Below are 239,722 nucleotides of genomic sequence, written 5' to 3'. Positions count from 1 at the left end.
TTCCCCCCTCCCCGTAACAATGATGATAAGAAAATATGAGACGGTCACGTTAAATAAAAAAAAGGTATTTTCTTATTTTAAGGGATTTACTTTAATTGATTGTAAGTCTTACTAAATTAAAGTTAATAAAATTTGTCTTTCTTTTGACGATTTAATTATTTTGTGCTACTCAATAATATGAGATGAGTCAATTCTATTAAAAACTTTAGGTTGGTTTATACTAGAAACTTGCACAAAGATATAAGGTAGTCAAGTACAAGAATACTCTTTTATTTTTTATTTTGTTTCAATAGGTAATATATTAAAAATGCCCAGCATGCTTAGAAATACAAATGTTTAAAGAAGAGTATTATAACAATGCATAACAAATAAAAACCTTGGACTTAGCAATCCTATTTAAATAATATCAAATCATAAAAAACTTCCCTTACTAAAAGAAGCTTAAAATCATTGACAATAAATAAGGTTTTTTTTTAATCTACTTTGAATGAGAACTACAAGGTTTTTTTTTCACATATTCTTGTTTGTTGGAGTACTGTACTGGTTTAAATTTTGTCACATAACTCATTATGAGAAAAGAATTTAAAAGTTCTATTTTAGCTAAAATGCATTTATGCTTCACGTAAGCGAATTTAGATAAACAAAATTTAAATAGAATTAATTCTCATAATGAGTCATTCGGTGCATGAAATTAAAATTAGAGTTTAAAATTGTAATTCTAATTCATGAGAACCGAAATTAGTTTAGAATTATAATTTTGTATTTGATATACTCAAAGAATTAAAATACAGAATTAAAATTTTAAGTTAAAATTAAATTCTATAGTGCAGATGTAAGATCTAAATTTTTAAAAAATAATTTAATTTTATATTAAATTTTTATTTAATAATTTTTTCAAAAATAATGTGTTAATTAAAAAATAAAAATAATTATTAAATAAATTGTTAAAGATAATATAATTAAATAATAACTGAATATTTATTTTTAAAAAATATGACATAGTAAATTTATTTTTTATGTTTAATATTATGTCATGAACTATCTTTTTCATAAATTAGATGAAAGGATACGAATACTCACAGATATAATTTAATTATCAAAATTTAATATATAAATTGAAAATATTATTCTTAAAACATAAAATAATACAATTCTCAAAATCTAAAATATAAACTCAAAAGTATATAATATTTATAAAAATAGATAGTAAATATACTAAAATTAGACATATGGTAAAATTAATCATTTTTTAATTTACATAAAGACCAAGATTTTCTAAGTGCATCATAAAGAGCTTTAAACAACTCATACTTCCATGAATTACTAGTCAGAATATCATAAGCTTAGAGCTATTCTAATTCTTCTAAATATGTTACTTTTAAAAGTTCAATAAATATTTCTTCAGCACTTTTCTTAATAGTATCAAATGGACAAGTCTTGTTGACAATGTCAGCCATATAAAAAACAACAGATAGAAGGGTATCACCAGAACAATTTCTTTTTTTTGAAAGATTTGAGTGCATAGTCACACGTGGTGTAGATTCACGTGTATCACATAATGGTTCCTTAAAAATATTTGCATTGTCATTATTTTCATTATGTTCTTGTTAAATATCTTTCATGGCTTCAACACCAGTCTTAACACCTTCTCTTGTGGCACAATCTTGTCCACAAATAGTTGCTAAATCTTTCCAATTTTTAATCTCTTTGTTTCTATAACTACTTGCTTTTGGATGAGATTGAAAATAAATATGTCAAGTAATACTAATTCAATATGTATATTAATATAAAAACTAAAAAAATAAATAAATAAAAGACAGACCAAGCTTGAGTTCATGATACTTGATATAGTCTCTCCAAACTTGATCACTATTAACCTTCACCATGTTGCATTGCCAATCCCAACCAAAGCCACCGCCAAGCATACTAGCAATGATATAACAATGTTTATTCCAAGTTTTAAGGCGAGACAAAATATTATCCTTAGTGATTAAAATATTATATTGTTCTCTTATGCCATTTATTGTTGCAGTGTATGCACTTGGTTTCCATCCATTAGATACTTTATTTCCTATTTTATGTTGTTCAAGTAGAACATTTGTAAGAACACGATTGCATGCTTAGTCCATTATACATATGACTTGGCCTTATCTTTATTTTTGCAAGATTTGTCTTTCTCTATCAATTTGTAAATAAAATCAATACAAATATATAATGGATTAATAACATAATAAGATAAAATTAAATATATTTCAGCGTAGCATATTTCATTAAATGATATAATTACGAAATTCATGTCTAATATAAGATAGATATTACATCTTTTAACATATTAATGGCAACACACTCATTAATTATCCATGCCTAGCTTGATAATCATTGAACATTTCAATGGCCAAATTATCTCTGAATGTTGTCCATCTTGAGTAACTTCAATAGATCTAACAACATCATTTTCATCTTATTCATCCATTGTCCTTGTTTCATATATTTCTCATCTACCTCATTGAGCAAAAGATCATCCTTCTCATGTTGTTTATCTCGAATGCAATTATGCAATAGGCAATGTTCAATATACAATAAACATTGATAATTTGTAGTTCTGTTTTGACTTAAGTGAATTATTTCAATGATGATGCACACATCTTTTTTCTTGAAAAAAATTGAATGGTTAAATTATACTTGAGTTTTTAAGTTGAAAAAAGATTGTGTGTCTAATATGGACTATCGCTTCTTCAACAAGCCAAATGTCCGCTCTATTACATTTCTTGCTGAGGAATGATGAAGGTTGAATAACTCCATATATGTTCTTGGACTATTACTATATATTGACCATTCATTTAAATGTAGCGAGTAGAATGCTAAGGTGCCAGAAATCCAAGATCATTGGTATATCCTGCATCTACTAAATAATATTTTCCTAGAAAAATAGAAATTAATGTTAATTATTGAATGATTAATAATTTAACTCTATGTTTGAAATTATCACCATTTGGTATTACAAATGAATCAGCTCTTGTCATGGCACTACACAGAACTCTGGACTTTGAGTCTAATGCTGAACCTTCCCATCAAGGTAAGACATAAATAAGCTTTATTTTTCGATCACACACTCCTAACACATTTGTAGTGATTTGTTATTTTTTGTTCCTATATTTACCTTGGTCTTTAAATGGAAGAGTAATTAAGACATGTGTCCCATCTAAGGCTCCAATACAATCCTGTCAATATATGATCAATATTGAATTTAGTGTATAACGTTGTTCTCAAACTATTTAATCTAATTAGCATAGATCTTACTGAAAACTACTTCCACTTTTCATCTTCTACAACTTCATTTGTAGGGATGAGTATTTGATGTATTCTTTAGTTAGGCTAATAATTGTTACTAGAACTTCACTAAAGTGTCTACTAATAGTCTCTGTGTGAAACGATTATAAGCGCCTCTGAGAACTTTCATTTTAAGACCATGAGTTAAAATAAGTAAAAATATTGTAACTAATTTTTCTACGCTTATGATAAGTATCATGTAGTCTTCCTTCTTCATGTAAAATGTTACAAAGCTAAAAAAAAGCTTGTTTAGTAAGACGTAATTGATTATAACAATTTTTATCAATCCCATAATATAATCTCCTTAAAAATATACTTTTTTCCTGTGTCTTTATCACTCTCCTCCATAAAGTTATTGTGGCCATTGTAATAACTGTTGCATTTAGCACTAATTTTCTCTTTTTTGTTTCTCTTGTACTCTTAATAGTTCTTGACTTAATTTCTAATATTTCCTTCGATATTTTAGGAATTTAAAAAAAATATCAAACAATTTATTATATAATTAACTAAAATAATATAGCTTGCATTAAGTGCAGAAAAATAACACAATATAGTTTATAACAAGTGTAGAAAGTGTATAATAACAATATGATATAGTAACATAAACATATTAAATATGTAATAGATGTAAAAAAGGAGAAAGAAAGAAGAAGACGTGAAAGAAGAATAAAAAGAACAAGAGTAAGAAAAATAGAAAAGCATCACTTTTATTAATAATCAATGTAAAATGAGGAAGAAAAGAATAGAAAAAAAATTATATTAATAATTAATATAAAAGTGAAGTTAAAAGGTAAAGAAAATATAAAAAAATGAGAAAACGTAGGGAGGGGAAGAAAGATGCATAGGAGAAAGAGAGAACAAAAGAAGAGGAAGAGGAAGAGGAAGAAAAAGGAAGTATCTAGGGAAGAATAGGAATCACAGAGATAAGGAACTATGAAGATGAGTAGACACAATATGTGAGAGTGTATTTGTGAATTATGATATTAGGAATTGAAATTCTTAGGATGTAGGTTACAATTGAAGTGAGCCAAATTTAGTTGTCATAAAATTTTATAGAATTAGTTTGTGAAATTATAATCTCAATTTTAAATAGACATCCAAACATGATAATTAAAATTCTGAAGTCCAATTTTCAATTTCAATGTCTAATTAAATACTTAATTCTGTATATCAAACAAGCACTAAGCATTTTTTTTTTAAATTTAAAAGTCCTAAATTGATTTGAGCAAAAATAGAATAGAAAGAAATATAGACAAAGATGTGCACGAAATCTAAATCCTTTTTTCTATAGCTTGTGATCCATTCTTCTTCTATCTTCCTTATTTCAACCACAACTGATTTTGACTTGCCATAGATAACATGCTAGCATGTTTTGGTGTTACAATAAGAACAATATGTGATGTCATTTATCTTCTCTGCATAAGTTTCCAATTCTTCGGTGCTTACATTTTACCTTCATCTTGAGTATTTGGACGATGTGAACTTGATCATAGATCTTGCAAAAATTGCTAAGTAATTTTTACAACTTTGCTTCATTGTTGACTTCACTTTTGAGTTGCCTGTGCCACAAGTTTGAGAAACTATCGGTGCTCCTCATGCTACTACTTCGCATCTATACATAAAAAAATATTAGTAACACTCTTTACTTTTTTTTTCATATTTTAATATTTATCTTTTATATTTTTGTAGTTTTTAATAAATTTTTATTTACAATTAAGAATTTGTTTAAAAAAATGTGTTACTAATATTTTTTTTTTATATAACAAAAGGAGCTAAAAATCCCAACAACACACACGGACCTTAAGGAACCATTTTGGGTAACTAAATACCTGGAGCATCCAAATTTAAGAATGACCTAAGAGAAAGAAGAGCCTTAACAAAATGGACAAGATTCAGGCCTTTCTCAATATCAATCTTAGCAAATTTATCAACACTTTGATTAGCTTCCCTATAAATATAGGCAAATTTAATAAAACTAATACTTTTTAGTAAGTTCCTAATACTACTAATCCAAATAAGACTAAAGATAATGCATCTTTAGAATTACTCTCAATCCAAATAAGGCAAATACCTTTCTGAATAACCAGTTGAATTCCAAACAATAAACCCTAAAGCTCAACTGCAAAGAGATAACAATACTTCAATTTTGGTAAAGAAACTAACAACTAGATTGCCATGATGAACACAGATTAATATCCCACACTCAACAGTTCCAAAATATTGAGAAATAACTTCATCCACATTGAGCTTTAACAAATCTCAGTAAGTGGGGAGTGTCATCTAATTTAATCTTGGTCAAGAAGAGAGTCTATAACAAAATTAGAACCACCCTTATAACAGAGATTTAAAGACTCACAATCACATAAAATTTTCTAAAAAAAGAATTTAGATTGAGTAGAAAGATTCTAAAAAAATATCAACATTTCTTTCTCTCCATAAATTTCAGATAATAATGCCAAAAAGTCTACTCCAACTATGAAAATTATTAAGTCTTTAATTCCCTAAATTATGTCTCAGCCACTCAGATAGACTATTGCTAAAAAAATAGGCCCAATTATTAGGAAGAATAAAGTGATCTCTAAAATTTTATTGTTAATATTTATTATTGGACTTTGTTTTAAAATAGAAAGTCTTTGAATGTTGTTAGCTGTAGAGGGTTTCGCGTAAGCAAGACTAGTTTTTTGGACTAGGCATTCAAGAGCATTTTCGTTCAAGCAAGAAGAGATAATATCGCCCCAACTATCTTCTCGCTCTAGTGAGAAGACACAAGGTGAATGAGAAACTCTTTGGACTCATTCTCGTTTAGATGATAGTATTAGAAAAAGCTTGAAAAATCATTGTCCAATATTTTCACTCAGGTGAGAGAGGATCTTGCTCAAGTGAGAGTACACTCGTTCAAGTGAGAGTTCATGAGTTTTAAGCAATATTTAAATAAATTTAATTATAAAAATTGCATTACAATTCAAGTTATCTTTTTTTTTTCTCACTTTCTCTCTGATATCTCATCTCCATTCCTCAGAAAAACCTCCCTTAAATCCTGAGCCTTCTTCAAATCCGGACTTGGACTCTCATTCTGATTGAATCTAAGCAAGTTCTTTGGAGCTCATTTCGCCAACCTCTTTTCTATTCTCTCTGTTTTCTTAAAAGTGTTTTCACTTATAATATCTAGGAAGAACTTAGTCGCTTGGACAATATCTTTCATAAATTTTCTTCCAAATCTTCATTTCGATATAAGGGGAGCTTTATTCCATCATTAAAGCATAGTAAATATTTTTGTGCTCACAAGAGTGCTATGTTGCGTTTCTTGCTTGAAATATATGATTGAATGTTATTTAACTATTGTGAAAAGTTGATGAGGTATTTTGGTTGGTTTAAAGTAATTCTATTATATTTTTGTAATATATGTGATAAGGACTTAGTCCGAAAGTGTTTGAAGTAAGCATAATCTTTTTAGTTGAATGATGAGAATAAGATGAAAGGAAGTGTATTATAAGTAAGAAGTGATGAAGGAATTAATATAAATAGTTATAGAGATATACTGAGAACATAGAGTTTGAAAATGATTTTGGAAATTAGGAGAAAATGTAGGGTGGTAAATGATATTCGCATGTCTATACATAATCTATCTAAGAGCAAATGTGTCACATGCCTTACACTCGTTTCCTTACTGTCCAAATTCTGGTTATTCCTAGGATTGTTCAGGGTCTTTTTGAAAGAACATTCAAATTCCATAGAAGGAGTTTTGTCAGGTGGCCTATCGGTACAGTTTTTAACCATACTATCTTAGGCCTTTCACAAAAGTTGAAGTCCAATTCCTAACAGATCTTGAATAGAGTTACATAACTGCTTGTTATTGCTTAATTCCTTTTAAAATCTAGACATTAGAAGAAGTTTATCTTGGTCATCTCTTACTTCAGTAGATTAGGAATTCTTCTTATTGTTTTATTTAGAAATTACTGGTTGAAAGTTACTCAACTTTTCTTCATCTAGTTTTCCAATCTTATATGCAAGTTTAGGTTTAGTACCTTTCTTAGGATTATTATTTACCTTAGAGCCACTAACAGTTTTATTAGAAGATCTAAGTTAGAGTTTTGAGATAGACCAAACCTAGAGCCCGATGATACCTCTCAACCTTTACCATTACTTTTGGGGGTACTAATATGTTGGGATTGTCCTACTTTCTTCTTAACAGGTTTCTTGGCCAACATTTAATCTTGAACTAATTCCTCCTCATGAAAATTTTGATTTCTTTCCTTACAATCAATAATTTGTTGGTCTAGAGAACACTCATTTCCCAAGTTACTAGTATTACAGTTGGTCATCTGGTCCATGGTACATGATTGGAACTAGAGGTTTTAGTACATAATTCGTGTTTATAATCATATTTCCCATAATTAAAATAAACAAGATGCAATCCTTCATACTCAACTCTGAATTCTTGACTAAGAACTTTAAAGGAAGGTATCAATTGCTTTCTTAAATCTATCTCAATGTAAATCCTAACAAATCTATCTTTAAAAAGTAATGAGGTGTGTGGATCAACTTTGAGTATTGAACCCAAGGAGGCACTAACCTGTCATAAAATTTTTTAGTCATTCAACTGTAAGGGGAGATTTAGGATATGAACCTAGACAACTATTTTTCTTAAAATATAATCTTTTGACTTGAATAACAGCCTCTATCTCTGAATTAAGAGATAATGGTTTAAAATAAGTTAAGGACTCTCAAAAAGAGCATGTTTATAATCCTCTAAATTATCAAATTTGACCAAGAAAAAGTTATTATTAAAATTCAGGATTTTAAGGGGCCTATTTTCCCCTCAAATATTGCCTAGCTTTTGAGTTAGGTAATTAAAACTAATTATTTTTTCTAAAAGTTTAATGATCAAGGTGAACTTTCATAGAGAACACCATAGCTCATAATCCTCTAAGGGAATCTTTAGCTCAGGATAGAGATTCTGAGAGGTAGACATTGTAATATCATTATCTTTTATTTTAGGTTTAATATTAAAATCTTGTAAAACCAATTTGACTATTTCATTGTCATGAAGAAAAAGATATAGGCTCTTAGACTCTTAACATTTTAACTTTATATGAAATAAAACCAGAAGAATCAAATTTAGAAAACACTTAGTTCATGTGTCAATCTTCAAAAATAGCATCTTGCATGAGTGTGTTCAAGTCCTCCATGAAATATTTTGAGCCCACCTTCACCTTCACCTTCTTTGTACTTTGAATCTTTAGGTCTATTTCTTCCTTCAAACGTTTTTCTACTCTAAAGTTCTCCATCCTCCATAGCCCCTATGAGCGGCAAGGATGTGAACTCTTGTTGGGACACTAATCGCCTTAGATCCACAACAATGCTGTGGTTGAATGAGAAATTCTAATGTAAGGAAACTTAGCAGAGTCGTGATGCCTCTCTTCTTTCTCTTGTTAGCATCAAATTCACGTGCTTACAAAAGATAGGAAAAAGCAAAATGGTTTCCCTCTCTAAGAAATGCATGCATGTTTTTACTTTCAATTAATACTTTTTTATATTATTATCTAATAATTATTTATGTATTATTTAAATAATTCAACTATTTTAATGAATATATGAGAAGTAAACTATTATAAATCATGGCAATATATAATTAAAGAATAAATAAATAATTTGGTATTTGAAAAATATTATTTCAATTTGAAAACCTCTCATTTATATAAATATTCAATTGCCAACTTGCTTATATGACGATTAATTTGTGTAAATAGCAATTTTTAGAATTATAAAAGAACTTTGTAACATTTAGGCTAAGGTTCTTTCTCAAATTAAACTATTTTTACATTAAAATTGATGTTTAACACTTTTATAGTTTTACACGTATAGTATAATCTTTAAAGATATTTTTACTACAAGATATTGTAAAGAAGAATGAAGATGAAAACTTCGCATTTTAACTTGTGGTTTTTGCATCACCTAGATAAGATTTGATAACATTACTTATATCTCACTTTGAACTTTTTAAATCCATTCTATTTGAATTGGCATTTTATCCATCACAATTATTATAAAAAATATTTACAATAAATAATCTTGGGCAATTTATTTATGAAAATATATGTATAGTGTAAAGAAAAAATGCAACACACTTAAAATCGGGTCAAGTTCTAAAAATTCAAATATATTCTATATGGATAAGATTGGCTAACCCTTATTTAGGAACTCTAGGAGTAACTGTTCATGGACATTATGAAGAAATGTTTTATAAAAGAGATATATTAGTTACATTTATATATGAAAAATCAAGATATGATGATATAACATAAGGTCTTTCAAAAGTAGAATAGGTATTAGAAGTGTATTCGATTCATTCAATATCGATGAAGCTAGAAAAGAGAGTTAACACTTAGAACAGATATATAATAAAAATTCTTAGCATTTCTTGAAGATTCTTGATTAGTGCTGAGTTAACTATAATATTTATTAATGTCATTTGTAATTGTATGTTAATCTTTAAACTCATTAAAATTACCGATATCATTCAGTTATTTTATTTTCATTATGAAAAAAAAAATAAAGTTAATAAAGTTTTCTACCATTCATATCCACGATTTGGCTATTAAACATCCACTACTTAACAGAGGTCTCATTGTAATTTTGTTGATATAATATAAATGTGAAACTTTGAATTTAGTACAACGAGTTGCTTTATCATTTTTTTTTCTTTTCATATTCATAATTTTTTATATTTTTTATTTTCTAGAACATCTTTTATAAAAAAGATTTCTTAAATTTTTTATTGTTTTCAATTTTATTGTAAAATTTAAAGTTTAAAAATGTCTAAAACTAACTTCCAAAAATTAAATTTCGCAAGTTACGTAGAAAAAGGTTTTCGAAAACTTCAGTTTGTAAACATATGTAAAAATGATTAATTTAATTTTAAAATAGTAGAATCCTAATTCTAAAATTTATTTATGAAAATATTTAATAATTTCAAAATTAATTTTTAAAAGTGTGAGCATGTAAATTTGAAAATTAATTTAATTTTAAAAACTTATTTCTAGAGTTGTATAATCCTAATTTTGGAACTTCATTTTTTAAAATAATTAGAAATCTTGGAAATTAATTTTAGGAAGTGTGAAACTATAAATTTAAAAATTAGTTTAACTATAAAAATTTATTTTTTACAAAAATTTATTTTTAGAAGTGTATAATTCTAATTTTAGAAACTTATTCTTAAAAAAATTAATAATTTTAAAAATTAAGTTTTAGAAGTGTGAAAGCCTAGTTTCAAAAGTTGTTTCTCAAAGTATAGAATCTTTATTTCAAAAACTTATATCTAAAAAAAAATGTTGGAACCACAAGTTGACAAAAACATTATTTGTAACGATCACTCAAGTTTTTTTTTTTTTATAATACATTCAATATAATTGATATTTTTAAAGAGTAATAATGTTTATCATGCACAGGAAGAATGTAACAATAGAAGAACAACACAGTTTAGAGTAAAAGAAAGGAAGAACAAAATATAATAAAGATAAAAAGTGATAATAAGAAATACTATTTTAAAATTTGAAACAAAAATAGAGAAATTTAGAGATTTTTTTTTTAATTTTAGAAAGTATTTTTTATTTTTATTTATTAATTTAAGTTATTGTTAAGGATATTGTAAGAAAACAATGTTAAAAAAAATATTGTGGTTGAATAAAAAACAGAGGTGCAAAAAGCAACCCCTTCAGTACATCACCTAATTTATTTATTTATTTTTTACGTTTTTCATTAATCCGCTCTTAGTTTTTTTTTATAAAATTTACATAACTAGTATCAAGTTTTTAAGATCATGGCAACTAACTCAGCATTGAGTCAATCCAAAATTGGCAAGATGCCATGCACTTTTTTTTACATATAAATTTGTAAACTACAAAGTGTTTGTAAATCCAAAACATTATAAGTGTATGATGATTAAATGAATTGCAAAAAGAATAATGAACACATAAACCTATGTTTAAATTCTTACAATCAGCCTTCGAAATAAAACTTTAGATACAAAGGTATATCAAAAGTGCAAAATCTGTAACATCTTCAAGTTTTCTTGTTAGGATCAAAGACAAACTTGATAATGGAATCTTTGATGGACAACATTTCTGGGAACTCATTTTTGAGCTTGGAAGCATCCATTTCATTGTTACTTCTAGGAGCAACTATTACCTTTGCTTGTTCTTCCAAATCAAAATTCTCCCATTTAAATTGTGGGTCAATGTAATCCCTATACAATTCTAATATCTGATTGTGGCTAATGACTCCTGGATTGGTGAAGTTCCATATCCCTCTTAAGTTCCTCTTAGCCATTTCAATGGATATGGGTAAAAGCTCATCTAGTACGGTCATGCTATTGGGTATGTTTACCACCTTGTTATAACGAGCAATCTTTGTGATAAAGTTTCTTGGATTGCTAAGATCTGATGATATGGGCATTCTAACTCTCAATGTGCACACATTATCATAATTGTTTAGAAGGTCCTCTACCTGCATGTATTTTGCCATATCTTCAAGTATAATAAACATTGCAAATTTATATGCATGATATGTATCATAGTACAACTTTTACCATTTCTTAACAGATAACTATTGATTATGGTCTTTTTTTATGGTTTACAAAACTGAACTCTACCATGTCAAAATAGTATTTGTGAAAAAAATGCAAAAGCAAGTTAAAGTAGGGGCCAATGAGAAAAGAGAAATAAAACAATTTTTACTTAGAAATTTTAGATCAACCATACTACTATAGATAATATGAAATTGGAAATTTAAGAGACATTACCATGGCCTTGGTCTTTGAATAGAAGGAACCAATGAAATTTGGCTTGTCTTCTTCCTTGAATCCAATGCCTGATCCTAAAGGATGAACTTTATCATACTCAAATATGCAACCAGTTGCAAAATTCATCAAATATAAGCCATGTTCCTTGCAAACATCAGCTAGTGTTAATGTGCCTGCTACATTAGTCCTTACTGTTTCAACCTTATGTGATTCACACCAATCAACATTAGGCCTTCCTGTAACACCAGCTGCATTTATAACATGGGTTGGACTTGCATTCCTTATATCCTCCATAATTGATTTCCTATCTTCCAATCTTCCTTTACCGTATTCCCAATCAATTCTCTCTTCATCACAAAGCTTTCCAAGCAACCCACCTATCCAACCTGTTCTTCCATATATCAAGAACTTCAACCCTGAATTCTTTCTACTAACTTCAGTAAATGACCTTGCAAGCCTTGAGTATCCATATTGAAATGACCATTGAGCTTCATCAGAGAGATTGATAGCTGAGTATCGTGGATGAGGGCTCAAAGCTGTAGATACATCACCCCACCAATCAGGATTCTTCTTGTACCAATCAATTGTCATCTTAAGTCCTTCCTCCCAAGGAGTTTTTTCCTCCCAACCAAGTTGTTTGAGTTTTTGATCATCCAAGAAATATCTCTTGTCGTTGAAAGGCCTATCTTGAACAAACTCAATAACATCTTTAGGATTCAATTTAAAGAGCTTGCAAATGTCCTCTGCCACATCTAACACACTCCTTTCTTTCTTAGTGCCGATGTTGTAAACTTGTCCAATCACTCCCTTATGTAGTATGACATCAAAAGCCTCTGCAACATCCCCACAATGGAGGTAGCTTCTCACATTGGATCCATTACCATGGATTGGCAATTTCTCACCTTTCATAGCTAGAAGAATGAATTTAGGAACAAGCTTTTCTGGGTATTGGTTAGGACCATAAACATTATTGCCTCTAGAAGTAATAATTGGAAGACCATAAGATCTGTGATAAGCCATGACCAACATTTCAGCACCTGCTTTTGTTGCAGAATAAGGATTGGTGGGTAGAAGTTGAGATGCCTCATGATTTCCAATATCAGTCTCTAAGTCAGTTTCACCATAAACTTCATCTGTGCTAACATGAATGAATCTCTTAACACAATTGGTGACCCTACAACCTTCAAGAAGCACATGAGTGCCATAGATGTTATTATAGGTGAATTCCATGGAATTTCCAAATGAATTATCCACATGGGTTTGTGCAGCAAAATGCATAATGGTGTCTATTTCCTCTGCTATCAAAATATGATTCACAATATCAGCACTAGCAATATCACCCTTAATGAATTTGAACTTTGGTGATGAAGTACATGACTGCAGATTCTTGAAAGTAGAACAATAGTCTAGCTTATCGAGAGCTACAATCTTGTAGCTAGGGTACTTGTCAATTAGTCTACTAGTGACATGAGAGGCTATGAAACCACCTGCTCCAGTTATGAGGATATTTTTTGGTTCATACATGCTTGGTTTTGATGACATCTTTCTTCTTTATGTTAATGATTTGCTGTATCTACAATTTCTGTTACCGAACAAAAAAATTCAAGGATTAATCACATGAAACAAAATATAAAAAGCATAATCTCCTGTACTAGAATGGAATGTGAAAGTAAACATATCAATTAATTGAAGTTTGTAAAACAGTAGCCTTCAAACAAATAAAGGGTAAGGAATTAAAATTACACACATGAACCTAGTATTGCTAATCTAAATTGGCAATGAAAAAAAATCCCCTGTTCATTCACTTACATAGGAAATGCATATCACACTTTGAGAATAATCCAAGAGTCACACAAATTATGATTAAGAAAAAGGAAAAGATTGTTGCTAATGATTGTAATGCCTTGAGGAAGATCAAGAGCAAATAGTTATTTTACTTACAATAAGTGTTGGGGTTATGGTCATGCGATGGTTGAGAGAAATGGTAGCAATTAGTGTGTAATGATTAAAAAAGAAGAGAGAGAAATTGGTAATGTCTGTTGGAGATTAACCAATGTTCCACTAGGGGCTATAACTTACAAACGTGGACTACGATCCGACAAATTGATTAAAGCTTAATTTGGTTTTCAATTGGTAACCTCTCACTTGTTGATCTCCATTACCATTGCCTTAATTTTAGGATTTTGGAATGTACTTTATAAATGATTGAGTATTAAAAAGAAACGTGTCTCATTCAAGTCTTCTAGGTAAAAATAAAAAATAAAAAATCTAGCAAATGATTAGGACTCTACAAAATGTGAGTAAGGTTTTAATCAAAATTTAACCATTTTGAATTGGTTGAATTAATTAGATGGTATGTCAAAAAATATTAATGATATAAAATATTCAAGAGTTTAAAAAAACATGAAGAACAATTTTTAATTAATGATTTATTTACTCAATCGTATTAATGAAATGATTCGCCCCCATTTATATTGGTTTTAATCAATCCAAATTGTTTCTGTCAATTCTATTAGGAGACTAAACCATAATCATTGAAGTATTTGATTCACTATCTGTTTTAATTGTAAGAAATTAGCAATTTTACACAAAAACAAATTCAAATATAACAAAATATGAATACACGTTTTTCATTCACGACTTCAACTATTTACCTCAAGATATAACATGAATTATGAAAACTTGAATCATTTGGACACTAGTGTATATTAAAATGATGAGAAATTTTTTGACAATTTTTTTTTTTATAATAATGTATGTAAAGCATGTGGTCATTCTGAAGAAAGCTAAACATGTCACGACAATATTGAAGTTGCCTTAATTATGAAACAAATTTGCTTAATTAACTATGATAGAAGGTAAATTCTTGTTAGTTTTGAATGTAGCATAATAAGATCATATTGATACTGTATTAATTGTTGATAATATTAATGGTGTTATTAGCTGTGGTGGAACTTGAATTAAAAGTTTGGAAGAGTTAAAACAAAATTTAATATATAAATATATAATATTATGTCATATGTTTAAAATTTAAAATACAATATTAACTTAAAATTGTCAGGTAGACTCTTCCTCCCCTGGTTATGTAAAATTGAATGTTAATGATGTTGTTTCCAAGTTTCATGCTACAGTTGCTTGTGAAAGCCTGGTTCGTGACAGCAAAGGCCAATTTTTAATAGGATTTTGCAGTAAAATTTTTTACAATCCTCGTCTTGAAGTCGAGCTTTGGAACATCTTTTATGGAGTACAACTTACGATCAAGAAATGATATTAATCAGTTTGGATTGAGAGTGATGGTAAAAAGTCTGTCATCTTAATTTTAAATGTTCATTCTCTTTATCACTCTCTTTTTAAAATGCTTAAGAATATCAGAGAATTGTTAAGATATGTTAAATTCATCAAACTTATACATGTTTTTAGAGAGACTAACCAAGATAGTTTAGCAAAATTAAGTCTCAAAAAATCTATATATTTATATTATTTTGATGAGGTCTCCTTCTCCTTACTTCCTTTCCTATGTCTCAATGATATTAGGTTTTTTAGAACTTATTTGTAATTTGATTGTTTTTGGCTGTTTAACTCTTCTAAAATAGAAAAAAACATTAATTTAAAATTAATCATAAAAATAATATTGAAGTATAATGTTATTGTTAAATATTGAGATATTGAATGACAAGATATCTCGATATTAATAATTTAAAAAAAATTAATCTTAGTATATTAGAAGAGACTAATCTTCTAGATGCAAATTAATATTATAAGACTTGTTCTATATTTATATGACAACATGATACTCACATTTTAGGATTGCCTTTGCTTGTAATGCATATCACCTTAAGCACACTAACTATATTATCCTACAGTTGGTAAATTTAATTTTTTAAAAATAAGTATTGTTCTAATAAACTAATTAATAACAAAAAAAATTTCAAAAATATTAAAAAAATAAATTATGACAATAATACTTTTTCATTAGGGCCTCGATTTAACATTTGTTTGCAAGACTATAAATTATTATTTTATATAATATATCTATTTAATTATTTAAAAATATTATCACTTAAAAAGTTTTGAAATTAGCTTTTTTATATTTTATCTAAATATTTAAAAAATTATGAGCATATATTTTTTATTGTCTCTTAAAATCAATAAAGGTAAAAAAATTTAGATACACTTTTTCAGAATCAATTTTAATTAAATTAAATTTTAATTCAATAAAAAAATTAAATTTATCATTATTATAAGTTATCAAAATAAAACATGATTTTTTATTTAAAAAATAGTATAAAAATATATGTTGTAAATGAAATTTGAAAACGGACAAAGGAAGGACATCGGTTTTCCCATTAGCAAAAGAGGAAAGAAAAAGGGCTTATAAGAAGAGGTCCACTCATTCCTCTATCACCCAACCAAAGCTGCTAGGGTTTCTCTCTTCTCTCTATCGCTTCAGGTTCAGATCTCTCTTCTTCTCTTCACTTCCATCACCTTTTACCCCTTTCAATTTCTTCTCTCTAAATTACATTTCTCTTCATCGATTCTCGATTTTCCTATGCGAATTCACCTTTTTACTTTAACTTAATTTGATCTTCTTTTTTTGCGATTTTCAGGTTCTTCTGGAAAGATGTCTCGTGTTTATGTTGGTAACTTGGATTCAAGAGTGACTGAGAGAGACCTCGAAGACGAATTCCGCGTTTTCGGAGTTATTCGGAGGTATTTTGTTTTGGACACTTCAATTTCTCTTTTTGCGGGGCTATTTAAGCTTGTTTTGATAATTAGGACCTGTTTTGTTTGAAAAGACACAAATTTTTAATTACAAAAGTAACTATTTGTATTTTAAAAGATTTGTATAAGGTTTTTTATACAATTTTTTGGAAGCAGAAAGTAGAATGAAATAAGATGATATTTTTGTTATTAAAAGTGAAAACATGAAACAATTTTTTAACCAAACAGTCCATAATTTTTATTCAAGTGTGTTCATGGAAGTTATATTATGTGTATGCAGTGTTTGGGTTGCACGGAGACCACCTGGTTATGCTTTCATTGACTTCGATGACCGCAGAGATGCACAGGATGCTATTCGAGAGTTAGATGGTATGATTAGAAGAGTTATTGAAATGCAATAAAAAATTAAAATTAAAATGTGAATATGTTTATTTACCACATGCTTATCTGCTAATGTGTTATTGTTTTTCCCCCCTTTTTTTCCGGTTGATATGTTGAAGGGTTTTCCTCAACTACCTATTTAAGTCTTCTTTTTGGGCAAGCAGATGCTGCTCTCTATCTGCAGTAATGGTTTTTTCGTTAAGTCTTCTTCGTCAAAGTCTGCTGATTTGTACAGTTTGACTACTACTACTACTACTACTGCATGTAAAGAGAATTAAGAGTGTGAACACAGAGGATTTGCACTGCTTTGGAATGTTATCGCGACCTACACTTCTGTTGCATATTGGGTTTGTTTTGTGAGATGTGTGCTACTACGATTAAACTTTGGGCCATGTGAGGCTGCCTGTGTGCTGTGTATGTCCCTGTGAGCAACTTGTATGCTCCAATAAGTTGTTATCGACCAGTGGTCAAATGAACTTCTGAAAATATTATGGTAAAACAATCATTGTCTTTACTGAATGAAGAACTTTTTCCCCGTTATGCCTATATGATGATATTGTGTTCTCATGGATTATACCATGTTTTAATTTTCTTATTAATTGTTTTCTATAAGAAGTTGAAATTGAAACCTTTGAAAATGATGTTACTGTAATTCTGTAAATGGATTTAATGAAAATAATTGGTTCTTGATATAGCTCAGTGATGTTGTGTGATCCTTGTAGTAAACCCCACATAGTGAAATAAGGTTTGGTAATTGTTATTTTTGCAGTATTATTTTCTCTCTGTTTATTTTAAGTGCAATTTATTGTTATTTTTGTTTAAACACGTGATGCACATATTTAATTATATGTATATAATTTTTAGGCTTCTGTTAATCCTTTTATGTCAGTGCTCTTTCTCTTGATCTTTACTGAGATGATCAGCCTAAAGATTAATGTGTTTGCAGGTTGTGGTTCAATGCTGCCAATATTTTTCTGTTTAATTCCTATTTGTGTTAAAAGCTAACAGCAATGTGATGTTTTTTTGCTTGAAGTTGATTCTCTATTAGGGTTTTAAGTATCAAATACGGTTACTGTTTGATTCTCTCTAATAGATGTAGCCACTTGGATTACAATTATGGTTGTATCACTTTTTATTTATTAGGCTTTTTCATTTCTATTCTATGGAGCAGGCAAGAATGGTTGGAGGGTTGAGCTTTCTCACAACTCCAGAGGTGGAGGTGGTGGTCGTGGTCGTTCTGGTGGCTCTGACTTGAAATGCTATGAGTGTGGTGAACCTGGTCATTTTGCTCGTGAATGTCGCTTGCGTGGTGGTTCAGGAAGACGCCGTAGCCGTAGTCCACCCCGATTTCGTAGGAGCCCAAGTTATGGGCGAAGGTGAAATTGCTTTCCTATATTTTCTTTTGATCCCATGTGCAATTGTGTGGGGAACTTGTATTTTCCTGCAGATTATGTTCTCTATATGGTATTTTTATTTAATGATCATGCAGCAAGAATTGCTGTTAATCCACCTGTTTATAATGATATCATGACTATGATTTGTGGTTTGAAATTTAAGCGGTTGTTTGGTTTCAGAGAATGTATTCTGTTTTCATTTTTTGCTTTCATTCTGCTTTCCGTTTTCAAATATTTGTACAGGAAAACACTGAAAACAATTTTTTTCTATTTTCACTGTTCTCTGTTCATGTCTTAGAAAGCAGGGAACAGAATGAAAACAAGGTTGCAGTTTTGTAATTAAAAGTGAAAACAAAAATGAAAATAGAAAATGTTTTCAGAAACCAAACAGTCTGTGTTTTCTTTTTTATTAATTAAAAGTAGTTAACATTGCAAATATATGTATTTTGCTACCCTTTTTCGTTTCAGAATTGTGCTATTTGTTATGACAAAAGCAGTATGCATATTATTTCTCTTATAGTTGAAGGGCTGTGTCTCTTTGTATGTCCTAATAATATTGTTCCTTATAAGTCTTTATGTTCATTTCACACCTTTCTTGGATATGAACCAGGAGTTACAGTCCGCGCGGCCGGTCCCCAAGGCGTCGCAGTTTGTCACCTCGTGGACGCAGCTACAGCAGGTCACCTCCTTACCGTGGGCGTGAGGAGGTACCATATGCTAATGGGTAGGTTTTATATTCCTTGAATTATGTTCACCCATAGAATTATATTATCTGGTCTGTTTTTTAATTGTTATTTATTATCATTGGGATATGCCTGATTTTTGAGTTGCATTTTATTTTATTGTAAGATGTAAAATGTATTGCATGATTTGTTATTTGATAAGATTATATTTTCTCAAGAGTGGAATCTATTTTTAAGTGACAATAGGGCTTTATGCATTGGACCCCCTCCCCACCTGACCAAGTGTCTAACCAACATATTTTCTCAATTCCTTTTTGTTAAATGAAGCAGCCTGCATGCCATATTATGTTCCACTTGCTTGAGTTGACAAGTTATTAATTCTGCAATCAATATTCATTGTTGTGCATTTGTACTGACGTGTATGATGATTCTAAATAATATGCAGAAATGGCCTTAGGGAACGTCGCCGAAGCAGAAGTTGATTGTGAGAGTTGGTAACTGTGATTGTTAAGAGAATAGTGAGATTTTGTTAATCTAGTGGTGCTTGGACTGAAGTATGAATCTGTTTTGTTGGGCAAGGCCCTGAGTTTCTACACCTGGATTAGCTACTTTCTTTATGTCTTAGCTTGTGTTTCTTTTACTATGTAGAATACTTGTAGTTTCATTGCAGGTAATAGTCTTTTTAAGGTAGTTGTTACTAGTTTGTTAAAGAGTCTCCAGATCTTTCTACAATACAGTATGTGCTTTTCTTCTTTATTGAGGTTTCTTCTGTACTGCTTCATTGGTTTTGTGCTTTTCCTTCACTAGGATGTATTTCCTGGCTGCCGTTCTCTGAGATTTTCAAAATGGTTGAGAGTTGGAGCTGACTACATGCTCTTCAATTTCAATGACTCACTGCCGGTGACCGTGCATCTCAAATTTTAATGAATTTTTGTTATTAACTATTAATTGTTGCGGGTCTGCATCAAATACTTCTTGCTGGTACTTACATCATTCACTAGTTGGGCTTTTCCAAGTCGTGTGATATTAAGTCTTGGTCCTAAAGAATAAGGAAAGGGTTTTCGTAGTAGCTAAGTAAAAGGTTGATTTGTGACTTTCATAATTCGTTTGTTTTCTAAGCGTTGAACATGATTGTCGCCCCCTGCCGTCAATAATTATACATCACGAACTGCATAACCTTATCATGACTGGCCGTCTTTTGTTGGGATTCAAATCCTGTCTTCACTTATTGTCTACCCGGAATTGAACCCCAGTAGGAAATAAGTTACATATCGTAGTTCATTATATTTGCGGTGTTTTTAATTGGGGAACATAGGGGATCGAGGATTTGAGTTTTATGGTGAGGTCTATTCTATATATATCTCAAAGGTAGCACAGAAATTGTAAAATTTTCATTTGTAACCTATTTCCGTGAAAAATCATAGTAGCTGTTTAGCATCTAGAAGAATAACCGTCACAGATGTTGAAAATTTATTTTATCAGCGTTTATTTGGTGTAAATCTATAACATTAGCATGAATGTTTACGTAACCTGATATTTCCTGATTAATTATGCTATTAAGACGTCTAAGTTATGTGATGTTTGTCTGAAGAGCTCCTATTTAACAAATAGTAGGTGCCCGTTAGTATTATTGCTTGGAGTTTCAGATATATTCTGGATTCTTTCTGCTGGATGAATCGAATGCTGAATTTTGATATTCAACTTGGTTACTACAGAGTAAAGATATACAATGGGTACTCATTTGGCGAGGAAAAGCCGTTGCTAGCAATGGATACTCGATTAGTATTATTGCTACTTTTGATGGGTTTGAGTTTAGACAGATGATATGATCGAGGCATCTGTTTGTGGGCCCAATCACACAGTTAACGGTTCTGGGTGTCTTCTGCCATTAATGTGTCTTGAGTTAGGGCGATTGAGTTTTGGGTGTGAGGGTGCATGATTTGTGAATGTTGCTTTAGTTAACCAAGTTGCATATGTAACGTGGACATGTACCAAACAAGGAAAATGTTGCATTTATGGACACAAGCCGGTGCGAGCAAAATTAGATAGCCATTATCGATAGTATGGCAAGTTAGCTGGTGATTTGGCATAATCGTCCCAAAGAACACAGCAACGACTATGATAACTATGCCCGTATAAGTACACACCACAGCATATTTACTTGAATTGATTATCAAATATATCTAATCAACTATTTTTACTTAATCATTTTGTTCACTTTATTTAATTCGAGTAAGTATATATTAATATAAGTATGGGCAAATATCATTATTCCCGCGGTTATCTTTCTTTAAATTTTAAGGGTAAAATTACAAGTCTTCACTTATTTTTGTTATTTGTTTCCTTTTAATAATTGTTGTGTCTAAAATTTTCGTAGTATGAAATGTCATGCCAAATTAATTACTGTTTCGGTGCGAGAATTAGGAATAAGTTATGTAAAGTGCGTGTTTAGCTTCGTGTATAATTGCATTTAAATTTTCGTTTATTTCAATAATATTAGTTATAGTTTCTGCATTAAATTTATGTTTATTGATTTTTCAACGAGAATCTAAGGATACAAAACGTAGAACAAAATAATTTTTGTCCTTGTATTAATACATAGGGCCTAATTCGTTTACATTCAAAATCGATTCTTGCAAATCAAGAAATAATCAGTACTGTTAAAATTAATTTAGTCTATATTTATCGATGATATTAAACTTAGAATTTCGTCACGATTAAATAAAGCAAACATGACATTATTGAAAATAATGTACTTCATTAAGGGTGAATTGAATGTTTAAAATATTTTAGTTCCATTTCTAAATATTACTTCTTATGATGGATTTTTCTTTCGTACTTCTATAAAATTCATACCATTTTTCTTCCTCTCTTTCGTTTCCTATTAAAGTCACTCTTTTTTCCTTCTATTTCCTCCTCATTTCCAGCAATCAAAGTTGAGCTTTGTCAAAGAAAAAAAATATGCTTGGTTATACCTTGTGTACAAGAAAGGTTCAAATATAAATAGAATTAGAAATAACTTGCAAGTTATGCATGCATACCATCTAATTTTAACTTAAGGTTCTAATGTTTAAGACTTTAAATGGAATTAACTTTTTATTGATGTATCTTAACAATACGTTAAAATTTGTACTAGCTTAAAAATTTATTGCAAGGAATACAAAAGGAGGAAAGTTTTGTTTGTTTTATGGTAAGATAATTGTACATTAGATTATATGGATAAAGTACTAAGTCATCTTAAACTTCCAATTTTTATTAATTATTTTTTAAACTTTAAGTATTGTTACAATGTTATTTTATTAATTAAATATTAAATTAAAAACATTATAAATTCCTCTTTCCAATTATTTTTGTTGAAACAATCATTGGTTAATAATTTTTATTTAAATTCATATCAACTATCACTAACGTAACATTGCACAGTTGGATAACCGCATAATTTTTTTTTACAATATCAGTGTGTTCTAATCAAATTCTTATTGTTTGAAGTTATTCATAGATCATTTCAAAACTAGTGCATAAGCTAAATTAAAGTAAAAAATTTAGCTAAAAGTTGAAAGATAAAATTTAAAAAATTATTTAACTAAATTAAAAGTGTTTGATAAAATTAGCTATTGAACTGTCAAATAAATATAAAATGACAAGTAAAGATATCATTAATTCTTAGTTTAAATTTTGAAATTTAATAATTATATATTTTTTAATACTTAAAAAAATTTAATATTATTCATTTAAAATATTTTTATTACTGGAATGAGAACATATAAATTAATTTATATTATTATTTTGGTATTTTTATATTGTGACAAGATTTAATGATTAATTATACTTTAGTAACATATAACTATCAAAGTTACTTAGAAAAGTTGAACATGAAAAAATTCACCAAAGTTTTTAAAATTGAAGGGATAAAAGAAGAAATAAAAAAAATAAAATTAAGATAAACAAAAATGTAACTGAAAAATAACATTTTAAAAATGCTAATTAGAGTAGCTTTCGAAAAAAAAATGTTAATAACTACCTATTTTATTCACCTTATCAAACACAAATATTTTTGTTTTTCAACTAAGAAAATAAAATTTTAATTAGCTTAAGTATCTTGCTAATCACACTCTTATACAATGTAGGATAAATTTTGTCAATTCATTTATTTGTTAAATTTATAGAAGACGTTCCTTTCTTCCAAACTTATCAGAGAAGCTTCATCTTCTTTAGATAGAGAGATAATAATAGCATTCACTAAATATAAAGAAGAATGTCATTTTCTAATACGTTGAGATTTTGTTAAAAATATCAACATCAAATTTAATATCGTCTTATCTGACATACTTATATTATACTTTAATATTATTTTTATATTTTATTTAAGGTAATATGTCACTTAATTTTAAGTAATAATATAAATACTAAGATCCAGATCCGACATTGCCCACACACACATTTTATATCTAAAACTGAAGAGTTTTAATTTATAATTCAGGGAAAATGTTTTAAAAATAATAATCATGATTGAAATATCCATTGAAGGGAATGGACCAACTCCATACTTAAACACTCCATGATTCATGTTCATGTGGCATGAATACCATACAAACGTAGGGAGTACCCCTCATTCCCTATGTAGTTGGGTCAGTGATGTTAAGTTTCCTTAAGTAGGAATCAGTTTACAGACAGCGAATCTATTAAGAGGGGCCACATAAAAGTACTAAATTATCAATGCACATGAACTTGTCTCTTATATTTCCTTGCCGACATCATTTTGGTTTATTAGTCTACCACTCATACATGTAAAACACCAATCTTAATTCACTGCAGTTAAAAAATAGTGTTATTGCTGCTAGTTAAAAAAAAACTAAACTAAACTATGTTTTGAATTATTAATAAACAAAATTCATTTGACTTAAAAATAAAATCATTTGTTTATAATTAAATAACTCGTTATAAACATTAATAATTTGCAAATCAATTCATTATTAATGTCATGTTCTTTTATAATTGTTATACCACCATTAATTATATGAGTTTCTTGCACCAAAATAAAAAAATAAAAAGGCTAAACTGATTAGGATAAATCATCAATATAAATAATAAAAAATAAGACTAAATTTAATCATATATCCACAAATCCGATTAAATTCGGATGAATTTATAAGCACACTCAACTAAAATTGGAACAACATTAAAATAAACAAAAAATTATCATTTATAAGATCAATTAACAAAGTGTGAGAAGGGGTGAATTGAAAATTATTTGTTTACATTATATAAACAGAATGAATGTACAGAAAGATGTACCATTTTTACCATATAGGAGGCCCCTATGGTTCAAGAAGAATCAATAAAGTTTAGCTTACACTCCACTCAGACCTATGGAATTGTAAAATAATAATAATAATAAACTTGAATATGAACTCCCCCCAAATAAAACCCAAGAATAGATGCTAACTACAACTACTTACAAAACTAAAAAATTTTCCATTCTTATCTAACTGAGAGCAAGAATTGAATATAATAACCAGGGCCCTATGTTTAAAATTTGGGATGAATCATAAGAACAGAATCAAAAGAGAAACACTCTCTGGAACTTGAAACAAATCAAAAGGACTGAACCTTCTTTTTCTCCATTGCTTGATTTGCAGCTAGAAAGTGCATGTAACTAATTTTCCATTTATTCTCCACTTTCATCTTTTGAATCAAAACTAGCTCATTTGCTCTCCAATTAGATCAAGACCAACAAGGAGGAAAGTCACTCCTTGGAAAAGCAGAAAGTAAAAATGAACTCCTTGTGCAGATAATAGACTCCTAACAGAAGCTGTTAGAAGGAGAAATGCCAAAGTCAACTCTTTCTTGTATATTTTATTAGTTTTCTTAACAGGTGCTTCAGTTGCTTCATGTTCCTTACATTGGTTTGACTCAACAAGAACACTATCAGAAGCTCCTTTATGGATCTTTTGTTGTTCTATTGACTTAGTTTCCATTTCTGCGGCCGCCACTAAATCAGACTCTGATGATCTCCCAGCTTTCTTTGTGACAATCCATTCATAAGAGCTTCCCAATTGGAATAGTCCAGATATCATTGCATTGAACTTGGTGACAGACATGGTATTTTCAAAGAGAAGGTATGGAACGATAAAAGGGAATGATTTTGGGGCCGGAAGAATGTTGAGGAATGACATAAATACAGGAACATAGCAGATCACCCATAGAGGAAGTTCTGCCTCAGGGACAAACATGGTTAAAGGAAGAATTATGCAAAATAAGGTGAAGGAGTAAAAGGGAAGAATAAGTTTTCTCAATAGAAAGAATAGAAGTATTAAATTCCCTTTCTTCCATGCTGATATCTGCAGTTACAGAGAATTCAAGTCATTTAGGCTGTGCATATTGTTGTAAGCAATACTTGCCAGTTAACAGAATTTGTTTTCATTTATCATTCTTCTATTTATTATTTATTACTTTTATCTGAGGATGAGATGTGTACCTTAGACCTCAAAATTGCTGGAAGACACAATCTGAAAAGTTGCATAGGACCTGAATGCCATCTATGCTGCTGCTTCCTATAAGCTTCATAGGACTCAGGAACTTCACAAAGAACCTGAAAATTTACAAATTTGAAGGATTCAAGAGTGTGCTTCAGGGAGCTCAAATGACAGTGAAGCAGCTAGCTCTAGTCATATTAGCATATATAGGAATATTATTCTTGAAGTACAATATGATCACCTTTACATCATTTACAAAGAAAAATTTCCAACCATTGAGATGAGCTCGCACAGCAATGTCCATGTCTTCTACAGTTGTCCTCTCTAGCCAGCCCCCAGAATCTTCCAGGGCTTTGATTCTCCAAACACCAGCCGTTCCATTGAATCCGAAAAAATTGAGAAACACCCCATTGACCTGCTGTTCTACCTCAAAATGGAAGCATAAATTAATGTTCTGGAGACGTGTCAACAAGTTCTCATCCTTGTTCACAAAGGCCCATCTAGCTTGGACAAGGCCTAATTTAGGATTGTCCTGTAATAAAAGGACACATGTTAAAATATAGTAAACATGAATTTACAAAGAAACCTTATTGTATGTGTGTATGTTCTCTTTCAAACCTTGAAATATGGCACAGTTTGCTTAAGAAAATCAGGATTTGGTTGAAAATCTGCGTCAAAAATTGCAACAAACTCGTAGTTTTTCACATAGTTACAGCTCATAGCAGACTTGAGATTCCCAGCTTTATACCCAGTCCTGACTAAGCGATGCCGGTAGATTATGTTGATTCCTTTTTGGCTCCATTTTGTGACCTCAGTCTTAATTAACCATTGTATGCTCTCATCATCAGAATCATCAAGAACTTGTATCAATAAACGGTCTCTTGGCCAATCAATTTGGCAAACTGCAGAAATAGACTGCTCATACACCTACACAAAATCAGCAAAGCAAAGCCAAAAGATTAAAATTCCATTCAGTGAAAAATCATGTGTTGTGCTGATTGTTTATAAGTGACAAATACTTACAAATTCCTCCAACACTACAAACCATCCCACCACTGTTAAAATAAACACTAATCTTGTCAATTATTAAGAAGTGCTGTGTATTACAGAAACTGAAAATAAGGAGCTCAAGATTCATAATTGTGTAGGCCAAAATGCATTTTTGTACTAGATGGTTGCAGATAATTCCTGACGGAGTTTTAGACTATTTAGGGGCAAGATGGCCATAGCATAATAAGTCCGAGCAGTTTCTGATGACAATTTCCAAATTTATTCTAGAGTAAATAAAATAAACAACCAAAGTTAATACACTGAATTTTGCTGGTACATTAAATAATAGCAACAGCATAACCAGATAAGGGACAAGAAGAAACAAAAGTTTGCGGTCTTACCTCTCTCTCATTACACATGGGAATTTGAACCAGAACCATGGGATAGTTACATTCAGATCCTTCAATATCATCATCATCATCATCAATCTTGAGGAGATCCCCATCAATCTTTGGCTTAATCTTCTTGTACTTTATCCAAAAGCACCCCAAACAAAGCAGCATACGGTCCATCGATTGTATAAGAAACAAAGCAACACAAAACTTTGAAAGTGCCTGTATTGGGGGAGCAATGTACCCGGCACGAAACCTTAGCCAAGCAACATAAACCAAGTGCATCAAGCTTTCCAAATCCGAGGTCCTAGGAATGTGCAAACTGGGATTCCTAAAATGCCAACCTTGCAAATAAGCAACCACCTCAAACACCAAAATCACCAAAGAACTCACTAAGAACACTTTGATGACTCTAAACAACACCTTCCCTCTTTCCAACTTGTCACTCTCTAAGGGCACACCTTCCCTATGAATCAACCTCTTCTTAATAGCTCCCAACAATGACCACACAACAGTGGCAAGCCAAGTGACACAACCAATAGCACTATGAGCCTTGAGAAGCAAGAACCATGTGACTTGCTTAGCATTCTTGCCACGGGTTTTCTCCACTGGCCTGAATGCAGCATCAGCACCATTAATCTCCACAACAGAAAAAGTTGGGTTCTCCATTGTCACCACCACTGAGGTTCCCTTCTGAGAAGAACCCTTCATCCACCTATTGGAAAAATCAAAGCTCGGAGCCATTGCCTCTTGGAAACAGATTCACACTTCAAGCAAAAAGCGCTACAAGTACAAATACAAAAAGGAAGGACTCAATAAACAAGCTTTATAGACCCTTTTTTTAGCACCCCATTATAAGATGAAAGAGTAAAGACGCAGATCTGAAAAACCATGAAAATGAGACCAACCATTTTGTGACAAAACAAAACAGCTAAAAATTCCTACTTTTAGTCCAGAAGAAGAACCCTCTTGAAGGTTCAGCATTTAAGTAAATGATGATGCAGGCACAAAAAAAGTGAGAACGTGAACTGAGTGAGAAGGGTCTTCTTTTGTAATGTGAAGAAACAAGTGTACCTAACATGGGAAAGCCACATTATGAGGGAAGGTATCTCTGTTAGACTAAATCAATGATGTATGCATCTATCTGCAGCTGTGAGATGCTAGTAACATCATAGGGTGTTTCCTTCAGTTAACTGATTCCACATTCCCTTCACATTTGACTCCTAAGCAAAATTTTATTTTATAATGTGAATTTTATGTAGAAACTGCCAAAGTAATAATCAAAATCAACCAAGATTGTAACTATGTGAAAAGGAAAGCACCTGAAGGAAGAAACTTAGGAGAAATGGATGTGTAGAAGAGAACAATTCTTTTCTTTTTAAGATATTGATTCAAATAAAGTGCTTTGGCCTACCCACTAGCTAGAATGAATTGGAGTTTCTCAGTACTATTGATGAACTTAGCTAAAAGTTACACCATCTTTATTTAGTACATTGATAAAATAATGTATAATAATTAGTGACTAATGACTAGATATACTTTTTATACATATGAAATTAATTAATGAGTACATATCTAAACATGTTAGTTGTGTTAATTTATTTCCTTTTTGAAAGTTCTTATTGTGTGAATTAATTGTAAAATTATCAACTTGTTAAGAAGTTCATTCTGTATTAAAATTATTAATTTATTAAAAACATTTATATAACAAAAAAATTTAAAAGTTAAAACGCAAAAAAAAATATTTTTTTAAGAATTAAATTGCGTGTTTGCTTATTGCACAATTTACTCAATAGATAGACGTAAAGAAGTTAAATTTACGCAATTTACATTATGCCTAGTCATATTTATTATATTAAAATTTATAGTAATAACCCATTAAGATAATTAAATTTTTATAATAATTAATTAACTAATTATATAACACAAATTCTAATAATAGAATAATCCAGTAGGGAGATCCAGAAAAGTGTGCTGTGATTAGGGAAAAAAGAAAATCAACCCAATTCAAATGCGACTTTTAATAATAGCGATAACACTTTACACAGTTTATTGTTCAACTTGATCATGGAAAGTATAACGTATTTGGATTTGATTTTAGGTATCCGTATTGTAAAAAAAATCAATATTTGTTAAATGTCTTTTTCACTGTACAAATTTAAATTATACAACAAAGAAAACATGACATATGACATTATATATATATATATATATATATCCATTTTAATTTGATATTAAAAAATAATATTTTAACCTTTTAATTTTTTAATTATATATTATATTATATTTTAGTGTTTTAATTTTTAATTGTTAATTAAGTAAATTTTTTAACTATATTTAGTTACAAAAATCAAATAAGAGAAACATAAATAAATAAAATAACGATGTCAATGTTGTAAATGACAAAAAGACAAAAATACTAATTAATAAAGATCTAATTGGTTGATGTTTATTAAAATGAAATAAAATCAACAAAAGTAAATTAACAAAATGAAAGATTAAACTGAAACAAATAAATTATTTCTCTTACAATAAAATTTTGAAAATGAAAATTAAGTTAAAATATAATAAGAATAGAAAAGTAAAAAAGAATATATAAAAAATAAAATTTAGAAAATTACCCTATTTCACAGTGTATGTATATATATACAAATTAGTTTTGCTTTTATTTTATTCTATGTCTTTATTTACTTTAGTTATTAATTTCATTAAAAAAATAAAAAAAGTGAGAGAGGAAGGACAATCTACTGCAACTAATATTTAATGCTAATCAAATCACTGTAATAAAGCACCACTTAGGTCATTGCATATTTTACTCATCATTTTATATAAAAAATTATAAAATGTATAGGTGGGGTCTATGCTTTTTATTATTATTGTTAAAACCGTTTTTTATATATGCAATGAATGCCTCTTTACATATGTATCACTTTTTTCATTAATTGAGATAAGAAATTCTGGATTTACATTTTCTAATGCTTCAACAATTGTTACTTTAATTCACTTTGCATTTTTATACCGCATATTTTTTATGTTTTTTTTATTAAGAATACTTGTTGAATTAATCTATTTAATAAATATTTTGCATTTAAATGAAAAACAATTGATTAGAATATTGAATATATAAAATATCGACTAAATTATTTAATATTTCCTATTTTTAATTCATAATAAGTACCCTAAAACAAGTGTAAACATTCACCAAAATATTTCAATTTGTTTTGCGTTACTTTATTCATTATAACATACTTACCATTTAAGTTGTTTTTTTTTTTTTTTTTACAAAATAAGAGATTTTTATAATATTTTTTTTTACAAATACATGATATAAAAACATTGAATAAAATTTACTAAACACTTTGATATATAAAACAATTTTGAATAATTATTTTGTTATTAGTATGATAAAAAGTTTCCTGTAAAACTATATATTTTTTTCTTGTTATTATGTATTCATTTACACACAAAATGTTTTTTTTATAAGAATCAAGAAAATAATTAAATAATTTAATTTTAGGAAAAATAAGTTCATTCGATTACACACTCCATTGATCCTCTTTCCTAATACTTAACAGTGATACGGTAAAAAAAATTGTTTTCTTAATGAATGATTTAAAATACACCGAAGCTTTTAAAGCGATAAGGATTTTAAAATAATAAAAAAATTGTCACGAATAATTCTAAAGAGTATTGTAAAAACTAAAAAAATATTTTATAAAAAGTGTAGCGTTAAACGTAGAAGTTTAATTTTTTAATTAATATTTTGTTTTAAAAAATTTTAAAAGGTATTTCTTTAATTTCAAAATAATTGTTACCCCAAACTAAAATTTCACATTTATCATACGAAGCCAAGAAAGTTGTTCCTAACCTTGACCTGAATTATATTAAAATTTATGTATATCCGAATGAGTGTATGTTATACATTACATTAGAAGTGATGTAAAACATGCAATTTTTATATATAGAAACCAAAAGGGGTGTTGGGACTGCTAATAATAAATGAAAGAATGCATTTGCAAAAGTTTAGAAGTATTTTATTAAGTCACGTTTATGTATTTTAAAACAAGAGTCTAAAAAGGACAAAAGAAATTTGACTTAGTTCACACCCCATAAAAGTATTCAATGTTATTAGACATTTGGGTTGAAATGTTATTTATATCGAAAGCGTTTAAATTTAATGTTTTTGAGCAGGAAAGTTATTAAAAATCATGTTTATCTAAGTCTAATTAAAATTAAATAGTTGACTCATTTTTAGGAATCAGTTTTCCAAAATTATGTTTTTTTTTCATTTTCACAATAATACAAACAAATGTATCATTTGAGTTAAATATTTTAATAGTATTTTTTTCGAAGAAAAGAAATACCAACAACATTCTTTCTAATATATTTTTTATATACATTCTTAAATTTATTAAAAATTAGATATTTTCAAACACATATTATCAAACCCATTATTTATTATTAATTTAATTTTTTAAAAATTACAAAAATCACACTCATATTTTAATAATTCTCTCTCTCTCTCTCTCTCACACACACACACATATATATATATATATATATATATATATTTTTTTTTTTTCCATTTTGGTTTCTCTAAAAAGCTCAAAGTCAACAATCTGGTCACTCCAAAAATGGGCCCAGCCCAGTTAGTGTCCATTATTTGTTCCAAGGAAAAAAAAAAAAAGGAACAGAAGGATAACAAAACCATAAACAAAGTAACCAAAGTATATAAAGCTTCGCAATCTCATGTAGCATTGGCAGAGACAGTGCCATTTGCCGTTACCCTTAAACCCTCTTCTCAAAAACCCTCTTCACTCGTCATCACAGTAATGGCACACCTGAAATGAAGCTTTGATAACAATGATTAAACTTCACAGAAGCTTCTTCTCCACTCCTTCCTCCTCAACCCCTCTCTCTCTTCGCCACTTCATGGTCTCTCTTCTCTTCTTTTCAATCATTCATTATCTGAATTAATTTGTTTATTTCATTCATTATTATCATTGCAATAGTGTAACCGTGTTTTTCTGTTCAAACGACGTCGCAGTTGCAATTCAAGGCGCTTCACAATCCGTCAATCTCGCTCTCACCGCACGCCACTTTTGGCATCTGCAACACAGTTCGATGCCAAAAGCGTTTGGTTTTCCCTTCTAAGAGCCACTTTGGCTCTCTCGGTGCCGTTGTGAAGTCTACGACGTCGTCTACTGCTTTCAGTTTTCCGTTTCGTGTTGGAAGTGGTTTGGTTAGTGATAATATTTTTACAAAGAGCTTTTCGTCGCGCGTGGCGGATAGTAAGCAAAAGAAAAGGGCGAAAGCTTTCGTTTTCCGCCGAAAAGATAAGGATGGGAGCAATGTAGCTTCTAGAAGCTTGGGCGACGAGAAGAAGGGTTTGTCATGCACCGCGAGTGGTGAAGAGGACACCAAAACGGTGAAGAACAAGAAGAAACCGTCGAGGAGCAAGAAAGAGAGCAAGGTTTCTGCCAGCAATTTATTATCACAAGAGGATGCTGGTGCAGAAGTTTCTAGAAAATCTTCTTCCAAAGGGAAAAAGACAGTTTCAAAGGTTAGTGTAGTTGGTGATTTTCAAAGCATGGAGTTTATGGATGCTTACTTATAAATAGTAGACGTGGACATGTATTCATGTTCAGCACTTTGAAAACTTTTAGTTGCATTTTTATAGTTTTTTCTTTACTTTTATGTTTAAAATTTTTATACCGATACAAATTAAAATAATGCCGTAGTAATTATTTGATTTTTTTTTTTTTTTGTATTTTATCATGTCTACAATGACTCTGGTTTTTTTAAAACATGAATTTTTTCTTGTGATTTAAGATTTTTATTTTATTCTAATTTCAGATAATTTTGTAGCTGTGTTGTGTTCTATGGATTTTGATATTTGTTGTATTTTGAGCTTCTGATTTCATGTCTGTATTATTTTGTATCTGTGTCCCATGTTGAATCCGTGCTTTTCTGAATGACATTGACAATGTGTTTTCCAGAAGAATTCGACCAGGAGTGCTCTTCAAGAAATACCGGATAATTCTAATTCTGTGAAGGAAAATGGGAACTCTAGTCAATATGAAGAGGTGAAACCTCAATGGAAATATACGCACAGGCCGTTATATCCTCCCTCTGGAAAGTCTGTGGTGGTTGTGGAGTCTGTTACAAAGGCAAAGGTTATTAAGGGATACCTTGGGGATATGTATGAAGTCTTGCCAAGCTATGGTCATGTGAGAGACTTGGCTGCAAGGTCTGGATCAGTGCGACCTGACGAGGATTTTAGCATGGTGTGGGAGGTTCCGTCACCTGCCTGGACTCATCTGAAGAGTATCAAGGCTGCACTGAGCGGGTAAATTTTCTCAACCCTTGCATCCAATTACTATGTGTTTGCAGCATTGGATGGCTATACTTGTGTAATGGTGTTTGTGCCGCATGCATGTGTGTTGGTATTACAGTTATGCATAGTTTCCTGGGAATTAATGGCCATTCAATATGATGTTATTATAATAATGCATACGTGTCATGATTACTTTTGTGGGGCTGTTGTTTCCATTGCATGCTGTTTTTATGCATAAGTGGTTGACAAACACATATCCTGCTTAATTCATTTATGTTATTCCACAGAGCAGAAAACCTTATTCTTGCATCAGATCCTGATCGTGAGGGAGAGGCTATTGCTTGGCACATCATTGAGATGTTACAACAACAGGGTGTGGTACACGAAAATGTTTCTGTAGCAAGGGTAGTCTTTCACGAGATAACTGAACAATCTGTAAAAGGTGCTCTACAAACACCACGAGAGATTGATGTCAATTTGGTTCATGCTTACCTGGCCCGACGAGCTCTTGATTACTTGATTGGGTTTAACATTTCACCATTACTATGGAGGAAGTTACCAGGATGCCAATCAGCGGGAAGAGTTCAATCTGCTGCACTTTCTCTTATATGTGATAGAGAAATGGAAATTGATGAATTTAAACCGAAGGAGTATTGGACTGTTTGGGCTCAATTGAAAAAGGAAGAAGTGGGGTCCAACAAGGACCTTACCTTTTCTGCTCACTTGACCCATTTTGATTCAAAAAAGTTGAATCAGTTTTCAATTACTTCTGGTACTGATGCAAGAGATATCCAAAGCAAAATAGACTCAGCCAATTTTCAGATTGTTAGCTTGAAAAGAAACAAAGTTCGAAGAAATCCTCCAACACCTTACATAACATCAACACTTCAGCAAGATGCTGCAAACAAGTTGCATTTCACAGCAAGTCACACAATGAAGGTGCTGGAAATTTTATTTATTCCTAATCTATTTCCCCAACTTAACTTATTCATGGATGTACTGAATAAGATTTACTTTTCCTACGTGATTAATATTTACTATTTTACATTTGCTAGAATTACTTTTATCATTAATCTGAATTAGCTTCTGCGTGCAGCTTGCACAGAAGCTCTATGAGGGAGTTGAACTGTCTGATGGTGTAGCAGTGGGTCTGATAACTTATATGAGAACTGATGGACTCCATGTAGGTATCACTTTGGTGGTTGCATGAATATGGTGCAATGCTGTGAACTGCTCTAGATGCATTGTATATCCACATATCATCAATTTGTCCACAAAAGCTGACCATACCTTTGCAAAATAATCCTCCTTCTTTTGTTACCCCCCCCCCCCCCCAACGCACACAACATTGCTTTTCTGTGAAAATAATGTCATGAATCTTGGCTGTTTAAATGTGATCACTAATCTCCCATGATTCTTCCCATGCTAGATCACAATTTTGATTTTTACTTGTGGATGGGATGTTTAGAGTTTCTCTCTGCAAACCCAGTAATTTTGTCTGCAGATGATCTCTTCTATTTTTAACAATTCGCTTTGAATTTTTTTTCTTAGATTTCTGATGAAGCTGTTGCCAGCATACGCTCCCTGATCATTGAAAGGTGATGTCTGTTTCTCCTACATCTTTCTACATATGTTTGCTATCAGAGTTTCGTTACTACTGATGCTTATTATGTATAATCAGTCTATTTCTATGCAACCTGAGCAATCACAGTACTAGCTATTTTAGTTAACAGATTCTTCAGACATTTGTCTCATATAAGGTGCAGTTTGCCAACAGATGTGCTGGTTGAGATTTAAACCTTACAGCTACAATGATGTTACTGTATGGCATACTATTTAGCCTTCAAAACATTACGATAGATGAATTTTAATTAAAATGGAAGAAAAGAAGGTTATATGGGAATAACACAGGTATGGTCTTAAAGGTACAACCAAGCTATAGAAATAAGAAACAGAAGAAAAGAAAACAGCATCACAGAGTAAAGCTCTTTTCTGCTATATAACAGAAATAAACATATGTCTGAAGACAATTAGCTCCACACCAAAGAGGCAAGGATGTTGAAAATCTGTAGACTAAGACATTGAGAGAGAATTTGATAGAAAGATGTGTGTGAGAGAGTTTTGAATGGGTTCTGAATGATTTTCATTACAAAAATGAAAAATGATTCAACTGTACGGCTGTACCATATGTTGTTTGCTGAATTCTAAATAAGTAAACTGTCTGATGCATTGTGTGAGAAATAGTTATTTGTTTACAACTAAAATACTAATCTATACTAGTAAAGGACGTTACTCTAACAAAGGAACAGTGCTAGTTTTAGCCCTACTAAGTGTCTGACGGAATATCCTTGGCAGTTATTAACCTTTTATTCTCTTATTCTTTGTTCATTGGTGTGTGTTAAACAGCAGGACATAGCCTTCTTCTCCCATCACTAATCCCAATTTGAAGACCTTTGAACTCTCTGCTGTGGGCTTTACTTGCTGAGCTTGTTGTCAGTTTATCATGACACCAGATAACTACAAAAGCTGCACAACAGCAACTCTTGCCTTCTCCCAAATCCCTGAAAATAGTTAGCAAAAAAAGTTAAAAAATAGTTGGATAACCAAGATTTAATGAAAAACAGTAAAGAGTTTGATCCAAAGATAGATCTGTTAAAGATTATAGACCCATCAGTCTTGTCATCAGTTTGTATGAAATTGTTACAAAGATTCTTACTATCTGTTTGAAGTGTTGGTGGGCACTATTTCTTATAATCAGAGTGCCTTTGTTGCTGGTAGACAGATTTTGAACACTATTTTGGTGGCAAATGAAACGGTGGATGATGTGAAGAAATGGAAAAAAAGAAGAAGCTAGTCTAGTACTGAAATTAGAATTAGTAAAAGCTTAAGATTGAGAGTTTTGGGACAAGCTTTTAGCAAAAAAGGTGTTGGCTCTTGGTGGAGAAGTTCAATCTCAGGTTGTCTTTCAACTAGTACTTTATCTATAATTGCTAGTGGAGAGCCAAAATTTTGGTTTTGCTTTTGGAGTCTGATATGGTAAGGATTCTGAAATTTAATTATGTATTGAATTGGCTCAGTTGAGCAGAGTTTACAGCAATGGAAAGTGAGCTCTCAAGTGGCTCAACACCCTAAGTCTGAAATAATTTTCCCAATGCCTCTTCCCCTCTGTAATCCCCTTATTTAAACTGATATGTTTCCTAAAATCAAGCTCCTAACTACTGTAACAGAAAATAACAGAAGGTAACAGAAAACAATAACAAAAGGAAATAAGATAAATCCTAAACTACTCAAAACAGAACATAACAACCTATTTCCTAATTCCTCTCCTATAGTTTTGCCGCTTGTAAACTTTCAAGCCTTTGGGAAACTTGTCTCTAACAGAGTCCTTGTGAAGGCAAGTAGATCCTTTTTCCCTTTTTTGGTTCACTTTTGTGATTGATGTTCTTACTCATTTACTTTCAAGCTAGATCAGCTGCAAGTGGGACCATTAAAGTTGCAAAAGTAGGTTTTTAGTCTCATTTGAAATTTGCTGAGAGCACTATTGTGTTTAGAAGAGATGGGGACACTTTGTTAAATCAACTCTTTTGCTCCTTGAGCATTCATGGTTTCAAGATTATTTCTAAAAGTGACTTAGCTGATATTAATAGATCCTCGAACTCCTTCTTTACTAGAGTGACTTTTAATTCATTACCAATATGAGAGATGCTCATAGAACCTTGGGTTGAACCACACCACAAAAGCTAGCCGTTGTAGTTGGAGAGCCCAAGGTCTTACTTATAAATTCCGTACTTGAGTCCCATACTTCCAATGGTGGGACTTGAGTCCCTTACCTTGGATCCTAACATTATCTCACCTTTTGGTCTTCCTATACTAGAAGGTGGTAGCGAATGATTCTCATACCAAGTTTTGGGAGGATTATTGGGTAGGAAATTACCCTTTTTGCATGGCCTTCCCTTGGCTTCATCATCTGGTTTCCTTGTGCAAAACTTGGATACAAATTTTTGTAGCATTCAAGATTATGTGTTTCTTTTGGTTTCCACTCAGAACATGTAATGTAATCAAATTCCCAGGAATGTTATTCTTGGGTAAACTAAAAAGCATGTTTGGTTATGATTGCAATAATAGAATAAAAAATAAAAATGGGAATGGAAGTTACTAATTAGAATATATAATAAATATCAACTTTCCCATGGGAATGTTATATTCCCAATTGCACACATTTCATTGTGGGACTGAAATCCAAGCAAAATGTAAATGACTCAATCCTTGGAATCAATTATGCCCAGGATTTTTTTTTTGAAAAACTTATAACAAACATGGAATTGCTATATTCCCAAGCTCATATTCCTTTGAGTTGGAGATTCTTGAGTCTCCTTGATTTTGTTTGTTTGTGACATAGAACGAAGAATTTTGTCTTTATCCTTCATGATTGTTTTAGTGCTATTTTTTAACCCTATTCTTAACTCTTTTGTTGAATAGAGAAATACTCCAAGTTAATGAACCCCAAAGTTCACTCTAAGGTTAAGTCATTTTATTTGCACAACTTTGCTTTATAAAATCAATGCCAATGACATGTTACACTAGGCAATTTTCCTAGATATAATGAAAATCTGGGTCAATCCTCAAATAATAAATATTTAGAACTATTTAAGAAAGTTTGAGGAGGGGGTGGGGAGGGGGAATGACATCTTAAATTTTAGTATGATTATTTTTATAGACTTCATAAAACCCAAATGCTACAATTTTATCCTCTTGGATGAAAAAGAAAACTAAGCATTATTGTTTGGGATGCATAATATATGGTCTGGGGAAAGAAAGTCTAGTCAATTCTGTCTACATGCAAGACACTTATTGATGGCTTTCCTCAATGCAGCTAGCAAATTTGTCTAATGTTGCATTATTATTTTTAAATTTGAATGCTTAGTTTATGTTGTTTAAGCATATTCTGATTGTTTTTCATGTACATGAACAAGAATTTTCTTTATGCAGGTACGGACAAGATTTTGTCTCACAAAATGCACCAAAGTATTTTAAAAAGGTTAAAAATGCACAAGAGGCCCATGAAGCCATTAGACCAACTGACATACGCAAGTTACCATGTATTACATGCTTCTTTTGTGAGTGTTTTACTTCAATAGTGACCTAGGGTGATTGGTAATAATATTACTTGTTGGACTTGTCAGCAATGCTCGCTGCAGTACTAGATGAGGAGTCCTTGAAGCTCTACACACTTGTTTGGTCACGAACAGTTTCATGTCAAATGGAACCAGCTATCTTTGAGCAGGTTAGACTACTGAATTTCTTTTTGTGGTATAAAGTGGGTGAACCTTGAAAGTATTTTTTACACTAGCTATATTATATCTCTGGTTTGTACCTAAATTATTGGCTGTATATTAATTTAGAATTTAAAACTGAGCCACTTTTTCGTTTTATTGGCTGAGAAATGCAATTACAAGAGAAAAGGACAAAGGAAGAGTGTAATACATCCTCTAAGAAAACGGAAAAAAAAAGGAAGAGAGCAAAACTAGAGCCTAGGAGATTGCAGCTTGTAACAAAGCATAACAACCTCTCTGCATGTATGAAAAACAAGCGCCACAAAATAGTAAATACAGTAATACAAACATGTATATGTTTCTAAAAAAATAACTGTAATGTCTGGACTCTAATAAGTGCCCTTAAAAATAATCCTATCTCAAATGATGTCTAGCATCCAAATAGTTTATTCTGAAAAAGTTAAAAGCTTCAGAACAGTGAAGAGATTTGGATTTCATATTTGTTTCTTAATATCTTTGACTGACTGAGTTATCCCAAAGGCATTGCTATGGACTACCCCCTTGGGCAATGTTGCGATTAGGAGGCCCTCCCTCTGCAATAGTTTTGCTAGAGTATTTATTCTGACAGTATCTTCTATAGTTTATAGATACATTGGTAGTTACTGCAAATGGTCTAGGTTGCTGGACTCCCATTCTGGTTGCGTGGGCTGGTTTGATGGTATTTGTTGTTTACTTTGTGGTTTGTTGGGTTGCTACTCAGTTTTGGTTAAAGCCTTATTCATGTAATCAGGTGATGTTTCTCCATATTTTTTGACGGGAAGAGTTGCATAAGATATATGCATTGTGTAAGCATATCAGTAGCAGCTTAGCTTTGGTCTGTGATTCAGGCTTTTCATCTATCCTGCTCTTTTGTGTACTTTGGTCGGTGGTTGTTTTGGATGTTCTTAAAAATTGGTAAATATGCACTTTCCATGTATTTCTCCCTCATCTTTGTAGCAGGTAGCCAGATAGGATTGGTTTGCTCTGTTGTGTGGAACTTTGGTTATTTGGAATGTTAGAGTTGTTCATGGTAACATTATTTTTCCAGGTCAACTAATGGTAGATTATGTGTGTACTCGAGAGTTAGTAACATTTTCTGATTGTTAAAATTACGTTTGCATTCATATAAAGTTCAACTGCTTCAATCTGTCATTACTGTGTATGATCAGATGTTTTTCCTCATGTCCTTTTAATTCCAGATACAACTTGATATTGGAAATGCTGATCACTCTATTATATTACGGTCGACCAGCTCAAGGGTTGAGTTTCCAGGATACCGGGCAGTTTTTGTGGTATGGTTAGTTGCTGCCGATAAATGATACTGTGAAATTATTCATATACCAGTGGACGAGGCCTGACAAATTATAATGATCTTTATTTGTTTATATATATGGTTACTATTGTTATTTTCGAGTAATTTTCCTAACCAGTCCCCGAAAGTCAGGCACCAATCAATTTAGTCCCTTAAATTACAAAAATCCATTATAGTTCCTAAAATAACTAAATGTCAATCATTTTATTCCTTATTATTATAATTTTAGGGTTTAAAATGATTGTTGTTCAGTAATATTATTATTAGGGATTAAAATGATCGCTGTTTGGTAATTTTAGGGATTATGACATTTTTGTAATTTCAAGTACTAAATTGACTTGTGCCTGTAATTTTAGGGACTAAATTTGTGGCATTATTCATTATTTTATGTTAAATAATTTGTTGTTGTTCTTAATAGTGTTGTTTTGAGTTGAAGTCCCAGTTAGTTGCATCTGGGAGAATATATATTGCAGTTGGATTTCAAATTTAATGCTTGTATAAAAGTAAATGTTCATAAGTGATGCTATGTGTTTTAAAGTTTGCTCTCTACTTTCTAGCTCAAATCATATTTTGAATTTGAACCAGATCTCATGAATTATAGCTTAAAATGTTTTGTAAAAACTTCAAATCTTGTTTGGTATATGTATGCAAAGATCATTCCAGTGTTTCCACAACCCAAATGAAATATAGATGTATGTGTGAATATGCATGTGTTTCTATTTTGTGTGCATTGCATGATAAAACATACTTTTGAGTTTTGTCTCCTTCTAGGACTTTGATTCTGAAGCTGTTCAAGATAAAGATAGTGATGGAACCAATCGTGATCAAACATTTGGGGTACTAAATTCCTTGAAGGTAATATTTTTGAAAACTTGATGTATTTATTTATGCTATTGAAAACAATTTCATGACTTATCCATTTATGTAGTCTGTGCCATTTCAGTTTATTTAGATAGAATGCTGTTCTTGGGTTCCTAATGGTGATTTGCGATTGGTTTTTTCAGAAGGGAGGGGACTTAGATGGATATACTGATAGACCAGCAAGTACCCTAGTATAATGTCTTTTTTTTTCTTTATTATAGTTTTCTCTTATTTGGTAAAACTAATGTTAGGTGGAATCTCAAGAATAGTTTTTAGTCTCTGACCCCTTTCTCTATGGGCTTAAAGCGTCAATGATGTATACCATGTTTGACAATAATCAAACTCTTGACCACTTTGTCCATAGAGGGACTTCAATACCATGTTGAGGATCAACTTTCCTAGAACCCCTAGATATTTGGTGGAGGCTCAAAAATGTTTTCATGTGGCCTTTTCCCTTTGCTAATTGTTCTCACCTTGCCTTAGGGTACCTTGTATGCATATCATTTTTCTGAATTCCATTTATGATGGTGGAAGTTGTACAACTAAACAGGATATGGACATATCCTATTAGCAGAATGAGACTGATTGCCATTTTTATTTTTGTCACTTAATTACTCTTGATTTATGCTTGAGCATTTATTGATGCCATAAACTAAGCAAACACATCTCCTTTCTTTGACTTTTATTTTATAGCCAGCAGATCCACTACTTCTTGTTCAAACTGAACTTAATCAGCACTATACACAACCGCCACCACGGTACTCTGAAGCATCCTTGGTAAGTCATCTTGTTTCTTTCATTAAGATTAAAGGAATACTAAAGTCCACAAGCATTTGTTTACTTTGAGAAAATGTTATTTGTTATTGTTTCTTGTTACTTTTAATTACAAAAGTGCCTCCTTATTTACATTGTGTTTTCTGTTTTCAAAGATTTGTATAGGAAATAGTGAAAACAATAACAAAACAAAATTAAAATAAGGTGACATTTTGGAATTAAAAGTGAAAATTGAAAATGAAAACAATTTTTTTGTTTTCAAACCAAACAGGCTCCTAGTATGTGGCTTTGTGAAGACACATGAATGAATTTATATTACATGTCTAACTCCATCATGCAAGAGTCTTCGGGCTTAAAGCATGGGCAATTCATAAGTCTAGGATTTAAATGCAGCCTTTGAATGGTGCTATTGTTTAGTTTAGGAATGCAAGTTTTTGTGTTATATTCAGGTCAATTTGAAGTAATTTACAAGTTAGTTTTCAAGTTATTGATTTATAATATGGTTTCTTTTGTTTTTTTGTTTTTTTTCCTTTTTCCTTTTATGTTTCAACAAATATACAACATAAAGCTTTGCCAATCATTGCAACTATTGAATAGAATTTAATTGTTGAAAAGACCTTGTTTCTATCATGCTCTTGATTCTTTTTAAAAATTCTTGGCATCTCTAACAGTACAATGTGTACTTTTCTGAAGGGTATTACCTTGATCCTTCCATTAGCTGAATAATCTTAGCTAATAGTTTTACTGATAGCGTTTAGTTGATGTAACACCTAGTTCAAATCAATGAGCTAGGGAGCTTTGTATTCTAATGTGTGTCTTTTATTTCTTTGTAATTTTCCCATCTAATCATGTTCTTTTATGATAGCTTAGTAAAACTTCTGAAACCTGCATTTTAAAGATAGGAAATTGTGAAGACTACTACTCAGAATTATATGCTTGGTGCCTGCCTCTTTAGTAACTATTTTCTTCCTTTTGAGCGCGAGTTACTGTTTTAAGTTTCTACATCTTGTGGTTGGCTGTTAGCTAAGCACCCTTTCTCAATCTCTATAGCCTATTCTATTGTTGTGCACTGACAAGTTATATTTGGAATTATGTTACGAAAGACTCTGGTTCATGGCTTCATGTTGAATCCTATATTTGGCAAGATATGCATGTGTTGAATTTTTCAGTATGTACAGATTAATGTTGAGTTTTGCAATATGTACAGATTTATGATTTATAATTTTAAATTATCTTCTGGATTAGCTAAAATAAATAGATCTGTTTTCACATATAGTGTTCACCATGAATTGGAGTTCATGAAAATATAATTTGTGTTGGGAAGGAGGAGGGCAGGCAGACAGTTTTCATTTCTTTTGCAATTTGTCTCTTTTGTTTTTTATTCTGAACGTTTCCCCTATGATATGATAGGTTAAGAAGCTTGAGGAGCTTGGGATTGGAAGGCCATCAACATATGCAACCACATTAAAAGTTTTACAGGTACTTTACTTGTGGAACAGTCTAATATCATAGTCATGCCATATCTTATCTAATCACGACAAGCCTAACGATTTATAATTTTATATTATAAATTGTGATTTAGTAAGATAATTTAGTTTTTCAAATTAGCTGTAGAGTTTTCAAGAACATAGTCACTTAGGCTTTCCTCAGATCAGATCATAAATTGGTAAGAGGTTCAATTAACTGGTGATTCCATCTATTTCCATTAGCAGTGCCTATCATAGGTAGTTTGTCTACGTAAAATCAAATCTAACAGTTGCTTGTTCCTTTAAGCTTAACTCAACTCCAAAAGCTAGCTCCTAAGGGGAGGATTGCTTTAGCCTTTATAAGCTTTCATTGAGCCATATCTATCAAATAAAACAGAAGCACTCTGAACTCAAGTAAAACCTTTAGCAACCAACAAGCAAAATCTTAGCCCTTTTGTTATTTTCTTCCTCCTGAAAATTTGATCTAATGACTGATGTTTGTGCGTTTGTCTTGTTGCTGCTGTCTATTTATGTTCTTATATTCACTGCATCTTGCTTAGAAATTTATGGACATGAAGTCTTCACTTTAAATTTTAGTTTGATAGAATTCTTGGTCCTCAATTTTTGTTGCCTCAGGATAGAAACTATGTAATGGTAAAAAGTCGAGTTTTGTCTCCAGAATTTCGTGGTCGCATGGTAAGCTTTGGGTTCTTAAGTTTATTGAATTTATTGTTTTGTTTGGATTAAAATAATAGTTACATTGTTTTAACAGTTAATTAATATGCCCTGTACGAAAACTCCAAAATTTTCTTGCTTTTGATAGCTTGAGATTTTAAATTCAAATGATCTATATTTTCTCTTACTCAAATTTTCATTGCTATCATTTGGGCCCTTTAATTTATAGCTATTAAATCTATATGCTTATTCATAGATATAGGCCCCTTTGCATTTTGATGATCAACTATAAATGCAGTTTGTATAATAAATGATTGGTCTGTGGTTTTTATACTATTATTTCTAGTTTTCTTTTCATTATTTATACATTTTTAATTTGATAAATGTTGGGGGTTTTCCTCAATACTGCAAGTGTATCGCACAAGTAATAAAGTGAAGGAAAGTATTGTTTCCATGGAGATCAACTTTCTTTTTGATTCTGATTTACTAACTAATTACTTAAGTAAGTCTATCCATACTATTATAAAAGAATGAGGGGTTGGTAAAAAGTATAAAATAAAGAAAGTTAAATTGTACAAGAGATTAAGGGAAAATGCATTTTCTACAGACTAGGAACCCGTGTTGATCCCCTATGTCAATTGGGTATGTGTAAAGATTCCATATCATAATTATTTATGAACAAGGTATTTTAGCAAAAACTCTAATTTAGTAAAAATCCCATGTCTAGATCAATTGAAGCTATGTTCTTTGTCTAAACTAAATCCCATGTGTTCATGAGATCTGGTGCAAATCGCAATTATTAGGACTTGTGTTGATAAATTGCTATGCAAGGCAAATTGATAGTCAAAATCTTGAAATTTTTTTGCGCTGCCTTCTTGTACAAACTAGACTTGCTTTTTTTCTTTTTCAAAATTTCTTGATCTCTTTGGACTTTCTTGATTTCTTTGGGGACTTCTAGTCTTCTCATATCAATTCCTTGGCTTTCTTGAAATTATCCTTGGTCTTTCTGAAGTTTAATTTAGCTAGTAAAAATATCCTCAAATATCCAAAATAAGTATTAATATGTCAAATAACTTTTTAAAAAAGATTTATATAAATTCATCTTCTATAATATATTTATGACTTTAATGGATAACCTTAAACATTAATAAGCCAAATAATATCATAATTTATGCCCAAAAAACTACAATTTATGGGAGTTAACAACCACATATCTTTTTTATTATAATAATATAATGTACATTTGCTTGGCCATGTTATACTGCTATATTAATTCCATTGGTAAGTGCTGTGGGAATATTTCTCCTGCTGCCTTTCTCTCATTCAGCTGCTTTATATATAAAGTGTCATTCTTGGGATCCATAAAAGAATTCAACCTGTTTAAAAATATCTTATCTTGGTTTCCATAAAAAATAGAAAAGGCCATTAGAAAGCAAGGATGAATTTCGCATCATATGAAGGTCAAGTACTTAAAAAATTATCAGTGCCGTCCTTATTCTAATTGCGCAATAATCTCATATCAATGAGCCTTTTAATTTAATTCCCCACAAATCTTTTCTGCTCATGAGATATGGGGGAATGGTATAAACTTTCCTTCTCTTTTTTGAAAATTTTAACTTAATTCATGCTAGACTTTTCCATTGTCAATTTTTGCTTTGCAAAAGCGTTAGATGAACTGTGGTATATGATGAGTATTTTATGCCATTTTTTGGGGTGTGTTTAGGTTTCAGCTTTTCTGTCAAATCATTTTTCAGAGGTCACAGACTACAATTTCACTGCAGATATGGAAACTGAGGTATCTACTATGATTGGGTGTTGTTATTTGCCTAATATTATTTTGTATTTCTTATAATTATATCTCATTCTTGATTCAGCTTGATAATGTTTCTGCTGGATTAACTGAATGGAAAGGCCTCCTTAGAGACTATTGGACACGTTTTAAATCATATTGTGAGCGTACTTCTAATGTTCATATTCATCAGGTGTGACATCTCTCTTCACTCGGGGCTTGATATTTGGAGATCTAAAATTCTCATTTTGGTGCTATGCTCTATATGGCAATGGAAATGTTTTTCAATGAATTTTCTATGTTTAAATATTCAGTAATAGTGGTTTTTTATTTTTTCTTTTTTGGTTATTTACTCATGAGACGGTTTTTATACTTCCAGGTTGAGAAGATGTTGGAAAAAAAATTTGGGGATTATTTATTTGCTTCTCTCCCAAATCAGAGTCGGGTGTGTCCAAGGTAAATTATTCCATTTTATAGGTGGAATTAGCTAATACAAATGATGGGTTGCAGTTTATTGGCCACATAAGTTTTCTTACATTGTTTTGTGGCTATTATGAAATTTCGCTTGGCATTTTTCAAGAATGATGGCTTTATACTATGTTCTTAGAATATGTTATTACTGATCCAGCACCAGAGCGGAGCTGACATTTTACAGAGAAGACTAAAATACTAAACAAAAACCATATGAACTTTTCTTGTAATGTTTTCATTATACTAGGTTAATTTTGTGTTGTGATTATGCTGATTTAGTTATTTGTAGTAAATGACATGGTGATTACATTCATTATATGCTGCATTACTTGTTTGTTAGATATTCTCTTGATGCTTTGATTGAACTTGTTTCAGTTGTATGGAAGGCACACTTATTTTTAAAGTAAGTAGATTTGGTGCTGGCTACTTTATAGGCTGTGATCAACATCCGAGGTGCAAGTGAGTATATTATTGCACATTTAGTTTGTAGGTTCTAAGTTCTGACTTAACTGATAGGTGATCTATTCAATGTTGTACTTGTGTGCTAATTTACACATTTAGTTCAATCCAGTTTGATTATTGTAATTTGTGATAGAAATAAATAATGAAGCATAAATCTGTGGCATTCAGAGATATGTAATTTATATACTGAAAAAGGACATTTGGGGATCCAAGTAGACATCATGATCGCATGTAAATCCACCAAAAACTAAGAGATAAATGACTGAAACCTGGCATTTTAATCCACATTTTATCTACTATTACTAGTAAAATTTGTTCTGAATATTGTGCTTTAAATTTTATACTGTTCATTGCTGGATGTGCTGTTCCCTTCAACTAGCAAATTATTTGACTTGAAATAGGAAATGGGTCCTGTGGAATGTTTTCCGCCCCTTTTTTCGAGCAAATTATTACTTGGGATTAATTATAGAAAATGATGGAAAAATTAATGAAGATGTTAGTCACATAATACTGACTGAGTGATATGGAGAAAGACATTAAGAGTTATTATGATTGTAATGTATGTATCAAGCTGGAAAGAAAGTTTTATCGTATTACAATATGACCAATAATCTTATATAGTAGTGAATGTTGGGCCTTAAAGAAACAACATGAAAAAAAAATGAGAGTGGCAGAAATAAGAATGCTAAGATGGATGAGTGGACACACAAAAGAAGACAAGATACAAAATAATAGTATACGAGAGAATATTAAAGTAACACTTATGGTGGAAAAGATGACTGAAAATTGTTTAAGGTAATTTGGTCATATGCAGAGAGGATCTTTGGAGGTGTTAGTAAGGAGAGTGAATTGCATGACTTTTAGTCTGATAAAGATGAATTGATAGAGAACCAAAAGAATCTTAGATGAAGTTATTAGAAAAGAACTTTTGATTAACTAAATTTATGAAAATTTGATTTTTGATCGAGCTTAATGACGTTGTGCGATCTATGTAGTTGACTTCACTTAGTGAGATAAGATTTGGTTATTATTGTTGTTGTTTGTTTTGAGCAGTCATGTATTGGAAGAAACATTATGATTACTACCTGGTACTTTTTGTTTGGTTAAAGCCTCTATTTTGAATTGATTGTTTTTGTGCTATTATTATTGTTGTTTTTTCTTTTTTGGTGATTCAAATTGTCCTAGATGCATACATTGAATTGTATGCTTCATATACATGATTGATAGGGGGTGTGCTAGTCTCTAGTCTCTTAAAATTTTGTGAATGTGCTGATGACCTTTTTACAACATTGCATTTACCTTGTGCAGTATTTGTGCTAAAGTTTAGAAATTCATCCATTATGAGTGGTTCTTGCGATTGCTGAATACAGGTACATTGCTAAAACATTATACGGTACAGAGGAGGAGGAGGATATACCTCAGCCAAGCATTAAAGTAGAGGAACCAATAGTCCTAGGTGTTAATAGTGGTTCAAATGAAAAGGTTTGCTTAAGTCCTAGCTTTGGTTATATGTTGTAAAGGACTGTCGTAATTTTTTTCAAACTGCTAAACGGTATGCATTTGGCACTATGTTTACCTCAGGTTCTTTTGAAAACTGGTCCTTTTGGATTCTATGTTCAACTTGGAGAAGACAGGACAGGATACATACCTAAAAGAGCCTCTGTCTCTCATGTATGTCTCATTGACATTTTCAACTTTGAGTCATTTTATTTTACTTTTTATTTTGGGCTATTGATGCCAGTTATTCTGTTAGTTTCTATCTGTGACAAAAAGAAGTTTGTATCTCCCATGTTTCTTGAAAAGTTATCAGTTTTTATGTTGGTTGCCTGCTTGTTATGCTGTATTATAATAGTAATACAAAGGTTTATATGATCCTGTTGGAACCATGGCAGAAGAACATATGATTGATACTAATAAGAGACTTAAAATGTGGAAGGTTTATGTTAGGAGGAAGGGAAGGAAAGAGTCAATTGCTGGTTAGTTGTTAATATGGTTAATAGATCCTATAAATAGAGTTAGATTCCGGATTAAGGAGACCTTTTGTTTTTCTGTAAATACTGTTAGGGAGAACTTAGCTTCTGTACAGGAGCTGACAGCTCGGTGGGATTCTTGTAATGTTGGTTCTTGCTAAAGAGATCAATAAAAATTGTCAATACTGTTCAGTCTTTTCTTGATTTTATGTCTGAGACCCTAACAGAGCCTTGAACGAGGATGGAATTCCTGAAATTTGTGGAGATTAGAAAAGGAGATATAGATAGCAAACTACTTTTGCTGCAAATATATAGTTTATTAGTGTAAAATGAGTTAAAATACTGTTTGAACTATAACTGTGATAGTTAGGAGGGAAGAGGGGAAAGTTTTAGGGTTCAAATTGAGAGAATGATACAGTTAAAATTTGACGGTAAAGTCTAAACAATGTATGTAGAAGAGAATAAGTTTATAATGATAATGGATAGAAAGTCGTATGGTTGTCAAGTGAATGTTCTCAACTCTGAACTAAATCAATGTGTTCTCAAAATTAAAATAAAATGAAAAAGAAAACAATAATTCTGAAATTTTTAAATGAATTATAATGGGAAACTAAAGATTTGGTTGAAGTTTATAAGGGTGTTTGTGTAGGTGAAATAGGGAAGTGTTATTTACATTTTAGAGAGGGGGTGAAGGTGATAATGAGGTGAAAAATAAAATTTTGCTATTGAAAATTCAAAGAAAATGATATTTTTCTTAGAGACCTTATGCATAAGGATATGTTGATTATTTATGCAAATGTTAAATTTTGCTCATCTGTATTTTCCAGTTATATAGGTGCACTGAAAGTAATTTTGATTTTAATTCCTTTTACGTTGTCCCTGCTATGCATCCCTTGATGAAATTAAACTAATTTAGATAATTGAATTTGCTTCAGTCTATGGTCATAGAATGATACAATATATGCAGTGGGTGAGAATATTCACCCATGATTTCTGGGCCCAGTTTTGAAACACCAGAATTGGATAGAATCATACCATCCAAAGCTAATTAGGGATAAACTCAGCTAAGGAAGGAAAAATTATGATCCTAAAAATATTATCTGATACAGTAATTCCTAAATAAAATCAATAATAACAACTCCTAACTTGATTGCTTGATCAGAATCAACCTTAATCTTCAAAATGATCTTTCTGCCAAAGAGATTTTTCAGTTCCTTTAAAGTCTCACTCTTTGCTCTCTTTAAATTCTATCTTTCAACCACAGTCTAAATTATAAATTAGCCAATGGACCTAGGACCTGATACTACTAATTGGATCTGGAACCTACATGGTGATGCTCATAATTTTGATAGCCATACTAGTGATTTGGAGGAGATTTACTGAAAAGTTTTTAATGCCCATTTCAGCCAACTCCCCATCATCTTTCTTTGGCTGAGTGACGTGTATTTTTTTTTTCCAATTATAAGGCTTAGTTAAGTGATCCTACTCACATTGGACCCAGTGCCCAGGTTGTAGCTGTCTTAGCTGTTGAGAAAGAGAGAAACAAGAAGACATAGCATGAATCCGTGTGTTGGAATACACATTGGAGCTATGGATTTGTAATAATGTATAATAATTACATAATATCTACGTGATATTTTTTATCTAAAATTGCATATCTGTGTAGTTAGTACTTGCATACATTATTCTCAACATTACCTAAATGGAAGATGTGAATTAGACTTTTGAAAATGATAATGCAGTCTGCTGAATAATCCAATTGAAGGTAAACATGAAATTTATTTGATTCACAATCACAAATTGATTTTCCTATAGTTATTAGTACATGTACTTGACCATATTCTATCATTTGAGCTATCTGCTAATTGTACTGGAATGAAGTCATTTTTAAATTCTATTTTTTAGGGTTGCATTTTTTATTTGGGTGAAGAAGGGATCGTGATTTGTTTTAAGACTATGTTATATAATGTGGCTATTTGTTTCCATAGTACATGAAAATTTTCTTCTTCCTCTTTGAATGTGGCAGCTGAGTAAGTATGCCGTGCATGCTTTTGTGCAAACTCTGGTTGACGCCTTGTCTGTTTTTTAAGGGTGATGGCTTAAGAGCTTCTTGTGCAAACAAAACCAATTTTTATATCTTTCAAAGAAAGGAAAGAAGTAACAGAATTTCGGTTGTTGCAGATCAAGGATGTGGGTTCTATCACCCTTGAAGATGCACTTGATTTACTACAATATCCATTGACATTGGTATGCTTCTCAATTTTCTGTTTGAACAATATGTACTAATCATGTTTGTTAGACGTGGTTCATTTGTCTTGTGTATTTTATGTTAAATGCATTTAGTGTTCATAAGAATTAATATAACCTAGCCTAGGAAGTTGTGTCCACTTAGTCTATACATCTGAGTGTTCTGCATACGGAAGCAAATTCAACATGGTATCTTAGGGTACCTTCCTGTGTGTACTGTTCTGTCACAATTTTGCTGCTACCCTCCTAAAATATGGAGTGTTCATAGCTTTTTTATTTCTTCTTTCTAGTCATGTGCTCTGGTGCAAATAGCGAGACAATGCAGCTTTCACCTTTTTCTTGCCAGCTTCTTCCTCTGCTGTTGCCCTTTTTTAATGACGTCTTCTGGCATGTGGTCATTGTTGGTGAACTTTTTGGTGTCAGCTATGGCAAACTTTCTGGCAGCCTCTTCCAACAAACCTTGCTTACTGGGGAAATTTCAAGCAACTTTTTCAATGGACATTTGGTGATTTTCATTATGAAATTTTGACAATCTTTTCTGGCAATAGTCCCTCAATACCTCTCTATTAGTGATATGTGATCTTTTCTTTCATAGATTCTCAGCAGTTTCAATCTCCAACTGCCTCTATGTTCTCTTTTGTATCATTCTTTAACCACCACATTCCCATGTGGGAATCTCCAGCTGAAACCACATTCTCAATTGTGTCAAACCCCAACTGTGAAGACATATGTTTGGTCTATTTGAACTTATTCTTACGTTTATTATTGATTTCTCAGATTTTTTTGCTCCCTTAGCTGGCATTTTACCATTCAGATGTATTATCTCCCTGTTAAGTTTGTTGTGTTTTAAGTTCTTGCTGAATTTGGAGTATTATAGTTCTTCAGGCTGATGATCATTCCATCCATTTTGTTGTGTTGTCTTTCCAGCAGCCCTATATTGTCTTTTCAACTGTGTATAGTGGTTCCCATTGTATACTTATCTTTTTCTTAAAAAGTTTATTTCTAACAAGTTTAAAGCTTAATAAACTTTAGCTTGAGGGGATGTGTTAGAATATCCACTTGGTGTTCATATTCTATGTATATGGATGTTTTGTTTTCCATAAAGGATTGCATTGCTTGAGACAAGTTTTTTCATTCAAAAGAACAAGCAAAGCCTTTCCCCATTAGGTAACGCTGACTAATGGATCAAGCAACGTCATAATGTTCTATCATATATCATCTTTATAGACAAACTATTAACCTCTTAATCCTTCTTATTTACTGTGCATTTTCTTTTTACTGCTCAATATTTAGTTTTATGGTAAAATTTTTATTTAAGTTTTAGTAGTACCTTTTTATCATAAATGAAAGAAACCTGATGCATCTCTGTGTTTCATTTAACCCTTCTTTAACCTAATGGTTTATATCTACGCCTTAAATGTATAACTTGTCCTTTATGTTAGAGTTGTTTCACTGCTTGCTAAACTTACATTTCGTATGCTACATATTATTTCTACTTGAGTGAAGCTTTGATGTAGCAAAGATCATTTCTGCATCACTAACTTCTCACTTCTTTCTTGATTCTCCAACCAGAACTATTTTCTCAACAAAAAGGTTGTATCGTGCTATTGGCTCTTAGATTTGTTCAATAAGATCATCCACGACTATGTTGAAGAGATAAGGGCTCAAATCTGACCCTTGGTGTAATCCTGCGGTTATAGGATTTAATTGCAAATTATGAGATTAGAGTCCTATATTAGAAGTATTAGATTCTAGAGTGAGGTTTATAAGGCTTTGGATTCTCCAATTATAACAATTAGTTTTTGTGGTGTGGTTCTCTTGAAGTCTTTGTGAATTGGTAACAGAACCTTCCATCTTGTCTCTTAGCTGTAAATGAACAACACATGTAGTAATGCCAACATTGTAGTGTTTGCCTAAGACTAGTTAAAGGACTAGTGCATAGCCAGCCCACATGGGTGTGTTGGGATTGCAGAGCCTGGTGGAATGTTAAGATTCAATTATATGGCATAAGATTTGAATCGCACATTATAAGGGTTTCTAGTGTGAAGTTTGTAAAGCCTTGGGATCTCCAACTACTACAACTATGCTTTGTGGTGTAGTTTTTTCCTGGTTCTCATTAATATTCTTCTCAATTTTGAATGTTCTTACACGGCGATAATACTTTATAACAATTTTTTTTACCTTAATTTTATCACATACTCTTGCATCCCACCACCAAGATTCTTTATTCTTAGGTTTAAAACTTCTTGATTCCCCAAGAGTTTTATGTACTATTTTTATATTCCCTTTGACCATCTTGTCCCACATAATATTGCACTTGTGTTTCACAACTCTCCATAACTCTTCACTGAAAGCTCTGTTATTTTTGCCATTCAATTGCCACCACTTGATCCCTAAAACCTATCCTATCATTCCTTCTTACTCCCAAGATTTAATGCATGACCAAGACTACATGTTGTACAGTCAAGCCGTCCCCATGTTTACTTTATAATTGATCCAAGATACTCGATTTACTAGTAAAAAAAAGGAAATCATTTTAAAATCTTGCCATCCCACTTTGGTAGGTGGTAAGTTGCTCCTTCCTCTTCTTGAAACAAGTGTTGACTGTAGTGACATAAGTTAAAGTAAAATCTAAAGTAGATTTACCCTCTACTTTTGCCACTCTGTTCTCCATCTCCATCTGTGGCGACCTGAACCTCCGTCTCCGGCGATCTCATATTTTTCGGTAGCCATTTTTTTCTTTTTTTTCCCCTCTCGCAGTTTGTTCTTTATTTTCTTAATTTCAATTTTATCCTTTCCATCTTTCAATTTTTTCCTTTTCCACATATTTGGTTTTTCTCTGTTTTTCCTATAAAAAAAAGTGATATCACTATCAAAGTTGCAAAAGTTTCCAAAATCAAAACATGTTCAACAGCAAAAGGAAAAGAAAAAATGGTTTTTGAAGATGATGAGGAAGAATTAGAAGAAGAAGAGATGTCAAAACAAGCAGAAGATGAATTAAAAATTAATCTTCTACAATCTGAGGGAGAAGAGGAGGAGGGATATGCCTTGGTGGATGACAAACAAGATGATTATATTGGAGTTGAAGAAGAGGACTAAATTGATCATCTTTTATTTTAATGTTAACTTCATGTTTGATAATTGAATATTTTGTATTGAATTATGCCTTGGACTGTGAGTTATATTAGATATATTGAGTTAATTATTTTTTATCATTTTCTATGGCCTATAGTATTTTTTATATATTTTATTATATCCGCCATAACCTGCCATGGCGGCCGCCATAACTTTATGGCAATTTTTTGAGTTCCCGCCATAAGCCGTCATCCGATAACATTGATTTAGATTGATAAATAAGTATGAGTGAGAATTTTTAAATTAGGCAGTAGACCTGCATGGTTTTTCTGATCTTAGATAAAATTTAGCCAAATTTGAGTGTGTTGCTGTTGTTTTTCATTTTAACAAATCTGATTTGCCTCTTTTTAGTCATTTTTGAACTTGTTAATTTGCTTGTGGTTAGGGTAAACATCCCAAGGATGGACGGCCTGTCACATTAAAGCTTGCAAGAGTTGGGTTTTGTGTTAGACATCGACACACGATTGCTTCTGTTCCTAAGGTATGATTGTAGTTTTAGGATTTTTTTATTTTTTGATTTAGTTTTTCTTCCTATCTTTGCAACTCCGGCAGTAGAGTTAGCAATTGAGCGTATTTCAGTGCATTTGCAAATTTGAGTTTAGATAACCTTGATTTTAGAAATTGAGTTTGGTTTAACTCAATTACAGTCCTGTCCTTTAGGATGAACTGCATTAATGATATAAAAGTTGTAATACTAAGAAAACAAAAAGCATGTAGCATTGCTCTTTTCTAACTCTTGCCTTTTGGTGTTCAAGCAAACAACCATCTATAACGAATGTTAGAAAAGACATTTATTGAAGGATACTTATTTGTTATTTTTTTTCTCTGTGGTTTTGTTTGAGAAATTGATTCTATAGTTTGGTCATTAAGGGTGATAGGCTGTTGTAAAGAACTTTTTGCTTTCTTCCTTTTTTCTTTGGTATATGGTCTTTTTTGTCCTTTATTCTTCTCTGCCCAAGGATGGGGCCACGCCTTGAAGATGAGGATTTAAATTTGAGGAATGATAGAAACACTTTCTAACATACTACACTTTTAATTGTTGGCTAAAATTTATTGAAAACTATAAAAGTATGAAAAAAAAAAATTAGGTGAGAAAAAAGTGGGACCTACACGATTTTTGTAGATTTAGATAAATTTTAATCAATAATTAGGAGTGTGTTAAAAAGAGTGTAGTAGAAAGTATGTTGCTAGTATTCTTTAAATTTTAGGATTTGTTTACATTAGTCTTTAGGGACAGTTTTAAGAAACTAATTATTTGTCCTTAAAGTTTAATTGAAATTTCAATATGCTTAACTTTTTTTAACTCAATTTAATCTTAAAGGTTTAATTTAAATTTTACTTTAGTTTTTCAAATTTTTTTCGATTCAATTTAGTTCACTGATGACTGAATTACTTTTTGGCAAAATTAATATGTTGGTCTTCTAACCATTTTCGTTTTGATTTGATCTTCTAACTTTGTTTAGTTTCAATTTGTTTGTATTTATTACTACAGTAAGATTGTCACAATTAGCAAATAGGATGGAATTGAAACCAAACAAAATGATTAAGGACCAAAATTAAAAAAACAAAAACATCAGAGAACTACATCAAAACAAAAAATAAAGTTTGAGGACTAAGGTATTAAGTTTGCCTTATTTTATTGTGCCAAAATTTTCTTGTAACTTCGTTCTATCTTTCAATTTTTACTGATTTAAAGGATGTTTTGGTGTTAGAAGTCGATGTAGGTTCATAATGGAGATAATTAACAATGACAATGATATATGTATGACGTGTTATCAATGATGATGGTTTGATAGTGGGTATTTATTATAAAAAAGAAAAAAAAAATAGAAACAAGTGATTGGTAAGGAATAATTTGTGGAAATTAAAGAAGTAGTTTGTAGTGGTGGTTTGAGAGTTTTGGATGATGATTTTGATAGTGGAAAGCATAAGAAATGTAAAATAAGAAAAAATCCTTGTTCAAAATATTGTTATTTTAAATACTACTGTTAAGTTTGGAGACAAAACAAAGGTAAAAGAAAACTTCGGCTTGAAGAAATAAGTCAGAACTAAATTTGTATTGAAAAAATTTAAAGGAATGAAGTGATACATCAACCTGAGAAGACAATAGGTATGATTTAGACTAAAAATGGATCCAAATCTAGTGTAAACTTCATTTTCCTATTGAATATTGATGTCTGTTATGCTAATTTAATTGGCGTGGGTCTTAACAGCGTATACTGTTTGAGGGTTTTTATTTTTATTTTTTTATTTGGCATTCAGAATATGAAGCCAACTGATGTCACCCTGGAAAAAGCCCTTGAACTTCTATCTGGTGAAAACGTGAGACGATCTGGTCGACCAAAAGGCAAACCTAAACCTAAAGTTGAAGTTGAAGCTATTGAAGCCTTCTAAGTTTTGTAATGCATAAGTGCGGATTTTTCTCGTGATTGAACGTTAATATCTGCCTCTAGCTGCTACTAGCAATTTCCACCGATTGTCCAATCAAAGGGTTTGCAAATCCAAGTCCCAGACGAGTCCTGGAAGATTCATTTTTGGAGCCAAATGTATATTTATTTATTTTTCTTGAAATTTTGTTGCATGTTTTTTTCTTGGTGTAACTGTATACAACGTTAGGCTAATCTGATATTTATTTTAGATAGAAATATAATTATACTGTTATACGGAATCCCCGTTGAACTTGATTGAACCCTGAAAGCTTTGATTTTGATCAGCCTAAGGGTTGATAATTCTTTTTGTCATTTTGTATACTATAAAGCCGATCAAGAGACTTGCACAGGAAATTCATATTATAAAGCCTATTCATTACCTTTCTCATATCTGTGTTGTACTAATTTATTTTTAATACTAGATTTTGCGACTGTTCAATAGAGACTGTTGCATTAGAACGGTGCCTTTGAAGAAAATATTGATACAAGTTTGAGCAAATGAACTTTTGAAATACATAGATAGTTTAGTTTAAACTACAAATAAAATTCAGCAATTTGTCTTTATTTTGTGCCCTTAAAATATATATGCAAGGAATAGGTGCGGCATGAAGTTCACAGGTTAGCCATCTGTCAAAATATTATTGTCCTCGTCATGCAGTTTGTTTAGTTGCAACTATCCTTGTTGCACATTTGGGTTTCACATGTCACTCTGCATGGTAGTCTTTGTAACCTGTGAACAATAGTATTCCAAGAATTTTGACTTTTAAAATTACAATAATCTATTTGTCTAACCTCGATTGAATCTGTGTAAATAATAATAATAATGATTTCATATTTTTTCTAGGTTTTACGGGACCTCACATGAATGTTGTGTTTTTATCATTTAAGAAAGTGCTAACATTTTACTCTTTTTAGTATATTCTTTATTAATAGATAGATTTAAACATGTCTTTACCTAGAACTCTTCTGTATTTACAATCTAAATTAAAACTGAGAAAACAAAAGTCCCATGCATAATATAAAAGAATCATGCACCCTTTTAAATCATAATTCACCTATGTAATTTACACTTTATCCTTAAGATTGATTTTAAAAACTAAAATTGATAAATTTTTATTTACAAGTATTTATTTTATATGCTTAAAATTATCATTTAAAAATGATGTTAACAAAACCATCATTAATATTTTAGTGAGACATTCAAGAATCTAACTCCGTAACAAGGATGGCTTTGCTAATCATTGTTCTAACTAGGGATAAAAATTGAAGAACCAACAAATAATTTTTTTTATTAAAAAAATCATGAAATGTATAAATGTTATACATTTGTAACTAAAGAAAATGTTATACATTTTATAAGAACTATAGTAGTTTAAAGTACATGCAAAATAACTTGATTGGGATTCAAGTCCGGACCAAGCAGTCCCTGTAGTGTAGTAGTTTGGGTTCATGTCCTTACACTAGAACTTTTCTGTTTTTACAATCTAAATTAAACTGAGAAAACAAAAATCACATGCACAAAATGAAAGAATCATGCACCCTCTTACATCATAATTCACCTATATAATTTACACTTTGTCCTTGAGATCATTTCCACTGAACATACTATCTATTTTGCTGAAGAAGATCTTGTTTTGAGTGAATGTCAGACAGGACCTGATGTGTTTCTTGAGCTCTCCCCAGAATAAGGAAGTGGAGAACTGTTTCCATCCTGCAAATTATTTCCATGTGTCATAAGCTTGTCATACTAAATAAGGTCACATTTAGGTAAACAACTTAATAAATCACTTATTCAATAGAAGCTCATCATAAGTTTCACCTTAAACTTATTCAAATAAGCTATGAAGTGCTTACGATAAACTCATAATTTACTCTCATAAACTCATTAAAATGCCACTTGAGCATTATAAGGTATAAATAAGTTCAAAAAATACTCTTCTAAGGACCCCTGCCCTAATAATTCCAACATTAACTGAAAGAACCTTACCAGCTGAAGAGAAACTTGGCTCTGATTGGATGGGCTAAAGTAGCCACTAAACATAACATACTGATCACTATTTTCAGCAAGTGCTCTTAGCCTATTTAGTTCAGGTAGCACTTCCTTGCCAAGATCAGGTCTATCTTTCCTCCTCAGTTCAGCACACCTGACAGCAATCTTTGCAAGGCTCAAGGCATCATCTACTGGCCAATCATTCACTTTTGGATCCAACATATCAACAAATGTGCCCTTCTCAATGGCTCTCTCAACATGATGAGTCAAACCCATTGGAGGTCTTGCTGTCAAAATTTGCAAGAAAATGATCCCAAGAGAGTATATATCAGATTTCACACCTAACATTCCTGTCTGCTGATACTCAGGATCTATGTAACAGAATGTTCCAGCAGCTGATGTCATGCGATACTGTGTCACATTGTCTGCCACAGAGGGAGGGACTAGCCTGGCCAAACCTACATCACTGATTTTGGCCACATAGTTTCTGTCTAGCAAGATGTTGGCTGGTTTAAGGTCTCTGTGCACAAGAGGCTCAGGTTTTGTCTGGTGTAGGAACAGCAAGCCTGTGCCTATTTCAGCTGCAATTTTGAACCTCAGTTGCCAAGGAATTGGAGAAGTGGTTCCTCGGCAAAAGAGGCGATCGTCTAAGCTTCCATTTGCCATGTGCTCATATACAAGACAGCCATATTCTGGACAGGCTCCCAGGAGGAGAACCATGTTTGGATGGCGAATGCAGCTCAAAACCTCAACCTGTAATGTGCATAAGGTTTTTAACTGTGGTTGTGATTGTTGTAACATTGGTGTTGTACTAAAATTTTTGAAAGTTGTAGGTAAATGTGGTTCAAGTTGTGACCTTGTTACAGTTGCAGGCATCTTTAAAATTAAAATTGCAGTAATTTGGCTGCAATTGCAGTCACAGATCACAATTTATCGGATATGATTCCTCTAAAGTGAGAAAGCCTCTAATGTTCACAGGTAAAGGTGAGTAGGTTAAGTACAAGATGAACTTTAATTTAAATCAATGGCAACTCCACCCTAGTTGTACACTTTAGAGGCATTGGAAGCCTTTTTCACTTTAGAGAAGCACTTTACCAATTTGAAGCCATTATGTTTCTTTTTATAAGTATTTAAAATCGTTATGTTGTTAACCAAAGTGTCACATCTCTAAAATTAGACAAGCCTAAGAGAAGTTATTTATGAATATCTCATAAATCTTGTGTATATCTTTGCCATATATCTTTAGCCCTTTCATCCTTGCCTGACTTGTATACTCAAAACCCCATATTTGGTTTTTTGGTTGAAACCAAAACTTCTATATATGATATTGAATTTGAAGTGTTGCATATGTGGGCAGACAGTTTTATGTCTACTTACCTCTCTCTGAAACTGTGACCTTCCTTGTGCTGCATCAGGACGTAGAACCTTAACTGCAACAGGTGTATGGTCCAAAAAACACTTATAAACTGGACCATAACCTCCTTCTCCAATCTTCAGTTGCTCAGAAAAAAAATTTGTTGCAGCTTCAATCTCCTCAATTGTGTACCTTCTATACCTCACATCTTGGCTTGATAAAGCATCAACTGCTTTTCTCTTCTCTTCTGCTTCTCTAAATGCTTTTAATTCTGCATTAATTCTCTTTTGTGCTTCTATTTCTGCAATCCTCTTCTGTGCCTCAGCAGCCTCAATGGCTGCTCTTGATTTTGCCTTCTCCTTTTCTGCGATTGCCAATGCAGCTTCTTCAGCAAGTCTTGCCTCCTCCAATCTCCTTTCTTCCTCTAGTTTCCAGCGCTGGAGTTCTACAGCCTGTGATGCATTGCATAACATGACAGAGTCAGATCTTTTTGTGCTTTTTTAGCTGAGGAAGCAGATGAAATTATTTTATACTTTTTGCTGTGCTGTGAGTGCTTCTTTACAGGCATTGCTATACATTTCCATTGTTTGCTTGAGCTCCAACTTCAGTCTTCTCATTTCAGCTTCCACATCATCCTGTACTTGCAAGACATGATTTGCCCCCAAGGTAGGAGCAATCAGGAATCAATAAATAACATTATAAGTAACTGAAATAGTTAATATTTGATCATATATTTCCAGGATAAACTACACTCAAGCCATGTAGGTTAATACTTTCTCAACTACTCCCCTTAAAATTTTCTTTTTGTCATCTAAACCCTTTAAGTAAACATTGTTAAATTCCACTAACTTTGCTTAATCTACAGTTTTAGGTATATTGAACAATGATTTTAATCGTGTTTATGACATTTGTTGTTTTAATGATACTGTATTGTTAATATTATGAAACATTTTGCTTAATTGCCTATGAAGTTTGTTAAACAGTATACTAACATATGCTAAACTATAGTAAAATATTAATTTGATGATATATTATTGTATAGTTCTGATAAAGTACTTGTATAGCTGTTGATTTTCCAATTTATGGTTGAGATTTTAACAACTAAATTGTTTGTTATATTTGTGATGTATCACAATGTCAATCTTTGATTATCAAATCAGTGGCTACAAATGCACTTTGTCCTTTAAAATGTACTCCCTCACTTTGGAATAGCTATATAAATTATGAAATTCTTTGGCCCTCTTATATCAGTGGGAGAACTACTAACACATGAACAAGTAATACAGGACATAAAAATGCACTTTGCATGCATTTTCTTTCCTTACCATGCCCTGTGATGCAGTGGATGATAATCCCTCACTATCATGTGAGAAGGATGAGAAATCAGAGCTGACATCCATAGACCTCCTTCCAAAATGAGTTGATTCAAAGCTATAATTTCCATCAGTGTCAGAGCTGTATGATAATCGAGGGTTGGAAAATGCTGACTCTGAGTTGTTATACAAGGAAGGGAATAAGCGGTCTGTACTTGGCCTTCCAGAGCTTACAAAGCTTATGTCAGTATCTGGAAATTGAATGTCCCCATAGGACTTTTCCACTCCTCTCCTAGTGAATGGTGACCTGCTTTCAATACCATTTTTAGATAATGCAGAGATTGTTACTTATGTTAGCCATGCAAGATAAAAGTTGAACATCTAAATATTTACGTTGTATGTCACATTGTATACAATTATCTTTGTCTCTCACTAGCTTTTTATCTTTCTTATATGCATGAATCTGAAAAAATACTACAAAATTAAAAGAGACAATTTTAGCTGTCCCATTTTATTGTCAACAAAATAGCTCCTTTACTTATTCCTAAACATATCTCTTGCCATGTTAGCATTTTATCTTCTATGTCACATTTGGGTTTTATTCTGATTCATTTTCTTCCTTTTCAACTTGTTGCTCATTTGGTTTTCTCAATTTTAGTTTTCCAATTAACAAATGAATGAGTGTTCACAGCTTAATTCTTCAGAAGTGACTCAAATAAATATGCAATGGGCTATCAACTACTCATTTTCCCCTTGTTTTATCCCCACTTTTTTTTATCACCGTGATAGTTGATAATGACTACCTGCGAGCAAATTTAAGAAATGTAAATGCTCATTTGCCTAGAAAGAAATGTATAAGGAAAATATTTGCTTTTAGTTTTACCTGAAGGATTCTGTTCCATCCTGTGATCTACGGGGTGCATCAAAGGACCTTCTTTCAAGTCCTGAAAGGAACCAAATTTCTCATTGATCATCAGTATGACAATTCACACACACACACACAAACACATTGACGTGTGATCTTAAGAGATCAAATTAAATGTTATTTCTGGCAAAATAATACCAAAGGAAATATTTAATTTGACCTCTTTAGTTACATTGTATGATCCATGCAGCCGACTTTACCTAATGGGATAATGCTTTTGTTGTTGGTGTGGGTGGGGGTGGTGATGTTACTATTCATGAGAGGCACGCGTGGATCTGATTGGTCTGACTTAGTTGTGGCTTGATTAAGCTGGCTATGCAGAGGGGAAAAGGAAGGAGCAGGACGAGAGGCAGATTTCATGGACTGAATCTTCCCTTTGGAAACAACATATACTGTACAGAAATCTGGGGCACCTTTTGATACTGTTCCTGGAATATCTGCTATCTTGAATCTTCTGATGCAAAAAAGTTCCTTAGTAAATGACACACACAGATACTCAATATGGAAATCTAAGCAACAATTTATGCTTAGTCATAAACACTTGTACAGCAAGGTACATAACCAAAACTTCAAATAACATGATGAAGCCTTAAACTGTTGTGTACATTATGTACGACATGATGACAGTTTTTTTTCCAGTTGAAAGTTTGATTACATGCCAACTTTTCTTTACTTTACATCATTCCATTTAGCATTTAGTTCATTAGATCATTTATAAGCTGCACTTAAAAATATTGATTTTCTTAAGCTTTGCGGTTGAGTTTAAGATCCAAAGGTAGTAAGTTCTTCTTTAAAAATTAAGTATTTATTACATTAAACAAATAAAAGTATCATAAAAATTTTCTTTTCTAATAAAAACTTATTAGTATTAGATGCTTAAACTCAGATCTAAATGTTGAAGTTAACATTTTTCTTAAACTATTTATGCTTCTAGTGACCACATACATATCTTAAATTTACATATTGACGGTGAAATAGGAGTTAAACAGCAAAATTTGGAAAATTTTGTGGCACAACACAATCTTCTCGGGTATAGAGAGATAGAGCGAGAGAGAGGCATAACAACGTACCTAAGAAAACCACTTTTGTTTGAAGAGCCTATGACCAAATGCTCAATTACAGATTGAGAAGCATATTCAATCAAAGCTTTGGACACGTCTACATCTTCTAATACAACATCCTTGCAGTGTATCTATGAACCAACAACCAACAGAAAAAAATTTGATGAGATGCTCAAATAATGTCACGAATTCTAAAATGAAAACTATTTCCAAATTATACTTTTGCTCAATTATGTTTGGTTCATAAGGACACTGTGGTTATCACATTTTAACATTATTATCACAACATGAAACAGTGCACAAAGAACTGGTGTGGAAATGGACGCTTGCCGAGACATCTGTTTGGTTTCAGAAAATTTTCTGTTTCTATTTTTACTTTTGAATTTTTGTTTAGAAAATTGTCGCCTCATTTTCAAAGATTTGTAAATAAAAAACACTAAAAAATAACTTTTTTTTTTCTATTTTCTGTTTCTTTGAAAATATGAAACATAATTAAAATAAGGTGACAATTTTATAATTGAAAATCAGAACAGAAAATAAAAATAGAAAAAAATTTATAAACAAAACAGCTACTAAACTAAAGCAAAAGCTAGTTGAATTTTTGAGATTTTTTTTTTTCCAACTCATTGTTTTTCTTCCAAGAAAAAGGCAACACTTACATCTTTTCGTACACAGAATACACGATAAGGGCGAAAAACTTCTTTGGTTTGTTCATCAGGGTCCTTGCAAACCAGCTCAGAAATACTATTAATCCCTGACCCTGCAATCACCAAAGCGAGTAAACAATCTGGTAGCTAGTTAATGCCTTCTTTTTTCCCTCCTTTTGAAACTTTTTTTTTCTTGTCACTTGTACATTTAACAAATCATATAGCAAAATGAAATATTCGCTCAAATGATCCAATATGCTACCATATCATGGAAATTATTAATATCAATCCCGAAGGATGATTTTAAGAAACTAAAAGTACTAAATTTTATTGAAAAAGAAAATATTTAATATATCAGAAATGCTCCTTCCAATCCTAATTATAACTAACAACCACTACTATTTTTCACTCCAGAATATACAAAACAAAAACGTATTATCAAATGCATTACTTGTTAAATTCTTTCAATACCTTTCTTGTTTTTTTTAGGATTTTTATTATCAAGGCACTCATCCATTGTCTATATAAGTAGATATATTCATTATTTAATAAATGAGTTATTAATTTGATAATTATTACCATGAAAATTTTTAAAACATATTATAAATTTATTACATATAACTATTGGTTTATAGTTTTGATGAATTAGCTATTTTTGTTTCATGTCCAAAAGCCTAGAAAGAGTATAGAAATATAATAAATAGTTTCTTTTTTAAGGAAAACTTTTCACTTTTAAATGCTTAAAAATGTTAACATCACGTGTTACTATAACTTTCATGTAATGGCACAAACAAAATGTATAAGCATAATTCTAAATACTCTTATTTTTTTATGTCTATAAATTTGTCTAATTATTAGAAAAATTTAAATATTTATGTTTTCAAGATAATAAATATATGTACTTTTTTATTTAATACATAATTTATAAAAGCATTAGGAAAATTATTAGGAGAATGTGGAGGTTAATATAACAAAACTCTATTTATAATACTCACTTGGGTTTGAAAGAGAAATAGAAGCTGATCCAGCAAGAGAAGATGGCTTAAGCTTGACATGGATGAGAATCACAGTTGAACCTTTGATGAGGAGATGGTCAATGGCCCATTTGAGTGCATTCTGGCCTCCCTTCTCTGTGTCTATAGCCACTGCCACTATCCCATTCACCCCATCCTTCTTGTCCCAGTGATGATTCTTTTGCAGCCACATTACTCTCTCTCCCTTTTTCTTCCAAAAACCTCTTGCAATATCTTCAACTTTTCTCTTATCTTCCAACGAAAACAAACCCAAAAACCAAAACTCTTATCAAAGGGTCCTCAAAAGTTTCTTTTTTATTTTTATTTTTCTTTTTTTTATGTTTGTTGTTTTGTATTTGGGTCCTATGATGAAGAAAAGGCCATGCCACTTTTTTTGTGACAAGGGAAATGGTTTTCAAGAACAATGCAGGTTAACTTGCTTCGTGTTTTGAATCTCTTCTGTCCCTCCTTCAATGCTGAGAGACAAAAGGACTTGGATGTGTTTAATTTGTGTACTTTGTGTCTTTTGGTGTTTGAAACAATTAGCAACAAAAGGGTATGGTATAGGGAAACGACTAGTATTCCTCTAACTGAAATTTGCAGCCATTTTTGGTTTCCTTTTTAGCTTGTTTGAGCCTTTCATGGACCTAATAACCACAAACATTGTGCTCTCTCTTCCCCATGAGAGAATAACCAAACTTTGCGGGTTACCTCTGACTTTGTCCCTTCCCGAAATTGGAAGACAAAATATTAAGAAAATTTTTGACTTTTTAATGTCTTTTTTTCTCCCTCTTTTTCTTGGAAGTTTTTACAGAAAAAATATTAAAAAAATTAAAAAATACATAAAAGAACCGACCACACATATATTTACAAAAGTAGACTCATTCACTGTAGTATGCACTCCTCAAGAACAAAAATTTTGATGTTATTTTTTTTCAATTTTTTTTAATATTTTTATATAATAAAATAAATTTTATTATTTAAATTATATTTATATATTTATATTTTGTTATGTGAAATTGAATAAAAATAATAATAATATTTATTTTACATAATTATGATAATAAATAATATTTTTAGAAAATAATAATAATTACATTTTTAAAAACTAATTAAAATATTTAAATAATAAGTATATTATTTAAATGAGTAGGGAAATACATCAATGCATATGCTTCTCCACTCATTTCAATCGATTATAATAAGTTGGGATCATGAATAATTTTTTAAACCATTCGTTAAATTATTGAGACTGATCCATCCACACTCATTGCAACTATTTTAGCCTACATAAAGTCTACAATATGTTACACAATCAGCTATAAAAAAGGATGGTTAGGGAAACATGTCATTGAAAATATCTTTAAAAATTGGGAGGAGTCATATCATAAGTTACCTAGACAGTTGCTTGCAATGCAACTACATGTTTCGAGCTTCATTTGAAAATTGAGTACACAACTGGCATACAAGGGTGACTTGCTTGACGAGGGAAATGTGTTTTTCAAGAAGTTGTTTTGGACCTTGAAGCCATGTATTGATGGTTTTGCCTTCTGCAAACTAATTGTTCAAGTGGATGGAATATTTTTGTATAGTAAATACAAATGGACTTTATTAGTGGCAGTAGCGCAAGACGGCCGCAACAACATAATTCTCATTGTCTTTGCTGTGGTTGAAGGTGAAACTAGCAATGCATGGTTCTTTTTTTAAAAAAACTTAAGATGGTACGTAACCCCACAAGAGGAGTTGTGCCTTATTTTGGATCGTCACAAGGCCATAAGAAGTGCATACTCCAGAAATGGAAGTGGTTTGACAGAAAACAATTCTATCCATGTCTATTGCATTAGATACATTGCACAAAACTTCATGTGACGATTCAAAAACGCTACACAGAAGAAAAATGTTATCAATATGGGTAATTTTAATTTTTTTACGTACTCTATATTATCATTAAATTTTATACAATTGTTTAGCCAATTATATTAATTTAATTTGTAATCTTGTTCCAGCATATGGGATGATTGAACTGAGATTCTTTTATTATTACAACATAATAAAAGATAATAATCTTGAAGCTGCGCAATGGTTGGACACATCCCAAGGAAAAAATGAACACTGACACGGGACTACGAATGACGCTGGAGATACATGACAACAAACCTAACAGAGTCAATCAATTCGGTTTTGAAGAAAATAAAAAACTTGCCAATTTGCTCAATGGTCATAGAAACATACACCTGTTGCAATAAGTTCTTCATTGACAGAGGCAAGGAAATAAATGCAATGATTAATGTTGAACATATACTCGAAGGTTGCAACTAAAACAATTCAAGATGCACGGTCAAAAGAGAATACTCATAGAGTTATCACCTTTGACAGAACAAACACTAAATTTTTAGTTGAAGAAACACAACATCCAACAGAAATTCGACTCGTAGAAAGATTTACAGTACAGTTAGATGAGATGTAGTGTGATTGGCAAGTTCCAAAATGTTTACATCTCTTGCTCGCATGTACTTGCTTTATGCTTACACACACACCACAACTTTGACATCTACATTTCTTCCATGTATACCTTACAACAAGTTTCTAAGGTATGCGAAGGTCAGTTTAGAGAAATCAGACATGAAGACTATTGACCAATTTACACGGACTCAACTTTGTGTCCAAATTCAGAACTGAAAAGAACTTCAAAGGGTCGACTCAAGTCTAATAGGATAAGGACAAAGATAGACATTAGAGAATAACAAAGTCGGCCAAAAAATTGTTTTTATTGTCACACTCCTGGTCACACAAGGAAGACATGTCCAAACATTGCTCAAGCTTCTAATTTCTGCCATTAATTTATGTCATTGTTATTACTTTAAAATTTTCTTCATGTAATTTTTAGTTTTATGAATGTCATTGCAACTTATAAATTTTTAGTATTAGTAATTTATATTAAATATATGATTATATATATATATATATATATATCTACATAATATTATTTAATAATATTTATTAATATTAATAACATATTTTTTTAAAATAAATAATTATATATAAATTTTAATAAAAATTAATATCTCAAATTAAATAAATAAACTTATTATTATTTAATACTTTTATTTATTTTATAAAAATATAAAATTAAATAAATTATTATTGTAATTTTTATTTTATACAAATTTAAAATTAATTCAATTATTATTGTAATTTTTATTTTTTTTAAAAATTTAATATTAAATAACCAAAAATATAATTTCAGAATATAATATTAATATCATTTTACAAAAATAAAAATTATATTAAATAATATAATAAAAAAATAAAAATATAATTTGTTATCATAATTATATAAAATTAATTTTAATAAACATGTAAAATAAATATTATTATTATTTTTATTCATTTTTACATAACAAAATATAAATATATAAATATAATTTAAATAATAAAATTTATTTTATTATATAAAAATATTTAAAAAATTTGAGAGAAAAAATAATGTCTAGATTTCGATTCTCAGGGAACCGAATTTTGGCTGCCTCAATGCATGCAACATGCTACAGTAAATGGGTCTACTTGTGTAAATATATGTGTGGTTGGTCCTTTTATATAATTTTTTTTTCTATAAAAATTTCCTTTTTCTTGTCATGTCCGCTATTAGATTTTTATTTTTATTTTTTGAGTTTCATGTTTTAATACCGTTTTACGGGATATGAAATAATATTGCATTAAAAATTACATTATTCATATAACATTTTGTATAATGATATTTTTTTTCTAATTTTCTTTTATTATATCATTTATTTTACTGCCTATTTTTTTTCTTATTTTTAAATTTATTTTTATATAAAATCAAAGTAAAACTAGCATTCTCTAATGTCAATGCGTATTCATTACATCAATGTAGTCATGCAAGCATTGGGGCTTATAAATAAAAAGAAGAAAAAGAAAAACTTATGCATGATAGTGAAATTATTATCAGGTTAAAATTAGTTAAGCATTATATTTTATTTTGGTAATCATTGTTGCCATCAGTTTTATCTTGGCAACTAAAATTGGTATGTGTATATATATATGATAAAAGTTGGAGTTAATGAATTAAGCATAAATTAAAAAATATATAAACAATAAACTATAAGTTGAAATTGTAAATAAATGACTCAAGTTCAGTAGTATCTCTCTTACCATTACTACGGGACTCACGTTAAAAATTGGAACCATCGTGTGAATGTTCTGTCTGAAACCCAACCAGAGTTGTGTCTCTGAAATGCTCGTAACTTTTGTTCCAATTGAAATCTTCACTTTTTTTTTTTTTATTGTTTTATTGATGCAAAGAAACTTATCATCGGTGATGAGTCCAAACATAACTTCCAGAATTTTACCCAAAAGAAAACCCCTTCATAGATTCGCACTGTGTGTCCTTATAGTGTTTTCCATTTTGTATCTTTGCTATACAAAATCTAATTCCCAATTCCCTGCACTGTACAAGATTTCAGCCTCAGAAGATCCTCAATGCTCACGCCAAGCCCTAGCAATTGGGGAGAAATTCATGTGGTACGCACCTCACAGTGGTTTCAGCAACCAGCTTTCGGAGTTCAAGAATGCAATTCTAATGGCAGTTATACTCAATCGAACTTTGGTGGTTCCTCCAATTCTTGATCATCATGCTGTTGCCCTTGGTAGCTGCCCAAAGTTTAGGGTTTTGGATCCGAAGGAAATTCGAATTTTGGTGTGGGATCATGTGATTGAGCTCATTAGGAGTGGACGCTATATCTCCATTGCTGAAATTGTTGACATATCATCGATTGTTTCGTCCTCTTTTGTTCGCGTGATTGATCTTAGGGATTTTGTGTCAATATGGTGTGGTATAAGTTTAGATATGGCTTGTTTAGAAGATACGAAGTTGAGCTCTTCGATTTTTAGAAGCTTAAAGCAATGTGGATCTTTGCTATCTGGGCTTAATGGGAGTATTGGAAACTGTTTATATGCTGTTAATGAAGATTGCCGAACTACGGTGTGGACTTATCATGAAGATGGTCATGAGGATGGCATGTTAGATTCATTTCAACCTGATCAACAATTGAAGCAGAAAAAGAAAATATCTTATGTTAGGAGACGCAAAGACGTGTTTAAGACTCTTGGACTGGGTTCTGAAGTTGAATCAGCCTCGCTCCTTGCGTTTGGAAGCCTTTTCTCTGCCCCTTACAAAGGTTCTCAATTATATGTTGATATGCTTCAAGACCAGAAGCTTGAAGCTTTGATGGAGAAGATTAAGTTTCTTCCATTTGTCCCTGAAATTATGACTGCTGGAAAGGAGTTTGCTAAAGCCACCATAAAGGCTCCGTTTCTTTGTGCGCAACTTAGACTGTTGGATGGGCAGTTTAAGAATCATCAGAAGGCTACATTTGATGGGTTAAGACAAAAATTAGAATCTTTGAGGCAGAAGGGTCCTCTACCTATACATGTTTTTGTGATGACTGATCTTCCTAGAGATAATTGGAGTGAAACTTACTTGGGTGATTTGATAAGTGATGCACATAACTACAAGGTGTATTTCTTCAGAGAGGATGATGACTTGTTTAGGCGAGCAGCAATAAAACTCGTGGCAGCTGGTCATGGACAGAGGTTCGCTTCAAATTTGGATAATACAAGTGGGAGAAAATATTGTTCCACTCAGAAATTACCGAATCTGCTTCTTTATGTTGAGCAGACTGTATGCAGCTGTGCCTCTCTTGGTTTTGTTGGTACTCCTGGGTCGACTATTGCGGAAAATATAGAACTCATGAGAAAATTTGCCTCAAGTTCTGGGCAATGTTGATGATGGCTTGTGGAGAATCAGTTATGTTATAGGGTTTTGAGGATTTATAGGATGAAAGTTCAATCTTGTGTAGTAACCAAATCTTTTCTTCAATAATTCTTCAACAGTTTTAATTTGGTGATTGAAGTGATTCTTTCTATGAAGGAAATCTCCACTTTTTTTTTTTGAAGAACCCTAGCTTCATGTAATAAATTCTGAACCTCAACTTGGAAAATTAGTCAAATTGGATGCTACTTTATCCACCGTTAGGGTCAACCAACATAAATAAAGTTTTCCCGTTGTTTTCCCATTTTGTTCCTCTACAATGAAGTTTGCAGTTATCTCGTACACCAAATAGAAAATACAACAAAAAGAATGCTTCATTAACAACGACTTCAACGAAAAAATGAATCACCACATTCACTCAACCTTCTTCGCTCATTGACTCTCATCCATCACTTTCTTTCATTCCATATTTTTATTTCACATTCTCACCTTCTCTTCTATTTGAACCTTCCAACTCTTTGATAATGACATTCAAGTATAATTTATTTTCTTAATTTTATTTCGTTATTTAAATTAATTTCATAAACTTTTAAAAACACGTGCTGCACCTTTCTTATTGCCATTTACCACCATTATTATAAAAGTGTTGCACTCAAGTGTATTAAAGGTGGTAAATGGTAAATTATAATTCCTCAATACATTAATGTTGCACTCAACTCTTCTCCTCCTGGAGTCTCTGATTGTAGTGTGTTTGTCCACAACCCTGGTCCTATTTGAGGCAAATTTGACCTAGAAACAATTTTTCTCCCTCACAAAAGGGACACAAGTGCTGTTGTCCCTCCACAAGGAATTTTCATGTTTCTTGTGACACCACATTCCTTGCACATCAACCTTTCTTTCTAAATGTTTCCCTTCAGGGGGAGAATCCAAGTGAAGCTACGGATTTGAACCCTTCCATATGCCTTCCTATCTTACTTCCACTTCATCTTTAGAAGAGCCTACATTTCTAGAACCTGAACATATAGAGCTTACAATCCGTGGAGAACCCCACCAAAACAAAACAGAGCTTTGAGTCTACTCTAGGAGACCATGAATTCCTACCAACCACCAGAACCAGTGCCAAATAAAGTGGAAGCAGCACTGCCAAATTTGGTAGAAGACACACAAGTTGAGGAAGGTAAGTGCACAATTAATGATTCACATGCTGCTGTTGATGATCTTGATATTTCTATTGCCATTAGAAGAGGAGTTAAGTCCTACACTCAACATCCCATATCTAATCATCTCACCTATTCCAAGTTGTCAACAAAGTCCAGGGCCTTTGTTACAAAGATAAATAAATGGAGATCCAATTTGGAGAGGTGCTGAATGGAAGAAACGAATGCTCTGAATGAAAACTAACACGGGATGTATAGAGCTTCCAAAAGAAGAAAAGGTGGTGGGATGCAAATGTAGTAGGAGCTGATGGAAACATGGGCTGATACAAGTCTAGGCTGGTAGAACAAGGGTATACTCAAACCTATGGTATTGATTATGAAGCAACCTTTGCACCAGTAGCAAAACTAAACTCCATGAAAATCCTAATTTCTCTTGCTGCAAACTGTCACTAGGATTGCCCCAAATAGATGTGAAGAATATATTCCAAAATGGAAGCTTGGATTTGAAGGAAAATATAAATTAGGCATAATGTGCAAGATGAAGGAGTCCTTATATGGACTAAAACAATCCCCTAAGGCATCTTGGCTATGAAACAATTTGGGTACACACAGGGGAAAGCGGATCACAGCCTCTTTGTTAAACAAGATGAGAACAGGAAGAAGGTGGTGGTTATTGTCTATGACGATGATATAGTCATTAATAGCGATGACAACCAACAAATTGAGAGGCTTAAAGATAGACTTTTAGCAGAATTCAAAGTCAAGGACCTTAGGCAGTTTAAAAATATTTTTTGGGAATGAAAATGTATTTTCATTTCCCAAAGGAAATATATCCTTGATCTACCAAGCGAGGCTAGAAAATTGGGGTGCAAGGCTGTTGGAATGCCTTCGGACTGTAATTGGAATTTGGACCTGAATGCAGAACACAATCTGGTAGAAAAAAGGAATCCTACCAGCATTTAGTAGGAAATTGACCCACCTATCTCCCACTAGATTGGACATTTCTCAGTGGAAGTGTAGTGAGTCAGTGTATGCTTTCTCCTACTATGAGACATTTAGAAGCTGTATGTTAGAATCCAATTGCAAGGTATGAGACTCGAGTCACACATTAGAAGTATGAGATTCTAAAGTGGAGTTTATAAGGTCTTGGGCTCTCCAACTATAACAATTAGCTTTTGTGGTGTAGTTCTCCCAAAATCTTATCAATTGGTATCAGAGGTTTCCACCATGATTCTCATCTGTGCAAGGTGTCCGTGAACGTATTTGAACAAATAAGCTACTACACTACCCATTTATTCCACTTGAAGTTCCTATGAAGCTGTGCAGTGATAGTAAATCAGCTTTCAGCATAGTTCACAACCCTATATAACACAACAGGATGAAGCGGCGAGGATTGATCAAAACTTCATAAAGTCAGAAATGAAAAGTGAAACTTTCAGCCTACACTGGATTCCAATAAAGTCACAAGAAGCTGGTATGAGCACAAAATCCTTGCAGAAGGCAAAATTTGAACCAAATGCTAGCAAGCTAGGAATGATTGACATCTATTCACAAGCTTGATCGCCTGTATATTTGTAATTATTAGGAGAATATTCTTTCCTATTTTTTATATTATCTGATTAGTAGCTAAAGTTTGGCGATTTATTTCTTTTTTCTTTTCCTGATTTTAACCTTGACTGCTAGTCCTTTTGCTATCGTAAAATGATACACACGAATTATCCTAAAACTGTTTGTTACAGATAATAATCGCTTTATTATCCAAAGAAAAAATACGCATTAAGAAATGTAAAGATAACATAATCAAACTTCGATGTTGAAGCAAACTCTATAGTACAGACATCGAGTATCCAGTACAGATATAATACGACATACGAGTACTTCACCAAATTTAATATATTTGTGCATCATAGTTGAAAACACACCCTTGTTTGTATAATCTTAGTAAAATAAGAAGTTTTAAAGTACTATTGATTCAATACAGTAAAGGTTCATCATATTGATCCTATTTTGAGCAATGTGTTAGCTGTCCAAGTTACTAAAATAATCATAAAATTGTTCAATGATGAAATGACTACCAAGTTCTTGAAAATGATCGATGTTGTTGAGGAACCAAAGAAGCTAAAAGAAATTTGTAAGCGTGTTTATAACTCCTATATTACCGCCTTGAAACCTACTAAAAAAGAATTATCGCCTTTCATAGTAGCTGATATGGAAACAGTTTTGATCAATAACATACAAGCGCCTTATGCTGTTGGTTTCTTAGTGGTTAGGCCTATGCAAGATTTCATAAACTCTCTTCTCATGACATTCAGCCATCAACTCGACTAATGCCATTCTTGCTGCATCCATCATCACCAATCAACAGTTGTCACCACCAAACATGTCCTTAGCATGCGTTGGTCATAGCTCGAGTTTTAGCCATGAGATTCATGGCTTTTTGTTGTCTCCAAATCCACCCCATGTTATCACTCTTTCTTTTGTCTTAATTTCAAAGTTCCCCCCCTTAGAGATGCAGCTCTCTGTTCCCTCTCTGTTCTGTGTTATTATTGTTTTCCTCAATTTTATCTAACGATAGCTAGGAGTAAAGCGGAAAAGGGTTCTTAATTAGTAGTAGTTGGTTATAGAGGGTGGTAGTACTTTTTTCTCCCTACATACACTAATCTCTCATTTTGATTTACTGTTAAATGGTGAATTTGTTAAATCTTGAAAATTATAGACATAATCCTTTTAGATTTTGTTTTGAAGTTTCTAAAATATGGAAACAGTTTTTTTTTTTAATTATACAATTATTAGTAATTTTTTCAATCATGTTTTTCAAAAGAACTCTAAATAAATGGGACTCTCATAATTATTCGAAGTGCTTTTATTTATTCAAATATGATTCAATTCATGATACTAACATGAAGTGCACATTTTCTTTCCTCTACTATATTATGGCCTATTTGTTTATCAATAAATACATCTTTATACAATCAATATCAATAATCATTAAATATTTATAAGAAATAAAATAAACATTTTCAATCTTCTCTCTCTATAGATATAGATGTAGATATATATAGTATTGTATTTTTTTCTATAGTTATTTATATTCTTTTTAATTTGTTAGAATACAATTAATATAGAAAAATATAATATTACTTCTAGTTAGAAAGTAAAACAAGTTAAAAATCAGAATAAATATTTGCATGCCAAAAATTTGAAGAAAAAAAAAAATGCACTATTGCATACAAACTTTTCTGCTCATATTAACATGCAATATGAGGCTTCTGAACTGAGTGTAAGGCACACAACCTTGAAAAATGTAGCTAGACTTTCCCAAACAGTGTCAATCTACCCACAACACAGACACATTTCCTTACAGAAGCTCACAATATATACTTTATTCTTAAATTGTAATAGCAGCTTGAAATAACATATTGATTATATGAAGTTTTCTTGTGTTCTACAGGTTCTTCAATTCCATCACTACAAAAAAAGTAACAAGTCCATACAAAACTTAATGTGATACATTGTTTACAATCTTTCATTTATGTTGACCTTTTCTACACAACTTGGGTGAAGGTCATAGTCACAGACATCACAAGAGAATGCCCAGAATTTCCCCTTCATTTTACAGAAATCACACATATATGCTTTGGCCATATCCAATTTAAGTACATGTTCGTGCTTCACATCCTCAGCTTGTTGTGGCAAAGCCTTTCCTTCCTCCCTCAGAGCTACTTCAAGGTCCCTTATCCTTGCTTCGGTAAAGGGGAAAGCTTCTGCCCCATATACTGAGACCATAAACTTCCCATTCATACTAATGACTTTACCATTTGGTCCAATGATGACTAACGATGGTATTCCTTTGATATCAAAGATTCTACAAAGGTCATGCCTTGCTCTGTCCTCATATGGGACAGCAAGCCATGGCATAGTACTTATGTTGACATTGAATTCCTTATGGTCTCTATCTGTGGAGATCAAAACAACCTCAAATAAGTGGTCTTTTGCTGTCTTGAGTTGGTTGTATGCATCTGTAAGTTGGACAGTGAAGGCACTACAAGGAGGAGACCAGTATGCACAAAAATAGAGGCCTATTGTTTTACCTGTGAGTTCAGATACATGTACCTGCAAAAATAAGATATGTCATTTAAGATCTTAACTGAGTGAACTCACATACTAATCCCTAAGATAAAAAGCGTCAATCACTTTAATCTCTGATTTTTCTAAATTCTCATTTAGTGTGTATTTAGTTTAACTTATTTTGAAGTAATAATTACTTTTAACTTATGAAAAATAACTAATTATTTGCACAAAAAACTATTGAGGGTTTCTTAAAAATATGCTGTTGCATAGTGAGTTGTAAGGTTAAGGTTGTTAATGAGAGAGAGAGAGAGAGAGAGAGAGAGAGAGATGGGGTTGCATTAAAAAGAGAGTTACTTATACAAGCAACCGTTGTATATGGAAAAATGGGACACACATATATATGAATTCAAAGTAAGAAAACTATGCAAGTCTTCTCTAGTTGTATGGCCAAAGATGTTTAGTACTTCAATCCTTTATGCCAGTGAAAAACATGCTCGTAAAAAATTAAAATGAATGATCTTTTGAAAAGTGAGAGACTAAAAAACAGTTCAGAAAAGTCAAAAACTAAAATAATTGTCACTTACAATCTCAGGGGCTATTTTAGGTAAATAACATCTCCTGGCAAGATTAGGCTACCTTTCTATCATCTCCAGAGATGAGAAAGTTGCGTCCTTCATGTGTCAGTAATTCTTCCAAATTTGCCTCATTGCGCTTTCTTTCATCTATGGCTTTCAATTCCTCACATCTATTTCTTGTGAAAGGGAATGCATCAACACCATAATCTTCAATGTAACCAATCAAGTCTTCTTCAACCCTTATGCCAACAGAGGATAAAGGAATGAAGGATGGGATTCGCTTAACTCCATATCTATCAATCAACCTTCTGTGCAAATTTGCATCAAATGGGACAGCTAGCCATGGCATACTCTTAATGTGTTCTTTAAATCCATTCTCATCATGGTCAAAGGAGACAAAAATGATCTCTACACTCTTGTCTCTCTCTTTCAGTGTGTCATAAAGTTCAACCAGATGGGGGATGAATGCTCTACAAGGCCTGCACCAGTTTGCAGAGAAAAATAGGCAGATGGTTTTTCCATTGCATTCTGACAAAGGTACCTAATCTCATTATTCATAGATAGCAATATATTAGCTACTATAACCCTGATCACATATAAGCTAAAAGAAGAATTCTTTTCTTTTAATTGGATTTTAGTTTACCTTCTTTTTTATGTACAGTTGTGTTAATTTTAGTTCTTTGAATTGATTCTAAATGTCTAAAAATAATATATTTCTATTGAAAAAGAAAATATGTATTACACTTTTGTGTTCTTGATATAATAAATGTTTTCTTTCCCAATGAAAGCTTACCAATTTTATTTGCGTAAAATCATCTCTAGGAATTTTTGTTAACACTTTCCTTTTACTTATTGGGATAATAAAGAAAGAAAAGAAACTTCCAATTATGGTTTAAAGTTACTGTTTTTAGTTAATATAAAGTTGATTTATTTAACCAGAAATCTATTGTACACTCAAACACACACACACACACACACAATAGAGGCTTTTGCAGAAACTAAATTACCTTCCCTTCACAGGACAAAAGGAACTCAACCCCTTCAGCTGCAAAGATCTTCAAAATATTATTGGTGTCAAGGTATTTTGCTTCATAACCCATCCCTGCCATCTGAACTGCATAAAGTAACAGTTGTTCTCTACCTTCCTCCCTTCTCCCTTATATGCTGATCAAAACCTGATTCACCAAGAGAAGAATATGATTTTTAAAAACAATATCCAAACTGGAATCAAATATCCTATGAACAATACTTAAACTTCCACTCTTCTTTCAATATTTTTGTAAGGGCACCGACTTGGAGGCAAAAAAATGCAATTCTGATTAATGGGAAGGGCATCTTTCACTTTTTGACAAACATCACAATTTCCCTTAAGCCCTCCTCTAAGGTTGGAAGGAAGCAAAGTAGAGGAATCAATTAGTTATGTGAACCAATTAAAAAATCTTGGAAGATAGCAATTCTTGAAGTGGAAAGGGATTGATCATGAGTTTGAGAAATTAGCAAAGAAAACAAGAACCGAAAACCAAGCCTGAGAAACAAACAAATGTGAGGATATTCTCCTGAAGGATGCTTCAGCCTTTACAACTGCCCAAAGGGTATCCCATTCTCTAAACCACATCACTCCAATTGAGTTCATCTATTAATCCTGTGCAAAAGAATGGTTTTGATCCTGTGATTTAACTAATAACTATGAAACTGGATATGTAAGTTGGCAAAGATTCAATACCATATATAACCAAAAATAAAAATATAGAAGAAGATGAAGAGTGAAGCAGGAGAAGAAAAACAATAACTTAAATCTTTAAATTTATGCATATATAACTTGAGTTATCAATTCATAACAGCATATATAACTCATGCCCCAAAACATTAAATTTGAAGGAAAAAAAATGTTACATTAAAACTACAATTTGAGTGCATGTTGTGCTTCAATAGCAATCAAGTACCTTGGAACAGTCAAAGGAAGGAAAAGATGAAGTGTAAAAGAGTGAAGATAGATGATAGAGAACTGAATGAAAATTAAAGCGCTTTTGCATTTAATATGATTTTGACGTTAGCGTGGCTCACGCAAACTCAACGGATATAGCTATCTTGTCTTGATTCTTGGAAGTTATGTCTAAAGTGTGTTTAGCTTATTATAGAAAAATAAATATTTTTTTAGTAACTTCCTCAAATGATTTTTTTATTTTAATAAAAAGTACAAATATTTTTGGGAAATATTTTCTCCAACATGCACCTAATTTTTAGAAATGCAAAAATTTGGATATAATATTTTTCTTTTGATGAATGTGCATAACATAGCTTCTTCAGTTATTCAAAATTCTCTTATAATTGCTGAATATGGATTGAACTCTTCACAATCCAATTAAGTATCATATTCAGTAACTATAATATATTTATTAGATAAATAACTCTTCATTTTAGCAAAAAAGACTTGAAAAAAATAAATATTATAAGTTTAATATATAAAACTATATATTAAATTTTTTTATCACTATTTAAAATAAAATTAGTTTATAAATATATATTAAAACAACTAAATTTAAATTCATATTATTATATTGAATATATAATTATAAATATATATAATAGCTAATTTCTTTTGAAATTTCAAATTTCTTAAAATCTTTTTATTTTAACTGTTATTGCTTATAAAATATTCTGAAGCAACCAAATTTAGATTCATGTTAATTTTATTTTATGTATTTATTGAATTAAATTGAATTTTTCTTATTATAAATCATTAATTAAAAAATAAAAATAATTAGTATTATACAACTTAATAATAAGATCTTTTATATATTAAATAAACTAAGTTACGTTTTTATTTTAATAAATAAAATAAAAAATTGAAATAGTAATAATAATATCTATATTTATTTAAATATTTTAATTTATTAATCTTAAAATCCATTTTAGATAGTTTAAAATTTAACTTTTTAATTAAATTTTTTTCAAAGTACCACAATAGAGCCCGATTTCCAGCCCTAGTTGGGATGATTCTCACTTGTGTTTATCCATTACTCCCATATTTAGAAAAGGAAAAGCATAAAATGACAAAATGAACCATTTCCTCCAATGGGAATATAATAAATTCACTTTTTCTTTGGAGGAACTCTAGCCGTTGAAAAATCTCTTCGTGATAACTGATTCTGTCTATTATTTATCACGGCTATTTATTTTTATTAAAATACTTTATTAATTGATATAATTATAATTTCTAAATTCTATAAATTGCTATTAAATCTGTATATGTTGAGACAATAATGGACATTAAAATTTGGAAATTTAAACTATGGTTTAATCAAACCTGAAAATGGTATATTTAGAGGAGATGCTTGAACAATTAGGAACACTCTCCTTCTCGTTCAAATTTTACTTACCCTAAATCTTGAAAGACAAAATCTCCTGATCAATCTTGATAATTCTTAATTAATTAGGTAAAAGATGATCATATTTTTATCTAGTTAACATACCAATAAGATAAATTGAATCTAGAGTTTTGAAAAATGAATCAAAATTTTAAGTTTTTATATTAGTTATTTAATTAACAAATTTATTGAATCCTCTTATGAATTAAGGCAAAAAAAATTGGTTATTATTGTGGGTGGGTCGTCTTACTTTATATTCTTAATATTATAAGTTACACTCCAATCAACCATTTTGTTAGTCTCAATAATCATGAATTCGATAGACCTAATACTATACTTGTCTAAAAATCAACAAATATTCATTAAAACGATATAAACTCTCAGTGAAAGAATACAAATTTTTTAAAAAATTCACAACAAATATATTAAGAGTTATAATAATTATTTAACATTTTTGTGCAAACATATAATTGGCATCAGAATAACTGCAATGACCACAACTTTAACCATAACTGAAACCACAACTTTCATATCCAATATACCCTCCCAAGTCCCAATATAGAATTGTTGAAGCTTATCACTTGGTGATAGATAAAGAGAAGTCATCATCAGTCATAGCCCTTGAGTACAAATCTCCTTCACTAACATAAGAAGAGAATTCATCTTCACTATCCCTCTCCTTTAGCTCCTCAATCTTGGCCACTGCCTCTCTCCAATCCCACCTAATCTCCACATTCCATTCACAACAATACATTCCAATTCTCAACAGCTTCAGCATCTCACCTTCACCATTCCTAGTCCCCATAATGTCCTTATCAAACACCTCACCAGTCCACTCTTCCCTCACAACTGAGTCAACCCATGTTGCCAAATCAACATTCCCTCCTTTCCCATGTCTTAGATAATTTGCTGGGAACTTCCCCGTCAACAATTCCAATATGAGGATTCCTAAACACCAAACATCACTTTTCTCATTAGGCCTATCAAATTGGTTCACCTCTGGAGCCTTATATGCTGCCATGAACTGTTGAGCATGGCTCTTGTTCATCACTGGCACAAGTCCATACTCAGTCAAATGTGGCTCAAATGAATGGTCAAGCACCACATTGGAGGATTTAAGGTGACCATGAGGTAGATTTTGTCCAGGGAACTTTTCATAGAGATAAGCTAAGCCTCTAGCTACTCCTTTTATGATTTTCAAACGAGTTGACCAGCTTAGTACAGAGCCATTTCTACCTGCATGTCAATGTGAAAATTGCTAGTGGTCAATTTTCTTTATGTTTAGAGCTGTACTAAACTTTAATTATGATAAATTTTCATGCTCTTGATCAGCTGTTCCAAAAGCTCAAGCTTTTATTATTTGCATAACAAAATGAATTAATTCAAGTGATAAAGATTGATGAGCATGATTAATTCATTAATTGATTGAAGCCAATTAGATTATCATACTCTATTTATAAATAGTGAGGAATGCTAGCAACACGTTCTTCAACACACTTCCTGTAATTGATCAGTTTTAGAAAAGTAAAACTACCTCATAAATTGATAACTTTTTTAAGAATTTCTTGCTCAAAGTGTGTGTTGCCAGCATCCCTTGTAAATGTTATATTAGTTACTATCATAGAATGAAACATTGGCATACCATGTAGATGGCTAGCCAAGCTGTCATTTTCACCAAAGTCATAAACCAAAAACTTCTCTTCTTTTCTGTAGTAGAATGCAACAAGTGGGAGAAGATTAGGATGTGTCAAACTTCCAAGCCTCTGCATGTGCTCAAAGAACTCCTGTTTCCCAATATTGTTCATATGCCTAAACCTCTTCACAACCACAGATGGTCCATTCAAAATCATTGCCTTGTAGGTGGACCCAAAACTGCCACTACCAAGAACAACAGCTGAAGCTCTAAGCAGGTCTTGCAAATCAAATCCCCCTCTACCTTCCCTAACAAAGTTCAATTCTACATCATCACCCTTCTTGAAATCACTTGTCAGATCAATGGATTGTGACTCCTTGAAGCTTGCATTGTTCTGGGAATTTACCTGCTTGCCTAATGTTTCGGGTTGCAACCTTTTTCTCCTGTTGCTATGGATAAGCACAAGTGCTACTATTGATGCCAAGACAACCACAGCCACCACTACAATGACAGTAACAAGGATAAGGTGCTTCTTTCCCTTTCCTTGAGTTGAAGAAGCTTGATTGGGAATCACAGATTTAGTGTTGTCGGGCGTGAAGCCAGTGTTGTTGCAGGGGCTTATAGGTGCTCCACATAGGCCTTCGTTGCCTGTGTTGCACGAGAAAAAATAGATAGAACATGTATATAAGTTAACATCCAACAAAAAGAAAAATAAAATCATTATCTACTATCCAATCTAAAATATCCTCTTCAAAGGGGGGGGGGGGGATTGCATCTAAGATATCTTTGAGGAGTAAGTGTAATTGAAAATTGAATGGACGATCAATGAATGACTTGAATTTTACAGTCGAAGGCTGATGCATACACCTGAATCCAATATCCAATACCAGTAACATATCTCTGTATTTGGAAATTAAGTATATAAAGCTTCATGTGTATGTATTAAATCTCAAGTTTTTATATTCCTCTTAGAATATTACATTAACCAGGAACACAATACCTCATTGAATTTTTCAAATAAGTTGAAAATCAATGGTAGATGACTAATATTTAACCACCCCCCCCCCCCCCAAAAAAAAAAAAGGACAGAAAAGAGTGCCACTATTAGCAAAGTGAGTTGAGGATCAAATAAACACAAAGGATATCAAGATTATTGTGCATCTATGTAATTTAAAATCTATTCTCTGGATAAAGATGCCACAAGAGTTTCCAAATGTGCTATAAAATTTTGTCTATGATCTACGAAGTAAGGAGTGAATAGGAAATAAGGGTTTAGTTTGGCGAAGGGGTGAGATTCAAATAACTTATCAGTGAACTTGGATTTTCAAAACAAATAAAATGAAATAAAACTCAATGTAATGAGAATCCACAAACAAATTAAAAAATAAGCCTGTTAATGAAAAAACAGAAATGAAAATTTACTTACCAGCAAATGAACTTGTATTCATGTTGCTTAAGCTTTCTGGTATTTGACCCTCCAATTGGTTATACGATAAATTAAAAACCCTGAAAACCTTTTGTTGAAACTCTGGTATGTTTCCTCCAAAACTATTTCCATGTAACTCCAAATCCAAAAGTCTAGGCAAGTTAGCTAGTGACTTAGGAATGTGACCTGTGAACCCATTTTCAGCCAAGAATACTCTTTTCAGAGTTTTCAAGCCCTCAAAAGCATCATCAGGAATTTCACCAGAGAACTTGTTATTGGAAAGAAACAACCCACTTAACTTGACCATTTTTTTGAACTCAGGAATTGGACCCTCAAATGTATTGTTAATCACACTAAAACTTGTCAAATTTGACAATTCTAACAAGGTGTCTACATCAACCTTCCCACCTAGTCCCATATTCTCTAGTCTCAAGCCATAAAATGTTTGGTCAGGCTTGCATAATAAACCAACCCATTTACACAAATTAGGCTCATTCCCCCAGTTGTTTAAAGCATTGTCATTGGACAAGGAACTTTTGAACCTTATCAAAATTTGAGCATCTGTGTCTCCCAATGATGGCACAAACCAAATGGACAACATAGAGAGCATGAGAAGGCAATAGTATAATGTTCTTTTATGAGCCATAATTAATCGAGCAAAGTTTGATCCAAAATGGATTTTTGGGTGTTGAAGAATGAAAATAGGGAATGAGAAAAGAACCATTGAGAGTTGAAAGGGAGTGTGCATAGGAAATTAAGATTGAATGGTTAAAGGGGTGAAATTGACAATGTCCTACATGCAAAGAGTGAGTTGGTTAGGCCGGCCATATACCAGTATTGATTTGATTTTGGACCTTGTTTTCGATGGTACTTTTGTTTAATAGCATATATTATAAGTTTTTTTTCTCGTTGATGATTAAGATGGTGTCTTTTACTACATTGGCCGTTGCTAAATAAGTTAAAATTTTATGTTACTTTTATGTGTCTAGTGTGCTTTGTTATATTCTGATGTTAGGATGGTATTGTATGTGCCAAGTGTGATCATATGTGCCACTTTCCTTTCCAACAATGATGAGAACTAAGAACTTACTAATATGCTATATGCTATATGCTATATGCATGCAACATTAGTATTATGCAATTACCGAAAGAGAACAATCATACATGTATCCGATCATAGAAGAATTTCTTTTAGAAAACAGAGAGGCTGGCAAAACAATCTTTTTCTATTATTTATTAAGATGCTTTGATTGGATTTGGAGTCAAATAAAGAGAAAATAAATATAATAGGAAACAAGAAAATTTATAAAACAAAAAAAAACTCTAATTATTTGAATGAGTAAGAGGGTAAAAAAATTATAATTTATTTATAATTTATGGAAAAAAAATTGCATAAGTTTCACCATGTAGACCATAACAAAATTTCTCCAATGCCTCCTCTCCTCTTCCCTTCTATTTATGTAGATTATTCATTGGTCTCATTCTCTCTCAAAACCTCTCCACTAAGAGTCACCTTATTCCATTATTTGTTCATATATGATATCAGGTATTTAATTTAGTCATTTGTTATGGTTATCTTTATTTTTAGTTTCGAGATAAAAAAATATATTATTTGACTAATATTATTTCCATAGTTTTTACTCAGTGACATATATTTGTTATTCTCTGTTTCCAATTTCGCTCATCAATGATGTTTACTACATGATTAGCTACAAAAGTAGTTAAATTTTTAGTTTATAAATTATGTTCTTTTATAGATACTTCTTGTTAAATTAAAATTTTAAAATATTTATTTGTAACCGAAGTTATAATTAGGAGTAAATAATTGTTAATTTCTTATTTGAATTAGTAATTTGTTATTTAAATTAAATGTTATACTAAATTGTTATTTAATAGTTGTATTTTTTTGTAATTATAATTTAATTTAACTTTTAAAAATTTTTATTTGATATTTTTATATAATATATTTTAAAAATTTTAATTTAAGTTACTGATTTGTTTTTTATATTTAATAATCATGTCTATTCATTAAAATCAATCTTGAGATAAAAAAAGTTAAACAAATAGCTAATTTATATTTTTTAATTATTAGTGAATATATTTTTTTCATTAATTTTTTTTCACAATTTCATTTAGCAAATGCTTATTAAATTTATAATTTAAATTACTATTTTGATGCAGATACAATTAAAGGTCGTCGCATACTTAAGAAGAAACTTGAAAACTTTATGTAAAGATTTAGACTACAAAATAAGTTTTTGAGAATTAAAATTCACTTCTCCTTCTAAGAATTCAATTTGTAATCTAAGAATTAATTTTAGTTTACTTAAATTCTAAAAAAATTTCCAGATCCAATTCATAATTTGTAGATCTAAACATCACAAAAACATTATTAAATTATATTCTAGCACTTGCACATAAAACTTATATTTATGATATTTAGTAAAACAAAAAAGGAATATTACAATGTGTACCTGATCAAATTATTTTGAAAAGAAAAGTTTATTTTTATCAATTCTTGAAGAAAACTTTTAAAATAAACATTTGATTATTATTCCAAAAATAATTTCAACCAAAACATACAGAAAATAATGGATGGACCATTTGCTAAGTATCTATTAGGTTGGTTATTTAAAAAATTGAACTAAAATTAGTAACATATCCTTAATCATAAGAACCTAAGTTTTTCTATCTAGTAAACTAAACCAAAACCTTTGCTTAACAAAGAAAGATAAAAATCATATACTTAACTAAAACAAACTAAACTCGTGACTATGATTAGAAAAGGTGAATTTAGTGGCAAAAACAGAGCCACGTGTCAGAAATCAACTGGGAAATTAAGTGGTAACTTCAGTTTCTACCTTGCTCGTGACCACAACGCCAACTTTCCTTCTCTATGTTCAATCCACCAATTATTAAGCTTAATTATACTTTTAATTCATATATTTAAATTTATATGCAATCTTGTTTAATTTTAATTGCTTGTATTGTATTTATTTTTTGAAATTTTTTAATTGGTTTAATTAAGTTTTCATTTTAAAATTTTATTTAAAAGATAATAAAAATATAACAATCATATAATATATCTCACTCTATTAGCGTCATCTTAAGAGGTAAAATAATCACTAACATTTTATATGGCATTGCAACATATATAAACAGGTGTCCTAAAAAATGGCAAACGTGTATTTAATACTAAATATAATTTTGTAAACTTCACTTATCATATTTGAATTTAAAAAACTAACAATAATATTCTTTAAAAAAAATATGTATTATACTTTTAAATTTTAATATAATAAACACATCTAATAAAAAATTGTTATTTTTATATGCTTAAACTAATTTTTAAGAATTAAAGTTAATTAAACTTATTAAAAATATGAACGATGATCCATTGTCTAAACCTATTCATCTTTCACTACTCTTTCATTTTGCTGTGGGGATAAGTTAATAAGAGTTTTCTTCCTTCTATATTTTTTTACGATGATTGAAAAATATGAAAAGGAATTTGATACAATCCCGTGAAAATAAATTGAATTAAATTACATATGTATAAGAAAAGGAGGGAAAATACAAATTATTGAACAATTAGATTATAAGAGACTTTTGTTTCTTTTTTCCTTAGATCTTTACTAATTAAATACCCTAACGATATTGGTAAAAGATGAATAATAAAAGGTTTTTTTATTAAAAATAATGTTAAGATTTATTAAAAATTATAAAAATATATATTAACAATATTTTTAATCCTTTAACGTCCATAAAATTCTATTTATTATTTACTTTTCTTTAATTTAAAAATAAAAAAGAGTAATGATAAAAACATACTCTCTAGTACATTCTTTACTGTTAATTAAAATTTATTAAAAATTTATTAAAATTTATTAAGCATGTTTTAATCTTTTTTTTTATAAATTAATATTTTTCTTGTATTTTTTAAATTTTTAATAAATTTTAATTAATAATAAAAAAGTATATTATTAACGTTCTTGTTGAGAAGAAAGTTTAACTATTTCAAATGCTAGCAGGCCTTTTGAATAGGGATTGACATACAAGAAAACTAAAATGGGGTTCCACATCAATGTTTGTTTCAACTTTCATCCCTCCTAAGCCATGAATAACCTTCCCTAATTTCATTAACTATCCCTCGAAGAGCTTTCTTTATTCATAAAAACAACACACACAAAAAAGTAAATTTTTCTGAATAATAATTTTGAAAAAATAATTTAAAAAATTATGAAGTATTTTTTATATGTAAGCATATGAAAAAAAATATGTGCAAATTTAAAAAAAAAATAAAAAATAATATATATATATATATATATATATATATATATATATCATGTCAAATATAATATTGAAAGTTTAGTATTCAAATAATAAACCTCATACAAAAAACAATAAAATAATTTTGATACACTCTCAATACAACAGTTTTTATGCTATCAATTAAAATTCATTATATGTTTGACCTTCAAATAGTTATTATAAAAACTTTAAATACGTACTTGTTTATTTTTAAGTTAAAAGACAAATCGCAATTTAAATACACATTTTAATTATACTCAACCTTTCACATACACTTGTTTTTTCTAAGGAATATTTACTTCTAAAAAAAGTTATATATATACATATATATCTGATATCATAGAGCTTTTATTCTTGGCTTAAAACTGAAACCTCTAGCACAAGGCAAAGTGAACACTCACGAGACAAAGCAAGGTTTCTACCTTTTCTTGTGTTTCTCCTCTTATTACTACTTCTCTTTTGAATGATACTACATCATTAACAACAAAAATAAACACAAACACAATCATTTCAACTCATTTTTCTCTCTCTCACTCAACACCCTCCATAACAAAGCCAACTATGATTAATCCTTCAACATCACCACACAATGACACAACCATTGACATTGAACCCTCAAGTAGAAGGGTGTCTTTTGCTGAGAACCACCCAAATGAAGAACAGTACCACCCCAACAATGTTCCCTTGCTCCTCCAGCCATCTTATGCAAGATCAAAGTCCATTATCTTTGATGAACTCAGAAACTTTCGCATTAGCCTCAAGTGGTGTGCACTTGACCACTCCTCATGCGTTGGAAAACTCATTTCCTACGTATCTTTCATCTTCTTCACCATCATTGTTCCCCTTCTCTCCTCTATATTTGTTCATGTTCCTGCCTCTGCCCCTGAAGATGATCCTATCTCCTTCAACAAACTTGTACAATTGCCAGAATCTGCCCTTGCCATTATTGCCTTCTTCACTCTCTCAAGTTTCTTCAGAAGGTATCAAAACACCTCATCATAAGCGTGTGTTTCTGTTGAGATTTTTGCAAAAACAGCATTTACACGTTTGAAAAACATGTTATGTAATAAAGGGTTGCATAAAATTTGTCAGATCTTCCGAAGGATAAGTCTCATTAGGATCAAATTGTATTTAGGACGTGTTTCAGTAAACAGTTTAAATATTTGCTTATTTACTAAGAGGTTAGCATATAAGTTTTATGATTATTCTTATTGAAAAAAAGTAAAAAAGCTTACAGAGTTGTAAGTTGTTTTAATTAGTTTAATCTAACTCAAAGTACCTCTAAGATGTGAAAAAATTAAATTAACTTTATGACAAACATCTCCTTAAGATAGGGTCTTTGTTTATTTTATTTGTTTAGCGTTACTCTTAATATTTGGTGGGTTTATTGCGTGATTTGTTCAGCTTATTTTGTGAAAATAATTGTTAACTTTTTTATCAGTTTATTGAAGGAAGTTTTTAAAATATAAACAATTTTTTTTTTTTTTATGTTTAAGTTACACTAAACACGGACCTTACATTTATAGTCCCTTTTAGGTACGATGCTATTCTGAGTCATTAAGGAAATAACGTTTTACATCACCATTATTAGTTATAGTTTTTGGTTAAGCTCTAAATTTAACAAAGGCTACGAGAGCAAGGTCAAGACTCCTACTTAACATCGGAAAAGATTGTTATATCCAAGTCAATTGATTCAATGGTATCAAAATAAAAGTTCAAAAATATCTTATAATTAGACTTGTTGAGAAAGTTTATAAACAATTTATGAAAATAATTTATAACTCTTTCAACTAACTTTAATAAGTTTTTTAGTATAACTTATTAAGTTGCTTCATGTCCACTTATACATTTGAAACATTCTTAAATAAGCCATCTTTGTCCATGCAGGTATGGCCTTAGGCAGCTTCTGTTCTTAGATGCTTTGCAAGAAGACACCACATATGTTAGACGAGGGTACACAAAGGAGCTTGAGAAGGCTTTTAGATACTTAGCATACATAATCCTACCCTCCTTCTTTGTGGAACTTGCACACAAAATCATATTCTTTTCAGCTGTTAAAATCTCAGCACCACATATCAGTCCTGGGTTCCCTCTTAATTCCATTGTATTTGTGTTGGTGTTGGTTTCTTGGGTTTATAGAACTGGTGTGTTTTTGTTGGTGTGTGTGCTTTTCAGGCTTACCTGTGAGCTCCAGATACTGAGGTTTCAAGGGGTTCATAAGCTCTTTGAAGGGTGTGGGTCTGAGGCAGGTGTGATATTCCAAGAGCATGTGAGGATTAGAAGACAGTTATGGGTCACAAGTCATAGGTATAGGTTCTTCATAATTGGGTGTGTGGTTACAATCACTGTTAGTCAATTGGGTGCTCTGTTGCTGGTTTTGGCTTCCAAGTCTGATAAGACATTCTTCAATTCGGGTGACCTTGTGGTAAGCTTTAATGTTCTGTTAGTAATATGTGTAGTTTGTTTTCAATTCACTTTTCAACACTCTTTGGTAACAGTGCAAAGGAGTGTAAAAGGGTTTAAATTAGTCTTTTAAAATGTGACATTGGTCATATCAATGTCTGAACATTGCTCATATACATTTAATCAATTATGTGTTCCATCAAGTCAAATTAATTTTCAGAATTCATGATATTTGGGCTAATTTGAGTGATGAAATGCATGCATGTCTCTATATTTTCAAGGATCAATTTGAAAATTACCCTTTTAATTTTAATTTGATGGCATGTATGGACAAAATAATTCCTCCGAATTGAGACATACATTTTTGTTATGCAGATATGTTCAGCTGTGCAGTTATGTGGATTCTTCATGTGCATTCTTGGCGCAGCAAGGATCACACATAGGGCTCAGGGAATAGTGTCAATTGCCACAAGATGGCACATGTTGGTGACTACTGCATCTGCTGAGTCAGAACAGTGCAAAGCTCAGGTTTCTGAAGGGCTAGCCAGTGACAGTGATTCTGATGATTCCTCCAACATACACATATCAGTAATCCCAAGACAACTTTCTTCTTTCCAAACCAGACAATCTTTAGGTGAGTTTTATCTCTACATAAATAAATTAATAGAACACATATATGTATGTGAGTTCCTAGATACACAGCCTAGTGAATATATCACTAAGGTTTCTAATTATTTAAAGTTGCAAAAGGAAAAAACTAAATACTTCAAAATTTTATTTAACTTTTAAGGTGATGCATTTTATAAAAAGGATATCTTTTAAAATTAATTTATTGTTAATAATATAATCATTACTATCAGGATTTTCTCCTGCAGATAATACTTGTAGTATAAAAAAAATTATCATTATTATCAATTCTCAATATTATAGATGAATTATTCACACCAATTATTTATATTTTAAGATTAATTGAATGAAATAGTATATTATTTAGTGATAATAAGATTAAAAATATTTTATTTAGACCAATTAAATAACCTCTAAATATATATGATATATATTTAGGAGGCATGTTATTTTATACATGCAGCTAAACTTAGTTTTCTTCTTTAGAGAAAATTGAATGTCTTTTACATGACTGTTTAAATTATGTACATAAATATTACAACAAATAAATGATTTAAATATGTTTTTAGTTGTTATAAATATAATTTAGCAGTTTAGTTTTATTTAAAAATATTTTATTTTGATTTTTATAAATTTTAAATGAACAATATACAATTTGGTTTGTGAAAGTAGGTTTTTTATTTATTTGTCTTTGAAAATTTTAATTTGTATAATTTAATCCTCTAATATGTTAATTTACACACATTTCACAGTCCTCCCTTTACAAAACTGTAAGTAAAATAAAAATAAAATGTAAGCAAAATTAATACATTTGGATATCAAATTGTACTCAATAAACTGTTAAGGACCAATTAATTCCCTAAAGTACTAAAGTGTGATAAGTTAATGCATCCGAGGACCGTTTTGTATAAAGAAACTTTTAAGGATCCAAAGTAAGCAGATATCATTTTCAAAAACCAATTTTTGTATTTACTTATTTTGAAACTTAAATTTTAAAATATTTTTTAACATTAATTAGTGATAACATCCATTTAATTATATATCCTGCATTAGTGACCATTTTTAGGTAATATTTAACACGATATATTTGATTATTAAATGGTAACAATGAAAATTTTAAAATATTAAAATTAACAACAAGAAAAGATTAAGTGTATGTTTAAGTAAATAATTTAACTAAATATATATTCAATAAAATTTATTAAATGGAGATTATAATACAGATTTAGTTATAAAATTTATTGAAATAAGACAATAAGATTTATTTTGATAAATCATATTAAAATAAACTAAAAATATGTATGAAAGATATAAATTAGTTTTACAAATGTCACAAACTCTTTTCAATGCTGCTTAAAATCCATTAAGTTTTATTTATAATAACTAAAAAAATATTTTATCTAAGGAAATAATAAAAGGAAAAAAAATGCTAAATATCTTGATTGTGTTTGATTTTTGCAGTGACATATTTACAACACAACCATGGGGGAATAACTGTGTATGGGTATTCTCTTGATCGTGGATTGCTTCATACTCTGTTTGCCTTTGAGTTTTCTTTGGTGCTTTGGATTCTGAGTAAAGTGGTTGTTTTGTCCTAACCAAATATAAAAAAGGCTTTACATTTATTAAGGAATATGTATTAATATCTCATTTGGCAATTATTATTTTTGAAATTACTTCCTATGTATGATGTTAGTAAATAAACATTTCCATATAAAAGAGAGTTATTCTACAACTTTGTAGAATTGAAACTTACTCTGCCCAATTAATTCTTTGATTTAGATGTTTTAAGAGTGAGATAAAAAAAATTTAATATAATAGAGATCAATGTAAAAAAATAAAAATAAAAAACAATTTTTTTTTTATGTTTAGTTGAATTGAAAGTAAAAAATAAATGCATCTAAAATATATATGTAAGATTATTTTAATTCTCACAACACTAAGAAATCTACTTTGCAAACATCTATTCTCCTAACTTATCTTTTTTACAAAAATTAAATTGAGTTATTTTTTTCATATTTATTTTACGGTAATTATTGTTAATAAGAAGGAAAAACAAAAATGTGATGCCATTTCAACAGATCTTCCGTACAAGTTGATTTTGCACTGGCTCTCTAAGATCTTTATTATTTATTTATAAAATATTAGTTAAAAAATAGTGCTTAAAATATATACACATATATATTTAGTTATAAAAATATTATAAATTTGTAATCAATAATAGGAGTAGTCAAAAAATTCAATTTCATAAATTCAATCCATAACCAATGTCAAATTGGTTTTAAAAATTTAGATTTATATTAAACCAGTTTTTTATTAACTATATTTGTATAACCATTTTAATATCTAAATCTATTTTCTAAAATCAGATTTATTTTTAGTTATCCAAATTCATATGTATGGAGTAACTTTATATTTTTATTTACTAAATTTTGGCGTTATATTAATTTACAAAATTTTATTGTAACTATATTTTACTATTACTATATTTTTATTAATCTTAATTCTTATAATTAAAATATTTAAAAATATTAAAATATAACAAATATTTTTAAATTAGTTACTACTGTTATTTTTATATTTATGTTTATTTTTTAATTTTTAAAATATTATAACATAAAAATTTTATTATTATTTATATTATTAATTTTTATTTTTATAGGTTTTAATTTAAATTTTTATTATAAACTCCATTTATTAAAAATAAGTTAAAAATAATAATAAATATTTTATATACTTCTATAAAATATAATATATTAATAAATATTGTTAAAATCTTTTTGAAATGAACTATTTTAATGTAACATTTGTATAATAAATTAGTTTTACCTTAAAAATATAATTCACAAATATATTGAAAATCAATTTTGCGTTAAAAATTAAATTTAAAATTAGATTTAAAATTAATTCAACGTAAAACCAAATTTGAAACTAGTTTCAACAAAAATTAAATTTAAAACCAATTTTAAACTAAATTTAAAATTTAAAACTTTTTGAACCGATTAAAAAAATTAAATAAAATAGTTTAAAATTTAACTCATATAATTAATTTGTGTGATGGATAGATGATATAAAGTATAATATATCTAAATATTTATTATTTTAATAAAATATAAAATTAAAAAATATTATTAAGAAATTAAAATATATGCAAATACTTTCTTAACATATATTGTTAATGTAATGGGTTAGAATACTATTTATATTCATATTTTATCTTTAATAAATGTTGATACTTAATAAATATATATATATATATATATATATAATGTTATATTATTTATTTAAATATTTAAATATAATAATTTAATAATAATTAAAAAATAATTATGGTATATTTTTACCATATGTAAAAACAGTTTAAAACTAATTTTAAACTAAATTCAAATTTTAAAACTAATTTTAAACTAAATTCAAATTTTAAAACTAATTTTAAACCGATTTTAAAAAAATTAAAATGAATTGATTTATAATCCAATCTATATAATTAAATTTTAAATAGATTTAGATTGATTTTTTTTAAAAATTCAATCCACGAACACACGTAATCAATAATTATAATTCTGCATTTCATCTTTGAAAAGTGAGGATTTACTATAAAAATTATTGTAGGTAAGATTAAATAAAATAAAGTAAAAGTGACTTCATGGCCCAATGGATAAGGCGCTTGTCTACGGAACCAGAGATTCTGGGTTCGAACCCCGGTGAAGTCGTTTACTTGATTTTTAGGCTTTTTTACTTGCCTCATCAAAGCCAATTGCATTTTTCCTAACTAACAATAATTTGTTCCTTAATATATGTAAAGTTTTGCAATTACAATTTTAAACTTTCAAATAATTTGAAGAACTAGAAAAATGGGTCTTAATCTTTTGTGATGAAAATAAAATAAATGTACATGTTAAAATTTTTAAACATGCAATAGATCATTATATCTATATTGCTCAAGTTAAATGAGACTTAAACGAAAAATATATCTTTGAAATTTTCACATAAGTAATAGATTATTTTACATTCTAATTAAGTAAAAATTACACATCATGTGAATATATATTCAATAATACGTTATATTGAAATTTAATCATATATACTATTTTTAAATTTATAATTTTTATAAATACATTCAATCTGTTTAATTTTTCAAAATAGAGAATAATTTAACAAAGTGTGTAAAAAAGGTCATATTTTTAAAAGAAAAAATGATACGACTAAACAATGCTTCCATGTGAATTAAGTACTGTATTAAATAACTTCTATTTAATGTAATAAGTATGAAATTGTCTACTTGAAAGCATTAAAATTTTCAGAAATTAATAATTTGGATTAGAAATTCATAATAACAGTTTTAAAATAAAAATAAATACAAATAAAATTAATAATTTTCGTTAAAAATTACTTTATTTTTACTATATGTACACAAATATATCGTTGATAATATTGCCTATAATTTTGTATTTTGAATATTACGTATACTACAATTTTATTATTATACTATTAAATATATTTTTTATGGTTAATAAATCTTAATTATACAATTAGTAAATTTACATTAAATTGATCTATTATTAATATCTATCATAATTTTTTTTGTGTGTCTTTATCTATCTTCATTAGATCAATTACAATGAAAAATCTCTTCATTTTAATTTATATTCTTACTTGTAGATCATTCGGATGCCTTTCATACATACCAATTGGCTTCAAATACAACAGACTTAACATAGCTTATCTCAATTCTTTATGTTATAATTTATTGAGACATGAAGTGATAGTTATCCATATGTTAAGCAATTATCAATTTGTTAGATATAGTACTTTTGTTCAACTTTATTAAATCATTATTATATATAAAAGTCAATAATTTTAATAATATTTTCATATTTTATATTATATTTCAACAATATTTACTTTTAGATGATATATTTTTTTGTTTGTAACAGTCAATTTATCACTCATGCATCAACACAGGTCATACTAGTAAGTATAATAAAAAAAAACAATATTTAACGTGGAAAACTTTCTAATATGAAGAAAAAATATAACATAAACTCTAAGAAATATTTTATTATATCAAAAAATAATTATAATATCATTTTCGATTTCTCCTCACAAAAAGTACAAAATATAGTATTTTCTAATTTGACTCGTTCGTATTCAAATACTATACATTTTACAATACTAACGAGTTACAGAGATGTTACGCAACTCGGGGCATTTTTCTCACACTCTGGAATATACTCTATTTTTCTCTAGTTTCAAGAAATTTTGACTTTTTTTCTTTTTGTTGTTGAAAAGCTTTGTTTTACTTCGACTCCATTGTTTCCAAAATCAGTATTCACAAGATAAAAAGTGATGTAAGCAAATGATTGACACGTTTTAAAGTTAAGACACCGTAACTATGCAATCCCACTTGGGATACAAGCCTTGCACCTTCCCTCCCTAAGTTTTAAATGGTGACGAAACATTTTAACCCACAGATTCAATGCTTGGCTGAACCCCACTTGGGATAGAAAGATACGTATGTTATACGTATCAACTGGATGCCACAAATGGAAGCTAACACAAACTAAAAATGTGCGCACCGTTCCCTATTATTTTTTGTGGAAAAACAACACCTTTAAAGTGGGTCACAATCTTCACTTCATTTTAACCTCAACATTGGAAATTTGTAATCAACCTTTTCTATATTTTGAGCAGTTCCACACACACCAAAACAAAAAAAGGTAAAGTGATGGTTATTATCTATAGTAGGCAAAAAAGCCTTGTTAAGCTGTAATAATTTACTTTCACACAAGAATAAGCAGGGAGCGGACACAAGTACAAAAAACACGGCATTCTCCCATGCTGCATTCATTCACGAAGAAGGATAGAAAATAATTATAAAAAGAACATTCTAAGGTTTATTTACACTCTTTGGAGAAGATCACATAGTTGCTTAAGGGTGTTAGAGAAATCTCCCAGGCTTGCTATGAGCTTGTCCCCTTGGCACCTGGTAAATTCAGTATGGTAATCCTCTACATTCTGTGAGCCAGCTCCCTTATAATCTGCCGCTGATTCAGTAGCAATTGCTTGAATCTCTTCTGCTAACTCTTGCAATTTCAGAGTCATTGTTTCCTCATTTTCTTCTCTGCTGATTGTTAACTTTTCTACACCGATCAGCTTTGACCCTTCGATATTATGGTTTTCATGAAGCTCTACTTCGCCAAGATTCTTTGGTGATATCAATGGGTGCTTTAGAAGCTTTTCTGCAGTACATTTCATCTTTGGTTTTGATTCCAGAAAGTCTTTCAAAAATTCTTCATCCGAATTATTCTCATTCCCTTCATCATGGCTTTCCTCAGGCTCTTGTTCAAAACATTTATTAAGCTTCTGCACTCGGTGTCTCTCAGATCTGCTTCGTTGCCTTTTTCGTTTGCACCCTCCTAATCATTAAATCCATCAGTCGAACATTTCCAAGCAGTAAAGAGACAATGACATACAGGTTACATGGTGATGCTCCAAATGGGTTAAAACAACTTAGTTTCATTCATTTCCTAAATAATTATATTAGAATTATATCTTGCTGCTAAAAATTTTGCATGCTATCATTTAATTTTCACGATTCAAGAACAGATTAAGTAAATTTGGCATCAAGATTGACAAATTGAATATTACTATGCTTACCGTTTTAAACTGCAATCATTGAAATATTACACTTATTAAACTGCCTTACCGTGGTTCACCATTTGGCAACAAGTTATCAATGTTTTAATGTTGAAATTATTATTGTTAAAAATAATGCCCAAGTACATTTTGTATGCTCCAGTCAGAGTTTTCTTCTCAACTAGCTCTGACTGTGTTCTAAGGAAAAAAGAACCAAACTCACTGTTAACTAATAAAGATCCAATTTTAGATATCAAGACTCTGGCCTTGTATCTATCCAATAAAAGTTCATTTATATCTTCCAATTATCTAGCCGCCCTATATATCTTCCAATTATCTAGCCGCCCTACTCTTTTTTGAAGGAAAAAAAAGAAGGGAATAACTACCCCACTAACTACAACTTTCTGCTTATCAATGTAAGGTGAGAAAACATTAAACACCAAATGTAGATTTGAAATTATATTAGTATACACAAGGCTATTGATTCATTTGTTGTAGAATATCTATAAAAAGGGTATCTGAAGATTCCTTAGGACTGGTTTCCATATTTTATAATATTACACTATTCATTTCCTTATTTAAGAATAGAATACCTAGGGGTTAATGTGTTGCAATTTGTAACATGTCATTAACACCATATACCATTATTTTATTTCATTATCCAGAGTTTGTTCTCTTTCTTCCTCATCTTCTACCTACATACCTATAACATCAACAATTTCCTTACAGTTCCCATTATTCATACATATTCTGTCTAAATAAGTTTTGTAATATAGAATCCCCTCAATTTCTTTTCATGAATTTTTAGTCATTAATGAGGGTCTCAATTCAACCCAAGGGCCCTAAGCCTACTTCCACCAACATAAACCCTAAACTTTCATATATCCCCCAATTCATTAAACAGTTACACAAATAATAGGCTCCCCCATTATTTTTTTTTAATAATCACCATTCAGCAACACTATCATCTGGCAAATATGTGCGCCCTTTAGAACTTGGGAATACATTTAAGCTTTAGCCTAAACTAACCAAATATTAGGTTAACAAAAACAACTCATTCTATAGTCTATACTAACCAAATATCAGGTATATACAACTAAGTTGTATGAATGCTTAGTGGGAAGCCACCCATTCTATGCTAACACAAACAACTCACCTAGATTTATCACCACAAAGACAAAAACAAGTTCAACTGGGTGATCCTACTATGATCATAAGTTCTTGCTATCGGCCAAGGTACAAAGCATAATTTCCACATTTCACTGCTCTATGTATAAATGCATTGAATAAGACTATTTCATCAATCACCGTAATTGATTGTAGCTTATAGTTCCCATAAGCTCTTTTGAGCTTATTTCAATAAGCTTATATATGACTTATCAAAATAAGCACTTTTCAACTTACCCAAAGAAGTTTTGTACTCAAATTTTTAAAATTCTTCCTATAATAAAAAGTGATCATTGAATAAGCACTTAATTAAGCATTATTCCGTAATGCACCCAATAAGTTCATATTATGTGCCCTCACGCCGACATAAAAAAAACCAGTTTATCTTTGAGAAACGAAAAATAGTAATTTCGATATTTCATGGACTAATGTAGTCAACACAAAATCTTTCCTCACTTCATAACACAGGTTGGTTCAAAGTCACCTCTTCTACATACCAAAAAGAGTAATAGTCCCTCATTAGTTCCGAATTTACAAAATCATCACTGTAGCAATTAAAATTATCAAAACATGCCACTTTATTTAAATAACAAAAATAAAAATATGACCGACATTTAGTAATTTCAAAGAGCAAACTAACATTTCGTAACACAGCGAAACGGTACGTACCGATTTCGACGGTGGCATCACGCGCCTCGTTCCCTGCTTCGGTGTCGCTTTCAGGATCAACCTCGCCTCGCTCTTCACGCGATTTGACAACCCGCTCAATCGCCCTAAACAATTCGGCGTCAAAATTGGTTGGCAACCTAAACTTGTTGTCGCGGCGCGTGGTTTCCCTGAACCTGTCGTAGTCAGAGAGCAGCGCATGCCACTTTCGGCGACACTGAGCCAAGTTCCGAGGAACGTCCAAGGCGGCGCAGTTATCGGCAATGATGTTCCAGCGTTGGTACGAGGATAGGGTTATGGAACAGTCGGCTTCCACCGCCGCCACTTCGTTCACCAGAATCAGCGATTCCGTTATGCTCCAATCTGGAGCCGCTTGAGACCGCGTGCGTCGAGTGCCTGAAACGACGTCGTTTCTGCCATCGTCGTTTTGCCTCATCTTCGCCTCAGTTAGATGCGGGAAGCTCCACCAGAAAGAGCAGCATTGTTGCCGCAACCTTGTCCAAAACCCTTTTTCCAATTCTTGCTGAAACGTCGACGTATCGTCAAACCACTAGCCTTTTAATACTTCAGAAATGTTTGTACCATTTTTTTTTTCTATACTTTAGACAACAAGTATGGTAGGACTACTAATGTTTGTATCACTTTCTAGTATTATCTTTTCTAACACAATTATTAAAATGTGTGAAAAAAATTATTAACTCAAAAATAAAAATTGTTAAATAAAAAGTGAAGTTTATGTAATTTTTAATAAATTTTAGTGTGTTAAAAAAAATATGTTTAAAAGTGTATTTCTAGCAAATTTTTGAAAGTTACTGATTTATTTAAAAAATTAAACACTTTTTCTTATAAATTTATCATGTTTTAAAAATTATTTTCATTTAAAAATAAATTAATTATAAAAATGTGTTAATAAGTGCTATTAATATTTCTCTATTAATATTATTATTTTTAAAATGAAGATTCGTGGTTAAAAGAAATAAGTCTAAAGCAATTTCACAGGGCCATGATTCCTTGGTCCAATTAGATACTGATTTGTAAATAGATAGCTATTGAAATTTTATGGTAGTTTCTAGAAATAGTGAGCTGTAATCATAGGTTGTAAATATCCTTTCTTGTAAAGAAATTGGTATTATTTTGATCTTATCCTAATTATGATCAATTGTATATATATATATATATCTCATTGCTTTCATCATACATTGAGAGAGAGAATTATTCCCTATCAGTGTTATATTTTGTTCCTCCTCTGTCTTTTATCGTTTTATGGTATCAGAGCTCCTCCTAGAGCTCTGCCCTTTGCAAATATTTTCTTCACCTCCCAACAGTCCAAAGAATACTCCAAAGAAGGATGATGATTCTGGTTTTGGTCCAAAGAATACTCATCAAGATCTAACTCTCAATCCTTCCAGTCCTTATTTTATACATCCCAGCGAAGGACCTACCTCTGTTGCTATTGTTCCAGTCCTTGATGGAACAAATTATCATTCCTGGTCTTGTGCCATTCGAATGGCTTTGATATCCAAGAACAAAATGGCTTTTTTGGTTGGCTCCATTCCAGTTCCATCTGCAACTGATCCACTTCATTCCGCTTGGGAAAGATGTAATAAATTGATTATGTCTTTGCTCTTAAACTTCATTTCTCCTTCCATTGCTCAAAGTGTGATTTTCCTCAAGTGTGCCACAGACATTTGGAATGATCTCCATGAGCGATTTTCTTAAGAAGATCTTCTTCGTATAGCTGAGCTCTAGGAAGAAATTTACGGGCTATCTCAAAACAACCGTTGTGTCTCTGATTTTTACACGGCTCTAAAGACTCTGTGGGAAGAACTTGATAATTACTGCCCATTTCCCTATTGCTCCTGTGAGACTAAGAAGTATCACCAACAGGATTTCATCATTAGATTTCTCATTAGACTCGATGAACGATTCTTTGTAGTTCGTTCTCAAATCCTTCTCATGGATACACTTCCAGCCATCAACAGGGTATTCTCTATGATAGTGCAACAAGAACGACAACTTCAAGATGTACCTCCTCCTTCTGCAAAGCCCAACACCTTCATCAACGTTGCTGCTCATCCTTACCCAGTGAAAGGTTGTGGCAGTGGTGGTGGTTCGTCGAATAAATCTGGCTCCACTAAGCAGTGTGCATACTGCAATCGTCCTAGACATACGATCGATGTTTGCTGGGAGAAACATGGCTACCCACCTGGCCATCCAAAATATCCTGGTCGTCCACGATTCAACAGTCGCGATTCTTCTTTCATGTTGTCTCCTCTCAAAACCCTATCACTCTTACTCAGGCCCAATATCAATCTCTCATGGCCTTGATCCAGCCACAACAACAAATTAAAAACTCCTCAGATGCTATTGGGCCCAACTCAGTCAATCAGTCCAACAGGGCTAATCTCAGTCAAATAAGCCCAAATCACCAAAAACGTCCTTTTGAGTTAAGTGGTAGCAAATTTGTTTTCTGCACCACACATCCACACACGACACAAATGCTTTTTCACAAATTCACATTCAGTGCCCTGGATCATAGATTCAAGAGCAACTGACCATATTTCTTCATCTTTGCATTATTTTTCTAACTATTCAAAAATAAAACCCATTCAAATTAACTTACCTAATCAAACTGTTGTCACAACCCATTTTTCTGGAAGTGTCCATTTTTCTCAAAACTTTGTGATTCACTATGTTCTTTTTGTCCCTGAATTCAGTTTCAATTTATTGTCAATATCTAAATTAATTACTTCCTTTAAATATATTCCCATATTTTATGATTTTTTTTGCACTATACAGGATAGGAATACGCTACAGATGATTGGTTTAGCTAATCTAAAACAAGGCCTCTATAACCTGGAAATTAATCAACAAGCCAAAGCCTTCAACCCAACCATATCCTCAATTAATAATAGAACTGTCTACACCACCTCATCCTCAAAGTTTTGGCATTATAGATTAGGTCATCTTTCCAAGAATCGTCTCAATATGTTACACGAACAATTTTCTTTTATTCCTACACAGTAATGAAAATTGTGACATCTGTCATTTTGCTAAACAAAAAAAAATAAAAAATCTTATTGTCCAAGTAATAGTAGAGCTTCTAAAGTTTTTGATTTAATTCACATGATATTTGGGGGCCATTTTCAATACCTTCTATTCATGGTGAAAAATATTTTCTCACTATAGTAGATGATTATAGCAGATATACTTGGATAGTCTTGCTAAAATCAAAATCTGAGGTTAAAATCTATGTCCAAAATTTCATTGCCTTGGTAGAAAATCAATTTGATTCAAAAATAAAATGTGTGCGTTCTAACAATGGTCCTGAATTTTTTCTTAAAGATTTGTTTTCTTCGAAGGGGATCATCCATCAAACAAGTTGTATTTATACCCCTCAACAAAATGGATGAGTTGAACGTAAACACCAACATATTCTTAACATTGCTCGTGCCCTTATTTTCCAATCTCAAATTCCTCAAAAATACTGGTCTTTCGCTATAAAACACTCGGTTTATCTTATCAATCGTGTCCCATCTCCAGTCATTAATAAACAAACACCTTATGAGCTTTTTCACAAGCACAAACTCGATTTTTCAATGCTCAAAGTGTTTGGTTCTTTGTGTTTTGCATCCACATATGGGTCACGACAAAAATTTGATCCTAGATCAAAAGAGGGTGTTTTTCTTAGATTTCAGATAGGAACAAAAGGTTACATAATTTTAGATTTTGATACAAAAGAAATATTCATATCTAGAAATGTAATGTTTTATGAGACAATTTTCCCTTTTGTTCAGATTAAGAATAATTTTAATAATACACAAGAGTCCTTTTCTATAATGCCAAAGAGCCCTCAAGTAATAGAAGATGGCCCAATAATTGAGCCCAATCAGGAATTTTCTGCATTTTACACCACCCAACAACCCAATACTCATCTACCAACGACACAATCACAAGAAACCCTAACACCAGTGTCATCTTCTTCGTCCTCACCATCACAAATGCATGAGTCCACCATTGATTCTCCTTCTCTCTCACCACAATCTCAATCTCCCATTATTCAACTGCCTGTTACCATTCGTCATTCCACTCGCCCACGTAAACCCAATGTGCGTCTTACAGATTATATCTACTCTATTGAGACTCAATCAAACCAATCATCATCAGCGTGTCTCTATCCTATTCAATCTGCCTTATCCAATATATCTGAGTCTACGCGTCACTACATAATGAATTTGTCCTCTAAGATGGAGCCCCGTAGTTATCAAGAAGCAATCTTGCAACAGTGTTGAAAGAGGCCATGAGGGACGAAATTGAGGCTCTGAAACAGAATGATACATGGGTTATTGTTGAAACACCCAAGAATGTGAAGCCAATTAGGTGTAAATGGGTATACAAGATAAAGAAGAAACTGGATGGGAGCGTCGAAAGGTACAAAACTAGGTTAGTTGCAAAGGAGTATTCATAAATCGAAGGTATCGATTTTTCTGAAACCTTTTCTCCTGTTGTTAAAATGGCCATCATTCGGGTCATCATGGCATTAGCATCCATCAACAAATGGGAAATTCAGCAAATGGATGTCAGCAATGCGTTTCTTCATGGGGATCTCGATAAGAAGGTCTTCATACAAATCCCTCCAGGTCTGCACGGTCATGGGTCATCTCAGTGTTGCAAACTGACGAAGTCTTTATACGGGCTCAAGCAAGCCAGCCGCAAATGGTATGAGAAACTCTCTAAAATATTAATTTCTTCTAGTTTTAAACAAGCTCATGCAGACCACAGTTTGTTTGTGAAATATAATGGTGGTAAGTTTACAACATTATTGATCTATGTGAATGACATAGTAATTACTAGAAACTCAAATTCTAAAATAGCCCAAATTAAACATATTCTTCATTCTAATTTTCGTGTGAGATTTAGGAAAGTTAAAATATTTTCTTGGTCTGGAAGTGAATCATTCTGACAAGGGAATTTATGTTTCACAACGAAAGTATTGTCTTGAATTACTTGCTGATTCTGGAATGCTGGGGTGTAAGCCAAATACTACACCTATGGATAGCTCATTAAGACTTCGTTAAGAAGATTCTAGCGCTTTACTTGATGATTCGATGCAGTACAGACGGCTTGTTGGTCGTTTAATTTATCTCACCACAACAAGGCCAGATATAGCATTTGCAACTCAACAACTTAGCCAATTCATGACTTGTCCAACAAAGTCACATCTTGGTGCTGCTAGAAGAGTTTTAAGATATCTTAAGAGTTGCCCGAACAAAGGTCTTTTATTCAAGAGAGATTCATTATCCCATCTCGTTGGTTTTAGTGATGTCGATTGGGCAACTTATATTGACACTAGACGCTCGATTACAGGATACTGTTTCTTCCTTGGGAATTCCTTGGTATCATGGAAAGCCAAGAAACAAAGCACAGTGTTTCGGTCATTGTCGGAAGCAGAGTATAGAGCTCTAGCCACTAGCACTTGTGAGTTGCAATGGCTATCATATTTGCTTACTAATTTACAAGTTAATTGCTCCAAGTCTGCAGTATTATATTGTGACAATCAAAGTGCTCTCCATATCGCTGCAAACCCAGTTTTTCATGAACGCACAAAGCACTTGGAAATCGACTATCACATTGTCCGTGAGAAGCTTCAAGCCAGTTTGATGAAGCTGCTTCCTGTCCCTTCTTGTCATCAACTTGCGGACATGTTCACTGAGGCTTTGTCTCCTCAATCTTTTCGCTCTAATGTATCCAAGCTGGAATTAGTAGAATTCTACCCACCTCCAGCTTATGGGGGGTTAACAGAAATAAGTCCAAAGCAATCTCACAGGGCCCATGATTCCTTGGTCCAATCAGATGCTGATTTGTAAATAGATAGCTATTGAAATTCTATGGTAGTTTCTAGAAATAGTGAGCTATAATCATAGGGTGTAAATATTCTAATTATGATCAACTATATATGGATGACTGGACCATCCCAGTCATTCCTCAGGATACATTATATGTGCCTGAAGATCAACCCAAGAAGAATAGTTCTGATTACATCATCAAGACTGTTGAAAACAATATCCCTTTAGGAAAAGGAATAGGAGAAGAATTTCATCTCCTGTCCAAATCCTCTCTCAATGGCCATAAAAGAAAATACAAATACCTTCACATAAGATGTGTTCAGGTTGCAATCAAACCTTTGATAGACATAGGCATAGATGCTGCTGTCTTAATTTGTCTAAGAGACATTCGTCATAATAAGTTTAATGATTCTCTTATAGGAACAGTTGAAACCAGTCTCGGTCAAGGTCCGATTTATTTTAACTGTTTTCCCAACAAGACTGTGAGTCTCATGGATGAACACATCCTAGACTCTTTGTTTCTCAATATTTGCTTTCATGGGTTAGACATGAAAGAGGGATCTATTCCCGCAGCCCTTATCTATAGGATTCAGTATAAAGTCATGAACTCTTGTGCTTTTAAAGTCCTTCTTAAACCCCAAAAAGGAGAGACTACTTTGTTTATCACTGATATGACAAAGGCCAATGTTTCTCTACCTAGAATCATCAAATGGGATGAGGTTACTCTCCCAGAAAAATGGGTTATGGATAAAGCCTCACCCAGTGTTCCTCGACCTGCTCCTCAAATACAAGATATTTCGCAGGATAATTCTGGAAAGGTTGAAATAACCTTTGATAGGAGAAACTCTTTCTCCTCTAGGATCGATGCTTACAGTAATCGATCTGACTTTGCCTCTGCTAGAAGATCTTTTTCTTCTAGATCTTATATTAGACCTGATATTCCCAGGTCTGTTAATCATGACCCCTCTCTAAATCTTCAGAGTTTAGACACTTCTTCTAGGATTCCTAGAAATGTTTATCAGACTTCTGAAAAAGAAGATGAAAATCAGAGTATCCAATCTCCAACCTACTCTTCCTTAAATGAGTCTTATGATGTTATCTCATAAATTCATTATTGATAAGGAATCCCTTAGGAAAGATTTCTACTCTGAGGATTGAAAACCTCAAAGAGAGTGGTTCTTTCAGAAACATAGGGGAAAAGACAGGTCTGATATCCAAGAAAAATTCTACCAATTTCTCGAAAAAGTCAAACAAAACATCCCATTCTTTGACTGGTATCATGCTTATACCATTCATAATAATATAGATTATCCTTGGCAAGAGGATGTTATCAGTACCTCCTCTGCTAATGTCATATCTTGGCAGATCAAAGACGGACAAATAGTTCAAAGTGAACTGCCACCCACATCTCAATACCAATTACCCAATTTGAAAGACAAAGGCGGTAACCCTGTTACTGCTACTCCTTTCAAATCTAAAAACCCAGAAGAATCTATCACTCCTAATGATATTCAAGGCCTCATGGAACAGGCCAATTATACCAATAAGTACGTTCAGGTTTTAGGAAAAAAATCTCTATTAATCCTGTCAAACCTAAAATTGAAGAAATAGCTTCTTCATCCTCTCAACCTCAATTAGAAAAACCATTGTTTAAACCTTTTAAGATTAGTGCCAAGGCTAAACAAAAATCTTAGAACTCAGACAAAAAGAGAAAACCAGAGTGAACGAGGATAACCAGAATGAGTTACTTAGTAAAATTACTAGCCTCTTTACTACCATTCCTGACACTCCTCAACCCTCTGAAGAATCTAGTGCTAAACCCAGAACTAGGTCTCTTACCAAAACAGTCAATACCATTTCCAAAGCTGATTCAGAACATTATTCTGAAACAGATTCTGTTTTAGCTATCAATCCAATTAACAATTGAAAAAATTCTTCCAAACTTTATTATAATAGAGCTACCGCTCCTGATCTTATTTTAGAAGAAAAATAAGATTTTATTCAAAGTTTCAATTCTAATGATATTTACATTTGGAATATCGATGGATTATCTGAATATAATATCATTGCCAAACTCCAAAATATGTCGGTTGTCGCCATGGGCTATTTTACTAATCAAAATATGCCTGAAGACACTATTGTCTATATTCTTGTTGCTGGTTTTACTGGTCAACTTAAAGGTTGGTGGGATAATTATCTCACTGAAGCTGATAGAGAAAACATCCTCTCTGCAGTTAAAATTGATGATAAAGGGAAAACTATTGTCAGTGACAATAAGCGTCTCCCTGATGCAGTGTATACATTGTTATATACAATATCCCAACATTTCCTGGGTGATCCTTCTCTTTGGAGAGAAAGATCTGGCTCTTTCAAACCTCAAATGTGATTCCTTAGAACATTTTAAATGGTATAAAGATACCTTTATGTCTAGGGTCCTAACCAGAGAAGATTGTAACCAAGCCTACTGGAAAGAAAAATACCTAGATGGGCTTCCCAAAGCTTTCGGAGATCTTATTAGAAGTAAACTTCAAGGTCGTTCTCCTACTGGAGAAATCAATTATAATAGTTATGATTATGATCAGCTTACTGCTATCATTATTCATAACGGTATTAAAGCTTGCCAGAAAGATAAACTTCAGAAGCAGCTTGCCAAAGAAAAAGCCTTGAGCAAGAAAGAATTAGGATCTTTTTGCGAGCAATTTGGCCTTCCATCTTGCTCTCCCAAAAAGAAGAAACATGCCCCTAAGAAAGAGGCTGTTGAACCTTACAAAAAGCCTTACAAACGTAGGTACAATAGAAAACCTAATCCCAAGAAACAAGGGGATAATGTCATCCCCACCAACATTCCCAAAAAACCCAGAACAGGCGTAACCTGTTACAATTGTGGTAAACCTGGCCATATTAGTAAATACTGCAGGTTAAAGAAGAAGATTAGTAGCCTTAATCTAAAGCCTTCTATAGAAGACCAGATTAACAATCTCCTTACTGATACCTCTGATAAAGATTCTGTTAAAGAATCTGAGGAAGATGTCAACCAAATTCAAAATGATGACCATATTTCCTCTTCTGATAGTGATGATACTCCAGAAATTAATGTTTTGACAAAAGAGCAAGATCTTCTTTTTGAAGCAATAAGTTCCATTTCGGATCCTCAAGATAGAAAAGAATTTTTAAATAAATTTAAAGAAGTTTTAGAAAATAAACCTAAACCTAAAGAATATTTTACTTCAAATAAATTTGACATTACAAATATTTTCAAAAGATTAGAAAAGAATTCCAGCATTAAACCAACCACTATTCAAGATCTCCAGATTGAGATAAATAATCTCAAAAAAGAGATCAAAGAGATCAAAGAGATCAAAGATCAACAACAAATTCATCAAGTTATTCTTTCTCAGTTAGATGATGAATCTGATATTGAGAAAGTAGAACTTCCTGAAGATAATGATTCTGTGAAGGTTGATTCTGATAATCTAGAAAAAACCTTTATGTGTTTGATCAACAAGGTCAAAATACAAAAATTTTATATTAACATCAGAATCGTTATTGATGATTTTGTTCTTGATACCTTAGCCCTCTTTGATACAGGTGCCGATTCAAATTGTATTTTAGAAGGATTAATTCCTACAAAGTATTTTGAAAAAACTTCTGAAAAACTCAGCACTGCTAGTGGTTCGAAGCTTAAAATTAATTACAAGCTTTCTAAAGCCGTGATTGAAAATCAAGGGCTTAAGATAGAAACAAACTTTCTTCTTGTAAAAAATTTAAAAAATGAAGTTATTCTGGGAACACCTTTTATAAAAGCCATTTTCCCTATACAAATTTCGAAAGATGGTATTTCCACTCGTCATTTAGGAAAACAAATAACTTTCAAATTTTCTAACAAACCATTTACAAAAAATACTAATTCTATTCAAAACAAAATTAATCAAATTAATTTTCTAAAAGAAGAAGTTTCTTTTACCAACATTGAAAAACAATTACAAAATCCTTCGCTTCAAAAGAAAATCTAATCCCTTTTAAGTAACATCCAAACTTCCATATGTTCTGACCTACCCAGCGCCTTCTGGAATAGGAAAAAACATATTGTTAGTCTTCCTTTTGAGTCAGGTTTTAAGGATAGCCAAATTCCCACTAAGGCCAGACCTATCCAGATGAATGAAGAACTCCTTCATTATTGTCAGAAAGAGATTAAAGATCTCTTAGACAAAAAACTTATTAGGAAAAGTAAGAGTCCTTGGTCTTGCTCCGCCTTTTATGTTAATAAACCGGCAGAGATTGAGAGAGGTACTCTCAGACTTGTTATTAATTACAAACCCCTTAATCAAGCCCTTCAGTGGATTAGGCATCCTATCCCTAACAAAAAAGATCTTCTTAACAGATTAAATTCTGCTAAGATTTTTTCAAAATTTGATATGAAATCTGGATTTTGGCAAATCCAAATTTGTGAAAATGATAGGTACAAGATTGCCTTTACTGTCCCCTTTGGGCATTACGAATGGAATGTTATGCCCTTTGGTTTGAAAAATGCTCCCTTTGAATTTCAGAAAATTATGAATGATATCTTTAATCCTTATTCAAAATTCGTCATTGTTTATATTGATGATGTCTTAATTTTCTCTCAATCCATTGATCAACATTTCAAACATATAAATGTTTTCATCAATGTTATTAAACAAAACGGACTTGCCGTTTCTAAATCAAAAATCAGTCTCTTCCAAACCAATGTCAGATTCCTTGGTCACAATATCTACTAAGGTACCATCATTCCTATCAGCAGGTCCATTGAGTTCGCTGATAAATTTTCTGACAGAATCCTTGATAAAACCCAATTACAAAGGTTTTTAGGATGTCTCAATTATGTAGGAGATTTTATTCCTCACTTAAATAACATCATTAAACCTTTACATGATAGGCTTAAGAAAAATCCTCCCTCTTGGACTGATGTTCATACCAACGTCGTCAAAGAAATAAAAAATAGAGTCAGGAAGATAAATTGCTTATATCTTCCTATTCCTCAAGCCTTTAAAATTGTTGAAACTGATGCCTTAGACATAGGTTACGGGGGTATCCTTAAGCAAAAAATTGAGTCACATGAGCATATCATTGCATATACTTCTAAACATTGAAATTCTACACAACAAAATTATTCTACTGTTAAAAAAGAAGTTTTGACAATCGTTTTATGTGTTTCAAAATTTCAATCTGATTTATTAAATCAAAAATTTCTTATTAGAGTGGATTGTAAGTCTGCAAAAGAAATTTTACAAAAGGATGTAAAAAATCTTGCCTCAAAACAAATCTTTGCAAGATGACAAGCAATTTTAAGTGTTTTCGACTTTGATATCGAATATCTCAAAGGCACTTCAAACTCTCTTCCTGACTACCTTACCCGTGAATATTTACAGGATAAGTAGAATGCCTAGAAAGGCAACTGCCCCTTCTAGGGGAGGTTCGTCCAGAGGAGGAAGAGTTAGGCTCGCTCTAACTCTCAACAAATCAAAATCAAAGTCTGTTACAACAGACTCTTGTTCTAATTCTTCGGAGTCATCTACTCCGGCTGGGTCATTCACCCAGAAAGCCATTCAGATTGTAGAGTCATCTACTCAGCAATCTGTGATTCCTAAAAAAGACTCATCCAACAAGGTTGATAATTCCTAATCACAAACAAAGAGTGTTAAACAAACCAAACAGACTATGCTTTCCCTGTTAATACACTTCTAGCCATACAACAAGGTAGCCTAAACAACCTACCAAAGAAATCTTGGGCAGATATTACCTCTGATGAAGACATGGAAATTGATTTAGCAAATCTAAACACCATTATCTAGTCCTTCAGCCAGTCACAAAAGACAATAAGCCTCCCAGACAAAACAGAGAAAGCCATTAGTCTTCAAAAGGGTAAAACCCCAAATACCAACCATTATATGGCAAAAGGAAAATTCTCCTCTGTCATTCAAATGGAGCCCAAATTTTGGGACAAAAACCCATACAAAGCCATCACCAAAGCCTTCCCTCCTGGTTTTCATTTTAGACCATACGCCTTGAATAAAACCAGACAATTTTATGAGTTCATATTAATAGATTCTGATTCTGTCTCTATTAAACATTACAAGGACCAAAAAGATCCTTCGGTAATCACTCATTCAACAATACAGATTTTAAAAATCCTATCACCAAAAAATTTTGGAAACAATCCAAATACATTCAAGAAATTCTCCCAACCTTTTGATCCGGTAGGATACAATTACTGGGACTACATCGATGCCTGGACAAGGACCTTCTGGTTCCAGAACAAACTCAATCGACACTCTTGGTTAATTTATTTTAAGAAAAATCAAAATTACAATTTTCCTAACTGGTTCCTTCAATGGTGGGACTTCTTTGGACCATTAGAAGCAATCCTTCCCTCTCCAGTAAAAGAAAGATTTGAAATATTCAAAACCAGATATGCCCCTAACAGAATTGGAGCAGATCTCAAGTATTTCTCTGTCTTTGCAATGGCCTGGGTATTCTCATGGCAGTACAGGTATAGCAAAACTGAAGAAGACGATATTCTTCCTATAATTCACAGACATGCTTTTGTGAAATGGTGGAATCAATTCAACGCAGAACATGCTGGACCTCAAGGAGTTAATGAGTTCTTTGGAAATAATCCAAAACTCTTGAAACTTGCTGATCCTGCAACTTTCCAATTTCTGAATCAGAAAGCAAAGATTGCCGCTTTCCTATCAGGATGTGATTCTAAAGATAAAATGAAGAAAAACTTAAAAGAAGTCTTTCTTCTATTAAATCAAGATGAAGCCGAAACCTCTACCAAACAGGAGTCTAATCCCAACAAAGATGACGACTTTTATCAAAATGAAGATGACTGTTATGGTATAGACATAACAGAATCTATATAAATAGTTCCTGTTATTTACCGGAACTGTACAAATAGTATTTTAATTTTCTATATAAGGAGGCATCGACTATGTTGTGAGGTACCCTTTCATTCAGCAAGTTTAGAGAGATTTAAAGAGAGAAGCTCTGAGAGAAACAATCCTTTGTAAGCTTTCCTCTTTGAGATCTTTTCAATAAAAGTTTGCTGTTTCATTTTTTAAATTTTTTACAAGAAGAAAATTTGTTTCTATCTTAAGCCCTTAATTTTCAATCACGGCTTTAGAAAGCTTGTAATTAATTTTAAGCTTCGAACCACTAGCAGTGCTAAGTTTTTCAGAAATTTTTTCAAAATACTTTGTAGGAATTAATCCTTCTAAAATACAATTTGAATCGGTACCTGTATCAAAGAGGGCTAAGATATCAAGAACAAAATCATCAATAACGATTCTGATGTTAATATAAAATTTTTGTATTTTGACCTTGTTGATCAAACACATAAAGGTTTCTTCTAGATTATCAGAATCAACCTTCACAGAATCATTATCTTCATGAAGTTCTACTTTCTCAATATCAGATTCATCATCTAACTAAGAAAGAATAACTTGATGAATTTGTGGTTGATCTTTGATCTTTGATCTCTTTTTTGAGATTATTTATCTTAATCTGGAGATCTTGAATAGTGGTTGGTTTAATGCTGTAATTCTTTTCTAATCTTTTGAAAATATTTGTAATGTCAAATTTATTTGAAGTAAAATATTCTTTAGGTTTAGGTTTATTTTCTAAAACTTCTTTAATTTATTTAAAAATTCTTTTCTATCTTGAGGATCCGAAATGGAACTTATTGCTTCAAAAAGAAGATCTTGTTCTTTTGTCAAAACATTAATTTTTGGAGTATCATCACTATCAGAAGAGGAAATATGGTCATCATTTTGAATTTGGTTGACATCTTCCTCAGATTCTTTAACAGAATCTTCATCAGAGGTATCAGTAAGGAGATTGTTAATCTGGTCTTCTATAGAAGGTTCTAGATTAAGGCTACTAATCTTCTTCTTTAACCTGCAGTATTTGCTAATATGGCCAAGTTTACCGCAATTGTAACAGATTACGCCTGTTTTGGGTTTTTTGGGAATGTTGGTGGGGATGACATTATCCCCTTGTTTCTTGGGATTAGGTTTTCTATTGTACCTACGTTTGTAAGGCTTTTTGTAAGGTTCAACAGCCTCTTTCTTAGGGGCATGTTTCTTCTTTTTGGGAGAGCAAGATGAAAGGCCAAATTGCTCGCAAAAAGATCCTAATTATTTCTTACTCAAGGCTTTTTCTTTGGCAAGCTGCTTCTGGAGTTTATCTTTCTGACAAGGTTTAATACCGTTATGAATAATGATAGCAGTAAGCTGACCATATATATATATATATATATATATATATATATATATCATTGCTTTCATCATAGATTGAGAGAGAGAATTATTCCCTATCAATGTTATATTTTGTTCTTCCTCTGTCTTTTATCATTTTAATGATCATTAGTTTTCTTCACTGCTTGGATTCCTTGGAAGCTGACACATATTTGAGACTTGGAGTTTCACTTCTCTTACATAGGCTTTATATTCTTTTGATCTTAGTGGATCACAATAGTGAAAATATTGGCTTTGGAGATATTGATTGTGATTGTCTTCTAATGCGATGTCAATAGTATTACCACATAATAAGTTTAATCATTGTTTAATTGTAATTGAACTAATAATAATAAATATATTACTAATATTAAACATGTTTGTATGATACTAAAATAAAATAACAATTAACTATGATTTATGAAATTTGATTATTTTTTTCATATATTAATTTTAATAAAATATATTGTCATAATAATATTAATATTAAGTAAGTTTTAAAAATAAGGTTAACTGAAATCTCACATCCAACTCATTTATTTAATGACTTACAAAATCATACTTATTATTCTAAAGATATGATTATATATTTTTTTTAAAATAAATATAAAATATATCATATTAAAATAAATAATAAGATGTAAATATTAGCATGTAGACCTTTAGTGCATGTGTATTAACATACACACAGTAGAAAGATTATGATGAAAAGAACGTACAATATGAAGTGTAATAACTCATGATTGAAGAGAATAAACAATTCTAAAGACATGTATGGTCAAAATTAGAGGTGAAAGATACTTAGATTATTCGAGATTAATAGTGGAGAAATAATTAAATGAGAAGAGTTCAAATATGTCATTCATACTCTAGATAATCATTTCTTAGAACAAGAAAAAATAATAAATAAATTATGAATGTGTGAAATTTACGTAAGATAAATAAGAAAATTAATTTCAATAAATACTATATAACAAACATTTTAAGTACGATGAATATAACAATTTGAGATATTATCCTATAAAAAATAATTTTTCTAAAAATTAATGTATTCCAAGTTTCTTCAAATATGAAAAGCATTGCAACCTCATAGTCTAGATTAGTTAGAAAATTTCTTCATGCAACAATTATTAAAGCATCAAGCCAGGACATTGGTATGAAAAGTAAAGTATTGACAACTATTTTATAAGGAGTTATTTGTTAGCCAAATTGAAACATTGATGACTTAAATTTACTTTATAAGTAAAATTTTAGATTTGGATGTCTCCGTGCCATATCTTATTAAATGCCTCTCAGTACCTACAAAAGCTTCAGTTTGATCTCCCTTAAGTGCATATATAGAAGTTATGTCCTTCGGTCAAGGTTCTTTATATTTTAATCCTGGATGATAAAACAATTAGAGTTAAATACAAAAATACAATCAATATCACTAATAAGTTGGCTCTCAGACAACAAATTTAAGTATAGAAATTACCAAAATATTGTTTAAGTGCACAGATATATGTTTAACCAATTGTTTTCCAGACGCCTTCTACAATAATACAAATTCTTATATGTTTGCAGTAACTGTTGCATACTAAAATGTAACCTAAGAAGCAGGTAACTCCCTGTAATCAAATTGCTCATCTTCCTTGCCTGGTGAAGCTTCAAGTTTTTGTCTCTGAGGACGACTATAAGCCCAAGAAATAACAAGAAAGTAGAGGTAGTTAAGTATACCAATGAAAGAGAGTATTGCATAATAGTAATTCAGATGGCCCTTGTTGATGTTAGTTGATATCCAACTCTCATTCCCTCCCATACTACTGAGTTTGTCTACAATGTTCACCATCATACTTCCCACTACATCAGCAGCAGCTAGTTCAAGGGTGAAAAGAGCCATTGCAAAACTAGACATGCTCTTGGGGAAATATGAGTAGAAAAACTCAATTTGCCCAACTGCGTTGAAAGCCTCACCCATTCCAAGCAAAACAAACTCTGGAACTAGCCATGCAGCTGACATGTGAATCACGGCATTAGGTTGGTCCTCAAAGCCTTCTTTAATGGCCTCGCTTCGCCTCATCGTTTCAACTACAGCTGATGTTGATTTAGCTGCCCATGAAAAGAACAATCCTAACCCAATTCGAAATTTACAACTGAATCCTCTAGGCATGCCCATGTATTTTGCTAGTAGAGGTACTCCTATGCGGTCATATATGGGAATGATTATTGTTACAGTTATTACCATGATAATAGTAAAGGATCCTGCAGGTATCTCGAAATCACCGATTAACTGCCGGTCCATGGTTTTTGCTTGGAGGGTAGAGAATGAGCCTTGAGACACCATCAAAAAGATGCCTGTGGACCACATAGGGAGGACTTTGAGCAAAGATTTAAGTGACTCCACCTGTCTTACTGTGCATTGGTTCCATGGATCTGAAACTGATCCATCAGGGTTTAAGAATGTCTCAGGATTCCGCAATATGCAAGCTTTGTTCAAAAACCTATAAAGGAAGATGATGTTAACTCACTCTGAAAATATTAATAGGATAGGAACAAGCTATATGATGGAAATATTCTGCATTTCCAGAAAAGTACAATTTGTGGAGAGGAGGCTGAAACATTCCTCATGAAGAAATGAGAAAAAGAAAGATTACCTTGAATAAAGTTAATAAATGATTGTTATTATACACATTGGATAAATCATTTGTTGTTTTTTACATGGAATTTAGTTAGGGCAAGCGGGAAAAAAGTATTTGAGAAGTGAAATTAAGAGGAAATAGGACTCTATGCAACATGCATAATTTAATCATGAGGGCAAGCACAAGTACCTAAGGCTATCAGTGGGGACCATCAGCTCCAAATCAGGCTCTTGACAATACTCATCAAAGTTGCATTCAGGAAGACTAAGATTTCTGTTCTTTATTGCCACTACAACTACTTGCACGAAACTAGTGAGTAAGCTATAACCGGGAATCACTTTGACATAAAATGGTGAACCAAGGATAAAACTGAGAACTGATATGAACATAAGCGCTGCTGGTATGCCAAACCCGATTTTCCATCCCAGATTTTCTTGAATGTACGCAATTACACTCAATGAAATAACGACTGAAGCAGCAACTGAGGCATAGTACCAATTAAAGTAGCTATCCAAGAGCTTTTCACCACCTATAGATCTTTCTTTAGTTGCTAGTTGATCAGCTCCAAAGGCTATGGAACAAGGTCTGACACAACCAGCTCCAATGGAAATAAATACAAAGGAAAGCAACAACACTGCTAGTTGGGCTGTTGTGGCAGAGTTGCAGACTTGGTCGAAAGAATTACAAGGTTTTAGCTCCGGGATCATGGCAGTTAACCACAAAAGGGTTAAACCCTGTTTGAAGCAGCATTAGCAAGAAGTAACATCAAAAGAATCATTCATCTCATGTTTTCTCAAAAAATATTTTATTGGGAAAACAAAGCAATGCATCAATATTGAACACCCTTTGAAAGGGTAAACAAAACAAAACCATGGCTGAAGACTCAAGCCTACGCCAGCTAAAGCAATCACAAATGAAAAAAGTGCGTCGTCTTTAAGCAATACTCACAACTTGGGACACAGATTAACCATCTGAAATAAGTTTAAAGGCTGTCATTTATAAAGAAGCTGATGCTACTATGTGAGTGTGTAGGAATCTTGGAGTACATAGTAAGCAACCTTCTTTGGCATTAGAGTTTTACAACCACAATAAAATAGATAAAAGCTTAACATGAAAGATTTAGATTCTTGCCAGCTCCAACCAGCAAGGTTTTAGTTTTTGGTGGGGCAGAAGTGTACTTGTGTTGAATTGAAGTACCAAATTTATAAAGTTATGAAAGAGTTGTCTCAGCAGCAATTGTTTGTTGTTGTTTTTAAACCAACACCAACTGGTGTCAATCCCATGGTTTTAATAAAAAAACAATGCCACTACCATAACTCTAGTGACTGACTGCAAAACAAATTAGTAAGTAAATCTCTGCAAGTTGCTTTTCCACATAGACACACGTTGTTCAATATAAGCAAGTTACTTAAAACACAGATAAAGCTAAATCCTCTAAAGTCTGAATAATCAAATTCCCTAACAAATTCAAAGGCATGTACATGTACCATGCACATATATCGATGACCTATATTAATTGTAAAATTCAGCAAATAAATCAGTAAAGCTCAACCGACAAACTTGACGAAACGAAATTCATTTTGATGTTTTATATATATAATGACAATAAAAAAATGACTAAAGCGAGTGATTTTTAAAAAAAAATTAAAGCCTAAAGTAAGAAATCCTTTTTGTAAATTTAAGGATTAAAATAATAAATGCTTACAATTTGAGAGACAAAATTGGTTGGTTTCAGAAAGTGTTGTCTATTTTTATTTTTAATTACAAAACAGCTGCCTTATTTTCACCTTATTTCCTATTCTCAAAAATTTATAAGGGAAAAACTAAAATGACAAAATTTAAATGCACTGCCATAGGTATTTTTTTGGTGATGTTTTCCAACCAAAATTAAATTTTCACTTCAGTTACCACATAATAAAGGCCAGCATACATTATCAAGCTAAATTTCCAATTTTAATTGGTGAACAACACAAAAAACACACACAAGGTATTAATTACACTTTGTCCAAACCCTAAAAACAACGTTTTGCGAGCAAATATTTAAGAACAGAAAATAAAATAAAAAATAAAGCAGCAATTATAAAATTAAAAAATGAAAAAATAATAAAATAATAAAAAATACTTTATGAAACCAAACAATCAAAAAATGAACATTCAATAGGAAAAGAATAGAAGGAAGACATACTAGAAGGCTTGAGAAAGAACCAATACAGATGACAAGGAAGCGACCCAAGTAAGAATCAGAGAGGAAAGCTCCGAAGATGGACAAGGCATTAGACATGGCAGACCAAATGTAAATTACGTTTGTGCCCTCGGCAACAGACATGTTATAATCTCTGGTCAAGTACAATATCATGTTAGGCAATAATCCATAGCTTGCCACCTTCTCCAAACACTCGTTCACTGTTTCAATTCAAAAGCTCAATTAAACGACGTAGTTTAAGTAAGCAGAGTACTATCTTGAGTCAAAGTTCAAAAAAACGTACCGATGATGAAAGGCATGGTTCTCAAGCCACCTTTTCTGGGGGAAGAAGAAGAAGAAGTTCCATTTTCTAAGAGCTTTTCGTTCGTAGAAGCTCCGTCAGAGGATTTCATTTTTTCTTTGTTTGAGGTGTGTTTCTGAGTGAGAGACAAATGAGTGAAGCACAGTTGCTGGGGATTTAAGGTGACGTGGTAGTGTACACGTGTGCACTCAGAACGAAAACAACGACGTCGTTCTGAAGTATCCACGCCAAGCACGAGTGGTTTTTCTATATTTTTTTCTATAAGCCCTAGATTAAACCACAGATTATAAAATTATGCATTGTTATTTGTGATGAAATCGACAAAACGGGTTTCTTGAAATTGGGAGTGTTATCTTCTTAAAATATATTTTATTGTTTGGATAAATTTTTCCTGAGAGGGTAAAATTAAGTAGTTAACTCCTTAAAATCAACTTATATTTTGCTATTATGTCATAATTTTTTATTTAATTTTTAAAATTTAAATAATTTTTTTTTACATAAAATGGACGTCTCTCAAATTATAAGATATTTTTATTATTTGTCGTTAATATTAAATATTATCGTTTTCATTCCTCTTGTGCAAGACACACTAACGCGGCAAAAACGGTTGACTAAATCACCGGATTTAAAAAATAATTAATTCAGTTATATTTTTTATAAATATAAATTTTATATTAAAAATATCTATAATATAATTAATAATGTATATATTTAATAATATTAAAAAATATAAAAAAATTAATAATTAATATATTTTAAATTTATCATTTATTTCCTATAATAAAGATAAAAAAATATTTTATTTTATTTTTTATAAAAAATAGAAGGTAGTATTATCTTATTTTTTACTTGTAATTATATATTAATTAAATTATTTAAAAAAAATTATTAAATTGAGGTATAGCAAGGGATCAACAACCCGACAAAAATCGGAACCTATTTGAAATCATTAAACGGATGAATGATCCAAATGATATTGCTATACCTTTCTATTTTGACAAATAGTGTACCAATTAATAAATTAAATTACTAAAATTATGATTTTCCTTCATATTAAAAACAGCACCACACGCATAAAGCGTATATAACACGATTCAAAAGAAACAATCCCATCGAAGCGACCACCATTATCGGATACGGATCCAGTGTAATTGACGCGGGAACTGCACGTGCAGTTCTTCATTCGCTTAAGCCAATTTGAGAAGGCTTAAGCGAATTTTACAATTTTCGTTTAAGCCCATATAAGCTAGCTTAAGCAAATGAAGGCTTAAGCCATTACTACAAGCATGGAGCGAGACATTGAACTAAAGCGAGTGCGTGATGCGCTTGAACTAAAATATATGCGTTTAAGCAAAAATAACAGAGAGCCTACCTCCTAGGATTACAAACTGGCTTAAGCATGCTTGATTTAGCTTAAACTGATGAGTTGTGGGCTTAAGCGCATATTTATAAGGCTTAAGCGAGTAAATGATGGGCTTAAGCGAAACCTTAATGGCTTAAGCCTAAAAAAATAGAGAGCACACCTCCCAGGATTACACATTCGCTTAAGCTTGCATGGCTTGGCTTAAGCGGATGAACTAATTGTTTAAGCGGATATGCTTTAGCTTAAGCGAAAATTGCATAAAAATAATGCAGAGAATGCTCTTTTGGACTGATAAACTAGCTTAAGCTATTACAGATTGACTTAAGTGAACCAATACCAGTTTAAGCGAGTATTATGTAGCTTAAGCGAAAATTGTGAGCTTAAGCGATTATTAAGGGGCTTAAGCGAATATGCAGGAAACTTGAAAAACAATAACTTAAATTGACAGACATGAATATACTATTTCTGAAAACAAAATACATTTGTCATTTACATAATTATTTTTGGCAAAACGAAATAAAATGATTACTATATGTATGTGATAAGTTTTAATTTATAAGGTAATTTGTTGGGTTTATTTAGTAAACAAGTCATACAAATTATAAAAGAGAATCAAATTGAAAGGAATTTAAATAAGTGGTTAATAAAGTGAAATTTCATAATTTAGCTGCAACAAACTAAATAGGTCCTTGAAACTTTACAATATGAACTAACTTCAAACATAAACTAAAATCTAAACTTTAAAAAGCAAATAAAGAAAAAATAAAGTGTTCATGCATCTTATAAATGAACATCATTATGAATAGGTTGGTCATCCTCCACGTGGTCTCCTTCCCCATCACCACCTTCATGATCAAGTTGTGCTTCCGTTTCTTCTACTTCCCCTTCTCCTTCTCCCCTTTCTTCTGGTTCCTCTCCTTGTGGTCCACCATCTTCATGATTTGCATTAGGTTCATTTGAGAAGGAAGATGTGTCTCTAGGCCATGACATTACAGCTGCAAAATCCTCTGGGTTGGCCATGAAAATGTTGAAGTCTCTCCTGCATGCTGATGTAGGATAAAGCGGTAGAAAGAGTCATTAAGGCTGGTGTAGGCTCGATGGTTTGCCGTCATCTGATAGTGTATATGTGTATATGTCTGATTGTTGTCCTCCATTTGTTGCTGTATTTGATTCAGATGTTGTGTGATACGCCATTCCATAGGTGTCATTTTGGGGATGGATGGTTGTGCTGATGGTGATGCTGATGAAGAAGGATCAAAAGCAGGGTGTGGTTGTGGCTGTGGCTGGTCCAATGAGTTAATGCAATAGTTGTTTATGCATTGGGCATTTATAGGTTTTTTCAGCTTGATGCTTTGTGTTGGATTGTTTGGTATCTGAACACCTTGGGCAGCACATAAAGCAGTGATTAATGCTGGGAAGCCCAAGGGCTTTGTTGCAGATGCATTAGGGGAGTTGGTGGACATAACAAGCTGGTGAATCTCCTCAGAGATCATAGTTGCAATGTCGATTGTGAGGTTTTCCATAATGCTGAAGACAAGGTAGGCCCGAGGCATGCGGAGATCTGATGTGTGAGTGGTTAGAGCAATGTTTACAAAGAGAAATGACATCCATATTTGAGTCAATGTCTTCAAATTCCCTCTCTTGAACCTCTTTGGCTTGCCTTGATAGTTAGTTTCATATGATTTGTTGGGAATGCATAAAGACCTTGCTACATCATCATCATTAAATCCTGTAGTCAGGCGCCTCCGCTGCTGGTATTCGCACAACTGCCCTTCTTCTAAGGTGAAGGGGTTCCCTAGTAATGCATTGATAGCATTCCTATCATAGGAGATGGATGTCCTTCTAACGCAAGATTTCTTCTCAGATTTTTGTGGATGCAAGGGCCATGCATTGGCATAAAACTCCTTCACTATGTCTTCATCAATTTTATTTGGTGGGTCAGGCAATATATTCCATTTTCTCCTCTGAAGTTCTTCTGTAAATTCAGCAAATTGTCCCTCCTCCAAAATAATTTTCCTTTCAGGTAGAAGTTCCCTTGAGTGTAATTTCAAATATCTCTGAAAATGGGCTAGACTGAAAAACCTGTATCTGTCAAAGGTAAGTTGTTGACTGGGGCTCGGTTGTGTTGGAGGTTCATTATCCTGAGTTTCTCTATGGTGTACATGTTGTGAAGCTTCTCCAACATCTGAAAGTTGCTTCTTTCTTTAGGGAATTGATTTTTTAGGAGCCATATCTGCAAGGTAACAAATCTCAATACTTAGAAAAATGAAAAATACACATATAGAGAGACAAATCTCACTACTCGCTTAAGCCACAATGAGGCGCTAAAGCGAGTAATAAGCGCTTAAGCGACTTAGGCACGCTTAAGCGTTTCTTTACAGAAACAACCTCGCTTCACATAAAGATTGATGTCAATCTAACAGCAAGCAGAGTGATAATCCTAAACCCAAAAACTTTAACCCTAAACCCTTGAAAGCAGTGTTTCCATAATAGTATCCTCATCTCCATTAACCATCCCTAACCTAAAAGTAAGGAGAACAACAATGTGAGTGTAAGAGTTATTACCTGCAATCGTTGGGTTGCTTTGATAATGGGAGAGGAATGTTGTAATGGGGAGAATTGTCGCTTTGGGGTTGTGGGGTTTAGGGTTTTTGAATATTTTTTGATATAAGGATGAAATGAATGAAATGAGAGAATGGGTTTAAGTCTGGGCTGCGTCGACAAATTCGCTTAAGCGGGTATATCTTGCTTAAGCGCAATTTTAAAAGTAAGGAGGTAAATGGTTTTCTAGTTCCTCGCTTAAGCCACTACAACCTCGCTTAAGCCACAACATGATAACTTAAGCCTGTATCCCAATTTTAATAAGTTGAGAGGTGAATGGTTTTCTGGTCCCTCACTTAAGCCACTACAAAATCGCTTAAGCTCTTAAGCGCTTAAGCCAATAAAGTATAGCTTAAGCCGTAATGAGCTTAAGCGAGAATTGTCGCTTAAAAATTACAACTTTTGCTTAAGCGGTATATGTACGTTTAAGCGAACCAGCGTCGTTTTGGCGCAAATCCTCCATTTGTGTGGCGTAAGCTTGAAGAAAAGCTTCATTTAACCCCTAAACAAGTTACATTCAACATATACTAACTTAGAGCTTTATTGACATTGATAACCATGGAACCATCTCCATTGTCAGGTATCTTTTTTCATTTTAACATTTACATCTTTTGCATTTGCTATAACCTAAATGGAGGAATATGTGAGATGTTTAACATGGGATTTTTTGTTTATGTTTTTGGTAGAAGACATAACTAAAAACATTGTGGAATGGAACCAAAAGTTGGATTAGAGTTTGATAATGTAGAACAAGCATGGAATTTTTGGACTGAATATGGTAGGAGGATCGGATTTGGAGTTAGAAAGCAGTATTTTAATAAGAGAAAGGAAGATGGTGCTATTACTTCTTGCAGATACGTTTGTTGTAAAGAAGGTCTTCGAAAAGGAAAGAAACAAGATTGTCAAGTTGCTAAACATAGAGTTGAGACAAGAACAGATTGTTCTGTGAGAATTGCAATATCTTTGGGGAAGAATGGGAAGTTTATAATTCATGAGTTTGTAGAAGATCATAATCATCCCTTACAACTTGAGGAGACAACTCACATGTTTGCTTCTCATCATAAGATAAGTGAAGTTCAAGATTATGAGATTGAAATGGCTCAAGAATCTGGTTTGCAACAAAAGTCCTCATTTCAACTCCAAAGCACACTTGCAGGCAATAGATACAATGCCAGATATACTCGGTTGGATGCAAAGAATTACGTGAAGGAAAGAAGACAAAGAAGTATGGTTTATGGAGAAGTTGGTTGTGTGATGGAATATTTTCAACAACAGTTGTTAGATAATCCTTCATTTTTTCATGCATATCAGATGGATTGTGATGAACAAATTACAAATGTTTGTTGGGCTGACGCGAAGATGATTTTAGATTATGCATATTTTGGTGATGTAGTTTCTTTGGACATTACATGTTGCACTAATCGTGCAAATAGACCTCTTGTCTTATTCACAGGTTTTAACCATTATAGAACCACCATCATTTATGGTGCAGCTTTGTTATATAATGAAACGACTAATTCGTTTAAATGGTTGTTTGAAACATTTTCAGAAGCACATAATCACAAAAAACCATTAACGATGTTTACTGACCAAGATCAAGCCATGGCTAAGGCCCTTGTAGAAGTCATGCCAGAGACACATCATTCCTTGTGCACATGGCGTTTAATGCAAAATGGGATCAAACACCTTGGTAATTTGATGAAGGGTGGAAGTCATTTTTTAAGAGACTTCAAAAAATGCATGTATGACTTTGATACCTTCACTGACTTTGAGAAAGCTTGGACCAAGATCGTTCAAGAGTACAATGTCCATGACAACAATTGGATGAACTCACTTTATGCCATAAAGGAAAAATGGGCATCATGTTATATGAAAGAAGTTGTCACCCTAGGGATGCGGAGTACTTAACTTTCTAAAAGTTTAAATTCTGATTTCAAAGCTTCTATGAAACCTGGTGTTAGCATTAAACAATTCTTTCAAAGTTTTGAACGTATAGTTGAAGCAAAGCGTTACAATGAACTAATTTGTGAGTATGAGTCCCGACATAAGCTACCAATGTTGAGATATGAGATGTCTCCCATCTTGATACAAATGGGAAAAATTTACACTCATCCTATATTCACCATTTTCCAACAAGAATTTACTCCATTCTTAGCATGTTGCATTTCAGAGAGGATTGAATCTCCTCCTATATTTGAATATGTCATCACTACAGTCAGTCACGAAAAATCATGCAGAGTATCATTTGATAATGTCTCAAAATCAATTTCTTGCACCTGTAAAAAATTTGAAACATTTGGTATGCTTTGTTCCCATGCATTGAAGGTATTTGAAGCAAATGATGTCAAGGCTATTCCTAAAAAATATATCCTTAAGAGATGGACAAAGGAAGGTCGTTCCGGCATTATAAACAATTTCATACGAAGAGAGATTGAGGGGGATTCAAAAGTTGCTACCATGCAACGATACAAACAACTTGCTTCTAAAATGATTAGACTTGCATCAGAGGTATCTAGTTCAGAGGAATACTCGACATTAGTGGATGAATGTTTAAATGCTGTGTGTCGTCAAATCTCACACCTTCAATTACAAACACAACATGTTGACAGTCACACTGACAATCATGCATCTAAGTCGATGATCAATGATGGTACAATCTCAAAAGGTTTCAAGCACCGACCAAGCTGAAAGAGGAATACATATAAACGATTCAAAAGTTGGGTTGAACTACAAGAAAAAAGGAAAAGAAATAGGATAACGAGAGGTCAATTACAAAACCAACATGCGGAGGTACATATATCAATTAATTTGCCAATGCATTAATTTCAATTTTGATTCCTTATTAACCATATGGTGTTTATTTGATAAATATTTTAGGAATATCAACCCAATCCTCCTTCTGAACCTTGTGATATACATTGTTCAGCACCTCTATCTTATCATCCTCCTCAAACTTTGAACAACCAATTCAGTTTCACGACATTCTTGACCGTACGTTCATTAAATTTCAAAATGAAAATTGAGTGCTTTAGTTCATCGTTGTATAATTTTGTTTGATGGATTTATGTTTTTTTTTCAGGACCCTGTGGATAACACAACTTGTTCAATCCTTGATTAATAATTAAAAGTTGTTGTATCTTAATCATTTTATTTCGTTTTGCCAAAAACAATTATGTAAAGGACAAATATATTTTATTTTTAGAAATAGTATATCCATGTCTGTCAATTTAAGCTGTTGTTTTTCAATTTTCCTGCATATTCGCTTAAGCCCCCCAATAATCGCTTAAGCTCACAATTTTCGCTTAAGCTACATAGTACTCGCTTAAGCTGGTATTGGTTCGCTTAAGCCAATATGTAATAGCTTAAGCTAATTTATCAGTCCAAAAGAGCATTCTCTCTGCAATATTTTTATGCAATTTTTGCTTAAGCTATTAGTTCATCCGCTTAAGTCAAGCCATGCAAGCTTAAGCGAATGTGTAATCCTGGGAGGTGTGCTCTCTATTTTTTTAAGCTTAAGCCATTAAGGTTTCGCTTAAGCCCATCATTTACTTGTTTAAGCCTTATAAATATGCGTTTGAGCCCACAACTCATCAGCTTAAGCTAAACTCATCAGCTTAAGATAAATCAAGCACGCTTAAGCCAGTTTGTAATCCTGAGAGGTAAGTTCTATTATTTTTTGCTTAAACACATATATTTTAACTCAAGCTTCACGCACTCATTTTAGTTCAATATCTCACTCCATGCTTATAGTAATGGCTTAAGCCTTCATTCGCTTAACCCAGTTTATATGAGCTTAAGTGAAAATTGTAAAATTCACTTAAGCCTTCTCAAATTGACTTAAGCGAAGAAGAACTGTGCAGTTCTCGCGTCAACTGCACTGTCCCACCGTTATCAGCAACCTGTAACATCTCTAACCTCGCTTTTTCACATAATAACAATAAGGCCACTCCCACGAAGATAGATCATCTTCCACTTCAGTTCCCATCCTGCGTCAACACCGAACCCATTTCGCTGATAATAAATATAATAACCTCAAAATTCAAAATCGAAGGATTTACTATTTTTGTTTAACCGGTAATCGCGATGAGTTCGGCGGCGACGGCGATCCTCCTCGCCGTCCTGTTATTAAACGTCGTTGCAAACTCCTCAGACCAGAACGGGTGCGGGCCCACACAAAAGTGGGACACACAGAACCTCCGTCACGACAAGATCACGGTGCTCATGAACGGCTTCTCCGAGTCGCGCATTCCCCTGCTCCAATCACTGGCCGCCACGTACTCGCTCTCTCCGCTCGTATCCTCCGTGATGGTTCTCTGGGGAAATCCTTCAACTCCGCCACGTGTCCTTCATCAATTGGCCCTGAACCTCTCGCTCTCCTCCTCGTCCGCACCAATCTCCGTACACCGGAACCCCTCCAGCAGCCTCAACGCGCGGTTCCTCCCTCGCCCGAACGACATCACGACGGACGCCGTTCTGATATGCGACGACGACGTGGAGGTGGACGGCGCGTCGTTCGAGTTCGCGTTCCGCGTCTGGCAAAGCAACCCGCACCGTTTAGTGGGAGTGTTCGCGAGGTCTCACGACGTGGACCTGAACCGGAAGGAGTGGGTGTACACGGTTCACCCGGACCGGTTCTCCATCGTGTTAACCAAGTACATGCTCCTTAGAAGCCGTTACTTGTTCCTTTACACGTGCGAGGGTGGGGCTCGCATGGCGAAAATGCGGAGCGTTGTTGATGCGGTTAGGAATTGTGAGGACATACTAATGAATTTCGTGGTTGCTGATTTCAGCAATGTGGGACCCGTTTTGGTTGGGGCAAGGAAGGTTAGGGATTATGGTGATGCCAGGAATGAAGAGATTGAAGATTTGGGTTTGAGTGTGGGTTTGAGTAGCAGAAAAGGGGAACATAGGAAGAGGAGAGGTTGGTGTATAAGGGAGTTTCATAAGCAGTTGGGGAGAATGCCTTTGAAGTTTAGTTATGGGAAACTTGTTGATTCTGTTGGGGAACAAGGGTTGTGTTACAAAGGTGGCAAATTGGTGTTTTGTGATCAATGAATCAGTATTTCTTTTCTTGTTATGTTCTTTTTTTAGTTTTGTGCAATTTTGGTAACTTGGCAATGCAAACTCATCAAGTGTGTAACTGTATTTTACTTTGCATCAAGTTGATGAAAGGTTCGAATCGAAGTGCAAATTTTGAGAAAAATCATCAAGCAATTAACATTTGAAGGAAATCATTTAGTCACTCACTACAAAATGCAAGATCCAAATAACGTATAGGACCAAAGTTGTTAACTCGAACTTATTAATGATACATTTAAAATAACATTGGATTACTAAGTTACTGAGTCAGTCAATTATATTTAAAATAATATATAATAAGATATAGATTTAAAATATTAATAAAAAAAATCCTATAATTTAGGATTTTTTACAAAAATAAAATATTTTAAATAATAAATTACGTATATGCCTTAAAAAAAATTTATACATAAATGTCTTAAATTAAATTGTATAGAAGTCAATTATAATCGTTTTCTATTATGCAATAAGAAAGTCGATTATAATCGACTTTTTTATTAAATTGAAGTCGATTATAATCGACTTCAGCAACGCATATTCTCATTAAAAAAATAAAATTTTAATTAAATTTGTTAATATTTTATAATTTATTTAAAATTCTTATCTAAATTAAAAAATATAATTTTAATTAAATTTGTTAATATATTTATATAATAATTAAATAATATCAATGTAAAAATAATATTTTAAAAGACAAATAATTTAAATTATAAACTGCATAAAATTCAAATTTTAAAATATATGAAATTAAAATTTTAAAATAAATCACCATTCAGCATATGTGACTATGAGCTACACCTGTTGCGTTTGGGCCTAGCAAGGTGACTCTTGTTGCACAACGACGATATACAATCTGTTGTACAAGTCTGTGGTGTGCATGTTCCTCCTCCTACTGATACATGTTCTAATCATCCACTTCCTGCTGTTGGACATGTGTGTGGTCCTCCTCCTCCTCCTTTGATGAACCATTAAAGGTGAGAGTTTGGATATATATTAGTGATGGTCGATATAGATTATCTGGTGGTGGTGACATGAACGGTAGACTGAATGATATATGTCGTGCAATATCATCATGAGCTAGACCTATGAAAAAATGTTGCATAGGACTAGGAGTAATCTCAGCATCTAACATGAACTGATGATTAGGGCCTGCCATAAAATGCTAGCTCAGGGTCATACATGGTTGGGTAGGGCCTGGCATAAATTGGTGCTGAGAAGGACCAACCATGTAATACTGTTGGCTAGGTCCTGACATAAAGTGGTGGTTATGGTATGTAGGTATCGAGTGGTATGCGTAGTGTGAGATATGCTGTACAGTTGGATTTGTATCATATTCTTCATTATGTGCTGGGACTGCGGCTAGTATATGCGCCTCATCACAGTACTGACATCTACTTTAGAATTTTAATTATTATATGAAAATATTAACAAATTTAATTAAAATTATTTTTTTAATTTGGGTAAGAATTTTAAATAAATTATAAAATATTAACAAATTTAATTAAAATTTTATTTTTTTAATGGAAATATGTCGAAAGAGCTGCTCTCTCAGAAGCAACCAATCTAAGAATTTATTGATTTGGTAGAGTACCAGTCACAACACTAGAACCAAGTTAAATGAGCTTGAATGCATCGGTTAGAACGGGGAAAGCTGCTCTTAAAGCGTACTCCTTCCGATCTATCCTGACTTTCAAGTAGTGCTTGATTGAAAGATGAACCTGAATCCGTACTTTATGCGTTGCAGAAGTCAATTATAATTGACTTCAATTTAATAAAAAAGTCGATTATAATCAACTTCCTTATTGCATAATAAAAAATAATTATAATCGACTTCTCTATTAAATTAAAGTTAATTATATTCAATTTTAATTTAATAGAAAAATCGATTATAATTGACTTCTATACAATTCAATTTAGGACATTTATGTACAAATTTTTTTTTAAGATATATACATAGTTTATTATTTAAAATATTTTATTTTTGAAAAAAATCCATACACTTCATCAATTCCAAAATATACTACAAAACAATCGCTACTAATTAAAAAATTGACAAAAACTTCAATCTACCATTATTTTAACTGTTAATTTTTCAATTACTAATAATAATTATTATACTGTTTCTTCTAATAAAATAAATAGCTCTAGATTAATGATGAGATAATTATTTGCACATTTTGTCCCGCGAGAGTTGATGTTAATTTCCATTTGATTTCAAATAATTTTCGTCTGCTACAATAGCAAAGTGTCATTTAACTGTGTAGAGAAAACATGCACATCTGGAACAATCCAAAGCAAATAAAACTTAAAATTTAGAATATCACGTAAACAACTATTCATACTCAACAATTATTTCATTATTTATTCACAATTTAGAAATTCTAAAAGGCCAGTTAAGTTCTATTATGGCCAAAAATTGGAATAAAAAATCATAAAGTATTTTAAATTTTAAAAATGTCAATTAATGATTGAAATGGGTGAAAACATAACCATAATAATATACATGTTCTGGTAAAAGATAGTAAAGGCAAGAATTACTAAGGTTCTTAACTATGAGCCATGATCAGGTGTTATTCTCCACCGTGACTGCACCATCATCACCGCCGGCGTTAGCCTTTTTAGGGGTAGCTCGACGGCGTATTTTCAGGTATCCAAACTTTCCAGCACCTGGTGATGAGCCCTCAAAAATGAAGGGCAAGTAGCCAGTAGCTTTCTTATACCTCTGTTGAACCTGAAATCACAATTTGATGTAGAATTCATAACTAGTATTTCATGAAGTCTCATTTACTATGGTTTTGTTTGAAAAAATCTAGAAGGAATGAGATGGAATGGATAAGAAAGAACATAATTGAAAAGAATGGCTTATTTTTATCCATGTTTGGATGACTAACAAGCAAGGGGATTTTGTTTTTTAATGTAACACTCATTTTCCTTTAGTAATTCAATTAAACTGGTAAAATGTGATAGGCATAAGTAAGATTTTGGTTACTAAAAACTCACCATTTCCCGATTTGGTATCTCATTTTTAATTTTTTTTAAGTGTGTCCATTATAAATATAATGAATTTTCCATTTAGTCCCTCCTGGGAACCAAATGGGAAATAAAAATTATAAGGGAACCATATGGTAAAGAAAAATATATTATGAACAATTTATTTTAAAAAAATCAAGAATGAATGAAGGACTAAACAAAAAAATCATGAAATTTTTATAGGCCAAAAACTTATTTAAGCCAATATTATATGATAATAAACTTCTACCTCATTATGAATATGATAAAAAGTTTTTTCCCACCTTGCATCCAAAAGAGATGTGAAGTATTTCTTAATTATAACAGTAACTTAAATTCATAATAAAATTTAAAAAAAATACCTCAAAAATATGTTCACTGGCCTTGAGAGAATTTCTACCAATTACACAAACTGTTCCACCTGAACCACCACCAGTTATTTTGGCTCCACATAATGTCCCACCTTCAGATTTAGATGCTTGACTATGCTGCAACTCTTGTACCAAGTGTACAAGCCTGTCTGTTCCATCAGAGCCAAGTCCACAAGCACTGTAGCTATAGTGACACTGCAAATGATAGTTGAAATTCAATTACTTCTCTATTTTATACTTTTTTTAATTCTTCAATTCCAATACTAAAGTTTATTTTCAAGAAGGTGGGGACAAGAAAAATAGTTTCCTATCAAACAAGTAATGAGCTGTTAAGACTGAATTTTGACCAAACTATTAAAACTCCAGCTATTAATTTGCATTTTAATTTAACCAAATTAGCAGCAAATAAGATAGACATTTAACAAAATACTTTTAAAATTTTCATTTTATGCACAACAGGTTAAAAGCAATGCTTTGTCATGACAAGCTGAAAATCCTGGTTCAAAATATTAAAATAGGAACCAGTATTAAAGAATTGTACATCTAAAATTGTTAATTCAATTTCATTATAACTAGATCAACAAAAGTTAAGTCTTATTCCATTAGGTGAAGTTGGCTAAATGAATCACAAAATGTCATTTGTCATTGTACTCGGTCAAAAACCAAATTACGTCCACCTGATATAATAATTCTCCTAAGGCTGTAAGTTGCTCGATTGAAGTTGCCGACGTGAGAAGTGCCTTGAAGGTCTGCACACCGTATTACAGCAGAACTGATTAATTTATAAAATATGTATAACAAGAAACATGAAATATAACTGATTCGTAATAACAAGTAAAGTTATTGTATCAGGGAAAAAAACTAAAAAGCAAGTCATTGTAAAAATTTAAATTATGAGCAACCAAAAATGTTAGTTATATGCCAAATGTACATGACTGAGTTGTAAAACCTTATACACTGGCTAGACTACATAATTAACTTGAAAAAAATTAATATCAAGATAAATTTTCTTAAGTAGCAGATTAGCAGAGCAGAGTTCTACTCAAACTGTTACAAAAAATAATCAGGCAAAAGAATGAAACAATTAAAGCAAACAAGCAGTTACTCTTAGCCAATTAAATTATTTAGTTACGTCCTAACCTTGACTCGGAAATTTTCATAGATAGGATGCATCGTGGGAGCTTTGACTCCATAAGTACGCTTCTGATCAATAATAGTGACAGGATCATTATGATTTTTATATTCCTCCAAAAATGTCTCCCCACCAATGGACTCTGGAATTTTCTTTGTATAAAGAGCCTCAAATCTGCAAATAAAAATTAATACTATATTTACTTCAAGATATAAGGAGCTCTAAAACAGCAAGTTGATGTAAAAATTGAAAATGTAAAAAAAAATAAAATTGCAAAGCACAATAATCCAATTAGTAGATTATTAGAATATCTTGTTTGGATAACTGCTTATTTAAGCATTTAATCAATAAGATCGTTTTAAAACGATAACTTAAATCATAAATTTAACAATGAAACTTATTAGGATAAGCTAAAAACAACTTATTTTGATAAGTTATACCAAGAAGCTTATTGAAATAAGATGAAAATAGCTTATGGGAGCCATGAGTTGTTTTTCATAAGCTCTTCCAAACTTTACTCCTAAAAAGTAATTGCCACTCATATTTCCTTTTTCAAAAAAAGGGAAAAAAAGGTTTACCTGTGAGGTGACAAATTACATAAGTAGTCTAAGGAGGCTTCTTGTTTAAGTAGTTCTAGATCATCTTGTTCCACTTCTTCGTAGTTCAACCCATTAGCAGCACACATCTCAGACAATACCTCAGAAGCCCTGGCCTTTATCATCTTCATACCCATAAAGGTGCCAATTCGGACAGAACCATAGTCTGCACCTCCAACACTGAAATGGAAACACTTAGGTTAGTTCATGAACATCATGAAGATAGAATGAGGAACAAAATAGGATGCTCTTGCTAAAGGATTAAACTATCCGAAAAGCTTAAGTTGTTGGATGAAGGCTCATGAATTATTCTTATATACCTAACCCAAGTAACATACCTTCATGAAAGTTAGGAAAATCACAAAAACAGGTCAAAGATGAAACAACCTTAAACATGATTTACAAGTACATACTTTCATTATATACATATACCACAAGTTGGACAATAATCAATAAAGATCTATATTAGATCTAAAGATTGTACAAACACAAAATAAACTGAAAATGAGTATAAACACTGCAGAAGTCTTCTTTGAAATTATGTTGCCAACTAATGTAGAAAGTATGCTAGAAACATATATAAATCATGAATTTCAAAAGGAAACATGTGGGAATAAGAGAAAAATGAACAGCATTGGATAGCAGCTTTGCATCATGAAGTCAATAGGTCAACGCCACATTTTTGGCATCCTTAATTTTCAGAATATGAGTTGCCCAGGGATATACCCTTGGGTGTTGTTAATGTTATTAGATTACATCAACAACCAACTCATCCTAAAAGCTTAGACTACTAATGTGAAGGCTTATTAACAACTTATCATATATCTGAAACAGGATTTAATTATAAATTTAGAAGCTTCAAACTAATAATATATATGGTAGGTAGGTCTAGTTGTAGGTATTTCTTTAGCCTCATAACATCACATGGTTGGACCAAAGCCGGTTAAAGTCTAATTTTGATTGCATCCTTCTAATTTCTTGATATGTAAAATTATTAATTACAGGAAAGCCCAAACTGACGAGCACAAAACAGAAAAGGATATATTCAAGAAATTTTGCAATTAACGATAGGCTACCAACCTGTGTCTTATTCCAGAATCAATTCCCCAGACCCTGATATGGCTGGGAATTTCAACAAGGCCAACAATCTCTGCAGGCTGCATCAATGACAAGCAGTACTGTGATATTCCATCTAAAGAAAAAGAAAGCAATGTTTTTTATAGCTTGTAATGATACACACCTGGCAAATCATAGCAAGAAGTTTGTTGGCTTCCCCACATGCTGAAGCCATCTGGTCCATGACACCACATGGAGCTCCTACAATGTGATTTTCCACCTGATGAAAATTTTAAGAGAATGAGTGAAATAACATTAAGAGGACAATGCATTCTAGGGATAAAATATACATCATACAAAATCAATATTGATCAGAATGCTGCATGAAGTCCAACCTTCTGGCAGAGAATGGCCAAATCCCTTGGGCTGATATTTAATCCTGAGTTACACAGATAGAAATTAACTTAAATCAATATTGAAAGAGCTTAAAATTTAATCAACTTAACAAATATGAAGATTAATTTTACTCCACGGAAGAAAAATGAAGTGTCCAAAAATAATGGAAGAGCTTAAAGTTTAGCTGTCAAAAAATGAACATTAAAACAAAGCATGATTACCATGAGCAGCTGCAATAGCAGACATACTAGCAACCTCCACAGATGCAGAAGATGATACGCCTTTCCCTTCTGGAACTGCAGACGAAACCTACATATTTGTTTACAATATATAGATATTAGAAAAAAAAATATGGAGAGAGTAAGTAGCACAATTATAGGCCAGGATAAATGTTTCAATATGGCACTGAGAAGAATGATCCTTCCATCAATAGCCTATACAACTGGTTCTTCTTATTACACCCCCCAACTTCAGTAAAAGATTGTCCTGATATTCTAATATAAAAAATAATTTTATACTAATTTTTTTACTCTAAGACAAATAGCCATTAAGGTTTTATAGTGGAAACCTATTAAGCTATTTGCCTCTCAACAAAGGAAATATAAGAAACTTCAAAGCTGGGTGGTCAGAGGCCACACAGGTGAAACGGAAAATGAATTGCAGGAACAACAAACACAGCCAAGCTAGAAAGTAATAAAATATTGATGATATTAATGTTGAAATTACAGGTTTTAGGTATTCAAAGAAGAAATTGAGATGAGACTTTGAATAATATTCTTTTGTGTATTGGATGTATTACAATTTGAAAAAAATAAACACTAATCCTTATTAAATAAGGAAACAAATCATGAAATATAAGGAAATAAGAAAATCAATCCAAGATAACAAGTAAATAGGGAAACTGAAATCAGCTTCATTGCTTATTAATACAATTAAATGGAGCTGGGTATACTACTCAAATCCAGTCTGTTGAGCAGCTTCACTTCAGGTACTAATAAAGTAAATTGAAAATGGAAACACCCTACAATTAACAATATAGTACTAATAAGTCTGATACAATTTTACACCTTTCAAGAAATCGGTTGAAAGCAAAACTAAGTGCCAATTATGTTATCAATACTCCTGGAAAATTCTTTGAGAAATCAGTAGAATATTCTGTTTACTAAAATGAAGTAATGGTAACATAGGTAGATGATAGGTTGTACCAGCATGCTAATACTGTCTTCAAATCGCACACCCAGTTCAGTCATTAAGACCAAAATTGCCCCTGCAACATATGCTGCCCACCTGTGAAAGTTAACCATATTAGTATAATAAATGGTCAAAAATGCCTCGTTCAAATAAAATCAAGCATAAGTGCTACCCACTTTTGGGAAGGATCTTGGGCAAAGTATTTCTTTGCTTTCTCATATGAGATTGGCTTGTCTTCCTCCATAAAATCAGACAAATCCATGTCAAATGTTGGACCACGATTGCTCAATTCTGAGCCATATGATACCTGACATGAACCAGATTCAGTGAAAAAACACATTAAGAAAGGCATTATCATCTTTAAAACTGCAAGTAGATGAAGACATCTAGAACAATGTATACAATTTTTCATCGAGATTCACTAGTCATGCTCCGTTGTTATGCAAACTCCAATGAATAGTTATCAATATTAACTGAAAGTAGTACATAGAATTTTCGCATGTTCCCTAACATACTATTTGCAAGACAGCAGTTGGATTTCCTCCCTTGTCATTTTGTCGAGCCTCAGCATGTTTCCACAGCCTATGTTTACTTGGATGGACTCTTTGGCAAGCAACATGGCAGGCTTCTTTAATTGGCATCTGCAATAGAATAAAAAGAATAAGAAAAAAGCACAAGACCACAGAATGAGTAGTTGTCTAAAATTTTAAAACTTGAATTTAATCATTGTCAACCAACGCATATATTCCCCTGAAAATGCTGCATACTAGTGTCAGTACTCAGTAAGCTCATTATTCTATTTGATATATTTAGGCCCCACATTAAATTTCATGTCTGCAATAAAGAATTAAAATAGTTTGTGTTTTCCGGTCTGAAGTGGGTTTTTAAGAAAAAACAATGGAAAAAGAAGTTTAATTACAGAGAACAGAAATAAACACAACTACAAAGAGCATAAGATATCTCCAACACATGCACACTACACACACAAAGCCCAGGAGTCAGTATTTTATCAAACAAGCAACACCTGATCCCACTTTTAATTATTTTTAAAGGAGTAGAAACACATCTTATCCTTCTACTGTATGTCTTAGTTGGATTCACTAAAACTAAATTTTACAACATGAAGTCTATAACAACTTATTATCATAATTGACAACCTACATGAAGAAGTAGACAGTCAAAACTATATGGATCAAATGGTTTTGAAAAAAAACACTCTTGGGAGATAAAAATATTCAACCTGAAGGACAAGGCTTCCAGAATAGTCAGCAATACCGCCCATTACATCCAACCTTCCAGGAGCTCTCGTCACAAAAATTTCTTCCTGTCAAAAGAATAGAACAAAAGTCAAAAGTGAAAGAACAAACAACAAAAACAATAGGTATTTGAATTTAATAGATCATGAAGCGTAGTGACATAATAATGCAGTTTCTTCAGTATTTCTATCTTTAAGAGGATTGCTTGTAACCATTGAGAGATCTCAGTCAAGAAGAATTTTATAAAGAAAATATTTTCACAAGAAATGAGTAAGACCTCCCAGTGGAAGAGATTAGCTGCAGCCTTGCGCTCCCTCCTTGTGTGTTTCTCCTGTAATTCAGAAAGGTTCTTTAAGAATGCTACAGTATCTTGAAGACATTGAACATCTCCATGAAGAATGTCAAAATCTTCGATGCCCCTGAAGAAGAATTTAAGAAACCAAAAGAAAAGGCAGTTATATTGTCTAGTAAAAAACAACCAAGAAATTTGTAACTGTGAAAAGGGAAGTCAATACTCACGAGTCGAATGGAGAGCTTCCATCATCCTCTGGGGAAACAGGTGTTGTGTGGCCAAGTTGGTTTTCAGCAGTTGCATACCATTCTGGAATTGCAATATCTCGGCCAGGCGCCCTTTGGAGTTGATACCCAAGAACTATGGCATCACGCAATCTTCTTGCCCCACTAAGCTAGATATTATCAAAGTCAAAATTGAAAGAAAAATCCAAATTTCATCACTTTTGCGGTATCTTCATGAAACCAAAGGAACCAAAAGCTTGATAAAATTAACAAAAACCAACACTGCAACTAACAACAGTCATAAGTCATTCACCTTATCCGATGCATAATTTTTTCCAAAAGCCGTCTCCTGCAGGATGTGTGCTGCCACCTACATTTTCAAAATGTTTGATGAAAAATATTATCAACTCTTTTAGAAATAAATAAAAACTTAAAGATGACAAACATGCAATGAGGTCAGAAAATAATCAGTATGGGAAGTTGATTACTATCCAATAAAAAGATAAACATTTTAATGTTTCAGTTAAATTACAAAAACATGCACTGAGGTCACAAAATTCATCTAAAAAATTTAAACTACTGGCAATCACAATGCTAGGTGAAATATTACTGGTCATATTATAATAACTGGCTAACCAAATAAATTTAAAATTTTCTTAGCTTTCAACATTTCCAATTAACTAGTCTAGTGGGGATTACAAACCTAAGTGGCATTAACCAGTGACACACAAAATTAAAATATAGGATCTGAAAGAACACAAATGATGTGGACAATATAAGCCTTATAGGTTAGAACAGTTTAAAAGCTACAAAATGACAAATCAAATAGATGACCCAGAGATCTGGCCATCAAATATCAGGCACTTTTCAGGTGAGTCAAATTGAGATTGCCTTTTACAACATTTATTAAGATTCAACAATTCAGTGATTTGACAAATATACAAAACTAGAAGCAGGACTTAATACCTCAAGCAATATTAGCAAAGAATCTCACAGGCTTCTATGGAGTGGCGGTATAATATTCGATGAAAAAAATAGTAGATAATTAAACAGGAACACACCACATTTAGCAACTACTTTATTCAAACTTAGAGGTCCATTGCTTGTGCATTGTGATAACCCCAATACAAGCACAAGGTAATGTGATTTGGCTTATGAGTTACCTATAGGGAGCCCAACTATGACTGGGTCCTACGGGGCCAAAAGTGCATGGTTCAGCTCATTTCATGGCCAGGAGAAAATGAAGGTAGGAAATTTTTGTCGTTCATAAAGAAATAATCTAGACATCCTTGATTCATAGACCCTGTATTTCTTCAACATGAGTCCAACCCCTACTGCTATCATTAACCAGCCATTTTTTTATATTACATCAATTCTTGTTACAGAAAAATCAACAAATAAAGCTTTTTGAAGTAACATGAAGAAATCCAGTTATGCAAAATAATACTTTTTAAAAGAGTCAATGGATAAAAGAAAAAAGGGTACCTCACCACCATTAATGCCTGCTTCATAGCAGGGTTTCAAACTTATTGCACGTTCAAGATAAGGTCTCCAGTGACCAGTGAGTAAATCCCTCCTAATCATTTCCACACCACATTGATAATACTAAAAAGGAAAAAAAAAAGATAATTACTTGTAATGCTCTCAAACAAAAAACATTGAAGAGAATAGAAAACTAATACAGAAAAAGTCAATAAGTACCTCAAGCATATTTCTTAAAAAGGGTTCTTCATTGAAATAATCTCTACGCACAAAGACAAATGGACACTTGTATGCCAGGGCCTCACTAACGGTGCCATATCCAATTTTTCCTAAAATGACAAACTGCAATTAGTATAACTCTTTCATTTTATCCAGCTTTGCAACCATGCAGATTTCATACTGACCAAGCATACAGTCAGATGCTGCAATCAAGTCAGGCGTATATGCATCTTTAGCAAGTTTCATAAAGTTAGGTGGAAGGCCTTCATTGTCTGGAGCACCACAAACCTGGATTGTAAAAGCAAGATCGCCAAATAATGCATGAATATAATAAATGAACTTTTTCAAAAAGACAATGATAAATAGCATAGTGGTTGAAGTACCAAGCACAACCAACCAGGTGGTAAGAATTCCTCCTTTAGCTTCAACCCTGATGGCTGGAGACACGACATAATAGAAGGTAAAAGTCAGATTTTGGGTGTGACTCCATTTAGAGACTTCAGTAGAGTTGCATGAACAAACACCAGAAAAGTGTAAAATTTACAAGTATCAGGTCATAGATTACCAAATAACAATAACAAATTAATATTGGCAATGACAAATCCCATAAAATATTTTTATAGGAATTGTAGACTTTATTATGAATTTGTGTCACTACCAAAATGGTAATTGCAACAATACAGGTACTGCTGATTTTACAGTTATACCAAGTACATTATCAATTACAAAAGGAGATAATCAGCACATGTATTGTAACTTTTAAGTGATACATAATTATAATTATTAAACATGTGCTTTAAATCATTTGATTCTAACAAGCTTTTAGAAGGACATGGTATCAAAGCCTCTATGAGCAAGAAGTCAGGATTTAGATCCACTATTCCATTTTTATTTTTTTATTTTGGTCAACCGATCAGATCATTATTCCTTTTTTCTAATAAAGTAGAATTTCAACACACAGTAAAATGGGCGCTTGAGCTTTGTCCTCTCTTTAAGTCCAAAGGCTCCTGATCAATGAGCAGCAATGTTAGAAATATAAACCATTCATAGACCTTCACATAACAGCTTAAGCTTTGTGGGAGAGTTTGTTGTTACAAAATATTAATGGGTGAGAAACAGAGTGAGTATGCATGAAGCTTATTTTATATAAGCTGCTTAACTAATGTAGCGAGAAAGAATCAAATAGATGGAGTCTTAAGGAATTTACAAAAATCTATGAACTGTTGCCAGAATTGAACATAAATACTGCAGCATATTTATAATCAGTTAATCACAAGATTTTAATTGAAAACTGAAACTCTTGGCAAATTGATGATGGCAGGAGAAGATAATTATGGAAAAATTGGAAAAATGGTAACGGAAATTGGGGCATCATATGGTTTCATCTTTGATACTTAAGATGAAGAAAATAAAAGCACCTGACACCAAATGACCAAATCATCACAGAATTGCAGCATTTCAGAGTTCAAGAACATGAACCATGAAATAACAAGAAAGGAAAAGGGCTGAGAGTACACGCATTTGTTACCATCCATCTAGAAAACACAAAACTACCATCAAGTTCTGGTCCTTAAAAGTGGAGATCTAGGTAATCACCTGCCCACCAAAGTTGAGAATAACTAGCTTCACATCATCAGCTACTCCAAGTTCTTTCCTTGCCTTTAACATGGAAAATTACAAGCTCAGAATAAATGCTAAAAATCCTATCAAATAGATCAACAGAGATTTGAAGGTAGTACCTCTTTTGCAGATTTGTGCAACCTCCTCACTACCAGAGGGACATCAATAATATCACGAAAAGCAGGCACTGCAAATATCAGAGATGCCACAATTCTAGTTAATCATTCTCATCACAAATTAGGTGGGCATTCTAGTTATGTTAGGTTATAATCATGAAACTACGTAAAATAGACATACTTGGGCAATATCCCGGGAGGCGGATAAGGAATTCACAATGGGAATAGTCCTCAGCTATCTGCATTAGAGTATATGCAAACACCCTTATTTCTCATGTTTTAAGCACAAATTATAGCTAACAGAAAAACAAAAAACTAAGAACGTCACTCCCAATTTAAAGGTTTTACTTGCCTTTAGCCTATTGTTATGCTTTATATATATTACAAACTAAGAGAATAGACAACATCCAAATATTCTAATTAATTTCAGCTCTGCTTGAGAAGTTCAAACTTTGATCAACGAGAAGTAGGAATATGTTTAAATAATTAATTATCAGATATATTTACGAATTGCTAATACATTCAAGAAATGTCAAGGAAATGCAGAAAGAAGGTATCAATTCATTTGTGGATTCTGCCATGTTCATCTTCAACCTTGATTACTTAGAATGTTAAAAAGTATTAAGAATAATATATATACAAGTCACAAGTCTTATACACGTGACTAAAAATGCTGAGCATTAAAAATCTGAAATATTGGGAAATTGTATGAAAACATAATGAATTGCTTCTAAACAAACATTGACACAAGCAATCAGCAATGAAACTCTCTCACAGAGGAAATGACAGGTTTCAGCGATAGGCCACCAATGCCCAAAAATCTCAGGATCATATAGCACAAATTATTAGTATGTATGCTATTCAATCCATGTGCCATTCACGTAGCAAAGACATCAAATAGCATTGGGTGCAAGGCTGACAATCAGTCACTTCTAAAATTTCTCTCAAAAACAGACATATGGAGCAAGATAAGTTCCTATAAAGAACATTGCTATCACCTGCCAAACTATTGAACGGTGATGCAGTCCAGCAGCCATGACATACTCTGCATAGATGAAGTCCCAACTGAAATCACAAAGATATGGAACAAGGGTGACAATGAGTTCTAAACAGCACATATGCTTCTAACATATGATGGGTTTCCCTTACCCAATTACTTTAAGTAACTAAAGAAAATAGCATTATGAAGGAAAAAAGGCAGTATACATGAGTTACCTGAAATTGGTTACACAAACAGAGCGAATGCCAGCATCTGCTGCTGCTCGACATGCAACTGGGACAACATCAGAGACCTGTTTTCTCTTATTAGTTTTTCAAGGATTCACAAAGGTATAATATCGAGGTTGTTTATTTACAATCATTTTGTGAAAAAAAAAAAAAACCACTTTCATTTTAAAACCATTTTAAGATATTTTAAGATCATGGATAAGATTTTGAAAAAAAGAAAAAACCAGAATCAGAAAATAATCATATTTCAGATGTTTTGAGATGATGACAGGAATAGTTTTTCAAAATACTTATTGGTAATATATGAAAGAGATAGTGAGAAATATAGGAAACCAAATTTTTAGACAAAAATATTCTTATTAAATTTTAAAAAGCCCTATTCATATATTTTTCTGAGAGATGTTTAAGGTCTTTTAATTGTAATTTTTTAACAAAAATTTACTTTTACATTGATAAATTTAAACAAATGAATTAAAGTTACTCAAAGCAGAAATCAAATCCACAATATTGTTTTGTTTCTGGTTATCAGCTCTTTGTCAAAAGAAGATGGTTTTCCTTGAATTAAACTTTCAGAAGTCCAAACATTATGAATTACTTATCAGTTCCTCTTCTCATTTTTGTTTCCAATCATAAAGGGCAGACCATTCATGTACCACTAAGTCAGCTTTGATTGAGTTCAGCCATTCTGTTTCTTGAGCCAAGATACCAGCACGAGGCTTCACTGCTGTTTCAGAATACTAACATAACCAAATACATGGCAAGGGATTAGCGACAGGAAAAAAATCAATAAAGCATCTATTTCATAGCATTAAAACCATAAATAATCCAAAAAGCAATGGCATCACTATACCTTCTGCAACGAAGCAAGGCGATCCACGGTCAAAGCATCTGACTGAACAGCTCCACAGTCCAAAAGAACCTATTTTGCACAAAGGGATAAGCATGTGCTTCAAAGCAATCTCTATAAAATTATTGTACCCATATACAACACCGAATCCACCTCAGAATACAAATTCGCACAAACAGTAACAAGCAAATCCATTGAACAAGTAACACACCTTAATCATGTGGACTAATTTCAACATTTTTTTTTGGTTGCAAAAAACTAAAACTACATTTTTAACTGAATTCATGAAACTTTTCACAAACGAGACGAATAGGCTACAAATACAATTCACGTTACATATATGCATTTAGCTAATAATTCCTCCTTAACAAACATATCCATCATTGACTAGATTATGAACACTCCCCATTTTTGGTAGCATTGGAAAGAGACTTTAAAAGTAAAAATAAAAAAAAACGAATAATTATAAAAATAAATAAATAATCACCTTGCGAATAAATAGGCGAGGAGACTGTACTTCAGAGGTGAAAACGAAATCAGGAGCACCAGTGACCACATGCACATCATGCCCCGCATGAATCAAATGTCTCACCACCTACGGATTCATTCCAAAACAAAATTCACATCACATAACGAAAGGAAAAAAATTGATAATCCCCACAACGGAAAAAAAAACACTTGGAAAGATTCAAACTCCATCTTCTCTTGGGAATTGGTCAAAGCCAAAACTGAAAACCCATAAACAAAAATCAAATTTTTCTAAAAAAAAAAAGAGTGATGAAGCACCCCATTTGGCCAAAAATGACGTGAAAACAAAAAAGGTGGTGACTTGAGAAAGAAAAAGGAGACCTCGGTGACTCGAGTGGCATGGCCAAAACCATGACCAGTGACGTAATAGGCAAAGACGAGGTGCTTTGTGGAAGCGGAGACTCCGTCACTCTCTTGCTCGATCCTCATTCTGTTTTGGATCAACTTCTATTCCTCTCACAATGACAGTCTTATGTCATTTCAGATGAGAAAATTGTGTTGTGTATATATAGCTTACATTATTATCAATTCACTGAGCAATTAATTATTTATTCATAGTTGGTACTTTGAAGTATTATGTAATATAGTTTTGATTTTTTATTTAAAAAGTTATTTAATTTAATAATACTCACTAGCTTGTATAATAATTAGTGTCTTGAATATATTCAGTTGTATTTTTTAATAAATATTCAAATGATAAATAGTATTTTAGTTGAAGAATTAAATGTTGAAAACAGTATACACATTTGTAGTTAAAAAAATATTATTATTATTATTGAGAATTTGAATCATAGTCGTAACAGGACAAATGATGAAGATGATGAGTTGATGTTGATGAGGATAGAGATAGGAACGAATGAGGAGAGAGAGAGAGTTGAGTTGCGTCCAAAATTTGTTAAAAGAAGATTTGGATATGGCAATCTGTTAGGGGTTTCCTTCAGATGAGTTGGGAGATAAAGTGTTTGTTCTTTCTTCAGTTTTGAGTGTTGAGAACAGTGCCGAGGGATGAGGAATATCCCTTCTTCAATTTTTGGACTTTTCAATATCCCATTAAAAATCATTTTGTTTTAACTCAAAATCCTCTGTTTAACCTTAATTACATCTTAGTAAGACACATTTTTAATTATTATATTATTATCTTGTTTGTATTATTATTCTATTAACTACAAGCCTTTTTTTATTAATATATTTCCAAGATTATGTTATGAATTGTTTTTTATTTATATATTAAGAATACATTATTTTATATTTTTATCATACTCTTAATTATTTATTATAAATTATTAAATTACAATTTAATTATTTTTCTCATATACCGTGATGTCAATGAGTTGTGACTGACCACGAAATGGAAAGGTTTTTATAGGGTTTGTTTTAATGTTTATATTTATTTAATTGCATATATGAAAGTTGTTCTAAGCATCGAGCCTTTTAAAGTGATTGGTTGGGAACTAAATTCTAAAGTATATAATAATTGCACATAAATGTATATATTCTCTTACATTATTCTTTACATAAATTTTATTAATTGCTTATGGTAAACTATTTCATCGTTTTGATAAATACTTCTGTCCTTATTGAAGTTCTTATTCTTATTTCTGCTTTATTTATCATTCCAAATACCAATTATGTATTTTAATTAAATAATTTTTTAATATGGGTTTAATAGTAATAGGACAAACTCTCTCAATTTTTTTATTTGTCACTTAAAATTGTTTCACATAATTTAAAATAACTAATTAATGTTTTAATTTACATAAAAATTATCTATTTCTAGTTTTATCCTTCGTTTATATAATAAACTGTTTTTTTTTATTTATTCATATTATCCATTAACTCTCAACATTAAAAGTAAAATACATTTTTATGAATTAACCTGTAGGAAGAAAAATGTGATTTAGTCTCATCGATGAACCTCACAATTATTAATCATTCATTTTATGTAAACAATTAAAAAATTATAATGGTAAGGTATGATTAGAAAAAAGTAATAAACATTTTCTTGAGCTTCAAAAGTGAAAGTAAAAGAACATTTTTTAAAAAAATTGATGATAGATAAAAAGAAAAAAAAATTATATATATAATAATTTTTATATGACATTTTGCTAACATATCTAAGTTTAGTGAGTGATTTGATTCAACACAAGATCTCTTGCCCTATTAATAGTCATCAAACACAAATACAAATGCTCTTCCAATTCATCCAATTGATCACTAAAGGTACATTGGTTCTTCTTCAATAGGCGCGCCACTTCACCGTCGGCTTGAATTTTATCCTCTTTCCTCTCAAGCCAAAACCTCACTGTTGCCCTCATGTGCTCCAACTCATCATTAAGCCGAGCCACAAGCCGACTTATTGTCTCCAAGTCCTTATTCAATATATAAGTTCCTTTCGCGGCTGCATCAAGTTGAGCCGCGACCTTAACCAACCTCCATTTTGAAGCCAAATTCAAGGAAGCCAATCCCGGGACAGCCACAAGCAAAGCAAAGCCATGAGTAGCAACAACCACCATAAGTGAAGTTGTTACTATCACAAGAAGGCAAGCCGAGCCATATTTTAGCCTGACAATCAACTGAAGCTTGGCTTGCACCTTGTCACGGCTTAGCTCAAGCCGCTTTTGCAAGTCGGAGCAATGGCATTGGGTGACCCGAACCCGACATGGTGAGGGGCTAGATGTGGCAAATGGGTTTAAGGAGTTAGAAAATTGAGCCAAATGGGAGATTAGCATTGAGGAAGGAACTTGATTATTTGGAACACATTGAAGAACAGTCTTAAGTGATGTGTATTTTGCACGAACACGATCAATGTCCTTTAACAGATGACTACAAAGAAGAAAAGCATTGGAAGTGTGGAGAAAATAGTCTAATAAGAGAGAATGGATAATGGGTTGGTTTTGGATTTTGGATAAGACTTCAGAAACCGTGGGTTGATTTGGATCCAAGAGATGCTCCGCAAACAAACGGTAAGAAGGAAGCCGAGCCGATGTAGTCGACTCTCTTGACAAACATGATGAGGATTCACCATTGGAATATGCAATGACACGTGTCCAAAACTCAGTGTATGACTCTGTTCGAAATGCATTGGCATATTCCTCACGCACATCCACACTTGTTTCATCATTTGGAGAACTCGTTCTACACTCTGTTTTAATATAAAAATTATTTTTCTGATTCATTTTATCTTTCTGCTGCTGAACTCAACGACGAAGGGGAAAAGAACAAATGAAGAAAATGAAAACAAGAATACGATTACCAGAACAAGAAAGCAACTTTTTTATCCGCCGAACCAGTTTGTTCCTCATTCCTGTTTTCATGTCCTGAATTTGACACTGCAAATGAAAGACCCAAATTTTTAAAAGAAGGAGTACAAAATAGAAAGAGAATTGTGAGGAGAGGCACAATAATATAACTTTGTTTCTATTGAAATTTAAATGGTGGATATGAATCTTTTGAGAACCTTAAGAATGAAGCTTTAGCGGCTATCAATAAAAGAATTCAAGAAAAGAGTTAACAGGTACTGTTCTTTTTTATGAGTGGAAAATTTCCCATCTTTAATAATGCAAACAGCAAAGCCATTTTTTTGCACTTGCTTGTAAGAAAGAGCTGTGAAAATGATGCAATCTTATGGTGCCCGTGAAGCGTATAGTTAGTGATCTGGGTTTGGCGTGTTGGAACCAAGTTCTAGAACTATTTTCTGTCGTCATCTCAAAGGTGAACAAGATGTATATCTCTTCATTCCTTGCCAAACTAAATTAAACTAAAAAATTCATAATAATTTTCTTATCTTTGAGTCAAAGATGAGTGTCAATCTTGATCATTAAATGTAAAATTAAATAATTTAACTATTAAATTTTCTTATATTATCTTTATAACTATGTATATAACTTTCAAATCAATAGTTAAAAAAAGTTATTAAGTGATATAGTTTTATTTAAATTAAACAATTGATGATAGAGGTAATTAAAATTGAACTAATAAATGATCTTACTTACTTTAAATTAAAAAATAGATTAAAAGTCATGTAATAATAAATAAAATTCTGGAAAATAAAATATTTTAATAAAAAAATTATCAAAATTGAACCCATGTTTTATAATTCAAATTGGTTTAGTTTTTAAATCATATTCAAATCAAACCAAAGAGAATCACACATTACTTTTATATGCAATTTGGAAAACTTTTTAAATAAAGATTGAACCAAACTAAAGGTTAATCCATCCTAACTCATTATTATCTGTTACATATATTTTCGGTCAACCGTTACATATTTTTTTATAGCAGTTAACCGTTACATGAATGGACAAAAGTACAACGTTGTTACTCTAAAACGTGGGCCAGATCCAAAATATTCTGGCCCAATATCGATAACAATATCACCCAATGACCTCTTGTTGGCTATATATACTCTCACGAACACCTCACTCTCGCAGGGGTTTAGTTTAGGGTTAACGTGCGGCGTAATTGGTCTTCTGCAAGGTTTCAATCTAATTGGTTTCTCATTGATGTATTCATATACACATGGAAGGGGCTGGAGTTTGGCTCTTTGGCTTTACAAAACTGTGCCTTTGAGATGAATGCAGCACCCTATACCAAACCTTATCAACGCTTTTCACCAATTTCGCTACCCAATTTTTTAAATGGTTCTAGCGGTTCTCTTTGGTAAGGTTGATACATGTTGTTTTGTTTTTATTTCCCTTCTTTTTAATGTAATTTGAAAATTTGAGTGGTAATTCAGGCAGCCTTCTTGCCACCATTATAAATGGCATGTGAGGTGTTAAACTGCTCATAAAGCAAATGCTTTTGCTCTTCAGACTTGCTGAGATTTTCTCTGAAGCTGGTCTAGTAAGCTCAAGTACATTGTTTACTTTTTGTGTAAATGATGAATTTTCAGTTTTTTTCACCAAGACAATGATCATGTTTTTTGGCAGTTTAATCCAATTTCATGTTATAATAGTGGTTAATCGATTGCCAACAGTGGCAATCAGACCAAGAATTTTTCCAAGAATTGAATTTGACATAGTTGTGTATCAATTGAATTTGACACATTTGTATGGCTCGAGCATACATGAATACCCATTTGATCCCCGTCAGATCAAAGCCTGCATTGAATCTCTTCCAAACTAATGAATGTAAGACAAACAGCACATTTATACATAATAGAAAAAAGAATACTAAAAAATAAAGGATATTCACACATATTACTCTCACAATTAGAGTAATATGTAACATGTTTCATAACACTTTGAATTCTTTGCAATGTTTAACCCTATTTCAGAACTTTGTATCTTTAGCTTTTTTTCACATAATGTAGACTATAATCAAGGCTTATCGTTAAACATTAAATAATAACAGTACTTAAGTTTTACAAATAAGAAAGCAAAACAATAAATTTGATATATCGAACATAGATGTCTCTCCATAGAAAATTATGCTATCATTTTATAAAATCTGGACCAGAACACATTAAGCATTGGAAAGAAAGAATAGAAGGGGGAAAAGGATCCATTTTTATAAACAAGTTAATAAACCCCAAAAGTTTTGCACAAATAGTAATTAAAATAAAAATTCCTTTACTTCCGCTGAACAAAACAAATGTTACATAATAGAATACTACACTGTTAAATCAGGGAAAGTTTTAGAGAACAAGAGTGAACTACAAAATGGGGAAAAAATAGAATTTTCTTATTTTTTTAGTTTGTTACAATGACAATCATTGATAAATATATTTGAGTCATGACATAATATCATTCTTTTATCCAATTTACTGTCCATCTGTGATATCTATTTTAAAGAATTTGTTTTTTTCAATCACCACTAAATTGTTAGTGGTGAACCTTAACATGATTAATTTGACAATTGTATCTAACATGTCAATATGCTAATCCCCAATTAAAATGTGTACAGAAGTCACAAGAGGAAATACATTATACAAGTCACAAGGCCCAGCCAACGTAAGGAAAGGAAGTAGAGAAATGTTTTGCTTTGATATTTTCAGAGATGACCAAGTTGGTATTGAACAACTATAGTGGCACTAATTCTAGCCTTTTCAATGTTCAGACCAAGCAGCCAGGCAAGCTTTGATATTTGTAGGTATTGAGATGGCACAGTCTAGACATGGCATTTTTATGTCCCACAAGAAATATGCTTTAGCCATTTGAAGAAACTAGCATGTATCTTGTGATAAAATTGGATATCTTTTGCTGTAAGTGTGGTAACTGGTAAGTGGTTCCTTGATTTTTCATGTAACTCTTACTAGGATGTAGTTGTTTAAATACTTCTATACAGTAATGGAACACCAGCTAAAAGGCCTAATCTGTAAAGAAAAGGGACAACAGGGATACATCATTATACAACTGCTGATTGGGCAGGCTCTCGATCAAAAAGATGTTTTGTGTGAGTTTGTGGTGCTCTCTTAGCGGAAAAAATTAAGCTATCTTAGAATTGAAGCAAACTTTGATCGGTAGATCAAGTGCAGAAGCCAAAAATATTGAGCCATGGAAACTGCAACTTGTGAACTCAAGAAAGTTGCTCAAAGAATAGAAGATCCGTGAATCATGGCCAGTGAGCACATTGACAATTTAGCAAATTTACATGTAGCCTCAACTATCGTCTTCCATGAAACAGACCAAGCAAATTGAAACATATTGTCAGTTGTCACAATACATAAGGAAAAGAATATAGTCTAGTATACAAATAGTTACAAAATTAGTAAATTCTAATAACCAGCTCTTATATTCCTTAATTCTCATGTACATCACTAGATCAACAAGATATATCAAGTTTGGCAGATATGATGATATATATGCACAACTTAAGGGAGAATGTTAGCATTTCCTAGACATCTTTAGCTTATCACATAAATATTCTAGAGTCAATTAGGAGTTATTAGTGTCGGTTAGCCCTTTAATTGAGAGAGTTTTTTCCTTGTTCTGTTTGGATGATATTTATAGTAATCTGTGCTGAGTGCTGACATAGAACGATGTGTGAACAATCAAGATACACAATTTTATCATATTCTCTTTACTATCAAGTGTACCAATTGTTGTTGGTGTTGCATTTTCAAGTCAAATCTCAGAGGCATCACCAATAAACAATGGTAGAATATTTAATATGAATCTTCACACTCAAACTGAAAGTGCAGTCGTTGACTATTAAAAGTAAAACACAGTTTCTAACTGGTAAAGCAGACTGATTGGCAAAAAACCTAATAAAACTAAAAAGTCTGACATTTCAGTTTGAACACTCAAGAAGTTAAATATGCAGATCATAGCTCATTGCATCATAACACGGTAACAAAGTAATCAGCGCTATTTTAAAATCAAACCTCCACAATACGCAGAACAAAACCAACAACATGACAAGCAACAATAACCGTGAAACTTTTATCAAACCTAAAGTTAATACAAGACAAATTCATAAAAAATCCTTAAGCCAATCTCCAAAGCAATGCACACAAATCCAACCATTGAGAGAAATTTATCCACACATTGCATACACATTAATAATAAGATTCAGGAAATTTTAACGCTATTAATCATCCGTCAATACCACTTGAACAAAACCACCATTCACTGCAAACAAATCAAAAACACATCAATAAACACACACACACATACCATGTTCCTAAGCAACAAAACCTTAGTAGGCACACCATTGAAGTTAACACTCTTCACTTTCTTATTATTATCACTAGCATTCACAGTAACCCAAACTCTTCTATCCGTCTTGTTTGACATCAGCCCTATCTGTATGAACAATCAACATAAGCAGTGCTGCAGTTTAGATTTTATCAAAGATCAAAAGAATCAAATATTGAAATTTAAGGCTTTTAGATTTAAAGCAGTTCCTTACAATAAGCCTCGAGAAATCATTTCGTGTTATTTCAAAAGTTATTGCATCCAGAACGCATCTATTGTCTTCCATTTTTTTTAGCACAAGGACAATGCTTCAACCTCTTTCTGAAGACCATTGATCATAGCATTAGACACTAGGACAAATACCCTTCTTCACAAGATTGTCGAATAATAAAATTGCTAAGTCTGGATTATTATTCTTGAATAAGCCGTCCATTATAGTATTTAAAGTAACTATGTTTGCATGTAAACCCCTTACATGCATTCTACCAGCATTCTACCAGAAGAGCTTCCAAATATAACAAATTTTTCCTCGTTTACCAAAACCCTTTCATCAGGCAATTGTAAGTCTGTATATCTGGAACAATCCCTGCATTTTTTCAAAGAGATTCAACGCTTCATGAATCATTTTAGCCTTACATAATCCATTTATCAAAGTGTTGTAGCTTGTTACATCAGGCTTTATATCAATTTGCATCATATAATTCAAAGTGTTGAGACTTGAAGCTTTAGCCGGAAGGAAGACAAGACCAGGAACAAAAACCCACTGTTTTGTGGCACGCGGTTGAGCTTTCCCCTTTCTCATTGTGCCTTCCATTCTAGTTTTCTAATATAGTGCATGCCTTTACTTGTCGTTAGGAGAAGTAGCTTGCAACTTCTAAGGTATCATCTTGTAGTTATAGGATTGGTTTCTGTCCTGCCTAGTAAGACTGGTAAGGATCGTCTAGTTCTTTGAGATTCTCTTTTGAATTTGAAGAGGTTGGACGATGAACAAAACTTAGATAGAAAGGACTTGACGCCTTGAACTTCTATAAACAAAAAGCAAGAGGCGAGGCCGGTGTAGCTATGCAGGGAAGTTAGTTGCTGTTGTCCAAAAACTTAGTTACTATCTTGTAAAGGGTAAAGAAAGAGCCTTCCAGAATGGTTTGGATGAGAGGAGTACCAAGCAATATCCCTCCATTAATGAATTAAAAGCAACAACATCAGGTTTCATATCTTCTTTTGTCATCACAGCAAACATATTATGAGCTTCTCTCACATTTCTATTCTTACACAAAGCAGTAATTCATATGCTTAACGTCCGAATACCTGGTTTGATGCTTTTTGATACCATTTCGTTGAACAAAGCAACTGCTTCCTTCACTTCACCCAAAAGACAAAGGCCATGTAGCAGTATATTATAGGTGATTTCGTCCGCATATATTTTTTTGGAAATCAGAACAAAGATCCAATGCCTCTGTCACACGTGATTCCTTGCATAGGCTGTTCATAATTACATTGTAGACATCAGGCTGTATGAAACGTCCTTCAACCAGTAGCAGCTCTTGTTTCCCTGCTTTACAGAGGCCATTGGCCAGCATAGGTGACCACGTCAAAAACAAATCCACGTGATGTTGCAGTTGTATTGAAGGTGATGATAGTTGGCTAATAACCCATCATAATGACTCTTGCCAGTACCGAAGATGCCAAGGTCATATGATGCATTTTCGTTAAACGATCGATAAGACAATTAAAGGTAACAATGTCTGATTGGATTCCCATCATAAACTTTCGTTAAACGAGATGCCCATTCCTGTTACATTGTCCCAAAATCTTGTTATATTGAAAGATGAAGGAGAAAGGATTACACAACATGTTATGGAATGACTTAAGAATAATATGCAGGGGAATGGGCGAAGAGCAAGCGGTAGAGTAAGGTTTGACAAGGGCTGAATATCTTAACATTGAGGAAGAAAATATTCTTGCTGCCATTGCCATGAGTGTGAAAGTCGGTGAGTGAGTGTGAAAAGATTCCCGCGACCTTTCCTATATAAAGGAGACATGTGGCTAACAGACTCAAATGACATGCTCATTGCGTCCTTTTCCATCCATGATTCAATTTAACAGATTTTGGACGTATGTGCAGTTAGGGCTCGATCTTTTTATATTCAGGTAGATTTGATGATAATTTCTTTATTATTTTACTTTTCTAGATTTTTATTTAAGATTGTTTAGTTTCACTGATGGTGTGTCATATTGTATGTTCTAGACAGTGGGCTATACATACAACTTCTCAGTGCAGATACTTCTTACAATTTACGGTTAAAATCTATTGCAATCGACTCAAAAGAAAAGAAATTTAAGTATAACAGTGACAATAGTGAAACCAAAACGACGTGGGAAGTATTATGCACGGGAGAAGGTGGGTTAACTTGTAGTACACTAACCTTAATCAAAACCATCAAAGGTCGATTTTTTAAAAGTATTTTGGAACAGTTAGATATGAAAATCGAAGACCGTATAAATAAAGATTTAAATTCACTCACGATATAGCACGAACAATTGTAGCTGGTCTTCTGAACTTAAATACTAATACGGACATCCAACCGAACCATTCCACGTCCAATACGTCAATTTAGGTGGTGAAAGAGAACCACTACTGTTTCTAACCATTGTAAAACAAATAATTATAAATTATTAGAAAATAAAATAAAATAAAATTAGACAACAAATTTAGGTTTCTTTTAATGGCTTTAAAAGATAAAATAAATAAATAAAATATATTGAATTATATGAAGAAAAAGATTAAAAATGCTTAAAAAAAATATATAATATATTTTAATTACGTAAGAGAATCTTAGAGGACAGAAAGTTCTTGTGGCATTTTTTGCCTTTATGGGGTTAATTTTAAAAGAAATTTCCAAAATAGGCATGCATGAAAACAAATTGCCGGGAGTTAGACGACCATGTGGCATTGAAATTGTCCAGACCAGGGACGACACTAAAAAGGTAAATCTTCCAATTAACAGACGAGTCTAGTGGTTGGGGGACATGCATATAAATCGTAGAGAATCGTCTACGACAAGGGCGACATCAGTCCATATAAGAGAGCAGTTCCAAATGAATCACTCTCAGAAATCCTTATTATAGAGCAGTTCCGTTCTCAGAGTCCTTATTAGAGAACGGTTTAAAACCAACCGCTCTTAGAAGTCCTTATTACAGAGCAGTTCTAAACCAATCGCTCTCAGAAGTCCTTATTAGAGAGCGATTCCCAATTATCCGCTCTTAAAAGTCCTTGTTAGAGAGCAGTTCATTCGGAACCGTTCTAAGAAATATATATTAGAAAACAGTTAAAGTGGAACCGCTCTCTTAGTTTTTAAAATCAATAATTTTTTTTTTTCAAATCAATCTTTATAGTTGGTGTTGATAAAATTGTTTAATATAATATGTTAATTTGTTATTGTTTTAAAAAAAGTCTGAACATTGAGTTTAATTTTTTTATTTGGTGTTTTAAATTAAAATTATTTTCCATAAAATTGAGTTTAATTATTTTATTTCAAAATAATATATATTTAACATCAAACTAACTAAGATTTCTTTATGCGATAATTATTTTTAAAATATTTATTATAAATATATATTTTGAGATTTTAAGATTGACTTAGTTTTATTTTAAAAATAATAGCTTATTTTTATAAGTAATTTTTGACATAATATTTTAAAAGTAAATTCATCCAAACATGATATAATTTTAGTAAAAAAAAATTATATTAAAATTTGACTTAACTTTTTATTATAATTAAATATGTGTTCTAAAATATGTTAGAATTTATAATTTATAAACCTAGTAGATATAACTTAAAAAGTATAAGTTCTTATTTTTTATTATTTGATATACTTTAAAAATATATTAATATTTAAATTTTATAGTCAAATACTAATATTATTATATGTAAGATTAATATTATCAAATTATTTTTATTTTTATATATTTTTTTATGATACATAATATTGTTCATCATTTATTATTTATGTTAACTTATTTATTTATTCTGACATTATATTTTATTTTTATCAACAACCTACTAGTAGTTCTATTATTATTATTATTTTTTGTTCTACTGCTGGTCTGCTGCCACTATACAATAATAACATACCTGCACGACTAAATAAATTAGTTTTACTGAAAATCCACGGCTTGTAAGAGTCTCTCCTTACATCTAAACCCTATAGCAACTGTTAGCCTCTCCCTGTTCTCCTCTCTCTCGCGTGCGTGCGGGTAATCTCTCTTGCGATTTCTCTCTAATCTCTCTCTATTGATGTCAATCTCTTCTTGTTATGGTTCTGTCTGCGGTTGTTAATGACTGCCACTGGTGGTTCCGTGTTTAAGAATTTGATTCTTTCTCCAAACATAACTTTTTAACAATTAGTGGAATTTGATTATTCTATCCAAACAATTAAGTTTATTACTTTCTTAAGAACTTAATGCTTGTAAGGGCAATATAATTAACTTTTTATGTTTATTGCATTGGTGTCTTTCGAATGCTAACTTTCAGACCAAATTGCAAGTAACCATATTTAATGTTTGTAAAATTTGAAAAGTGTATGTGGTTTTGTCTTAAATGTATAAACATATGTATGATGAATGATCTTATAACTGAAGGCTATTATTTATTTTTGAAATTTTGTAATACGATTTTCTTGAATAGGGAAATATTTGAGACATTCTACAAGTTTAAATGGAAAATTTTAGGTTTCTGGGTATCATAATTAGATCGTTTTCCCTTTGTAATTTGTGTTTTGTTGTTAAGTTTTTAGCTGCTATAAAATCCAGTGAGTACAGCTTATAAATTAACTTTCTTGAGTTCACAAGTTGCAGTTTCCATGGCTCAATATTTTTGGCTTCTGCACTTGATCTACCGATCAAAGTTTGCTTCAATTCTAAGATAGCTTAATTTTTTCCGCTAAGAGAGCACCACAAACTCACACAAAACATCTTTTTGATCGAGAGCCTGCCCAATCAGCAGTTGTATAATGATGTATCCCTGTTGTCCCTTTTCTTTACAGATTAGGCCTTTTAGCTGGTGTTCCATTACTGTATAGAAGTATTTAAACAACTACATCCTAGTAAGAGTTACATGAAAAATCAAGGAACCACTTACCAGTTACCACACTTACAGCAAAAGATATCCAATTTTATCACAAGATACATGCTAGTTTCTTCAAATGGGTAAAGCATATTTCTTGTGGGATATAAAAATGCCATGTCTAGACTGTGCCATCTCAATACCTACAAATATCAAAGCTTGCCTGGCTGCTTGGTCTGAACATTGAAAAGGCTAGAATTAGTGCCACTATAGTTGTTCAATACCAACTTGGTCATCTCTGAAAATATCAAAGCAAAACATTTCTCTACTTCCTTTCCTTACGTTGGCTGGGCCTTGTGACTTGTATAATGTATTTACTCTTGTGACTTCTGTACACATTTTAATTGGGGATTAGCATATTGACATGTTAGATACAATTGTCAAATTAATCATGTTAAGGTTCACCACTAACAATTTAGTGGTGATTGAAAAAAACAAATTCTTTAAAATAGATACCACAGATGGACAGTAAATTGGGTAAAAGAATGATATTATGTCAAGACTCAAATATATTTATCAATGATTGTCATTGTAACAAACTGAAAAAATAAGAAAATTCTATTTTTTCCTCATTTTGTAGTTCACTCTTGTTCTGTAAACCTTTCCTTGATTTAACAGTGTAGTATTCGATTATGTAACATTTGTTTTGTTCAGCGGAAGTAAAGGAATTTTTATTTTAATTACTATTTGTGCAAAACTTTTGGGGTTTATTAATTTGTTTATAAAAATGGATCCTTTTCCCCCTTCTTTTCTGTGGATGTATATTTAGAGAAACTATAGAGCTTTATGCACTTTGGTCTTGGTAATTTGCTATTGGTTTTGTTGTGATATATATGACTCAAGTAAAATGCATTCTTTTCTGCCTTTTATTATTGCACTTTTCTTGTTTAATACAATTATTCGGATTAATTGTTTTTAATGGACGCATGAAATTCAAATTGAAATTTATGTTTGATTATCTCAATCTGTTCAGTTGTACTAATATGTTAAGAAATGAGGAAATTGTCAAATATTTAGAAATTAAAAATAGTGTTATGTTTTGCATTCTTATTTCCATGCACCTAATAACTAAATGTGTTATTCTGCCTATTTAAAGACACTGTTAGCTGATGTAACCCTGTTCTCTGAACTGGATTTCTAGTGTAGTATGTCTAGTTCCATTTCACTTTAATTGAACAAAAAAATAACTACATGAAAATAACTATATTTGATCATGTTGAAGTGTTGAACAATTTAGGAGGCACTGAGAAGAGCTTATTGAGAGTTTATGAAAATAGCTTACAGTTCCCATAAGTATTTTTTAGCTTATTTCAATATAGATTATCAGAATAGCTCTTTTTAGCTTATTCCAAGAAGTTCTATGGTAAAATTTATAGAATAAGCACTCGTATAAAAAAAACTTATTGAATAAGTGCTTAATTGAGCTGTATTTCCAAATGCACCCTTATTGGGTTTGTATTTTTTTACTAGTAATTCATTTACCTCTTGCTAGAGTAAAGAATGGGTGACAAGAAGAAGAAGGCTCAGATGTTTGTCAAACTAGTTTCTGCAGCTGGGACTGGATTCTTCTATGTTAAGAGGAAACCAAGGCAATTTACAGAGAAGCTTGAGTTTCGAAAATATGATCCTAGAGTTAATCGCCATGTTCTGTTTACAGAGGCCAAAATGAAGTGAAATGGTTCATTTTCATGGCTTCTTTCCATTGTAATTGGACCAATCTTGTGCTTCTTTTGAAACTATTATCACATTTGCTTTCTCAGCCTATGTTCATTTCTATTCAAGTTTGTATTTGTTTCTGCTGTGAATTTTATGCAATTACTTGATTAATTATTTTCCTTAATCTTCAAAAATAGTATTTCAGAAAATTAATATATCTATATTATAAATAACATCACCTCAACCATGAATGTTATGCCTGAAAGCCAATTCAACCATCCACCACTACACTAAATAAGAGTATGAGAAGTTTGGCAGTTAGTCAGCTAGGTAGTTAGAGACATTGGAAATGTTTGAAAGATCTTATGATAAAACTTATAGGCCTGATAGAATCTTTTAAGCTTTTTTCAACAAGCATCTTAGTATCTTATCAGAACAAGCTCTTTTCAACTTATTCTAAGAAGTTTTGTTGTCAAATTTATAGGATTCCTTCATGTAAAAAGACCTTATTAAATAAGTTGTTAATTAAATTGCGTTTCTAAATGCATCATTTATTTTTCAAAATAAAAGACAACTAATATTATGATATTATAAAAAGGTAAGTTTTAAATATTTATTGTATCTAACAGTTTTTTAGACACTAAATTTTATCAACGGAACAATTAAATTATGTAACATTTTTTTAATACTTATACATACTGAATTTTAGATAAATTAAATACTCATAAATATATAGTTTTAATGTAGATCTTCATTTAAATTTATAAAATATTATTAAAATAAATTTATTCAACAAAAATATTAAATAATTTCAAGTTATATATAATTAAAAAAATATTTGTTTCATGCGAAATTTTGATTTAATAATTAAATTTATAAAATTTAATGTATTAAAATAAGTGAATTTCACCCTTAAGGTCAGTCCTCAACTCACGGTTCTAGGCCGTTTTTACAAGTCTTTATTTTCGTGTTAAGTTTAATATATTTCATTCCTTATTTAGAAAAATAATTATATATTTTTTGTAAGTAATCACGCTTTAAAAGTGTGTTGTATTATATTTATTTATTTTTGGATAAATAATTATGATTTTTTTTTAAAAATGGTTAAAAATGAGAATAATTTAATGAAACATTGTTTATTATATTGTAAGTATAAAAATACTTAAGAGTAATATTTTTTTTCTCCTACAATGTTATCATTTAGCATTAATCTTTTTTTTTTTTTTATGGCAAATGTTAGTATGTATTTAAGGTATTAGTTAACAAATAATATAATATACTATCGTTTAACTTTTAATATATTTTTAATCCAATTTTTTAATAATAATAATCTATTTATTATTATTTTAACTAATATCCTAAAAGTAATTATTAACATAACTCATATTTTATAAGAAAATATTAAATAAAAATAAATTTAATATCTTTAAAGTACAATAAACTTTTGATATTTTATCATAAGTGATGTGGACATAAGGAGTGAAGTCCAGACCCAAACTCAAGTTCAAGCAGTCCAAGATCCTTTACAAAGCTTAAGAGAACCCATGACAAGAGCTAGATCAAGAAAGGCTCAAGAAGCTCTACAACACATGTTGAGCACCATGCTAGAAGCCCAACACCCAAATGAAGTCCAACACTTGAATTCTAAAGTGCTTTATTGTCTATTATAGGATTTGAACCCTTACACCTTAGGATGAAATATGCTCACTTAATCACTAGAACATATACATCATGTTTGTGCTAAAGAGATTAATTTTTGTTTTTATATGTCAAGTTCATGTGGACAAACTCCAAAACTGAATTGTACTAAAACACTTAGAAATCATTTTAAGGATATACATGATTGAAATCAGATTATAGTGAGAATTATTCTCTGCTAGGGTTCTTCCTTGCAACCTCTGATCTTATCAAGAATTCATCTGTTCTTGTGGCGATTTTGTTGACTTATCAAACATCCTTATTTGTGGCGCCTTCCCTATCATATTTCTTTCATTTTATTCTCTTTACAAGGTATGAATTTCAATTTTTTTTTCCAATTCTGAATTTTAAGTTTCATAGCATTCTCTTCCAAACAAATCCCAAATTAAGCCCCGAATAACTTTTATCCATATCTTGCGTTATACAAATTCAAATTAAGTGATTCTTTGAGTCAAAATTAAGGTTCACAACATAAATATTCCTTTCGTTTTTGAATCACCCATTTTCGAGTTTTGTAGCTTGAGATACATCCTAGTCCTAGTAGGTCCGAAATTCAAGAGGCTTAGGGAAATCCTCATCAATAAGTGAGAAGCATTTTTACAATAATGTATTTACTTAAATTGTATACTTTTTTTTTTCCACAATGAGATTATAGAAAATGTACAAAATATGCATAATAAATAATTAGTAAGAATAAAAGGAAAATAACTAAAAATGAGTTAATAATTTTTAATTGTAAACACTAAAATTTTATTTATTTTATTTTTATAAAAAGTAATTAAAAAGTATAAGCTATATATTTTTAACAAATGCAAAATAAGATCAAATAATGTTTTTAACAATTTTTATATAATATGAAATAATGTTTTCTAAATACTCTCTTAGTCAAATAAGTTAAAAATTAATCACTTATAATGGGAAGACATTTAAATAATTTTTAACATAATTAATTTAATTGTTAATGATTTTCTTTTTTTTCCATTCCTATTTACATTTATGTTTTTGTAATTAAAAAAATTCATGTGTGAGCCCCCACAGCCTGAAAGCATCAAAGCTTCAACCCCATTTTTTAGAAATTCGAAACCCTAATTTGGTTCGTTCTCTGCAGCATTGAAAGCACGCTTCTCTTTCCATAACTTCGCCTTTTTCCTATCGGAACAAACATAGAATCTCATAGTCATCTGTTATTGTCATCAATTTTTTTTTTTAATTTGGTCGCACGCTTTTTCAACTTTCCACTTTTAATTAGAAACTCTTTGATCGGTTAACCAGTTTTTATCATATCCAAATCATTTAGTTTTTTCAAGAACTTATTGAAATGCAATGGTATCATTAATATGAAATTTTACAATAATTAATTTAAAAGCTAAATCAACAAACGCTTTCTAATTGATTAATAATATATTAAAATAAAAGTTTTTGTTTTCAATAGTATAAAATTCTAACGTGGACATAAAAAGTAGACCAATAATAAGGTTTGTGAACATGGTCTCCCAATACACAAGCTGAAGTTCCTTTTCCCTATCAACACATCTAAGCCACCCCTCAACACTCCCTTTGGCTTTTGCCTCCACCATTCTGACCTGAGCATCATTGCATTTGATCTTCCAATGCCCTTTCTCATCCCTTATCAACCGTCCACTCACTTTGGGAAAATGGGTAAGCATCTCTGACAAAGTCTCTCTCAACTTCTTGGTCACTTCTCCAAGTCTTACTTCTCCTGAAGTTTGGTAATAGTACACCATCCTCATGTGGTTATTCTCCATGTAACGATCCAAAACTGATAAGGGGAAGTACTTTCCTGGTTCTACTGGCTTAACTTTTTATTATAATTAAATATGTGTTCTAAAATATGTTAGAATTTATAATTTATAAACCTAGTAGATATAACTTGAAAAGTATAAGTTCTTATTCTTTATTATTTGATATACTTTAAAAATATATTAATATTTAAATTTTATAGTCAAATACTAATATTATTATATGTAAGATTAATATTATCAAATTATTTTTATTTTTATATATTTTTTTATGATACATAATATTGTTCATCATTTATTATTTATGTTAACTTATTTATTTATTCTGACATTATATTTTATTTTTATCAACAACCTACTAGTAGTTCTATTATTATTATTATTATTTTTTGTTCTACTGCTGATCTGCTGCCACTATACAATAATAACATACCTGCACGACTAAATAAATTAGTTTTACTGAAAATCCACGGCTTGTAAGAGTCTCTCCTTACATCTAAACCCTATAGCAACTGTTAGCCTCTCCCTGTTCTCCTCTCTCTCGCGTGCGTGCGGGTAATCTCTCTTGCGATTTCTCTCTAATCTCTCTCTATTGATGTCAATCTCTTCTTGTTATGGTTCTGTCTGCGGTTGTTAATGACTGCCAATGGTGGTTCCGTTTTTAAGAACTTGATTCTTTCTCCAAACATAGCTTTTTAACAATTAATGGAATTTGATTATTCTATCCAAACAATTAAGTTTATTACTTTCTTAAGAACTTAATGCTTGTAAGGGCAATATAATTAACTTTTTATGTTTATTGCATTGCAAGTAACCATATTTACTGTTTGTAAAATTTGAAAAGTGTATGTGGTTTTGTCTTAAACGTATAAACATATGTATGATGAATGATCTTATAACTGAAGGCTATTATTTATTTTTGAAATTTTGTAATACGATTTTCTTGAATAGGGAAATATTTGAGACATTCTACAAGTTTAAATGGAAAATTTTAGGTTTTTGGGTATCATAATTTAGATCTTTTCCCTTTGTAATTTGTCTTTTGTTGTTAAGTTTTTAGCTACTATAAAATCCAGTGAGTACAGCTTATAAATTAGCAGCTTCAAGCTTTCTTTGTTTGAAGTAGGAAGAAAATGAAGATTCTTTCAGTTGCAGTCAGGTCATTAAGTGGCAATTTGTCACATCGATTTCATCAGGCCCATTTGCTCAGAAGTCTCTCCACTTGGAGAATTACAGGTTCTTGGTATTGTTTCATTGTCTCCATTTTAAACATTGCTCTGCCTGTTAGCATTGTTGCTGATATTAATAACTTGTTTTGATAATTTGACTATTTACAAGTTGGGTTTCCGAGAAGTTTGAGTTTGTGAATGTTTTATGCTTTACTTCTTGTGATTTAAAGTTTGCTAGTGAACCAAAAGGGATACTGAGGTTTGTCAGTTGTGTGCTAAATGCCTCTTACCATATTTGAAAATGGGAAAGTTTTGGCTTGTAGGTAGAATGTCTTTTAATTTGTTTAATGCTTCAACTGTTGTAGTTTAACCAAGTAAAGGTCTCTGTTTGGAATCTGGCTATTGTGTGACTGTAAATGATGATAAACAAACATTGTCTCAACTCTCAAGGAACCGATTTTTTACGATTACATTTCCATGTATGTATTGTTAAGGATAAAATGTGTGAGTTGTTACTTGTATAGTATGTGTTTTGGTAATGACACAGTAGTATAAGAACTGAACCTCCCTAGCCAAAAGATGACAATCCTTGGCTTCAAACTACTAAGCTGTTAAGTTTATTCAGTGTGTCCCTCTTACTGCAAAACAAATATGTATAACCAATCATATTTACTTTTCTCACTATAACTGACTTTTACCTCCCCCATACACTTGATCCTCCTTTCCTGTCACTGTGGTTGGGCCTTGAGTTAAGGCCTACTTCAGAACTTACTTGAGATCAAAGGAGATAATATTTTAGAGATTGTTTGTGAGTGAAAAGCTTGAATGAAAATGCACTCAGCCTTGAGAGATTTATTTACATGATGACGACAAACCTAATAAATACAAAATGCAATTGGCAAGAGAAAAATAATTAATTCTATCTCCACTTATTAATTTACAATGTGTCTAGGCTACTTTTGCAAGTGGAAGTGGAACAATTATTATTATTTTGTAATTTCCAACAAACTGTTACTCCAATTAGGAAAGTTTATGTAAGAAAGGGTAGAAATAGACCAGGGCCTAGCAGATTAGAACGATCCAGTTAGTTAGTTGAGACAATTGTATATTACTGAATCTGTTACATGTAATAATTGACAGGCTAGTAATAGAAGTCAGGGAAGTTTAGGGGGTATTCGATTGGATAGTTCAAATTTCAGTAAGACTTGTTCATTGTATTCTTCCTCAGTTTTGGGCATTTCAGTCTCAACTGAGACTATTCAATAAAGATTTTTTCTTGGTTCATCTTTATTTTTTTCGTATATTTGATCCAGTTTATCATGCAAACTTGTAAGACTTTCTTTCTGAGATTAATTTCAGCTTCTTGATCCATGTTGTGTCAGTTGTCTTTTGCGCATTCTCAAACTGTAAATGATTGGTGCTGAGATGTAACTAAACAGTATGAAAATCTTTTATAACAGAGTTCGGTCTGTGTATGTCCTAACTGTAACTGCAAGAATCTATAGGACACTGAATATCTTGATCTGTATCGTACTCGTTCAATTTTGACAATTAACAAAATTGCAAATTCTTATAAACAATCTGATAGAAATTGGGTATCTTATTAAGAAGAACTAGGGATGAACCCTAATTACAGGGATAATACTGCAGTTGTTTGAGGGGCTGCTCCTCCTAAGCCAAAGGCCCTAATTCGTACAATTGGCAAGATCTCCCTCTTCAATCCCTTCTACTTATTTATGGACAGCATGCCTAATTAACTAAGACAAGCTAACTTACTAACATATTATAACTAACTTCTAATGGGTAACTAACATATTGTAACTACTAATGTGGGTTACAATACTTTCCTTCTAAATATTTACCTTTTCTTCATGGTGAATAGCTATAGTAGCTGGAAAACGAAGTTCTAGTGGGGTTTTTTCTATTTAAAGCATGATGATAAGGCAACTTCCACTCCTCCTGGGTCAAACATAAACATGTGAATACCATTATGCTCCCTTAGTGTTCTGTTTTCTGTGTTATTTTTGGCCTTGAAATAGAGCATCAGAGGTTCTGTAATTAGACTAAGATCTCACAGCTCCCTTATTAAGATCCTCCGCTTTAAGATTTTGGTTCTATGGTGCATTGATCATACTGCCCAAACCCAAAAATTTCACCGTTGTTGTTGGTTTAGTCCTTGGCTCTCTCCTCATGCCAAACATAGGATCTCCCCCAATTCTTGCCTTCACTTTGCAACTCAAAGAAGCACTCATCTCTCTATCATATCTGCCACTATGATTCTTGAACTCAAAAACTTCATTCTTGTTTATGTTTTCTACTACTTTGTCTTCAATTTTGTTGGGTTGCTTTTGTTGGATTTCTCCAAATTCTTGTAATTTTCTTGGATTTGTTTCTTGCCCTTGAGTTGTTGGTTCTATTCTCTCTAAGACTTCATCTTCTCTTCTATTTTCTTGCACCAAAGAACCTTGATCTTCAATGGAAACTGGTAGATTTGGGTCATATTCAAGCTACAATTCTTTGAGCAAAGCCTTCACAAAGTCCCACCATGATGCACTTTGATTATCTTCTTTCCACACAAACCACCAAACAAAAGCATGTCCTAGCATAACCTTGCCAACCTTTTGTATTTTTCCTTCTTCAACTATTGCTGTGGCTTCAAAGTGATACTCCACACTAATCAATCACCAATAGGCTTCTGTTCCTTCAAATTCTGGTATCTCCACATATACTCTCTTGAACTTTTCAAGAACTTACTTCTGCATTCTTGCTGACCTGAACACCTCTTGGATCAACTTCAAGATGCACCCACAGCTCCAAGATTGGAGCTTTGATACCACTGATAGAAACTAGGTATCTTATTAAGAAGAATTAGGATAAACCCCAATTACAAGGAAAGAACACTGCTAAGAAATCTGTTGGGAGCACAAGTGAGGAGAGTAGATAGCATGGCTTTTAGTTTGGTAAAATAGGGTATAGGAAGAACCAAAAGAATTTTAGAAGAAATTATTAAAAGAAATTTAGTGATAATAATAATAATAATAATAAGTGTGATTCATGTAGCATATTTCACCTAGTGGGTAAGGTTTGATTGTTGTTGTTAGTAGTGTTGTTAAAAAATAGTTATGGCGGCACCATGGTAGAGTGGCGTGGCGGAAATATGACATTTTTGGTAGAAAATGGGTTTTTTTTGCGAGTCTGGGCTAGCAACCTGACCCGGTTCAGACAACTCAACCCTAAAGTTAAGGTTTTTTCCTCTCTTCTCCGTGCGATCTCACTCTCTCTGCTCTCTGCTGATCTCTCTCTCTCTGTTCTTTGCTAAGATTTTTCTCTTTCTCTCTCTGCTGAAAACTCTCTCTGTCTGCTTAGATATCTTTCTCTTTTGTTCTATTGGGCTGCTTGGGTTTCTATTCTGTGGAAAGGAAGAAACCTTTTTCTGTTTTTTTTTTAAAACGCACCGTTTTGATTATTTTTAAGGGTAGAAGGTCATTTACCCTTGATAAAACATATATTTCATCTTCCTCCACACTCTTCCTCTTTGCACGAAAAAATAAAGTTTAAATTCATTAAAATTTATATTACGTTACATAGGGGATATAACAAACTAAAGAATGAAAAGGCATAATGTGGTACCAAGTGTATAGGGTCTTAAACAAGTCTTTAGCATGGCATTATAATCAAGATTATGATAATAAATAAACAAACATGCATTTATGTTTAATGTGTGGTTGTTCTATTACATTGTTATACAAAATTCTTTATTTTAATGTATAGTTTCATTATCAAATTAATTTATAATTTTATTCACCATTTCTATATTTTGTCTTGATTATTATTAAAAAAAGCTAAAATGTTAGATAATCATAATTCTATCAAACCATTTATCTTTTGTATTACTTTTGAATTTATCATATTAGTTTTTTGATAAGCCTCGTGACTTTCCCTTTCCTTCTAATAAAAATTTCTTAATAGAAATTTGATAGTAGAGTGAAAAAGTTTTCTGTAAAACCTAAAATTAAAAATTAAAGAATTATTTAGCAATAATAAATAATTTTTTTTAAGAATTAATTAGTAAATATATATTTTTTAAATATAAATTTAAATTTAATAAATTTAAAGAGGGTATTGTACCCTTTTAGCTAGAAAAGGGTACCGTGAATTTTTTTTTTTTTTATTCACAAAACTTTTTGTCTCTCTCACACGTGGGCTAGGGCTTCAGTTTTGCCATGCTGACTTTTCCTTACTGCTCTGCTCTCCTCGGATAAGCTTAAAGTCTTAACCTATACTTTTTATGTTCCTGGAACAGAGGAAGCAGCAGCTTATACACAGTACACGCGTTTCGTAACTTTCGTTCATCCCTCAATCCACTGAAATCGCAAGTCTAAACCCATTCTTTCACCTGTTTCAATTTTGGGATAAACGGAAGAAGATGTCATTCACAATGTTAAGATATGCTCTCTTTCATGGTTCTTACTCTGCAAAGCTTCACACTCATTCTTCGCGCCATCTCCTGTTGATTCAGAGTGTTCATGACTCTGTTGCCTCATTCAATCGCATGCTCAGTATGTGTCCTTCTCCATTTATTCACAACCTTGATCATGATCTTGCCTCGGTCGATAGCATGCTCAATATGCTTCCTTCCCCATATATTCCCAATGTTCATGAGGCCGTTGCCACTTCCCCATGTATTACCAGTTTTGATGAGGCTATGGAGGCTATAGGCTCATTCGATTGCATGCTCAATGTGCGACCTTATCCGCCCATCATTCAATTTAACAAGATTTTGGGGTTTCTACTTAAGAATAAGTATTTCAACACTGCTGTTGTGCAGTTCCAAAAAACGCACGGTTTTGATTATTTTTAAGGGTAGATGGTCATTTACCCTTGATAAAACATATATTTCATCTTCCTCCACACTCTTCCTCTTTGTACGAAAAGTTAAAACCTCAACATGGTAGTTTCTCCAATCCTCACCTACTCCATTTTGCTGAAAAATATTTTTTTCAGTGTCTCCTCTGCTTTTTTGTTCACCAGAGAAATCAGCTTTTCCGGCATCTATTTTGCTTTTCTTTTTGAGCTCTATTTTACTATTCATTGATCATTCTTGCTTTCTGTTTTGTTATTCATCCTTTGTTTTGCTGTTCAAGTTCTGTTTAGCATTTTTTGTTTAATATAACATCCATGCTGAAGTGTTTTTCTCTTTTACAGTGTTACTTGGAATGACGACGATGTAATCTTGAGAATTTCTTGAGCATTTATATTAAATTTCTGTGATTTATAATATTTTTTATATATTTTATTATATCCGCCATAACCTGCCGTGCAGTGGCCATAACTTTATGTCAAACTTTTTTGTTTACGCCATAAGCCGCCATCTGCCACTGATAACATTGATTGTTAGTAGGAACGGAAATGTTATATATCAAACTCTATGCGTTCAAGTGTTAATCAAATGAGAATTCCATGTTTTCTGTTATAATGGGCTTAGTCTTTCTGTGGTTAGGATTTTCAAATTTGTTCTTTCTATTGCTGTCTCTCAGTCAGGGAGCATACTTATTAATCCTTAAGATCTTCTAATCCAATGAGCAGATAATAGGACTGTTAATCACCAGGATAACAAGTCAGAGTCGCCTGAGGAGTTTGAGCATAAAATATTTGGTGAAGTTCCTGTGCAAAATTCCCAATTTGATTCCATTCTTGAAAGGATTTATCGACAGGGAAAAGCTCGAGATAGACCTGGTTCAGTAGATGGTGATAGTTCTGGGTTTATGCATGATCTAGAAGAAAGTTATGACACATTATCTGATGGAATGGATGGAAAACTGAAGCAAGCTGCCACCTACTTTGAATTTGATCCGGATGAAGTCGATAAAGAAGATTATGCTTTTCGATATGATGCCAACTTTCCTCCTGGTTCAACATATGATATAAAGGTAAGTTGAATAGCATTTCCTAATTTCCTTGGTTATCACTGTTTCTATATTTCACTTTAATTTTTTTTTTTATGTTTGTGTATATACATTTAATTTTTTCTCGACATGAGGGCACCATATGGTTTATTGTCAGAATTGATGTTTGATGCAGTGATAAATTATACATTGATGTTTGATGGGTGGTATTTTATTAAATATAATGACAAGTGTTTGTGGCAGCACAGTTATCAATGAAATAGCAGATAGCACAAAGGTCTTTATACTGGGATTATAGATCTCCAACATAAATAATTTATACTAATACTATGTATTTATAAATGCTTAAAAAAAAGTTATCCAAAATTAAAGACATCGATAACAAATAAGTTACAGTAAAAAATTGGAATGATAGGTGGTTGAGTAGCAGAGAAGAGTGTGAAAAAAGATTGAACAAGATTTGTAAGCCACAATAGGGGTGGGAACAGAGTGAGTGGTGGTCCAGGAAGTGCATGATTGTAGTTGAGTAGAAAGAGACTAGTAACTAGTGTGTCGGTGTTAGGAAATGTTGGGAACAGTTGGAAATACTGCTGGTAATCAATGGGCTTGAGCTCATGAGGGTGGACAATATAGAAGCATGTGAATAGTGGTTGGAAAGGAATGGCTGAGGTTTCAGACTTTTTGACACCTTTTATGTTGGGGAAATGACAAAACTATAAATATATTAGGGTTGGAGGCGGTGGCCCTTTATCCTTCAAGAAGCGGGAGAGCTGTGAATGGTCATGATTATTGTGTTTTTGGCTGAAAACCATGACACAACTTGCTGTAACAATGCTTTGTGAATTGAAGTTTATAGCAGCTCTAACCTCAATGTGTCATGATGGCACGATATCACTACAACATCTGACTAATAACTATTATGAGTGACAGGTGACAACCACTGGGAGTACAGATGGGGATAAACTGCATTTAGGACACCAAGGGTTAGTGTTGAGTTGTAGCCAACATGTGTTAGGAATAGATGATTATTGAAATAACAGAAGTAACTTTTGCTATGAATCATGGATGGAGTGTAAGAATGGTTGTCAATTTGAAAAGATGTTGCATTATTGTTCTCACCTTCGTTGAAAGGCCAATAGTAACATTTGTTGAATAAGAGAGACAATGAGAGTTATGTGATGAATTTTGTCTCAATTGCACGATGGAGAATATTATATACCTTAAGAGTCTTAAATACATTAATTTATAGTTATTTGTTACCTCAATTTGTGGTATCAACCTGTAAAACTATATATGTTACTTCTAACACTCTCCCTCAAGCTGGAGCTTATAAATTATATGCACTAAGTTTGTTACATATATAACCATGGTTATCAGTATCACAAGAATTGTAGAATTCATATTCCAATTAGATACAATTGCTGGAGCATTGGTACCGATCACAAGGTGTACTGATTTTGACCTTGAATCACACTTAGAATCGCTTGAATTATATGCACTAAGTATGTCTTGGTTTCCCACATTGGAAACATTTGATAGTCTTCTTAGGGCAATCCTTTAGTAAATTTGGCTTTCTGCAGGAAGAATATGACGGGGATGATGGTCCTTTTTGTTTGATGTGGGCATCAGAGACCAAATCAAAGACGTAAAAAAGTATTACTAACAAAAGAAAATACTGCAGAAAAGATTCCTGCAATACCCAGAGCACAGCTCCTACAAGGTTTGCCCACCCTTGCCCACTACTAACAGCAGAAAAGCATAACTGACTTCTTCTCTCTCTTCTCTCCCCTTATAAGAAACATTACACGTCAACCTGGTCTTCATAACTAATTTTTTTCTCTAATTCCCATTCTGCCCCTTCTTATTTCTCCTACTATAAAATTTCCCAATCCATGACTCAGTTGGGCTGGACTTGTCCCCTTAGATTCATGGGACCTAATAATGCTGGTTTTTCATCTTGTTCCTTTGTGGTCCATAAGGACAGGTTCACTCTTCTCTCCTTCATTGATTCTCTTTAAGCTTGCTACATTTGTTGATCAAAGTTGAGAAATCTTGAATTTTCAGATGATATATATGGCTTAGCTCAGCCCTTAATCCGTCCTCAAATTCTATGCACTTCCAGCTTTTGTAGGGATGATACTGATAGTAATTCGAGTGCATTGCCAGTTCCTTGAATTTGGCTGCGTATTCTCCGTCTGACATGTTTCATTGCCACAAGCTTAGGAATTCGAAGTCCTTTTTCTGTTTCACAGAATCAGGGTAATACTTACCTGTGAATTTCTTTCGGAACACTTTCCAACTGATCTCTCTTTGTTAAATCTCTGACTGTCTGTGGGTATTATGCCACCAATATTCTATTTCTCCCACTAGCATAAATGTAGCAAAAGTTACTTGTTTATCAGTGCATGCCATTGTTCAGAAAATCTTCTCTATCTCTGACGTCTAGAGTTCTGCTCCATCAAGGTTGTAACTTATGTTAAATTGAGGTGCGTTTTTCCTTTGAAACTTGGGCAGTCCTTGGTATTCAGGGTTTTCTCCAGGATGACCTCAGTTTAACCTGTGGAGAACATCATCCATCCTTCCTAAGACGTCCACAATTGCTTCGTTGGTTCTTCCTGTTATCGGTTCTTGTCTATCTTAAGTCAGTAACTCCTAAATAGTACTATAACAGGGCCTAAAAGTAACAAATCAATCAGTATGAACGAGTAACTACTGTCCTTTGAAATAACTGACACACACAGAGACAACACAGCTTGAACATAATAAGACCCTACCCTCAACCTTACTTGAAAGAACAACTCTGATACCACTTTAATATGACACCCTTATACATCTTCTGTGATTAATTCTGTAACTTAAGAGTTATTGATTTGTGTTAAACAGAAAATTGCACTGGCGGAGTCCACCAATAAACATGGATATGGATTACCTCTCATTAGGTTCTAATGTCATGTTGAGTACAAGAGAAAAACAAAAGACAGATTAAGAGTTTTGTCTCAATTACACAGCCGAGAATATATATGGTAACATTGTTGAATACAAGGATTTTAAGTCATTACTGTAATTACATAATAATATAAAGCACAGAATTAGCCCATAATAGATACATTATTTCTAAATCTATATTCTATTCATATGATATGCCATAAAAAAATTAGATCTAAATTCTGGCTGGTCTTATATTGAGCTGGGGCCGTCATTGCTTGATAGAGGAAGCATCCAGGACCATTTGAGGTATCTTCATTGATTGTATATTAGGATCCAATTGCAAGGTATGAGAATTAAGTCCCACACTGGAAATATGAGACTCTAATGTTTTTATAAGGCCTTGGACTCTCCAAATACAACAACTAGCTTTTTGTGGTGTGATTCTTCCAAGGTTCTTATCGTTGTATCAATTGAAAATATAAGGGAAAATTCTTTTTTGCAAGGATATGCACTAGAGAAAGTTTGAATGGGTGTGCTCATGTGTGATCCTCAACTATTTTAACCCTCATATCCAACCTTTTTGCTGATTTTCTTCACAAAAGAAAAGTTGTGTGTTGCAGCTTTTTTTATAATTTTAGGTGGCTGGACAGAATTAGTGGTACTGTCTCTTACTTTAAAAGTCTGGTGATAATATTTGACAGATAATTTCAGTATGTTGTATTGAAGGATTTAAATTACATGAAATAAAATATACACAACACGTATTATTCAGATTCATTCAATGGTATGGTTAACCAATGATGTTGTTAAATGCCTTTGAATCTATCATCAGTTTTTTCTGTTATGCTATAAACAACTAGGACTACGATATCCTATTCACTGTTTGGTATTTAGACCTTTACTCTGTTAATGTCTATTTTGAGATATGTATCTATTGGTTTTCTGATCCGTGCAAAATCTATCTTTATACAGGCTCTGGATCTTACAAAACCTGGTGCACGCAAACCTGCCAAAAGGGATGAATTTGTAGTAACCACCAAAGAAGTTCTTAGTCAAGCAGATTTCAGGGTTAGCACTTGTGTCAGAGTAGTTCCTTTATAACGATGTGTCTATATACATTATACATATCATTGGTCACTTGCATGAATTATAAAACTCTCACTTCGCCCTTCATTTCTTATCGAGACACTTTCACATCTTATAACAAAAATTTTCTTAAGTGGTTTGTTGCATTGTCATTGGCGATAGATAAACTGGTAGTGAGTGAAAACACGTGATAATTGTCATAAATATCTCATAGAAATGGTTAGGTTGTTTGTGTACCGTGCTCACCATATTTTCATTTTACAAATTTTTGAAATGATTTATGAATTACTCAACCTTAACTCATACCATCTTGGCCTCTCCCATATCTATTAGTATTAAGATAGATATCTTGTTTATGTTACCCTAAAAAAACAAAGGATAACTGGTATAGATTGCAGATTCATTTGAACAAGGTGAAGAGTTGTCCTTTCAGTTGCTTTGACCCACGACACTCTGAATAGGTCTTTAGATCTTAGAGCCAATTTGGTATTGCTTTAAAATTGTGTGAATTTCAGATTAAGTTTTTCACATGCAATTCATGCCTAAAAGTTTTGCCAGTTTCTTGTTATCTTGTGCTATAGTTATAATTGGTTTTTGTTGATTCAGTTTTATTAGTGTGTATGAAGGCAGATGAAGGTGAGGAAAAATATTCGTGACGACTCTATTTAGCTGTCGTAGACTCAGCGTTTGTTTCTTCTTGATAATGAGGCTATGATTTACACTTCTCTCCTGATAATTAAAAAAAAAACTCATCATTTATGCTATTTTTGGAATGGCTCTTAGTAGTATTTTTTTTACGCAGAATGTTAGATTCCTGGCAAACTTCATAACAGAGGCTGGAATTATTATCAAGAGAAGCAAGGTAAGTCCTAAAGCATTGTGTTGAGTTTGTAAGAATGAAGGATTATGGAGATAAAATAAATAATGGGTGTTTCAGAATTGGCACTGCACTCGTTACTTGTTTCGAAATGTGGGATCTTAACAAGTGTTTCTTCTTGTTCATTGAATAGACTGGCATTAGTGCAAAGGCTCAAAGGAAGGTTGCCAGGGAAATTAAAACTGCTCGAGCATTTGGCTTGATGCCCTTTACAACAATGGGTACGAAGTCATTTCTTTTTGGGAGAACTATGGAGAGTCTTGATGAAGACTACGCCTACCGGAGTACTACGACTAGGAACGTGGATGCAGAACTTCATATGGAAGGAGACGACGTTTAAAACATTGATAAAAATACTTATGCTGTTGGGTTGAAGTAGCATCATCTCATCTTTTAAATTTTATTTTCTCCTTGTTCAGGAGCTCTTGAAATTTATTGATTTTGCTGGTAGACCTTGATTAATAAGGTGGTTGCGGAGTTTATACTTGTACAACATTCTACTTCTAAAGCCAAGTGGAATTATTGACTTGTATCCAATGTTTTAAATATTAGATTATCAATTGACTTGATAAATACAGTAACTCATGATTCATTGGTCTTACAATGATAAAACTAGTAATATATATAGAGTTAGGAATTGTTGACACTGTTAAACTTGAACACTAACAATTCACATGACTTAGGTGTTTTAATCTTGACCAATTCATGATGAGATTTAATTATCAAAATTTGTTTCTTTCTCATAAAAAAGAAAAAAACTCTCACCTGATATGTAGTGTATATGTGACTCAAGATCTGTTGACAAGTTTTAAACTTACAGTTAAATTGATTAATTTTGTATTATACAAAATATTATTAAATAGGGTAAGTGTTTAAATTTGAAATTTAGTGTGAATGAATTCAAGTTATTAAGTAAAAACTGTGAGTTCAAACTGGTCTTTTGTCACAATATTATCATTTTTAATTGACTTTGCTGGATTAGTATAACTGTTTGTTTCAATCATTTTTGTTTTGGTTTTTTGTGTTATACAGAAAAGTAACTGATGGTTCTTTAGTTTCTTGGTTGAATTAGTTCAAGGTTAATTTGGTTTAGTTCACCATCTAGTCTGATTTAATATTTTAAATGCTAGTATTGCTTGAAGATTACATAATTGTCATCGTAAACTGCAAGTTGATCTTTGCACTAAAGCTGTAGAAATATGGGGACTATAATTCAACTATTACTGGTCATTCTGTGAAACTTTATGTTGTTAGTGTCACCTATGTGATCGGTCACTTATCAGAAGTCATTTTGTTTGTCTTGTATTATGAGTAAGTTACAATCAATGGTTTGTAATGAGTATGATGCGATGAATAAAACATTTATGATAGATTTTAAAGAACTAATTAGGATGCCTTTACCCATCTTTTTTTTTAATAGTAGATTATGGTGGATTTAAGGTAAACAAGATATTTTTAATAGTTTTTTTTTCTTTTTCAAATATGGCAAAGAAACAAAGAAGAAGTGATAGAAGAAGAGCACGATTCTTTGCTTTTGGTCTTCAAACTTGTTCAGTCTCTTTTACTTCCTATTCTTTGTTTGTGTGTGCCATGGTGTAAAAATTATAGAGCTGTTCATTAAAAAAAGTGTAGCATAAGTGATGCGCAAATTCATATAATACTCTGAATTCGGAGTGAGCTGATCTAAGAGTGCATTAGATCTTATAACATAAGTTTTATAATAAATCATTGAATAATGCTAGTAATACACTTTTTATAGCATATTTAGAATTGGTTAAAATTTATTAAAAATTACGTAAATTTTATTTTTAAGATTATATTTTTTTCATATTTTTTTAGTTTTTAATAAATTTTAGTTAATAATAAAGAATATATTAGAGAAAATGTATTACTAACATTTCTTATATAACATTATGAATTATAATATAATTTAATTTAAAGTAAATCTATTTTATTCGTGAAAAAGAAATTTATTGTTTTAATATTAAGAAAGCACTTAAAATGTTAACTTTAAATTATCGTAACATGGAGATATTTTTTTTTCTTATTTTAAATACAAATCACATTTTATAAATTATTTTAAAACTTGAATATGAAGGTCTAATTCATAATTTAGATAAGTGAAAATTTCAATTTTACTATATTATATTATTTCAGTTATTTATTTAAGTTATGATAAAACTTAAGTTAATTTTGATAAAATTTCTAAATAAATATTTAATTACAGTAATAATAAGCTAGATATTTCATTTCTTAAACTACAAACTTTTGTCAAACCATAATTAAATAATTATATGTGTATATAAAGAGTTGTAAAGTTAAAATTTTTACAAGACGAATCGTAAGACACACCCACTCCTACTAATTTAATTTAAAACTATCCTTTCTAGATTAGTCCTATTTACATTCCATTATCAATGAAATGATCGACTGTCACCGTGGGTAGATTAAAGAGGTGCTGGAAATTAGTAACTCGATAGGTAGTGAATCTGAGAGAAGTGACGAGTTGGATGTATAGATGTGCGTTCATTCTCCTTCTAATAAACTCGAAAGTAATCCAAAAGGTAAATGGTTTGATAGAATTATGATCATCTAACGTTTTAGTTTTTTTTTTTAATAATAATCAAGACAAAACACAGAAATGCATGTCTTTAATCATCTAACGTTTTGTCAAATGCATCTCCTCTAGTGGTCTTGATTAAGGTGAGTGTACGTAAAGTTAACTTATCTTCTGCGGTGTATAACACTTCCCACGTCGTTTCTATTTCACCTGTCTTTATAATACACTATTTTTGTCCTATTGAGTCAATGGCCACAGATTTTCCCAACTGTATTAAGTGTCTTGCCTCTATCCAAGAGGATATACTGTATGTTTTTTAAGTAATCTATTTGTCTAATAATCTTAAATAATTTAAAATCATGACCTCTTGTTTAATAAGCTCTTTTATTTATTGTTAACACTAATATGAATTTTTTTATCATATAATATTTTTCTTTTTACTTTTTTTTGTTTCTCTTCCTTTCACCTTTACACTTCAAAAATAGGCTATACAAGCGATGATAATCCTTTACGCATATAGTTTTCATACCAATGATGCTGTTGCTTTTGTTCGATTCTTCCATTTGTTGGATTCAAATAGCCTAATTATTACAATTGATGTTTATATAATTATGTTTATTTCCTAACGTGATTGTATATAAAAAAAAATTTATGTTTGACCATTCTTGAATATAGTTAACTTATCATGATAAATTGTAAATGGTAACATTTTTGTTGAATTATTGAAAATTTCATACTAAATTTTATTACAAATATACTTTTAATATAAAAATTTTAAACATAAACTATATCATGTTAAACTGATTTTTAAATAAAACTAAGTCTACAATATCAAATTTATTCAAACTTAAAGATTACAAAATGCTGGTCTAAACACACCAACGCACTAACATCTTATGCCTTCAACTTTATTTTCATCCGATGTATTGCACAAAACGTGATCAGACATTACTTGTAAAGCGATTTGCAGTCTCCTCTAAATATGATAAGATACGTACACTGCACCCCAAGAACGGATGATCATTTGTTACAGAAATCATATTGCAGAGAGTGCAACAACTTTGAGTTTCCGCAAACATGAAATTATTGTGTGCTAAAAAAAAACTGCCATACCTTAATTAAATTATCTTCCACTCAAGAAAAGCTTATTCACGCTGAAGTTGCCGTTGTTGTTACCCCTAATAGCACCTTCATTAGCAAGAACACTCGAAGAGGTTTGCCAGCGGCTTTGGGGTCTAGTCCTTGAAAAATTGTCACTATCTTCATTTTCAGATTGCCAGAACATGCTGCTACGTCGCTGATTCTGAATAGCAGCACAATGAGCACACATGGTAGATTTCCAAGTCTGGGTGCTATATGCTTCTTCAAACATGTAAGATAATGCAGAAGTAGGGTGTTGCACAGGACCTTCCACTTCAAATTCCAAATGCCCATCATAATTTGACACTCTGATCTTCACCACCACAGAGAGACCAACATCTCCACCCAAGTTGTTGATATAATAATGCGCCACGGTCCCCATAAAAGGTTGTTCATCCCCTCTCTTTTTCTTCCACTCCCTAACTATTAGACCCTTTCTAGTTCCACTCCCATACATGAAAACACTCGTTTCCGTAAGAACATCAGCACGTCCATGAGTATTCTTTTCTAGAACGAAAAAACAGGAGGGCGTATTTGTAAACAATTCATCAGCTTCATAGGTGGGATGCTCGGCTGTACTACTAGACACGTTAAGAAGACCAGCTTCAGTTGTTCGTGCTATATCGTGAAATGAATTTAAATCTTTATTTATACGGTCTTTGATTTCGATATCTAAGCACTCCTCCCAAAGATTTCTTTGAAATTTACGTCGTTTGATGGTTTTGATTAAGGTTAGTGTACAAGTTAACCCATCTTCTCCCGAGTATGACACTTCCCACGTCGTTTTGGTCTCACTATTGCCACTTGATTAAGGTTAGTGTACAAGTTAACCCATCTTCTCCCGAGTATGACACTTCCCACGTCGTTTTGGTCTCACTATTGCCACTGCTATACTCTTCCTCCTTTTTTGAGTCAATCACAACACCTTTTCCCAGTCGTAATCTGTGAGAAGTATTTGCGTTACTGAGAAGACGATAGCCAACGTGATTGTTTCCCATTTGTGTATATTTGTATAACTCACTTTCTAGAACATGCAATATGACACATCATCAGTGTGAAATTAAACAATCTTTGGTGAAAATCTATATCCATAAAAATATAGAAAAGTAAATTAACATGGTAAGGAAAGTAAAGAAATAATCAACAAATCTACGTGAGCATATAAAGATCGAGCCATACCTGCACGTACGTACAGCTCGAAGAACGTAAATGGATTATTTTGGTCAAATTTTCATCACTTGAAATAATCAAATCGTCCTTGTGCTTTGCATTTTGGGTTCGTATGGCAAATATATAAATACAAAGATTACAGAATTTTTTATTGTAAATAATGGAAGGGAAGCGTTAATCTTCCGCAGATTAATTAATTGATTTAGGTGGCATCTAATTCTTCAACTTATATATTTTCCATTCCACTGTTCTCTGTCTTCTGAAGAATGACTCTGGTGGTGCCTTTTCTTTTGTTCGATTCTTCCATTTAATTTGTTTGATTCGAGTATACTAATAACCTATCTACTTTTGTGAATTTGATTCCTTTCATATCTAGAACGTGTGCTTATTCTAAAAATCACACGATCGAGAACACTAAAAACTAAAAGATAAATAGAAATGGTAGAGCTTAAAAAATATATATATTGGAATTAAAAGGAACATGCAAAATTTAAATAAATAATATTAATAAATAATAAATAAATTCACTTCTGAGAAGTACTAAATATACTTACAAAATTATATTTAAATTTTGTTCTAATAATAAATCAGCCTATGCACCGGTAAATTTGATCCTTTAATCCATTTACGCAGTTATTTTTAGTGAATTTACACAAATATATATAGATATAGATATATTATTTGTTTAAAAGAATTTGATAAAAAAATTGAAAAAAAAATATATTTAAAATATAATAAATATTAAATATTTACATAAATTAACAAATAGTCCTTACCAAGAAAATATTAACTTGTAATTTAAAGGGTAACCCTTCAATAAACAACCAATCAAATTATGACATCCTATTTAAATATTTAATTTATAAATTTTTTATATTGTCAAATTAGTCCCTGCCATGAATATATTAACTTTGCAAAATTACTCTCATTCTCGTTCTCACTTTCTAGAACATGCAATATGACACACCATCAGTGAAACTAAACAATCTTAAATGAAAATCTAGAAAAGTAAATTAATAAGGAAATTATTATCAAATCTACGTGAACATAAAAAGATCGAGCCATACCTGCACGTACGTCCAAAAGCTTGTTAAATTGAATGATGGATGGAAAAGGACGCGGTGAGCATGAGCATGCCATTTGAGTCTGTTAGCCACGCGTCTCCTTTTCATAGGAAAGGTCGCGGGAATCTTTTCACACTCACTCACCGATTTTCACACTCATGGCAATGGCGGCAAGAATGTTTTCTTCCTCAATGTTAAGATATCCAGCGCTTGTCAAACCTTACTCTGCCGCTGACTCTTCGCCCATTCCCCTGCATATTATTCTTAAGTCATTCCATAACATGCTACGTAATCCTTTCTCCTCCATCTTTGAATATAACAAGATTTTGGGACATTGTAAAAGGAATAGGCATCTCGTCGCTGTTATTCAGCTTTTTCAAAAAATGCAAAGTATGGGAATTCAACCAGACATTGTTACCTTTAATTGCCTTATCGATAGTTTATCAAAAATGCGTCATATGACCTTGGCATCTTCGGTATTGGCGAGAGTCATCATGCTGGGTTATTAGCCAAATATCATCACTTTCAATACATTCTTAAATGGTCTATGTTATAGTGGCAATGTCAGAAGAGCACTCCATCTTCACCACAAGCTGAAATTACGTGGATTTGTTTTTGACGTCATCACCTATGCGACACTGGCAAATGGCCTCTGTAAAGCAGAGGAAACAAGAGCTGCTTAGACTGGTTGAAGGACGTTTCATACAGCCTGATGTCTACAATGTAATTATCAACAGGGAATCACGTGTGACAAAGGCATTGGATCTTTTTTCAGAAATGATTTCCAAAAATATATATGCGGACGAAATCACCTATAATACACTGCTACATGGCCTTTGTCTTTTGCGTGAAGTGAAAGAAGCAGTTGCTTTGTTCAACGAAATGGTATCAAAAAGCATCAAAACCAGGTATTCAGACGTTAAGCATATGGATTATTGCCTTGTGTAAGAATAGAAATGCGAGAGAAGCTAAAAATATGTTTGCTGTGATGACAAAGAAGATATGAAACCTGATGTTGTCGCTTTTAATTCATTAATGGAGGGATATTGCTTGGTTGATAAAATACAGAGTGCACAATATTTATTGAATTATATGATGCGAATTGATGTAAAGCCTGATGTAACAAGCTACAACACTTTGATTAATGGATTATGTAAGGCTAAAATGATTCATGAAGCGTTGAATCTCTTTGAAGAAATGCATTGCAAAGGGATTGTTCCAGATATACAGACTTACAATTGCCTGATGAAAGGTTTTGCATTTGTTATATTTGGAAGCTCTTTGGTAGAATGCATGTAAGGGGTTTACATGCAAACATAGTTACTTTAAATACTATAATGGACGGCTTATTCAAGAATAATAATGCAGACGTAGCAATTTTATTATTCGACAGTCTTGTAAAGAAGGGCATTTGTCCTAGTGTCTATACCTACGCCACACTTGTTGATGGACTTTGTAGAAGACTGAAGAAAGCACAGGAGATTTTTAAAGATTTATTGATTAAAGGTTGTTCCCTGGATGTGACGGTATATAATGCTATGATCAATGGTCTTGGTAAACAGGGCATGATTGATGAAGCATTATCCTTGTGCTAAAAAATGAAAGACAATGGATGCGTTCCGGATGCAATAACTTTTGAAATAATTGTTTCGTGCTCTCTTTGAAAATAATATGAATGATCCAGCAGAGAAGGTTCTACGCCAAATGTTAGTCAAAATTGGATGGTGTTAGTTAAAATTTGTAGGCACCATTTTTTTGTGTCTCAGTTTTCAAATTCAGTTGGCACAGTCCTCTAGATTTGTCAAAATGCTATAGTAAGTTACTGTAGCAACATTGAAAAATTAACAAATCACTGTAGCAGTTTTTTTGCCTATAAAAGGCAACGAATTAACGAAGGAAGCGAGGCACATTGTTCACGGATCAGTGAGAAAAAATTACTGAGAGAAAATTGTGAGTGTTATTTTGTAACTCTTATTCCATTTTGAGAGAGTGTTTATTAAGAGAAAAAAATAGAGAGATTTATTACTCTTTGTCCTCATAATTTTAGAGGACTTCTTGTACTCTCCCTTTTACATAGTGGAATTATTTTGTTTGTTGTTGTCCGTGGGTTTTTTCTCCGATTTGGAGTTTTTCCCATGTTAAAATCTTGTCTCCATTATTCTCTTCCTTCTCTTTGTTTCTAATTAAATTTGATCCAGTCTTCCGCATTGCATTGATACCTCAACAAGTGGTATCAGAGCAGTTATTTAATTAGAAATGTCTACCGTTACAAAATTTGACATTGAGAAGTTTGATGGCAAGATTAGCTTTTCTATTTGGAAAGTTCAAATGAGAACCGTTCTCACTCAGAACGGATTAAAGAAAGCTTTAGATGGAAAGTTAAAAAACCGGCTTCCATGACCGATGAGCAATGGGATGAGTTGGATGAAAAGGCGCTTTCAGCAATCCAACTTTACTTGTCCAAGGAGGTTCTACGTGAAGTGGCAGACGTAACCACCACTGCGGAATTGTGGTTAAGGTTGGAAACTTTGTATATGACTAAAAGCCTCTCCAACAAGCTTCGTCTCAAGGAGCGATTATATACGTTCCGTATGATAGAAGGTACACCCATTCAATCTTATCTTGATGAGTTTAATTCTATTATTATGGATCTGCAAAATATCGATATTAAAATCGATGATGAAGATAAAGTTGTTTTGTTGGTTGTCTCTTTACCTTCTACCTACAAACACTTCAAAGAAATTATGCTGTATGGTAATAATGACACCTTATCCTTTGAAGATGTTAAATCTAATTTATTGTCCAAAGAAAAATTTGATCTTGAAATCCATTCTGAGGACAAGGGTGAGGGTCTAAGTGTTAGAGGTAGAACTCAAGTAAAAGGGAGTACTAGTTACAAAAAGAGTATATCCAAATCTAGGGGACGAAAATCCAACACTACCTATCGTTATTGCAAAAAATATGGGCATGACATTTCTAATTGTTTTATCTTAAAGAAAAAAGAAGAAAATAAACAAAAGAAAGAAAAAGGTAAACAACCTGTTGAAGCTGCTAATATTGAGACTGATTCTGATGAAGATGTTATGACATCTGTTGTCTCTTCTGACAAGAGAAGCAAAAATAAGTGGCTTCTTGACTCTGCATGCACATACCACATGTGTGCTTATAGGGATCTATTTACCACTTTTGAACCAGTTAATGGTGGTATTGTCTTGATGGCTAATGATACCCAATGCAAAGTTGAAGGAATAGGCTCTTTTGAACCAGTTAATGGTGTATGAGACTTCCCACGTCATTTTGGTCTCACTATTGTCACTGTTATACTCAAATTTCTTTTCTTTTGAGTCGATTGCAATAGATTTTAGCCGTAAATTGTAAGAAGTATCTGCACTGAGAAGTTATGTGTATAGCCCACTTTCTAGAACATGCAATATGACACACCATCAGTGAAACTAAACAATCTTAAATGAAAATCTAGAAAAGCAAATTAATAAGGAAATTATCATCAAATCTACGTGAACATAAAAAGATCGAGCCATACCTGCACGTACGTCCAAAATCTTGTTAAATTGAATGATGGATGGAAAAGGACGCGGTGAGCATGAGCATGCCATTTGAGTCTGTTAGCCACGCGTCTCCTTTTCATAGGAAAGGTCGCGGGAATCTTTTCACACTCACTCACCGATTTTCACACTCATGGCAATGGCGGCAAGAATATTTTCTTCCTCAATGTTAAGATATCCAGCGCTTGTCAAACCTTACTCTGCCGCTGGCTCTTCGCCCATTCCCCTGCATATTATTCTTAAGTCATTCCATAACATGCTGCGTAATCCTTTCTCCTCCATCTTTGAATATAACAAGATTTTGGGACATTGTAAAAGGAATAGGCATCTCGTCGCTGTTATTCAGCTTTTTCAAAAAATGCAAAGTATGGGAATTCAACCAGACATTGTTACCTTTAATTGCCTTATCGATAGTTTATCAAAAATGCGTCATATGACCTTGGCATCTTCGGTATTGGCGAGAGTCATCATGCTGGGTTATTAGCCAAATATCATCACTTTCAATACATTCTTAAATGGTCTATGTTATAGTGGCAATGTCAGAAGAGCACTCCATCTTCACCACAAGCTGAAATTACGTGGATTTGTTTTTGACGTCATCACCTATGCGACACTAGCAAATGGCCTCTGTAAAGCAGAGGAAACAAGAGCTGCTTAGACTGGTTGAAGGACGTTTCATACAGCCTGATGTCTACAATGTAATTATCAACAGGGAATCACGTGTGACAAAGGCATTGGATCTTTTTTCAGAAATGATTTCCAAAAATATATATGCGGACGAAATCACCTATAATACACTGCTACATGGCCTTTGTCTTTTGCGTGAAGTGAAAGAAGCAGTTGCTTTGTTCAACGAAATGGTATCAAAAAGCATCAAAACCAGGTATTCAGACGTTAAGCATATGGATTATTGCCTTGTGTAAGAATAGAAATGCGAGAGAAGCTAAAAATATGTTTGCTGTGATGACAAAGAAGATATGAAACCTGATGTTGTCGCTTTTAATTCATTAATGGAGGGATATTGCTTGGTTGATAAAATACAGAGTGCACAATATTTATTGAATTATATGATGCGAATTGATGTAAAGCCTGATGTAACAAGCTACAACACTTTGATTAATGGATTATGTAAGGCTAAAATGATTCATGAAGCGTTGAATCTCTTTGAAGAAATGCATTGCAAAGGGATTGTTCCAGATATACAGACTTACAATTGCCTGATGAAAGGTTTTGCATTTGTTATATTTGGAAGCTCTTTGGTAGAATGCATGTAAGGGGTTTACATGCAAACATAGTTACTTTAAATACTATAATGGACGGCTTATTCAAGAATAATAATGCAGACGTAGCAATTTTATTATTCGACAGTCTTGTAAAGAAGGGCATTTGTCCTAGTGTCTATACCTACGCCACACTTGTTGATGGACTTTGTAGAAGACTGAAGAAAGCACAGGAGATTTTTAAAGATTTATTGATTAAAGGTTGTTCCCTGGATGTGACGGTATATAATGCTATGATCAATGGTCTTGGTAAACAGGGCATGATTGATGAAGCATTATCCTTGTGCTAAAAAATGAAAGACAATGGATGCGTTCCGGATGCAATAACTTTTGAAATAATTGTTTCGTGCTCTCTTTGAAAATAATATGAATGATCCAGCAGAGAAGGTTCTACGCCAAATGTTAGTCAAAATTGGATGGTGTTAGTTAAAATTTGTAGGCACCATTTTTTTGTGTCTCAGTTTTCAAATTCAGTTGGCACAGTCCTCTAGATTTGTCAAAATGCTATAGTAAGTTACTGTAGCAACATTGAAAAATTAACAAATCACTGTAGCAGTTTTTTTGCCTATAAAAGGCAACGAATTAACGAAGGAAGCGAGGCACATTGTTCACGGATCAGTGAGAAAAAATTACTGAGAGAAAATTGTGAGTGTTATTTTGTAACTCTTATTCCATTTTGAGAGAGTGTTTATTAAGAGAAAAAAATAGAGAGATTTATTACTCTTTGTCCTCATAATTTTAGAGGACTTCTTGTACTATCCCTTTTACATAGTGGAATTATTTTGCTTGTCGTTGTCCGTGGGTTTTTTCTCCGATTTGGAGTTTTTCCCATGTTAAAATCTTGTCTCTATTATTCTCTTCCTTCTCTTTGTTTCTAATTAAATTTGATCCAGTCTTCCGCATTCCATTGATACCTCAACAAGTGGTATCAGAGCAGTTATTTAATTAGAAATGTCTACCGTTACAAAATTTGACATTGAGAAGTTTGATGGCAAGATTAGCTTTTCTATTTGGAAAGTCCAAATGAGAGCCGTTCTCACTCAGAACGGATTAAAGAAATCTTTAGATGGAAAGTTAAAAAACCGGCTTCCATGACCGATGAGCAATGGGATGAGTTGGATGAAAAGGCGCTTTCAGCAATCCAACTTTACTTGTCCAAGGAGGTTCTACGTGAAGTGGCAGACGTAACCACCACTGCGGAATTGTGGTTAAGGTTGGAAACTTTGTATATGACTAAAAGCCTCTCCAACAAGCTTCGTCTCAAGGAGCGATTATATACATTCCGTATGATAGAAGGTACACCCATTCAATCTCATCTTGATGAGTTTAATTCTATTATTATGGATCTGCAAAATATCGATATTAAAATCGATGATGAAGATAAAGTTGTTTTGTTGGTTGTCTCTTTACCTTCTACCTACAAACACTTCAAAGAAATTATGCTGTATGGTAATAATGACACCTTATCCTTTGAAGATGTTAAATCTAATTTATTGTCCAAAGAAAAATTTGATCTTGAAATCCATTCTGAGGACAAGGGTGAGGGTCTAAGTGTTAGAGGTAGAACTCAAGTAAAAGGGAGTACTAGTTACAAAAAGAGTAGATCCAAATCTAGGGGACGAAAATCCAACACTACCTATCGTTATTGCAAAAAATATGGGCATGACATTTCTAATTGTTTTATCTTAAAGAAAAAAGAAGAAAATAAACAAAAGAAAGAAAAAGGTAAACAACCTGTTGAAGCTGCTAATATTGAGACTGATTCTGATGAAGATGTTATGACATCTGTTGTCTCTTCTGACAAGAGAAGCAAAAATAAGTGGCTTCTTGACTCTGCATGCACATACCACATGTGTGCTTATAGGGATCTATTTACCACTTTTGAACCAGTTAATGGTGGTATTGTCTTGATGGCTAATGATACCCAATGCAAAGTTAAAGGAATAGGTACTATTCAGATCAAGGCTCATGATGGTGTTGTCAGGACTCTGACTAATGTTTGTTTTATTCCTGAATTAAAGCGGAATCTCATCTCTCTTGGCACCCTTGAATATCTTGGGTACAAGTATTCATCTGAAGGTGGAGTCCTAAAGGTATCAAAAGGTATCCTTGTTTTGTTGAAAGGTAACCGAGTTGGTACTTTATATTTCTTGCAAGGTTCTGTTGTGACAGGTTCAGCAGCTGTATCTTCTTCTATGCTTGATAATGATGTCACCAAATTATGGCACATGCGCTTGGGCCATATGAGTGAAAAAGGCATGCATCTTTTGAGCAAGCAAGGTCTTCTTGGTAATCAAGGTATCGGTAAGTTGGAGTTTTGTAAACATTGTGTCTTTGGGAAACAGAAAAATGTAAGTTTCTTTACTGCAACTCACCGTACAAAGGGTATTCTTGATTATATTCATTCTGACCTTTGGAGGCCTTCTAAAGTTTCCTCTTATGGAGGACGCCGTTATATGATGACTATTATTGATGATTTTTCTCGCAAAGTTTGGGTTTATTTTCTTAGGTATAAAAATAAGACCTTCCCCACTTTTAAGAAGTGGAAAACTCTTGTTGAAACCCAGACAGGGAGAAAAGTCAAGAAGCTCAGAACCGAAAATGGATTGGAGTTCTGTGACGGTGACTTTATCGAGTTCTGTGCAAATCATGGAATTGCTAGACATAAAACCATTCCAAGAACACTCCAGCAAAATGGTGTTGCAGAACGAATGAACAGGACTCTATTTGAGAGAGCTCGTTGTATGCTCTCAAATGCTAGGTTATGGCATCGACGTGAATTTTGGGCCGAAGCAGTATCAACTGCTTGTTACTTGGTTAATCGTTCTCCACACTCGTCACTTAATTTCAAAATTTTAGAAGAAATTTGGTTAGGTAATCCTGTTGATTATTCCAATTTGAGAATGTTTGGATGTCCTGCTTATGCACATGTCAATGATGGCAAATTAGCTCCAAGAGCTATTAAGTGCATATTTCTTGGTTATGTATCTGAATCTAAAGGATATTGTTTATGGAATCCTAAGTCACAAAAATTAATTCTTAGTAGAGATGTGACTTTTAACAAGGATGCTTTATTATCTTCTGGAAAATAATCTTCTGTGATTTCTTCTACTAGTACTAATATTCTGCAGGGTACTAGTGAGAAGGTGGAGTTGGAGTTGAAATCTACAACTCTTAATGTTGATGTTCCATCTTCTTTTATCAATGAGTCTAGTACTGATATTTGTGGTGATAATGATGTTGATGAGATTACCACTTCTCCAATTCAGCCGCAGGAAGATGAGTATTCCATTGCCCAAAATAGACCAAGAAGAACGATTATTAAGCCAGCTAGATATGCAAATTATGCTTGTGATGATAATTTAATTGCATATGCATTATCTGTTGCACAAGAAATAAATGATGACATTGAACCAACCAGCTATGTTGAGGCTGTTTCTTGTGCTGATTCTTCAAAATGGCTAGTGGCTATGAATGAAGAAATTGAAAGTCTTCATAAGAATGGTACTTGAAGTTTAACAGAGCTTCCCAAAGGCAAACGACCTTTGAAATGCAAATGGGTCTATAAGAAGAAAGACGACATTCCCGGGGGTTGAAGATCCTAGATACAAGGCACGATTGGTTGTTAAAGGCTTCAACCAAAAGGAAGGTGTTGACTTTAATGAAATTTTCTCACCTGTTGTTCGTCATACATCCATACGTGTTTTGCTTACTTTTGTTGCTTTATTTGACTTGGAATTGGAGCAACTTGATGTTAAGACAACTTTTCTGCATGGAGAGCTGGAAGAGAAAATTTATATGGAGCAACTTGAGGGATTTATTGTTCCTGGTAAGGAGCATCTTGTCTGCCGATTGAAGAAATCTTTATATGGATTCAAACAAGCTCCGAGACAATGGTACAAAAGGTTTGATTCCTTCATGATTGGGCAAGGTTATTGCAGAAGTCAATATGACGACTATATTATTTTCAAAAACTTCCTGATGAATCTTACATATACTTGTTACTATATGTTGATGATATATTGATTACATCACGTGACAAGTCTCTGATCAGGAAATTGAAAACTCAACTCAATAATGAGTTTGAAATGAAAGAATTGGGTGCAGCTAAAAATATTCTTGGTATGGAGATTTGTAGGGATCGTCAAGCTGGTAAATTGTTTCTATCTTAACAAAAATACATTGAGAAAGTGCTTGACAAGTTTAATATGTCTAATTGCAAATCTGTTTCTACTCCACTTGCTGCACATTTCAAGTTATCATCTGACCTTTGTTCTGAGACAGAGGAAGACATGGAGCGTATGTCACGTGTTCCTTATGCTAGTGCTGTTGGCAGTCTTATGTATGATATGGTATGCACTAGACTTGATTTAGCATATGCTGTTAGTATGGTGAGTCGGTATATGCATAATCTTGGAAAGGATCATTGGAGTGCTGTAAAATGGATTTTTCGGTATCTCAAAGGTACTTCTGATATTGGCTTGGTATTTGACAGAAATCATGCATCAACTAAAGTTACAGGTTTTGTTGATTCGGATAATGGTGGGGATCTTGACAAAAGAAGATCTCTTTCTAGTTACATATTTACTCTCTGTAACTGTGCTATTAGTTGGAAAGCTCAGCTTCAGTCTCTTCCATCATTATCTACGACTGAAGCTGAATATGTTGCAGCAACAAAGGGTGTGAAAGAGGCTCTTTGGCTTAAAGGTTTGATTAATGAACTTGGTCTTACACAGGATGTTCTTACTGTGTTTTGTGATAGTCAGAGTACTATTTACTTGACCAAGAATAACCTCTACCATGACAGGACAAAACATATTGATGTAAGACATCATTTTATCTGAGAAATTGTTGTTAAGGGTGAAGTCGTGGTTCAGAAGATTCATACATCTGAGAATCCAGCTGATATGCTTACTAAGCTGATGAATCCATATTTTTACTGATATTTTAGCATAGTTCTAGCTCATTTAATAAGGAAAATATATGAAGAAAGCAGAAAAACTCAGAAAAAGAGAATGATTGAAAGTTTTATTTCAATTTGTAGTTATTTTCGCATTTGTAGAATTTATGCTTAGTTCTTAAGGAATTTATCTTGTTTTTGAAGGAATAATCTGAGCAAAAGTCATGGAAATGGATTATCAATAGAAAGGAAGAGGAAGAATGGCAATGTTGGACTCCAAAATACAAGAATTATGGGATGCAGCCTGGGCGTGATCACTATTGTTAGTGAAAGTGATCATTCCAGAGCCTAAAGGAGAAGAAGAGCCTGTGCGTAATCACTTTTATTTACAAGAGTGAACGTTGCCAGTGTGCGTTATCACTTTCGCCAACGAAAGTGAGCGTTCCAGAGAAGACTCCATTCCTGATGAACTGCGCGTTGTCACTTTCGCCAACGAAAGTGAGCGTTCCAGAGGCACTTGTATCAGGACAGCTTGCGCGTGGTTACTATTACTCACGAAAGTGATCACGCGCAGCCCTCGACCTCCTGCGTTGCCACTCTTATGAATTAAAGTGAATGTTCCAGAGAAGCCTTCAACTCTGCAAGTTGCGCGTGGTTACTCTTGCTCTTGAAAGTGAAAACGCACACTACATAAAGCTTCTGCGTGGTTACTCTTGTGAAGAAAAGTGACAACGCGCAGAACTGGGGTTTCTATATATACATGATTGAAGCGCGAAAACTGCGGTCTTTTGCTCATTTTCTGTTTTGTTAGTTAGATTCTCGGTGAGAGAGAGTGGAGAGAAGATTGGGGTCGAAGCTTGAAGCTCCAAGAAGAGGGATCGGATTGGAGCTCGTGGCCATGGCTGCTCTGCATTCTTCTTCATCTTCTTCTTCTTCTTTCTCTGTTTTTGTTGCAATGTGTGCTTAATTTCGCATAGTTAGGGGTTTATGGAACTTGAATTGATGTATTGATTCAATTTTATCTTCTGAACTTTAAGTTCTTGGATTAATTGAGTTGTTAATTCTGCTTTTCATGCAATCTTTGAATGGAAATTCATTTGATTAATCAAGAGGAATCTTTACCAATGGGAATTGGATTATTTGCTCCGATCTGAATTGACAACCAGAGTTTAGGGATTTCTTAGGGATAAGGAGACCTAATTCTGCAATCTTATAGTTCTAATTCTTAATGCAACCTGAAATTGAATCTCACCTAAGGGATTAGTGAGGTTTAGTGGATTGTTAGGGTCAATGAGTTAAGGAATTAACCTTTGGCTAGGTATATGTGAAACTGATTGTCAATTATTCAATTGCTTGAATGTTCAGAGGATTTAATTGGATTGATATTGATATTCTTGTGAAGTAAATTCCTAACTATCCTTCATTGCTATTTCATTTCATCACAAATCTTATACTCTGTTTTTCTGCAAGTTCTTTACTTTTGATTGCTCTGATTATTGCTTTTATATGATACAACTCTCTTCCTAAATTCGTATGGCTCAAATGGTTATTTTTCTGTGAAGTGATAATTGAGTTCCTAATTCCCTGTGGAGACGATACTCGGATCTTAAATTTACTCATTACTTGCTGCAATCCTAGTGCACTTGCTAGTGTTTAGATTGCAAACAACAAGTTTTTGGCGCCGTTGCCGGGGAATTAGAGTTTCAATATGATTAGTAACATAAGAATAGCTAGATTGAGTATTTTGTTCTCTGAATTTCTGTAGTATTAGTCTGTAGTTAGACATTTTATCCATTCTGCATAATTCTGCAGCTTTTAAACTTGTGTTTCAATTACTTTTACTGATATTTGCTGCATAATTTTCGTGGTGCAGTTCTGAATACTAACTTGTAGTTTACTTTTGCTTCATTTTGATTTGTATATGCGTGGCAAAAACAAAAACAAATCAACTCTAGTCTTTGATCCTAACATAGACATAACCTTAAGGAGATTGAGAAAAGAGTCTAGAGCAGAAAAAGTCATAGGGAGTGATAGTGAATTAGAAGCTGTCCATTCTCCAGAATTTCAGAACAATCATAGAGTGAAAAGAACACCTACATCTTTGAGACAACTAAATTTAGAAATAGAGATGGCAGAACAAAATAGAATTAGAACATTAGGGGACTATGCAATTCCTAACATGCAAGGTTTTAACTCTTCTATAATCAGGCCAACTATTCAAGCCAACCATTTTGAGATTAAACCTGCCTTATTACACTTAGTCCAACAAGATCAGTTTTCTGGTGGAAATTCTGATGATCCTAACCTACATATTTCAAATTTTCTACAGCTATGTGACACCATAAGAATAAATGGGGTTAGTGAAGAAGCCATCAGACTGAGACTATTTCCTTTTTCCTTGAGAGATAGAGCAAAATGTTGGTTACAAGCTCAACCACAAGGAAGCATTACAACTTGGACAGAACTTGTGAACAGGTTTCTAACCAAGTATTTCCCTCCATCCAAAGCTGCTAAGCTGAGAGGAGAAATTACATCTTTTGTTCAGCAAGATGGAGAATCATTGTATGAAGCTTGGGAAAGATACAAAGAATTGCTAAGAAGGCGTCCACATCATTGTATTCCAGATTGGATGCAATTGGAAACTTTTTATAATGGGATGAATGCAGTAACAAGAACAATGGTTGATGCTGCTGCTGGAGGTTCATTAAATACAAAGTCCTTGGAAGAAGCTCAGAGGATTATTGACATGATGGCATCTTCAATGTATCAGAATTTAAACTCAAGGAATCAAGGAAGAAACTCTGGTCATGAAGCTAAGGTTCTGGAAACTTTTCTTACACAAAATCAACTACAAAATCAAATGTTTTCAGAACAATTAGCTGCCTTAACAAAACAAATCAACAATCTGCAAACAGGGAGTATGCCTACCAGTCAGCTAAGTTGTGATTTTTGTGGAGGAAACCATGCGAATGGTGCATGTGAGGCATCCACAAGTGAACCACAAGAGCAAGTGAATTATATGAATAATTTTCAGAGACAACAGCCATCATATCCCCCTGGATTTCAATTTTTGAATAATAGAACTCAGCAGTATTCTAATTGGAATAATCAATATTCTGTTGCAAAGAATTCTAACTCAAATTTTCCTTTTTCTAATGCAGGTCCAGCAACACAACAACCTTATTTTCAGAGGAATTCATCCACTCAACCTCAAGGAAATCAGAAATTTTCCAGACCTATGAATGAGAGGTTGACTGAGATGGAAGAAACTATGCTGCAATTCATGAAGGTGACTCAAACAAGCTTCAAAAACCAAGAAGCTTCCATAAAGAAACTAGAGACATAGATTGGACAATTAGCTGAACAACTATCCAGCAGGGATGAAGGAAGATTTCCAAGCAATACAGTAATCAATCCTAAAGAGCAATGTCAAGCCATAACTACAAGGAGTGGAGCTGTAGTTGCAAGCCCTAAACCAGCAGAAAAGAAAGTGAATGATGCAGTAGAAAGAAACATTGAACAAGATCTGCAACAAGGAAATTTTAAGCTATTGAAGAAAGACCATTCAGAAGAAAAAGTAGATATGCCTATGAATTCTGAAAGGAAAACCAAAAAACAACTCTTTGAGGAAGCTTGTAAGCCAATAGACCCAGAAAAATACAAGAGGCTGCCCTATCCTCAGAGAGTCCAAAATCCTAAACAAGAGGAACAATTTGAAAGGTTTATGAATGTCTTTAAGAAATTACAAATTAACATTCCTTTTGTAGAAGCTTTGGAGCAAATGCCTTCATATGCAAAGTTCATGAAAGAACTACTTTCCAGAAAAAGAAAGCTAGAGCATGACAAAATAGTACCTTTGACAGAGGAGTGCAGTGCCATTCTCAAGAGAAAGCTTCCTCAAAAGCTGAAAGATCTTGGATCATTTAGCATTCCTTGTGAAATAGGAAACTGCACTGTGGGAAGAGCATTGTGTGACTTGAAAGCAAGCATAAATCTGATGCCATTGGCTATTCTGCAGAAACTTGGCATAGAGGAAGTGAAGCCCACCAACATTATACTGCAGCTAGCTGATAGATCATACACTTATCCATATGGAGTTGTTGAAGATTTATTAGTTAAAGTTGATAAGTTCATTTTTCCTGCAGATTTTGTGATTCTGGACATGGAAGTGGATTCTAACATTCCTTTGATCCTAGTGAGGCCATTTCTTGCAACCGGGAGAGCTTTAATAGATGTGGAAAAAGGTGAACTTATGCTTCGAGTTCAAGATGAGAAGGTAATATTTAATGTGTTTGAAGCTTTAAAATATCCAGTTGAAGATAATACATGTATGAAGGTAGATATACTGGATGCTTTTATTACACAACACCATATGAAAGAATTTGATGAAACTGCTGTGTTAGAAGAAATAATATCTGCAGGGAATGACAAATCTGAAACTCTGAATGAAGAAGATATCATGGAAATGCAGCAGCAATTAGAAGCTCTGCCGATGCAAAAACCTGCAGAAAATTTGGTGAAAAAAGAGCTGAAAAAGGACGCTAAAGAAGAGGAAAAGCAAAAGCTAGAACTGAAACAACTCCCTTCACACCTGCAGTATGCATTTCTGGATGAGAAACATGAAAATCTAGTCATCATCAATAATGAACTTAAGGAAGAACAAGAGGAAAAATTGCTCAGAATTTTGAGAGAACACAAATCTACAATTGGATGAAGTATTGCAAATCTGAAAGGTATAAATCCCTCATTTTGTAAGCACAGAATTTTATTTGAAGAGAATTTTAAACCTGTTGTGCAGCCACAAAGGAGGTTAAACCCAGCTATGAAAGAGGTAGTTAAAAAAGAGGTCATAAAGCTGTTAGATGCAGGAATAATATACCCCATTTCTGACAGCAATTGGGTAAGTCCAGTCCAAGTTGTTCTAAAGAAAGGTGGTATGACAGTTGTACCTAATGAAAAGAATGAACTTGTCCCTACTAGGACTGTGACTGGATGGAGAATGTGCATAGACTATAGGAAATTAAATAATGCAACCAGAAAAGACCATTTCCCACTACCATTTGCAGATCAAATGCTAGAAAGACTTGCTGGACATTCATTTTATTGTTTTCTTGATGGGTATTCAGGATATAATCAAATAGCTGTGGATCCTTTGGATCAAGAGAAAACTGCATTTACATGTCCATTTGGAGTCTTTGCATATAGGAGAATGCCATTTGGTTTGTGTAATGCCCCTGCCACTTTCCAAAGATGCATGCTTTCTATTTTTTCTGATTTGGTAGAAAACATCATAGAAGTGTTCATGGACGATTTCTCTGTTTTTGGTGATTCTTTTGATGATTGTTTAGCTAATCTATCCACTGTTTTGCAGAGATGTCAAGATACTAACCTTGTGTTAAATTGGGAGAAGTGTCATTTCATGGTACAAGAAGGCATTGTCCTTGGTCACAAAATTTCAGAAAAAGGAATGGAGGTGGACCAAGCTAAGATAGAAGTCATTAGTAAATTGCCTCCACCTATCAATGTTAAGGGAGTTAGAAGTTTTTTAGGACATGCTGGTTTTTATAGAAGATTCATAAAAGATTTTTCCAAGATTGCTAAACCCTTGAGTAATTTACTTGTAAAAGATGCAGATTTCATATTTGATGATAATGGTTTGCATGCATTTTCTGTTTTAAAAGAGAAACTGATTTCTGCACCTATTCTTGCAAAACCAGATTGGAAATTACCTTTTGAACTCATGTGTGATACAAGTGATAGTGCAGTGGGTGCTGTGTTAGGACAGAGAAAAGATAGGAAATTACATGCTATCTATTATTCAAGCAAAGTGTTAAATCCTGCACAAGTGAATTACACAACAACAGAAAAAGAACTTTTAGCTGTTGTACATGCTTTTGATAAGTTTAGATCATATTTAATGGGTTCAAAAGTGATTGTATACACTGATCATGCTGCTCTTAAATATCTTTTGACAAAACAGGATGCAAAGCCCAGATTATTAAGATGGATTCTACTCCTCCAAGAATTTGAGCTAGAGATCAAAGACAAGAAAGGGAAAGAAAACAGTGTTGCTGACCACTTGTCCAGACTTCCTTTGGAGAGTTTAACCACTGAATCATTGGAAATAAATGAAGAATTTCCAGATGAAAAGCTGTTTGCAGTGGAAAACATGCCTTGGTTTGCTGACATTGCAAATTTTAAAGCCACTCAATTCATTCCAAAGAGGTTTACTTGGCAGGAAAAGAAGAAGTTCTTACATAACAGCAAATTCTATGTGTGGGAAGACCCATATCTGTTCAAAATTGGAATAGATGGGTTAATTAGAAGATGCATTCCACAAAGTGAGCAAGCTGAGATACTATGGCATTGTCACAATTCAGAATATGGAGGCCACCATGCAAGTTCAAGGACTGCTGCAAAAGTCTTACAAGCAGGTTTCTTTTGGCCTACACTCTTCAAAGATGCCAAGAAGTATGTGGAAAACTGTGATAAATGTCAAAGAACTGAAAATATTTCAAGAAGACATGAGCTGCCATTAACCAACATCCTAGAAATGGAACCATTTGATGTATGGGGGATTGATTTCATGGGACCATTTCCCCCATCATTTTCACATGAATACATTCTAGTTGCAGTGGATTATGTGTCTAAATGGGTAGAAGCAATTCCCACCAGATCAAATGATGCAAAGGTAGTGATTTCTTTTATAAGAAAGAACATTTTTTCAAGATTTGGTGTGCCTAGAGTGCTGATAAGTGATGGAGGTACTCACTTCTGCAACAAGTATCTTGAAGTTGTATTAATGAAATATGGTGTGAAGCATAAGGTTGCTACTCCATACCATCCACAAACAAGTGGACAAGTAGAGGTTTCAAATAGAGAGATCAAGCAAATTCTAGAGAAAGTAGTGAACAGTTCAAGGAAGGATTGGTCAAAGAAACTGGATGACTCACTGTGGGCATATAGAATTGCTTTTAAAACTCCAATTGGTATGTCTCCATATCAGCTAGTATTTGGAAAGGCCTGTCACTTACCTCTAGAGCTGGAGCACAGAGCATATTGGACTACCAAGTGGCTTAACTTTGATTTGTCAAGTGCTGGAAAGAAGAGAGTTTTACAGTTGCATGAATTGGAAGAATTTAGACAACAAGCTTATGAGAATGCAAAGTTGTACAAAGAAAGAACCAAGAGGATCCATGACAAATTTATTCTGCAAAAAGATTTCAGACTTGGCCAGCAAGTACTATTATTCAATTCAAGATTAAAATTGTTTCCAGGGAAACTGAAATCTAGATGGTCTGGACCGTTTTTAATCAAGGAAACTTCTCCCTTTGGAGCAATTCTTATAGAAGATCTGAAAACAGGGAGAGAATTCAAGGTCAATGGCCAAAGATTGAAGATTTATCATGGAGAGGAGTTTACAAGGAACATATCATGCATGAAACTGGTTTCTCTTGAGTGAGAAACATTTAATGTCAAGCTAATGACATTAAAGAAGCGCTTTGTGAGAGGCAACTCACATTTCTAACCCAATTTAAGTTTTCTGCATTATTTTTGAATTAACAGTGTTCATAGAAGTCAAAGTCTGAACTTTTCATCTTGGTTACCTTGCTGAATTTGATGTTTATAAATCTGGTGGCTGAAACAACAATGCAGATTGGAATTAATTAGAATGCTTAAAGTTCTTGTACAGTCTGAATAATAGTTATCAAATTCTGCAAATTTTCTGCAAAATACAAAGTTCTGCATCATACTCATCATATTCTGTAATTTTGATGCAAAAGGTAAAGTTTGAAGCATGCTAAATCTGTCATTTGTAGCGAATCTGATAAATGCAATTGGACTTCATGCTATAATGTGTTATGGAAAAGTCAGAATTGCATTGTGAATATGTTAAGTAGAAATTCTGCAGAATTCAGCCTTGGATGAATGTTGCATATGTAATTAAGGGTGAACATGATGAGGGAAATAGGTATTTTATATGGTGAGTGTGTATTGGAATGATTATGATTTGTTAAGTGAGCCAATTAAAGTTTGGAGAACTTGGATTGATGAAAGGAATCACTCTTTTGCAGGAAAGCAATCACGCAGAGATGGAATTCTGAGATTTCCCCTCTGGAACAATCACTCTCGCTGATGAGAGTGATAACGCAGAAACTGACTGGGAAACACAGCTCTCTGGAACAATCACTCTCGCTGATGAGAGTGATAACGCAGAGGCAGATGGGAAAAACACACTCTCTGGATCACTTCCTTTCCTTGTCAAGAGTGACCACGCGCAGGTAAGTATGAAATATTTCTTAGCACGTTACTCCTTTTAATGAAAAAAGTGACCACGCTCAAGCAATAAGCTTGCGCGTTATCACTTTGCCCAGCAATAGTGATAACGCGCATTGCATCCAAAATTTCCAAGCTCTCTGGAACACTCACTCTGTTCGACAAGAGTGATAACGCAGAATTTTATTAATAAGGGAACGTTCACTTTTCACTTAAAAAGTGGGCACGTGCACACGCGTGACCCTAGACTCAATATAAAGGAACCACGCTTACATCCATTTAAACCTAAATCCCCATTTCCCTCTGAAATTCCTCTGACTTTAAATCTTTCGTGAAGCAACCAGCAAGCAATTGCTCCTTCTTTTTCACTTACGTTCTTTGCATTCTACGAAATTATATTTAGGGTTTTTCTTTGCTGCAACTCTGGAAAAATGTCAAAAATGGCAAATGGGGAAATATCTTGAGCGTATTCGATTTAAGGAACTTTAAATACTGTGAATAGGTTTTCAAAGTCATTCAATCTCCTCTGTTAACATATTCACATCTGCATTATGCGAAAAATCTGAACATGACTTTGAAAGAAATAGAAATATTCCAGTTGCCATCAACGACAATACTCTTTGCATGCAATATTTGAATGTTGATGTCTGAACTGAGTTGTATGGAACGAATTACTGCTATATATTGCACTGCCTGATTGTATAGATAGCATACTGATAGTCCTGCATTAAGCTGATATTTAGTCTTTGATGATAATGAATGAGTGCATTGATCTAATTGTATGTGATTCAAAGAAATAATAGACAATATTCTGGATGGAATTTTACTGTCAGAAGATAAATTCTTTTAGGAACCATTAGTAGTTGAAATGTGGTTGAAAATTGTGATTCTTTTTCTGCATTCTTGGTGAAATTGTGAACTCTGAGGGAACAAATTATGAAGGCCAGTTTAAAATCCCCTGAATACGGTTTGATTAATTTTGTACCTAAGTTCTGGTATATCTGAAAAGTTAAGAGAGCATGTAAAAAAATATGTTGATGACCTATAATAGCATCTCTGTGTTAACCTGATGTGCTTTGAGAGTGTGCACTCTAAACTACAAATTTAAAGGTTTAACCAATTTTGACTGTGATTGCTTAGTAATTTGCAATAGTGCTTGTGTGTTTATATGATTACATTCTTATGACAGCAACTGATTGTAAAAAGATACATACTGCAAGTTGGAATTCTGCACATGGATTGATTGAATTTATCTAGTAAAGAGATGTATACTGTCACAATTCTGTGTCATGAATTTTAAACTGTCAAATTACTTGCTTGTTTTTGCAGCCACTTCAAAATGGTCAGAACTTCTTTGAATACACCAGTTGGACCTTCTAAGAAGACCAAAGCTGGATCTGCCAGCAACACTCCAAGAAGGAGATCTATCAGGAATATGCAAGCTGGAACAGCCAGGAATTCTCCAACCACAAAAAGAGCAAGAACTGATGGTGTCTCACCTTCCTCACCCATTGAAATCACTGACCCTCCTCAGCCAAGAGTAACCACACCTGCAACCTATTCACCACCTCAGTCGACCAGAAGAAATGCTCCTTCTACCTCTACCCCTACTGATCATGATCCAAGATTCAGGAGTATTGCTCACGAAAACTATTTCAAGGAAAATATTCTGAGGAGGAAGATTGTCCCAGATAGAGCCTTTGAAATTGCTGAAGGCAACTACCCTGAGTACTTAGAAGAAATTCAGAAAAGGGGATGGGACAACTTCTGCTCCTTGGCTGATAATGGTTGGAGAGAAATTACACAGGAGTTTTATGCAAATGCAATGCGGTTCAAGGGAGACCAAATTCCCAAATTTCACACAATGGTCAAGGGTATGAGGGTGGATTTCACTGCTGCCAACATCAATCGAGTGTTGGAAATATACACTAAAAGGCAACCTGGGCAGATGGACTTCACTGACTTTAAGAATAGTCTAGACAAGGATTATATTGAAATCCTGCACAGAATTGGAAGGCCAGGCACAACTTGGCAGCTGAACCTCGCCCAGAAACCCAAGTGTATCACCACCAAGAACCTGCTACCATTTGCTAAAGTCTGGAGTACTTTTCTGTTGAACTCTTTCATGCTAGTCAAGCATAGCTCAACCCTGGCAGTAAAGAGGGCTGAATTATTGTTTGCTATAGTTAATGATATGTACATTGATGTGGGGGAAGTAATTAGTGAATGTATCTTAAATATTCTGAAAACAAAAAGAGATTCACTAGCCTTTCCCTCATTAATCACTTTACTTTGTGAGGATGCAGGGGTTGAAGTTGGAGACTACCAAGAGAAAATCAGATCTGCTCCCCCTATCTCTGTCTCAATGGTAAAGGAAATCCATGCCACCACCTCCTGCACTTTAGCTGCACCTATCCCCACCCAGTTCAGAAAGGAGAAACCAATGAAGATGAAAGACATCCTACATCTTTTGGTTGAAAGGCAAAATCAATTGGCTGAACGACAAACTGAGCTCCACAGCAGTTTGAAGGCAGGAACTTTGCTATTGGAATGTGTGTTGATGAATCTTGGTCAGAAGATGGGAATGACCAAAGATGACCTTTATCACACACCAGATTTGGCCGAGAATGCTCAATGTCTACGCTCATCAGTCTTTAAAGACTTGCCAATCTACAAAACTCATTTTCCACAGCCAACTGAAGAAGTGGTGGAGGAAGAAGAAGAAGAAGAAGATGAGGAAGAAGATGAAGATGAAATTTCTGATGAAGAGGATGCCCAAGATGACTAGTTTAGGATTTTTGTTTTCTTTTCTGTTAATTCGAATTTTCTCTTGATGGTCTTGTAATTAAGTTTCAAACTTTTTGGTTTCATTTTTGAATTTGGGTTTGTAATTTGCACACTTGGTATATTTTGGTTTCATGCTAATTCTAAACAATTATGTTTTGAACACACATTAATTCTGCAGAATTCAATCCCTTTTTCACTTGATAATTGACGGAATTTTTGGTGTTTTGTGCAGAAAATGTCACAACCACACAACACTCACACACCATGGAAGCTGACACTTGCACAAGCTGCCATGAAAGGGGGGTTTCATTCTCTACCTCTTATTCATGAGTTAGCTTCACTTTACACTGAATTATTCCTGAAAAACACCAAAATACTAGAATAGATAATAAATTCCTGGTTGTTAATCAAATAAAAATGATTGACAATTTTGTTAATTCTGTGTGAATTTCTTTTTAAGTTGTTTTTCCCATTCTCAAAATGAGATCACACTTGTATTTTCAAAAATGAGGCAGTTGCCACTAGGTGCATAAATTTCTGAAGAGTGCATTGTGTTTTCATTAATCCACATGATCACTTATAAATACCTAGTGAGATTTGAGCTGTCTAATTCTTTTTCTTGTGTGATTAATCATATTTGGCTGCATTCTCTAGAACTTGCCCTTATTCTTAAATTGAATATGCATGTTACAGTTTTCACCCACATGATAGAGGCCATGATTGATATCCTAGTCAGCCTAAATGTCTTCCTTTATGATTGAATGTCTTAGTTCACCCTTTTGAGCTTAATATCCCTTTTCTTGAAATTACCTCATTATAAGCCTTGCTGAAAAACTAATTTTTACCATTCAAAAGATCAAAGGCATAATGAGTTTAATCAAGAATGAGTTTTAAAACTAAGTTTGGGGTGGCATCCAGATTTTAATTGCTTGAGGACAAGCAATGTTCTAAGTTTAGGGTGGGAAATATCTAAGTTTGAGTTCAACAAACCAGAAAGAAAGAACAAAAGTGCTGCAGCAAAATGAAAAATTTATGAAGCAAAGCTGTGAAAAGAACAAAAATGTGAGTTCAAAAGAAAAGAAGTGCAGCAAAGTGCTGTAGAAAAAGATTAAAAAAAAGAAGAAGATAGTGACTGAAAGCAAGAAAAGAGATGAAAATTCTCTACAAGAAAAATTTTGTTTGCTGCATAAGTGAGAGAATTAAGGAGGAATAATGCAGATCCAGGCTAGTTTTAAAACAAATCACTCAAAATGCCTCTGATTTTTTGAAATTGCATGTATTGTTTTCCATTTTCTTTGATACCTACCTTAACCTTAGCCTTGTTATAACCTGAAAAAGTCCTCTAGATGTGTGATTAATTGTACTAAGCATAGGAGATGGAGAAATTGGGTAAGCATATGGTAGAATGCAGTGAAATTGATGATTTAGAGTGAAAACAGCACCTAAACACTGTTGAGTGATGAGAGAAACACTTCCAAGTGAGCTGTGATCATGTTGATTAATTGTACTCACATGAATTTTGATGAAAAATATGAACTTAGGTAGCAATTCTTACTCAATGATGATTATGCAGTAGGAATATCATGATGAGTATTTGGATGAACAACTTGATTGAAAATTTTGCAGAAAACACAGAATTAGAAATTAGAAAAATCTGAAATAAGCAGTTTATGAACTGAATTTGAAAATGGAGGAACTTATCCTTGATTTAGTTTGATTTGCTTGAGGACAAGCAAAAATTCAAGTTTGGGGTGGTGATGAATCCATATTTTTACTGATATTTTAGCATAATTCTAGCTCATTTAATAAGGAAAATATATTAAGAAAGCAGAAAAACTCAGAAAAAGAGAATGATTGAAAGTTTTATTTCAATTTGTAGTTATTTTCGCATTTGTAGAATTTATGCTTAGTTCTTAAGGAATTTATCTTGTTTTTGAAGGAATAATCTGAGCAAATCTATTATAGGATTTGAACCCTTACACCTTAGGATGTAATACGCTCACTTAACCACTAGAACATATACATCATGTTTGTGCTAAAGGGATTAGTTTTTGTTTTTATATGTCGAGTTCATGTGGACAAACTCCAAAACTGAATTATACTAAAACAGTTAGAAATTATTTTGAGGATATACATGATTGAAATCAGATTATAGTGAGAATTATTCTCTGCTAGGGTTCTTCCTTGCAACCTCCGATCTTATCAAGAATTCATCTGTTCTTGTGGCGATCTTGTTGACTTATCAAACATCCTTGTTTGTGGCGCCTTCCCTATCATATTTCCTTCCTTTTATTCTTTTTACAAGGTATGAATTTCAAATTTTTTTTTCAAATTCTAAATTTTAAGGTTCATAGCATTCTCTTCCAAACAAACCCCAAATTAAGCCCTGAATAACTTTTATTCATATCTTGCGTTATACAAATTCAAATTAAGTGATTCTTTGAGTCAAAATTAAGGTTCACAACATAAATATTCCTCTCGTTTTTGAATCACTCTTTTTCGAGTTTTGTAGCTCGAGATACATCCTAGTCCTAGTAGATCCGAAATTCAAGAGGCTTAGGGAAATCTTCATCAACAATTGAGAAGCATTTTTACAATAATGTATTTACTTAAATTGTATACTTTTTTTTTCCACAATGAAATTATAGAAAATGTACAAAATATGCATAATAAATAATTAGTAAGAATAAAAGGAAAATAACTAAAAATGAGTTAATAATTTTTAATTGTAAACACTAAAATTTTATTTATTTTATTTTTATAAAAAGTAATTAAAAATTATAAGCTATATATTTTTAACAAATGCAAAATAAGATCGAATAATGTTTTTAACAATTTTTATATAATATGAAATAATGTTTTCTAAATACTCTCTTAGTCAAATAAGTTAAAAATTAATCACTTATAATGGGAAGACATTTAAATAATTTTTAACATAATTAATTTAATTGTTAATGATTTTCTTTTTTTTCCATTCCTATTTACATTTATGTTTTTGTAATTAAAAAAATTCATGTGTGAGCCCCCACAGCCTGAAAGCATCAAAGCTTCAACCCCATTTTTTAGAAATTCGAAACCCTATTTTGGTTCGTTCTCTGCAGCATCAAAGGCATGCTTCTCTCTCCACAACTTCGCCTTTTTCCTATCGGAACAAACATAGAATCTCATAGTCATTCACCATCTATTGTTGTCATCAATTTTGTTTTTAATTTGGTCGCACGCTTTTTCAGCTTTCCACTTTTAATTAGAAATTCTTTGATCACTTAACCAGTTTTTATCATATCCAAATCATTTAGTTTTTTCAAGAACTTATTGAAATGCAATGGTGTCATTAATATGAATTTTTACAATAATTAATTTAAAAGTTAAATCAACAAATGCTTTCTAATTGATTAATAATATATTAAAATAAAAGTTTTTGTTTTCAATAGTATAAAATTTTAACGTGGACATAAAAAGTAGACCAATAATAAGGTTTGTGAAACATGGTCTCCCAATACACAAGCTGAAGTTCCTTTTCCCTATCAACACATCTAAGCCACCCCTCAACACTCCCTTTGGCTTTTGCCTCCACCATTCTGACCTCAGCATCATTGCATTTGATCTTCCAATGCCCTTTCTCATCCCTTATCAACCGTCCACTCACTTTGGGAAAATGGGTAAGCATCTCTGACAAAGTCTCTCTCAACTTCTTGGTCACTTCTCCAAGTCTTACTTCTCCTGAAGTTTGGTAATAGTACACCATCCTCATGTGGTTATTCTCCATGTAACGATCCAAAACTGATAAGGGGAAGTACTTTCCTGGTTCTACTGGCTTCGTGCTCACCACAGTTCTTTTGCAAATGAAACTTACTTCGCTTTCCATTTTAAATATATGGAATAACACAAAGTACCTAGCTATTCTTTTAGTAGTACTAGCTAGAGTAAGGAACTGGTTATGAATCTTTGATAATGATGTTATAAATGATATATGTTTAGTTTTAGGCACGTATTGCCGCAGCATTATATTAGTGAGAAATGAAATTTGAAGGCGCATATAAAGGGAAACATAGTTTTCATGTTTACCCGAAAAACAATTAACCCGCCTAGAGATGAGGCAATGGTATGTTCATGATTTGTGAATGTTGGCTTACTTGGGGATTATCGTATGTGTGTGCAGATTGAATATCGTGCATGCTATAATTTCAGAAAATATCGCTTACAAAACACTTAGATAAAGGCTAGTTTTATTTATTATTATTTTTATTTATTAATATTGTTTCCTTTACATTTTTTGTGACAAAAATATACTTGAGACGATCGGTGACATTGTATTATCTTTTTAAGACTTTTTTTAGGTAAGTTTGGTTATATCCTTCGTATTTTTAATGTTATTATCAGTTAAATTATTACAATATAGAAAATCTATTATATGGTTATGTTATAACTTCAAGTTTTAGAACAAATTCTTTCACTCCAACATTCTCTCTATGTAGCTGTCATATTATAGAATATCAAACATTCATGCAAGGTTAAGAGTGAAGGTGGTATCCTGTCCACTGATTCAGAGTAAACTTTCGATTTTCTATAATACATATTTTCTAACAGTTACTTTTTCTTTAATTAATAATTTTTTTATTTTTCATTTTTAAAAATAAATTAAGAAAATAATCATACATGCAAGATGTCTTTCTTTAAAGGAATATTAGATGAGTATTGAAAAAGATCCCTTGATTTATCTACCAGGAACCCAATTTATACGTCATTGGCTAGGGCAGACATCATAAGTAAGCCCAGTCACCAATAACCATAAGCACAATAACTATGGTTACTGTTCACAAAATTATCTGAGCTTTAGAAAATTTCGACCAAAAATAAAAAAACCTGAGCTTTTGAAAATAATTTGTGATCCATAAAAACGGTGAGAAAATTATACCTGATATTGTGTTATTAGTAACTTAGCATATATACTAAGAACATCTTTGTATATATACATTAAAAACATGATTTTTTCCCCAATATTATACAATTAACGGTTTTTTTAAGAGCTGATATCATCGGGACATATGTGAAAAGGGATAGCTAATGCAGTAATTGTAATGCTTCAACAGAAAAAAGAAATAAAAGCTTTAAAAAAAAATGTGATTGACTGGTACTAGAGTTTGTTTTCAGAGAAAATGAGAGAAGGTGATATACAGGGAGAGATAATTCTAAGAGGGGAAATAATGGATAAGAGAAACAGAGAGGAGTAATGTCAAAAATCTGTTCTTGTGATTCATCCAAACACCTGTGTAGACAGATTTTGATATGTATAGAAGCTGTTAGCACCAATTAGAGATGAAAAATAAATGATGCATTTAAAAACGCAATTTAATTAACAACTTATTTAATAAGTTCTTTTTACATGAGAGAATCCTATAAATTTGACAACAAAATAAATGGACAGTAAATTGGGTAAAAAAATGATATTATGTCAAGACTCAAATATATCTATCAATGATTGTCATTGTAACAAACTGAAAAAATAAAAATAAACATACCAAAGTAATATGATTTTTAATCAAATTAATATGATAGTGAGGAGCTCATCACATAATACTTGAAACTATCTAAACAAAATTTTTGGTCATTATCAAAATTCAAAATAATGTGAAACTAGTAAGCATATAAGCTAGACTTACTCTTACAAGAGGCCGCTAGGACAGATAATTAATTATTTCAAAAGTTACATGAAAGCAACCAATGTTCAAGGCCAACGCCCCATGGCCAAGCAAGTCTTATACGAAAGAAGACAAGGATAACCTCTAGCCAAAGGATCCTTAAAAAGCACATCCTTAATTGTTCCATCTTTGCATAGGCGGTCAATAACATCAATCAAATATTCATGGGGATAAATGCCTAAATCATAGTTATATTCCTCTTTGAAACTAGATTCAAGCATTAAATCGGACCTCAGCTCGTCATCAATCAGCTCCCAAAGATAAAAAATTATTCTATCTGATTTGCTCAAAACATCAAGAAGAGAAGTGTAAGTTACTATATCTGGAACTAGATGTTTGCAATGCATTTCTTCAATGAGATTCACAGCTATATGCACACTTGGAGTAAACACATCTTCATTCTTGCACACACCATCAAGAAGAGAATTGTAAGTTACTGTAGTTGGAACCACATGTTTGCGATGCATTTCTTCAAGGAGATCCATGGCTTCGTGCACCTTTCCAGTCTTGCAAAATCCATTAATCAATATGTTATAGCTTTGTACATCAGGTGTTACGCCACTTCGGATCAACGAGTTGAATACATGTTTTCCATTCTTTACTTCATTAACTAGGCAATACCCAGCCATTAAAGTATTATAAGTAACAACATCCGGTTTCACACCTCCTGTTATCATCACAGCCAACACATTTGTAGCTTCTCTCACTTTTCCATCCTTACACAAGACATCAATCAACATGGTAAAGGTATAAACATTTTGGTTGACGCTTTTCAATACCATTTCATTGAACAAACGCACTGCTTCCTTCACTTGACCAAAAAGACAAAAGCCGTGATTGTAGATGACATAGTGGGGATTAATTCCTTTGACAACCATTTCAGAAAAATAATCACATGCTTCAGCCAAAAATTTATCTTTGCACAGGCCATTAATGATTGCACTGTACATCACCCATTAGGCTGAATCAGTTGCCTTTCAACCTGTCTCAACATATGAATGGCAACTCTTGTTTCTCCCACTTTACATAGTCCATTGATCAACTCTCCGTAACTAACATGGTTCATCTGAAATCCTTGCGCTATCAGTTTGTGGTAAAGATGCAGTGCTTTTCTTATGTTACGAGTAAGAAAAAGACCATTCACGAGTTGTGTCAAGATTATGGTGTTCGGAAGATGATCCAGTCTGAAGATCTTGGCCAATACCGAATAAGTTAAGGTCATGTGACCAAGTTGGCAGCAGCAATTGACGAGGACAGATAAAGTAACAAGATCTGGTATAATTCTCACACGTTGCAGTTTTTGGAACTGCACAACAGCAGTGTTGAAATACTTATTCTTAAGTAGAAACCCCAAAATCTTGTTAAATTGAATGATGGGCGGGTAAGGTCGCACATTGAGCATGCAATCGAATGAGCCTATAGCCTCCATAGCCTCATCAAAACTGCTAATACATGGGGAAGTGGCAACGGCCTCATGAACATTGGGAATATATGGGGAAGGAAGCATATTGAGCATGCTATCGACCGAGGCAAGATCATGATCAGGGTTGTGAATAAATGGAGAAGGACAGATACTGAGCATGCGATTGAATGAGGCAACAGAGTCATGAACACTCCGAATCAACGGGAGATGCCGCGAAGAATGAGTGTGAAGCTTTGCAGAGTAAGAACGATGAAAGAGAGCATATCTTAACATTGTGAATGACATCTTCTTCTTCAGTTTATCCCAAAATTGAAACAGGTGAAAGAATGGGTTTAGACTTGCGATTTCAGTGGATTGAGGGATGAGCGTACTGTATATACGCTGCTGCTTCTCTCTGTTCCAGAAACTTAAAAAATTCAGGTTAAGGGTTTGTTTGATTTAGTTTTAATTTTTAATTTTTAAAAATTATATTTTAAAACAATTTTGTAAAACTGTTTTTAGAAAAATAAAATAAAATAAATTTTGTTTGATAATTTAGTTTTTAAAACTGTTTTTAGTTGGATTTTTGTTACTTTCAGAAAGAAAAATAGAAAAATAAAAATAAAAATACCTAAATAGCAATTCTGTTTTTCAGTTTTAAAAATTGAAAATAAAAATTAATTTTTAAAAATAGTTTTTAAAACTTACTTAACAAACAAATTTTTTTATTTTAAAAATTAAAAACTCTATTTAAAAAAAAATAAACATGCTCTAATACTTTAAGCGAGCATAGCAGTAATAAAAAGTCAGCATAGTAAAACTATAGCCCTAGCCCACATGAGAGACAAAAAGTTTTGTGAATAATAATAAAAAAAAAGAATTTTACTGTACCCTTTCCTTGCTAAAATGGTAAAATACCCTCTTTAAATCTATTAAATTTATATTTGTATTTAAATAATTTTAAAAAATATATTTATTAATTAATTTTTAAAAAAATTATTTATTATTACTAAATAATTCTTTAATTTTTAATTTAAGGTTTCACAGAAAACAAAACGTTTTCACTAGACTATCAAGTTTTTATTAAGAAATTTCTATTGGAATGAAAGGAAAAGAAACGAATATAGTAAACTCGAAAGTAATACAAAAGATAAATGGTTTGATAGAATTATGATTATCTAACATTTTAGTTTTTTTTAATAATAATCAAGACAAAATACAGAAATGGTAAATAAAATTATAAATTAATTTGATAATAAAACTATACATTAAAATAAAGAATTTTGTATAACGATGTAATAGAGCAACTACACATTAGACATAAATGCATGTTTATTTATTATCATAATCTTGATTATAATGCCATGCTAAAGACTTGTTTAAGACCCTATACACTTGGTACCACATTATGCCTTTTCATTCTTTAGTTTGTTATATCCCTATGTAACGTAATATAAATTTTAATGAATTTAAACTTTATTTTTTCGTAGAGTCATTTTTTTTATTTATGATTGAGTTGATTAAGAGTTTTGTGCAAGCAATTTAAGTTACTTCGTATGATACGTCAATTTATTAATTCATTATATACATTCTAATGAATGGTTACTTTTAATAGTACACACTTTAACTAATCTTAATAATAAGTTTATGTGTCAATACGATTAGTTTCACAAATTACTGCAATGTTACAAAGTTGTTATTCTTGATTTTTTATTAGACAATGCACTTAATTATAATCTCCATATAAACTAATCACTCTTATTTTCAAGAGTGAGTTTTCTAAACTTTTATAGTCTTATTTTGTTTTCTTATTTCATTTGTATTTTGTGACTTTTACAAAGTCAAATAATCATCTTAATTTTCTTTTCCACAATTTTAGCTTACTTCTTTATACTTTATTTGATTCTTTCACTTCATCTTATATTTATTTTTCTACACTATGTCTTCTTTCTTTTCTTTAGCTAGTAATTAATTTTTAATTTTATATTTACATTTCCAATATTAACTCATCCTAATTCAGCTCACTTGTTCAAATTCCTTTTATTACCCAACTTATTATTTTCTATTTTCACAATCCTATATCTATAATAATCCTATTTTAATAACTAATTTTCATACCAGACTACACAATCCATTACTGTAGGATAATTTCTCCCATGATACCAATCGTCAAAGTACCAGCTCAAACAAGGGCTATATCAAAATGTAAATTTATCATTTCTAGGAACAGAGGAATGAAAAAATAAAACAAAAACACGTATTGCAAAGCGTGATTAGAGATTGTACCTCCATTAGTGTCTGACTCATTTTGCTTCTTTATCCTCTTAACACCATGATGGATCCTTACTGTCTCATTTCATACATACTAAGTGCCGCAATTTTTTTGATGCACTTTAATTTGCATAATGCATGAAATGCAACACTGAGCAATAAAATGAAGCTTTCATATATATAATAATATTCTTACACTAGTGCAAGTATAAAATTTTTACACTTGATTTACCTATTAAATATAAGTTAAATATAAAAAATATAAATTAAATGTAAAAATTTTTAAATTTATATTAGCATAAGCAGATCATATATATTTAAAAAAAATATGTAACTTAAACTATAATTATTTCTTCAAGTCATCTCTATCTTTTAGGTGGCAGCATGTAAGTTGCCCTTTAACTCATCTAAAAGGCATTTTTATACCAAAATGTAATTTTTCAAAAATAAAATCTTTTTTTATTATTTGTTTCAAATGATGAAGTTATATTTTACACATCATTTTAAGTATATCCGGATGTAGAGGTGATACTTATCACGAACTTTCTAATTTTGCATTTGCAGTCAGCAATACTAGTTGACAATTTTAAACATTCTACAGTTTAAAAATTTTCGTAATTAATTTTGCCCAAACACAGTAGATGAAGTTGTGGCGTTCTAGCGATTTGAAAGTTGTGTATTTTTAAAATATTCATAATTTTAAAAACTAAATTTCATGGTGGTTTGCAGCCGGCAAAAACAGAGGAAAAAAAATTAAATTATACGAAACAATTATCTCTTAAACAACTCTTGCTGCTTTCACCTTTCCCATCTCTTCCAACTTTTACACCTTTAGCTTGAGTACTTATCTTTTTTGGAATTTTTAATGAGCTCTCGATTTTCATTTTATTCTTCTTTCCATTTTTAGGTAAGTAATTAATTTTTTTCTTTTTTCTTTCATTCTATTTCTCTTTCAATTAACACAACTCTGCAAGAAGGTTTTTGATCTCTTGGGGTCCATGAAACTCTTTCTTTGCTGTTTAAAATCGTCACAACTGATATCGCTCTTTCCAGAGAAAAATTAGTTGACATGTGTTAAGCTCGTGATAAGTATAGCTTCTGCATCATGCAATACTTAAATTAATAAAGGAAAAATAGTTTAAAACAACTAATAAGAAGGGAATTTTTTTTTTTTTTTACATATAAAAAATATATTTTGGTAAATTTTCTGTTGTTGGTTTCCTAATGCATGTGACACACAGAAGTCAAGTGGCGATTATAATATTCTTCGTTTATGAAACAAAAGCTTTTTGTCATTGGGAAATGAGAATTATTTCCATGGTCTCAACTTTCATCAAGTCCTATAAATTTGAACCATGAACCCCACATAGCCAAGTCAATCAGAAAACAAAGAGCCTAGCTGAGAAACTAACCCCCCACAGAAGAGGCACATGTCTATGGATCCAAAGAAATCTAACAAGATCAGAGAAATTGTTAGGCTTCAACAGATCCTCAAGAAATGGAGAAGGTTAGCAAACTCTTCGAAGACCACCACCGCATCAACCACAACAACTACCTCTAGCAAGAGCATGAAGTTTCTGAAAAGAACACTTTCTTTATCCGAACGTGAGGGAGGATCAAGCAATGTTGTTCCAAAAGGGTACCTAGCTGTTTGTGTTGGTGAAGAGCTTAAGAGGTTCATTATACCAACTGAATATTTGGGTTATCAAGCCTTTCAGATACTCTTGAGAGAAGCAGAAGAAGAGTTTGGATTTCAACAAACGGGTGTTTTGAGGATTCCTTGTGAAGTATCCATTTTTGAAAGTGTCTTGAAGATGGTTGAAGGAAAGAAGGACAAGTTTTCCTCTCAAGAATGTAGACTTAGCATTGAAGAGATGATAGGGTACTCCTCGGAAAGCCAACTTCCTTATTCTCACCATCCTCAAAGTCCATTGTGCAGATGATAGTGTAGGCACGTTGCAATGTTTATCCTTTGATTTTGTCTCCTTTGGTTTTCTTTTTCTTTGTCCCTTATGACCAATCCAATGTATGAGAGAGAAAATGAGTGCGTTCAGTTAGTTGTAAAAGGACCCGTATGGGAATTATGAAGCAACGAGTTTGACTGACTTTCGTTGTCTAAATAAACTTTTTTTTTTCTTGTTAAACTTTTGATTGTCTTTGGATAGAGTAATTTAAAACGATTATTTGTATATATTTAGATAGTAAATATTTTAAATGTTATAAAATTTTATCGAATGATTTTTATGTTAAATAAAAAAGTTTCAAATGATTTATTTTTATATAGAATTTAAATTTTTTTTATTATGCTTCATTTTATATTTTTATCATTTATAAATTTTCTTATACTTAACTCTTACTTTAAGTATTTTTTTATTATTAATTTTATATTTTTTAAAATTTTCCATTCAAATACAATCTTAGCTTTTAAAATTCAGTTTAAGTTAAATTTTGATTGAAAAGGATGTTAATTACATTAAAGTTATTAAAGTGTGATAAATACTTTTTTAATAATTCTTTTTTATTATTAGTTGCTTAAATTCAGTAATAAAGATTGAAGATATTATTTTTCATTAACTTCTCATGGAGCTTTATTTTTTGGCAACATTTTTATTTTCTGAGATACTACTACTGTCAGGTAGAACTCGTATGATCGAACAAATTCTCATGATTTTGCATCATGTAGCGAAATATAGTGATCTTATGCAGATGAACGTTCTTCCCTTCAAAGTTACTCAACTATATCCCAGCATTGAATCATGAAAAAGCGCATTCATCACTTGTGGAACCTGAGAGATGAGGGTCAAACCCCAAGAGCAAGGTGTAGCTCCAATTTCCAAGCAGAAATAATTTTAAAAAATATTTTTCCTTGAAGATATAAACATGTTCTGAAGTAAATTTTACGTACTCTAATTTCTGCACATAGTAAAGGTACAACTGGTCTGTTGACTGGTAAATACGATTATTGCAGTGACATCAATCAAGCACAGATAACAACTTTTATTAAAAATATTGATGAAATAAAAATATAAATTATTCAATACTTATTTTTAAGGTCGGTAAAGATATTTAAAAGATATATACAATGTCTCTTAACTAATATATTATAGTCTCTCAAAAAGAATATTACAAGTTGTGTTCAAAAGTAACTTTTAGTTGGTCATACTTATGACTTAAGAAGGTAACTGAAAGTCAAAGGTAATTATCTATTTTTCAGTTAATAAATTAATGATTTAGAACAGATAGCTAGCTTAGCAGTGATTGAGGTGGTCCACCCTAAAGATGCCTAATGAGAGCGTAATGTGAACTAAATATATGAACATTATTATTCTTCCCCACCCTAAAGATCCCTTGTTTTGCAGGTTAAACCCATATGGGGTTGGTTTATATAAATCATGGGTGACTAGGACTGAGATCCTACAAGTACATTATCATTTATATTAAACACATTCCGCTAGATTAAAGTCAGTGATAGGCTCTGACAGCATTGGTTTCCAATGCAAACCGCCCTAACAGTTAGGGTACCCTAGTACAATACAATTGTACCGTTCAAACCTCATGGCTTATTTTATTGCAAAGCTTTCTTATTTTAACTGAGTTGATGGTAATTTTTAAGATTTCTAGGAGAACCATGTGACATGGCATTAATAACACACAATCGGTGGCAGAATAAGTATCTAGACTTTAATTTCCTAGGTCCAACTCTCTAACTTCAACTTAAATAAGCTCTTGTGCACAAGTTTAATATTATAAGTTCTTTGCCATGTGCTCATGTGGAAGAAGCAGCATAACAGAAGGAAGTGGAACACGCAGCTTACTGAGGGAAAGTAAAAAAGAGAAAAAAAAAGAACGAAATAATCAATATTTTTAAAATTAGATTGATCATTCAATGGATTAAGAAACGGTGGACTCCTATGAATATAAAAGTATGAAAGTATTTTTAAAGAAAGTACACATATGGTAAGTATAAAAAATGAACTTGAAAATATATAAAAATGTAATGTTACATAATGAAGTTGATTTATTACATTAAAAGATGTAAAAGTATCATATTAGTAAATATAGTATTATATAATATATGTTGTTCACACACTTATAGTTGTTTGTTTAACTAAAAATAGGAGGGAATAAAAAAGAACATGCGAGGCTTATTTTAAAGAAATTTAAGTTAATTTTTTATTCTTTCATCTAATTTGATAAGTGATTTTTTATTTGTTTTCTTTTACTATTTTTATCCATTTAAATAACGCATATTTTTCCTCTAACTTTATTTATTTATTTTTCTTTTCATTTATTTCCTACAATTTTATTCCTCATCCAAAAAAGTATTAATATTGGTAAGGTGGGGGTAGACCTATACCAAACCAATTAGCAATTAACAACCCATAAAAAATAGAGAGGAGCATGCTGTTGACCTATTTTTTGTTTGACGGGATGACAAGTTTCTTGCCTAAATTACAGAATTAGAAATAAAAATAAAATAAAATTTATCCTTCATAAAGAAAGTAAAAAGAGAATAAGATGCGAGACAAAGATACGAGAGTGGAGATCAAAACATTAAAAAGAAAATGAGTTAGGACTTCTGATAAATTGAAAATAGCCAACAAAAAAGTCTCATTAATTGCATATTTGGTTATACGGCTTTCTGCCTTAAACATGCCTTTGTTTTAACACAATAATGTGCATGTAATGTTAAAAAAGTCAATTTACTAATTTGTTTATAAATAAAATAAAATGAACGTTGAATTAAACAGGTTAATTTAAAAAGTCAAATTTATTTTGTCAACGCTACTAATGTTAATCAATAAAAGGAGCAAAAGGAGGATACTTAACCCTTATAACAGATTAAGAAGAGAAAGACCATAATTATTGATTGGAAACCAAATAAAGAATATATAGTCGTAAAAATTTTACAAATTCTTTTTGACTGATATAAATTGGACAACTAACCTAGAAGTGTGTTTTTAACCATTTTATTGGTTTGTGAAAATTCAGTCTTTGGAAGAGCAATAATGTGGGTAAGTGGATTTGTATATCATTTTTTTTCTTTAATGATTTGTATTATTTGTTATTAATTTTTCAACAATTCATATTTTCATTTTTTTTACCACAATATTATAATTTTGAAAACCAATTACTAGAGTAATGTCTAAAAATTAATTATTAGCATAGGTTAATTCAACAATAATTTTATTATGTGAAGCAAAAATAAAAGGCAACACATATATACTAAAATGTGAGATGTGATACGTTTTGACTTGTGGAACGTAAGGTACTGAGGTCAATTTCTTTTATTGGTTCAACCATATTAATAATGCCTCAAGCAAGTAATTAGGTGCATGTTTTACTTGTATATTTAACCTTATGCATTAAGTTGATACTTGGATATACTTATATTAATAGGAGAAGAACAAAGGGCCTTTAGAAATTTATGTTTACACTATTCGTACATTAATTAGAATAATTCCGGTGAAGAGATATGTTTTCTAATATCAGATTTATTTCCTTTTTAGAAAGTTGAATATAAATGGTATGTTATGTAATAATTTGAAACGAAATAATGAATATTATTTAAAGAAGATTTATCAAATATTTTATGCCATATTGATACCAACACTTTTACCAGAGTCCAAATCATATTATACGTTTTCCCAAACAGGTGAGGATACTTTTATAAAAAATTTATTGAGTTATTTTTAAATAGAGTAATGAACATAATTGTACCAAAATGTTATGCCATAAGATTAAAACATATTGAATTTGTAATTTATTTGTTTATATACATTAGATACGAGTGTGAAAAAAATATAAAATAATTACCTTTTCTATTGCCTACTTTTGTATAACAGAAGATGAAGAACCATTGATGTTTGTTACATTGACGAAAGAATGTGTTTTAAGTCATTTTTAAATACAAAATCTCATAAAAAAACATATAAAGAAAAAAAAATTTACGTGTCTTTGATAATTCGAATGGTTGATGTGCAATGTTGCCAAGATACATAGTTGTAATATGTGGACTATTATTATTTTAACTATTATTTACTAACCGTATAATAAATCATTATAATTATTTATTTATATATTACATATATGTTAGTGAAAATTCAACAAGCTATACCAATTATAAACAAATAAATTAAATCACATTGTTTTCAATCAAATAATTTTTTTTAAAAAAATAGATATATCTATAATAAAATTTTCAAAATTTCTCACAAATATAGTTCTTACTATATTTTAACTATATTGTATAATATAATTTCATTAAACATGCATTTTTGAAAAATGAAACAGAAGATTAAATGTGTATTCTTTTAACTCAATAATTTTTTTAATTCAAACTTATATTAGGAGTGAAATAAAAATTGTTACACTTTTCAATGAAAAAACATTTTAAATTTTTTAATTAATACTCAAAAGTTACTATTTTCAAATTTTTATACACAACATCTATCGAGATAAAATATATAAAAAAAAAATTCACATGAGAAATTCAATTCCAAAATTAACCACACGTTTAAACAAAATGATAAGAAAATGGGATAATTTGGTTTATAATTTCTTCTTTTTTTTCTGATGTTGAAAGTTTGGGTGGAAGCTAGAGTTGAGTGGCATTTCGGTTTTGCCATCAATATTAACAGAGCAATTATATATTAATGGAGTAAAGTTGCCAAAGTATACGTAATTTAAGTACTTTCATATTTGAGAATAAAATAAGATCATAAACTGGAAGAGAAATGGATAGGTGGTTGGATATTGCAGACTAGAATGGAATATCTATGGAAATGTAGCTTCTTCTTTTGTCCGATTAGGTGGTATGTATATTAATAAACAAAAAAGGGATTTGACCAAACTACATATTATTATTGGTTAATGATTTGAATATCATTAGATGTGCCCCTAACATGATCCGCACTCCATTCAACCATTTGAGAGCAGTTGACGATCATTGATGATTAAGAAATGCTAAGCAATTATTCATTGGGGGGCGTGTGATTAGTATTCAAGTTAGTTATATAATTTTATGAGATGTTCCTTAATCCATAATCAAATCATTAGAATAAGAAAACTAGATTTGGTTTTCTGTTGGGTGGCCTTCTAGGTAGTCATATGTGTCTATGAAAAAGACAAAATGCCAATAATCTATTTATATATACATCAATGTTAATTAGCATTTTAAATATATATTTTTAATGTGTTTAAAAATAAAAATAAAAATACTTATTTTATTTATAAATAGTAATCAGGTCTAAAAGTCCAAGAAGAATACAAGGATTACCTAATCATTGTAGATAAATCTGCACCATAAACATCTTCTCCCTTAACAAAGAAATTTAAGGAGGGGAGTTGTATCTATCTTTCTACAACCCCCAAGAGCATGGTGAGTCATATATATTAGTTAACCAATTATTCAGAAATTTTACAAGTGTGAATCAGTTTCTTAACACTTCCGATCAATAAATATAGCTTATGAAAACTTTCCACATCAGATTCAACTAAGTAAATAACCACCTTAAAATTCATTTCAATTGTTAATTTGTCAAGCTTATCAAGTCCTATAAGCAAAGCCCACATATCAACTTACACATATGAACATGAACTAAGGTTGCTCTTAAATGTATTGGTCTTAAATATAGGAAATAAAAGTATATATTAATTAATATAATATAATTATTATTTTAGCTTATTTATAATTTCTTTTATCATTTAATAAAGAAATTATTTAAATAATATATGTTATTTTAAGTAATTAGAAGCCATTGTTGGAGTATTTAATTCTTTTTTACTAATATTTTTAAAGTGCTTGTTAATAAAACTTAATTTTTAGTAAATATTGAATTATTTCATTAAATGAAAGAATGATGTTTATAAAAAACAACAAAAAATAGTAAAATATGAGCGCTAAAATAAAGTTATTTATTCTAATACTTACAACTATTTAAGCTAATCTAATTATCAACATTTGAAGCAATTGTGATCATAATATATTGCATAGAAATATAAAAGAATAAAATTAATTATAAAATAACTTTATATTTCCTTTGCTCGAATTGAAACCCATATGTATATAATATAGGACTACTATAAAAATATATGAGAATAATTAATTTTGACAATTCATTCTTATATTGATGATAAAAATTATATTAATAAAAGTTATCTTGATCATCAATATATAATTATACAACTAATATTAATTCCTTTTATCTTTTACGTTCTTAGTTATATATATGAATTTTTTCTAAAATGTAATAACACTATTGTTATCAAAATAATTGTAGTTAAATTATCTTGCAAGAAAATTACTTGATTTTGTTACCATTAATATACGATTGATGAACTATTACCATTGAAAATTTATCTTGATCGTCAATCTTGACTGTGCTCATGAGCCCCATTGTATAGCTTACGAGTATCCTTCTATTAAGGTGTCTCAGATGCTCATTTCTGATGTTATATTCTTGTATAATTTTTCTAGCTTTTGCACTTTAGTCCCCTTTTCTTACTAAAAAAATCACTTTAATATTTTTTTTATAAAATATTTGTCTCTTTATAAGTCAAGGTTTCTCAAACAGTAAACAAGTTTAAATTTAACAAACAGTTGTGCTGTAAATATATAGTACTTATAAATACTCCAAAGACTCGTCTAATAACTAGTTCCTCGAAATTTTGTTATATTTCTTAATCTCTGTCTATAATGATTTTCTTTCTCAACTTTTAATGGTTATCAAATTATATTCGTTTAGTACTAAAGGTAGCTCCTAAAACTTATATTTTTCTATGGAATTTCAGCCAAAATGGCCAGCTATGTCTTTAAATTAAGAAATGTGAAAATGAGTGCCTCTCTCTATCTTCCACAATCATTGCCTCACCACCTGATTCTGTATGATCTGTACTTCCCTTGATTCCCATTGATGTCATAGAAATGTTGAGCAGATTGGTCCGCTAATCATAATTTATAAAGTTAGACTACATTTGAACAAACAATTTTATTAAGTATTTATTAAATTCATTTTTATTGTATGAAAATAATTTGATCATTATTTTTTTAATATTAATTAAAAATTATAATAAATTATACTAAAATGTTTATAAGAATAAAAAATTATTTTACAAGTCCTCCAGAAATTCTTCTAAGCGCCCCTTTAATGTCAAAAACCTTGTTTTTAGAATTCTAGTTGGAAAGGATTCTGCTGCATTATGCAGTTGAATTATTCTGCCAGCTAATTGGGTTCACACACTTAATAATTAATTTTGCTAACTGACGAGTTCGTACATGAACTTTGAAATAAGAAGAGAGGAGAAACGTCATAATCTAAAGGTGTCTTTTTTAGCTGGGATTCGTAGTCTGTCATAAAAAAAACTTGGATATATCATTAGCTAGCCGCACCCAAATCAATAATGCATCTTGTTCTCATTCCTCTTTAAGATTTTTTTTTCTGTGAAATATTTCTAGTATTAATATAATAAACACTTTGGTGGGACAATAGATTAAATAAAAAATTAGAACTTTATAAAAATGTTAAACATTTAATGAACTGTACTATTCAAATTCTCCCACCAATAACTTTCTGCTTAAAGGGTATTATTATGTTGGTTTATACCATTTCCCCGTGTCCTCAAATAATTCACTTAGGTCTTCAATTTTTTTTTCTAAGTTTTGTTGATTATGAAACGCATCTCTCTTTTATAATGGTTGCTCTAATTTTCACTCAGACTGGTCTACATTACACAAATTTTTATTGTCGAGAACAATCAGCACTTTCAAGAAATCAACATACTGAACAGATATTCTAATCTCAAAAGTTGGACAAATTCTGAAATAAAGTTTGAAGTCAACAATAAGCATTTTCAGTAAAATAAATTTTAGAATGATCATTCTCAAAAGCATTTTCTTCATTTCTCTAATAGTCACTGCTACAGGTCAAACCATTGTGCAAAAGTTGCTACTACTACCACTTCAGGACAACGAATGAAATAGTAACAGACAAATATGGAAGGAAGGTTTGCAGGAACCTTCAAAGCATTTCTGTTGAACAAGGGATGTGCCTGATAGCTCTTTTAATCTCTCTTTTCTTTTGAAGGCACATTTTCATCTGTTTGTGTATATATATCCTTTGATCGCTGTATTTTCCTAGTTGTAATCCACTCTTAAGTGATATTTGCTCCACACAATATTCATGTAATCTTTAATTACCTGGCAGAGATTGATGAGTATTTAATTTGGATGTTAAGTGAGAAAGTACTATTTGTAATCAATATTGGAGAGTTTAGAGTTGAAGGACTGGACATAGACACATGATTTTGGTTGAGCTAGAAAATCCTGTGTGTGTAGTGTTGTCCTTAGCCCATTATTTATTTTATGAGCTGCCATAGTAATTACTCTGATAACCTACTTCAGATGTGTAAAGATAATTTTTGATTAAAAAAGATAATTTTTTATTAAACTAGCTTTAATAATAAGAGTTTTTCAAACTGCCTAAGTTTCTTTGGCACATATTATATTTTGAACCTAAGCTTTCTATTTATATAACTCTTGGTCTAATTTCTCATGTAAGCAGGTGAATTTCACTTGAAAATTAATACATAATTTCAAAGAACAATTCAACTGATTTGCATTTGCTACCTTAGGGTTGGTAATTATTTTGAGTAGTTTTCTCGCCAGTAGAAGTCACTGCACACTCACAGCGGTTAGAATAACATATTTTTTGTGTGAATTTTTTAAGTTTGTCCAATGGGTATAATTATCCTCGTTTGCGAATTATGAGAAGAAAAAGGCCCTGCTAATGTTCTTTTATGCTTATGTTTTATTGATTAACACGAAAAACGAGTGTTTAAAAAGCATAATTAAATGATTTTAAAAAATAGAGAAATTGTTACCAAAATTTATTAAATAAAATATATATGATATTTGAAAGGAAGTTTGAATCTAATTTCCAGGTGCAATAGAAAAAATTAAAGTCATTATTTTAATTTTATAGATTTATATATTACTTAACTAATTGAAAGTTTTGAGTAATTTTAAATAAAATTTCTTTCAAAATAAATCCACATTGTATAGGTAGAAGATAGCACAACTAAATGTGAACATTTACCCCTATAAAACACTGAGAGGTGAAAAAAAAAACATACATCTATATTATAAACCATTGAGTGAATTAGAAAAATAAATTAATAATTAAAAAATAATTCAAAATATTTTGATGAATATTTTTACGTCAAAGATTCTCATTAAATCCTCACAATTTATACAAAATTTAAAGGCAATGTAAATCATAAGTCGATTTTGTAAAGCGTTACGTGTGTGAACAAGTAAAAGAAGAAAGTTCTATTAACTAAGGAGATAATTATTAATTAAAAAAAATACATATATGATTTAATTTTTAAAATAAATTCATATTGTACAAAATTTAAGGTAATGTGTATACATATAAATTTTTATAATATTATAGCGTGTAAAGGTAGATAAGATATTCTATTTCAATTAACTAAGAAATTAATTATTAGGTCAAGAAATATAATCTAATATTTTTTTTAAGAGGAAATTCAATTTGCATAAGACTTGTGATAATGCAAGAACATACAGGCCTTTATAACTCTATGGCAAGTAAAGATAGAAAAACTAAACATTTGCATCACAAATAGTTACATTAAAAAAATAACAGTGTATTGATAAATTAGTTATTAGATTAATATATTGTTCAATTTTTTAGAGATAAATTTACATTGCACAAAATTTAATGTATTATCGATATGTAAGCTTCTATAATTTTATAATTTGTAAAGATAAAGAAATTAAATGTTAAAATTATAATTTATTGTTGAAAATAAAGAGAAAAAAAAATAAAGAGAAAGAATAACACAAAAATTTAACATAGTTAAATAGATAATATATGTATCTACATCTACTGTTATACTAAAAAAATATTTTATTTACTAGAGAGATGTTTTAAAAATATTATAAGGTATTATTTATAGGATTTTATTAATCTCATCTTTTAGAATTGAAGACAAACAGCTAATAAGAATAAAATTTTATTAAACAAAATTATTTATTATACTTTTATAATTTTAATACAACAATTGTGTATTTTTTTTATAAAAAAAATCTATTTGTAGATGTTTAAACTCAATCTTAAAGACTGTTAATAAAAACTCTTATTAATATAGTAACAATAAAGAAAAAATATCTTATAAATAAGAAGAAATGACATAAAATTTAAGTCAAACTACACAATTTTAATATTTATTTATTTAATTATTTATAATTTTTAGCATATATATTGGTAAACGAATAAAAGTAGAACATGAACAACGAATTGTGTGACTAATTACAAAATGGAAATCCATTAATATTTGCATAGTATCTAATGACGACAACAACAGTATATATCAATAATATGTTTGAAGACACATTTATATAATAGTTACAATTTTTATATGTAAATTTGTGTTAATTTCTTTAAAGAATATTTGACTTTAATAAAAATAAAATAATTAGAATCATATTCATCATATGATTAATATTTCTAATAAGTATTCTTAATTCTTTTATTTTTTTAAATTATTAATTCTAAATTAAAAAAATTAAATGGGATGAGAGGTACGTTAAATATATATATATAGATCCTCAAGATATAAAGAGAACTAAAACTTCACATTTGTTTCATTATCTTTAATCTCTCACCATCTTCGTATATATGGTTCATCATCACCATCCAAAGGCTTCATTAACTATGTGTCATTTTAACTCTAAGAAGTAAACAACAAGCTTTCTTTCTTTGAAATATCTCATTTATCTTATTCTTCTTCTCTGTATTTGTGATTCTAAACTTCTAGCTTATCATATTTTACTTCTGGTCACATGAATACTATTGTATAAGGATATGAAAAGTCTTACCTTTTATTTTGTCTTATGTTGTATTGGTAAACGATGATGTGTTTTGGAAACATAAATATATTTAAAGATTATAATAAGATTTTAAACAGAATTACTTATTCAGGAACATAGTTGTATTAGCTCAATCATGTTTGCAAACATATGTCACTATTGTCTTGTATAGTATGTTTTGGAGAAAGTTTTTAAAGGAAAAGAGAGGAGATAACATATTTTTTAATTTTTAATTAAAAATTTATTTAATTTATGATGATAAATATATTATTAATATATTAAGTTTATTTTAATATATCAATTTATATATTTTATTTTTAAAATATTAATTTTAAATATATTTATTTAAAATATAAATGTTATCTTTCCCTCTACTTTCTTTTCTTTAAAACTATATTTCCAATCAATCTCGTAATATTTTATAAATAAAAATGTTTATGTAAAGATATATTCTTTTTATGATTTTCTAACGTGAAAATAAATTCGAACCTGCAAATAAGAGTTGGTGGTGATCATCTTGGTTCAAAAGAAGGATAGGTACCGAATAGAGGCTCGTAATGAATATGGAGACCTCCCTACCAGACCGAAACCTGCCGACATCAGATGAGCCCCATCAACCGAGTCGCAGGCCGTCCGACTTCTTACGCCTTTAGGAGCGGTTGAAGCCATTACATAATAGAATGCAAGGGAAGGGTTCCCCAGGAGAGGCATCTCGACTGCTACCATTGAATCAGTTGAGTTTGGTGCTATCGTTTTCGTATATAAGAGAAAGGCTGCATTACTAACTCTTGGTCTTCTATCCCTAAATCCCTAACCGCGGTTGAAAACCCAGTGTTAGCAAGTTGGAATATCCCTTGTTCTCGTAACCGGTATGGTACTAGTCCCGTAGAAGCTCGAACTCTTGCCGCTCTTGTTGGTGAGTGAATAGCTATTAAAGTGCCTTAATGTAATTACTTATCTTGACTCGCTACGCAAATACACACCTGGCTTTTAAATAATATGGTTTATTGTGTAGCCTAAAAAGAGTTTACCTAATTGCCATACGTATCTATCAGTAGAAAGTGGATAAGCCGTTGCTGGACGAGTTCATATATCTTTTTCGGGGTAAGCATTCCCTCTCTCTTTATTCTCGCCCGGCCTTAAATGCTTTGAAACCCATACTCTTTGCGATTCTATCTATCTCTTATGTAAGATTTAATGAAGGATGCCTCAGTCGCATATGTTATTCAGTCCTCTAAGACCTGAGAGGAAAGAGCTGCTAGTAGAAGCGGCTTGGCCTACGAGCCTTGATTTTGCTTTTTGGAATCAGATGTGGCATCAACTAAGCAGTAGTGAAATACCAGTCCAGGAGCGTATAGAGTTGGAGTCCTTTAATCAAACTTGACCGAGTAGATCATGTTGGGATCTTCACCATGAATGATCCTCCGGGCGAAGCATCTCATGGCACACCATTGATCCATAAGACAGGAGATATATAATATAAGGGGATAACCCCCATTCCTATCAGCGTGAAATGACATTCATTCAATCAGTCTTCTCCTCCGCTCTCTCTGTCCCTGGCTTCTATCCTTCTGGCCTCAGTCGTTGACTTTGCCCCTTCCGCTCCTCTATTTAACAAGCAATTTCATTTAGTGGTTGTTCGCTCCTGAACGAAGCTATTGGGACAGCGGCTTTGATAGCGCTTTCTCAATGAGAGAAAGAATATCGTGGTAGAGCTCCTATATGTGCTTTGACAAATCCCTCTCTGGCGTCATCTACTGGCTGACTGCACACTGCCTTCTGCCTGACTATGGCTTTTAAAAGCAAGATCCCTCTGTTTATCACTCTATAAAAAGAACATCCCATACAGAGTCTTTCAACTAAGCTATTCGAGCCTTCACCTAAGCTCTTATCGATAGACCCCCTTTCTCCTTACCTTACTAATGTGAAATCATTCCGCGAAAAGGCGCGCAAACAGTTAGTTTATTTGAAAACATCTGTGCCCGCAGAAGCAAAGGCGAAAAGACTAGCGTCATCTTTGTCTACTTCTCTTCCTCAACCTACAGGTAATACCTCACAGCTCCTTCCCTGCTCTGCTCTTGCTGTCGTGTCGATAAAAGAAGATCCCATGCATCTATAAAATATTCGTTTCCAGATGATTGATTCTTTCGGATTCCTCCTTTATAGTAAGGCATTAAGCCTATTTGTTTGACGGAGTGGCGGGGAAAGTCAATCCTTACCTTACTGTTGCTAGTCTTTTCGTGTGCATGTATTTCGGCCTTGATGCTGGATATCTTACACGCAGACTTGTTGAAGTAGTTCAACACATTGTTGTACGCAGAACAGATTGTGGCACTACCCGAGGGATTTCTGTGAGTCCTCCAAATAGGACGCTGCCGGAAAGAGTTCGCTTAAGACCGATATATGGGGATGCCCGTCTTGAACTTATAATTGATGTATGATAGAGCCTCCAGCATATGGGCCTATCTCACTTGGATTCTTCTCACGAATTGGATTTGAACCAATATCTCCGGGCGACTTTCCTTTTAGTCAATCGTGATCCCACCCACCCTAATCAGCTTTATAGCCCTCACGCCTTTTTTTTTCTCTTTCTTTCTGCGCAGCCTTTACTACCTCAGCTATTCGTTCCATCATTTCTGTTTTAGGGACATTTAGCACTTCTTCGTTTACGTATGGCGATCGTTGTTCTTCCCTTGATCTCTTGTAAAAACAGGTAATGATTGTATCGACAACCCTCCAGAACATCTCTCATTGAGAAAGTCTCCTCACGCTCTTTCATTCACGATTTTATGTTCTCGTCGCTTCTTCCCCTCGTTCCTTTTCTCTTGGACATCTCACTTGAAATGCATTCATTTTTTTCGATCTTGTACTCAGGTACCCTGAAGACCAACCCAATCTCAATGAAGACAGGGAACGCAACTAAACGAACTCGGGTAGCCTTTTTTTTAGCATAGCTTTCATCAGAACTAGGCAACTTTCTTTTCTTTTCTTATGATATTCAAGATCTCCCCTTGAGAACGCACATAACAATTACAAAATCATACCCTTTGGATGTTACGTTACATATCTGATACCCTTTGGTCCCTCGCGGAACACTGGCTATATCATCTAGCCCCATGTCAACCAATCCAACTCCTCCTGCCGCTATGCATCCTATTGGGACGCTTCGACTTTTTGTTCTGCAAAGGTCTAATCGTTCTGACGTAGTCTAAGTCTTCTAGGGGAATGCCGACTGCCAAAGTTGAAACTGAAACCAATGATGTTAACCGGCGATGCTGATTCCGAAGCCGTGGCAAAAAATCTTTCCCCTGTAGAAAGAGGTGTCTCCGAACAATCTCTGATGAGCTGACCCTATCTGAGGCTGTCGACTTAACTGCGCCGAATCTGGAGGTTTGCTTTGATCCGAGTCTTCTATGGCCTGATCGTGCTCATATTGATCGGGAGGAAAAAACCTGCCCCAAAGGCTATGCTCCGCAAAAGCGGTGCCCCTTAAATGTGCTCTCATCAGATAGAATGAAAGTTTTTAGAGTATAGGTAAGCCCGGGGAGCCATGGGGGTCGGAGTGGTCTCTCTAGTCATACCAAGTAGCTATATTAGGTTCATTTCCTTCTCGATTCAATCTTTAATTTCGTTTGATTTTAGGTAGAAAGCCTATGTCATGGCAGTCAAATCTCTCTTTTTGAACAGAGCTTTAAGCCTTTAGCACATCAATAGATATTGCAGTAAAATCATCTGATTTGAGCCCACTTCCATTCTTGATTGGTCATCCCTCGCTATGGGCTAAGGAAAAGAGCCTCGCAGAGAACAAGCCCGGGTCACAGGGTTGGGACAACAGCTGGAGCTAATCCATCTCGAGGTCATCTTCGAAGCAATCACACTCAGTCTGCAACTAAGGATGTCAGAGATCAATCCAGCCCAGACCTGAGGTAAGTCCCTGAGGCAAGTTCCAGAAGTCATGCTCGGGCCGAGGGATTGGGCTACGGGCTTTCCAAAGCGAGAGGAAAGAATGCAGCTAAGCAGTTAGCACAAAGCAAGTCCTCATTCTTCAACCGGAAAGAAGCAGAAGAACTAGTCCCAAGATGAGCTCATTCTGCCCCGAATAGACAGAACCCAATTCTGAACTAACCATTAGGGAAGGGCCAGAGACTGGCTTTGCTGTTCATATGGTAGCGGGAACGAGAACGAGAACCAATAGAGCTAGCCTTGCTGTCCCCTGGAAGAGATCCTACGGTCCACATGGAACTCAGAGAAGCTCTTTCACAGGCTCACTTTATACCCCTATTATGCACTCTAAATAGAATAAGAATAAGTCAGAGTACCTACCATCAATCTCCGTAGCTAGATCGGAGATGCAAGAACATAGATTGGAATAGACAGATTGAGATGTGCTCCTTCGTAGCGAGATTCCCATAGATGTGACTTTCCCCTTACGTAGTAGAATGGAAGTGACGAAGCATCTATTGAACTACCATTTATGGAAGAGTAGCAACAAGATTGGAAGCTCTTTCCCTTGGGTGTGCATTCATATGGCAGTCAAAAGTAGCCTGATTGACAGCCTTTTTGACTCCATAGGAAGCGAGAGAAGCAATTAGCGGAAAGGACAGACTGGCTTGATGCCTTTGCAGATGTCTATGACTCTGGAATCAGTCTCGAATCCGATTTCCGACGAAAAGGCTTATGGAAGGATTGAGCCCGAAACTGGCATCTGAATTGGATTCATTTTCATTTCCCAGTGGCTGGGCACCTGCCCATGCTCATCTTTGGGGCATTCTCTTTCCCCTATCATCCTTTGACCCACTCAAACTTCATAATGTAGAAAAAAAGAAAGACTATGTGATAATGGTATCAACTATGATTCTCACTATAGCTCTGACGGAGTCAGTTTCTCAACACGGGATCTCTATACCATTTTGAAACAAAGAGAATTCTCTATCAGGTCAAGGGACTTCTTTCCATTAGGCTTCTATTGAATGTAATCAGGCTCATCTCTCTGGTTCGTCCTTGCCGGTTGGTTATAGTTCAGATTCAGTGACCACAGAGTCAGTCTTCGGTTCCATATCAGTGTCTACAGAAAAGGGCAACCGGCTCACATCCTTGCCCGGGACAGTCCTAATTGAAACATAAGAGTGTGTTTGACTTGAGTTTGTCAGAGTTTGTTCTTCACTCTCTTCCCATCATTATGGAAGAGTAGTTGCTTTGCTGTATAGCTAAGATTTCTACCCGGAGTTCTTCCTTCGATTCTTCGTATGTTTTCTCCCTAGCCCTAGCAGCCTTCACTCATTAATAAGGTGCTTTCCGGTTGGGTGAGCTAGCCTTTTTCAATGATATATGGATCAAGGCCTCGCTGAGCCAGATCAGCACGAGCTACTAAAGTAAAGAGAAAGAAGCTAAAAGCCTCCGGGCGTGGGAAGAGGTTGGGAAACCGGCCAGGCAAAAGGCTATCCTGAATCAGATACCATTCTGAGGGGAGGGGAGAGACCCGTAACCAAACAAAGAGGCCTAACTGCAAAGCAAACCAGAAAGAAAGATGTCATCTATGCTCTTGACATCGAGAAAGAGCTTCGTTGTTTGATCTGTCCACTGGGACATCTACAAATTGAATCATCAAAGAAGAAGAACAGGCATTGTCCGCAACCCTTGTTGAAAGAGGAACTGCCTTTACTCGTCAAAGCCAGCATCCCAGATGCCTTCATGACCTATAGACTTGTTATTCTGCTTCTGTGGAATCTTTGTCTTGTTAACCCCTAAGACTTGTTATTCTGCTTCTGTGGAATCTTTGTCTTGTTAACCCCTAAGGGGAAGATCACCACTCTATTAGTGGGACTTCTACCGGTTTATTGGATAGAGTGAGTCCTCTGATTCTCTATATCGATCTACTGGGAAAGCATCGATCTAGCCTCCCACTCATTCTGCTAAAAGGATGTCCTAGAACGGAGAAGTGGAATCAAATGATCCATCTTCATTTTCCCATAGGACACATTGAAAGAATGCTTCCTTGTCCTTGTAGCTCGGGGAAGAGAAGGCATCCATGCCGGACATCGTTCTTTCTCGGCCCATCAAGAACTCGGCATCGAAGACTCATTGCTCTAGGGTACCTGATGGATTTGCTTTCCAGCCTGTGGTGAAGACCCATTCCTTTGTTCGTTATATTCTATTGGTTCTCGCCCTAGCCTACTCTGATTTTCCAGACGGAGCTTTTTGATTTTTCTATTTCGCCCTTGCTTGTCTAACTGGAGCAAAAGGACTCCTATCTTAACTCACCGTAGTTGAAGAAGGAATGCTTGTTGATTGGACTGATGCGAGATAGCTAGATAGAGAATTAAAAAGCCTTAGATGAACTACCAAATAGAGGTCTTTCCCCGGATTGAACTCACAGAGATGGCTAACAAAGGGTATGTTAATATCATTAGAATGGAATGGAGGGGAGGTGCTCTAACCACTAGAATGAGAATGAAAAGCCTATCTTATTCAAAGATTCTTTGAAATTCAAAGTCTTAGTTCATAGGTTGCTCTGGGGCCAGTGCACCCCATCTTATTCCGCTGGAAGGCCGCATAGCTGAAAGATCTGGAAACGGCAGCACGAAAAAGCAAAAGAACTTCGGGCGAGGTCCTTCAATTCAAATAGAAGAAATCCCTTTTTTTATTTTTATGGGAAGCCTTTCTTTCTTTGGGCCTGAAAAAGGTTTAAGGTTTCCGGGACAAAGAAAAGACATGAGACGAGAAAATCGAATAAAAAGAAAGTAGTGTCTGGTCCCCGGGAATTCTTCTTCGCCTATAACGAAGAGACATTTATGGATCACTTATGCAATTCGACTTTTGCTCTTTTTGCGAAGATGGGATAACTCTATCTTTTCTGTCTTTTCCCCCACTGATGGGCTCGAACTCGAAAGTTGGTTGATCACAGCAGGTCTAGGAGCCGAAAGAGCTCAACTGACTTAGTTGTAGAGGGCGACTGAAAAGGAAGAGGCTCGACCCAGGATCAGGATCCGAACCTAAGATTGCTGGGAGAGGGGAAGGCTATTCCCTTTGATTGCTCCTTTGGGTTCGCGCACTGGTAAGATTGAATAAATACGCTTAACTCGAGTTCTCCTTTGAGTGATTGAATATCTCTTTTAGAAAGAGTGATTCTTATTAGTTAGTCTCATTCCTCTGGTCGAGAACTTCATGCCTCTCCCGTGTGGTACGATCCGGCTTATACTTGTACTGATAGCACCGGTACTTTGCTTCCTTGTTGGCTTGGGGCAAATCCCATCCCTTCCATTCCCTACACTGAACGGAAGGTCGGTACTAGGAATCTATCCAAAATCTCTGGTCCGGGGAGCTATCTCACGAACTGAACTTCTGAATATTAGCTTTGCAACTACGTGCTTCGAACCTTTCCTGGGATTGTTGTGCCTGCTTGTCCTCATCGAATTGGAGAACTTTTTGGTACGCCCCTTCCTCTCTTCTTTTCGAAAAGTCAGACTCTGCTCAGGGAGTAATCTTAGATCGGGTCGTGCCCCCCCTTCCATCACCCTCGGGGGAGGAATCATTCCATTCAGCAGTCCTACGTGGGTCAGTGAATGTCTTTTATGAAAGGATTAGACGGTGACAACTCGTGCTGTGAACAATGCATGCTGGTTTTTATCCCTCTTCTCCTGCTCTAGTTGCTGTTGTCTAAGCTGATGTCTTTAAGGGTTCAGGGAGGATCAGCATATGGCTGGCTACTTCTGAACCTTGACCTTCGCTTCCCGCTGATCCCAACGTGTGATAGATTGATTCTAGTAATGAAAGTCTTCTCCCATCCGACTGGATCTTTCTCTCTCCATGGGATGAAGTCTAGTGTTCAAGGTCTTTTGGATTGGGCTGTGATCCCTATCTTTTTATAGAGTCTCTTTCATCTAATGGAATGTGTTCAGTATCTCTCTCAGGTTTGAATCTTTTCCTTTTTCATTTATCTGGTGAATCTATTCCCTGGCATGCCTTTGGCAAAGTCAAGTGATGTGGAAAAGTAGCGCAGGCAATATTCAGAGCAGTATGTCAGGTCGAAGGTGAGAACTCGTGCTGTGAACAATCCCTTTCATCAAATCTCTGAGATCAGGAAGTGGCCGGGAAGCTTTCCATTCCCGTACGGAAGATGAAAGACGAACCTCTGGTCTAGTGGTTGGAGAATATCGAGTGTTGAATGTATTTATTTCCCCGTCATTGTGAGCTTTTGCGAGTATAGATATCAGCTCAGGTTAGAAGATGCTGCTGACTTAGCTCGTCCTATCTCAATAGTCAGGCTTTTACTTGAGTTGTTGGGAAGTGTGGTGGGGTAGGAGCATCTCTCGATTCCTTCCGGGCTGTCTTTCTATATAGGGAATAGGGAGACCTCAGTCCAGCTCCCCACCTATGAATGTTGGTGACTTCTGTTCCAACTGAACTGGGGACAGTCAGGTGCACCCATTGGACCCGGTAGATAGAGACAGGCCAAAAGAAAAGGGATTTTGTTATCCAAAATCTTTCTTATTTTAGGTTATGGGATTACTCCCTACAGGTTCTCATTTTATGTAGGTTCATTATAGGGATTTACTCCCTACAGGTTCTCATTTTATGTAGGTTCATTTTTTTCGGAAACAAGAACTGAACTAATAATTGCATTTTTCTTCTATATAATATAATAAGCAATTGTTTAATAGGTTATTATATAGCTAAATCAGTAATGACGTTTTTTCTAATAAGTTCGGTTTTCCTTCTCTCCAATGGAATCTTCGCGACCTTCTTTCTTTTGAAAGCCCTAAGGAGCAAGAAGCCCTTGTCCTACATACTTCTCGCGAATAAGAGAGAGGGCATCCAAACCCTCCTCGTTGTTTATTTCCTTCTATTAGGCGTCCTTCTGACCCAATGAAATCCCGGATCGGCAGCTCTGTCTCTATATTCAAATTGGCTTATGGGGCTCGGTATTCAAATCGGGTTCCTTACCGTCCTCAAATTTTTCTTCACCTAAAGGAGAATTTGGTGTCATTGCGAAGGGCGTGAATAGGAAGAAAAGAAAGGAGTACTCAACGGGGATAAGGGATCCCCCCGGGTAGAGTTTAGTTGGGAGGAAGTAGCTCCCCTACTAACTGAAAGAAGAAGAGCGGAAAGATGTGTTTGTTGCTTGTTCTTAATCTTGCTTCTGTCGTCAGCTGAAAACCCTGTTGTTAAATCTCGTACCATGAACCAGCTGACTGATGTGAATACTTTCTATTACGATGAACGTCACTGATTAGAACTGCCCTTATTTGACGGTTGTTGTACGTCTTTTAATTCGTGACAATTGAACAACTACTTGTTTCCGGACGGCGCATGGCTTTGTTTTTCAGGGGAGCGAATGGGCTAATATGGGTTCGATGTTTAGCAATAGACATGATATATTTGCTCACATTACGGGCTAAGGTACGTAGTGACTCGAGCGAAGCGATAGGTCATAATTCTTCATTCTTTCGTTTAGTGCATTACTTCTTCATCTGGTTGCAGTCAATCATTACTTCTTTAGGTCGAGGGTCAACTATCGAATCAACATGCGTCTGTAGCCGTTGCAGAAAAAAAGAGACGGAGGAAGGAGGAGGCCCCAATCATAAAATGGAAAAGAAAAAGAGAAATGCGTAAGAAAGAATCGGTACTATGTCACTAACCAGCTTGTGGGTTGGTCTTCATTTCGTACTAGCTTCAGTGCAGTGGGATCTATTTATTTTCGGTATGCCGCTTCGCGAGCAAGGAGTGCCACGCACGAGCGGAGCGAAAACTAAGCAGGGGGAATTCTTCGTTGGGAAAAATCCTTTTTTTGCGTATTGAATATAGATCCATGTCTTTCTTGTTCCACTAGCTAGGACAAAATTCTCAGATGTCCCTTTCGTTATTACAACCTTCTTTTTTGATGTCAAAGACCAGAAGCTATGCGCTAATTCTCATTGGATCTCGGTTGTTCTTAACAGCGATGGCTATTCATTTAAGTCTTCGGGTAGCACCATTAGATCTTCAACAAGGTGGAAATTCTCGTATTCTGTATGTACATGTTCCTGCGGCTCGGATGAGTATTCTTGTTTATATCGCTACGGCTATAAACACTTTCTTATTCCTATTAACAAAACATCCCCTTTTTCTTCGCTCTTCCGGAACCGGTACAGAAATGGGTGCTTTTTTTACGTTGTTTACCTTAGTTACTGGGGGGTTTCGGGGAAGACCTATGTGGGGCACCTTTTGGGTGTGGGATGCTCGTTTAACCTCTGTATTCATCTCGTTTCTGATTTACCTGGGTGCACTGCGTTTTCAAAAGCTTCCTGTCGAACCGGCTCCTATTTCAATCCGTGCTGGACCAATCGATATACCAATAATCAAGTCTTCAGTCAACTGGTGGAATACTTTGCATCAACCTGGGAGCATTAGCCGATCTGGTACATCAATACATGTTCCTATGCCCATTCCAATCTTGTCTAACTTTGCTAACTTCCCCCTCTCAACCCGTATCTTGTTTGTTCTGGAAACACGTCTTCCTATTCTATCTTTTCCCGAATCTCCTTTAAGGGATGAAATAGAAGCTCGATAAGGAATAGCAAAACCTAGTTGACTTCCCAGCTCAAACTGAACGCAAACTTATGGTTGACGCCGTAGAGAATATAAAGCCCATATGCGAAGTGGAAAAAGTACCTCTATATTTTGTGTAGACTGCTTATTGAAAGTGAAATAGAGACTTTCACTAAAGAGTGAGATTGAGGAGTGAAAGAACCCGGTATTCACATAAGAAAGTGGCAGTAGTGCTTTCCTATATAAGAGAAAGGCTGCTCTTACCTGGGGACGTCTGCCTAAGCACCGGCTTTTGAGAGGTCTTTCTTTGTCTCTTTTCTGGACGGCTTACCTAAGCTTGGCACAGATGTTCGTACAATCCAATCTGTCTTTCTCTTCAAAGACAAAAGATGAATAGCTTTCCTTTCTGACTGTATTGCCTTATCCTTGATTCGGCATTACCAGCCTTAGGAATCGATCTAGATGCACCATTTCCGGTCGAAAAAAAGAAGAAGTAATTCCTCTTTGCGTAGATGAAAAAAGGTTGGGCTACTTCCTCAATCAATGCCCGAGAGCTGCTCGAAGCAAAAACCTTATCCTAAAGTAAAGTGGCAGTAGTTTAGGCGGACACCTTTTCTTTTGCCTTACCCGCTACGCCCCCTTTCTAAGTAGCAGCTTAGGGTTTGACAAACCTTAATTCAAAAGCTGGAAACTCATATGCTAGTACACTTGCCCTGTATGCCCCATCTCCATGAAAGTCTTAGCCAGTGCTTCTTTCCGCCTTCCAACTTAATAGATTCTCTCTATCTCTATTTCACTTTCAGGGGTGAGTATTAAAACGCCATAGGAAAAGAAAGGGGTTAGCTCTTAGCTCGCTGGTAGTACTGATACAATCAATATGTACACACATATTAGGAAACTAAAAAGCAGAAAGATCCTTTCAAAAGGGGGTTGGATACTCACACTCGGGAACTTTTCCCAATCTCTCTTCAAACTTACCTTTTCATTAAGGTTAGAACCTTCCTAAAATTCTGGAGTTTCCAGCTATGCCGCACTCTCAAATCCACTCATAAAAGCATAGCGAGAGAGACTTCTGATTCTTTCTTTTCTTCCTCAGTTGTCGAGGAGTCAGCCTTTAACGAAGAGGAATGAGCCCCCCTTAGCAGACCTGTTAGATAGGAGCCCTTTTCTCACGCCAAGAGCAGGTTTTTCTTGCTCACTCGGTAACTAGATTCGGGGAAGGTATCGGAGAAATGAGAACTTTCTATCTCCTCTTTTTCAGTCAGGGAATTTCCACTCTTTTAATCTGTAGCGCAACGAGGTCTCAACGAAAGGAGCTAAGGAGCGACTAAAATAAAAAAAACCTCACTCGAGGAAAGGAGTCAGCTAGATTCAACAGTCAAGATGGATTTATTGAGTTTCTCCACTCTGGGCTGGGAATCTCTTTCCCCGTGCGAGAAGATAAGGTATTGATGTCTACTGAATGAACTTGGCTGATTGTGGGTCTGTGACTATAGCCTTTTCGGGGAAAGCAGGAATTGGGATTGCTTACGTATTTAGCTCTTTGTTTAGTTCCGTAGTCTTCCTACGACTTGGGGAAGCTGTTCGGATATGCTATTCTTGCCTTTGCCTTAACCGTTCGCGCGTCGATGATGTCCTTTTCCATCCTATTTTTCTTTTTTTTAAGGAAAAAGCCAGGTCTTTTGCTCCTTCTGGAGATTTGCACCTTATACTAGATTCCTCTCTGTTGACGCATGTCTGTTCTGTTGTTAACTTGTACCATTCTTGTGAATATCATATTCTGTCATAGGACCCTGTCAATCATGACATCGGTACAAGCCAGACAGCATTGAGCACAAAGACTCTCAACAGGGATTGTCTAGTATCCCTACCATAAGATAAGATAAGATGTGGAGTAGGGTCGTAAATTTCTTTTCCCTTAAGGTATACATGCTGTTAGGGGACTTATTATATACTGCAGGCTTATTCGATCCTCCTCCCCTTCTTTCGCTTGCTATTGATTGAGACTCCTGCTAAAGGGTAAAGGGAAAAAAACGTTAGACCTCCCCGGGATATTACTATTCTGGAGAAACTCGCAGAAAAGTAGGAAATGAAACTGTTGGTAATGCAACTACTACTACGAAGGCTGCTCTTATTGATACAGGTACAAAGACTTATACTAGCTTCCTCCCCTAATCGATCTCTACCCTTCCTCTCATGGGTCGAGTTAGAACATCCCTCTCCTCTATTCCTATTCATATGAAGTAGGGTAACATATATTCCAATTTTTCCATAAGTAAAGTAAGAAAGTGAAAACTGGAGTCAAGCAAGATGGGGAAGCACTTCAAGTGGATTCCTCCGAAACTTAGACTGCATGTGCTTAGCTTAGAACTGCAAATCCTAGTAGGAAGCACGAATTACACGCGCTGGAATGTAACACTTTCTTTCACTGGTTTGATCATTGGCTGCAACGGCACTGGATCACGAGGAGAAGAACTTATAAGGCGAGAAAGACTATAACTGTGGCTGGAAAGAAAGAGACCCGGCCTAAGGCCAATGGGAAGAGACCCGGGATCTTCGGAGGTGAATGCTCTGAAAAGAAGAGATGACTAGGGTCCAGTATCATGCCCAGGGAGCCATGGGATACTCTAGAATAGGCAGCCCAGAAGGATCGTAGCACGATCCCTATTTCTTTGAAAGCTCAGCCAATCCGAGACTTTCTGAATAGAAGAATCTTTCTATGGGAATAAAGAGAAAGAGAGGGTACTGATCACTAGCCGAATCTGCTACTGTAGGAAAGAAGATCTATGTGACCAAATTTTCCTGTTCAAAAGAGGGTCTGTCTTTTTCAGTAATTATATGATCGTTGGTGAAATAGCGTAGTATAGGTCTGGGTGGGATGATACGAAATATAACAGTTGCCAATTGGCATGTGAAACCGAAGCTTGAACGCTTTGAAACTACCTTTTCGCCCCGAATGACAAACTAGAAATTGCATAAGAAAAGAAAGAGTTTAGCGTAAGAGAAGAAAGCTGCTGTTAGCTTAGCAGAGGGTGGATAAGTTTCTAGTTCATGGATTGATCGAGTTTCGTTCTTTTTTTTACTTATCGAGATTGGCTTGGTCTTCGGTCAGAGGGTGGAATAAGTGTGGTAAGGGGGAGGGCGGCGCCCCTTGCTGTTGAAGAAGATCGAGGATAAATATAAGTAAGGAAGGGAGCCTCTCCTTTATTTATGCGGTCCAGAACAGATCGAGCAGGGGCAAGTAAGGCATCATGCTTTCCCGGGGGGATATCAAGAGAAAGTACTATATTGGATGATGGATTACCCGGTTGTACATGAAGCTTCCGGTGCCTTAGCTCTTGCTGATACTATGGGAGTCTTCCTCGCTTTCAACTCCAATTGATAGTGTGATAATAAGGAAAGGAGTTCACAGAAAGGTTGATCGGTACTACTGGAATTTTCCCTTTAGGGAGTAAACAAGTATTTCAACTGGTTCTGTCTCCCATATTAGATATAAGATAGGTATAGCCTCATCCATGTGAGTCTTCAATTAGCTCTTCTAACTGAAATAGAGTGAAAGGAGAAGGCTTTAGAGTAGCAAGCAAGCAAAGAAGCCAGTCAGTGGTTCTTAGATGGTAATAAGACCGTCAGCAGGTCACAAGCGAAAGTAAGAGAATCGGATGTGGGACGAGGGAGGATATAAAGTCTAGAATTAGCTCTATGATATCCCGAAAGAAAGGCAAGGAAAGAGCGGCAAAAGCTTTTTCTCTTTTTTTTAAAGAAGTAGATGTCATGAGGATGCCCAATGGAGAATAAAATGTCAGCTGGGGGATTCAAGCTCTATACCTTACCTCTCCCAAAGGGCAAAGAAAAGGCCTATAATCAACGCAAAGGGGAGCTCTAAGGATAGGATACAGGCAGGGATAGAAAGATAAGAAAGAAAGCCAAAATCCAAGGATTCTCCCTCAATACAAAGGCAAACAAATCGTATAATACATTTTGAGAGTGATCAGTCAATGGGTTAGAATCAATTATGGATGGGTGATTTTGATTCATTAAATAAAGTAAAGGTTACTTTGTCGCTCTGCTCCCCTCCAAAAAAAGTTGCCTCCTTTATATACGATACCACCAGACGCGCCCCTCAGTTCCAATTTTTCTTCACAAATTCACCAAACTCTTTCTTTATGAGTATGAGTCAACCAAGCCGTTTCAAAGAACAAAGGTCTCTGGAATGCCGGCTGAGGTCACTTTGCAGGTAAAAAAGAAGAGGGTGGGGATATCTTCTACTATTGATTAACTGAACTTGCTAACAACCCCTCTAAATAAGGGGGAAGGAAACTAGCCATACTGCCGAAAATCAGTCCCTCCCGAATAGCCGGATTCGGATTAGTTCAAATCGAACTAGCTAGATTCTCTTGCTCTAGACCTTTTCTTTGACTATTCCTATTCCCTGCTCTGCTTAATGTACGAGGAGGAATAGAGATCGATAAGCAAGAGTCAAGCCGCCCTGGTGCCAAGCTAAAGACAAGGATCACATCGATAAGAGAAAAAGCAAAGACGGCTTATGCCGAATATCTTGAACTCAAAGAAAACCAAGCCTAACTACTTTCATACCAGGAAATCGAAGATGTGCCAAATCGTTCTCTATCGAATCGTAGTCTAGAGCCAACGACCCGAATTCAAGCCATAGGATGGAAAGAAAGCCCAGGGAATGAAAAATGACAGTTCATCAATCAAAACAATTGCTAGATCGAGCACGCGACGCGCATAGTCTTAAGTTCAAGAGCGGGTTGTCTCCTCTTCAACATTTCTACTACTTCCTTGCCCCCCCTTTTCAGAGATCTCCTTGTTCTCTTCCCAGATTTTCCTCTATACTTTCGCCGCCTTCTTCATCATGTTGTTCCATCCTTCAGGGATGTTCGGTAGGTGTCCGGGGTTCCTAAAAAATCCTTCCGGCAAGAATGCTGCTTGAACATTGTAAGACATTGAACCGTCTTTCTCTTGTGAACACTGATCATAAGTGGCAAAAGCCGCCGGAATCCTAATTTATTGTCCATAAGCTCTCCTCGCTACTGTAAAAATTGCAAATGTCTTTTTATACACTGGCGCAGATGGCACCGATGGACCAACGCCTTCATCTATCACCCGAATTTATAGTAGTAGTGCCAGATCAAGCAGAGAGCGCTTTCAAGGAACGAAGTTTTTTGAGTACTATACTATACTATAGTAGAGGTAAACTTCGTTCTAAAGAGGTAGCAAGAACCGTCACAAACTACCTTGTCTTGAAATCCCACCTTTCCGATATGACGAATAGTTGAATCCACTTTTGAGGCCTTGCTCGGATTTAGATGTGTCACTTTGATCCGAAGCGAACGATGCCTTAACTGATGAGTGACGAAGGTAGCTAACCTCCATCGCATTATCCAATAAGCCCTCTTTTCCGAGTCTGGAAAGCAGCTAATTGAAAAGGATGAGCTAGTTAATTAGCCAAGAAAGACTAAGAAGAAGAATGACGGATTGGGAATTCTCGAACTAAACCCCGTAATCTTCCTTCCTCTGGTCGAGCTAATCGACGGTAGCGAGCAGAAGAAGAAGCGAAGCTATATCCCATTCCTTCTTATCTACGTAAGACAGAAAAGAGTTCAGCTAGCTTTCCGTAATGGGCTACTAACTACGACTTTGCTTCCCTAGATTAGCAGCAGCACGTCGAAGGTCTTCGTCAGGTGTCGGAATCACATTTAGATTGTGGTCTATGAACTCAATACCAGATAAAGAAGTAGCGAACAACTGAAAGAATAGAAGGAAGGTAGCTTTGCTTTCAAACTTTTCTCTTCGAGTACATAGTTAATAATTGAGACCTTAAGGGAAAAGAAATTTGCGACCCTACTCCACATCTTATCTTATGGTAGGGATACTAGACAATCCCTGTTAAGAGTCTTTGTGCTCAATGCTGTCTGGCTTGTACCGATTTCATGGTTGAAAGGGTCCTATGAAAGAATATCATATTCAATTAATGGTACGAGTTAACAACTGAACAGACATGCGTCAACAGAGAGGAATCTAGTATAAGGTGCAAATCTCCGGAAGGAGCAAAAGACCTGGCTTTTTCCTGAAAAAAATAAATAACAACATGATGATATTTCTATATTATATAGGTAAGATACGATCAAATAAATTCATTGTACTCTCGAATCATAGTTGTAATTATACATGGATATCACACTTTGCTAAAACCATAGATAGTACAAAACAGGATGAGGCAGAAAGCATTAAACGAACAAAGATTGAAACTTTCTGGGAAGAGGCTTTAAAGGATATCTACGAGGATACTCTAAATGAGGAGGAGAATTCACAATATCATGTGGAAGACCCTAAGGAGGAATTTGTTGATCCTAATACCAGAATTATAAATGTGCATAGAAAAGAATTTGTTAAAACGTATAAGGAGACGGTCTTTACTCTTCTTGACAGGTATAGATTTGAGAAGAAAGATGAAAAATCATATGAAATGCTACAGAGAGAGATTGAGGAGCTTACTTTGAACTACTCTGAGGAGTCTCTGTATAAGGCATGTCCTAACATCATGGAAATGTTAACTAAAACGGAGATGCCAAGTGCCAAAGAATACCTTCGTGGGAAGTATCTTACGGATAAAACCGGTAGAATGACTATTTATGCTAAAAGTGGTTGTGGACATGAAAAGTTCGCCCCAGAGCTTTCTTCTGCCGATGTTAAGAATCTCCGATTTGTACTCTCTGATAGTGACCAGTCTTTGTTGAAAGAGTTTGGCGAGCATACCCTAGAGTGCCTACTGGTTCACACCCTTGGCCAACTGTTTAATCTAGATAATTCTGTTAGTCTGGCTGGTTTGGTTGAACGTATAGAATCTAATGTCCGGGTTTATGCCTCATTCTTGCGTGATAATAGTATGGTCAATAAGCCAAAAGATGCTGCGGAGGAAGCTGTTGATGATACTAAAGCCAAAACAAAAGCGTACCCCTTTGGTACTGCATTAGTCGAATTTTTAGTGACTCGTGATCCATTGCGTTTGAAAACATATAATGAGGATGAATTAAATGTATTAGACGGGGGTATTCCTAAAGTCAAAAGGGTAGTCAAAAAGGGTAAAGGTTATTATAGGAACTCTTTTGTTTATGCCGAATGCTTGTTTAACACCGCTTTACTTCCTATTAAGTTAAGTCTACCAATGGTATTTCCTCCAAAAGATTGGGAGCCCCGCCTTCCTGAGCACGACCGAATGTGGTTATATATCTCTGATATCTATGGTGGTTATTTAAGCAACCCTACTGGCCAAATCTACAGCACTCAGCGGTGTATGAGTACACCCCATGCTAAGAATTTCTTCATCTATTTCGGACAAAATAAGGATTCAAAAAGTCATGAAAAGCTAAAGAGACTTTGTACTTCCATCAGTAGCTTACAGCGTCAAGCATTTAAAATAAATAGTCCACTCCTTAATTGTATTATTAATCATAGGGCTTTGTTTGAAGATTATGGCTTCTTGATGCCCGAATTTCTTTCCAAGGCTATACTTCCCCGTGCCACTGGGATACTTAGAAGACATTTTAATAAGAATCGAGATATAGAAAGTATATACACATTTAATGATGTGTGCTCTCTATTGATGAGGAATATGCAGCAGGCTCGTTATGAGTGTACAATTCTAGATCTTGCTAAGGCTTACAATGGGTATTCTTTTTACTTTCCGGCATTTCTAGACTTCAGAGGGCGAATCTACCGCAGTGGCATTTTTCACTTCCACGAACGGGATTTAGCCCGAAGTCTACTACTTTTTGATTGTAAAAAAGGTTCTCAATTAACCTCTAACAATGATAAAGAATTATTTCAAATATATGTAACCGCTACTAGATTTCACTATCAATCATATAATAATGAGTTTGAGGCTTTAAGCGACGCGAACGACAGCATAGGTTATTTGAGGGTGCCCTCCGAATG

The 239,722-nt window shown here is 32.7% G+C and overlaps 24 protein-coding genes, 3 non-coding genes and 1 pseudogene across 34 annotated transcripts in view; 16 read left to right on the top strand and 12 right to left on the bottom strand.

The window, feature by feature from the left end:
• Positions 1–11,391: 11,391 nt before the first annotated feature.
• LOC113848339 (trifunctional UDP-glucose 4,6-dehydratase/UDP-4-keto-6-deoxy-D-glucose 3,5-epimerase/UDP-4-keto-L-rhamnose-reductase RHM1-like) lies at positions 11,392–13,654 on the bottom strand. The gene is made up of 2 exons (XM_027477803.1): positions 12,131–13,654; positions 11,392–11,835 (listed from the first exon to the last, which is right to left on the bottom strand). Exons 1-2 carry the CDS (start codon positions 13,652–13,654, stop codon positions 11,392–11,394), a joined length of 1,968 nt encoding a protein of 655 aa, XP_027333604.1.
• Positions 13,655–16,444: 2,790 nt separating this feature from the next.
• Positions 16,445–20,853, top strand: LOC113846140 (serine/arginine-rich splicing factor RSZ22). Of its 2 annotated transcripts, XR_003501639.1 has the most exons (7): positions 16,445–16,580; positions 16,738–16,840; positions 17,133–17,221; positions 17,353–17,726; positions 18,405–18,609; positions 19,238–19,351; positions 19,756–20,853. XR_003501639.1 is itself a non-coding variant. In XM_027474082.1 (6 exons), the coding sequence occupies exons 2-6, from the start codon at positions 16,752–16,754 to the stop codon at positions 19,790–19,792; spliced, it is 534 nt and encodes a 177-aa protein (XP_027329883.1). In that variant the 5' UTR covers positions 16,449–16,580; positions 16,738–16,751; the 3' UTR covers positions 19,793–20,847. The 2 variants fall into 2 exon arrangements, 1 of the variants encoding a protein (XP_027329883.1); XM_027474082.1 differs by lacking the exon at positions 17,353–17,726 and having other exon boundaries at positions 16,449–16,580; positions 19,756–20,847.
• A 3,697-nt stretch (positions 20,854–24,550) lies between these two features.
• Positions 24,551–28,589, bottom strand: LOC113846431 (probable xyloglucan glycosyltransferase 5). Its single transcript, XM_027474686.1, has 6 exons — positions 28,491–28,589; positions 27,178–28,391; positions 26,405–26,713; positions 26,028–26,318; positions 25,789–25,902; positions 24,551–25,651 (listed from the first exon to the last, which is right to left on the bottom strand). The coding sequence occupies exons 2-6, from the start codon at positions 27,910–27,912 to the stop codon at positions 25,010–25,012; spliced, it is 2,091 nt and encodes a 696-aa protein (XP_027330487.1). The 5' UTR covers positions 27,913–28,391; positions 28,491–28,589; the 3' UTR covers positions 24,551–25,009.
• Positions 28,590–31,927: 3,338 nt separating this feature from the next.
• On the top strand, positions 31,928–56,794 carry LOC113848052 (DNA topoisomerase 1). 2 transcript variants are annotated; one of them, XM_027477414.1, is made up of 22 exons: positions 31,928–32,103; positions 32,216–32,731; positions 33,168–33,517; positions 33,793–34,444; positions 34,602–34,688; positions 35,057–35,103; positions 38,495–38,604; positions 38,689–38,789; positions 40,017–40,109; positions 40,901–40,984; positions 41,684–41,767; positions 43,175–43,243; positions 43,867–43,926; positions 45,629–45,700; positions 45,780–45,887; positions 46,074–46,150; positions 46,541–46,624; positions 47,998–48,109; positions 48,209–48,298; positions 50,779–50,844; positions 54,365–54,460; positions 56,242–56,793. In XM_027477414.1, exons 1-22 carry the CDS (start codon positions 32,032–32,034, stop codon positions 56,371–56,373), a joined length of 3,162 nt encoding a protein of 1,053 aa, XP_027333215.1. In that variant the 5' UTR covers positions 31,928–32,031; the 3' UTR covers positions 56,374–56,793. The 2 variants fall into 2 exon arrangements, with proteins under 2 accessions (XP_027333215.1, XP_027333216.1); XM_027477415.1 differs by lacking the exon at positions 43,867–43,926 and having other exon boundaries at positions 31,931–32,103; positions 56,242–56,794.
• A 1,184-nt stretch (positions 56,795–57,978) lies between these two features.
• LOC113847170 lies at positions 57,979–64,904 on the bottom strand (annotated as a pseudogene).
• Positions 64,905–69,031: 4,127 nt separating this feature from the next.
• On the top strand, positions 69,032–70,525 carry LOC113848376 (O-fucosyltransferase 30). The gene has a single exon (XM_027477855.1). It carries the CDS (start codon positions 69,051–69,053, stop codon positions 70,515–70,517), a length of 1,467 nt encoding a protein of 488 aa, XP_027333656.1. The 5' UTR covers positions 69,032–69,050; the 3' UTR covers positions 70,518–70,525.
• A 4,543-nt stretch (positions 70,526–75,068) lies between these two features.
• On the bottom strand, positions 75,069–77,891 carry LOC113848210 (probable nucleoredoxin 3). Its single transcript, XM_027477621.1, has 3 exons — positions 77,313–77,891; positions 76,367–76,846; positions 75,069–75,772 (listed from the first exon to the last, which is right to left on the bottom strand). The coding sequence occupies exons 1-3, from the start codon at positions 77,412–77,414 to the stop codon at positions 75,176–75,178; spliced, it is 1,179 nt and encodes a 392-aa protein (XP_027333422.1). The 5' UTR covers positions 77,415–77,891; the 3' UTR covers positions 75,069–75,175.
• Positions 77,892–80,250: 2,359 nt separating this feature from the next.
• On the bottom strand, positions 80,251–83,378 carry LOC113847725 (pollen receptor-like kinase 5). The gene is made up of 3 exons (XM_027476978.1): positions 82,733–83,378; positions 81,316–81,954; positions 80,251–80,909 (listed from the first exon to the last, which is right to left on the bottom strand). Exons 1-3 carry the CDS (start codon positions 83,376–83,378, stop codon positions 80,251–80,253), a joined length of 1,944 nt encoding a protein of 647 aa, XP_027332779.1.
• Positions 83,379–87,539: 4,161 nt separating this feature from the next.
• LOC113847881 lies at positions 87,540–91,720 on the top strand. Its single transcript, XM_027477187.1, has 4 exons — positions 87,540–88,023; positions 88,931–89,468; positions 89,822–90,080; positions 91,535–91,720. Exons 1-4 carry the CDS (start codon positions 87,605–87,607, stop codon positions 91,669–91,671), a joined length of 1,353 nt encoding a protein of 450 aa, XP_027332988.1. The 5' UTR covers positions 87,540–87,604; the 3' UTR covers positions 91,672–91,720.
• Positions 91,721–93,713: 1,993 nt separating this feature from the next.
• TRNAR-ACG lies at positions 93,714–93,786 on the top strand. The gene has a single exon. It is a non-coding gene; the product is annotated as a tRNA-Arg (tRNA).
• A 2,001-nt stretch (positions 93,787–95,787) lies between these two features.
• Positions 95,788–99,100, bottom strand: LOC113846218. Its single transcript, XM_027474232.1, has 2 exons — positions 98,549–99,100; positions 95,788–96,492 (listed from the first exon to the last, which is right to left on the bottom strand). Exons 1-2 carry the CDS (start codon positions 98,979–98,981, stop codon positions 95,975–95,977), a joined length of 951 nt encoding a protein of 316 aa, XP_027330033.1. The 5' UTR covers positions 98,982–99,100; the 3' UTR covers positions 95,788–95,974.
• Positions 99,101–114,022: 14,922 nt separating this feature from the next.
• LOC113846217 (protein NRT1/ PTR FAMILY 1.2-like) lies at positions 114,023–117,933 on the bottom strand. Its single transcript, XM_027474231.1, has 4 exons — positions 117,772–117,933; positions 117,471–117,688; positions 115,475–116,019; positions 114,023–115,147 (listed from the first exon to the last, which is right to left on the bottom strand). Exons 1-4 carry the CDS (start codon positions 117,878–117,880, stop codon positions 114,256–114,258), a joined length of 1,764 nt encoding a protein of 587 aa, XP_027330032.1. The 5' UTR covers positions 117,881–117,933; the 3' UTR covers positions 114,023–114,255.
• A 4,531-nt stretch (positions 117,934–122,464) lies between these two features.
• Positions 122,465–123,661, top strand: LOC113847688 (protein FAR1-RELATED SEQUENCE 5-like). The gene has a single exon (XM_027476928.1). It carries the CDS (start codon positions 122,465–122,467, stop codon positions 123,659–123,661), a length of 1,197 nt encoding a protein of 398 aa, XP_027332729.1.
• Positions 123,662–123,697: 36 nt separating this feature from the next.
• On the top strand, positions 123,698–124,441 carry LOC113847681 (protein FAR-RED IMPAIRED RESPONSE 1-like). Its single transcript, XM_027476919.1, has one exon. It carries the CDS (start codon positions 123,698–123,700, stop codon positions 124,439–124,441), a length of 744 nt encoding a protein of 247 aa, XP_027332720.1.
• Positions 124,442–125,833: 1,392 nt separating this feature from the next.
• On the top strand, positions 125,834–126,808 carry LOC113848375 (glycosyltransferase family protein 64 C3). The gene has a single exon (XM_027477853.1). It carries the CDS (start codon positions 125,837–125,839, stop codon positions 126,806–126,808), a length of 972 nt encoding a protein of 323 aa, XP_027333654.1. The 5' UTR covers positions 125,834–125,836.
• Positions 126,809–129,126: 2,318 nt separating this feature from the next.
• LOC113848529 (L-arabinokinase-like) lies at positions 129,127–142,916 on the bottom strand. Of its 3 annotated transcripts, XM_027478104.1 has the most exons (30): positions 142,716–142,875; positions 142,354–142,461; positions 141,870–141,938; positions 141,673–141,756; positions 141,008–141,084; positions 140,791–140,857; positions 139,974–140,031; positions 139,796–139,863; positions 139,653–139,715; positions 139,016–139,063; positions 138,440–138,493; positions 138,242–138,344; positions 138,057–138,166; positions 137,841–137,960; positions 136,669–136,725; positions 136,359–136,525; positions 136,117–136,258; positions 135,824–135,907; positions 135,099–135,224; positions 134,760–134,890; positions 134,598–134,679; positions 133,614–133,701; positions 133,392–133,435; positions 133,181–133,276; positions 133,021–133,097; positions 131,923–132,120; positions 131,353–131,518; positions 130,890–130,961; positions 130,204–130,407; positions 129,149–129,563 (listed from the first exon to the last, which is right to left on the bottom strand). In XM_027478104.1, exons 1-30 carry the CDS (start codon positions 142,821–142,823, stop codon positions 129,396–129,398), a joined length of 3,039 nt encoding a protein of 1,012 aa, XP_027333905.1. In that variant the 5' UTR covers positions 142,824–142,875; the 3' UTR covers positions 129,149–129,395. The 3 variants fall into 3 exon arrangements, with proteins under 3 accessions (XP_027333906.1, XP_027333905.1, XP_027333907.1); XM_027478105.1 differs by lacking the exon at positions 139,016–139,063 and having other exon boundaries at positions 129,127–129,563; positions 142,716–142,916; XM_027478106.1 differs by lacking the exons at positions 130,890–130,961; positions 139,016–139,063 and having other exon boundaries at positions 129,276–129,563; positions 142,716–142,866.
• A 1,598-nt stretch (positions 142,917–144,514) lies between these two features.
• Positions 144,515–151,608, bottom strand: LOC113847676 (UPF0496 protein At3g49070-like). Its single transcript, XM_027476915.1, has 6 exons — positions 151,470–151,608; positions 151,327–151,390; positions 150,518–150,617; positions 150,011–150,139; positions 145,648–145,723; positions 144,515–145,536 (listed from the first exon to the last, which is right to left on the bottom strand). Exons 1-6 carry the CDS (start codon positions 151,606–151,608, stop codon positions 144,515–144,517), a joined length of 1,530 nt encoding a protein of 509 aa, XP_027332716.1.
• On the top strand, positions 147,128–147,253 carry LOC113848687. The gene has a single exon (XR_003501950.1). It is a non-coding gene; the product is annotated as a small nucleolar RNA snoR77 (small nucleolar RNA).
• A 4,860-nt stretch (positions 151,609–156,468) lies between the features above and the next one.
• On the top strand, positions 156,469–156,828 carry LOC113846350 (50S ribosomal protein L33-like). Its single transcript, XM_027474497.1, has one exon. It carries the CDS (start codon positions 156,655–156,657, stop codon positions 156,826–156,828), a length of 174 nt encoding a protein of 57 aa, XP_027330298.1. The 5' UTR covers positions 156,469–156,654.
• Positions 156,829–160,675: 3,847 nt separating this feature from the next.
• On the top strand, positions 160,676–172,876 carry LOC113846349. Of its 4 annotated transcripts, none has more exons than XM_027474493.1 (6): positions 160,676–160,823; positions 161,392–161,504; positions 167,024–167,367; positions 171,244–171,339; positions 172,160–172,219; positions 172,368–172,834. In XM_027474493.1, the coding sequence occupies exons 2-6, from the start codon at positions 161,402–161,404 to the stop codon at positions 172,572–172,574; spliced, it is 810 nt and encodes a 269-aa protein (XP_027330294.1). In that variant the 5' UTR covers positions 160,676–160,823; positions 161,392–161,401; the 3' UTR covers positions 172,575–172,834. The 4 variants fall into 4 exon arrangements, with proteins under 4 accessions (XP_027330294.1, XP_027330295.1, XP_027330297.1 ...); XM_027474494.1 differs by having other exon boundaries at positions 160,716–160,823; positions 161,395–161,504; XM_027474496.1 differs by having other exon boundaries at positions 160,761–160,823; positions 161,376–161,504; positions 172,368–172,876.
• Positions 172,877–178,813: 5,937 nt separating this feature from the next.
• On the top strand, positions 178,814–179,763 carry LOC113847660 (pentatricopeptide repeat-containing protein At5g46100-like). The gene is made up of 2 exons (XM_027476891.1): positions 178,814–179,076; positions 179,562–179,763. Exons 1-2 carry the CDS (start codon positions 178,814–178,816, stop codon positions 179,761–179,763), a joined length of 465 nt encoding a protein of 154 aa, XP_027332692.1.
• Positions 179,764–182,351: 2,588 nt separating this feature from the next.
• Positions 182,352–183,301, top strand: LOC113847647 (pentatricopeptide repeat-containing protein At5g46100-like). Its single transcript, XM_027476876.1, has 2 exons — positions 182,352–182,614; positions 183,100–183,301. Exons 1-2 carry the CDS (start codon positions 182,352–182,354, stop codon positions 183,299–183,301), a joined length of 465 nt encoding a protein of 154 aa, XP_027332677.1.
• Positions 183,302–190,423: 7,122 nt separating this feature from the next.
• On the bottom strand, positions 190,424–190,530 carry LOC113848564. The gene has a single exon (XR_003501829.1). It is a non-coding gene; the product is annotated as a small nucleolar RNA R71 (small nucleolar RNA).
• A 14,170-nt stretch (positions 190,531–204,700) lies between these two features.
• LOC113847629 (pentatricopeptide repeat-containing protein At1g12775, mitochondrial-like) lies at positions 204,701–205,624 on the bottom strand. The gene has a single exon (XM_027476850.1). The coding sequence runs from the start codon at positions 205,622–205,624 to the stop codon at positions 204,701–204,703; it is 924 nt and encodes a 307-aa protein (XP_027332651.1).
• LOC113847621 (pentatricopeptide repeat-containing protein At1g62590-like) lies at positions 205,624–206,370 on the bottom strand. The gene has a single exon (XM_027476841.1). The coding sequence runs from the start codon at positions 206,368–206,370 to the stop codon at positions 205,624–205,626; it is 747 nt and encodes a 248-aa protein (XP_027332642.1).
• A 3,407-nt stretch (positions 206,371–209,777) lies between these two features.
• LOC113848258 (auxin-responsive protein SAUR50-like) lies at positions 209,778–210,290 on the top strand. Its single transcript, XM_027477706.1, has one exon. The coding sequence runs from the start codon at positions 209,778–209,780 to the stop codon at positions 210,288–210,290; it is 513 nt and encodes a 170-aa protein (XP_027333507.1).
• Positions 210,291–227,897: 17,607 nt separating this feature from the next.
• Positions 227,898–233,423, top strand: LOC113847080 (putative cytochrome c biosynthesis ccmC-like mitochondrial protein). Its single transcript, XM_027475941.1, has one exon. It carries the CDS (start codon positions 231,087–231,089, stop codon positions 231,786–231,788), a length of 702 nt encoding a protein of 233 aa, XP_027331742.1. The 5' UTR covers positions 227,898–231,086; the 3' UTR covers positions 231,789–233,423.
• A 4,851-nt stretch (positions 233,424–238,274) lies between these two features.
• LOC113848504 (probable DNA-directed RNA polymerase) overlaps positions 238,275–239,722 on the top strand; it is a 3,444-nt gene continuing 1,996 nt past the window's right edge. Inside the window, exon 1 of the mRNA XM_027478056.1 lies at positions 238,275–239,722. This exon is cut by the window's right edge and continues 1,996 nt beyond it. Coding sequence (XP_027333857.1) covers positions 238,329–239,722 — 1,394 coding nt within the window. The 5' untranslated portion in view covers positions 238,275–238,328.

The sequence above is a fragment of the Abrus precatorius genome, unplaced genomic scaffold (assembly GCF_003935025.1).
Source record: "Abrus precatorius isolate BTA unplaced genomic scaffold, Abrus_2018 Scaffold8, whole genome shotgun sequence".
Lineage (NCBI taxonomy): Eukaryota > Viridiplantae > Streptophyta > Magnoliopsida > Fabales > Fabaceae > Abrus > Abrus precatorius.
Note: the sequence above shows the minus strand (reverse complement) of the source record. Positions and strands in the feature narration are given on the sequence as shown.

Bases quoted from the DNA above. Each gene is read 5' to 3' on its own strand.
- LOC113848339 (XM_027477803.1), bottom strand. From the start codon at position 13,654: ATGTATGAACCAAAAAATATCCTCATAACTGGAGCAGGTGGTTTCATA. The intron at 11,836-12,130 runs GTAATGTCTCTT...AAATACATGCAG, and splicing joins ATTCAAAGACCAAGGCCATG to GTAGAGGACCTTCTAAACAA.
- LOC113846140 (XM_027474082.1), top strand. From the start codon at position 16,752: ATGTCTCGTGTTTATGTTGGTAACTTGGATTCAAGAGTGACTGAGAGA. The intron at 16,841-17,132 runs GTATTTTGTTTT...ATGTGTATGCAG, and splicing joins GTTTTCGGAGTTATTCGGAG to TGTTTGGGTTGCACGGAGAC. The intron at 18,610-19,237 runs GTGAAATTGCTT...GATATGAACCAG, and splicing joins AGCCCAAGTTATGGGCGAAG to GAGTTACAGTCCGCGCGGCC.
- LOC113846431 (XM_027474686.1), bottom strand. From the start codon at position 27,912: ATGGCTCCGAGCTTTGATTTTTCCAATAGGTGGATGAAGGGTTCTTCT. The intron at 26,714-27,177 runs GTAAGACCGCAA...GATTTTGTGTAG, and splicing joins CCATGTGTAATGAGAGAGAG to GTGTATGAGCAGTCTATTTC. The intron at 25,652-25,788 runs GTACACATCTCA...CTGTAACTGCAG, and splicing joins CAGCAATTTTGAGGTCTAAG to ATATCAGCATGGAAGAAAGG.
- LOC113848052 (XM_027477414.1), top strand. From the start codon at position 32,032: ATGATTAAACTTCACAGAAGCTTCTTCTCCACTCCTTCCTCCTCAACC. The intron at 32,104-32,215 runs GTCTCTCTTCTC...ACGACGTCGCAG, and splicing joins TCTCTCTTCGCCACTTCATG to TTGCAATTCAAGGCGCTTCA. The intron at 35,104-38,494 runs GTGATGTCTGTT...TTCTTTATGCAG, and splicing joins CGCTCCCTGATCATTGAAAG to GTACGGACAAGATTTTGTCT.
- LOC113848376 (XM_027477855.1), top strand. From the start codon at position 69,051: ATGAGTCCAAACATAACTTCCAGAATTTTACCCAAAAGAAAACCCCTT.
- LOC113848210 (XM_027477621.1), bottom strand. From the start codon at position 77,414: ATGGCAGGGATGGGTTATGAAGCAAAATACCTTGACACCAATAATATT. The intron at 76,847-77,312 runs GTAATTTAGTTT...TAATGAGATTAG, and splicing joins TTTTGTCCTGTGAAGGGAAG to GTACCTTTGTCAGAATGCAA. The intron at 75,773-76,366 runs GTAGCCTAATCT...TTATTTTTGCAG, and splicing joins TCTCTGGAGATGATAGAAAG to GTACATGTATCTGAACTCAC.
- LOC113847725 (XM_027476978.1), bottom strand. From the start codon at position 83,378: ATGGCTCATAAAAGAACATTATACTATTGCCTTCTCATGCTCTCTATG. The intron at 81,955-82,732 runs GTAAGTAAATTT...CGTGCAACACAG, and splicing joins GAATACAAGTTCATTTGCTG to GCAACGAAGGCCTATGTGGA. The intron at 80,910-81,315 runs GTATGCCAATGT...ATTGACATGCAG, and splicing joins CTTGGCTAGCCATCTACATG to GTAGAAATGGCTCTGTACTA.
- LOC113847881 (XM_027477187.1), top strand. From the start codon at position 87,605: ATGATTAATCCTTCAACATCACCACACAATGACACAACCATTGACATT. The intron at 89,469-89,821 runs GTAAGCTTTAAT...TTTGTTATGCAG, and splicing joins TCAATTCGGGTGACCTTGTG to ATATGTTCAGCTGTGCAGTT. The intron at 90,081-91,534 runs GTGAGTTTTATC...TGATTTTTGCAG, and splicing joins CCAAACCAGACAATCTTTAG to TGACATATTTACAACACAAC.
- LOC113846218 (XM_027474232.1), bottom strand. From the start codon at position 98,981: ATGAGGCAAAACGACGATGGCAGAAACGACGTCGTTTCAGGCACTCGA. The intron at 96,493-98,548 runs GTACGTACCGTT...TTTAATGATTAG, and splicing joins TGATGCCACCGTCGAAATCG to GAGGGTGCAAACGAAAAAGG.
- LOC113846217 (XM_027474231.1), bottom strand. From the start codon at position 117,880: ATGAAATCCTCTGACGGAGCTTCTACGAACGAAAAGCTCTTAGAAAAT. The intron at 117,689-117,771 runs GTACGTTTTTTT...GAATTGAAACAG, and splicing joins AACCATGCCTTTCATCATCG to TGAACGAGTGTTTGGAGAAG. The intron at 116,020-117,470 runs GTATGTCTTCCT...TGCTTCAAACAG, and splicing joins GTTCTTTCTCAAGCCTTCTA to GGTTTAACCCTTTTGTGGTT.
- LOC113847688 (XM_027476928.1), top strand. From the start codon at position 122,465: ATGGAACCAAAAGTTGGATTAGAGTTTGATAATGTAGAACAAGCATGG.
- LOC113847681 (XM_027476919.1), top strand. From the start codon at position 123,698: ATGAAACCTGGTGTTAGCATTAAACAATTCTTTCAAAGTTTTGAACGT.
- LOC113848375 (XM_027477853.1), top strand. From the start codon at position 125,837: ATGAGTTCGGCGGCGACGGCGATCCTCCTCGCCGTCCTGTTATTAAAC.
- LOC113848529 (XM_027478104.1), bottom strand. From the start codon at position 142,823: ATGAGGATCGAGCAAGAGAGTGACGGAGTCTCCGCTTCCACAAAGCAC. The intron at 138,167-138,241 runs GTCAGTATGAAA...TTGTCATTTTAG, and splicing joins AGCATCTGACTGTATGCTTG to GAAAAATTGGATATGGCACC. The intron at 129,564-130,203 runs GTATTTTTTTTA...TTGTGATTTCAG, and splicing joins CCAGTGAACATATTTTTGAG to GTTCAACAGAGGTATAAGAA.
- LOC113847676 (XM_027476915.1), bottom strand. From the start codon at position 151,608: ATGCTGGCCAATGGCCTCTGTAAAGCAGGGAAACAAGAGCTGCTACTG. The intron at 150,618-151,326 runs GTTAAGCATATG...GAAAAAATGCAG, and splicing joins ATCAAACCAGGTATTCGGAC to GGATTGTTCCAGATATACAG. The intron at 145,537-145,647 runs GTAATCGTATTC...ATATTAAAACAG, and splicing joins AAAGTTGCTTTCTTGTTCTG to AGTGTAGAACGAGTTCTCCA.
- LOC113846350 (XM_027474497.1), top strand. From the start codon at position 156,655: ATGGGTGACAAGAAGAAGAAGGCTCAGATGTTTGTCAAACTAGTTTCT.
- LOC113846349 (XM_027474496.1), top strand. From the start codon at position 161,402: ATGAAGATTCTTTCAGTTGCAGTCAGGTCATTAAGTGGCAATTTGTCA. The intron at 161,505-167,023 runs GTTCTTGGTATT...TCCAATGAGCAG, and splicing joins CTCCACTTGGAGAATTACAG to ATAATAGGACTGTTAATCAC. The intron at 172,220-172,367 runs GTAAGTCCTAAA...TTCATTGAATAG, and splicing joins TTATTATCAAGAGAAGCAAG to ACTGGCATTAGTGCAAAGGC.
- LOC113847660 (XM_027476891.1), top strand. From the start codon at position 178,814: ATGGCCTCTGTAAAGCAGAGGAAACAAGAGCTGCTTAGACTGGTTGAA. The intron at 179,077-179,561 runs GTATTCAGACGT...ATTATTCGACAG, and splicing joins TCAAAAAGCATCAAAACCAG to TCTTGTAAAGAAGGGCATTT.
- LOC113847647 (XM_027476876.1), top strand. From the start codon at position 182,352: ATGGCCTCTGTAAAGCAGAGGAAACAAGAGCTGCTTAGACTGGTTGAA. The intron at 182,615-183,099 runs GTATTCAGACGT...ATTATTCGACAG, and splicing joins TCAAAAAGCATCAAAACCAG to TCTTGTAAAGAAGGGCATTT.
- LOC113847629 (XM_027476850.1), bottom strand. From the start codon at position 205,624: ATGTACAGTGCAATCATTAATGGCCTGTGCAAAGATAAATTTTTGGCT.
- LOC113847621 (XM_027476841.1), bottom strand. From the start codon at position 206,370: ATGTTAAGATATGCTCTCTTTCATCGTTCTTACTCTGCAAAGCTTCAC.
- LOC113848258 (XM_027477706.1), top strand. From the start codon at position 209,778: ATGTCTATGGATCCAAAGAAATCTAACAAGATCAGAGAAATTGTTAGG.
- LOC113847080 (XM_027475941.1), top strand. From the start codon at position 231,087: ATGTCCCTTTCGTTATTACAACCTTCTTTTTTGATGTCAAAGACCAGA.